Source organism: Phyllostomus discolor, chromosome 5 (assembly GCF_004126475.2).
Source record: "Phyllostomus discolor isolate MPI-MPIP mPhyDis1 chromosome 5, mPhyDis1.pri.v3, whole genome shotgun sequence".
Taxonomy (NCBI): domain Eukaryota; kingdom Metazoa; phylum Chordata; class Mammalia; order Chiroptera; family Phyllostomidae; genus Phyllostomus; species Phyllostomus discolor.
Genome location: NC_040907.2, coordinates 104787239 through 105075596, shown reverse-complemented (window position 1 = coordinate 105075596; position 288358 = coordinate 104787239).

Sequence of the window (288358 nt, the reverse complement as noted above, 5' to 3'; positions counted from 1 at the left end):
GATTCTTTGTATGTCCTCCTTGAAGAAGTGTCTGTTCAAGTCCTTTGCCATTTCTTATTTGGGTTGCTTGTCTTCTTAGAGTGGAGTCGTGTAAATTCTTTATGTATTTTGGAGATTAAACCCTTCTCTGAGGTACCATTGGCAAATATGTTTTCCCATACAGTTTGTTCTATTTTTATTTTAATACTGTTTTCTTTAGCCGTGCAGAAGCTTTTTATTTTAATGAGATCCCATTTGTTTATTCTTTCCTTTATGTCCCTTGCTCTAGGGGACATGTCAGTAAAAACGTTTTTGTGTGAAATATCTGTGATTTTCCTACCTACATTTTCCTCTATGACTTTAATGGTGTCTTGGGTAATATTTAAGTCTTTTATCCATCTTCATTTTATTTTTGTGTAAGGTGTAAGTTGGTGTTCAAGTTTCACTTTTTTGCATGTAGCTGTCCAGTTCTCCCAACATAATTTGTTGAAGAGGCTATTTTTACTCCATTTTATGTTGCTGCCCCCTTTGTCAACTATTAATTGACCATAGAGACAATTATTTCTGGGCTCTCCATTCTGATCCATAGGTCCATGTGCCTATTTTTATGCCAGTACCAGGTTGTTTTGATTATTGTGGCCTTGTAATACAGTTTAGTACCAGGTGTTGTGATCCCGCCTACTTTACTCTTCTTTCTCAAAATTGCAGCAGCTATTCAGGGTCATTAATGGTTCCATATAAATGTTTGAAGTGTTTGTTCTATGTCTATGAAATATGCCATTGCTACTTTAATAGGGATTGCATTGAATGTGTAAATTGCTTTGGTAGTATGAACATTTTGATGATGTTAATCCTTCCAATCCATGAACACAGTATATGTTTCCATTTGTTTGTGTCTTCCTTGGTTTCTTTCCTCAATGTTATGTAGTTTTCTGAATACAGGTTTTTTACCTCTTTGGTTAGGTTTATTCCTAGATATTTTATTTTTCTTTTTGCTATTTCAAATGGGATTTTTTTCTTCTGGTTCTGCTGTTTCATTGTTGGTGTACAGAAATGCCTTTGATTTCTGGATACTGACTTTGTATCCCACTGTTTTGGCAAATTCATTTATTAGGTCAAGCAGTTTTGGTCGAGTCTGTAGGATTTTCTATGTATACTATCATGTCACCTGAAAACAATGACAGTTATGTTTCCTTCTTTCTGATTTGGATGCCTTTTATTTCTTTTACTTGTCTGATCGCTATGGCTAATACTTCCAATACTATATTGAATAGAAGTGGTGAAAGTGTACAGCCTTGTCTTGTTCCTGATCTTAGTGGAAAAGATTTTAATATTTTCCCTTGGAGTATGATGTGGGTTGTAAGTCTCTCCTATATGGACTTTATTAGGTTGAGGAGTGCTCCCTCTATTCCCACTTTCCTGAGTGTTTTCATCATAAATGGGTGCTGTTGTTTATCAGATGCTTTTGGGGCATCTATTGATATGATCATGTTATTTTTGTCTTTGCCTTTGTTTATGTGGTGTATTACATTTACTGATTTGTGAATATTGTACCATCCTTGCATCCCTGGAATGAATCCCACTTGGTTCATGGTGTATGGTCTTTTTAATATATTTTTGGATGTGGTTTGCCAGTATTTTCTTGAGAATTTTAGTGTCAATGTTCATCAGTGATATTGACCTAAAGTTTTCTTTCTTTGTTGTGTCTTTATCTGTCTTTGGGATTAGGATGATATTGGCCTCATAAAAAGAGTTTGGGAGTCTTCTAGCTTTTTGGATTTTTTGGAATAATCTGTGAAGAATAGGGGTTAGCTCTTTCTTAAATGCTTTGTAGAATTCTCCTGTGAAACCATCTGGTCCAGGGCTTTTGTGTGTTGAGAATTTTTTGATTACTTCTTCAATTTCTTTTGCTGTTATTGGTCTGTTCAGGCTTTCTGCTTTTTTCTTTTTCATTGAGTTTTGGAAGATTATAATGTTTTAGAAATTGGTCCATTTCACCTATGTTTTCAAATTTCTTGGCATACAGTTCTTTGTAGTAATTTCTTGATCCTTTGTATTTCTATGGTATCTGTTGTAATCTCTCCTCTTTCATTTCTGATTGTGTTTATTTAGGTTTTCTCTCTTTTTTTTTCTTAATGAGTCTGCATAAAGGCTTGTCTATTTTGTTTATCTTTTCAGAGAACTGGCTCCTGGATTCATTGATTCTTAGATTTGTGCTTTTAGTCTTTATGTCATTTAATTCTTCTCTGCTTTTGGTTATTTCCTTCCTTCTACTTACTCTGGGCTGTCTTTGTTGTAGTTTCTTCAGCTCTTGTAGACATAGGTTAGGTTGTTTGTTTTAAATATTTCTATCTTTTGGGGGTATGCCTGTATGGCTATGAATTTCCCTCTCAGGAGTGCCTTCGCTGTGTCCCATAACTTTTGGGTTGTTGTGAGTTCGCTTTCATTTGTATCCAGAAACCTTTTGATTTCTTCCTTAATTTCCTTCTTGACCCATTCATTGTTTAGCAACATGCTGTTTAGTCTCCATGATTTTGAGTGTTTTCGGGTTGTTTCCCCCCCCCCCCTTGGGCTTGGTTTCTAATTTCAGTGCCTTGTCATCCAAGAAAATGCTTGGTGTAATTTTGATTTTTTTGAAATTGTTGAGGCTTGTTTTGTGTCCTATCATGTGGTCTATTTTTGAAAATGTTCCATGTACATTTGAAAAGAATGTGTATTTAGCTTCTTTGGGATGGAGGGCTCTGTATATATATCAGTGAAGTCCATTTCATCTAGGTTATTGTTCAATGCCAGTATGTCTTTGCTGATATTTTGTTTGGAAGATCTGTCTATTTTTTACAGTGGGGTGTTAAAATCTTCTACTATAATTGTGTTGCTGTCAATATGTTTCTTGAATTCCTCTAAGATTTTCTTTATGTATTTGGGTACTCCTATGTTGGGTGCAGATATATTTACAATATTTATGTGTTCTTGCAGGATTCTTCCCTTGAGTATTATGAAGTGACCTTCTGGGTCTCTCTTTATGGCCTTTTTTTGGAAGTCTATTTTGTCTAATATGAGTATTGCTACCCTGGCTTTTTTTCCTATCTGTTTGCCTGGACAATTTGTTTAAAGCCCTCCACTTTCAGCCTGTGTAGGTCTTTTATCCTGAGGTGGGTCTCTAGTAGGCAGCATATGTGTGGGTCATGTTTTCTCACTCATTCAGCTATTCTATGTCTTTTGATTGGAGCATTTAATCCAATTACATTTAAAGTTATTATTGATAGGTATTTATTCATTGCCATTTATGTACCTGTGTTCCCCCTCCTTTCTTTTCCCTCCTTTCCTTAAAGCAGTGCCTTTAGTATCTCTTGCAGAGCTGGTTTGGTGGAGGTGTATTCTTTTAGACTTCTTTTGTCTGGGAGGCTTCTCATTTGGCCTTCTATCTTGATTGAAGCCTTGCTGGGTAATGTAGCCTTAGTTGCAGACCTCTGGTTCTCATTATTTGGAATATTTCTTGCCATTCTCTTCTGGCTTGGAGCGTTTCCTCTGAGAAGTCAGCTGCTAGTGTTATTGGGGCTTCTTTGTGTGTTACATCCTTTTCCCCCCTTGCTGCCTTTAAGATTCTCTCTTTGTCTTGAAATTTTCCCATTTTAATTATGATGTGTCTTGAGGTTGGCCTCTTTGGATTCCTCTTGATTGGGACTCTATATTTCCTGGATTTCTGTGACTCTTTCCATCATCAAATTAGGAAAATTTTCCCTCATTACTTCTTCAAATAGGTTTTCTAACCCTTGCTCTTCTTCTTCTACTACTGGTATTCCTATTATAGGGATATTATTATGTTTCTTATTGTCGTGCATTCCTCTTAACCCCTCTTCATTCTTTCTGAGACTTTTTCCCTTTTCTTGCTCTTTCTGAGTGTTTTTTTTTCTACTTTGTCCTCCAACTCAGTGATCCAATCTTCTGCTTATTCGATCCTGCTTTTCATTCCTTGTACTGTGTTTTTCAATTCAGAAATTGTATTCTTCATTTCCTCTTGGCCCTTGTTGATAGTTTCTATTTCCTTTTTCATGCTGTTGTAGTTTGTAGTGAGTTTGTTGTAGCTTCCCTGTTGTTTCTGGTGGCTAATTGTGAGCTCATTGAGCCTCATGATAATTATTTCTTTGAACTCAATATCTTATAGTTGAGTTGCCTCTATTTCACTTAGCATTCTTTCCTGAGGCTCCCTCCTTTCCCTTCATTTGGAGATTGTTTCTTTGTCTTCTCATTGTTCATGAGACTATTCTTGTTCGCCTCTGTTTCTTAAATTGATCTGTTCTGGTTCCCTAGGTTTATGGTGTGACCTTCTGTGGTAGAATACCTGAGCAATTCAGTGGTGCAGTCTCCTTTGGGTATCCTGGTGTTCACACAGCTTCCCCCTACTCTTTTTTGTGGACAGTTGGAGGAGTAAGGGAAAATCTTTTAAGACAGCAAAAGAGTATTCTATGATATTTGTAGTAGCAGCTAGTAGAGAAGAGATAAGAGATCCTTTGGCTATATATAGTGTTAACTGTAATCTTCCACCCCAGTAGCCACATTTTAGAAAGGATGGAAAGAAGATAAGACTCTTATTGGGGGAGAAAGGATTGTGAGTTGGATCTGGAAAGCAGTGAGACTGTGTGAGGTCAGATTCTGAGGTGGGGTGGGAGTAAAGAACAGTAAATAGGTGTTGTGTGTAAGAGAATAGAGTTAACCACTACAATAATAGAGTTCAGGAAATCATGAAGTGGGCTGAGATCTGCGAGGGGTTTTGTGTAGTATTTACAATTGTATGAAATAGGTCTTTTTTACAGTAATATTAGGGCATCAGTCATATTGCAGTATCTATGAGTTCTAGATAACAAGAATAGGGAGTATTGAACCTTGAGTAGTGTACTAATGGAACACAAATGAAGGATAGTAAATTAGCAATACACTATGGATGAGGTAACAGGTGAAACCTATCAAACGCAAGCAAAGAAGACTATACAGAAAAACAAGAAATACCAAAACTATTAAAATAAAAAATATAAGAATAATGAGAATAAGATACTACAAATTTGCAGTAACTTGTAGGTTCAAAAAACGGGGGGAAAGCAGAAGATCGAATGCAAGGGAGATAAATTTGGAAAGGGAGGAATAACACTAGGATGGAAGGAAGAGAAACATAAGGAATTGAGTGATATAAAAATAATAAGAATTAAAAAATAAAAATTACTAAAAAAGATAAAATCAATCAAGCAACAACAACAGCAATAACAACAAAAACACAAACAAACAAACAAACAAACAAACAAAAACTGTTGTTTGTTTCTAAGTGGCCAAACCACTTTTTCTGGTCTTGCTGGTTTCAGCAGGCTGAGGGGCGATTTCAATGCTTTTCACTTCTCATAGTCAGAACTCAGTCAGTCTGTTGAGTACTGTCCCCAGGGCTAGCCTCATGCTCTCCTCAGAGATGGTCTAGTGTTTCTCCGCAGGGCCCTGGGTGTTGGTCTGGGTGCTCCCAAGCAGGCTCTCCACAGCTCACCACTGCATGCTCCCAGGCTTCGGGGTCCCACAGCATGCCCACGTTTTTTCCGGGTTCGCGTTGTATGCTCCCAGGATAGAGAAGGGGTGCATACTTCCCCCAATTTCACCTACATGGGCTCTAGGTTTCCACGAAGTGACCAAGTCTTTTCAGGGTTCACGGCATAAGTTCCAGGGATTGTGAAGGGGCACACACTTCCACCAATTTCCCTGCCCCTGGCTCCAGGAACTTGCAAAGTGCCCGCATCTTTTCCAGGTTCACGGTGTAAGATCTGGGAATCCCAAGGGTGCATGTACTTCCCAAAGTTCACCACTGCGAGCTCCAGAATCCTGCAAAATCCCATGCCCTTTCCTTGTTCAGGGCTGTGGGATCTGGGTCTTCCACAAAACCACACTCTCACTGGGTTGAGGGTGCGGGGGCACAGGCGTAGGGCAAGGCTGCCCTTGGTTGTGCAGGCTGGGGCATTCACTCTTTCCAGGGCTATGCGTGGGTGCTCCCAGCCCCTGTGTGACTGTTTCTCAGTCCCCACTCCTCTCTCTGTACCTTCACACAACAAGACCTCCCCAGTGCTGCTCAATCCTTGTTTGGCCGGGGAGGGAGCAGTTGACTCCACCCTGGCTGCCCTTAGGCAGACCCAGAGGCACCGGGCTTGGGGGCTCCAACCTTCCTGGTTCCTGAGCTGATCCCTGGGCCCTTATTATCCTGAAGCAGTCTCCTTACCATCTGGTTTTTCAATGTCTGCTCTATTTTTTGATGTCCTGTTTTCATAAATGTTGTGATATTGTTGGCCCCTTGCTCTGTTCCTTCGCAGATCAGCCTGTTTCTCTCCCTTGCATAGAGGGGAGGGAAATCTGCTCCCTCCTAACATGCTTCCATCTTCCTTCCCCTCTATTTCCTTTTTCATACTGTTATAGTTCTCACTCAGTTCCTTGTAGTTGTCTGTGAGTTCATTGATCATCTCTATAACCACTATTTTCAATTCTGTATCTGATAGTTTACTTACCTCCATTTCATTTTGCTCTTTTATTGGGGAGTCTTCCATTATTTTTGATTGCATGTTCTTTTTTTGTCTCCCCATTTTAGGTGACTCTTTGTGTTTGTTTCTGTGCCTCCTGATGTTTTATTTTGCTAGCTGTCTTTGTAGGGTTATCTTCTTTAGTAGGAATTCTGTGGGTTTGAATGGTGTGGTCTCTTTGATCTCCTTGTCTGGATGCTATAGGTTTGCCCCTTTTTCTGTTTGTGTGGGCTTCCTTTTACTTGAGTTTTTACCTTTTGGTGATTTTTTCTTGGTAGTTTCTCTACTCTAGCTGGTATACTGATGTTTGCAGCTTCCACATATTCTTGTATGTGATTAGTGGCGAGGGGTAGGGTAATGGATTAAGATAGTGGGAGATTATTTTATTGGATAAAGTATCAGCAAGTAGAGAAGAGATAGGGGATTATTTGGATAAGTATAGAGTTAATTGTGATATTTTACCCAACTAACCACTTTTTATAAAAGATGAAAGAGAGATAAGGCTCTTGTTGGAGGGGACAAGGATTGTGAGCTGAATCCATTAAACAGAGCACTTGTGCAAAGTTAGATGATGAGATATAGTGAGAATAAAGGGTAGACAGTAGGTGTAGTGTGAGAGACAATAGAGTTAACCACAACAATAATAATGCTCAGGAATAAAGTGAAGTGGGCTAAGACTAAAGAGGATTGCTGTGTAATATGTACAATTGTAGGGAACAACAATTATTTACAATAGTAGTGCAACAGCAATAATATGGTAGGAAATATATGATTTGGATAACTAAAATAGAAAGTACATTCTGAAGAGTAGTGTGTTATTTGAACGTAAGTGAAGTGAAAGAAGCAAAATTAAAATACAATAAAGAGAGAATAAGAAAAACCTGTCAAACAATAAAACCTGTCAAGCAATTAAATAGAAAGTTAAAATGAGGAAAACTAAGCATGAAGAAGCGAAATAAAAATATTAATAAAGTGAAAGTGGTAAAATAATGAAAAATAATAAAAATACACATAAACAGCAGAATGCCATCTCTATGGGACAGCATAGTTACATTTGTCTCAGTTTTTCAATTTTGGGGTTAGCCTTGTGCTCCCCCTTTGGATCTGTCTGTGGACTCTTTGTAACTCCATGTTTTATTGTCTCACTTAGGGGAAGGAATAAAGAGGAAAAACAAGAGAGGGGAAAGAAAAATAATAAGCCTCCTGCTGACTTTATTCCTTTTCAGTGAGTTCTGCCTGTCTTCCTGGATGCCATGGGAAAAGGGGATCTGGGCTTTGCTTTTCTCCTTTCCTATGGTTTTGAGAGGATGGGGATGAGGTCTGGGCCACAATATTTACAGTTGCTCAGACTTGATCCCAGGTCCTTCATGAGCTGTCAGACTCCAATCAGCCACTCAGTCTCTGGGCATGCCGCACGAGTCAAGCTTGGTCACACAGTTCCACATAGCCACTCAGCCTGTGTGCATGTGCAGCTCAAATCCATCAGTTGTAAATTCTTTTCTCCACTAAGTTGTTCCTGCAATTTTGTCAAACATTAGTTTCCCATATATGTGCCATTCTATTTCTAAATTCTGGTCTGTCACATTGATGTACTTTTGAAATCTTTATGTTGATACCATATGTTTTGATTACCATAGTTTTATAACAAGTCTTAAAAATTAGTTTGTGTTAGCCTTCTAACTTTGCTTTCCTTTTTCAATGGTGTTTTGGTGATTCTCAATCCTTTTTATTCCATGTGAATTTTTAGAACCAGCTTGTTAATACCTACAAAAAGTCTTGTTTTGATTTTGATTGAGACTGTACTAAGTCTACACATTAATTTGGGAAAAGTTGATGCCATAACAGTATTTTTTTTTAATTGGCTTTATTGGATAATATTGGTTAATAAAATTATACAGGTTTCAAGTGTACAGCTCTAAAATACACAATTTGCATAATGCATTCACCATCCAAAGCCAAGTCTTTCACCACTATTTGTCCCTTGTTTACCCTCTTGTACCTCCTCTCACCCTCCTGTCCCTCTGGTAATCACCATACTATTATCCATATCTATTTTTTTTCTATTTTTTTTTGCTTAATTTCTTCACCTATTTCACTCAGTTTCCCAAACCCTTCCCCTCTGACAGCTGTCAGTATCTTCTATGTATCTACACAGCCTGGTTCTATTTTTTTTATTTTGTTCATTATATTCCAAATAGAAATGATATCATATGTTATTTGTCTTTCTTTGACTGACTTATTTCACTTAACATAATGCCCTTTAAGTCCAACCATGAAGTCATGAAAAGTAAGATTTCCTTCTTTTTTTTACATCTGAGCAGTATTCTATCATTTAAATATACCACAGCTTTTTAAAATCCACTCATCTACTTATGGGCCCTCTCACTGCCCCCTAATCTTGACTATTATAAATAGTGCTGCAGTGAACATAAGAGTGCATATATTTTTTCAAATCAGTTTTATGGTTTTCCTCAGATATATTCCCAGTTGAATTATTGGGACAATGGAGGCAAAAACATAAATGGGGTAAAGGTAGTCTAGTCAATAAAAGGTGTTGGGAAAATTGAACAGATATATGCAAAGCAATAAGGTTAGATCACCTCCTTATACCACACATAAGAATAAACTCAAAGTAGATTGAACACTTAAATGTAAGACTCAAAACCATAAAAATCCTGGAAGAAAACATAGGCAGAAAAATCTCAGACATTTCTTGTAGCAATATCTTTTCTGATATATCTCCACAGGCAATGAAAGCAAAAGAGAAAAATAAACAAATGGAATTACATCAAACTCAAAGGTTTTGCACAGCAAAGGAAACCATTTACAAAATGAAGAGATAATCCACTGACTTGAAGGACATATTTGCCAATGATATGACTGATAAGGGGTTAATACCCAGAATTTATAAAGAACTCAAACAACTCAATACCCCTCAAAAAACCCACAAATCAAAAATAAACAATCCAATTTAAAAAAGAGCAGAGTATCTGAATATATACCATAACAATATTGAAACTTCTGTCAATGAATAAGGTATATAGCTCTCCACTTATTTAGGTCTTCTACATTTTTACTAAGCAATATTTTCTAATTTACAGGATTTTTACATTTTTGTCATATTTATCACTGAGTAGTTAATATTTTTGGTGTTAAAATAGGTCTTAAAACTTTTAATATTTAACTGTTCATTGCTAGCATGAAGAAATGCAATTGAACCCTGACCAGTGTGTCTCAGATGGTTGGAGCGTTGTTCCATAAACCAAAAGGTCATGGGTTCAATTCCCAGTCAGAGCACATGCCTAGGTTGCAAGTTAGATGCCCATTCGGTCTACTGATTGATGTTTCTCTCTCCTATTCATGTCTCTCCTCCCTTTCCCTCTCTGTAATATCAGTAAGCATATCCTTTGGTGAAGATAAAAATAAAACAAAACAAAAAGAAATAAAAAGAAACGAAACTAATATTTTTATATTACTTGTATCATGCAAATACTTAACTAATTTATTAGTACTGGTAGTTGTTTTTGTAGAACCTATAATAAATTTTCTACACAGGCAGAAAGGTCATCTGTTAAAAAAAACACATGTTGCTTCTTCCTTTGAATCTGGATGCACTGGCTAAAGCTTCAGTACAATGTTAAATAGAAGTTCTGATACTGGACATCCTTAACATTTTCAGATCTCAGAAGAAAAGAGATCAGTTTTTTACCAATCAGTATAAGTTATACATTAGAAGATATTTTTTTATGGTTGAGGATATTTCTAGTTTGCTGGAAGTTTTTTAGCAATGGATGCTGGATTTTGTCAAAAATATTTTTGCGTCTATTTATATGATTGTGTGGATTTTGCTTTCTAGGGGTTTTTTTTGTATGTTAAATTTTTAAACGTTAAACAAACCCTGAATTCTTAATGTAAACCTCACTTGGCATAATGTATCATCATTTTTATATATTATTAAATTTGATTTGATAAAAATTTGTTTAGAATTCTTTCATCTTGTTTCAGGAGAGTATTAGTCTGTAATTTTCTTTTCTTGTCATGTCTCTGTCTGGCTTGGTATCAGGGTAATGTTGGCCTCTAAAAATGAGTTAGGGAAGTATTTCTTCTTCTTTAATTTTTTTACACTATTTTAATAAAATGAGTATTATTTCTTCACTAAATTTCACCAGGGAAACTATCTGGGAGTGGAGATTTTTATGGGAAGGTTTTTCATTAAAAATCAATTTCTTTAATAAATATAAACATTTCCAGCTTGTCTATTTCTTCTTGAGGGAGGCTAGGAAGTTGGTGAACTATTATGTTTTATGAAAACTTGAATGAAAGGAATGGATGAATGAGAAAAACAGAGGAACAAGGCAATCACTGCTTGGAGATACTGACTATGTATATATTTGGACAAAGTAGCAACTTGTCCTCAGATGAGAAAAGAAATCTCCCGGATACAGGTGGCTTTTGAGCTAGAGAAGCAAGTGCGTACTGTGAGGATACCAATGGCTCTACTAGGGTCAGAGATTGAAATGTTTGACGGGACCCTCTCTGTAGGACCCCATTTATATTTCTTACAAGTGCTGCAACTCACCAGCACACTGGACCCCAGGATGTCACTTAATTATTGGGAATATTCATCTGTTGCCCAGATGACCAAAGGTCTTATGAGAACCATGACCTTATCAGGTTGTGGAATCTTTTTGAGAATGTCAAGCCTCTCTACCCTTTACGTAAACCTTCTCTCTCTAGACAGTCAATCAATGTCTCCAATCTTGCCATTTTCTTGCTAAGTTTTTCTTCCAAGACAAAGCATCAGTTGATGGGTAATGTAAATAAAGTCATGCCCCAAATAAGACAACCAATATTGAATTTGCCTCTGACTCTAAGGCATGCTGCTTCCCTGGCACCAAGATACAATGGAGTGGGCAGTATAAATAAGGGGTGTTTGTCTACGTGTGTGTGTGTGTGTGTGTGTGTGAGCATGTGATAGTGTGGGTGTGGAGGGAGCATGTGTCTGTGAGTATAGATATACTGAATTTGTGGGGGAGGTGGTTCTCTTGTAATCCAAGGAGCTGTAAAATTGCCCAAAGCTTCTGCCTGTCTCTGGATGTGGGTTTCTGTGATCCAATATTCTTGTAAAGGATGGACTCTTCCTGGCTAGGCCCCACCTGGATACTAGATCAAGTCTGGGACCCTGAGAGGCACAATGACCAAAACTGTCATTGTTGGAAAGAACAACTTCATAGTGAATTTCTGGAATGGTTACAACTAGCTTTTTGTTATTAAAGAAACAAAAGCCATTTATAATGTGTATGGGAAAAGGAAAATTTTAAAAACAGCTCTCCACTACAATATAATTTCAAAATAAGGTCCATTCTGCCCACTCACCACTCTGAAGAGAGCTAGAAGAGTCTCAACAAGGTGTTGTCCATTCCCCAATGCAGCTCTGCCTTGCATTGTCACATTGGTTTCTGCCATGTGGATTGCATGAGGCAAAAGGCCCCCTGGGCTCTGACATTCTCTTTAAAAAGACAAAAGCCACAGACCTGGAGCCATGGTGTGAAATAAGATAATAATGTAATCTTTGGAGGAGACTTTGGGAATGACAGCTGGGCTTGCAGATACTTTCCTGTCTTGCAATACACACCCCTAGTTTGGCCAGAATCATTGTTAGCCAAATTCACTGAAAGTCCACTGTGTGTTGAGGTTTCTTTCTATTTGTCAAGTGTAACCAACCATGGGAAGTGGATTCTGAATGTCCTGTCAGGGAGCTTGACATGCAATTTTTTTCTTCAAAATCATCTATTTAATATAATATACATAAAACAATGTTAAAATTGCAGTATGAATGAAGATGACAACATGGACCAAAGAATTTTCTCTTTACCAAACAAAGTATCTCCTAGCAATAAAACACAGACTTTTTTTTCTTTCCAGAATAAAAAAATGGCATAGTATGATAATGGACAAATTTTGAATAAAGACTAAAATATTTACTTATGCTACCTATTCTGAAAATTTTATCCATAATTTAGTGTTCTGATGCAGCTTCACTAACAAAATATATAACCCCAGAAGCAACAGTCACTTATAGCAAATCTGGTACCAACATCAAAGGAAAAAACTAATTTTAAAATGGTGCAAAAGCCACTTTAGATTTTAGTACAACATAACTAAGAAAAGAATAAGAACATAAGTTCACAATCATACACACACACACACACACACACACTCTCTAAAAAGGCTGTCAGCAACAAAGTATTTTTAATTGCTATATTAGCAATGGATTTTTTGGATGTTTTTAAGGGTCCCATAAAAATAAATTCAAGGAACAGATTAAATTGAAGTTCTAGATTAAAATGTTTGGTTTAAAGAATTTTATACAAAAAATTTCATGTTTATATATGAAATGTTATAAAACCTTGTATGAAAATGTCATGAAGTATTTTCTACACTATGCTAAATGTATTTCCCAAGAGGAAAAAATATCTAAAGTGTATTAGAATGATATTATAAGACCATCATAGACATTTTGAACATACACCTGTTTATAGAATTAACAGTATACAAGACATTTATTTTATTATGGACCATAATGAAGTGAGTTGGTGACATCTATCTTTTGTACAGCATTATCAACTCACTTTAGCCACAAATGTGTCCTTGGTATGTGTATACAAGAAATATGTTCATTTATCATTCATGAAATCATCCACAGGTTTATTTAGCAGTAGAGATAAAGGTGCAGAAATGTTAAGTGTATGTTTCTTTCTTTCAATCAACATCTCAAGCATGGCATAAGTAGTTTGAAATTATAAAATACTTAACTGGGCTTTTAGTTATTTACACAGACTGCTAAAATGTAAATTAGTTTGCCCAAATTAGCACATAAAATAACAAAACCAACTATAAAGCAGGCTGAAAGCATTAAATGTTTTATATACATGTTTTAAATTATTTATTTCTATAAAAATTGTACTCACAATATAATGTGACAGAAAATGCCCCAGGAATGATATATTGATTACAGTAAGGTTGCATGTAACAGAAGTTTTGTATTTTATATCTATTTTTGTTTATAAGAGTTAAACTTTTCCAGTCATGCTTATCAAATGGTTTTAGATTTCTAATTTAAATGAGTAAGGAGTATGATACAGTTCATAGAGAAAATGTCTCATCATTTTGAATGTGAATTATCTGTAAGAAACATGAAGTATACTACTGAACTCTGAAATATATCAGTCCAGGTTTGCTTTTTGTCCATTTTCAGTCTGTCTGCCATCCCTTCTTACACATATAATACCAAGAGGATCCGTTTATAACTATGGTTGTATTAGTTGAGTTTGCATTAGTTGTATATCAGTGGTGATGGTAACTGAAGAAGCACCATTGGCTACACCAAATGTCCTGAGTTTGACAAGGTGGTGGAGGAGCCACAATATTCACAATTTCTACAATTTCTCCATTGTAAAAGAAAAACTGACACTGTTGAATGAATGTTTCAACAACGGATTGGTGGATCTTAATGGTAGGCAGAAATTCTCGTTTTTCAAAATTAAGTCTCACCAAGGTTAGCTAGAACAGATGGATAAATTGTCTGCAATCATTAGTTTGATTGTATTTTGTTGATTAACCCTGTTTAGATGTGTTATTACATATCTGAATACGTCATAGTTTACAGGATGAAACTTCTTAACCATTTCTTCCAATGCATGAGTATGTTCTGTTTTATCTGGGATTTTTGCAGCTTTCAATTGCTCTGAATGAAGAGAGTAAGGAATTAAAGGATATGCCAGATCTGCAAAGAAAGCTTTAAGGGTTCCAGCATTTACTGTTACTTCCATTGATATCAGACTGGTACTATTGTTTTGGTCAAACTGCCTTTGAATATTGTCTTGATCAGTTTTGTTCCCACTATCATGGTAGAGTCCTTCAGTACCTAATCCTGTATCTTCAGTAAATTCCACACATTTTTCAACAAAGAGTGGCATAGACTTCTCAGCTGTAATCAGATCCTGGAGGTGCATCCCAAAGTAATTACTTGCTCAATTTCTACGCGTTGGTAGATTGAAGTTCTTAGTTTTCTTTTGTTAACACAGTAGGTCTCCCCACTCCCCGTCTCCTCAAGGGCAGTGGCGCTGCCAATGACATTCCTGAGGAGCACTCCCTCTGCCCCGCCACTACCTCCACCTCCACCCTCTGCTCATCTCTCTTCCCCAGCACACTCTCTCTGAGCTCTGTCCTTTCAACCACCTCCATCCCCCGCCCCAGTCCCGCCCTGTCCCGGCCCCCTGCGCTCACGCTCCCTAGCACATGCCCCAAAACCTTAAGCCCTGCAGTTCTTGCTGCTGGGTAACCCACCATCCCTCCCAGCCACCAAAGGCAGCCCAATCCCTCTGCCATTCCTGCGCCCTGGTGTCAGTGGAGTGTGCCTCAGTAATGGTGGCCACTCGGGCTCCCTCAAGCTGACATCTCTCTTTCTCCTGAACTTTACCTCTGTATCTCTCAACATGCAATTATTTTAGCACAAGAATCAGACCAACACTAGCAAATATACATTGGTGAAGATTTCAAAGCCACAGACTCTCCTATTTAAATGTTTCCAAACGTTCTCTGTCTTCTGCCCCTCACCACCCACAAATAAATAATGCCACAAATGAAGGGATAATTCAGTGGGGAATGAAAATAGGTGGACTTTGAGGGGACTCTGTCCCACAAGACAAATGCCCCCTTCTCCCATTTCCACATGAATCAAGTATCTTGGTCTTACTCAGCACTGCACTTCCTGCCACATCTACCATGGTGCCTGACACATAGTAGGAGGTCAAATGAATTAGTGATTTTTTTCTGTTTTACTTTGTGAGACTACCATGAGACAGAAAATAATATCAGATGAGTTGGATTCACTGCATTCATGATGGGTCACAAATAAGCTAAAGGATTTGCCACTTTCCATCTTATTTCCCTTATCTAATAATTTGTTTGGGTACCAAAATTTATCCATTTGGTAGCAGTTTAAACACTCTCTTTGATGTTATTTCCATGTGATAGTTTCTTGTCCTGTAGAAAATGGAAACCCCCCTTTCTCTTGCAAATGTTGAGAGGAACATGGAGAATGAACATATGACAATGCTGACAGTGACAGTTGTAGGTTTACTCAGGATGAGCTCTTTAGAGATAAGGATCTGAAGGAGAATCTTCTGGTGTCTTCCATTCCATCTGCACTGCCCCTATCTTTATGAAGTCACGCTTCACCTCTTCACTGGGTTCCTACCTCCTTAATCCTTCTTTCCTCCCCTTCCTTCCTTCCTTCCTACCTTCCTTCCTCCCTCCCTCCTTCCCTCCCTCCCTCCCTTTCCCAATTAATTTAATACCCAACAACTTTTCCATCCTAATATCTAGTTCTATCATGCCTGTTTCTTGAATAAAGCCTTTTTATACTGTCTCCTTCTCCCCTCATCCTATTACATGACATTGAAAGCTGTCAGTTTGGCATTTGGTTCCTTCCAACAACTCATCACCTTTTAGAAGGGGTAGAGGGAAGTTGAAGGTTTCTCCATGTCAGTGTAAGGAAGCCACATATAAAGTGGGAGTAGTAGGCCTGGAGAAGGCCTGGAAAGACAAGGTAGGTGACAAATCATAGCATTTCAAGGCCTCTTGGCTCTCTACTCCTTTCCTACCTTCACTGTGTTCCCAAGAGCCTACTTTCCCAGTTAATGACTGTGCTCAGCACTTCAAGTCTGAGCCTGTCTGCCTTATTGCCTGTGCAATTTTCTCCCCACTTCATAGAATGACCCTTTCTTCACTCACTCATATATGACAGAAATCCCCCCAGCATTTCAAGTGCAAGTTGCCTCCTCCTTGCAGCTTTATCTGACCCTCTCCAGGAGATTTGGATTTCTTCTGCTGAACCACAGCATATTTCCCAGTGTTTTCTATCCCAGTGCAAGCAAATGAAGTCAGGACCTTGGTTCTGGGATGTGAAAGTGGGCTCTGAAATGGGGGTGAAGGAGCATGGGATGCAGACATAAAACCTCAGACACAGGCAGTGCAGGATGGGAAGAAGGTGATATGTATAGATCTAACCACAACATCATTCTGCCTCCTACCTATCATAACATTGGAAGGGAACAACTGGGGCTGAACAATGAATCCACATGGACATTAAGTGAATGCATTATTCATAGCAGCCAAAACCATTTTGTTTAATTTTTTAAATTTGTATGAATTGCTTTTGCAGACCTCCTGACTAATTCCCACCCATAGCATTGGATCTGACCACACAGACCATGGAAAAGCAGAGTCTCAGCATAGTTCTAAGCCAGGCTGCTGGGCTCAAGTCCAAATTTTCCCACAGTTAGCTGGTGATTTGAATAGGGTACTTAACCCTTCCTGTGCCTCAGTCTGTTCATCTGTAAAATCACAATAATGTGAACCCCACATGTTTGTTGTGAGGAGTAAGTGATGATGTAAATGCTTATAGTAATAACTACCACATAAGAAACACTCTTGATATATCCACTCGGTATTAGACCAGACCCAAAACCACTGGTGTCTCACAGAGCCATGCTAACCACTTTGAGTCCTAGTCTGAATGCTTTCACCATGTTCTGTGAAACTTGACCAAACACAAGCAAAAACACATTGAGAAACAGAGTCCCTTTAAATAATTTTGCTTTGACTTTCTGCAAAACACAAACCACGGTGCCAACCAAGTTAACAAAAACAATTACTATAGCAGCCTGGTTTCTTAACTTCTAAATAATAACTCTGCATTGCCTGGAGGAATGCCATTCACTTTTACAAATTTAAGGTTTGTGGAAAAAAATTGCCTTAATAGAATTTGAAAACTCAGCAAGTATTTAGTTTTGTCCTTAGCTTTTCAACTTTTAAAATTTTCTTCAACTTCCAGCCTTGGCTGGCATAGCTCAGTGGACTGAGTGCGGGCTGGGAACCAAAGTGTCCCAGGTTCAATTCCCAGCCAGGGTACATTCCTGGGTTGCAGGCCATAACCCCCAGCAACAGAACATTGATGTTTCTCTCTCTCTCTCTCTCTCTCTCTCTCCCTCTCTGTCTCTCTCTCTCTCTCCCTCCCTCCCTTCCCTCTCTAAAAATAAATAAATAAAATCTTAAAAAAAGAAACAAGTTTAAAAAAATGTTTTCTTCAACTTCCTACAAAACTACCTCTCATATCAAATTCTGCAAAAGACACTGTACAGAAAGTAATATTCTAATTGTTAGATCTTTGTTTAAAATGTAGCTCTGCTCTTGTGAAAATCACATGTATTCTCTGTATCTTGCTTGGAGTCTCAACTCAAGCTGGGGAATCAGAACTCATCTCAAGTTTTTTATGAATCTTAAAAGAGACTGCAAATGTACAAGTTACATTTGTTTTTTGATAAAGGGCTGAAATATAAAATAGATATTTTGGGGATATGGGGAATGTTCACTCTGTGTTATACAGTTTATATACACATAGGTTTTTCCCCAAGAAAGTTTGGACATCTCAGCAGCAGTAACCTTGAAAAAACAATCAGAAATTTAGGAAGATCCCTGGCCATGGTGGCTCATTTGGTTGTAGTATTATCCCATACACTGAAAGGTTGGGGGTTTGATTCCTGGTAAGGGCATATACCTAGGTACTGGGTTCAATTCCCAGTCCAGGAGGCATATGGGAGGCAAGCAATCAATGTTTCTCTCTCATGTTGATATTTTTCTCTCTCCCTCCCCCATCTCCCTCTTTAAAAATAAAACATATTAAAAAATTTATAGGGGTGCAAGATGGTGGAGGAGTGAGTGGAAGCCACATTAACATCTTGCCAGGACCAATCTGGAATTACAACTAAATTGGAGAAAAGTCACCTGGAAGAAACAATTGAATAATAGCTAGAGATAAGCCTTGTAATCTACAGGCAGAAGAATCAGATTCACCACAACCTGACTATTAAGGAGTGTGGTGGAGACTTGAGTTGGCTGGCTAAGTGCCCACAGGCATCAGGGCTGGTGTGATAAGTAAGCAACTAGATGGATTCCCCTGACATGTGTGGGGTACAAAACCTAAGTTAGGATACCAAGCCTAGAACACCAGCACCCAAAAAGTACGCAGATAATAACAAGTGAGGAAAGGCAGCAGAGTTGCTATCTGCCAGAGATAGACAACTAGAGACAGAAATAGCCATTTAAAGGGCCAACATACAAATTTTTATTTGTAGCCACTTATCCTGGGCTCTGGCAAAGGCAGGGGTAGAGAGGGCTACAGACAACTGCGGGGAGACTTGTGACAGAAGCTATGGGGAGAGAACTGAGAGAGTAGATGCCAGAATCCCAATACTGAGTCATCCCATATACTGCAGCAGTCATCCTTCCCAGACAGACCACTCCCCTCCTAGCAGCAGCAGTCTGAGGGGAAACAATGACACCAAACCCAGGAGGGATTCTGTCCCACCCTATGGGGCTTAAATCTGAATGTTGAATGCACAGTGACTAGGTTAACAACTGAAGGAGAAAGCCACAGACAATAGATCCCTGGCAGTCTCTGAGCAGGCTGCCTAAGGTCAGAAGGGGTCAACATCTGACATCACCAGAGACAGATTCAGAAAGAAAAAAAGCAGTTATAAATTCTAGAGGCTACAGAGATGAAATCCACTGTGGTCTTCTCCATGGTTTGCAATATTTACTTTCCTGCATAACTTTTAAACATTCATTTTTTGTCCATCAAGTTTCTGCACATCCAGTCACTAGATTTTATACCATAGTTTATTTCTCTTCTTTCTTATAATGGTCTTAATCTCTTTACACCCTTATTAATACTGGTTCATTATCTGTTGATAGTGGGACTGCAGGTGGGGAGAGTGGTTTTTGCAGGTGTGGGTTTGTTTCCAGGGCTTTGTGGTTTTGCTTTGGCAGCATCTGCACAATGGCATGCAAGATAGGGTGGGCAGAGTGACAGTCAACCAGCTAAAAGGAAGGACCAACCAATGAAAGATAAAACAACAATGAAAACTCAATTGCATCTAAAAAGTCCACATAAATGGCTTAAAAAGCATCACAAGAGCATAATGTTTAAGAAACCAATGACACTGTACCACTGAATGTCATAGGTCTCCTCTTACCATAGGAGTTCACACCGAAAACTCAGGGAGTCAAAACAGATCAACTTAAAAAGGGGAAGCAAATAAGAACAGTCTCACAAAGAAACAACCCTCAATCAAAAGGAAAGGAGGATTCCTCAGAAAGAGTGCTAAATGAAATACAGGAAAGTCAATTATCAGATATTGAATTGAAAGCAATGGTTATAAGGTAGCTCAATGAGTTCAGTGAGAATTACGAAAAAACTACAGGGAAATTATGAGGAACTTACTGCAAACAGTATCAACATGAGAAAGGAAATTGAAACTATTGACAAGGGCCAAGAAGAAATGAAGAACAAAATTTCTGAATTGAAGACAGAGTAGAAGGAATCAAAAGCAGTCAAGATGAAGGAGAGGACCAAATCAGTGAACTGGAGAATAAGGTAGAAAAAGGTCCCAGAAAGATCAAGAAAGTAAAAAAAAAAGACTACAAAATGATGAAGAGTTTTTAAGGGGATTGCAGGACATGAAATGTAATAAAATCTGTATAATAGGGATACCAGAAGGAGAAGAAGAACAGCAAAGAATAGAAAACCTGTTTGGAAAAGTAATGATGGAATATTTTCCTAATTTTATAAGAGAAAAAAAAATCACACAAACCCAAGAAGCAGACAGAGTCCCAATCAAGAGGAACCCAAAAAGGCCCACTCCAAGACATTGCATAATTAAAATGGCAACATTCAAAGACAAAGAGATAATCTTAAAGGCAGCAAGGGAGACACAGGAAGCAACATACAAGGGAGCCCCCACAGGGCTAGCAACTGACTTCCCACAGAAACATTATAAGCTAAATGGGAATGGCAAGAAATATTCCAAGTAATGAAAAGCAAAAGCCTGCATCCAAGACTACTTCACCCAGCAAGGCTCTCAATTGAAATAGAAGGCAAAATAAGGAGTTTCCCAGACAAAAGCAGTGTAAAGAGATATACCTCCACCAAACCAGCAATGCAAAATATGCTAAAGGGACTTCTTTAAGAAGAGGAAGAAAAAGAGTGAGCAAGAGGAATACATGTACAAAGGGAAAAAATGGGAATGAATAAGTACCTATCAATAGTAACCATAAATATAAAAGGATAAGTGCTCCAATCAAAAGACATAGGGTAGCTGAATGGAAAAACAAAAACATAGATACTACAAATGCCTACAAGAGACACACCACAGAATAAAAGACATACACACACTAAAACTGAAGGGGTGAAGAAAAACTATTCCAAGCAAACGGACAAGAAAAAAAAATATCCAGAGAGGCAATACATATATCAGACAAAATAGACATCAACAAATGCCATAAGAAGAGAGCCAGAAGGATACTTCAGAACTCAAGGGAAGAATCCACCAAAAGGACATAAACATTATAAACAAAGCAAATATATAAGGAAAATCTTGGAGAACTTCAAGAAAGATATAGACAGCAATAAACTTATAGTAGGGTGTTTTAACAACCCACTGTCAACTATGGATAGATCTTCCAAACAAAATATCAACAAAGATATTGAGGCATTGAACGATGCCTTAGATCAAATAGACTTAACTGATATACATAGAAGGTTTCATTTCAAAGATGCTAAATACACATTCTTTTCAAAGATAAGGAATATGAAATATTTTCAAAGATAGACCACATGATATAACATAAAAAGTCTCAACAAATTCAAGAAAATTGAAAACATATCAAGCATTTTTTCAGACGACAGAGGCTAGAAACTAGAAAGCAACCTCAAGGAAAAAATCCAAAAACATTCAAACTCATGGAGACTGAATAGAATGCTATTAACAATGAATGGATTAATAATTAGATCAAGGAAGAAATGAAAACGTTTCTACATGAAATCAAAAAGTGAAAAAGAACACACAATAGTCCAAAACTTATGGGACACAGGGAAGGCAGTCTTGAGAGGGAAGTCCATGGCAATACAGGTGCACATAAAAATATAAAATCATTTCAAATAAACAACCTAATCCTACATCTATAAGAATGGAGGAACAAACAAAGGCCAGAGCAAGTAGAAGGAAGGAAATAACCAAGATGAGAGCAGAAATAAATAACATCTACACTAAAAGAACAATAAAAATAATCACTATATCTAGGAGATGGTTCTTTGAAAAGATGAACAAAGTGGACAAGCCTATAAGCAGATTCATCAAGAAAAAAAGGGAGGAGATTCACATAAATAAAATCAGAAATGAAGCAGGAAACATTACAACTGATACCAAAGAAATATGGAGGATTGAAAGAAATTGCTATGAACAATTATATGTCAAGAAATTTGAGAGCCTGGGCAAAATGGATAAATTTCCAGAAACATGTAATATCCCAAAACTAAACGAAAAAGAAGCAGAAATCTTGGACAGCCAGTAATAGCTGGTGAAATAGAAGCAGTAATCATAAAACTCCCTGTAGACAAAAGCCCTGGATCAAATGGTTTCACAGGAGAATTTTACAAAATACAAAATTTTACAAAATTTAAGGAAAAACTAACCCCTATTCTTCTCAGAATATTCCAACACCCACCCACCCACACACACACACACACACATGAAAGGGGAAGACTTCCAAGCCTTTTTTTTTATGAGGCCAGTGTCATCCTAATCTCAAAACCAGGCAAGGAGACACACACACAAAATAAAACTACAGGCCAATACCACTGATGAATATATATGCTAAAAATCCTCAACAAAATGTTGGCAAGCCACATACAACAACACATTAAAAGAAATATACACTATGATCAAGTGGGAGTCATCCCAGGATGCAAGGATGATACAAAATTCACAAATCAATAAACATAATACATCATATAAACAAAAGAAAATACAAAAATCTCATGATCATACCAATAAAATGGAAAAAGAATTTGAAAAGTTACAGTACCCATTTATGACAAAATCAGTCACCAAAGTGGGAGTAGAGAGAATATTCTTCAACCTAATAAAGAGCATATATAAGAAACCTACAGCCAACATCATGCCCAATGTACAAAACTACAAGCTTTCCCACTAAAATAAGAAATAAGACAAGGGAGTGTATTTTCATCACTCTATTCAACATAGTATTGGCAGTTCTAGCCACAGTAATTAGACAAAAAAAAAAGAAAGAAAGAAAAGGTATCTAGGTTGGAAAGGAGAAAGGAAAACTGTCATTGTTTGCTGATGACATGATAGTGTACATAGAAAACCCTATAGACTCCACTAAAAAACTACTGGACCTAATAAGTGATTTATACAAACTCAACATTCAGAAATGGAAGACATTTTTGTCCACTAACAACAAAATATCAGAAACAGAAATAAGGAAAAAAATCCCATTCGCTATAGCAACAAGAAAAATAAGGTACCTAGGAATAAACCTAATCAAGGAGGTAATAGACTAATACTCAGAAAACTACACTACACTGAAGAAGAAATTAAGGAAGACACCAACAAATGGAAGCGTGTACCATGCTCATGGATTGGAAGAGTTAACATTATCAAAATGTCCACACTAATGAAAGTAATTTATAGATTCAATGCAATCTCTATTGAAATACCAATGACATATTTCACAGATACAGAACAAACAATTCAAAAATTTACATGAAACTTTAAGTGACCATGAATAGCTGAAGCAATTTTGAGAGAGAAGAACAAAGTAGGATGGATCACAATACCTGATACAAACTATATTACTAGGCCAAAGTAATCGAAACAGTCTGGTACTGACACAGGTTCTTTTTCATAAGAACAGACACATAGATGAATGGAAGAGAATAGAGAGCTCAGAAATACACCCAAGACATTATGGTCAATTAATATTTGACAAAGGGAGGAAAGCATAAAATTGAGTAAAAATAGCCTCTTCAATAAATGGTGTTGGGAAATCTGGACAGCTACATGCAAAAAAAAAAAAAATGACACTTGACCATCAACTTTTACTATTCACAAAAGTAAACTCAAGATGGATAGAAGACTTAAATATAAGTTGCAACACCATAAAAGTCCTAGAGGACACATAGGCAGGAACATCTCAGATATTCCATGCACCAATATTTTCACTGATATGTCCTCTAGAGCAAGGGATATGAAGGAAAGAATGAACAAATGGGATTTTTTCAAAATAAAGAGGTCTGCATGGCTAAAGGAAACATCAGCAAAATGCAAAGGGGACCAACCATATGGGAAAATACATTGGCCAGTGATATTTCAAACAAGTGTTTGATCTCCAAATATATAAAGAACCCCCAGGACTCCACTCTAGGAAGACAAACAATCCAATTAAAAAATGGGCAAAGGACCTGAACAGTCACTTCTCCAAGGAGGACATACAGAAGGCTCCGGGACATATGAAAGGATGCTCAGCATCACTAGCTGTCAGAAAGATGCAAATTAAAACTACAATGAGATACCACTTCACAGTGGTCAGAATGGCCATCATAACCCAATCTACAAACAACAAGTGCTGGTGAAGTTGTGCAGAAAAGTAAACCCTAGTACACTCTTGGTGGGAATGCAGACTGTTGCAGCCACTATGGAAAATAGTATGGAATTTCCTCAGAAAACTAAAATTAGAACTTCCTTTTGACCTGGCAATTCCAGCACTGTGATTATACTCTAAGAATCCTGAAATACCAATTCAAAAGAACCTATGCACCCCAGTGTTCACAGCAGCACAATTTGCAACAGCCAAGTGTTGGAAACAACCTAAGTGCTCATGAACACCTTACTTTTTGGACTGTAGGACACATGTTTCTCCCCCAAATTTGGGAGGAATAATGGTTGTTAATGCTGCTGTTGAGTTCTGTTTACATTTACATTGATGAAATATTATGTTATTTATGTTATTAAATATTTTGCCACATTTTTGCTTCAAATATTTTTCTACTTTCCTCCTCTAAAACCTAGGTGCATCTTATGGTAAATGAATGAGTAAAAACCTTAATACATTTACACAATGGAATACTACACAATAGAAAGAAAGAAAGAGCTTGTACTCCTCACAACAGCATGGATGGATCTGGACAACTTTATGACTCGTGTGATAAGTCAGGTGGTAAAATAGAAATACCATATGATCTCAACTATAAGTGGAACCTAATCAACAAAACAAAGCAACAATCAAAGTATAACTAGAGACATTGAAATAAAGAACAAACTGACAGTAATCAGAGGGGAAGTTGAGAGGATAACAGGGAAAAAAAAGGGAAAGGTCCTCAAGGATAATGTATAAGGGATCCATGGGCAAAACCAAGGTGGGTATGATTGAGGGTGGGAGATGGGCATTGGTAGGGCCAGAGGGAGTGGGAGTGGGAAAAGGGAGGCAAATATACTTGAACAACAATATAAATATGAAAAATATATAAAGTACAGCATAGGGAAATATAGTCATTGATATTGTAATAACTATGAATGGTGCCAGGTGGGTACTGGAAATACTGAGGGAAATACTTTGTAAAAAATATGATTGTCTAACCAGTATATCGTTCACCTGAAACTAGCACAAAACAATATTTAATGCGAAGTATACTTTTAAAAAATTAGAAAGAACAAAAGGAAGATGGAAAACTACATGTAAAGGGGGCAGTGGTAAGTGAGTCCAATTTGGCTGGATAATTACAACAAAAAACACACAGTGCATTCTACATATACTGATTAAATCACTTTACATGTAAAAACAACCTTACAATAAAAACTGAATGAGGTATCATTATTATTTCCATCACCATTTCACAGACAAGGAAACTAAGAAGCATAAAATGCTCATGTGGATGTGGTTAATAAGTGGCAGAGCCAGTAATTTAAGCCTAAGCATTCTGACTGCTAAGTGCTGGTACCTACCATACCATCCATATTGCCTTTCCAATTTTTTAAAAGAAGCTCTATATTTATATGAAATCTAAATTTTGATATGTTGGCAACTAATTTAATTTTTTAAAGCACCATAATTCATGCAAAGCATGCAGGTGTGTGACTTCTTATAGTGTACAAACCATGACCAAGTCCCCAAAGCATACATTGCCACACTTAACGTTGTCTAATAGTCTTGGGGACACTGTTAGGAACTCACAGAGATCTGGACCCACTTATGGGTTCAACTTTGTCATTCCAATGATCATCCACCCTGATGAATATTTCAAACCTCATGTATGAACTTGGTTAAAGGAGAAGGAAGAGTATTTAGCAAATGTGAGAATGGCCACCACACTTGTCTGTAGACCATAGAAGTTTCAAACCTCTCTGAAAATTTGCGTGAGTTTGTCTGAGAGGCCACTGTGCTCTTTTCGTTGGCTGCAAAGAACACACAAATGGGTTTGATGTATTTTCTTGCCTCTACTATTGCCTTCTTTTAGACCATTTTAGTGGAACATGAATTTTTTAAAATATTTTATTTATTTATTTTTAGAAAGGGAAGGGAGAGAGAGAGAGAAACATCAATGTGCGGTTGCTGGGGGCTGTGGCCTGCAACCCAGGCATGTGCTCTGACTGGGAATCAAACCTGCAATGCTTTGGTTCACAGCCCACACTCAATCCACTGAGCTACACCAGCCAGGGCTTTTTTTTTTTAGATTTTATTTAAAGGACATGAATTTTTTAAAACAAAGGGAAATATTAAGTGTTCTTTGATGGTTACTTCTGCTTGGCAAAATATTTATTTTTGTAAATTAATTGGCAGATGCTAGAAAAGTAATATTTGCTGGTAATAACGAAGTTTTTATTTTTGTGCCCATGCCCAGAACAATTTGATGTTCTGAAATATGACATGAATAAAAATGCTAGATGTTTATATTTTCTAGAGGATTTATTTCAAATCATTGAATGGAGATATAAATTATAAATGTAGTGAATAGAGCATTTTACATTCTTTTCTAGAAGAATAATGATTGAATGAAACTCCATTACCATTTCTTATGGACTAATTTAGACAATGGATAGGTATTGGTATGTGTTTTTATTTCATTTCCATTTTGTGTTGAGATATTAAGCCATCTGTTCTTGTGTATAAACATTTTACTGGGCTTCAGATGGGATTATGGGCTATGATATGGTTCTATGATTATTGCAGGGTGATCAGAATGTTTATAAGAAAATCTTACTTTAGGGGCCTTTTAATGATCGCTACAGGTTGAGGTTGGTGAAACATCTCTTCTTGGAAGCAAATGGTTTTTTACAAATATTGTTATGGTTAATTTTCAGCAGCAGCTTAAATCACAGGTGGCAAATACAAGGACTGAGGGCTGAATATGGCCCTCCACCTTGTTTCTACCTGGAGGCAGTTCTGAGCTCTTGCTTAACTGTTAAGGAGTAGTTACATTTATACAGTCCTAAAATTACATTTGGCCCTTTGAAGGCAACCATAAGGCTGATGTGGTCCCCAGTGAAAATGAGTTTGACACCCCTGGCCTAAATTAAATGATATTTCCAAAATCTTTGTAAAAAAGGAAACTTAGAAAAGAGTCAAGTGGAAAGCCAGTGGGTATATGAAACACGGTGAAGGAGGAAACAGAAAGCAAGAATATGAATAAAAGTTATCAAGTTCAGTAGATGGGAATATTGAGAAAAAAGTGAAAAAGTCTCTTAGATTTGTTACACATGATTTTGGCTACATTATGCTGGCCTAAGATAAACAGACCTAAAGTAAGTTGGCCTATTCAAGTTGGAAAACATGACAATTTGGTCAAACAACATCTGAGTCAAAAACAAACATCTACCTAATGGGTCATTTGGGATGGATCCCGGTGGGTAGTTTTGTAAACCCTGATTTATCTCTGAGTGGTTTTGTCAGTTTTTCAGACACCTTTTTTTTTTTTTTTTGCAATATTTTAAATTTTAATCATTGTTCAAATACAGTTTTCTTCTTTTTAATCCCAATCCAGTCCCCCCTCACACCCTCCCCACTTCCCTCCCATTACCACCGTCCCCTTAGTTTATGACCATGTGTCCTTTAAGTTTGTTCCTGTGAACCCTTCCCACTGTCCCCTTAAATTCCCTCTTCTCTCCCCTCTGGTCACCGTCAGCCTGTCCTCTATTTCAGTGTCTTTGGTTATATTTTGCTTCTTTCTTTGTTTTGTTATTTAGGTTCCTGTTAAAGGTGAGATAGTATGGTATTTGTCTTTCACTGACTGGCTTGTTTCGCTAAGCATAATGTTTTCCAGCTCCATCCACGCTGTTGCAAAGGGTACGAGCTCCTTCTGTCTTTCTGCTGCATAGAATTCCATTGTGTAAATGTACCATAGTTTTTTGATCCATTCATTTACTGATGGGCATCTTGGTTGCTTCCAGCATCTAGCTATTGTAAATTGTGCTGCTATGAACATTGGGATGCATAGGTTCTTTTGAATTGGTGTTTTAGTGTTCTTAGGATAGAGTCCCAGCAGTGAAATTGCTGGGTCAAAAGGCAGATCCATTTTTAGTTTTCTGAGGAAGTTCCATACTGCTTTCCAGAGTGGTTGTACCAGTCTGCAGTCCCACCAGCAGTGCACTAGGGTCCCCTTTTCTCCACAACCTCTCCAACACTTGTTGCTTGTTGCTTTGTTTATGATGGCCATTCTGTCTGGTGTGAAGTGGTATCTCATTGTGGTTTTAATTTGCATCTCTCTGATAGCTAGCGATGTTGAACATTGTTTCATGTGTCTTTGGATTTTCTGTATGTCCTCCTTGGAGAAGTGTCTGTTCAAGTCCTTTGCCCACTTTTTAATTGGATTCCTTGTCTTTTTAGACTGCAGTCATGTAAGTTCTTTATATATTTTGGAGATTAAACCCTTCTGAGGTATCATTGGCAAACATGTTTTCCCATACAGTTGGTCTCTTTTAATTTTCATACTGTTTTCTTTAGCTGTGCAGAAGCTTTTAATTTTGATGAGGTCCCATTTGTTTATTCTTTCCTTTATGTCCCTTGCTGTAAGGGACACGTCAGTAAAAAAGTTTCTTCGTGAAATATCTGAGATTTTCCTACCTACGTTCTCCTCTAGGACTTTAATGGTGTCACATTTTATATTTAAGTCTTTTATCCACCTTGAATTTATTTTTGTATATGGTGTAAGTTGGTGCTCAAGTTTCATTTTTATGCGCATGGCTGTCCAATTCTCCCAGCACCATTTGTTGAAGAGGCTATTTTTATTCCATTTCATGTTGCTGCCTCCTTTGCCAAATATTAATTGACCATAGAGACTTGGGCTTATTTCTGGGCTCTCTGTTCTGTTCCATTGGTCTATGTGCCTGTTTTTATGCCAGTACCAGGCTGTTTTGATTATAGTGGCCTTGTAGTATAGTTTACTCTCAGGTATTGTGATCCCTCCTACTTTACTCTTCTTTCTGAATATTGCAGCAGCTATTTGGGGTCGTTTATAATTCCATATAAATTGTTGAAGTGTTTGTTCTATGTCTGTGAAATAAGCCATTGGTACTTTAATAGGTATTGCATTGAACGTGTAAATTGTTTTGGGTAGTATGGACATTTTGATGATATTAATTCTTCCAATCCATGAACATGGTATATGTTTCCATTTGTTTGTGTCTTCCTTGATTTCTTTCTTCAGTGTTGTGTAGTTTTCTGAATACAGGTCTTTTACCTCTTTGATTAGGTTTATTCCTAGATATTTTATTTTTCTTTTTGCTATTTCAAATGGCAGAAACCTTTTCTAAAGTCCACAAATACGATTAGATTTTAGCTTTCTATTCCTGCTCTGTAGAACTTAAAGTGGTGAAAAGAAACAACAAATAACATCCAACAGATTATCTGAGAATATTTTTCAGATAAATAATAGCAATTTATATGATTTAGTTTTCATAAAAATCATGTGTAAGGACATACTCACAGTTGTGCTGAGTGCTTATTCCAAGATGGGTGGGACTATGGGGGTTTGCTGTGGTTGTTCTTTTGCTTTTCTGTGAATTCTAATTGCTTAATGAACTTGATTTTCTTTTGTAATTGAAAATGACTAAATATACAAGAAAAAGGTCTGGGACATTCAGAGATGCTTAAAGAATATTTTCAGTTCATTTTATGATGTTATATGACTTCTGAGGAAATTCTATCATTCAGGGCCAGGGAATTGAGATAGAGGTACTAGTGAATACATGTTATAGAGAAATGGGTGGGGGCAAAGTGGGGGGCCGAAGGCAATATGCTATTACTGAAAGGAACCCCCCAGGTTCATTATGTCTGCTGCCTTATAGAAAAGACATCTCTCAATGCCAGAGATTCATGAAAAGGAAATGTTTATTTAATGCTATACAAAGTTAAAGTAGTGACCTAATGTCTTCACCCAAATCTCAAAGGCCCTTAAAACACCCACAAACACACACAGTCCTTTCTTTCCCCTTTTGCCCAGTCTGGGGTACCATATCTCAGGAAAAGAAATAGAAATCCATGGCTCAAGCAGGCCCTAGTTCTTCCCAGTAATCCATCTCAGCTGGTAGGCCTCCTTTGGTTCCCAGCACCATCAGCTGTGTTGCCAGGATCTCTGCTACATCCGGGTGGTGGTTCCCCCTTCTAAAGCTGCAGGGGTCCCCACTCTGCCAAAGCCACATGGTTCTTTCTCCAATGGCTTTCTTGTCTGGGTTTTAAATCCCCACATCAATCTTCCTCTGCAGCCCCATTCCCAACCCCTCCCACAATTGGCTACATTTGTCAGCACTCTTATATCCTTCCAACTTTACTGGGCTGCCATCGTGAGTTTGGGCAGGCATGGCCCCATGTCATGGAGCCAATCTTCTCCAAGCTCCCACTCAAGGCATTGTAACTCAGGGGACCTGCCCCCCAGTTACGTCCTGGTGGGGAAGTTACTTCCATCCCTCTGGCTCAGAGCATGGCCACAGCTATTTGTCATATCTATGCAACCAGTTAAGGTTATAGATCTGTTAAATGACCACACTAGAGGTTAGCTACAAAGTTTTTGGTATGCAAAACAGCTCTCAATGGCCCTGATCCATTTGTCCCTTCCCCCAACCCATACCTGTGCAGGGGAGGGGTGAGGACATCCTAATATTCCCCGGACACCCTGAGTTATGGGTCCCATTCCAAATCCCTATTTGGGGCCCACCTCTTGACTGCACCCTGTAACATACAGAGAGGTGAATAAGGAAAGGAGTCTAAAAAAAGACAAACCAAGGCCTATGATATGTCCATTTCTCCCTCCTTCCTTTCTTTGCCATTTTGTGAAAAAATGACAGAAGATTTTGATTTATGTTACAGGGATATCTGTTAATACCTTTCCACCATTCAAGCCTGAGTGTTCCAAGAGGCACTGCTTTCCTCCTCTCTACTGCCTGTACAGTGAAAGGATGTGGAAAAGGAACCTCAGCTTTTGTAGTTTTTGTTATCATCAGAATTTTTTCCTGTAGTACCATCTAGCTAATAGATTTTCCCAGAAGAACCAATCACAAGAAAATGTACTAACAAAGATTTGATGCTAAACAAACTGCATTAAATAAAGAGGGAGGGGAAATAATTGGTTCCTGTATGTATATTTAGTACATAATACATGGCTCAGAGCCTTCATGGCAAGCCACTATCCATGAGTATAAACTAACACATCACATCCTCTAGCTTGTTTCTTGCTACATCATATTTTTTCCACTCATCTGAAACAAATTAATCTGGTAATTAATCTAGCTTTAAAGAGACTGGCTTTGTTTTAGATTACTTCAATTTTTCTTAAAGGGTGAGACTTAAGCTCTAAACACAAATGAAAACATTCATTCCATTGAATATATTTGAAAGTTATAGCTTACTGACTAAATTCATCTCTTTTAAAATTAACATGACTCTGATCATTTCAATGTAGCAATGCTATAATTATTTAATTACCAAAGTTCAAACCACAATTGAATCAAACATGTTTTTGAACTGGCAGTTCAGATGGATTTGGCAATATTGGTATTTTCCTCTTTCTCAGCTTCTCTAGTCCTCTTTCTAAGGCTCTGTGCCTTCCATATGGTCTTTATTAGAAAATTGTTTGTCATCTAGGGAGAAATTCTCAGTGCCTCACATGGAACTAAAAAGTACTTTTATTTATTTATTTTTTGGCCCTTTATGGGGTCAGGGAGAAGACAGACCATCCAGAGTTTGACAAGACACTCATTTAAATGACTAAATTAGATGCACGTTTGGGTATAGAAACAACTGTGCTCCAAGCATCAGCTGCTTGCCATAGCATATGAGACAAACGGGTCTGAGAGAGAATTTTGAAGTACAGAGGTTAGTGTAAATTTAGAAAGGAAACTCCTACTTCTCCCATCTCATTAGAATCACTGTTGTAGTCTCAGCCAAGTTGAATCAATAATGCTAAATTGGTTCCTTACAGCAGTTCTGACACTTGAGTGCATCAGATTCATTAGGTGGACTTGCTGTTACTTAGATTCACAAAAGTCTCCCTACCTCTATCCCCTGAATAGGTAGGGTCACAAAGACTTGGCATTACCACTGGGAGCTAGGCAAATGGAGTCAGGGTCATAGTACCTAAGAAGAATACATGAACATACTGAGGAAAAGGATACAGTCAAGCATCTCCCATCTCAAACAACTCAGTTCTCAAATAGCCTTCTGGAACAAATTAAGTTCCAGAACTGAGGTTCCAGTTTATATTAATTTGCTAGGGCTACCATACAAAATACCACCATCTTGGTGACTTAACCAACAAACATTTATTTCTCACATATCTGGTTTCTCAAAGTCATATAAGTATTGGTAATCTTAGTTTTCCCCAATGCCTGTCTCCTTTGTTAGCAGTTTACCACCTTCTCATTGTGTGTTTATGTGGTTGTGTCTCTGTGTCCTAATCTCCTCTTCTTACAGGGACACCAGCCGCATTGGATTAAAGTTCACCCTAATAACTTTATTTACCTTAATCGCCTCTTAAATGGCCCTGTGGCCAAATGACTTCAACTTATGAATTAGGGAGGAGAACACAAATCACCCCATAACAAAGAGTAAAGAGTTTGACACCACTTGTCCATATTCCTCATAATAAAAAAGGGCTAAAATTGCCAGACTTGTGTTCCAATGCTAGGTATTATATTTGAGTCTAGTATCAGAAAGCCATTGAGATCAACATGGCAAGCAATTCCAACACCTTTAAGCTTTATTTGTATAGTGATTGTTATATTTATTATTTCTGTCTCCATATCTTAGTGTAGTGATTGTGACTTCCAGAAAAATGGTAAATAATACGTACAACTACATTGCATCTGATTTTAAAAGCAATGTCTCAGAAATTTCACCATCATTAATGATGGTCATTATTAAATTAATTGGATATTCCTTGTCATTCTCACTACTGATTTGCCTACAGTTTTCCTAAGAAATTTATTAAATGAACTTTGATTTTTTAAAATTAATTTGTATCATTTCCCCTTTGGCCAGTTTATTTTAGGTAGTTTCCTAATGGATTTATTTTTAGCATATCAGCAGTGCATTCCTGAGAAAAACCTAGACTTAGAAGATTAGTTCTTAAATATGCCACTGAATTCTATTTGCTAGTCTTTGATTTAGATTTTTTCACTTTGTTATTCCTAACTAAATTTTTTCTCTTTTTTTTTTAGTATTTTCAGATTTAGGTACCTACTGTTAGGCTAACATGAAAAGTTATTTGGGGAAGTTTCTACATTTCTATATTCTCTGGAGCTGTTTACATCATGTAAAGACGATCTAAGTGTTTACATTTTCTTTAAAAAGTTGTCAGTAATACCACCACAGTGACATTGTACTATGTCCTGTCACCTTTATCTCTACTACTATGAGTTTATTCAAGCTTCATGTTCCTTTGGTTAATTTTGGCACCTTCTCTTTTGCTGAAAAACAATTAATTTCATATGTATTTTAAAATATATTAATGTGGATTTAGTCCTGGCTGGTGTGTATCAGTTGGTTGAGTGCTGGCCTATGAACCAAAAGGTCACCACTTTGATTCACAGTCAGAGCCAATGCCTGGGTTTCTGGTCAGGTCCCCCATAGGGGGCACATGAGAGGCAAGCATACATTGCTTTTTCCCCTCACTTTCTCCCTCCCTTCCTCTCTCTTTAAAAATAAATAAATAAAATCTTTAAAAGGTCATATTTAAAAAAAAACTTATTAATGTAAATTTATTCTTAATGTTTTCTTGTAAAATTTGAAGTCCATAACTGTGGTGAGATACTCTTTCTCATTCTTATTTCTATATTTATTCATTCTCACTTATTTTATTTTTTCGTTTATACTTGCCAAGTATAAGCGTGGTTAATTTGTTTTCTTAAAGTGCTCTTGCATCTATCTAAGTTGCTCTTGCATCTATCTAAGATGCAAGATAGATGCAAGATAGCATCTATCTAAGATGCTATCTTGCATCTATCTAAGTTGTTGTTTAAGTTCTAATACAGAAGGGATGGTAAAAGAATTGTCAGATTGAATCAAGAGAGAAAGAAATAATGAGACCATTTCTCTGTGACTGAAGGCTATGAGTTCAACTTTGTGAGGACTTACTTATAGGGTGAGGACATTGACAATCTCCACAAATTGCTATGACACCATTGTTTATGTGTCACACAATCATAAAACACAAAGAGGTCTATCACTCTAAACATGGGACACATTAAGATAGAGTCGTAAACTGGTGCTTATACCATGACTGTTCTGGACAACAGAGGACTTCTTTTTTTAACTGTATTCATCTGATGAAAATAAAAAGAGGAAATGGAAAACAATCTCCTCCACACTGAATATCAAAGCCATTTTTGGAATTAATCACAGGAGAGAATGAGGAAAAATTAGTGAGTTTGGTTTTTAGGGACTTTGCTCTCAATTTGTATTGAAACAAAAAATGTTGGAGTATAATAACAATATCTTCAGACTTACAGCAAAGATGGAAGCATAGAATGCTTCATTTCTTTGCACAACCAAAAGGAGGACAACAACAAATTTAAAAACAGAAAATGACCAGAATTGACAGCAAATTTAATTGTATGGAAGTCTGATAACCAAGAAGTTAAAGAAGAAACATTCATCCAGACTGATAGGAGGGGTGGAGAAGGGAAGCTGTGGTGGGAGGACATGTGGAAAGATGGCAGACAGGGTGGGCCAGGCAGTCCCTCATTCACCTGCAGATAAGCTGGGAGAAACAACTGGGGAGGAAGACAGATGGCACAACTCAGGGTTCCAGCACAGGAAATAAAGCTTCAAGACCTCTGGTTGTAAAAACCTATGGGGTTTGTGGTGGTGGGAGAAATTTCCAGTGTCACAGGAGAGTTTATTGGAGAGGACCACAGAGTCAGAGCAGGTACACAAACCCACCCACCTGGGAATCAGTACCAGAAAGGCACAATTTGCCTATGGGTAGTGAGGGAAGTGATTGAAAGCCAGCCCAGAGCTGAACAAGCAGCATTGCTCCTTCTCTGACCCCTCACCCACATACAGCACCATAATGCAATGAGTTTGGTTGTTCCACCCAAATGAATACCTAAGGCTCCGCACCTTACAACATAACAGATGCACTGAGACAGAGAAATGTGGCCCAAATGAAAGGACAGAAAACAATAAAAACTTCAGAAAAAGAAGTAAGTGAGGAGGAGATAGCCAACCTATCAGATTCAGAGTTCAAAATACTGGTAATCAGGATGCTCACAGAAATGATTGAGTATGGACGTAAAATAGAGGAAATGAAGGCTATGCAAAGTGAAATAAAATAAAATATACAGGGAACCAACAGTGAAGGGAAGGAAACCAGGACTCAAATCAATGATTTGGAACAAAGAGAAGAAATAAACATTCAACCAGAACAGAATAAAGAAACAAAACAAGAATTCAAAAAAATGAAAGCTTAGGAACCTCTGGAACAACTTCAAATGCTCCAACATTTGACTCATAGGGGTGCCAGAAGGAGAAGAAGAAGCGCAAGACATTGAAAACTTATTTGAAAAAATAATAAAGGAAAACTTCCCCAATCTGGTGAAGGAAATAGACTTCCAGGAAATACAGGAAGCTCAGAGAGTCCCAAAGAAATTGAACCCAAGGAGGAATACACCAAGACATATTGTAATTAAATCACCCAAGATGAAAGATAATGAGAGAATCTTAAAAGTAGCAAGAAAAAAAGAGACAAAAAAGGATCTACAAAGGAATTTCTACAAGACTATCAGCTGATGTCTCAAAATAAACCTTACATGCAAGAAAGGCCTGGAAAGAAGTATTCCAAGTCATGAAAGACAAAGGCCTGCATGCAAAATTACTCTATCCAGCAGAGCTTTCATTTAGAAAGGAAGGGCAGATAAAGTACTTCCCAGATAAGGTCAAGTTAAAGAAGTTTATCATCACCACATCCTTATTATATGAAATGTTAAAGGGACTTATCTGTGAAAAAGAAGATAAAAAATACAAACAGTAAAATAAGAACCAACTCACAAGTGACAACAAACTCACAAGTATTAACAACTGAACCTAAAACAAAAACAAAAACAAAAACAAAAAAACAGAAATAAGCAAACAACTAGAACAGGAACCGAATCACAGAAATGGAGATCACATGGAGGATTAGCAGCAGGGGGAGTGGGGGGAAAGGTAAAGGGAATATGAAGCATAATTGGTAGGTGCAAAGTAGACAGGGGGAGGTTAAGAATAGTATAGGAAATTGAGAAGCCAAAGAACTTATGCATATAACCCATGTACATGAACTAATGTGGGGGGGATGCTGATGGCAGGTGTTTCCAGGTGGAGGGGTATAAAGGAGAAAAAAAATGGGACAACTGTAATAGCATAATCAATAAAATATTCTTAAACATAAAAAATAGCTTCATTATTGAGTGATGACTACCTAATGTGTCAGTCTTTCACAATGAGGAAACACTTGAAACATTAAAATGCACTTTTATTGATAAAACATTCTAATCTAGATTCACCTTCAGTTGTCCCGAAACTCATTTGTAATGTGTTATCTCCTGGAAAATATCATCAAGTACTTCTCTGAGCCAGGCAATTCATTGAAAACTGAGGGTGTCAAGATGCTGAAAGTACCAGCTTACAATGTTTACTTCTGTTTGTTATGCATCAATAGCTGTTGGGGACACATTGCTTCCTCAGTGTATGTCCACATTTCCAATATATGTTAGCTAGACACAGTGTCTTCAGTTCACATGTCTTTTGTCAGCACTGGCCTTGTTCCGGCTTCCACATCATATGCCTAGTGTTTCATCTCAGATGTTCTATACTATGCTGTTGACTTGATCAGTGAAATCTGCTGATGAACAAGCTAAAAGAAGACTCTTGGTCACATAATCTTGATTCTCCTTCTTTTCGTCATATATTAGCAAATGACAGTCTTTCTAAATGTTAGGTGTGTCATCTGTTTTTGGAAGTTTGAACTATACTTTATATGGTTTTATGGTACAGTAATTTTTTTTAGAATGCTGTACTACCAGGACAAAATCAGTGTCACCCTTCAGTTGATAAAATACTGCCAGTTAAGAATCAGGATGGAAATGAGATGCCCATTCAATAACAGAGCCTTGGTAAGATCTTGCTCCATTGTATTCAGGCAGTGTGGTTTAGGTACTCAGGTGCATAGAGAATGGGGACACGTGGATTCTAATAGTGGAAGTGTTTTTAACAATATCTAGTGACTTAAATTTGTAAATTATTGTTTTAAAATTGTATCCACGATTTAATTTGTAATAGTAAAAATGTGAATGTGTTCTCAGATGTATATTATCAGTGACACTGCTTGGATTGTGGCTCATATTCATAATTGTGGGCCTGGCACTGTGGGCTTGGCAGAGGGAAGGAACACTTTGAAGACATAAACATTTATAAATGAAAGGAATTGCTTATTTCAACCTGTGGATGCCTCTGAAGCATTTTATCCCTAATTTCACAAATCTGGAAAAACGAGGTCATTTGCTATCTGTTACAGTGACCACACCTAACTCAGAGAGTTGCTGAGAGATCAGGTGAGAAAAATGATTGTGATATTGGAATTGCAGGATCAAAAACAGTTCCATTTTTAGTTTTTTGAGGAATTTCCAGACTGTTTTCCACAGTCACTGAAACTGTTTGCATTCCAACCAACACTGTGATACTATGTTGTAAACTATTTGTACATTGTTGAGAAAATATGAGGGACATCTGTCACCTCATTTGCAGGAAAGCATTCTAAAGAGATCAGGACTTCCAAACCCATATTAATAAAATCACCAAAACAACACTTTCTGTTGTAAATCTTTAAAAACTTCAGGCCTAAGTAAAATTCTTTCTCTCACATTTTTAATGAAATCAAAATAAATACAATTACTGAGAAGCCAAAGATCACAAGAGGCCAGAAGTGAAGCAAGGATATGGTCAATATTGTTTGTTTGCATTCTGGCACTGTTTTCTTGGTGAATATTTCACTAATGAGAGGGCTCCAAGGGAGCAAGGATGGCCCTTTGTTCCTCCTGATAAATGTCTGCTGCTGTTTAAATCTGAGTTGGGGTAGCTGTGTGGTGCCCAGGACACTTGAGACCCTAACAAGGACATAGTCCAGTAGAATGTGAGAGATTAAAACCACAAAATTTTAAAATCCCCTTGAGGAAGAGCTTTTCCCAAAGATTAGACATTTGTTCCTGAAATTATTTTCAGAAATACACAAATATGCACCTATCTTCCCATATCCTGTTCCTGCATCCATTCTTGACCTTGAAACTCACATTTTTTTCTTTAACTCAAGTAAAAACAAACATAAGAATTATTAAGAATCTTTAAAATAAACATTTAAATAAAAATTGAGCTTACAATTAATATTCTGCTTTGTGATCAAATTTGTTGATTCCTCATAATGGAGCTAAAGATATTTGGTAAATTAAATATTAATACTATTGTATTTTCCACAGAATAATTATGGCTGCTGAACAAAAAGAATAAACATATCTGAACAACACAGAAAATAAGTAATTATCTTCAGTCCATTTGTGTAAATCTCACTTCCTTGGAGAAATTTTCATTTTAGACCATATAAGTAATTTCTACTGATGTAAGTACCTATTCATTCTCATTAGGCCATATTATTATGTATTAAAGATAAAGTCTTGATTTCACCTTCCAGAGGTATCTTGTCAATGTTTCCATTCAGTTGCAGCTATATATAGTGCATACCCAGATTATTATGAAATTCAAAATAAGGTGACAAATCAGGTTTGTGTTTCTCCAATGCAAATGCACTTGTGTTTCACTTACACCAAGATCATGAACTTGTACATTCATGATTTCTCTTCAGGGCAAAGGATGGTGTTGCTCAAAAAAGAAAAACAGAATGGTCAGCTACTGTTTGTCCTCAACAGGATTGCAAACATCAAGATGTTGCCATTCGTACATTGTCATTCTTCACTCAAAGGCAGCACCAATCAGCAAGCACATAATAGAACTCGACATGTGCTTCCCTTGAGATACAATAGATTTTTAATCCCAAATGAGGTACCACCTCTGCCTTCTATTTGTATATGCTTCATTCAGATTGGTCTTTGAGAGTATGTGTAATGGAGGAGCTCTTCACATCCATCTACTGTTTGTATTAGCTTGTGAGCTATAGAAAAGATTGCTATAATATCCTAGGTCATCCTATCCAGCATGTCCAAATAGATGAAATAGAGTAAGGCAGATATTTTTTCCCAATCACACCAGTAAATTTTTTTATTCTCTGCCTCACTGAGAAAATAGTTCAGGACAATTGTTGACTTAAATAGGTGCTGGGCAGATGTGTCCAATGTCCATAGGCATATTTGTTCACCTGAACCACAGTGTGACTGGCATAGTCAATGAAAGATGATGAAATAAGACCACCAGGAGTACAGGCTTATCACAGCAGTGATCTTTTTGACATTTACAGAACTTGTACCTAATTCTGGACTGATGATTTGCTGATGGGGTATCTTAGGACTCTCCAACCTTCTCTATGACCTTTGCTTACAAAGGTAAAAAAATAACACAGAATAACAGAATTATATAGGAATCCTGCTTATAAAAACCATCTAAACTTCTCTTTTGAAAATTAAGGAATATTATAAGCAATAGACAGAGAGATTATACAATGCATATTGGGCTTCTGTGCAAGAAATAGTGAATAAGTAAAAGAGTTTATGAAAGAGAATGCTTAATTGACTGCCTAATACTACATTCATTTTGAATTTTGTCCCCTTAAGCAGTACTCTGGTTATGCCTGTACTGGTTAGGCCTCCTCTTAATGACAAGTACTCTCTTTGAGAAATGAAGTAGCTTTGTCATCAAATAAGCACCACAATTGAGACCTCATGTTTTCAGATATCATATGTAATATCCCTGCCTAGAACCTAGAGGCCTGATGTTTGCCAATAATTATGGAAGCAGTTGGTGAAGAGAGAGTGTTTGGGGGCAGAAAGAACCTTTAAAGCAATGATAGTTAACTTGTTTCATTGGCCCAACACACTGCCCAGTGTTTAAAGAAACGTGGCTTTGCAATTAATAACATTTAAAAAAGCCAAAATCTTTACATAAAAATTCAAACTTCTATCATGTCTTGGAAGAATTCCTGGGTTTTATTCTAGTGTAGCACCTGTCAGAGATAAATAGTCCCCCTTAGCTAGCCTGCACCCTCTGTTTTTCTACCTGTAAGCATTGGAGTCATAAATCTCATTCCTATTGATTTTTATAATCTGCCCCTATAATACACCCTGACACAGAGACATACTTATATTGACAGTATTAAATGGATGAAAAAATCCTCTACCAGAGTGTCAGAAATTTGAAAAGATATATTTTCAGATTAAAACCTCCCATGAATATGAGAGTCCCCCTGAATTCTCGTCCCATGTACCATGCATTAAAATAAATTGTTTACATAAATACTTGGCTCTGGAGATTCCGGGCCACCTTAAGCAGTCATCATTTACTGCACCCCACACAGAACCATCACTAAGTATGCTATCTGTATTTGTCACAATATTTTCAAAGACTGAAAACCCTACTGTGTCCTCAACTCAGCTTTAATTTTGTAAAGAAACATGTAGAAATTTATTCAGTCTTAATGTTTGGAAAAGTCATAACAAGCTGAGAGTTGGTTTGGAGTTATTAAAACTATTCTCCAGACTTTCCCTAGAGAAAAACCTAAATCTTAATGCCCTAAAGGTGTTTGGAAATTGGTAATAGGTAATTTGAAATATCAGTTTGTGCAGTATCTATCCATTTTATTTAGGGAATAAATAAAAGCCTGGTCAAACTCTTAAAAATTATGCCAGCTTGAAACCTAAATCAGTTTTCTCAGATAGTAACCTTACATTGTTAATTAAACTAAAGGTTTTTAGATTGTTAATCTATAATTTTTATTAATTTATTTTTAGAGAGAGGGGAAGCCAAGGAGAAAGAGAGGGAGAGAAATATCAGTGTGCGGTTTCCTCTCACCCATCCTCTATTGGTAAGCAGACCTGCAACCCAGGCATGTACCCTGACTGGGAATTGAACCAACAACCCTTAGCTTTGCAGTCCAGTGCTCAATCCACTGAGGAACATCAGCCAGGGCAGTTTGTAATTTTTAAATGTTATGCAATGAAACTCTAGAAAAGCTTTCCCTTAGCTTATTTTAATTTTTTAAAGATCTATTTATTTATTTTTAGACAGGGAAGGGAGGGAGAGAGAGAGAAAGGGAGAGGGAGAGAGAGAGAGAGAGAGAGAGAGAGAGAGAGAGAGAGAGAGAGAGACATCAATGTGCAGTTGCTGGGGGCCATGGTCTGCAACCCAGGCGTGTGCCCTGGCTGGGAATCAAACCTGCAATGCTTTGGTTCACAGCCCGTGCTGAATCCACTGAGCTATGCCAGCCAGGGCTTATTTTAATTTTAAATATTTTTTTCACTTTATTAAAGAAAAAAGAAAAATAGACTCTGCTCCATAACAAATAAGTTTTCCCTGGGGTGCAACATGCCACGTCCATGATCTAATTAATCATCAAGGCTTCAATTGAATAGACATCATCCAGCAATGAAATTTGATCTCCATTTTACAGATGGTGAGGCCAAGGTAGAAAGAAGTTAAATGTTTTTGAAGACCACACAGCAAAAGGATGGCAGAGCAGGAGGGGGTTTGGCCACTGGCCTTAGCTTCCCTGACCATGTTCATGAAGAACAAAAGCTGGGAGAAGATGGCAGTGAGATAGGCCAGAGTGGAGCCCACGTCTCCCTGTGCATAGGTGGAACTCTTAGCCAATCTGATGAGGAACAGACTGAAAGGCCAATGGTATCCTACCATATTTTAAAGATTGGAGGCCAAAATTGTAGAGGACATTGAAAAGTCAGATGATAAGAAGAGTGTTTTGGGACAATAAGGTCACTGGGACCAGTTCAGGGACCAGGGTGGCTACAGCCCTAGGCCTGGCATCCACTGCGTCTGCTGCAAGATTTTTGGGAAAGAGCCAGGTCAATGGCTCCCTCCCCTGCCAAACAAAGTTTGAGCAGCATGAGGAGTGACCTGGATGCTTGAAGTCTCAAGGGGGGAATAAGGAGGAAGTGGCAAACACACAGGGGCAGTGTACACCTGTCTTGGCCACTGACTGGTAGTGACTGTGGAATGCTGCAGATGGCTTGTGAAAACACGAGAAAGACATACACAGAGACAACCAGGTCCTGTGGGGAAATAGGGATGAAACGGCCACTCTCTCTAGTGGGGAGCGCCATGCCCACCCTCCCTAGGGGAGAGCATCCCTAAGGGAGAACACCCCTAAGGGAGAGCACCTCATTCTCCTGCCTGAGCAGGCTTTTATTGGGTTTGTTTGCATAAGAATTCAGGTACAGTTCATTACTCATTGCCAGGAAGTAAGGATCAAACAATAGGTAACAAGGAAGTCTGAGGGCCTATTTTGAGTCAGGGTAGAGCTGTAAAAACTTTAAGAAAAACACTTACTTCTTCCTTGGACCCTTATCATTCAATTGAAAGCATTATAAACAAAGCACGTTTCACAGGATTTTATATATTCTTATCTTACTTAGGCCTGATCACCCCGGGAACCCACCCTTTCCAGCACAGGGCTGCACCACCCTGTCATTGTTTCAGGCTTAGATGGAGCAAGGGAACTAAGGCAGCCAAGAGATAAGGAGATTTTCTCACAGACAATGAGGACTCAGGTTATGTCAAAGCCGAGGGGCGAGGGTCCATCACCCCCTTTTGCTGTAGCCCCCAAAGTCCTTCCTTGGGGGCCTCTCACGTGATCATGCCTGTCTGAAATTGTTCCCCCCTTGGGGAATCTTACCTGTCATTGGCTAACCGACCAAGCATTGGGGGCCAGGTAGGGTGAAGTAAAAGGAGCAGAAGCAGTGCTCCTGCCAAGGAGATAAGCTTGTCTCCTTGGTGGTTTATGGTTCCAAGGTCATTCCCTCAGCCTTAGCCTCGGCGGGGGTTACAGCTTAAGATACCAGGCAGAGCAGTTCCCAACACACACCCACTGAGACTGTGGAAGCAAGCTGGGAAGAGTTGGGCTGTGACGGGCCCTGACCTTGATAGTCCCCAGTCTGGTTGGAGAGCTGGGCTGTGTGAAAGGCCAAGCCCTTGTATGGAGCAGCAGGCTTGAGCAGGAGGAATTTTTCAAAAAGAAAAAGAAAAAAAAAGAGACACTCAGCAGCTATTTGGGGAATTCTCGCTGGGCAGCCACCCCCACCTCCCCTGGTTCTGCCCAAGCAGGCTCTGGAGCCTCCCCACTTCTGCTGCCAGAATCTCGACTTTGCTCCTAATCCTGGCTGCAGCAGCGGAGGGCTCCCAGCTATACTCGCCACCCCAGAGGTGTGCCATGGACCCAGTGGCCCCCGCACACACACCAGCTGCTGCCCAGCAGCTGCTCACTTACACCTGAAACCCCAGGGGAAGTTGTGTGTTCAGGCCCACAGCCCAGTGCCAGTCCAGCTCCACCAGTGGAGGCTGAACACCCATGTCCCCAGTCCTGAGGGTGGAGCATGCCTGACCTCGCTGCCTCAGCTGCTGAGGTACCTGTGGCAGTGGCCACATGCTCACACCAGCAGCCCCAGGGACAGCTCACCCCCAAACCTGCGCCCCAGCAGCTGAGGCCAAGAGCTCACCTCAGAGGCCCCAGGAGGGAGCATGCCTGACCCCATCGCCCCGAGGCACCTTGCACCCGACCCCACCAATGCCCCTCAGCTTGCTGCAGCCAGGAAGACCAGCAGAACTAATTTGGCTTGTTTAAAGCCAGCAGGAGGCTTCTTTTTCTTTTTCCTTTTTTAAAATTCCTTCTTCCTTTCTTTCATTCTTTCCTTTTTTATTCCTTCTTCCTTCTTTCCCTTTTTTCTTCTTTTTTTTATTCCCAAAAGTGAAACGATAAAACCTGAAGCTGTGAAAGGACCTGCATTAGACCCAAAGAGTGGTCATCCCAACAACTGAGACAGTGAGACAAATTTCACTTTGCTACTCCAGAGAACTTGCAAGTAAATGTGTATTTCTATTGTTATTATTTATCATTATTTCTACATCTTTTATTTTATTAGCATTTTTTATTTCTCTTCTTTCTGTTTAATCTTTTTCACTTGGTTTGTTAAATTGCATTGTTTGACTGGTTTCCCTTGTTCTCTCTTTTATAGTGTATTTTTAATTGTCCGTCTTTCACTTCATTTGTGTTCCATTAGCACATTACTCTAGGTCCTGTACTTCCTATTCTTGTTATTCAGATCCTAGATTTTATCAAATGACTGTTGTTCCATTACTATTGTAAATAATTTCAGTTCCAAACAATTGTAAATACTACACAGAAACCCTCTTAGACCACATTACACTTCACTGTTTCCAGAACTTCAATACTGTGTGGTTAACTCTATTCTCTTGCACACTAAACCTATTTTTTATCCTTTACCCTCATTTTACCTCATAATCTGACCCCCCAGAACCTCACTGCTTTCTAGATCCAACTCACAATCCTTCTCCCCTAACAAGAGCCTTAAATCTTTCCCACTCTTTTAAAAAAGTGGCTACATGGGAGAAATATCATGATTAACACTATGCATATCCAAAAGAATTCCTATCTCTTCTCTATGGGTTGGTACTTTAAATACTAGACAATACATTCCTGCTGTATTAAACCATTTTACCTTCCCCATCCAACTGAACACAAACACTTGGAAGATTGAGAAACAACACACAAATGAAAGGAAAGGAGGAAGCCTCAGAAAGAATGCTAAACAAAATAGAGACAAGTCAACTATCAGATATTGAGTTCAAGGCAATGGTTATCAGGAAGCTCAATGAGCTCAAAGAGTATTACAAAAAAAATACAGGGAAATTACAATGAACTCACTGCAAGTTACATCAACATGAAAAGCAAAATAGAAACTATCAACAAGGGCCAAGAGGAAATGAAGACTGCAATTTGTGGATTGAAAAACACAATAGAAGGAATCAAAAACAGGTTAGATGAGGCAGGGGATTGGATCAGTGAGCTGGAGAGCAAGGTAGAAAGGAAACACTGAAAAAGAGGGAAAAAAAAAGGAAAAGAGACTCAGAATGAATGAAGAGGGATTAAGAGAAATGTAGGGCAATGTGAACTGTAATAATACCCATATAATAGAGATCCCAGAAGGAGAAAAAGAAGAGCAAGGGGTAGAAAACCTGTTTGAAAAATGTAATGATGGAAAACTTCCCTAATAGATGAGAGAAAAAGTCACAGAAATCCAGGAAACACAGACAGTCCCAATCAAGAGGAACCCAAAGAAGCCCACTTCAAGACACATCACAATTAAAATGGCAAAATTTCAACACAAAGAGAGAATCCTAAAGGCAGAAAGGTAAAAACAGGAAGTAACATACAAGGAAGCCCCAATAGCTAGCAGCTGACTTAATGGAACTATTCCAAGCCAGAAGAGAATGACAAGAAATATTCCAAGTAATGAAAACCAGAGGATTGCAACCAAGACTACCTTATCCAGCAAAGCTCTTAATTATAAAGGAAAGTCAAATAAGAAGGTTACCAAGTGAAAGAAGCCTCAAAGAATGTACCTTCTCTAAACCAGCTCTACAAGACATGCTAAAGGGTCTACTTTAACAATAGGAAGAAAAACAGTGAGAGAGAGAGAACGAGAGAGAGAGAGAAAGAGAGAGAAGACCACAGGTACAAAAAATGGCAATGAATTAGTAAGTATCAATAATAACCTTAAATGTAAGTGGATTAAATGCCCCAATCAAAAGGTTTGGAATAGCAGAATGGATAAGAAAGCATGACCCATACATATGCTGCCTACAAGAGACCCACCTCAGAACAAAAGACCTACACAGACTGAAAGTGAAGGACTGGAAACAAATATTCCCAGCAAATGGAAAGGAAAAAAAAAAAAAAGCCAGTGTAGCAATACTCATATAAAACAAAATAGACTTCAAAAAAGGGGCTATTAAATGAGACCCATAAGGTCACTTCATAATACTCAAGGGAAGAATCCATCAAGAAGAGATAAACATTGTAAATATATGTGCACCCAACATAAGAGCAACCAAATACATAAAGAAATTCTTGGAGGACTTCAAGAAAGACATTGACAGCAACACAATAATAGTAGGGGGGGGGGGGGCGGATATCCAAACCCCACAGTCAAAAGTGTCTATATCTTCCAAATGATCTATTAACAAAGGTATTGTAGAATTCAACAATGTGCTAAGATAAAATGAACTTAACTGACATATAGAGAGCCTTTCATCCCAAAGAGGCAACATACACATTCTTTTCAAATGCACATTCAATGTTTTAAAAGGGAGACCACATGATAGGACACAAAAAAAGTCTCAACAAATTAAAAAAATTAAAATAATATCAAGCATTTTCTCAGATAACACAGGACTGAACCTAGAAACCAATCTCAAGAAAAGCACCCAAAACATTCAAACTCATGGAGATTGAATAGTGTGCTATTAAACAATGAATGGGCAAAGAATGAGATCAAGGAAAAAATTAAAAAGTTTCTGGAAAAAATGAAAATGAACTCACAACAATCCAACACTTATGGGACCCAGCAAAGGCAGTTCTGAGAGAGAAGTTCATAGTGATACAGACCTATCTAAAAAAGCATAGAAACATTTCAAATAAACAGCCTAACCCTATGCCTACAAGAACTTGAGGAACAACAACAAAGACAGCCCAGAGTAAGTAGAAGGAAGGGAATAACCAAGATCAGAGCAGAATTAAATGACATAGAGGCCAAAAGCACAGTTCTAAGGATCAATGAATCCAGGAGCTGGTTCTCTGAACAGATAAACAAAATTGACAAGCCTTTAAGTAGGCTCATCAAGAATAAAAAGAGAAGACCCAAATAAACACAATCAGAAATGAAAGAGGAGATATTGCAACAGATACCATAGAAATACAAAAGATTGTAAGAAATTACTATGAAGAACCACATACCAAGAAATTTGAAAACCTAGATGAAATGGACAAATTTCTAGAAAATATAATCTTCCAGAACTGAATGAAGAAGGAGAAAACCTTAACAGACCAATAACGGCTGAAGAAATTGAAGCAGTAATCAAAAAACTCAAAACATACAAAAGCCAAGGACCAGCCAGTTTCACAGGAGAATTCTACAAATCATTTAAGGAAGAGCTAACCCCCATCCTTCACAGATTATTAAAAAAAAAAAGCAAGAAGATGGTAGACCTTCCCATTCTCCCCTGAAATTCAATGGGAAGGGTTTACAGGAACAAATTTAAAGGACACATGGACAAAAACTAGGGGGAGGGTGGTAATGGGAGGGAAGTGGGGAGGGTTGGGTGGGTGGGCTGGAATGAAAGTAAAAGGGAGAAAACTGTACTTGAACAATAATTAAAATAAAATAAAAAAAGAAGATGGAAGACTCTCAAACTCTTTTCATGAAGCCACCATTGTCACAATCCTAAAATCAAATAAACAACAAAGAAAGAAAACTTCAGGCCAGTATCGCTGATGAACATAGACACCATAATCACCACCAAAATATTGGCAAACCACATTGAACAATACATTAAAAAGATCATATACCATGATTAAATGGGATTCATCCCAGGGTTGCAAGGATGTTACAATATTCACGAATCAATAAATGTAATACATCACATAAATAAAACAAAAGACAAAATCACATGATCATATCAATAGATGCAGAAAAAGCATTTGATAAGGTACAGCACCCATTTATGATAAAAGCACTTAGCAAAGTGGGAATAGAGAGAGCATTCCTCAACATAGTAAAGGCCATATATGAGAGACCTACAGCCAACATCATACTCAATAGTCAAAAACTTAGAGCTTTCCACTAAGATCAAGAACAAGTCAAGATTGTCCACTTTCACCACTCCTACTCAACATAGTATTGGAATTCCTAGCCACAGTGGTAAGACAAGGAAAAAAACAAAAGGCATCCAAATTGTAAAGGAGGAAGCAAAGGTGACATTGTTTGCAGATGACATGATAGTGTACATAGAAAGTCATATAGACTGCACAAAAAACTCCTCAATATAATACATGGATTGGGCAAAACAGCGCGATATAAAGTTGATATTGAGAAATAAAAGGCATACTTGTACACCAACAATGAAATATCAGAAATGGAAATCAGGAAAAAATCCCATTTGATAAAGCAACAAGAAAAATAAAATAAACACAGGAATAAACCTAACCGAGGAGATAAAAGATCTGTACTTAGAAAACTACACAACGTTAAAGAAAGAAATTAAGGAAGACACAAATAAGTGGAAGCATGTATCATGCTCATGGATTGGAAGAATTAACATCATCAAAATGTTCATACTTCCCAAAGCAATATATAGATTCAATGCAATCCCTGTGAAAGTGACAATGACATATTTCACAGATGTAGAACAAACATTTCAGAAATTTATATGGAACTATAAATGACCCTGAATAGCTGCAGCAATTTTGAGAAAGAAGAGCAAAGTAGGAGGGATCACAATACCTGACATCAAACTGTATTACAAGGCCACTCTAAGTGAAACAGCCTGGTACTGGCATAAGTACAGACACATAGATGAATGGAACAGAACACAGAGCCAAGATATCAACCCAAGTTGGTAAGGTCAATTAATATTTGACAAAGAGGGAAGAAGCATAAAATGGTGTAAAAATAGCCTCTTCAACAAATGGTGTTGGGAGAACTGGACAGCTACATGCAAAAAAATGAAACTCGATCACCAACTTACACCATACACAAAAATAAATTCAAGGTGGGTAAAAGACTTAAATATAAGTTATGACAGCTTAAACATCCTAGAGAAAAACATCGGCAGGGAAATCTCAAACATTTTATGCAGCAACATCTTGACAGGTACATCCTTTAAAGCAAAGCACATATGTGAAAGAATAAACAAATGGAACCTCATCAAATTGAAAATGGTCTGCATGCCCACCCCCCAAAAAACAGCATTAAAATGAAAAAAAGAGCCAACTATATAAGAAAATATATTTTCCAATGATACCTCAGACAAGGATTTGATCTCCAAAATATATAAAGAACCCATCTGACTCCACTGTAGGAAGACACAAAACCCAATTTAAAAAATGAGCAAAAGACTTAAACAGACACTTCTCAAAGGAGGACATACAGAGGGCCCAGAGACATATGAAAAGGTGCTCAGCATCACTAGCCATCAGAGAGATACAAATTAAAACCACAATGAGATACCACTTCACACAAGTCAGAATGGACATCATAAACAAATCAACAAACAAGTGTTGGAGAGGATGTGGAGAAAAAAGAACCCTACTGTACTGTTGGTTGGGAATACAGACTGGTACAGCCACTGTGGACAACAGTATGGAATTTCCTCAGAAAACTAAAAATGGAACTGCTTTTTGACCCAGCAATTCCACTGCTGGGATTATATCCCAAGAACCCCAAAACACCAATCCTAAAAAACCTATGCACTCCAGTGTTCATAGCAGCACCATTTATAATAGCTAAGTGATGGAAGCAACCTAAGTGCCCATCAGGAAATGAATGCATCAAAAAAACTGGTACATTTACACAATGGAATACTATGCAACAGAGAGAAAGAAGGAGCTTGCACCCTTTGTAACAGCATTGATATAATTGGAGAACATTATGCCAAGTGAAATAAGCCAGTCAGTGAGGGACAGATACCATATGACCTCACCTTTAACTGGAACATAATCAACAAAAGAAAAGAAAAGAAGGGAAATATAACCAGAGACATAGAAATTAGGAACAATTTGACAGTAACTAGAGGGGAGGAGGGAGGGATAATGAGGGTAAGGGTTTTTGGGAACTACTATGAGGGACACTTGGGCAAAATTGGGGATAGGGTGGAAGGAAGGGCCAGAGGTAGGTTTGGCTGGGGTGGAGCAGGGTAAATGGTTGGGGAAAAATGCAGACAACTGTAATTGAACAATAAAATAATTATTGAGAAACAGAAGAACAAAAAGAACATGTTCTCAAGAAGAAGTGAGGGGACAGCAATAGGACCCAGTGGGAGGGCTCTAGACTCATGGTGGGGTTACTGTAGGACTCCCACAGGTATGTTTTTAAAACATCTCTTACTATTCATGGGCTGTGACTTTGCCAAGGTACTTGTCCGAGTTCCTTTTTCATCACTTTTAAAATTGTTATAACAATATTCATACTTAGCTTTTGCAGTCAGGCTCACTTAGAACTCATGTATGAAGAATCTCTAGCATATTAACAGACATTCAGTAATGTTATTTCCCTTTGACCCTGAAACTTGACCACAAATGGAAAACTATTATTTTCTTCCATTCCTGGACTAAGAAATCCTATGTCTACCTTGCCACCTACCAGGAGGACTGGGGAGGGTGTTTAGATCCAGCCCAGGGTCAGAGAGCCCTGTATACAATTACAGGATTTCAGCCATTTCTTACATCTATTTCATTAGTGCTCTTTTTATGATACTGAGAAATTGCTATAATTACAAACATTGTCTTCCCACAATCCTTCACCACAAATACTTGCTTACATTCTCTGAGCCTCCCCATATTTACAAGTGTTAAAATCCTTACTAAAGGGTCCTCCTTTTACATGGGATAAACAGTGTAAGCATTATACTGCTACTCGTTTATGCAACATTACCTCACAAAGAACTTCACCACTGGTGAAGAACTTCACCATCATACTTCACCACTGGTCCCAAACTAAACATATATTTCCTTTCAAGATTACTTGTAGTGACTGGTGAATGAATAATTGTGAATCAATGATGTTTGGAATTGGTATTAAAAAGAGAGATAATGAAGTAGTAAGTAATGAATACATTTGAAATAGTGTATATTACAAAACTCATATGGCTATTAAGAAAGCTGTGTGCTGTAGGAGACCATTCTGTATAGTGTGGGCCCAGCTCCCAGTTGGAGATGTGCAGGACCCACATCCATGGATAGGTTGTCCCATGGGGAATCAGGACTGCAATGTACCTAGGCTACTTGGAGTCTAGCTCTTGCTAAAACTCCCTCACCCTGAATTGATACAGCAAGTGCTTACTGTAACTTCCTAAAATCCATGCTAAATCTTCCAAGGACCAGTGTAACAGGTTCAACTACTTTTCCCTTTTCATTTGCAAATGTCCTTCTTCTGTGGTGTGACTAGCAGCATCATCTCCTTTGTTTTCTGTAAAAGGTAACCACCTAAAACAAACCTGCGCATAGTAAATGAGGACTATTATGTAATGTGCTGAGAAACCCAATAAAGGCTGGTCACAGCAGGGGCTGTGGCTTTTTCTCTCAAGGGGAGCCATGCTCGCCCTTTTCCTCCACAGGACTTGGGAGTCCATGTGAATGTCTCATGTCTCATCCACAATGTGGCAGACCCCACGAGCCAGGGTCCTCATCAGTGTGCCTTTGTCAGGGAATCAAGCCCCCATATCTACTAGCCAAGCTCATGGAAGTCATTCTTTATCCTCTTCAGTAGCCCACATTTTACACACCACATGCCTTTCAGTCCCTCACAGAACTGTCTGCTTTCCTTCACTCCCCTGGGTCTGGCTATATTCTGACCCTCAGCATTCATTTCATGCTTGAATTATGGGAACAGTCTTCTAGCTCATGCTCAATGTCCATCATCCATACAGAAGCAAAGTATCTTCTAAAATGTAGATTTTACCCTGTCCTTTTCTGTTCAAAATACTTGGTGAGTCTCCTGGGCCTATGAAGAAGGACACCAGTATTCTCTCAGAACGGGTCCTTTCCCCTTCAGTGCCCCCTTCCTCCATGTCAGTTCCAATCCTTCACACACACACACACACACTGACTGCCCCCTTTTCCCCTAAGCCTATCACATTGGGCCCTGCTTCAGTGCCCTGTCACCTTGCTCAACTTGCAACCAGCAAGTTGCTAGAGCAACAACTTCACTAATCTTGTTTCTGACATGTGCCCATGTCCGAGGAACCCTTCTCATCAACTGGTCTGCTAAATATGTCTCCCCCTCATGCCTGCTGTTCTGCAGTGTTATGTGGCTTGACTGCCATGATTGGGTGTGGATCAGTTGTTCTTTATCCTCCCTGGAACTCAGTATACAATATCAACTGAAGATGTATTATGGATAGAAAGTTCTCAGCATTATGACTTTTATATGGCGTCCCCACATACTCTCTCTTAATACGTTTACAACTCCTATTAGATGTATAATGGATATTCTTATTCTCTACATGTCTTAAACTTTGGTTCCTATTTTCTATCTCTAGATAGTTTTCTCAGTTCAGTCTCTCAAGCATTCATTCCTTCTTTGGTTAAGTCCTATCTGCTGGTACAATACCTTTTGCTTATCTCGATTACTAGAATTTTATTTCTGGAAGTTTATTCAGTTTTGTCTTGCTTATTTTGTTTTTCAACCTAGTAGCTATTATTTCATTTAAGTTTATAGTCATTTATCTTTTTCATATGTTAAAACAAGTTATTTTTCATTTCTTTCAGACAGTTTGATTATCTCAAATTCTGTGTTATTTTCACTTTTGTTGTGTCTCCTCCTTTTTCACAATTTATAGTTTCCTTGTGTAGTTCATAATTCTTGTTTCCAAGTTCATCTTCCAAAAGATTTATTTATCTGAAGGGACTCAGTTATGGGGCAAATTCCATATAGAGTGGTTTTGCTTTTGCTTCCACAGGACACCGGACCAGGTCTATTTGAAAATCCCCAAGAAATGGGGATTTTCATGCCCTATAGGAATATATCCTTGAACTCCATGACACTAATGCATAGCAAGGCTTTATGTTTTGATACCTCAAAGGGTTACTTTTTATTTCCTTTCTACTTGGAGCCCTAGGTGAACAGCAGGTTTCCCAATTGCTTCTGTGTTTAGAGTTTCCCTTTATGGAAGGACAGCCCTTTCAGATTCCCACTGTCTGTAGAGTATCTGAGACTTAACCCCCAGCTTTCCACAGGTCTTCTGCCTCATCTCCCATTCCAGTAGGCCTTGTAGTCCTCATCTTCACCCTTTAGGACTTATATCCAGATTTCACTCATCCACTAGCCAAAGCATCCGACCACAAGCAACTTTTCTAGCTTTCAGTTTCCTTTTAATTTCTGGCATGTAGGAATTTTTATTTCTCTCTATTAAGCTCAGCTATGTATCTAAAAATATTTTATTTTGGTTACACTTATCCAGAATTTTTCTGTTTTATAACTGGAAAGCAGCACACATTAGCTTTGTCCCCTGTTATATTAACTAGAATATTCTCTCTGCACTCTGTAGACCTTGAATTAGAAGGTGTGGTTTATTCAGCATTCAGCAAGTAGTACCTGTGACAGAGGAAATATTTGCACTTGACTACTGAATAAATAAAATCTGAGGTGAATCTCTCCTTCTCCACTTAGCAAATGGATGTAGAAAAGCATGAAATCCTTCTAGGCCTCAGTTTCTTCATTGTCAAACCAAAGAAAAATGATCTCTCTCTTGTTGCCTCACACAAAGAGTGAGTTTTGAAAGTAAGGAGTAATATCATGAGAGAACTTTTTAAAGTGCATAAGCACTAGTCAAGTGAAAGATGCTAAGTAAAAATACCACCCTACTAAGAGTGATGATTTATTTACTTCTCATCAGGACACAGAGAACAAAGAAGAACTGAGTTCCTCTGGCTTTTGCCAGTTGGTGTCAAATTCCTAAAATGACATCACTGAAGCAGGATAGAAAATTGTAGAATGGTCAGCACATTTTGCCTCAAATACTGACCTTTTTCTCTGCAGTCCATATATGAATACTTCATGTGTCATTTGAAGTTCTGCTTTTAAACTCAACTCTGCCATTTGTCCTGAGTTTTCCAGTGTTGGGGAAACATGAACACCAATGGAGATGGACTCCCTGATGTATATGACATTAAGAAGTAGTTTTCATTGGTCCTAAGATGGTGGCTTAGTTGGAAGAATCATGAACCCCTTCCTCTGTGCAGGGGAAAAAAACTGGCGGATCTGTGGAGGAACAGAGCAAGGAGCATAGGATATCAAAACATTTATGAAAATAGGACATCAAAAATTACAGTGGACATTGAAAAACCAGATGGTAAGGAGACTGCTTCAGGACAACAGAGACCCAGGGATCAGTGGGTCCAGGGGGACCCACTGGGGGGACCCACTGTGGGGACCAGGGGGGTTGCAGCTCCCAGGCCTGGTGCTCCCGGGTCTGCCTCAGGGCACGGGGGAGAGTGGAGTCACTGCTCCCTCACTGGACAATAGGGATTGAGCAGCACCAGGGGAGTCCTTGTTGCTTGAAGGCACAGAGAGGGTAGCTGTACTGGTAGAAAGTCTCGCAGGACTGCTGGCACCCACGCATAGCCCTGGGAGGGGCGAGTGCCTCCAGCCAGCGAGACCAGAGGTGGCCTGAATGGGGCGCCGGTGACCCCAGCCCAGTGGAAATGTTGATCTGTGGAAAACACAGACCTCGGAGCCCTGACTAAGGAAAGGGTGTGGGGGTCGCCTGGTTTCTGGAGCCTGCAATAGTGAACTCGGGAAAGCGCGCATCCCTTCAGGATTCCCAACTCTCGCGCTGTGAACCCGGAAAGGACGCTGCGATTTGGGGGTTCCTGGAACTGGCAGAGGGGAAATTGGTGAAAGTGCGTGCCCCTTCGCCATCCCTGGAGCTTGCACTGTGAATCCAGAAAAGATGTGGGTGCTTCCCGGGACATAGAGCCTGCTGCAGTGAAATTTGGGGAGGAGGGTGCATCTCCTTCCAATCCCCGGAGCTTGCATTGTGAACCCAGAGAACACACAGGAGCTCTGTGGGGCCCTGGAGCCCAGAACACCACGGTAGTGAGCTCTGGAGAGCGTGCTAGGGGGTGCCCAGGGTCCAGCAGGAGAAAGTCGGATTGCCTCTGGGGAGAGCGCCCTGCTGGCCCTGGGGACAGTACCTGAGAGACTGACTGAGTTTTGACTGGGAAGAGAGATAAGCCTTCAAAAGGCCCCTCAGCCTGCCAAAGCCAGGAACACCAGAAAAACTGGTCTGGCCAGTTAGAAACCAACAACACGTGAGGTATTTTTTTCTTTTTTGGCTCTTCTTTTTTTTTTTTTTTTTTTTGGCTGTTGTTGGTTGATTGTTTGATTTTTATCTTGTTTTTTTAAGTGACTTTTTATTTTTAAATTCTTATTATTTTTATATCTCTCAATTCCTTATGTTTCTCTTCCTTTCATCCTAGTATTATTCCTTCCACTCCAAATTTATCTCTCCTGCATTCCACCTTCTACTTCCAACCCCCCCCTTTTTTTTTCTGAGCTTGCAAGATACTGCAAATTTGTATTATCTTTTTCTCACTTTTCTGACATTCTTTATTTTCATGGTATTTTGGTATTATTTTTCTTTCTGTATAAGCTTCTTTGCTTGGATGCTTATACTGTCATTTGATAGGTTCCTCCTGATATCTCAGTCACAGTGTGTTGATAATTTATTATCCTTCATTTGTGTTCCATTAGTACACTACTCAAGGTTCTATACTCCTTATTCTTGTTATCTAGATCTCATAGATTATGCCAAATGATTGTTGCATTAATATTACTGTAAATAAGACCTAGTTCATACAATTGTAAATACTACTCAACACCCCTACAGTATCTCAGCCTACTTTGCAATTTCCTGAACTATACTATTGTGGGGTTGCCTTTATTCTTTTACACACTACTCCTATTTACTAATCTTTATTCCCACCCTACATCAGAATCTGACCTCCCACAGCCTCACAGCTTTCTAGATTAAACTAACAATCCTTTCATCCCCAATAAGAGTCTTATCTTCTTTCCATCCTTTCTAAAATGTGGCTAGTGGGGTGGAAGATCGCAGTTAACATTATAAGTAGTCAAAGGATATCCCATCTCTTCACTACTGGATGCTAATGTAAATATCATAGAATACTGTCTTGCTGTCTTAAACCATTTTGCCTTCCTCCTCCAACTGATCACAAAAACAGAGTAGGGGGAAGCTGTGAACATCAGGATACCCAAAGGAGACTGAACCACTGAATCTCACAGGTATTCTACCACAGAAGTTCACACCATAAACCTAGGGAACCAGAACGGATCACTTTAAGAAACAGGCTAACAGGAAGAGTCTCACGAACAATGAGAAAACAAAGAAACAATCCCCAAATGAAGGGAAAGGAGGAAGCCTCAGAAAAAATGCTAAATGAAATAGAGGCAACTCAACTATCAGATATTGAGTTCAAAACAATGGTTATCAGGAAGATCAATGAACTCACAATGAGCTACCAGAAACTAGAGGGAAGCTACAACTATCTCACTGCAAAATATATAAACATGTAAAAGGAAATAGAAACTCTCAACAAAGGCCAAGAGGAAATGAAGAATACAATTTCTAAACTGTAGAACACAGTGAAGAAATGAAAAGCTGGATTGAGTAAGCAGAAGACTGGATTAGCGAACTGGAGGACAAAGTAAAAAAGAACACCCAGAAAGAGCAAGGAAAGAAAAAGGGGCTCAGAAAGAATGAAGAGGGGTTAAGAGAAATGCAAGACAATACAAAATGTAATAATAACTGTATAAAAGAAATACCTGAAGGAGCAGAAGAAGAGCAAGGAATAGAAAATGTATTTTAAAAAGTAATGATGGAAAACTTCCCTACTTTGATGAGAGAAAAAGTCACATAAACCCAGGAAACGCAGAGGGTCACAAACAAGAGTAAGCCAAAGAGGGCCACCTCAAGACACATCATAATTAAAAAGGCAAAATTTCAAGACACAGAGAGAATATTGAAGGCAGCAAGGGAAAAACAGGAAGTAACATGCAAGGGAGCCCCAAGAAGGCTAACAGCTGACTTCTCAATGGAAACACTCCAAGCCAGAAGAGAATGGCAAGAAATACTTCAAGTAATGAGAACCAGAGGTGTGCAACCAAAGCTACTGTACCCAGCTAGGCTCTCAATCAAGATAGAAGGCTATATAAGAAGCTTGCCAGACAAAACAAGTCTAAAAGAATACACCTCCACTAAACCAGCTATGCAAGAGATGCTAAAGGGATTGCTTTAAGGAAAGGAAGGAAAAGAGAGAGAGAGAGAGAGAGAGAGAGAGAGAGAGGAACACACAGAAATGTGTGGCAATGAATAAATACCTATCAATAATATCCTTAAATGTAAATGAATTAAATACTCTAATCAAAAGACATAAAATAGCTGAATGGATAAGAAAAAAATGCACACACACATGCTGCCTACAAGACACCCACCTCAAGATAAAAGACCTGCATCAGCTGAAAGTGACGGGCTAGAAACAAATTTTCCAAGCAAATGGACAGGGAAAAAAAGGCGGGGTAGCAATACTCATATCGGACAAAATAGACTTCCAAAAAAGGTCCATAAAGAGAGACCCAGAAGGTCACTTCATAACACTCAAAGGAAGAATCCACCAAGAAGACATAAGTATTGTAAATATATATACACCCAACATAGGAGCACCCAAATACATAAAGAAAATTTTAGAGGACTTCAAGAAAGATATTGACAGCAACACAATTATACTGGGTAATTTTAACACCCCACTGTCAAAAAAGGACAGATCTTCCAAACAAAATATCAACAAAGATATAGTGGCATTGAACAATACCCTAGATGAAATGGACTTTACTGATATATACAGAGTCCTCCATCCCAAAGAAGCCAAATATACATTCTTTTCAAATGTACATGGAAAATTCTGAAAGATAGACCACATGATAGGACACAAAACAAGCCCCAACAATTTCAAGAAAATTAAAATCATAACAAGCATTTTCTCAAATCACAAGGGACTGAAGGTAGAAACCAACCCCAAGGGAAAAAAAATGCTCAAAATCATGGAGACTGAATAGCATGCTATTAAATAATGAATGGGTCAAGAATGAAATTAGGAAAGAAATCAAAAGGTTTCTGGAAACAAATGAAAATGAACTCACAACAATCCAAAACTTGTAGGACACAGCAAAAGCAGTCCTGAGAGGAAAGTTCATAGCGATACAGGCATACCTATAAAAGACAGAAATATTTCAAACAAACAACCTAACCCTATGTCTAAAAGAACTGGAGGAACAACAACAAAGACAGCCCAGAGCAAGTAGTGACAGGACCACAATACCTGACATTAAACTATACTACAAGGCCACTGTAATCAAAACAGCCTGGTACTGGCATAGACCAATGGAACAGAACAGGAAGCCCACAGATAAACCCAAGCCTCTATGGTCAACTGATATTTGACAAAGGAGGCAAAAAATAAAATGGTGTAAAAATAGCCTCTTCAACAAATGGTGTTGGGAGAACTGGACAGCTATGTGCAAAAAAATGAAACTCCAGCACCAACTTACACCTTATACAAAAATAAATTCAAGGTGGATAAAACACTTAAATATAAACCTTGACACCATTAAAGTCATAGAGGAGTACGTAGGTAGCAAAATCTCAGATATTTCATGCAGAAACTTTTTTACTGACATGTCTCCTAGAGCAAGGTACATCAAGGAAAGAATAAACAAATGGGATCTCATCAAAATAGAAAGCTTCTGCACAGCTAAAGAAAACAATATCAAAATAAAAAGAGAACCAACTGTATGGGAAAACATATTTGCCAATGATACCTCAGACAAGAGTTTAATCTCCAAATATTTAAAGAACTTACACAACTCTACTCTAAGAAGACAAGCAACCCAATGAAAAAAATGGGGAAAGGACTTGAGCAAACACTTCTCCAAAGAGGACATACAGAAGTTCCAAAGACACATGAAACAATGTTCAATATTGCTAGCTATGAGAGAGATGCAACTTAAAACCACAATGAGATACCGCTTCACACCAGACAGAATGGCTATCATAAACAAAGCAACAAACAACAAGTGTTGTAGAGGTTGTGGAGAAAAGGGAACACTAGTGCACTGTTGGTGGGACTGCAGACTGGTACAACCACTATGGAAAGCAGTATGGAACTTCCTCAGAAAATTTAAAATGGATTTGCCTTTTGACCCAGCAATTCTACTGTTGGGAGTATATCCTAAGAACACTAAAACACCAGTACAAAAGAACCTTTACACCCCAATGTTCATAGCAGCACAATTTACAATAGCTAGGTGCTGGAAGCAACCAAGATGCTCATCAGTAAATGAATGGATCGAAAAACTATGGTACATTTACACAATGGAATTCTATGCAGCAGAAAGAAAGAAGGAGCTCCTACCTTTTGGAACAGCTTGGGTGGAGCTGGAAAGCATTATGCTAAGTGAAACGAGCCAGGCAGTGAAAGACCAATACCATATGATCTCACCTTTAACAGGAACCTAAACAATAAAGCAAAGACACAAGCAAAATATAACCGATGACACTGAAAGAGAGGACAGGGTGACAGTGAACAGAGGGGAGAGAAGAGGGAATTTCAGGGGAGAATGGGAAAGGTTTACAGGAACAAATTTAAAATACACAGAGACAAAAACTAGGGGGCGTGGTAATGGGAGGGAAGTTGGGAGGGTTGGGTGGGTGGGCTGGAATGGGAGTAAAAGGGAGAAAACTGTATTTGAACAATGATTAAAATAAAAAAAAAGAAGTAGTTTTCTCTGACTCTTTATTCCCATTAATCTAATAATGCAGTTGGCAATTAATTATTGAACTCCTGCTATGTAGCAGTTATAATAAAAGGTGTATCTTCCCTTTCATTTGGGGCCCAAAGGTACTGATTGCATGGGAAGAAGTGCAAGTTTAATTATTCGAAGTATTTGCTGTGATTCTTTTCCCTAGCTTCACATGTTTTAGATCTCATCACTTTTCACTGTCAGCAGAACTTTCTTTCTAAAGACTTTTCCATCTTTCCAGCCTTCTCTCTCACTCCTATGTATGCCCTAGCTGTCTGTTAAATTGTTCTACACACTGGATCTTGATCATGCTTTAAAATTTTCTGATTTAGTACTTTTGTGATGCTGTTTTTGCTGCAAATTCAGCTCCTTTTTTGAAGCCTTATCTTACCTCAAATCTGAGCTCCCACTCAGTTGAGTTAGAGACCTTTTCTTAACTTCAACACACAAGGATACCTTTGCCTTCCTTACAGCTTTTATCATCTGTGGTAGACACTGCATTCATTTAGGCAATGGTCCTCTCTCCAGCTAGGAGCTCTTTGTAAACTATATCTATGTCTTTCTTATCTACCTTGGCATTACCATAGAACCAAGCAAGTATCTCACCTAAAATTCATGGCTAATAAATATGTACAGATATTGGTTTATTTGTATGAATATGTGGTGAATTTTCAAAGCAAAGAGATGATAGACTCATATTATAACAAAACCCAGGCAATATGAAAATCCAAATCAAATTATAATTCTGGATTACTCAGTACTAGAAAGAGGTAAATGGTGGTTTGTTTCTTTAAAGAGCATTTCTGACTCCTGAGAATGCCTTAGAAAGTCCTTATCCAGTTACTTTAAACTCAATGTCCTAAGAAAATGTCTTGGTAAGTTCTATACTTTTTCCCTTGGGCATCATTTTATCCATTGAGCAGTTGTACAAATCAAGGCATAGATGAGGAAATGTCACAGGGACACACATGTTCCTATGCCACAGTCAGATTCAGAAACAGAACCAAAGTATTTATACCTTCCCCTCTGGCCAATGGCACACACTGACTCTGCACTGAATTATTGTTAGCTTTGAAGTCCACTTTGAAGAAACGATCATGTCAGATCAGTGTGGGAGAGGTAACAACATGGAAATAATGGAAAATGTGCTTTCATTTATGTATTCATCAGTTCTCAAATATTTGTCAGGCATCACAACATATCCGGGTGAGCATGTATCAGGGAATAAGTGTTTTCTAGCAAGGATCTCAGAGGACCCTGATACAGGCCATCCTTGGCCACCCCTTAATGAGGGTGAATTATGCAGATGAGTACAATTCAGTGAAGAATAAGCCAGAATCTATTTTCTATTTTGCAACTGGATTTTTATCTTTACTATAAAAATATCTTACATATTGTTTCATAACAGTACATATTGAGGTTCTTATTATTCTTTTACAGTCATACAGTATCTCAAAATATTTTTTAAGCTGGCCCCATGTTGATGAATATTTAAGTCATTTCCAAATATTTCCTAGTTTAAAAAGAAAAGAAAAAAATAAGAAAGAAAAGATAACAAAAATATCCTTGTACATACATTATTTCACAAATGTGCTGAGTGCATCTTTGGGAAGAATTCTTAGAAGTGGAATTTCTAAGTCAAATAATATGCACATTTTCAATTTTGAGTGATATTGCCAACTTTCCTCTATTAAAGTTGTATCTGATATTCTAGTTCTTAATATCTACTTACTACCTACTATGAGGAACAATGGGTTGTTATTGTTATATTTTTTCCTTTGCCATTGTTCTTAGTAGCATTTTTAAAATTGCCTTATTGTGTGGAATAGGACCTCCTGAACAATGTAAAATAGAACTGATGACAGTAGGTGTGTCTCTCCATTAAATACTATATTGAGGAAATCCCCTTGTATTTCTAGTTGCATGAGAGCCCATATTTTTTAGATCATAAGTGGATCTTAAATTTTGTCAAATCTTTTGCTTACATCTATTGTGATAATTGTGTGTATTTTCTTTTATTCTGTTAATGTGGTGAATAATACTGATTGCTTTTAAATATGAAATAAAATTGCATTTCTGGATAACCCCTACTTGGTAATAATTATCTTTATTATGTGTTGATGGATTCATTTTGTTCAATTTTGTTAAAAATATTATGTCTCTTCTTAAAGGGCATTATAATTTCTTTTTCTTGTAATATCTAAGGTTTTGGTATCAGGGATATATTGGGTTCAAAATTTTGGAAAATAATTCCACATTCATTTTCTAAAAGAATTTGAGTAAGATTGGTATTTTTATCTTAAATGTTTGATAGAGGTTATCAGTAAATGTAGACATGAAATTACTTTATGGAAATTCTAAAAGTTTTGGAAATTAATTTTTAATTAATTTAGTTTAATATATATGAGCATTCAAATGTTCTATTTTATTTCTTGTCAGTTTTGGGTAGTTATATTGTTCACAGAATTTGTTCATTTCATCAAAGTTGTCAAATTTAATGTTATAATATTATTTATTAAGTGCTTTTATTATCTTTTTGATATTTTTAGAATTTATAGCAATAGTCTTTTATTATTCCTGATTTTCATAACTTTTTAAATATATTTTATTGATTATGCTATTACAGTTGTCCCATTTCCCCCCTTCACTCCCCTTCACCCTGTACACCCTCTCCCACCCACTTCCCCCACTTTAGTTCATGTCCATGTGTCATACTTATAAATTCTTAACTTCTACATTCCTCATACTGTTCTTACCCTCTCCCTGTCTATTTTCTACCTACAATCTATCCTACTTATTCTCTGTACCTTTTCCCCCTCTCTGCTCCTCCCACTCCCTTGTTGCTAACCCTCCTTGTGATCTCCATTTCTCTGGTTCTGTCCCTGTTCTAGTTGTTTGCTTAGTTTCTTTTGGTTTTGCTTTAGGTGTGATTGTTAATAATTGTGAGTTTTCTGTCCTTTTACTATACATGTATTTTTTTAATCTTCTTTTCTTAGATAAGTCTCTTTAACATTTCATAAAATAAGGGCTAGGTGAAGATGGACTCCTTTAACTTGACCTTATCTGGGAAACACTTTATCTGCCCTTCCATTCTAAATGAAAGCTTTGCTGGATAGAGTAATCTGGGATATAGGTCCTTGTCTTTCATGACTTGGAATACTTCTTTCCAGCCCCTTCTTGCCTGTAAGGTCTCTTTGGAGAAATCAGCTGACATTCTGATGGGAACTCCTTTGTAGGTTACTGTCCCCTTATCTCTTGCTGCTTCTAGGATTCTCTCCTTCATTTTTACCTTGGCTAATGTCATTACGATGTGCCTTGGTGTGTTTCTTCTTGGGTCCAACTTCTTTGGGACTCTCTGAGCTTCTTGGACTTCCTGGAAGTCTATCTCCTTTGCCAGATTGGGGAAGTCTCCTTTATTATTTGTTCAAATACGTTTTCAATCTGTTGCTCTATCTCTTCCCCTTCTGGTACGCCTATAAGTTGGATGTTGGAACATTTAAAGATGTCCTGGAGGTTCCTAAGCTTCTCCTCATTTTTTTGAATTCTCATTCCTCCATTCTTTCCTGTTTGGTTGTTTCTTTCTTCCTTCTGGTGCACTCTATTGTTTTGCATCCCAGTTTCCTTCCCATCACTGTCGGTTCCCTGTGCATTTTCCTTCATTTCTTTTATGGTAACCTGCATTTTTTCATCTAATTTGCAACTAAAGTCAACCAATTCTGTGAGCTTCCTGATCACCAGTGTTTTAAACTGTGCACCTGATAGGTTAGCTATTTCTTGGTCCCTCAAAAGGATGAGTTCTGGGGCACTGATTTGTTCTTCTATTTGAGCCATCTCTCTCTCTCTCTTTTTTTGGGGGGTCTGGTTGCTCCAGTTACTGTGAGGGGTGGTGCCTTAGCTGTTCACATGTGCTGGGCACCCCAGTGGCTAGATTGTGACATTGTATGTGAGGGCGGAATTGAGAGGGAACAATGGCAGTAGCTTCGTTCTCTGTGGGACCTCAGTCCCTTCCCTGGGATCCTGGGTTGCGTGCTCTGCCCTGCTCCACAATCTCTGCCTCACTGGGTCTGCCAGTTGCCGCTTGCATACTCAGGGTCCACCCACTGCGATCTTGCATGCCCCAGATACCTTACGCACTCCCAGTTGCCTTATGTGCCCATTCTACCCATTCTCCTCGCAGCGACCCACACCCAGCTGCTCATCTCCACCCCTCCTACTGGTCTGGATGAATGGGTCTATTTCAACTTCTTGGTTGTCTGACTTCCATTCAGATAAATTTTCTGTCAGTTCTGGGTGTTATTCTGCCTCTAAATAGTTGTTGTTCCAATCTTGGTTGTGCATGGAGGTATGGTGCGTCCAGCTATGCCTCCATCTTGGCCAGAAGTCCCAATTTTCATGACTTTTTTAGATTAGTCTTTCCCCGGGTTTACCAATTTAATTAAATTTATTAAAGGACAAACTTTTGACTGTTAATATTCTTTATTATGCAATGACTTTTATTTCATTAATTTCTGCATTTGTTATTTTCTTCCTATTACCACTTTGGGTATTTTGCTTTTCTTTTCTTAGGTTGTTAAGGTATCTTCTTCTTTGTAACACAAATATTTAAAGCTATAAATTTTTCTCTAGTGACTGCTGCTGCTGCTGCATCCCACATAGTTTATGTTGTATTTTTACTGTACTCTCTTATTTATTTATTTATTTATTTATTTATTTATTGTTATTCATATACAGTTGTCTCCATTTTCATCCCACTATGGTTCCCTGCCCCACCCATCCCTGCCTCCCACCCCCAAACCTACCCCCTTTGGCTGTGTCTACATATCCTTTATATATGTTCCTTGATGGGCCTTCCCCTATTTCCACTATTTCCCTTCCCCCCTCCCCACCTGGGTTGTGGGTCAGGCCCCCAGTTACATGTATATGAGAGTCAACTGATGGGTGTATCTTCGCTGTGATTTCTTTTTCAAGCCATGAGCTATTTAAGAAATATGCTGTTTTACAATTTACAATAGCCAAGTGTTGGAAGCAGCCTAAACGCTCATCAGTAAATGAGTGGATTCAAAAACTGTGGTACATTTACACAATGGAATACTATGCAACAGAAAGAGAGAAGGATCTCCTACCCTTCATGACAACATGGATAGAACTGAAGAGTATTATGCCAAGTGAAACAATCTAGAAGATGAAAGACAAATACCATATGATCTCACCTTTAAGTGGAACCTAATCAACAAAAGAAACAAGCAAGCAAAATATTACTAGAGACATTGAAATAAAGAACAAACTGACAGTAACCAGAGGGGATGTGGGAAGGGGTAATGGGCGGAAAAGGGGAAAGGTCATCAAGGAACATATGTAAAGGACAAATGGGAAAAAACAAAGAGGGGTAGGATGGAGAGTGGGAGGTGGAGATGGCTGGTGTAGGTGGAAGTTATGGGGGGAAAATGGAGACAATTGTACTTGAACAACAATAAAAAAGAGAAAGGGGGAAAAAGTGTGTTGATAGTCAACTATTAGAGATTTTTATTTTTTTAATTTTTAAAATTTATTTTGTGATCAGATATTTAGTACTTCAATTTTTATAAATTTACTGATATTCATTCTCAAATTCACCTTTGAATAATGTTGCTTGTACACTTTAACAATTATGTATTCTTAAATTTTTACATGTAGTATTCTATGAAAGTGTATTAAATCAATTGGATTGATTCAGTTTTCCAAGTTGTTCAAAATATCCTGTCAGTCACCTTATTGTTTTGTTGATTACTAAGGTACAGTGTTGAAAAGTGTCCCACTTTATTATGAATTTACCTGCTATTCTCTTAATTCTTTCAGTATTGCTTTGTGTGTTTTGGAACTTACATTAGGTATTCAGTCAGTCTCCAGGATAAAATGTAGGTGCTAATACCACTTGAAATTAAAATTTTATCTATATTCCTGAACATCATCACAGACATGTAATTGAAAAAAAACATAGTTCTCCAAAAACTGCCATACTACTTGAGTTGACACCAGTGATAATTCTGTACAACAGGGAAACCATGTCATTAGGTGAGAGGTGCCAGGGCATATCCCAATGGGTTCATGAAAGGAGAGAGGATGTTTAGCCTAGAGGTTACATACACTGATTCTGGGTCCAGTCCACTCAGGTTTGAATCCTCTGCCATTTACCAGCTATATGACCATAGGAGCAAGTTACTTGCCCCTGTGTTTCTCAGTACTGGATGGTGACTATAACAACTTACAAAGGCCATTGATTTGTATACATAGCACCCTCAGAACAGTACCTGGCAAAAAGTAAGTGCTACATATGTATTTGCTATTATAGTTGCTTGTTTTCTTATTCCCATCTGTCTATGCTTCAGGGAGAAGATGGTGGTTGGTTCTGTAGGTCTTTGTTGCTCTGTCAGAACCCATCTACTGTTTTCTCAGATGTGATCTTGCTTGTATCCCCTGCAGTGTCTGGACAAGAAAGGTCTTTTGGAAAGAAATTTCACCCTGCTTCTGCTGCTCTCTGTGCTTCCCCTTCTGAATTCTCAGTGGACAGTAGAGGCAGTGGCTCATAGTAGACCCCATAAGAGAGTTTTTATCCAATCATCTTGTAGCTTCTCCACAGGGTTGTTTGTGGGGTAGCAGATGTGTTTTCACAGAACCAAATCTGTAGTGCCTCTGATCATGCTTAATGGCTGACTTTGGACCAGATGTGGAAGTAATCAGATTCCAGAAATGAAACTAACCAGATCCCCCTACATATTTTAGGTGATCAGAAAAAGTCAACTATTTAAGCACCCAAAATGTATGATAAGCCTCTGCAATAGACTAGGATGAAATAAGGCTGAGACTCATCCAGATACATCTGGCTTAAAAAAATAGCTCAGAGTGGTTTTCAAAACATCTTGTTGACAGAAACCAGGATTTTGTCAACTAATTCTCCCCCTTTAAAACCCCTAGGTCAACTCTGTGTGGTTTTGATTCCTTTTTCCTGGGCTCCATCCAAGGTTATGCAAGGACCATGGGATTATTTTGTCCATGAACCTTTCACTCCAACTTGCCCCCATGCCATTCACAGTTCTTCCAAGTAGGCTGCAGAGCATGACCCGGCCCCTCTCACTCACCCCAAATGGATGTTTTCCCAAGGTTAGTTGTACTTCCAACCAGTGCAGTTTCACAATCCATAGTGCCATGATCCCTCACAGAGTACTCCCCAGCCTCTCTCTCTAAAAGTCCCCTGATACATTCTGGGTGCCCAGCAAATATGAAACCACAAACAGAATTGGAGTTCACAGATGTGGTCAGGGTATTTCCTCAATGTGCATTCTTCTGAGTTCATTGATTGTTCTCCTGAGGCTAACTGTGGAAAAAATCACTAAACTCACCCCATTTTCATAGACCCAAAACATTATTTAGGGGAAATTAAATTCATTGCAGTTGAGATGAGACAGGTCAGATGTCCTGCAATTGAAAGTTCTCAGGGAAAGCTCTGCAGTTGAAGAAAAATAACGTATTTGAGAGGAGAAATGACAACGGAGTCACCTGGATTCTCATGGCAGAGTCCATATGATTAATTACTGATAGCTCTGTGCTGGGTGATTCTGAGGCCTGCAACCAGGGTGCTTATATTTAATACAATGATAATTAAAATAATGCATACACATGATTAAAGTCAAATGCCACCGCCACCACACAAAAGTAGCTAAAAATATGCATATTTCTCTTTCATCTTACTCTCTCTGAAAAAATACAGGTTCTTGGGTTTGCCATAAAACAAGTCTCCCTTTCTATTTTTCTTTTATATTATTTTAATCATTGTTCAGGTACAGTTTTCTCCCTTTTACTCCCAATCCAGCCAAACCACCCAACCCTTCCCTCTTCCCTCTCATCACCAACCCCCCCCCCCAACTTTTGGTCCATGTGTCCCTTTAATTTGTTCCTGTAAACCCAACCCACTCTCCCCTGAAATTCCCTCTTCTCTCTCCTGTGGTCACTGTCAGCCTGTCCACTATTTCAGTGTCTTTAGTTATATTTTGCTTGTTTCTTTGTTTTCTTGTTTAGGTTCCTGTTAAAGGTGAGATCATATGGTATTGGTCTTTCACTGCCAGGTGTATTTCGCTTAGCATAATGCTTTCCAGTTCCATCCAAGCTGTTCCAAAAGGTAGGAGCTCCTTCTTTCTTTCTGCTGCATAGAATTCCATTGTGTAAATGTACCATACTTTTTTTGATTCATTCATTTACTGATGGGCATCTAGGTTGCTTGCAGCACCTAGCTATTGTATAATTGTGCTGCTATGAACATCGGGGTGTAAAGGTTCTTTTGTATTGGTGTTTTAGTGTTCTTAGGATATACTCCCAACAGTGGAATTGCTGGGTCAAAAGGCAAATCCATTTTAAATTTTCTGAGGAAGTTCCATACTGCTTTCCATAGTGGTTGTACCAGTCTGCAGTCCCACCAACAGTGCACTAGTGTTCCTTTTTCTCCACAACCTCTACAACACTTGTTGTTTGTTGCTTTGTTTATAATGGCCATTCTGACTGGTGTGAAGCGGTATCTCATTGTGGTTTTAAATTGCATCTCTCTGATAGCTAGCAATATTGAGCATCTTTTCATGTGTCTCTGGACCTCTCTATGTCCTCTTTGGAGAAGTGTTTGCTCAACTGCTTTCCCCATTTTTTCATTGGGTTACTTGTCTTCTTAGAGTGGAGTTGTGTAAGTTCTTTACATATTTTGCAGATTAAACCCTTGTCTGAGGTATCATTGGCAAATATGTTTTCCCATACAGTTGGTTCTCTTTTTATTTTGATACTGTTTTCTTTAGCTGTGCAGAAGCTTTCTATTTTGATGAGGTCCTGTTTGTTTATTCTTTTCTTCATGCCCCTTGCTCTAGAGGACATGTCAGTAAAAAAGTTTCTGTGTGAAATATCTGAGTTTTCCTACCTACGTTCTCCTCTAGGACTTTAATGATGTCATACTTTATATTTAAGTCTCTTATCTACCTTGAATTTATTTTTGTATAAGGTGTAAGTTGGTGCTGGAGTTTCATGTTTTTTGGACGTAGCTGTCCAGTTCTCCCAACACAATTTTTTGAAGAGGCTGTGTTTACACCATTTTATTTTGCTGCCTCCTTTGTCAAATATTAATTGACCATAGAGACTTGGGTTTATTTCTGGGCCCTCTGTTCTGTTCCATTGGTCCATGTGCCTGTTTTTATGCCAGTACCAGGCTGTTTTGATTACAGTGGCCTTGTAGTATAGTTTACTATCAGGTATTGTGATCCCTCCTACTTTACTCTTCTTTCTCAAAATTGCAGCAGCTATTCGGGGTTGTTTATGATTCCATATAAATTTTTGACGTGTTTGATCTATGTCTGTGAAGTAAGCCATTAGTACTTTAATAGGAATTGGATTGAATGTGTAAATTGCTTTGGGTAGTATGAACATTTTGATGATGTTAATTCTTCTAATCCATGAACACCGTATATGTTTCCATTTGTTTGTGTCTTCCTTGATTTCTTTCCTCAGTGTTATGTAGTTTTCTGAATACAGGCCTTTTACCTCTTTGGTTATGTTTATTCCTAGGTATTTTATTTTTCTTTTTGCTATTTCAAATGGGATTTTTTTTTCTTGATGTCTGCTTCTGCTGTTTCATTGGTGGTGTACAGAAATGCCTTTGATTTCTGGATATTGACTTTGAATCCCTCTGGTTTGCCAAATTCATTTATTAGGTCAAACAGTTTTTTGGTGGAGTCTATAGGATTTTCTATGTACACTATCATGCCATCTGCAATCAGTGACAGATCTGTTTCCTCCTTTCTGATTTGCATGCCTTTTATTTCTTTTTCTTGTCTGATCCTTGTGGCTAAAACGTCTAGTACTATATTGAATTGAAGTGGTGAAAGTGTACAGCCTTGTCTTGATCCTGATCTTAATGGAAAAGATTTTAATTTTTGCCCATTGAGTATGATGTTGGCTGTAGGTCTCTCATATATGGCCTTTATTATGTTGAGGAATGCTCCCTCTGTTCCTACTTTGCCGAGTGTTTTTATCATAAATGGGTGCTGTACCTTATCAAATGCTTTTTATGCATCTATTGATATGATCATGTGATTTTTGTCTTTGCTTTTGTTTATGTGATGTATTACATTTACTGATTTGCAAATATTGTACCATTCTTGCCTCCCTGGAATGAATCCCACTTGGTCATGGTGTATGATCTTTTTAATGCATTGTTGGATGTGGTTTTCCAATATTTTGTTGAGGATTTTAGCGTCAATGTTCATCAGCGATATTGGCCTGAAGTGTTCTTTCTTTGTTGTGTCTTTATCTACTTTTGGAATTAGGATGATGTTGGCCTCATAAAAAGAGTTTGGGAGTCTCCCATCTTTTTGGGTTTTTGGAATAGTCTGTGAAGGACAGGGGTAGCTCTTCCTTAAATGCTTTGTAGAATTCTCCTGTGAAACCATCTGGTCCAGGGCTTTTGTGTGTTGGGAGTTTTTTGACTACTGCTTCAATTTCTTTTGCTGTTATTTATCTGTTCAGGCTTTCTATTTCTTTTTCATTGAGTTTTTGGAAGATTATATTTGTCTATAAATTTGTCCATTTCACCTAGGATTTCAAATTTATTGGCATACAGTTCTTTGTAGTAATTTCTTACAATCCTTTGTATTTCTATAGTATCTGTTGTAATCTCTCCTCTTTCACTTCTGATTGTGTTTATTTGGGTCTTCTCTCTTTTTTTCTTGACGAGTCTGCTTAAAGGCTTGTCGATTTTGTTCATCTTTTCAAAGAACCAGCTCTTGGATTCATTGATCCTTAGAATTGTGCTTATAGTCTCTATGTCATTTAATTCTGCTCTGATCTTGGTTATTTTCTTCCTTCTGCTTGCTCTGGGCTGTCGTTTTTGTTGTTCCTCTAGTTCCTTTAGAGGGAAGGTTAGGTTGTTTGTTTGAAATGTTTCTAACTTTTTTTAGGTGGCCCTGTATCGCTATGAACTTCCTTCTCAGGACTGCCTTGGCTGTGCCCCATAAGTTTTGGGTTGTTGTGAGTTTGTTTTCATTTGTTTCCAGAAACCTTTTGATTTCTTTCCCAATTTCATTCTTGACCCATTCATTATTTAATAGTATGCTATTCAGTCTCCATGATTTTGAGCATTTTTTTTTCCCTTGGGGTTGGTTTCTACCTTCAGTCCCTTGTGATTTGGGAAAATGCTTGTTATGATTTTAATTTTCATGAAATTGTTGGGGCTTGTTTTGTGTCCTATCATGTGGTCTATCTTTCAGAATTTTCCATGTACATTTGAAAAGAATGTATATTTGGCTTCTTTGGATGGAGGACTCTGTATATATCAGTAAAGTCCATTTCATCTAGGGTATTGTTCAATGCCACTATATCTTTGTTGATATTTTGTTTGGAAGATCTGTCCTTTTTTGACAGTGGGGTGTTAAAATTACCCAGTATAATTGTGTTGCTGTCAATATCTTTCTTGAAGTCCTCTAAAAATTTTTTTATGTATTTGGGTGCTCCTATGTTGGGTGTATACATATTTACAATACTTATGTCTTCTTGGTGGATTCTTCCTTTGAGTGTTATGAAGTGACCTTCTGGATCTCTCTTTATGGACCTTTTTTGGATGTCTATTTTGTCTGATATGGATATTGCTACCCCGCCTTTTTTTTTCCTGTCCATTTGCTTGGAAAAATTTTTTCCAGCTCTTCACTTTCAGGTGGTGCAGTTCTTCTATCTTGAGGTGTGTGTCTTGTAGGGATCATATGTGTGGGTCATGTTTTCTTATCCATTCAGCTATTCTATGTCTTTTGATTGCAACATTTAATCCATTTACATTTAAGGTTATTATTGAAAGGGACTTATTCATTGCCACACATGTACTTGTGTACCTCTCCCTCTCTCTCTTTTCCTCCCTTTCCTTAAAGCCGTCCCTTTAGAATCTCTTGCAGAGCTGGTTTGGTGGAGGTGTATTCTTTTAGACTTGTTTTGTCTGGGAAACTTCTTATTTGGCCTTGTATCTTTATTCAGAGCCTTGCTGGGTAAAGTAGCCTTGGTTGCAGACCTCTGGTTCTAATTACTTGAACTATTTCTTGCCATTCTCTTCTGGCTTGTAGTGTTTCCATTGAGTAGTCAACTGTTAGCCTTAATGAGGCTCCGTTGCATGTTACTTCCTGTTTTTCCCCTGCTGCCTTTAATTTTCTCTCTCTGTTTTGAAATTTTGCCTTGTTAATTATGATGTGTCTTTAGGTGGGCCTCTTTGGGTTCCTCTTGATTTGGACTCTCTGTGCTTCCTAGATTTGTGTGACTTTTTCTCTCTTCAAATTAGGGAAGTTTTCCTTCATTACTTTTTCAAATGGGTTTTCTATCCCTTGCTTTTCTTCTTCTCCTTCTGGTGTCCCTATTATACGGGTATTATTACATTTCATATTGTCTTGCATTTCTCTTAATCCCTCTTCATTCTTTCTGATCCTCTTTTCTTTTTCTTCCTCTTTCTGAGTGTTCTTTTCTAGATCGCTAATCTGACCTTCTGCTTCATCAATCCTACTTTTCTTTCCTTCTACTGTTTTCTTCTGTTTAGAAATGGCATTCTTCATTTTCTCTTGGCCCTTGTTTATAGTCTCTATTTCCTTTTTCATGTTTATTTAGTTTGCAGTGAGATCATTGTAGCTGCTCTCTAGTTTTTGGTAGCTCATTGTGAATTCATTGAGCTTCCTGATAATCATGTTTTGAACTCAATACCTGATAGTTGAGTTGCCTCTATTTCATTTAGCATTTTTTCTGAGGCTTCCTCTTTTCCCTTCATATGGGGATTGTTTCTTTGTTTTCTCATTGTTTGTGGGATTCTTCTTGTTAGCCTCTGTTCTTAAATTGATCTATTCTGGTTCCCTGTTATTATCGTGTGAACTTCTGTGGTAGAATACCTGTGAGATTCAGTGGTGCAGTCTCCTTCTTGTATCCTGGTGTTCACAACTCCCCCCATTGTCTTGTTGTTTTCTAACTGGCCAGACCAGTTTTTCTGGTCTTGCTGGCTTCAGCAGGCTGAGGGGCATTTGAAATGCTTATTACTCTTCCCAGTCAAAACTCAGTAAGTCTCTCGGGTACTTTCCCCAGGGCCAGCAGGGCGCTCTCCCCAGAGCCAATCTGACTTTCTCCTGTAGTACCCTGGACGCTCCCAAGCATGCTCTCCGGAGCTCACTGCCATCGTCTCCCGGGCTCCTAGGCCCTGCAGAGCTCCTGAGTCTATTCTGGGTTATGATGCCAGCTCCGGGGATCACAAGGAGATGTGCCCTTCCCCCAAATTTTACTGTGGCAGGTGCTTTATTCTCAGGAAGCCCTTGCGTCTTTTCTGGTTTCGTGGTGCAAGCTCTGGGGATCATGAAGGGGAGCACACTTCCACCTATATCTCCATTTTGGGCTCCTGGAACACTCTAAGCATTGTGTCCCTTCTGGGTTCACAGCAGGAGAGTCAGGATTCTCGAGGGGGCGCATGCTTCCATGGTTCACCACCACAGGCTCCAGAAACCTGAGAACCCCACTCCCTTTTCTTGTTCAGGGCTGTGAGGTCTGGGTTTTCCACAGATCCACACTTTCACCAAGCTGGGAGTGCGGGCGTACGTCCAGGCCACCCCTGGTTGTGCCAGCTGGAGTCACTCACTTCTCCCAGGTTTATGGGTGGGTGTGCGCAGCCCTTGCACAATTTTCTCCCAGTCCAACCCCCCTCCCTGTGCCTTCAAGCCACAAGGTCTCCCCTGGTTCTGCTCATCCCCCATTGTCCAGGGAGCGAGCAGTGACTCTGCTCTCCCAGGTGCTCTGAGGCAGACCCGGGAGCACCAGGCCTGGGGGCTGCAACCCCCCCCCCTGGTCCCCATTCTGATCCCTGGGTCCCTGTTGTCCTGAAGCAGCCTCCTTACCGTCTGGTTTTTCAATGTCTGCTATAATGTTTGATGTCCTGTTTTAAAAAATGTTTCAGTAACCTAGGCCACTTGCTCTGCTCCTCCACTGATCCGTGAGTTTCTCTCCCCTGCACAGAAGCAGAGAATCACACTCCCTCAAGCAAAGCTGCCATCTTTCCTTGAGAACCTTCTCTGAAGAATCACTTTTTAATTGATTTTAAAAATCAATTAAACATTACCTAGATACCAAAAGAAAATGATATCAAAAGGAAAGAAACCTCAAACCAGTATCTCTTATGAGCATAAAAGCAAAAACTATCAATAACATGTTAGAAAATTGAATCCAGAAACATAAAAATATTCCAAAAATAATTTCTGTTATTTCCCTGGTTTCCCAGCCCCTGTGAATACTAATATCCTGTTCTACTTTTACAGGACTAACAAGATGGGATGACATATTAAGTAGGAGCTTTTTCCGTCCCTGAATGTTATCAAATATTATAAGGACTATAGTGGAGGCAGCTATTTATGGAGAATAAGTGTGTTCAAGGCCATATTTAAGGAGTTCCTGGTTCCTGACATGAGGCTACCACTGCCATTCACACATTTCACTTATTCATATGCCAAAACTCATTAAGTAAGCAAAAACATAAGGGTAGAACTGAAAGGTATAATAAGTGAAATAAAGAAAAATCTACAGGGAACCAACAGTGGAGAGGAGGGAGCCAAAAATCAAATCAGTGACTTGGAATACAAGGAAGGAAAAAACATTCAAACAGAACAGCAGGAAGAAAAATAGTTCAAAAATATGAGGATAGGCTGAGGAGCCTCTGAGCCAACTTTAAATGAACCAATGTCTGAATTATAGGGGTACCAGAAGGAGAAGAGAAAGAACAAGGAATTGAAAACTTACTTGAAAAAATAATGAAAGAAAACTTCTTCATTTTTGTGAATGAAATAGACATACAAGTCCAGGAAGCTCAGAGAACCCCAATCAAGTTGGACCCAAAGAAGACCACAACAAGAGATCATAATTAAAATACCAGTAGTAAAATATAAAGAGAGAAATTTAAAAGCAACAAGAGAAAATAAATTAGTTACCTACAATGGAGTTTCCATAAGACTATCAGCTGATTTCTCAAAATAAACTTTGTAGGCAAGAAGGGACTGGCAATAAATATTCAAAGTCATGAAAAGCAAAAGAACTACATCCAAGATTACTCTATCCAGCAAAGATATAATTTAGAATTGAAGGTCAGATAAAATACTTCCAGATAAAGTAAAGTTAAAGGAATTCATCATTACCAAGCCATTATCACATAGAATGCCCTTTAGTGACTTATTTCAGAAAAAGAAGAAGATCAAAACTATCAACATTAAAAAGACAACAAATTCACAACTATCAACAACCGAATCTAAAAACAAAAACAACAACAAGAATAGCAACAACAAACTAAGCAATCAACCAGAACAAGAACAGAATCATAGATATGGAGATCATTTGGCAAGTTATCAGCTGGGAGGGGGGAGGAGAAAATGGGGGAAGAGGTGCAGGGATTAAGAAGCATAATTTATAGGTACAAAATAGACAGGGATATCAAGAACTGTATAGGAAATGGAGAAGCCAAATAACTATATGCACGAGTTATGGACATGAAACTAAGGGTATTTCTGGAAAGAAGGGGGTACCAGGCAGAGGGTGGCAAAGGGGGAAAAATTGGGACCATTGTAATAGCATGATCAATAAAATATATTTTAAAAAATAAGAAAATAAAATATCCAATTTAACCTAATTATTCCTTCATCAACACCCTTTCTGTCTTTATGTACTTCTTTTCTCCTCTATTTCATCTTGCCTTTTACCTGAATAAATTTTAAAACTTTTTTTGCAGGACATATTTGCCAGTGATGAATCTCCTAAGTTTTTCTTTTTCTAAATTTTTATTTATTTATTTTTAGAGAGAGAGTGCATGAGAAGGAGAAAGAGAGGGAGAGGAACATCAATGTGTGCTTGCCTCTCATGCACCCCCTAACTGGGACCTGGCCTGCAACTCAGGTATGTGCCCTGACTGGAAATCAAACCAGTGACCTTTTGGTTCACAGGCCCATGCTCAATCCACTGAGCTACATGAGCCAGGGCTCATTTTTTCTAAAGAAGGTTTTGTTTCTCATTAACTTTTGGAGGATAGCTTTGCAGTACATAAATGGTATATAGAGCTATATTTTTTCACTGTTAAAGCATGAGCTGACAGATAAACAAGGGAATGATGCTAAAATGTTCCATACAATAATGGATTAGAATTTGGGAAATAGTATAAATTTATGTTTAGGTGAATATAAATACATATAAACACATACACATATATACATGCATATACAGATATGGACATACATAGATACATATATTTCCATTTGTATATTTTCTTCCTCTGTCCCCTGATAGGATATACAAGCAAGGACATCCTAGTACCAAGGAACACATCTAGCAGCCATATCTTGGTTTCAAATATCATTCCTCAATACAAAGATACAGGGCTACTTGAAGGAATGGCTGATTTTAGTACTGGACCTGAAAATATACAAGATGAGGCTAGAGCATACTGTAGTACCAGGAATAAGAAAACACTTAAACAGCAAAAATAAAACATGTTGATAAGGTTATGTCAAAGCAGTACAGAAGCCAAATGAAAGAGCTTCCAACAGCCAAAACTGGAACAATTTGAGCAAAAAAATAAATGTTGTAGTATCAGGTTATAACTCAAAGTATAAAATAAATATCCATGAGTCCATACTGATATCAATAGAAGATTGAATAAATAAATGAAGAGAAAAAAAAGTCTCCCACACAGAGATTCCAAATAAATTATGTAAATAATCCTCAAGGAGGTGGAGCATAACTCTCCTTGTCTTAAGTGTGTGTTTCACTTAATGACTTCCTTCTTTCCAAAGAGTTCTATATCTAAAGATGGAAAAAGAGCAACTTTACAATAGAGAAACCTGAGAAATACTTTCTCATCCAGGTGATCAAGGTCAACATCAAAAGTGATATTGTGTCGGTGTCATGTACCTTTTATTTAATGGGATGAGAATTGCTCACTATTTCTGTGATATTCCTCCCAAGAACCCCAAAACCCTTGCCTACTCTGGAGAAAAACATTACACAAATACCAGTAGAGAGACATTCTAAAATCCTGATAAAGACCCTTCCAGTTCTCTTTAAAACTGTCAAGATAATCAGGCCCTGGCTGGTGTAACTCAGTGGATTGAGTGCAGGCCTGTGAACCAAAGCATCACCGGTTTGATTCCCAGTCAGAGCACATGGCTGGGTTGCAGGCCATATTACCAGTATAGGGTGTGCTAGAGGCAACCACACATTGATGTTTCACTCCCTCTCTTTCTCCCTCCCTTCCTCATCTCTAAAATAAATAAATAAAATCTTAAAAAATAAAAAGTATTAAAAAACTGTCAAGATAATAAAAAAACAGGGAAAGTCTTACCTTGGCTGGGGGCCTTAGTCAGTTGGAGCATTATCTCATGCACCAAAAGGCTGAGGGTTCAATCTGGGCATGTTCAGGAGGCAACCAACTGATGTCTCTCTCTTTCTCTATCTCTCTCTCAATCAATAAACATATCCTCAGGTGAGAATTAAAAAAAAAAAAAAACAGAGAAAGTCAAAGAATCTATTAAAACCAAGAGGAGCCTATGTAGACATGATAACTAAACATAATATGATGTCTTGAATAGAGCCCTGGAACAGAAAAAAAGGACATTAGATAAAACAAAGGTAATGTGAATAAGGTATGAACTTTATGTAAACCTAATGTATCAATATTAATTTATTAATTTTGACAAATGTACCATATTAACTTAAAATATTAATAATAGAAGAAATTTGGTGTGGAGTATGTGGGAGCTCTCTGTACTATTGTCACAACATTTTGCATATATGAAGCTATTCTAAAATATAAATTTATTTTAAAACAAAGGCCACAAATTTCTGGATCAATGTGGCAGTTCAAGTGAGGAAATATTTTCAATCAACACTCCCCCCACCAGGTGTATGAATGTATACTTAATGTACAAAAAGTTGCACTTTTAATGTATGGGTCCATACTAAATGATTTTAGACATAAAAATATCCCCCAAAACATTCTTCTCAAAATAAAAATTCCCTTCAGTTTTGGTCAGGTAGTCACCCAGGAATACATTCAGACTCTCTTAGAGACAGCTAAGGAGGAGAGCTAATATTCACAGTTATCATTACAGTGTTCTACAGTGGCAAGTTCTATGCTCAAACCATTGGATGGATTATCACCTGATCATTGTGCAGATAAGGAATACACTTCTAAGTGCCTGTTCATCATTTGTTTCTCTGCTTATTCATCAACAGAATATCTTGTTCAGGGCAGTAATGAACCCAGTGGTCTCTCTAGCAACCTTGGACTTAAAGGTGACTACCCTGAGCTGGGGGTTTCAGTATGGGCTTTGACTCCCAGGTCTAGTGACACCTTGTTTGTTTCTTTCCTTCTGTTTGCCTGGAATGCAGACATGAGGTTGCAGGAGAGCAGCCTACTACAACAAAAGGCAGTAAGCAAGAGGACAAAATCTTCACCTAAGGGTGGTAGCCTGGAAAGAGAGGAACCTGGTACACAGATGACATTGAAAACCGCCGTGTCAGCCTGAACAGCTATTTCAGGACTTCCATTTGTGTGAGAAAACAAATATTTAATTGTTTAAGCCATTTAATTGTGCTTCTGCTACAGGAATTTGAGCAGAACTCTAACAGAAGAAGGAGGTAACTTGCAAAATTCTCATACATTGGACATGATACACTTGAGCTCCAATTCGGGTTGGATATTGCTCATCATTAATTGGTTATTCTAGGTTCTTCCTAGATCCTGATTTTCAATATTGACTTTATAATTGAGACATCAAGGACTGTTTTTGAACTCACATTCTGCCTCTTTCTGTTCTTGGCCACCTCACATAGCAAGTGAACTGCATGACCCTTGGTCCCCTGGAATTTGGGACTCTGACAAAGAGAGCTGGATGGGTATGTCCTTTAATTTTTTTTAATTATTTTTCAATTACAGAATACTTTCAATATTTTAAGATTCAGCTCTAATTCAGCACCTTATCCTTACTGAACCATTGATCTTGCTATGAGATTGCTGTTTCTGCTAAGCCATATCTCTCATGCCCCTACCAAACATCCTACAAAAATCATATTCATGCTAATCACCAAATCAAATAATAAGTATTTAGCTTGACTTCAGATTCCTGTATTATAACGGGGGGAAGATGATGACAGCAGAAACCATAAGGACAGGACAGTCTGGGAGCACATTGCAGGGAGAACATCCCCACTTCCCTTTCTCATTTTACTCCTTTGCACCTCACTTCCATCAAGCCCTCCTTCTTCTCTTCTGCCTTTGGTGTTAATAATAGTCTTACTACATCGCTGATAGCTGCTTTTGGAAAAAATAAATTAGTAATGGCCACTAGAGTTGGCTAGAGTCCTCTGTTCACCTTCATTTACCCAGAGCTGCCCAGGACTTGCGTAGTGTTCTGTGAATGCAGCCCATGTACCCTGCATAGTGGTGAGTTGGGCTGCCATAGGCATAGACCAAAACCCCATTCCAGAACTAAAACACTATAAACCAGAACACTGTGTTCCTCCTGATAGCCCCACCTCTTCCACTCTGAAGCCTAGATTATTACAGCTAAAATCCAAACTGCTCAAAAGCCAGAGATGGCTTTTCATCTTGGCATATACAATCCTAAATAGGCCCTGGTGGAGGGAGGAGGCAGCTGATGAATACACAAGGAAGGAATTAATGAGCAAATAAGCACCTTATGTGCAGTTAGTCCTGGCATCCCTGCACAGAATCAGCTCCTTGTGTTTGCTTCCTCCTCATTATCATGATCTGATGTTCAATGAACACCACATGTTGAGCTGTTCCTCAGTTAGAACTTGGTCAACCCACTCTTCTTCTGCCTGTTCTTCCATGGGGCTCATGAACAATATTATACCCATTTTTAACCTCCAGATTTCATCATTAGAAGTGCTCAATTTTCTCTGGCTCTTCTTTCCTTCTTCCTTCCTATCCCCCTTTTGACAAATCGACCTTAACCCAGACATTGCCTCCCTGGACTGTCTACCACTTCTCTGTATTGTTATGCACATTTGTATATGATATGTATTTGAAGCCCTCAAGATGTGGGCCTGCCTTCCTCCCTCTCCAAGTTCATTCCTTATTATTCCCCCAGTCCATGATTCAAGGCCCAAACTGGAAGCTCCATTACCCACTTAAGCTCCCCTAATTTCACATCTAAAGTGGATTACTTCCTTCTGAAGCCCCAAATACTTCTCCTGCTTATAGCACTTTCATTTTCTACCTGATTGTGCATTGTATTATGCAAACATATTTTCTAAACTGCCTTTTGGACAGGACTATCTGTGAATCTAGTATGATACCAAGGCCACTCATTTTACATTGCGTGTAATCAGAAAGGAATGCATGTGTGACTGAATGAAAAAATGAACACTATCCAGAGCTAGAAGCAACCTCAGAGTTCACCAAATCCAGCCCCAAGCATCACCATCCAATTGCAAAGGTAAGGAAGACCCCAAGAGAAAGGAAACAAATTTCTCACTTCTTCCTCATGGCAGTGTTAGCACCAGATGACAGCTGAGCTGTGACCAAAAGAATGTCAGGCTTGAACCTAAAAACCAAATCTGACATTTGGAATTCTGACTCTAATCTGTCATGTTTGATACTAAACAATAAAAAAAGTTCATATTGATTAAGTTATCATCCTGTGTAGGTGTTCTTCAGGTGAGCTATCTTGTTTGATACTCACCACAATCCTAAAACCTAGGAGTATTTTTGTCTAACTTTTTAGATGTCCCTGAGTCTTAGACTAAGCAAATTTTCCAAGTTATATACTTGTTAAATATTTGAGAAAGATTTGAACCTGCACAATCACATGAGAAACAGTACTCTGAACCAACATATTAAGTCACTCAAACTCTCTGGACCTCAATTTTACTATCTGTAAAATAGTCAATGTAGTAGTATATCATTATGGCAAACAACATATATGAGAAAGCTACAGAGTCTGTAGCATTCTCTATAATTCAATTAAAACTTCAGAGATCTGAATGTTCATCTTATATCTGCTTTAGTCTCCACACCTATAAAGTAAGGAGTTTGACAAGACAGTATTTAAGATTTTTCACTCTACTTATTCTGAGTCTTCTGGTTGGAGTCTACTAATATCCAACTGATCTTTTCTTTGTGCTGAGTTCTGTGCTCATTGATATGTGCTGCTATTGGCATGAGGTACTATGTTCATTGACATGGCAGGCTTGCCTCAAGCTTTACACACAAGACCAAAGCTTCCCACAGAATGCTCTTACAGTGTTCCTTGCCATTTAAGTTAGGGTCATTTTTGGAAATAATTTTTAATGAAAAATATAATTTTGCATAATACTGTCCACATGTTATTAATATTAGAACTTAAAAATATATTGATGTCACTCCATGAAGTAAAAATATTCTTTATATTATATTTTATTTTAAAAAATATTTTATTTATTTATTTTTAGAGGGGAAGGGAGAAAGAAATAGAGGGAGAGAAAAATCAATGTGTGGTGACCTCCAATGCACTCCCCACTGGGGACCTGCAACCCAGGCATGTGCCCCAACGGGGAACTGAAGAAGCGACCCTTTGCCTCACAGGTCAGCACTCAATCCACTGAGACACACCAGCCAGGGCTCTTTATATTTTAATAACTAAATAATATGTATTAAGAATTTTCATAAGATTTACCTTTTTCTGCTATTTTTAAATAATATATTTTGCAATAATTTTTGGATTTAACATAGCTGTTTAATGTTGGTGGGTTCATAAAATTTAACTGCCCAGAGTTACCATAATTAAAAACAAATTATTGATGTTCAAATACAGTTGTCTTCATGTTCCCACCACCACTTTCCACTACCCCACCCATCCCCACCTCGCACCCCAAATCCTACCCACCTTTGGCTTTGTCCATGGTTCTCTATACATGTTCATTGAAAACCCTTTCCCTTCTTCCCCTGGTTATTTGCCTCCCCAACTCTGGTTACTGTTCTTTTTTTTTAAGACTTTCTTTATTTATTTTTAGAGAGGGAAGGGAGGGATATATATAGAGAGAAACATCAATGTGTGGTTGCTGAGGGTCATGGCCTGCAACCCAGGCATGTACCCTGTGACACTTTGGTTCACATCCCGCGCTCAATCCACTGAGCTATGCCAGCCAGGGCTTAGGTTACTGTCAGTTTTTTCTTTATTTCAAAGTCTCTTGTTATATCTTTTCTAGCTTGTTTGTTTTGTTGGATAAAGTCCACTGATAGGTGAGATCATAGGGTATTTGTCTTTCACCTCCTGGCTTATTTCACATGGCATAATGCTCTCCAGTTAAATCATATGGTTGTGAATGGTAGGAGTTCCTTCTTCCTTTTTGCTGCATAGTATTCCATTGTGTAAATGTACCAAAGTTTTTTGATGCACTAATTTATTGAAGGGAACCTGGGCTGCTGTCAGCCCTTGGCTATTGTAAATATTGCTGCTGTGAACATTGGAGTGCATAGGTTGTTTTGAATTGGTGTTTCAGTGTTCTTAGTGTATAATCCCAGCAGTAGAATTGCCAGGTCAAAAAGCAGTTCTATTTTTAAATTTCTGAGGAAATTCCACACTGTTTACTACACAAAAGAAAGAAAGAAGGAGCTCCTATCTTTGCATTAGCATGGCTGGATCTGGAGAGCCTTATTCTAAGTGAAATAAGCCAGGCAGTGAAAGACAAATACCATATGATCCCACCTACAAGTGTAACTTAATCAACAAAACAAACAAGCAAGCAAAGTATAACCAGAGACATTGACAGTAACCAGAGGGGAGATGGGAGGGGATAAAGAGGGGCAAGGGGGAGGGGTTTTCAGGAACATGTATAAAGGACACATGGAGAACACCAAAGGGGGGTAGGATCAAAGATGGGACATGGAGATAGCTGGGGTGGGGAGTGGAAAATGGAGACAACTTTACTTGAACAACAAAAATTAATAAAATATGTTAAAATTTAAAAAATAAATTTAAAGTTAGATTGTTTATTTGAGCTTTCTCTTATTTCTTGAGATAGGCATATAATTACATAAATTTCCTTCTTAGGACTGCTTTCCAAAGATTTGGGGTTGTTGGTTTTCATTTTTATTTGTCTCAAGGAACCTTTTGATTTCTTCCTTGATTTTATTGTTGACCCATTCAATGTTTAATAACATACTATTTAGCTTCCTTGTATTTCATGGGAAGCTATTCTGCCCTGACATGTTTCTGTTGAGATATCAGGTGGCAGTGTAATGGGATATCTTTTATAGACAACTAATTGGTTTTCTCTTACAGCTTTTAAGATTCTTGCCTTGTATTTAAGCTTTGCCATTTTAATTATAATATGTATTTTTGTGAGCTTCTATTCATCCATCTCTTTAGGATGTTCTGTGCTTCTCTAGGTTAGGGATGTTTTTGGTAATTATTTCTTCAAATACATTCTTAATCCCTTGCTTATTCTCTTCTCCCAGTATTCTCATAGGTGGATGCTGTCACACTTCATGGTGCTCCTTATTTTTAAAAATTCTTTTTACATTCTGCTCCTCTGCTTGGGTGCTTTTTTTCTACCTTGCCTTTTAAATTGCTTATTCAGTCTTCTGTTTCATCTAGGCTAGTGTCTATTCCTTCCAGGGTATTATTGATTTCAGACACAACATTCTTTATTTCATAATGACCCCTTTTTATGGTTTCTATGCCATTTCTATGGTTTTCATGCTTTTGAGAGTTTTTAGAAGAATTGCTCTGAACTCTACATCTGATAAATTGCTTATTTCTGTTTCACTTATATTTCACTCCAGAATTCTTCTGGAGAATTCTCTTGTTCTTTCATTTTAGACTTGTTTCTTTGTCTTCCTATTTTGACAGCCTCTTTGTGTTTGTTTCTTTGTGTTAGATATATCTCCAAAGACTGTGTTGTAGGTCTACGTCAGACATTCGTTGTGGATGGCCATGGAGAACCTTTTTGGAGTGATCAGCAATCCACAGGTTGTGGCTCCCTAAGTGTGCAGAGACAGAACCCATCTGTGCACCAGTCTTGGCTTTTAACAGCAGTGGGTCCAGGGCATGGTCAGCTAAAGTTTCAGAGCTCCCAGAGATCAACCTTTGTCTACAGACTTTCTGTTAGGCTTTATCTCTGAAATAGTACAGATATACTTTTCAGGAACCAGGCTTAAGTTCCACAGGGTTAAAGGAGAGTGATTCCTGGAGATAGAACAAGGCTTTTCCCCAGGCTGATGCTTCATGGAGGGGAGTATTCAGTAAAAAGCAAGATAATTTCTGTGGTATAGGGAATGGATAGCAAAGGGATCCTGGCATGTGACCACTCAGCTGTTTCCCCAGAGCCATCAAACCAGACTCCCCTCACACACCTCTAGCCCACTATGCCATCCCTCTGCTAGTCCATGAGTTAGGTGGCTGTATGTAAGTTTTGTGCATTAGCCTTTTACAAAAATACCTTCAATTTCTGAATATTGATTTTATATCCCACTGGTTTGCCAAATTTACTTATTACATCAAATATTTTTATAGAGTTTATAGGATTTTCTGTGTATACTATCATGTCATCTGCAAACAATGACATTTTTTGCTTCTTCCTTTCCAATTTGGATGCCTTTTATTTCTTTTTCTTGTCTGATTGCTGTGGCTATGACTTTGAATACTTCTATGTTGAATAGAAGTGGTAAAAGTGAACATCCTTGTATTGTTTCTGATCTTAGTGGGAAAGCTTTTAGTTTTTTCCCATTGAGTATGATGTTAGCTGTAAATTTCTTGAATATGGCCTTTATGATATTGAGGTATGCTCCCTTTACTTCCATGTTGCTGAGTATTTTTATCATAAATGGGTGCTGTACCTTATGAAATGCTTTTTCTGTATCTATTAACATGATCATGTGATTTTTGTCTCTCCTTTTGTTTATGTAGTGTATTATGTTTATTGATTTGCAAATATTCCATCCCTGGGATGAATCCAACTTGATCGTGGTGTACAATCTTTTTAATGTGTTGCTGGATGCAGTTTGCCAAAATGCAGTTTGAGCATTTTAGTGTCTATGTTATTCAATGATATTAGTCTGTAATTGTGTTTTTATCTGTTTTGGGGGGATGAGGATGATGCTGGCTTCATAAAAAGAGTTTGGCAGTCTTCCCTCTTCTTAGATTTTATGGAATAGTTTGTGAAGTATATGAGTTAGCTCTTCCTTAAATATTTTACAAAGTTCTCCTGTGGCACTGGCTGGTCCAGGGATTTTATGTGCCAGAGTATTTTGATTACTTCTTTGATTTCAAGAGCTGTCATCTGTCTGTTCAGGCATCATTTGTATTTCTGTAGCATCAGTTGTAATCTCTCCTCTTTCATTTCTGATTTTATTTATTTGGGCCCTCTCCCTTTTTTTCTTGATGAATATGTTTAAAGACTTGTCGGGTTTGTTTATCTTTTCAAAGAATCAGCTCCTGATTTTTTGATCCTTAGAATTGTGCTTAGTCTCTATGTCATCTAATTCTGCTCTGATCTTGGTTATTTCCTTCCTTCTACTCACTCTGGGCTTTGTTTATGTTCCTCCAGTTCTCGTAGATGTAGGGTTAGGTTGTCTATTTGAAATGCTTCTGTCTTTTACAAAAGTCCTGCCTCACTATGAACTGCCCTCTCAGGGCTGCCTTCACTGTGTCCCATAAGTTTTGGACTGTTCTGTGTTCATTTTCATTTCAAGTTTTCAGAAACTTTTTGAGTTCTTCCTTGATCTCATTCTTAACCCATTGTTGTTTAATAGCATGCTATTCAATCTCCACAACTTTGAGTGTTTTGGAGTTTTTTTTTTTTTTTTCCTTGAGGTTGGTTTCTATTTTCAGGCCCTTGTGGCCCTAGAATGTGCTTGATAAATCTTCAATTTTCTTGAATTTTTTGAGGCTTGTTTTGTGCCCTATCATGTGGTCTCTCTTTGAAAATGTTGAATGCGCATTTGAAAAGAATGTGCATTTTGTTTCTTTGGGATGAAACTCTCTCTCTCTCTCTCTCTCTGTCTCTCTCTCTCTGTCTCTCTCTCTCTCTGTCTCTCTCTCTCTCTCTCTGTCTCTCTCTCTCTGTCTCTCTCTCTCTGTCTCTCTCTCTCTCTCTCTCTCTCTCTCTCTCTCTATATATATATATATATATATATATATATATATATATATATACCAGTTAAGTTCATTTGATCTAATACATTGTTCAGTGCCGCAATATCTTTGTAAATATTTCCATTTTTGACAGTGGGGTTTGGAAATCCACTACTATAATAATGTTGCTGTCAATATCTTTCTTGAAGCCCTCCAAGATTTTGTTTATGTATTTGGGTGCTCCCATGTTTTGTGCATACATATTCACAATGTTGATGTTTTCTTGATGGATTCTTCCCTTGACTATTATGAAGTGACCTTCAGGGTCTCTTTTTATGGCCCTTGTTTCAAAGTCTGTTTTGTCTGATATGAGTTTTTCTACACTGTTTTTTCCCCCCTGGGCATTTGCTTGGAATAATTGTTTCCAGCCCTTCACTTTAAGTCTGTGTAGGTCTTTTGTCCTGAGGTGAGTGTCTTGTAGGCAGCATAAGTCTGGGTCTTGCTTTCTTATCCATTCAGCTATCCTATATCTTTTGATTTGGACATTTAATCAATTTACTTTTAAGGTTATTATTAATAGATAATTATTCATTACCATATTTTTGTACCTGTGTTCCTCTCTCTTTCATTGCTTTACTTCCTTTTCTTAAAACAGTCCCTTTAGCATCTTTTGCAGAGCTGGTTTGGTGGATGTGTCTTCTTTTGTCTGGGATGCTCCTTATTTGGCCTTCCATCATAATTGAGAGCCTTGCTGGATAAAGTATTCTTGGTTTCAGGCCTTTGGTATTCATTACTTGGGATATTTCTTGACATTCCCTTGTGGCTTGGAGCATTTCCATTTAAATGTCATCTGCTAGTTTTATTGGGTCTCCCTTGTACGTTGCTTCCTATCTCTTCCTTGCTCCTTTAAGATTCTCTCTTTGTCTTAGAATTTTGCCACTTTAATTATTATGTGTCTTGAAGTGGACATCTTTGGGTTCCTCTTAATTGGGACTCTGTGTTTCCTGGATTTGTAAGACTTTTCCTATCATTCAATTAAGGAAGTTTTCCATCATTACTTTTTCAACAGGTTTTGTATCCCTAGCTCTTCTTCTTCTCCTTGTGATATTTCTGTTATATGCATATTCTTATGTTTCATGATGTTTTGCAGCTCCATACCACCTGTTCTTTCTCTCTGAGTCTCTTTTCCTTTTCTTGCTCTATCTGGGTGTTTTTTCTACCTTTTCTTCCAGCTCACTGATTTGATCCTCTACTTCATCTAGCATGCTTGTAATTCCTTCTAGTGTGTGTTTTTTTTTTTAATTTTTGAGATTTTATTGTTTATTTCTTCCTGGTTTTTGTTTGTAGTTTCTATTTCCTTCTTCACACTTTTGTAGTTCTCACTCAGTTCCTTGTAGTTGTCTGTGGGTTCTTTGAGTATCTTTAAAACATTCTTTTGAATTCTATATATGATAATTTGGTTACTGTCATTTCATTTAGCCCTTTTATTGGGGAGTCTTCCATTCCTTTTGATTGCATGTTCTTTTTTTTTGTCTCCCCATTTTAAGTGACTGTATTTGTTTTTTTTCTGTGCTTCTTGATGTGTCATTTTGCTAGCTGCCTTTGTAGGTTCAACTTCCATGGTAGGAACTCTACGAGGTTCAGTGGTGTGGTCTCTTTGATCTCCTTGTCTCAGTGCTCTAGGTTTGTTCTTTCTTCTGTTTGTGTGGGGTGTCTTGTTGTACTTGGGTTTTTACCTTCACTTTTCTATTTTCACATACATAGCTTAGTTCAGTTCTATAGATGAAAGCCCTGAAATACCTAGAATCACATGTAGACATGGTATCAGAGCTCAAGTTCACCACCAGGTCTTCACAATTTATGTCATTAACCTATCCTCCCTCTGCTCCACCATGTGGTGGTGGGTAGCAGGATGGCACAACTCAGATTAATGGGAAGCAAAGACCATGTGTGGCTACTTCCAGCAATGCTGGATTATGAGGCACAGGTATTAACTAAAATGCTCATGAGAAGGTAAGGCAGAAACACAGGACACATTGATTATGACAGAGTATTTGCAGACAGGATAAAATTTCTGCTGATTAAAACACAAGGAAGTATAGAGAACTATCTAATTACAAAAAGTAAAATGTCATGGCAATTTCCTAGAGTCTTCTCTCAAGACACAAAGAAAGTTCTTATGAAATTCTAATAGATAAAAATTTCAGCTCTAAAATCCAGCTGGTATTTCCTTTCTACATTTGGGATTAATTAAGTTAGTAAAGATACTAAAGGTATTTGCACTTTGCAAAATATTCTGCCAGTGACAGCAGAGAAGGTGAAGAACACCAAGGAATTAATCAGAAACAGACATAATTAAAGCTAGAAGGGATAAAGCGGTTGGTTCACAGGTCAAAGGGAATTAAAGTCTGAGCAAAATTTGCACATAAATGAAAAGAAAAAATAACAATGTATTCTGTTGAGCTATTTAACTGAAAATATATTGCATTTACCAGACAGATTTCAGCTAACTTCTCTGGGCTGCAAACCTTGGAGGAGAAATTTTTAAATGACCTTGACAATGCATAATGAACATCATTATCCAAATACCTTTATTGAAACTGAGAGTTTTTTCTTAGTCTGCATAAATGACAGGCTTCCTAGAAAATGGACATGCATTTCTGTAGTTATTTTTGTATTTTACAAGGTACTTAAAAATCTGACTTAATTTGGTGGGCTGGGATGGGAGTAAAAAATAGAAAATTGTACTTGAACAACAATTAAAATAAATTTTTAAAAAATCTTACTTAATATTTTGTGATCAATTCAATTCAGTACTGTTTGCCACATTCCAATAATATAAGCACTTATTGCACCCAACATGCAAATGATAAAGATGATAGTACACAAGTCATTTTTTCAAAATTTCTCAGAATGAAGTTTGTGGAGTCCAAACAGTTTAATCAAGGTTGGGATTTTTTACTTTGTGGTGGTTAGCAAGAGATTATATATATAGGATTGGCCAAAAAGTTTGTTTTTTAAAAGAAAATTATTCAAATATATTTTTATTTTGTATTGTTTCTTCAATTATAATTGTCCCAATTTTTTCCCCTTTGCCCTGCTCCAGCCAGCCCAACCCTCTAGCCCAGGGTCATTCTCCTCTTTGTTTTTCATGTCCATTCATCATGCATGTGTTCTTTGTCTAATTCTTTCTGTTTCCTTTCACCATTCCCCTCTTCCTCCTCTCCTCCTACAGCCATCAGTCTTTCCACATCCCTGGTTCTATTTTATTTCATTAGTTTATCTGTTATCATATTCCAGTTATCACTAAGATCATATATTATTTGTCTTTCATGAACAGCCTTATTTCACTTAGTGTTATAGTCTCCTGTTCCATCTGTGCTGTCATGAGAGATAGGAATCCCTTCTTTTTTTTTCTGCTGCACAATATTCCATTGTATAAATGTATCAGTTTTTTAATCCACTCATCCACTGAGGGGAACTTAGGCTGTTTCTAGTACTTAGCTATTATAAACAGCACTTCTATGAACATAGGAGTGCATAACTCTTTTCAATTGGTGCTTCATGATTCATAGGTTATATTCCCAGAAGTGGAACCACTGGATCAAAAAGGGGTTCTATCATTAGACTTTTGATGAAATTCCATACTGTCGGCACTGCAGTGTCAGTACCAGTCTGAATTCCCACCAACAGTGCACTAGGTTTTCCTTTTCTCTATATCCTAGCCGGCACTCATTGCTTGTTGATTTATTGATGATGGCCATTCTGCCAGGTGTGAGGTGACATCTCATTGTGGTTTTATCTTGCATCTGTCTGATAGCTAGTGATGTTGAGGATCTTTTCATATGTCTATGGGTCATTTGTATGTTCCTCTTTGAGAAGTGTCTATAAAGGTCATTTTCCCATTATTGGATTAGACACCGGGTATGGAATCATGTAAGTTCTTTAAATATTTTGGGGATTAAACCCTTGTCTGATATATTATTTGCAAATATATTCTCCCACATGGTCAGTTCCCTTTTCATTTTGATGATGATTCCTCTAACCTTGCAGATTTTTCCATTTGAAATAGTCCTTTTCATTTACTTTCCTTCAATTCTCTTGACCTAGGTGACATTTTGGTAAAAATATTGTTATGTGGGATGTCTAAAATATTACTTCCTATGTTTTCCACTAGCACTTTTATGTTTTCACAACTTATATTTAAGTCTTCTAACCATTTTGAGTTTATTCTGGTGTCTGCTGTAAGTTGGTGGTCAAGTTTCATATTTTTGCATGAACTTGTCCAGATCTCACAACACCTTTTGTTAAGAGGCTATTTTTACTCCATTGTATCTTCCTGCCCCACTTTGTCGAATATTAACTAATTATATTGACATGGGTTGATTTCTAGGCTCTCTATTCTGTTCCATTGATCTATTGGTCTGTTCTCATGCCAGTACCCGGCTGTTTTGATTACTGTGACCTTGTAATATAGTTTGATATAAGGTTGTGATCACTTCTACTTTGTTCTTCTTTCTCAAAATTCCTCCAGCTATTCAGGGTCAATTAAGGCTCCACATACATTTTTGAAATGTTTGTTCTATATGTGTGAAATGTGTCATTAGTATTTTGATAGGGATTGCATTGAATCTACAAATTGCTTTGGGTAGTATGGACAATTTAATGATGTTAATTCTTCCAATCTATGAACGTTGTATATCCTTCCATTTACTTGTGTCTTCCTTAAATTCTTTCTTTAGTGTTGTTTAGTTTTATGAGTAGAGGTCTTTTACCTCCTTGATGAAGTTTATTCCTAAGCATTTTAGTTTTCTTGTTGCTATAGTAAATGAGATTTTCCCATAATTTCCCTTTCTGATATTTCATTTTTTGTGTGTGTACTAAAATTCCTTCAATTTATGAATGTTGACTCTGTATCCCACCATTTTGCCTAATTCATTTATTAGGTCTAGTGGTTTTTTGGTGGAGTCTATAGGATTTCCTACGTATATTATCATGTCATCTGCAGTGACAGTTTTACTTCCTCTTTCCAATTTGGATGCCTTTTATTTCTTTTTTCTTGTCTGATTGCTGTGGCCAGGACTTCCAACATTATGTTGGATAAAGTGGTAAGAGCCAATACCCTTGTCCAATTCCTAATATTAGGGGGAAAGCTTTTATTTTTTGTCCATTGACTATGATTTTGGCTGTAGGCTTCTCATGTATGGCCTTTATTATGTTGAGGCATGTTCCTTCTATTCCCACATTGCTGAGTGTTTTTATCATAAATGTGTTCTGTACTTTATCAAATGCTTTTTCAGCCTCTATTTATATGATCATGTGGTTATCTTTCATTTTATTTACAAGGAGTATTGCATTTATTGATTTGTGTATGCATCCCTGGGATGAATTCCACTTGGTCATGGTGTATGATCTTTTTAATGTATTGCTAAATCCAGTGTGTCAATATTTTCTTCAGGATTAGAGCATGTATATCCATCAGTGATATTGGCCTGCAGTTTTCTTTTTTGTTGTGTCTTTATCTGGTTTTGGAATTAGAATAATAGTGGCCTAATAAAAAGAGTTTGATGGTTTTACCTCTTCAAATGATAGATTTTGGGGGATAGTTTAAGAAGAATCAGGGTTAGTGCTTCTCTAGATATTTGTTAAAATTCTCCTGTGAATCCATCTGGCCCAGGGCTTTGGAGTTCCAGTAATCTTTTGATTATTGCTTCAATTTCATTAGCTGATGTTGGTCTATTCAGGCTTTCTACTTCTTCTTGACTCAGTTTTGGAAGATTATATGTTTCTAGAAATTCATCTATTTCACTCAGGCTGTCAAATTTCTTAGAATACAGTTGTTTGTAGTGTTTTCTTATGATCTTTTGTATTTCTGTGGTATTGGTTGTAATTTTGCCTCTTTAATTTCTGATATTATTTATTTAGGTCATCTATGTTTTTTTTGTGATGAGCCTGCTTAAAGGCTTGCCAATTTTGTTTATGTTTTCATGGAAGCAGCTTCTGAATTTATTGACCTTTTGAATTGTTCTTTTAGTCTCTGTGTCATTTAATTTTTCTCTGATCTTGGTTATTTCCTTCCTTCTGCTCATATTGAGCTTCATTTTGTTGCTATCCCTCCAGTTCTTTGACTTGTAGCATCAGGTTGTTTATTTGAAATAATTCTTTTTTTTTTTTTTTTTTTTGAAGGCCTGTATCACTATGAACTTCACTCTCAGGACTGCCTTCACTGTGTCACATAGGTTTTGGACTGTTGTATGTTTATTTTTATTTCTTTCCAGAAACTTTTTGATTTCTTCATTGATCTCATTGTTTTTCCATTCATTGTTTAATAATATGTTATTCATTTCTATGAATTTGACTGTCGATGAGTTTTTTTTTCCTTGAAGTTGGTTTCTAATTTCAAGCCATTGTGATCTAAAAAATATTTGAAATGATGTCAATTTTCTTGAGTTTTTTGAGGCTTATCTTGTGTCCCACCTGTGGTCTATCTTTAAAACTGTTCCATGTGCATTTGTAAAGGATGGATATATTGCTTCCTTGGTTTTGAAACAAATGAAAGGTTTTGTATGTATCTGTTATGTCCATTTGATCTAGCATGTCATTCAGTGCCAATGTTCTTGTTGATTCTTCGAAAGATCTGACCAGTGTTGAAAATGGGTTGTTAAAATCCTCTTCTATGATTGTGTTGTTATTTACATCTTTTCTGAAGTCCTTCAAGATTCCCCTTATATATTTGGGTGCTTCTATACTGGGTGCATATATGTTTACAATGTTTATAGCTTCTTCATAGATTATTCCCTTAAGAATTATGAAATTACTTTCTTTATCTTTTTCTATCACCTATTTTTTTGAAACTTATTTTGTACAATATAAGTATGGCTACCCCAGTTTTTTTTTTTTTCTCAGCTATTTGCTTGGAATATGTTTTTATAACACTTCATTTTCATCTGTTGTTCTGAGGTGGATCTCTTATCAACAGTATATGTATGGGTCATGTTTTATTATCCATTAAGCTACCATATATCTTTTGATTGGAGTGTTTAATCCATTTACGTTTAATGTTAGTACTGAAAGGTATTTATTCACTGTCATTTTTCCTTTTGTACCTGCATTCCTCTCCCTCTCAGTCTATACCTTAATCTTCTTGAAGCAATCCTTTTAGCATGTCTTGAAACACTGGCTTCATGGAGGTGTATTTTTTCATGTTCTTTTGTGTGGAAAACTCCTTATTTTGACTTCCATTTTAATTGAAAGCCCACTAGATAGAGTAGTCTTGGTTGCATGCCTTTGCTTTTCATTGCTTTGGGATATTGCTTGCCATTCTCTTCTGTCTTCTAGTGTTTCTGTTGAGAAATCAGCTTCTATCTTTATTGGAGCTCCCTTATGTGTAACTATCTGTGTCTCCCTTGCTGCTTTTAAGATTATCTTTTTGTCTTTAAAATTTGGCATTTTAATTATTATGTCTTGGAGTGGGCCTCTTTTCATTCATCTTACTCATCAAGATCAGGGACCCTCTATGCTTCCTGATCTTGCATGGCTTTTCCCCTCTCCAGGTTAGGGAAGTTTTTTTGTCATTATGTTTTCAAACAGGATTTCTATCCCTTGCTCCTTTTCTTCTTTTGGTATTCCTATGTTTCAAACATTGTTGTGTTTTGCATTGTACTGAAGCTCTTAAGCTATCTTCATACTTTTTAAGTCTTTTTTCATGCTGCTGTTCTATCTGAGTATTTATTTCTACATTGTCTCCTAGCTTATTCTTTCAGTCCTTTGCTTCATCCAGGTTGACTGTAATTCTTTCTAGTGTATTTCTTATTTCGGATATTGTATTCTTAAATCTTCCTCATTCTTGTTTATAGTTTCTAATTTCTTTTTCATGCTGTTATACTTCCCACTTGGTTCCTTGTAGTTGTCACTGAGTTCATTGAATATCCTTATTACCATTTTTTTTTTTTAATTCTGTGTCTGATAGCATGGTTGCCTCCATTTTATTCAGCTCTTTTTCAGGAGAGTCTTCCATTCCTTTCAATTTGAGTTTCTTTCTTTGTCTACCCATTTTAGGTTACTCCTTTTGTTTCTTCCTGTATCTTAGAATGTTCTGGTTTTCTGGCTGTCTTCTTAGGAGGGACTTCTGAGTTAGGAGTTCTGTGGGATTCAATGGTGCAGTCACTTTGGTCTCCTCATCTGGATTATCTATGGTTTCCTTTTCTTTCTTTTGTGTTGGCTGTCATATTTTAGTTGGGCTTTACTTGGTGGCTTCCTTGTTGGTGGGTCTCCCCTCTAGCAGGCTTACTGGTAGTCACAACAGCCACATTATCTTGTTTACTGTTTTACAGGTGTTGATTAACAAAGCAGTATTACCAGACAACCAAATATGCACCAGCAAAATAACCCCTACCACATCAGCAATCTGAATCACACTTTAGCAAAGATTAATAAAGGTGAAGAGAGATTACAGATACTATCAGATATGACAAAGGGAATATGAGATGACTAAAAGAGGAGAAAATGTTTTTGTGTGGTAAGTGGGAGGAGAATTGATAAGAGTATGGAATAAAACTGAAGGGAAGAAAGAGAGAGAACAAATTTAAAATGTAAGTAAAATGTGAAAGACTAATGGGAACAATGGGGTAAGAAAAGGGTAGAGTATAGTATAAGGTTTGAAATAAAATTGAAAAAGTGTTAGGACAGCAGGAGCAAACTGCAGAAAAACTAAAGCATGGTCAATAGTAATGACAGCTGAATGAAGTTTAATAAAGTTGGAATAGCAATATGAATACTGTACAAAAGCAAAAAGTGAACATGAGATTTCTACCATAAAGAAAAATGATTTTGAATGGATGGGGGAAGCAAACCAATAAGAATAATGAGTAAAGCCTAGGTTGAAAGAAGGAGAAAAAAGAGAAAAATGAAATAAAAGCCCTTACTCAACTGATCAGGGTCAGAGGGAAGATGAAATGAAGTAAGCCTAGAGGAGAGTATTCTATGGGATTCAAAGTACAAACAAATAGGATTTCCTTTGGAGAAGTACAGCAATAACTATAGTATTTTGCTGAACCACCCAGTATTTATAAAAGGTGGAAAAGAAATAAAGACTCTATGAGAGTGGAACAAGAATGTGAGCTGACTTAAGATAGAAGACAGCTTATGTGAGGTTAGATGGAGGAGAAAGAGGAAAGTAAGGGATAGGAACATGGCATTGTGTGAGAGAAAATAAAGTTTACAACAACAGTAATAAAGCTCAGGAAGATAGCAAGATTCATTAAGACCATGGAAACAAGCTTCGTGGGATTTGCAATAACAATCATATGATAAAAAATATATATAATCTGAATTAAAAGAATACAGAGTAAAGGACCAAGAGTAATGATTTATTTGTAATATGAGTGAAGTGAAAGAAGAAAAGTTAAAATGCAATATGAAAGGGAATAGAAAAAAGCAAAACGAACTAAAAACTAACTTACAAAACTAAATAAACAAAGAGAAGAGGAATAAAAAAAATGCAAGTTCTGATGAAGAGCAAGGTGAACTTTTTCTTAGCTCTTGGTGTTCACCTTTGGATTTCTTTCTGGATCTGTCTCTGGTTTTCTCTCAACCCAAGTTCTTACTGTCTTACTCTTGAAAAAACAAAAAGAGCCTCCTGTTGGTTGTTAAGACTGCCCTGCTGGTTTTGCAGGTCTTCTTGGCTCCTGCAGGTGGTGGAAGGTTTGGCTCCATTTTCCCTTTCCTGTGGTTTTGCAAGAAAGGGGAAGTAGTCTGGGCTACAATGATTACAGATGCCCAGTTTCAGCCCACACCCTCAGAGCACTGTGTGGCTCCCAATTCTGTGAAGTTGTGCTGGGCTAGTTTTGATAAACCACCTAACTTTGCACTACTTGATCAATCTGTGAGTTGAACTGAATGGGAGCAAATTGCACCTACAATCCTCCTTCTTTGTTGGCCTGGCAGCTTCACTTGCAAAGTCCCTGCTCAGCACACCTCAGTTGCCCTTTTGAAAAAAAAATATCTGGGCGTTAGGATAGAGGGGGGAGGTGGAGATGGATGGGGCAGGAGTAGTAGTGGGTGGGGGGAGTGAAGACAACTGTACTTGAACAAAAGTTAAAAAATGTCAAAGATGAGGTTTCATCTCTGAGGTCTGAAGAATGTCAATAAATAAAAGTAAAACTGAAAAAAAGTTAATGACAACATTTCACATACCATATTAAAGAAGAAGAAGGAGAAGGAGAAGAAGCTGTCATCACCCTGGCTGGTGTGGCTCAGTGGATTGAATACTGGACCATGAAGCAGAAGGTCACTGGTTTGATTCCCAGTCAGGGCACATACATGGGTTGCAGGCCAGGTTCCCTTCTGGTGTGGGGAGCACAAGAGGCAACCACACACTCATGTTTCTCTCCCTCTCTTTCTCCCTCCTTTCCCCTCTGCCTATAAATAAATAAATAAATAAACAAACAAATAAATAAATAAATACAATTTAAAAAAAGAAAATAATAAAGTCTCTGGGTGACATTGCTGCTTCAAACTCTTGCTCTGCTTTCCACACACTCCAACTCTCTGGCAAGTCCAGAGTCTATCATTTATGGCCAGTCATGGCCCAAATTTTCTCTCAGCTTCAGGTGCTGCCAGAATCACCTCCCCACTCTCTGGCACTGTTCCGACCAACAACCACAACCCTGGCTTTGTTGCACATTCATCTATGTGGATGCCTGTGTGGCTTTTTTTGCTGGTGACTTTTTGCACTCAAGTCTTTCCTGGTATAGGTCTGTGATTTGCCTACCCTGGGAGAGGAGGGAGCTGCTAGGCTGCTATCACTGACCCAATTCTCTTCTGATGTTCCCATGATAGGCGAGGTTCCCAGTGCTAAACCCAGTGACTTTCTCCATCCACCTATAAAACCTCCTTACCACTCATTTTGAAACATCCTCTGCACACTTTGGCTCCCAAACTTCATATGAGTTACGATTCTGTTGACTGTTCACTTTACCCTTCAGAAGACCTGTTAAGTGTCCCAGTTGGGTACACGAGAAAGTGGGCTCACCTCCCACCTATTTCACCATCATCTTCACTCTTCCAATAACTTAATGTTGACTTTGTATCCTACTCATCTTCCAAATTGATTTATTAGGTTGAGTAATTTTGTTTTGTAGAGACAATAGGTTTTTCTAGTACACTATCATGTGGTCTGAGAATAATGACAGTTTTACTTCCCCCTTTCCAATTTGGTTGCCTTTTATATTTTTTCTTGTCTAATTGTTGTGGCTAGAACTTTTAGTACTATAGTATACTAGAACTTTTAGTATATTGCATAAGAGAGATAAAAGCTTGCACTCTTGTCATGTTCCTGATTGTAAGGGAAATACTTTTATTTTTTGACCATTGAGTATGATGTTGGCTGTAGGTTCCTTGTATATGGATTTTATTATGTTGATGTATGCTCCCTCTATTCCTACTTTGCTCAGTGTTTTTATCATAAATGTGTGCTGTACTTTGTCAAATGCTTTCTTAGCCTCTATTGATATTATCATGCGATTTTTATCTTTCATTTTAAAATGTATATATTACACTTATTGATTTACAAATATTATATCATCTTTGCATTTCTAGGATAAACCCCACTTGATTGTGGTGTATGATCTGTTTAATATATATCTGGATCTGGATTGCCAATATTTTGTTGAAGTTTTCCTCATCTATATTCATCAGATATATTGACCTGAGTTTTATTTCTTTGTTACGTGTTACTTGGTTTTGAAATTAGGATAATACTGGTTTCACAAAAAGAGTTCAGGAGTTTTCCCTCTTCTTGAAAATTTTGGAATAGTTTGGGAAGGATAGGAGTTAGCTCTTCCCTAAATATTTTGTTAAAGTCACCTGTGGAGCTGTCTGTTCCAGGGTTTTTAAGTGTTTAGGCTTTTTTTTTTTTCCTGTTTCATATTCACTCGTATTTATCAGTCTATTCAGCTTTTCTTATTATTCTTGATTAAATTTTCAGAGAATAAATGTTTCCAGAAACTTGTCCATTTTCCTAGGTTGTCAAATTTCTTGGTATATCGTTGTTCATAGTAATTTCTTATACTCCTTTGTATTTCTGTGATATCAGTTGTTATTTCTCCTCTTTTGTTTCTGACTTTATTTATTTGGGTACTGTCTTTTTTTCCCTTGATGATTCCAGTTAAGTTTGTTAATTTTGTCTATTTTTAAAGAACCAGCTCCTAGATTCTTAGATCCTTTGAACTGCGTTTCAGTCTCTATGTTATTTAATTATGTTCTGATCTTCTTTATACTCACTCTGGGCTTTGTTTCTTGCTCTTCTGGTTCTTTTAGCTACAGGGTTAGGTTGAGATTTTTCTACCTTCTTTAGGTAGTCCTGTATTGCTATGAACTACCCTCTCATGACTGCTTTCACTATGTCCCATAGGTTTTGGGTTGTCATATGTTCATTTTCATTTGTTTTCAGATACTTTTTTTCTTTCTCGATTTCACTATTAACCTACTCATTATTTAATAACATGTTATTCAGTCTTCATGTTATTGAAGTTTTTTGAGTTTTTTCCTTGAGGTTGGTCTAGTTTTAAGCTATTGTGATCTGAAAAGATGCTTGATATGATTTCAGTTTTATTGAATTTGTTAAAGCTGGTATTGTGTCCTGCTACATGGTCTATCTTTGAAAATTATCCATGTGCATTTGAGAAGAATGTATACTTTGCTTCTTTGGAGTGAAATGTAATGTAAATATCAATTAAGTCCATTTTGCATGTTGTTCAATACCAAAATATCCTTGTTGATTCTTTGCTTAGAATATCTATCCATTCTTGATACTGAGGTGTTAAAATCCTCTATAATGACTGTATTGCTGCTTATCTCCTTCTTAAAGTCTTCCAATATTTTTCTTATGTATTTAGATTCCCCTATGTTGCCTGCATATATATTTACAAGTGCTATATCCTTTTGTTGAACTACTCCCTTACATATTATGTAGGGACTTTCTTGTCTCTTGTTATGGTTTTTGTTTTGAAGTCTATTTTGTCTGATATAAGTATTGCTACTCAACCTTTTCTTTTATGTCCATTTGCTTAAAACATTTTTTCCACTTCTTCACTTTCAGCCTGTGTAGATCTTTTGTTCTGAGTTTGGTCTCTTGTAAACAGCATATACATGGATCATGTTTTCTTATCCACTTAGATAAGCCTTTTGATAGGAGCATTTAATCCATTTACATTTAAGGTTACTATTGATAGGTACTTATTTGTTGCCACTTTTTCATTTGAACCTGTGTTCCTCTCTTTCTCTACTTTTTCTTCTTAAAGCAGCCCTTTTAAGGGCTGGCTTCTCTTACAGGGCTAGCTTTATGGACATGTACTCTCTTAGCCTTCTTTTGTCTGGGAAGCTCTTTATTTCACCTTTCATTTTTTTAAAATTTTAATTGTAGTTCAAGTATAGTTTTCTGCCTTATATCCTTATCCCAGCCCACCCCCTCACCCCACCTCCCTCGTGTTTCCACCACTCCCTTGTTATTGTCCATGTGTCCTTTATACTTGTTCCTGTAAACCCTTCCCCTTTTCCCTTGAAATTCCCTCCGTTCTTCCCTCTGGTCACTGTCAGCCTGTTCTCAATTTCAGTGTCTTTGGTTATATTTTGCTTGTTTGTTTGTTTTGTTGATTAGGTTCCTGTTAAAGGTGAGATCATATGCTATTTGCCTCTCACTGTCTGGCGTATTTTGCTTAGCATAATGCTTTTTAGTTCCATCCACACTGTGGCAAAACATAGGAGCTCCTTCTTTCTTTCTGCTGCATAGAATTCCATTGTGTAAATGCACCATAGTTTTTTGATCCATTCATTTACTGATGGGCACCTAAGGTTACTTCCAGCACTTGGCTAATGTAAATTGTGCTTCTTTGAACATTAGGGTGCATAGGTTCTTTTGGATTGGTGTTTCAGGGTTCTTCAGATAAAAAGAGAATCAACTGTATGGGAAAACATATTTGCCAATGACACCTCAGACAAGGGTTTAATCTCCAAAATATATAAAAACTCACACAACTCCATTCTAAGAAGACAAGCAACCCAATGAAAAAATGGCAAAGGACTCGAACAGACACTTCTCCAAGGAGGACATACAGAGGATCCAGAGACACATGAAAAGATGTTCAGTGTTGCTAGCTATCACAGAAATGCAAATTAAAACCACAATGGGGTACGACTTCACACCAGTCAGAATGGCCATCACAAACAAAGCAACAAACAAGTGCTGGAGAGGTTGTTGAGAAAAGGGAACCCTAGTGCACTATTAGTGGGATTGCAGACTGGTACAACATTATGGGAAACAGTATGGAATTTTCTCAGAAAACTAAAAATGGATCTGCCTTTTGACCCAGCAACTTCACCTTTCATTTTTAATTAGAGTCTTGCTGTGTAAATAGTCTTGGTTGCAAGTCCTTGTTTCTTATTGTTGGTAATACTTTGTGTCATTCCCTTCTGATTTTAATGTTTCTGTTGAGACATCAGCTGATAACTGTATTGGAGCTCCCTTGTATATTACTAGCTTTTTCTCCCTTTTAATCTTTAAGATTCTCTGTTTTTAAATTTTGTCATTTTAATTATAGTGCTTCTTGGAGTGGGTCTTTTTGGGTTCATTGGATTGGGACCCACTGTGCTATCTCAATTTGTGGGTCTTTTCCTTCATTAAGTTAAGGAGGTTTTCTGTCACTATTTTTTCAAATAGGCTTTCAACCCCATGCTCCTTTTCTTCTCCTTCTGTTATTCTTATGATACAAATGTTATTACATTTCATTTGTCCTGAAGCCTCCCTAAACTATCCTTATCCTTTTTTGAGTCTTTTATTTTGTTGGTGTTGCTCTGATTGGATTTTTTTCTACCTTATTTTTCAGCTAATTGACTGAGTCCTTTGCTTCATCTATCCTTCTCTTAATTCCTTTTAGTGTATTCTTCATTTCGTATATTGTGTTCTTCATTTCCTCCTGGTTCTTATTCATAGTTTCTATGTCCTTTTTCATACTTATGTAATTCCCACTAAGTTTCTTTTAGGTCCCATAAACTTCCTTATAGTTCTCACCAAGTTCCTTGAGCATCCTTATAAGCATTACTTTGAACTCTGTCTGACAGAATGCTTGCTTCTGTTTCATTTAGCTATTTTTCTCAGAATCCTTCCTTTTCTTTTGATTGGGTGTTGTTTCTTTGTCTCCTCATTTTAGTGACTCTTTTTGTTCATTTCTGAATCTCAGATTGCTGTGCTTTGACTGTCTGCCCTCATGGGCTGGCCTTCTATGGTTGGAGTTCTGTAGAACTCAGTGGTACATACCCTTTTAATCCTGATATGAATGCTCTAGGTATGTCATTTATTCAGTTTAAGTGGGCTATCTTGTCGTCTGGCCTTTGATTATTGATGGCTTATTCATTGGTGGGATCTCTCTTATGGATGGCTAAGAGTCACAACCTCCACCACACTTTGTCTGCTGTTGTATAGGTTTTGGCAGAACAAAACTACCCAGAAAACCAAACTCACACCAGCAAAAGTATCCCCCTACCAAATCATCAACATCAATAACAAATGAGCAAAGATTAATAAAGGTGGAAGAGATTAAGAATGTTATAAGATAGGAAAGAAGACCATGAAATAACTAACGAAGAGAAAAAAGTGATTTTGAGAGAGAAGATGGAGGAGAAATAATAAGAGTAGAGAATGAAAGAAAAGGGAAAAATAACACTGAAAACATAAGTAAAAAGGGGAAAGGCAATGGCAAAATGGAGTAAGGAAAAGGAATAGTATAATATCAGGTTTGAGATAAAAAATTTAAAATAGTGAACCATTAGGGACAAAATTGAAGAAAAACACAATAGGGTCAATAATAATGACAGACTAGCAAAGATTAATAAAGGTAGAAAGAGAATAAAATATAAAATATTAAAAAAATGTATGAGATATCTACAGTAAAGAAAAGTGATTTGGGGAGGACAGAGGGAGGAGAAATAATGAAAGCGAGGAATAGAACCTGGGCTGAGAAATAGAAAAAATAAAATTGCAAAGTCAAATAAGCAAGGGAAGAAGGAAGGCAAAATGTAACAAAACAGTGGTAGAATAACCCATGATATTTGAATTAAAAAAATAGTGAACATATAGGAATGAAATAGAAGAAAAACAGTAATAACCACAATAGCCATTCCAAGCAAGCAATGCTTAATAATGGTGGAAAGAAAATAAGAATATTATAAGAGAAGGAAAAAGAATGTGAGCTGACTAAAGGATAGAAAAATCATTTTGAGAAGGCAGAGTGAGGAGAAATAGAAAGAGTAAGGAACAGGAATGAGGAGTAGAAAGAGGGAAAAGAAAATTTAAAGTGAAAACAAGAAAGGGAAGGATAATGGCAAACTAGGGTAAAAAAAAGAGAAGAGTACAACACATGATTAGAAATAAATTAAAAACTATATAAAAATTTTAATAAAACAAATAAAAAATAAAAGACAAATATACTGAATTAGTTGTAATAAATTGAAGAAAAAGAAGAAATGTTAAAAGGCTATGTGAGAGGAAAAATTACAAATTCTGAAGAAAAAGAGGTGGAATTCTCCACAGAGTTTGATGTATGCCTTCTGTTTTCTGGATCTTCCTCTGGCTTTTTTATTAGCTTAAGGGACAGTGGTTGGTCATCCAACTTGTAGCAGCACAACAATTACCACCTTCAACTACCTCTAGAGGGGACTTATATTGTGATGGTGGAGGTGGGACTCCTGGGTCTCCCCAGGGAGGCACTGTTCAGTCTTCTGGGGAAATTGTGGGTATGTTCCCCTGCCCCTATGCTACCCATTTTTGTTTGTCCCAGCTTATTTCCAATAATGTATAGTTTCTAATGGACTAGCTGTACATTTCAAGGGAGGGACCAATCTTAGTAAGAGGGTCAGTTCTTTTCTGCTTTGTGCTAATGGCAGCCCTCTGTGTGAGCAGAGGCTGGCTGGGGCCATGATTCTCCCTTGCTGAGGTGATTTTTGATATCCCTGATCTCCCTGCCCTGCTGGCCTCAGTGGAATAAGCCCTAGAAACCACTGTATTTTGTCTCCCAGAGAGAAATACAAAATGGACCCCTTTGGCCTTTTTTCCCTATCTTTTTGTGGTTATGCACCCTGCATAGTGTTCTTGAGCCTGTCCTGCCTGTTCTACAGAGCTTCCCCACTGAATGCTTGTGCTTATAGTCCCCCAAGAGTAGGAACAGGGTAAGTCCTTCCCATCCCAGAGGTTTGAACTTCTGCTCAGCTATAAATAGTCTCAGGCACTCAACTCTTGTCTATTTAATTCCCAGGCTACTACCCTCACAGTAGACACAATCCTGAACTCTCCATTTTGTGTAGACCCTGATTTGCTAGCCAGGCTTGGCTGAGGCCCAGAAGTCCTTTGCTGTGCAACTTTCTGATCTCCCTGCCCACCTACATTCAGTGGGAGCAAACTGCACTTTCAATATTGTTCTTTTGCTGGCAAGGCAGCTGTGCCCTGGGTCCCTGCCCAGCACACATCAGCTCCCTTTTGAAAAGGCTCTCTGTGGCACAACCACTGCAATATTGAGTCACTGTCCAGTTTTTCATGAGTACCCTCTCCAAACATCGACAAGTCTTTCACAGTAATGGCTGGCCACAGCTTGCTTCCACCTGACCCAAGTGCAGCTCCTGATCCTTTCAGGAAGTAGAGCTCCCCTCTCTCTTTGGCACTCTCCCAGTTGGTGTTTGGTGCTGCTTCTATGGATATAGTCCTCAGTGTGTGTGTGTGTGTGTGTGTGTGTGTGTGTAGCCTGGATCTCTTTGACTTTGTATATCCTCCCAAGTCCCTCCAGGCATGAGTCTGGGGGTTCCCTGCCCTGAAAAGGCATGGGAACCTCCATAGCTGCAGATACCTCACATGGGGTATTTCCCCTTCAGCATACAAAATCTCCTTACCACCTGTTGTGAAGTATCTTCTGGACTCCTTGGCTTCCAAACTTCATATTAGCTAAGATTCTGTTGATTGTTCAGGTTATTTTGATAGGGAACTCAAGAGGTGGAAAATTTTAGTTTAGGGTAGATAGTTATAAGCCTAGTAAGTAATGCATATGTTAAACTTTTTGTTTCTGAAACTACAGATAAGACCCATCCTGGCTCCTGGGAGAGACAGGCAACTTCCTGGGGCATCAGTAGAAATTACTGCTTGGGGAACAAGTGGAGGCATCTGGGCCATTGTGTTCCAGGGAAAGACAGAGGATCACCCACCCCTGGAAATAGCTAACTTCCCAAGACAAGAATGCTGCAGTTTTTCACCTAATTTTCCCTGAATTTCAAAACCCCTCATCATACCTTATTTATTTCCTGTTATAAAAATGCTAGCTTGGAAAGAAAATGTAAGACAGGTTTGTTAGGGTGTGAACCTGTTACAGGGTGCAGCCAAGAGGGGGGACCCCAAATAGGCATTTGAAATGGTGTCCAGAACTTAAGGTGTCCAGGAGATTTTGGGATGTCTCCATCCCTCCCCCTCACCCAAGGTGTGGGTTGGGGGAAGGGACAAATGGAGCAGGGCCATTGAGAGCTGTTTAGCATAGCAATAGCCTTGCAGCTAAGCTCTGGCGTGGTCGTTTGGCATATCTATAACCTTTGACTGGTTGCATAGATATGTTAAGTAGCTGCGATCAGCTCTAAGCCAGGGGAATGGAAGTAACTTCCCCACCCAGATGTAACTGGGGGGGCGGGTCCCCTGAGTTACAGTGCCTGCATGGGAGCTCAGAGAGGATTGGCTCCAGGACATGGGGCCATGCCTTCCCAGACTCAGGATGGCAGCCCAGTAAAGCTGGAAGGATACGAGTTCTGGCATGTGAAGCCGAGTGTAGGAGGAGTCGGAAATGGGGCTGCAGAAGAAGATTGGCACAGGGGATTTCAAACCCAGACACGGCAGCCATTGGGGGAGAACCACGCGGGCTTGACGGAGTGGAGACTCCTGCAGCCCTGAGAGAAGGAGAACCATGCACAGCCCTGAGAAGAAGAGCCATGCGCAGCCCTGAGAAGGAGAGCCCTGTGCAGCCCTGAGAAGAAGAGCCCTGTGCAGCCCTGAGAAGAAGAGCCATGCGCAGCCCTGAGGAGAAAACCACACATCTTTAGCAGAGTGGAGACTCCCGCACCCCAGAGAGAGGGAGAACCACGTGGCCTTGACAGAGTGGGGACCCCCACCCCCGGCAGCTTTAGAAGGGGGAACCACCACCTGGTTTTAGCAGAGATCCCAGTGACTCAGCTGAAGGTGCTGGGAACCCAGGGAGGTCTCCCAGTCAAGATGGAGTTCTAACTGGGAAGAACCAGAGGACTGCCTGAGCCATGGACTTCTATTTCCTTTCCTGAGATATGGTACTCTGAACTGGGCAAAGGGGGAAGGAAGGTAGGACTGTGTCTGTTTGTGGGTGTTTTAAGGGACTTTGGGATTTTGGTAAAGACATTAGGTCACTACTTTAAGTTTGTATAGCATTAAATAAACATTTCCTTTCCTTTTTCACAAATCTCTGGCATTGAGAGACGTCTTTCCTAGGGCGGCCGACATAACAGACCGGGGGCCTTCTTTCAATAATAGTATATCGTCCCAGGCCCCCCTTGTTGTGTTCTGTAACAAATCCACCATCTTCTCAGATTTCCAGTCATCTGAATAAAGCATTCATAAAGATTCAGTCCCTGTTTCTTCTTATTGGATTCGGCATGTGAAAGACAGCATTAATGCCAGTGTCTTTTCCAGTCTCATATTTTGGCAACTCTGCTGGGACAGACTTTGGGACTCTCCAGTAAGCCTGGGTATTTGATGAGGAGTCCCGTTGGCTGCCTCAGCTGAGAGGCCCTGGGGGCTTGGATTTGGAGAATCCCAAGCAGCTGCCAAGTGATTTCACTTGGGGAGTCTTCCCCTCACTCCTGGCATTTCTCATCATTTATCACATTTGATTGAATCATTGTGCTTTCTGGTTCAGGTTATAATCCTGGGTCACAACTTAGGTCGTCTGGTAAAGGTACCTTTTTGCGTTACAGAGCTTGGTCTGAAAAATAATGTCTAATCTGGTTTGGTACCCTCTGTCTGAAGGAGCTTTGTCTGGTGAAAAATGACACCTAAGTTGGTTTGGGTACCTTTTGTCTTATGAAGTTCCATCTGGTAACATGGGGGGCAGGGAAGCTTCCATTCCAGGAAACAGTCCATTGGGATAAGTTCTGGCTAATTAGTCAATTTATAAATGAATGAGTAGAGCAAGTGTGTTTTTTATTTGTAATACTATCTTGCTTATGCATTGTATATCTGGACTCAGGAGAGTGCTGCTCACTGAATGGGTCTTTAAATAATTACTATATTATACTATAACTAGAGTTCTTTTGTAAAAAAATCAGAGAATTTGGACAAAATTTCTTTCCTAGAAGTTTTTTTTTTTAGTTTACATGATAAAGATGTAGAATTAAAAGAAAATAAATTAATGGTCCTGAGAAAAGGGAATTTGCACATGAAAGATAGAAGCTCAGAGGGGACGGACAAGGAAAAATCTAGATACGATGACTACTTCAAGAATGATCAGTTTCCATACCCCCAGGGGACCTATTTGGCTGAGAGAACTAGGGGAAGTGTGCCTGAACTAGTATTATAGTCTTGAACCCATCAGGGGACCAAATTCAGTGGGGAAAAAGCCCCTACAAGGTCAGGGCAATACCCTTTGTGGAGACTTCCAGTGGGAGTAGGCTAGAGGGCCAGCCTGCTGGATATTATTGGGCACATACTCCATTTTTTACATCGTATCTGTTAAACTGGGAAAGTTCAAACCCTGCTAAAACGATTGATTTGGTTGCATCAGCTTCTGCCACCCATCATACTAATTGGGTAGACATACAAGCCTTATTAAATTATTTGCTTATGAGGGATAATCAGTGGCTGGTGTTGGACAAGGCAAATGAAGAGGCTCAGAGGGTGCACCAAGAAAATCCAGATGGGGCTCTCAGCCCTCCTAGGGCAATACCTTTAACCAAGCCCAACTGGGACCCTAATGGAAACGGCCTTCCTCTCTTAGAGCATTATAAAAGGTGTCCCCTTGAGAGAAGGAGAGAAGACATCCCTAAGCAGAAAAGTCTGAATATAGTGCAGGTGGCACAACAAAAATCCACCTGAGAGCTCCCAATACCAAGCTAGAGTCAAGAGGATTCCTAGGGATGGCAAGTGATTGCTGTATTTGGAGTCCAAACTTTGGGCTCATTGCTAAACCACTCTATGAAGCTTTGAGGGGACCAGAGTATAGCCCTTTAGAGTGGTCAAAGGAGTGCACTTGGGCTTTTGAGTCCCTGAAGGCACACCTGGCTTCTGCACCAGCCTTGGGGCTTCCAAACCTAATGGACCCCTTTCTATTATATGCACATCAGAGACAGGGCATTGCCCTAGGATTCTTCACTCAAATGCTTAGTAATATTTTGCAGCCCATTGCACAATTGTCAAAGAAACTAGATCATACTTACAGGGGTGGCAAACCTGCCTGAAAGCTGTGGCTGCCACCTGTGAGCTCTTGTAGGAAGCTGAAAAGTTTTCCTTGGAACAGCCTATACCAATTATGTGCCCCAGCAAGTGTTGAGCCTGCTGGAGAAAAAGAGAAACATGTGGCTCAGTGCTGGAAGTAAGGGCAGGTACCAAGCCATTCTTTTTCACAATCTCAATGGCTCCCTCAAAACTGTAAGTTAGTTAAATCCTGCCCTTCTTTTCCCTGAAGCCTGACTTGTCTATGCTAATACATGACTGTGCTGAAATAACTGATGAATTATATTCTAGCAAAAATGATTTACATGACTATCCTTTAGAAGAAGCACACTGGACTGTCTATACATATGGAAGCCATCATATGGACAAAGGAAACAGAAAGTCTGGGTATGCTGTTGTGACCCTTGAAAGAGCAATGGCAGCCAAGGCCTTGCCATCAGGAACTTCTGCTCAGAAAGCTGAACTGATTACATTGACCAGGGTACTGGAATTGTTGCATGAAAAGAGAGTGAATGTGTATATTGACTCAAGGTAAGCTTTGCATGCACATGGTTCCATCTGGTAAGAAAAAGAACTGTTAACCTCTGAGTAGAAAGGAGAATAAGCATGCAGAAGAAATTTTAAAATTATTAGAGGCTGTCTAGGTACCTTTACTGGTGGCAGTTATGCACTGCCTGGGACGTCAGAGAAAGGACACTGAAGTGGCTAGAGGAAACAATATGGCTAATCCGGCTGGAAAAGAGGCTGCTAAAGGAACACTTATAATGCCTTTGGTACCTGTTTTGGACTTGTTACAATTTGACCCTAAATATTTGACTGCAGACTTAGAGAAAGCTAAGGGTTGGGGTTTTGATGAAGAAGGTCCTGACAGTGTATGAAAAGAGAGTAAGAAAGGAGTTATACTGCTTTCCTGAAACTTTAGTAGAGCCAGTAATGAAGCATTTGCATGAGGCCATACACTATAGAAGAGACTCATTAACCACCTATGTCAAACTGTGGCTCACAGGTCCTGGAATTTCTAGATCTACAAGAAAAGTAATCACTAGATGTGTTGTGTGCTGGAAGAACAACCCCAAGACAGATCCCCATCAAGGGAGAGAAAGAAAGCAATCCCAATGACAGTGCCCACTTAAGGATTGGCAAGTAAAATTTACTCTGATGCCTAGGATCTGAGAGTGGAAATATTTGTTAGTGTTCGTTGACACCTTATTTAGTATGGGTAGAAGCTTATCCTACTAGAATGGAGAAATCCTTGAGGCAATGAAGGCCTTACTGAAGGAAATAATCCTTCACTTTTGCCTCCCTAGTAGCATCTAGAGTAATAATAGATCTGCTTTGTTCCAGAAATTACACAGGAGGTTAGTAAATTTAGAAATCAAGTGGAGACTCCATACGGCATGAAGACCTTAGGCTTCTAGGAAGATAGAGAAGATAAATCACAGCTCGAAGAAAAATATAGCCAAGCTGTGTCAAGAAATGCATCTTCATTGAGATCAAGCTTTGCCTATTGCCCCGCTCAGGATAAGGGTGACTGCTCAAAGTTGGATTCACTTGAGTCCTGAAATTGTGTACAGGTGACCATTTCAGGCTATGATTGGGGAGATATGTATATAGATCAAGAAGTGAAGGTAAAGAACATTTAAGTCAGACCTTAGCTATAACTAATTACCTTGCCTGTATTAAAGACTTCTCCCCCACAGGTTTGCTGCATTCCTTTGAGCCTGCAGATAAGGTGCTACTCAAGACTTGGATGACAGCATCTCCAGAGAGTCAACTAGAAGAGGAATGGACTAGACCTTGGGGCATGCTCCTCATCATCCCAACTATGGTGAAGCTGGCAGGAATAAAACCTGGATTTATCACAACAGAATAAAATCACTGGAGGAAGACCTGAAAGTCATCTTTTGAAAACAATGACTTGTTCTTTTCCTTACCTCTTGCTTAACCCCTTGTTATGGACAACTTATTGCTTTCAAATGAGATTAAAATATTTGGGTATATTTAGCAAAAAATGTTCTGAATATTTCTGACTTTTGTCTTGTAGAAGGAACTTATGTTGAATAAACTTCATGTCTTATAGGTGTTTGAACTCCCTTGCGAAGCCGTAGAAATTATACTGTGTTTGAACATATTAAAAAGAAAATTACCTACTCTGATATTTATAATTGAGGATTAGTGGTAACTGTAAAGGACAGGGAAATGTTTTCCTTGAAGGTCACTAATGTAGTCCCAACTACAGGGTATGCAACTTTTGTCAACTGTATTAAAAATGTGCTCTCACTAGGTGTGAAGATAAATTGCACCACAACCACTGATGTATCTCATGCTTATGCTCATGTAAATTGCCTAGAGGATGGTTTCTAATATATGGAATGTCTGTCTATTTCTATGTTCCAGCAAACAGTTCTGCAGAACCATGCTCTCTGGGAAGACTGATGGTGTTTAAGCCTCAAAAGCCCCACATGACCCAGGCTTGATGGGACCTCTCCCTTGTACCTGATTGTAATAGTGATTTGTACCTTTTTAGCCCTGCTGAATATGTGTCTTTAACTGTATTTGTAATGCCAGCCATGGTAATCTATTTGAATGTAAAAAGAAGCAGATTAGCATACACTATGGCAAAAGTTTTGAATGCTATCTCACAAGCTGTCAGTGCCATTAGTTAAGTACTAGGACAAGTCAGAAAAGCAGTATTGGAGAATTGTGCAGCTATAGACTACCTTCTTTTAAGGTATAACTATGGATGTAAAGAAGTTAAAGGACTCTGCTGTTTTAACCTAACTGATAGTTCACAGCTCATAGACCATAAAGTAAAGCAAGTAAATGATTTAGTGTCCAAGATAAAACAGAGAGAGGATTCTTTGGTATTGACTTGTCTAAACTAGCCTTCTGGCTGCCTAGTATCACTGGTCTTCAAGAGGTATTTATTATTTTTATCCTTGTCATTTTCTTCAGTATCAAAGCTTGCTATTGTATACAGTGTGCCCCCTTATGTGGGTCTGCAATTAGGTGTATTCCTAAATCCCCCACTGGACAGTCTAATGTTAAATTGCATGCCCAACAACAAAATGAATACTTCCATATGAAGCTTATCTCATAGAAATAAGATAGACAGACTGAGAGTGACCAGAAGGGAGAGAAGAGGGAATTTCAGGGGAGAATGGGAAGGGTTTACAGGAACAAATTTAAAGGACACATGGACAAAAGCTAGGGGGAGGGTGGTAATGGGAGGGAAGTGGGGAGGGTTGGGTGGGCTGGAATGGGAGTAAAAGGGAGAAAACTGTACTTGAACAATGATTAAAATAAAATAAAAAAAAGAGCAATTATGCAAAAAAAAAGAAATAAGATAGTTTGATACCAATGGTGGGGAATGATAGGGGATTCAAGAGTTGAAAAATGTTAGTTTAGGGTAAATAGTTATAAGCCTAGTAAGTAATGCATATGTTAAAGTTTTTGTTTCAGGAACTACAGATAAGGCCCATCTTGGCTCCTGTGAGATACAGGCAACTTCCTGGGGCACCAGTAGAGATTATCACCTGGGGAACAACAGGTAGAAGCATTGGGGTCATTGTGTTCCAGGGAGAAATAGAGGACCACCTGCCCCTGGGAATAGCAAACTGCCAAGGACAAGAATGCTGCAGTTTCTTTCACCTAATTTTCCCTGAATTTCAAAACCCCTCATCACACCTTATTTATTCCTTGTTATAACAATGCTTGCTTGGGAAGAAAACGTAAGATGGTTTTTGTAGGGTGTGAAACTGCCATCTTCTCAGATTACTGGTCATCTGAAAAAAGCACCCATAAAGATTCAATTCCTGTTTTTGCTTATCAGGTTTGGCATGTGACAGGCAGCAGGAATGCCAGTGTCTTTTCCGGTTTCAATTTGTCAGATCAGCCAAGAATCCGAGTTGGGGGAGAGAGCGAGTAGACTCAACTTCCACCTACTTGATCATCATCTTCTATCTTTTGTTTCGTGTTTTTCTCTAAGTTGGCAGTAGTAACATTTAGTTGTCTTTAACTTCATTCAAAATGATTTTTTAGATTGTATTGTGGTAGACATCATATCGGTGTGCATTAAAAAATTATAAAAATTGATTAATTTTGGGGCAGTGATTTTAATATTGAAGATGGAAGAAATTACATAACATTTTCCACATATTATACTTTATTATTTCAAGAAAGGCAAAAACACAACAGAAATGCTAAAAAAAAAAAAAAAGATTTGTGCAGTGTATGGAGAAGGTGCTGTGACTGATTGAATGTGTCAAAAGTGTTTTGCAAAGTTTCATGCTGCAGATTTCTTGCTGGATGATGCTCCATGGTTGGGTAGACCAGTTGAAGTTTATAGCAATCAAATCAAGACATTATTTGAGAATAATCGATGTTCTACCACATAGGAGATAGCTGACATACTCAAAATATCCAAATCAATGAAGTTATTGGTGAAAATAAAAAAATGTGTCTTTTATTTTATGGAAAAAAAATATACAGACATTTTGGCCATCTTAATACAATCTCCACCCTGCTTTTCTCTCCCTCCGGGTTCCTAAACCTTGCATTCTAAGGATGGTCACATTCTGCATATATCAGAAATCTTTTTGAGAAGCCAATAAAATATCTATTTTCTCCCTTTTCCACCAGGTCTCCATGTCACATAGCCCAAAATGAGCAGGTCTGCCGAGTAGAAAGAGCCGAGCTAAGGACCTGCATTTGACCTTGGCCCAGTAGTTCACTAGCATGTCAGTTAATTGCTCTGACCTTCAGTTTTTTTTTCCATTGTGGAATGATTCCCCTTCTAGGTGCTCTAAAGATTGTGGAAAAGACAAATGTCAAGTAGATGGGGACTGTAATTGTAAGGGATTTGTTTCCTCCCCTACTCCTTCCATATGTATTTCCTAACATGTGTTCACAGCTACCACAGGTTCCTGAAGGTGCATAGTAGTCTGAATCTCTAAGTTTGTTTTTTAAAGACATTTCATATAATTGAGTTTAGTGGTTAGTAAAGATGGCAAGCTACCTCCAGCTTTCCACCCTCCCATCTGCTTGCATCCTCACAGAATCTACAAGTAATCTGATAGGCACCTGCCTATCCTAGAGGAAGAACACATCCTAGAATCCATTTCCTCCCGTTCAGGTCATGATGCAAAACTGGAGGCTGCTTTTCAAAGGGAGACTTCCTGGGCTGGGCTGCATAAGGGAGGAGAAGTAAAGCAGATCCTCAGGACCCATCTTCCTCTAGTCCTTGATGGAGCATCGATCCTGTCCCACTTGTTGGGGGTATTTTCCTGAACTTTTGTAGATCAAAATGCTCATTGGGCCTTTCACAGAGAAGGGAAGGCTGAAGGCAGACTGGTAGGGGGAGGAAGTAGTGAGCCAGCTTAAAATGCTATCAGCCAGGGGTACCTGTTTGCATTAGTTCAGCTTGGCCTCCAGGATCATCAAGCCCAATAACCAAGCATCAGGGTGTCCATGTTAAAACTGAGCCTCTATCAGAAAGCATGTTCTTAGGCTTCTGTCTCTCTCCACCTGAGGCTGGGAGGTTTGAAGATTTGTCAAAAGTCCTTCAATGAGCTAGTGCTGGCCATGGGGTCAGCAAGGATGTGGGTATACATCTGATTTGGGCCTCAGTGTGGGGAACTTTAGCCACACAAAAATCCAGCTCATATTTTGCATAAAATCTCCAGGTTTGAAGCAGCTGTCAGGAAAGCTAATTCTGCTGATTTATATTGCTTCTGCTTGTGGCTGTGATAGCCGTGGAAACAAAATTTAGTGTGTTGCCTTCTTCTTCCTCTTTTTTTTTATGTGGGGCTCTCTGTGAGCTTGATACATGCTACAGCTTTTTAACATGACAGATTATTTCTTTTAACATGAAAATTCCCAAACAGGATCAGATGAAATGTTCCTGTTAAACAAGATTTTCAATACTCTTTTATTTTTATTTTTTGGACAGACCTAATATATATATATGTTGACAGGCGTGTGTGTGTGTGTGTGTATAAATTTTAAAGACTTTTAAGTATATTTTACTGATTATGCTATTAAAGTTGTCCCATGTTTTTTCCCCTTTATTTCCCTCTGCCCTGCACCCCACTCCCACCAGCATTCCCCCACCTTTAGTTCATGTTCATGGGTCATACATATAAATTCTTTGGTTTCTCAATTTCCTATACTATCCTTAACCTCCCCCTATTTTGTACCTACCAATTATTCTTCTTATTCCCTGTACCTTTTCCCCCATTCTCCTCCATCCTCTTCCCCACTGATAACCAGTTCTGTGATTTTGTACCTGTTCTAGTTGTTTGCTTAGTTTTTTGTTTATTTGTTTGTTATTTAGGTTTGGTTGTTGATAGTTGTGAGTTGGTTGTCATTTTACTGTTCATGTTTTTGATCTTCTTTTTCTTAGATAAATCTCTTTAACATTTTATATAATAAGAAATTGGTAATGATGAACTCCTTTAGTTTGACCTTATCTGGGAAGCATTTTATCTGCCCTTCCATTCTACATGATAGTTTTGCTGGATACAGTAATCTTCAGTGTAGTTCCTTGGCTTTCATTAATTTGAATATTTCTTTCCAGCTCTTTCTTGCTTGTAAGGTTTCCTTTGAGAAATGAGCTGATAGTCTTATGAGAACTCCATTGTAGGTAACTGCCTCCTTTTCACTTGCTGCTTTTAAGATTCTCTCCTTATCTTTAATCTTGGGTAATGCAATTATGATGCGCTTGGTGAGTACTTCCTTGGGTCCAACTTCTTTGGGACTCTCTGGGCTTCCTGGACTTCCTGGAAATCTATTTCCTTTGCCAGATTGGGAAAGCTCTCCTTCATTATTTTTTTCAAATAAGTTTTCAATGTCTTTCCCTTCCTCTTCTCCTTCTGGCATCCCTATGATTCTGATGTTGGGACATTCAAAGTTGTCCCAGAGGTTCCTAAACCTCTCCTCATTTTTTAAAAAATTCTTGTTTCTTCATTCTGTTCTCATTGAATGTTTATTTCTTCCTTCTGGTCCAAATTGTTCATTTGAGTCCAGGTTTTCCTCCCTTCCATGCTGGTTCCCTGTATACTTTTCTTTATTTCACTTTTCACAGCCTTCACTTTTTCCTCCATTTCATGATTATACTCAACCACTTCTGTCAGCATTAACAATGTTTTGAACTCTGCACCTGATAGGTTGTCTATCTCTTCATTGCTTAGTTATATTTTTGGACCTTTGGTCTGTTCTTTCATTTGGGCCATATTTCTTTGTTTCAGCATGGCTGTTATGATGTAAGGGGTGGAACCTTAAGATATTTGCTGGGGTGGGACAACCTATGTCCCTGCATTTTGGCACAGTATGGATGAATGCTTCTTCTTTAACTCCTTGGTTGTCAGACTTCCATAGGATTCTATTTTCTGGCAGTTCTGATTATTTTTGTTTTTAAATTTGTTGTACTTCTTTTGGTAGTACAAGGGGGTAAAGTGTATCTACCTATGGCTCTATCTTGTCCAGAAGTCTCAATACTCTTATTTGGAAGAGTGAGTAAGCAAACAGGCAAAGAAGAGTTTCCTCTGAGTGGATACTTAATCTCCAAAGAGTTTTTAAACCTCCTGTATCTTTGATCAGCATTCCTACAATGTGGCATAACAGTACTGGGAGCGGCACTGGTCCTACAGCAAGGCATGTTGACTGCAGCACCCATCAGCAGAGATCCAGTGGGGACCTGGGCAAGGAAAACACTGCTGGGATACAGGGACATATATGAGACAAAGGATTCTGTTTTTAGGAAATGCTCACCCCTGACTGAGGCCTTGTAGTTATCTTCCATGGTGGCAGCAAGTTTGAGAACCCTACACACATCAGGGAAGGCTCCAAAATCTTATGATATTGGGCTCTCTGGGGGTCACAGCCTGACAAATGTCCCCATGTTAAGCCACATCCCATCCATACTCATCCCTCCTGAGTTACCCCAGAGATAATGGATTTAAAGGCTACCAGTGATGATTCTGAAGACTACTACCACCAGCCTGGACTTATCTTCCTAACTCCAAATGCTGGTTGCACATCTCCCTGGAGAGGTTAATAGGCATCAGGACTTCAGGTGTTCTATCCCTGTCAGCTGTGATGTCACCATACATTAGCCAGATGCCAAACCTCCTGATGTCACCCCAAAGCCAGTCTCAGCAAATCCTGTTGTCTCCATCTTCAAAATATATCCAGAATTTGACCCCTTATAATTGCCCAAACATCCCCAGCAGGGCCAAACCACCCTCTCTAGCATGGGTTATTAAAGCAGCCTTAAAATTGGTCTCCTCACTCCCGCCCTTGTCTTTCTCCAATCTCTTCCTAATGCAGCACCCAGAGTTACCATTTAAAAAATTTTCCATGATAGCCATTTTTGCTGTTGTCACCACAGACTTTCTGGCTCATGCACAGCCTGATCTGGCTCTGCTCAGTCCCTCTTGTATCACCTCTTACCTGAACTCTCTGCTTCAAGCCTATTTTTCCTTCCTGAAATGCTGGTTACCTCACTTCTTTAAGGCCTTTATTCAGGAGCTCCCCTCTGAATGAGCATTCCTTGACCACTCTGTTAGAAAATCTTCCCCACCACCTAAGATTTTACAACCTCGTCCTGATTTATATCTTGTTATTTAAAAAATATTTTATTGTTTGGCTGGTGTAGCTCAGTGGATTGAGCTCAGGCTGTGAACCAAAGTGTCACAGATTTGATTCCCAGTCAGGGTACATGCCTGGGTTGCAGGCCGTGACCCCCAGCAACCGTACATTGATGTTTCTCTCTCTCTCTTTTTCTCCCTCCCTTCCCTCTCTAAAAATAAATATATAAATAAATTTAAAAATGTTTTATTGCTATCCTATTAGAGCTGTCCCAATTTTCCCCTTTTTCCCTCCTCTGCTCAGCCTACCATTGTTTCCACAGTCATTATCTTGTTATTAGCATTTAATAATGTCTATAACCATCTTTATAGTTTTAAAAGTCCACACTGGAATGATATTAGTATTGATAAAGATGATGGCTGTGTATTTGTCTTTGTAGGTATCACTACACACTGATTAAAATAGGTAAAATGAGAAATAATGATAATACAAAATACAGGCAAGGATGTAGATAAACTGGGTCACTAATAAGCATACATTGCTGATAAAATGTGAAATCTTACAGTCACTCGAGGAAATAATTTGTTATTTCTTTAAAAACTAAACATTCACTTGTCATATAACCCAGGACTGCATTCCTGGGCACTTTTCCCCCAAAATGAAAATATATGTACATGTGAAAACTTGTGCTAGGCATTCAAAGCAGCTCTTTTTATAATAGCTAAAACCTAGCCTCCAAAACTGTGGCATCATGGAATAGTTTTCAGCAGTAAAAAGTAATTACTGATACATGCAACTTGAATAGATCATAAGGGCATTATGAGTGAAAAATAAAAAAAAGCCCATCTCAAAAAGTCACATACTTTCTGATTCCATTTATATAATTTTACTAAACTGACAAAACTCCAGAAATTGAAATCAGGATAATCCTGATTGCCAGGATTAGGGTTGGTAGGTGAAGGGTGGGTGTGACTTTGGGGGGTCCAGAGGAGAGATTTTTGTGGTAGTGCAACAGTTCTGTATCTTGACTGCAGTGCTGATTATACAACTTATACATTATGAATTGACACAGAGATGCACAATATCAATTTCTGGTTTTGATATTATTCTGTATCACATAACATTGGGGAAAACTCAATGAAGGGTCACAGGACTTCTCTGTAATGTCTTTGCAACCACCTGTAAACCTAAACTTATCTGTTTTAACCTCTGTGGGAAAGCTTTGGATTTTGTCTGAGAGACACTGTGAAGAGTAGTAAAAGGATAAGGGTATTTAATTATGAGCTCTAGCTGTGCCCTATTTGAAGCAAGTTGAAACATATCAAAAAGTAAAACTAAATATGAGGAAGTTGTACAAGGAAAAAAGCAGTTCTTCACTTCCCAGGTGGTCAGGAGCACTCAACAATTAAACATAACATACTGCTGGTGATGGGTGCATGGACAGGATTGGTATTCACAAACAGGACAATGACATGTGAGTGGAGTTCCTGCTCTTAGAGTCCCGTTCTGACTAAACCTCTCTGTGCCTATGCAAATGTTTTAGGATAGCATACAGGTAACGAGGGACCAAAGCCCCACTATACCTTTAGCAAGGTCTGCCTTCCCAGACTCATCACAGCAGCACCCAGGGATCCTAAAGATACCAGCTGTGATGAGGAAGACCAATCTGCTCCAGGAAGTGAATGTATTCAGCTGGGCTGGAGCTCAGAGTATGAAGCTTCACAAAGCTTGGCTAGCACATTGCATTGCCTCTGCCTGACATCCCCATCCCATATAGGAATGAAAGCAACTCCCACACCCTCCAAGGAGGAACCTCACAGAGCACCTGAGGGGCAGAGAGCCAGCACTCTTTGTGGGCAGGCAGGCCCATCCCAGTATGTCCAGAGGCAGTCAGGAGCCCTTTATCAACACAAGCACTGAGAATGCAGATTAAGGCCAGCTGGCGAGCTCCAGGAAAGGGGAAAAGATGAGTAGAGGGAGAGAGTAGAGAGTGGAAATTTCATTAGGGAAACTCCCTAAGCAAAAAAAACAGTGCTTCTTGGAGTGAATATGCAGGACATTTTTTTAAGTGTAATAAAATATACATACCATGAGATTTCCCATTTTAAGTATTTTCCCAGTATCTTTGGGTAGTTCAATGGTATTAAGTACATTCACATTGTTTGCAACCATCATCATCTATCTCCAGAACTTTCTTTCATGATCCCAAACTAAAACTCTGTCCCCATTTTAAACAATAACTCACCATTTCTCCACACTTCAGTCCCTGGTAACCAGCTTCCTACTTTCTGTCTCTATGAATTTGCCTAGTCTAAGTGCCTCATAGGCCTAGAATGGAATCATGCAATATCTGTCTGCAATATCTGGCCTTTTATGAAAGGCTTATTTTACTTCGCATAATATTTTCAAGGTTCATCCATGTTGTGGCATGTGTCAGAATTTCATTCTTTCTTAAGGCCAAATGATGTTTCATTGTGTGTGTGTATAAAATATTCTATTTATCTATTTATTCTGTGATTAACATTTCAATTGTTTCTACCTTTTTGGCTATAGTAAATAAGCTGTAAGGAACATGGGTGCAGAAATATCTGTCCAAGTTTCCACATTCAGTGACCAGGACATTCTTTTTTTTCTTTTTTTCATCCTTACTCAAGGATTGATTTTAGAGGGAGGAGAAGGGAAGGGGAGAGAGAGGGAAAGAAACATGGATGCAAGAGAGGAACATTGATTTGTTGCCTCTAAGTGCTCCTCAATTGGGGACCAAATGGGCAACCCAGGTATGTACCCTGACTGGGAATTGAACTCATGACCCTTCAGTTTACAGGATGATGCTCCAACCAATTGAGCCACAGTGGCCAGAGCTGGAACATTCTTAACAGTCTTATTATAAACAAAGACCAAATTATGCACTAGCTAGACCTGGTTTCCCACCCAGAAGCTACTTCCAAGAAGCTACTGGTACTTGTTTTCTTAATCTCTCTGAGCTTCATGCTATAACCTTTAAAATAGAAATAGTAGAGAGAATAATAAGGCTGAATTTTCATTTTCTGAGAACCCTCAGTTTTCAAGCTAGTAGAGGCTCATTCAACTCACCCCTGTATCAACAACAGGAAGGAGAGGGTTTCCAAGAGTCAGGGAGTAAGTGTGTAGTTGCCAACTGGGTCTACAGAGAGGGAGTAGGAGAAAGGCTAGAAGTGAAATTCAGAAGATTTCAGGAGGCCACACAACATAACAAGGGCAAGGCACCCAGCAGGTCATACTTCCATCTATGAATGGTCTCAATTGGCCTTCAGGATTCCACAGTAGGGTTCAAGTATCAGACATTGAATTGTTAGAGATTCTAGGGCATTCAGCAGTACAGGCTTGTGGAAGAGGGGGATGGGGCACAGCTGCCAGGGAAGGATACAGGCAGAACTTGAGTGCCTATCACAGTGCAGAAGGAGGTCTGGTGTGAAATCCAGATCCTAGATCCCATAGTACCTGAAGTATTAAGTTGACCGTGTACCCCAGTTTACCCACAATTCCAGTTCAGGCCTGTTGTTCTGGCATAACCACTTTTGAAAGAGCCTCCTTCTTTATTTGGAAGATAAAGTATATAGTCACCCTAGTAATTAGGGAGGCAACTGATGGATCACTCCAGAAAGTTAGGTCAAAGGTATACAGGGAGGCCTGTGTCACTGGGAAGGCAGGAAGCGTGTCCAGGCTGAGGCAGAGGAGAACCTTTCTAGAATGGTGCCCCTGGCCAAGGACATCCCTGACGTTCACAGTGGTGGTCCTAGAAGGAATGAGAAAGTGCAGGGAAGTGTTGATAGCTGAGGGGATTATATTCCAGCAAAGTGTTTGGTTTCTGTTCAATGAAAATTGCTGGGAAATTTTATATTACTACTAAAATGAAAGAAAAGTAGATTCTTTTGGTTTTGTTTTTTGTGGCTCTTACCCACAATATCAGAATTATCTTCTGGACAGCAGGCCCCTTTTCATACAGGCTTCCCCTAACCCCCAGCAGAGTGTTCTAGGAACCCATCTGTATCAGTGTACAGCTGGCATTGTTGAGAGAGTCTATGCATAGCTTCAGTAATTTTTTTTGAAGACTTTCAACGTGCTGGCCCATTTCATGATGAGTGATTTATAAACTCACTTACCTACACAGTACTGAGTGTTCAGCAAGTTTTTAACCAAAAGTGGCACCACCCCCATGCCCTACCCTCCCTATTCACCTGATCTTGTCAGGAGCAACTGTTTTTGTTTCTCCAGATGAAAAAAGTCCTCAGAGGGAAATGTTTTGCTGATGTGGAAGAGGTGAAATAAAAAAAGGCAGAAACACTAAAAGTCATTAAAATCAATGAGTTCAAAACTGCTTTGAGCAGTGGAAAAACAGTTTGATAGGTGCATTGCACCAAATGGAGACTACTTTTAAGGTGAGGGAAGTTTAAACATGTAGGAATAAATACAAAAATTTTTATAAATAAAGTCTGTCTTTTAGGGTCCCCCTGTGGCATGGAACTCAGTCCCAGTGCCCTGTGCTTGACACATTCCCTGGGAACACACAACACCTTGGACTTCATTCATTTCTTTGTTTCTTTGAAATGGCTCTTCAGGGAACACCCTGGTCTGTCCCTTTGTTCTGTGTCTCTATCACTGTTTAATCCAGCTCTGGTGGCTTTGTGGCACAGCAGGTGCTTCAGCCAGACCTGATGGGATGAGGCTCAGGTACCAGAAACTTCAGGCAACTCAGCTTCACCCATTGCTCAGGTGAAGGACCCCATCTATGTTCTCTCCTCCTTTTTTCATCATTGGAAAATTATTTAACAAAATACTAACAAATATAATTCAGTAACATATAAACAGAACATAAACCGTGACCAAGGAGGGCTTATCTCAGGTATGCAAAGCTGGTTCCATGTTGTCTACTCTATTACTGAAAGAAAAAAAACCCACAGGATCATATTAATGGATGCAAAAAATCATTTGACATATCTTAATACCTGTTTATGATAAAAAGTTTCAGAGAACTAGGATTAGAGGGGAATATCCTCAACTTGATAAAGAGTATAAACAAAAAAACCTAAGCCAGCATCATACTTAATGACAATATTCCTAATGATTTCCTCCTAACACTGGGGGTAAAGAATGAATATATCCTCACCACTGCTACTCAACAACATTCTGGAAGATCTAGCCAGTGCAACAAGGCAAGAAAAGGAAATAAAAGGCATACATTCTTCCACCTTGTGAATCAGCCCCAGTATGTTTTCCCAGGGCCTCAGGACTTGTGGATGCCTTTATCTGGACACCAACCAACCAGTGACAAGGAAGAAAACTGTTTACAGGATGGAGACTGGAGCTCTGCCACGTAGCACCTATGTGACTGTTCAATTCATTCACCTGCATGTACCTCAGTAGCTTTATCTATGAAGTGGAATAATAGCAGTACTTGTATCACAGGATCCTTATGAGGTTTTAAGGAATTAACAAAGCACATAGGATATGCCCTGGCACATGGTAAGTAGCATGGAATTACAAACTCTTATTATAAATTTTAATGATCACTCTAGTTTCCTTTATGTTAAAAAAAAAAGTCAGCAGCCTCAGGTCAACCTATGGAAAGTAAGGGTTATTTCATATATCCCAGATTGTGACTTGTTGCATCTTTTATATTTTTCACCTTGACATTATATAATAACATGGGAGGTAGTCTTTTGGTCAATCAGGCAATTTCTAGAGTGGTAAACCTGGAATAGAATTTCTCTCCTACAGTTTTCATTCTAGCTTGGATGACAATCTGAGAAAATATTTCTAGTCTTGAACCCCATTTTCTTATTCTTAGGTTTTTTCCCACTGGTCTTCAAAACCTTTATTTTCCTCTCTCCATCTCTTCTCTCTCAAAACTATACCCTCTTTCCATGCCTGTCATATTGACTTTTCCACTTAAAACTGCCTTGTAACTGACATACACCCTCGTGAAACTTCCAGACAATTAATCTAACTTTGGAAGAGCTTTCGGAGAACTCTATAAAATGACCCCAAGCTCATGTTTCTCTCACATACTATTTAAGGGAAACTAAAAAGATACGTATTGAATCAAGAAATGAAAAAAAAAAAACACCTTTTATTATTTTATTTAAGGAAGAAATTAAAAATCCATCTCACATGGATTGGCAACAAATACTTTCCACTCTTAAACCTTTCTCCATGTTTATTGCCCACTATAAATTGCAGGGTCGGGGGAAGGCAACCAGAAGTAAAACTGGCACAACAAAGCTGAAACAAATATGCGAGCCTCAGCAGAGGCCAGGTTTACAATCAGAGATATGGAGTGTGTCTCAGCAGGGGCAGACCATGAAATAGTCTAAGCTAATATCAAGGGTGTGAAAACAGGCATTGATGTTTAGTTAACTGAAGTCACATAATTAACGATTCTCAAGAATCAATTAGCCATATGTTACAGCTAATATGACATTTTTTTGTAATTCCTCCCTGGATTTTTTATTGCCAGAGGATGCTCATGTGGGCACTAGAACAAGAAACTAAAACAGCAGCTCCAGACTATAAATGTAGAACATCAGCCATGATCAGTTAAAGAGCTCAATATGGAAGGGGGAGCTAACTGAGCTGGAAGCCTGGTGTTAAGTGTATTTCCCTGATGGGCCTCCCCTCTGCTGCAAAAGCCATGGGCTAGTTTTCCTTTCTTTTTGTCTTTTTTATTTTTAGTCTATTTTTTTTTAATTTAGCATCGATACAGCTGTGAAAACTGGACATAGCATTTGAACTTGCGTATTTGTACTTATAACTGATAGGTCCAAGGAAACATCATTTTGAAAGCTTTCCATGGAAAATGAAAAACATATTTCTTAGGGTGAAACTCTAGTGGCATGCTATTGTTAATGATAGAGGTTGTTTCCTGACTTCTATAAAGAAGCAAAAAGTGAGGGCAGAGCTGCCCTCCTTTCTCCATGTTGCTTCAGAGCCAGGGAAAAAATGGACACAAAGAGGATTTGTAGAGTGTTTGAAGTAGAACACTCAGCAGGACCCATTTTTTAGCTTCACACTCTTCCCCTTCCTGTATCCGCCATCCATGGGTGGGATGTATTTTTCACCTACTGGATTTTCACTAGTCTAATGCTTTAGTCAACACAGCATGAGCGGTGGGTGCTGGTCACAAATGTGTCATACAAATTTCCACTCCACTGGAATTTGGTGACCTACCGCTTACCTAGATGTGCATCAGCACATCTCAATGCCACCCAGCCTGAGAGGAGAACTGCTCCTGTGAAGTCTGGTGTCTCATTCTGCTCCCCAATTTGTATCAACCAGGATCAAGAGAGGGAGAACAGGTTGGTTTGGAGGGGCTGGGGTGAGGACTTAGAAAACAGGTCCTCTTGATTCACCCCAGGAATAATGAGCAGGAAAAATGTGGCCCTGACTCCCCATGCACTGGTACCCTAATCACTGTTTAAATATGGTATTTTCTCATGACGGTGCCATGTTGGCACCTAGAAATTCTGCAAGAATGAGTGATGTGTATTCATATGCCCACACACATATGCCATTACACTGGGGCATGGCATGGGTGCTTCCGACTATGCATTAGGATTCTTACATAACAGCTTATGACTAAGCAGAGAACAGAGTGAAAAACAGAGATTTTGTCACTGGAGAAAGCAGTACAATGTATCCTGAGCCACTGAGGCACATGAGCAGGCAGAGAGCTGCCTAGAAGAGAGGAGAATAGTGGAAAGGAGCTGTGAGGGGGACCCTAAGCAACCCTTGACTTGGGTCTCTGTATGATGATTTTTAGTTAATGGTGGGATCCTGGGGAGAAGCTGATTGTCCTGTTCCAGCTCACTCCTTTGCACTGGGTGGTCTTTCTCAGGAAGAGCACTGAACAAAGCTGAAGCACTATTACCAAGGGGTGAAACAAGGAAACTTTGTCTTCTCAAGAAATTGTTGAAAAAAAAAAAGAAATTGTTGCCTGTGCTTACAGGGGCTCAAGTCCAGGTGAAACTGGTACAGTTGGATATCTAGCTATGAATGAGCATGATAATAAGAGTCTAGCTGAGATATTAGAGGACAGTGAAAATACTACAAGGTGAGAAAGTAGCTGCTGGGGTGAGCTGGGGTCAGTTGCCCTTACTGGAATGAGCCCTAGGTCCTTGGAGTCCATCCCTGGATATGGACCATTTGCTGAGAGGTGACTGACCTAAGGTTCTTGTGGAGGGGGTTGGGGGCTGGTCAGGGAGTGATGGTGCTGTTAAGGGCAACTGCAAAGTGTTGTTGTGCTGTAGAAACAGCTGCACTTGCAGCTTCTCTTAGTTAAGGAACTGCAGGATCCCCCACCCTAACCCCCCTGAAATCTGGCCCTTATAGTCTTGAGACTATACATTCTATGCTAGGTCCTTCAACTGAAGAACAGACAAGAAGAGAATACACTCACCTTGCATCCTTTTAGGCCTACTTCTCACAAAACACTCTGGTAGACTCTAACATGCATCTCCTTGGTTACACCCTAGAAACACCAAAATTACATTTTATTATCCCATTTTACAATTAAAGATACCAGGCCTAGAAGCCATTTCCCAGATCTCAGTATAGAATGTTCACAGACCAGAGGGGCTCTCCTGTTCTCCTCCAGATCCCCCAGAGGGTAACTATTAGTCTATGTCCCTACATGAGTCTTACTTGCTTCTAGACTTCAGATAAATGGAATCAAGCAGCAATCACTCTTTTGTGTCATATGTGTTATACACGTTATGAGATTTATCCAGAATGATTCATGAAGTGATCATTTATTATATTTTATTATAATGGTGTAGTTTTTTGGATGAATACACCATCATTTGTTCCTCCATTTTCCTGCTGTTGGATGTTGTGTTCTCCCCAGTTCTTGACTGTTTGAGCAAGTTGCCTTGAACATGTCTGGCAGGGCTTTGCTGGGCACAACGCCACTTTCTGCTGGAGACACACCCAGGAGAGAAGCTTTGGGGCCATGTGTGCATGTGTGTTTAACTTCAGAAGATAATTTCAGCTTTTCAAAGACATTGTACATGTTCACTCTTCCACTAACCACAGATAATAATGAGGATCACTTTGTGTTTTCCTAGCACTTAATATAATCAATCTTGTTTATTTTACTTGTTCTAGTTTGGGAGATCTAGTAATATCTTCCTGTGTTTTGATCTGAGTTTTTCTGATAAATTATGAAGAACTAGCTTTTGAACTCAGTTCTTTTTCATTCTAAACCCAACTCTTTCCACTGTTCCATTCTATAACATTACAGCATGATATGGGAACACTTCCCTTCAGGGTGTTCAGTCTCCTCAGCACAGCTCAACACAGGCACCTTCCAGAAGGATCCCTCCAGAGAAGCAATGTTCTGCCTGGGGTCAGGCCTTGTGAGCCACCCCCACATCTTGGCATGAGGCATAGTGTGAGAGGGCTGGCTGTCAATCCAGACATCATAGCATGGAGCCCATTTGCAGGAGGGAATTTGTGTGGTTCAGAGTCTATCTATGGCTACTTCAGGGTTATTGCTAACTGTCCAAAGAAGCCCAGGATAGGCAAGATGCAAATGGATGCATTGTAAGAACATGCTTCTCAGAGGTGAGCTTGGAGCTGATACCTGAGGATGGGTGAGACATAACAGGAGAAAGTTATTCTCCAGAGAAAGGCTGGAAGTAGGAAAGAGTATCACATGCAAGGAAGCCAGGGAGGCAGACAGAGGTGTGACCAATAAGAGTTTGTGATAGCTTTGGTGAAACAAAATAAATGGTTCTGCATCAATTTCACCATCTCTGTCATTAAGACATGCTGATTTCTACAGGGAGAAGTCCTTGCTTTTTTCTCACTCACACAGAAACAATGATATTTGCCTCTAGGTCTCCATAAAAGTGAACTCTTAGATCTTTTAATCTAGGTGAAACAGGTGAGCAGGAAGCCAGGGTGTGATCTGAGCAGCAGGAGATATTTCAGAAATGGATGAGCCCTGCATCTGTGCCTCTTGCTGGTGAGGAGGCAATACAGATCCTGCAGCAGGCCTCTGGTGGGGTCAGCACAGGACCATTCCTCCATTTAGGGAGGTCTATATATGTTCCAGACAGAGTACAAGGCTGGGTGGACTTGTGCATGTATGTGCATGTGTTCTTTGAAAAATGTGAGTTAGATTTGTGGAGAACTTGACTGTTTTGTTGTTCATCCAGTTGTTAGAGTCTTTTTTTTCCCAAATATACCATTAGTGTCCATTAGTGTAAAGGTGGGACAAATTTGAAAAGTAAGATCTGTAGAAGAAAACTGCAAATATCTGTCAGGAACATACTAAGTATATGAAATAGTATTTTTTAAAGAAAAAAAGAGAAGATAGTTTGTGGGGGAGCTACACCTTCAGTGCCCCCTGCCCAGCCACCACGGATGAGAATAAGTCTACCAAGACATGATCTGCTTGGGGAGGAAAGTTGGCCTATCTCTCAAAGAAGGGCCTATTTTGAGTCAGGGTCAGATAGCTAAAGAGCTGTAAAACTTTGAGGAACAAACTTACTTCTTGTTTGGACCCTTATCACTTAATTGAGAACATTCTAAACAAAGCAGGTTTCACAGGATTTTACATATTCTTTCTTAGGCTTGATCACCCGGGGAACCCACCCTTTCCAGCACAGGGCTGCACCACCCTCTGTCATTGTTTCAGGCTTAGGTGGAACAAGGGAAGTAAGGCAGCCAAGAGATTAGGATCTTTTTCTCACAGACAATGAGGACTCAGGCTATGTCAAAGCCTAGGGGAGAGGGCCCATCACCCCCTTTTGCTGTACCCCCAAAGTCCTTCCTCGGGGGCCTCCCACGTGATCATGCCTGTCTTAGATTGTTCCCCCCTTGGGGAATCTTACCTGTCAATGGCTAACCGACCAAGCATTGGGGGCCAGTTATGGATGAAGTAAAAGAAGCAGAAGCAATGCTCCTTCCAGGGAGATAAGCTTCTGTCTCCTCAGTGGCTTATGGTCCAAAGGTCACTCATCCAGCCTCAGCCTTAGTGGGGTTACAGCTCCTGAAACCAGGCAGGCAGTTCCCAACAATAGTTAATAAGAATAAATGGCTGCAACAGAAATTGCTTATAGGGTGGATAAGAACTGCCATCCATGGACTTGGCTTCTATTCAGATACGAAACTGCCTTGGCTCTGACATCTGCGCGATGAGATGTACGTGGCTATAAAATACCAATTCCACTTCAGTCTCTCTGCCTTACAATAGCAATTGTTCCCTATTTTCTGCAGAAAAATAACCCAGACCCTACAGGGCATAGGAACCCTCCATATTCTGAGCCCATGCTACCTATCTCATTCTCGCCCCACAACTCACCCTCTCAGCCTGCCACACTTCATCTCCCCTGGGCACCAGGATGTGGCACAATCTTGTTAGTTCTACTTGGAATACCCTTCACTCCTTCCCAGCCTGGTGAATTCCTGCAGTCATCATGCCCTTTAACCACCATCCATCACAGCCCTCTGCTGAGCCCATTACCATCTTCAGGTGCCATTACTTGGTTATATCTCTTACACTAAACTGGGAACTCCCCAGGAGCAGCAATGCACCAGTACTCCATTTTATAGCCTTTCTTTGTCTACGATTAAAGCCCAACACATGATAAGTGCTTAGTAAATGTTCATTGAAGATATTATGCATTTTTCTTTTTAAAGAGTGAGCAGAAAAGGAAAAAATAAAAGATGTGAAATATATTCTCCACCACCCCTTTGCTTTTCTGGGCCAGAAGGGGAGACATTGGGTTGGCAGTCTGAGGACAGAGCTTTGAGCATATTCCAGCAATCTCTGCATGCAGACCTATTTGCACTTAGGGGTACCTTGCAGGAATGTACAAGCAGGCACACACTGTCTGGGTAGAGAACATGGTCCTGGGGTCCCCTTTCTGTAGTGGTGCTGCTGCCATAATCATTTTGAGGACCCAGAAACCTCCATCTGCACACAGGAACATGAGAGCATTAATCACGCCCACCACTGATTAAAGGAATTGTCCAGACCAGGAAAAAAGTTCTATAAAGACTTTAAATTGCAGAGTCACTCTGCATTGATACTTTCAAATCAGGCAATTTATTGCAAACAACTAAAACCTCATTCTCAGATCATTAACTAAAATAGGAATATGTCATCTAAACTCAAAAAAAATAAGGGACACATTGTAATGGGATTCCAGTTTTGGACAAGTGGATGGGTACTTAGCATGATGGAAACCTCAAGAACTTGGTATATCACTCTTTATGTCCCAAATCCCCTGTCTTGGGGGCCACTGTCTCAGGCATGGTCATTACTTCTGTCTTTATATCTTGGATTTCACAGCTGCAAGGCTGCCCAGTAGCCAAGTAAGGAGTAGAGCCTGGGAACAAAATCATTTCTTATTTAGAGTAAATAAATAAATGGGCTTGGTATTTATAAAGGATCTGTCTAAAGGGGTCCTCTTTTCTGTGTGTTACTTCATTTTGCTTTGCTTTGTTTCTGCAGAAAGCTGCATAGTGTCACAGGTGAGCAGAAGAGACTGGATCCCATTAGCCATGGGAAACAGTGTGGCTCTTACCCCTGAAACTCTCTCCTGAAGACCACTGAGAGTTTTTTAGAGTCCTTCTCTGTTCTCAATCTGGCCTGGCGAGGCCCTTGACCTCCCAGTGAGGAGAAGGCAGCAGGGAAGTTTGGGTATGGGCATCTTCATCCAGAAATCACCAGATCAGGAGAGCAGGGTATAACATGGCCTTAAATTGATAAGAACCAGAGGCTAAGGGAGACATGAAAGACTTGACATCTTCAGGTTCAGTGTCTCCCTGGGGGTCTGCAGACCTGCCCCCACCTCATTGTGAATAGCCAATGCAAGTCCCCTGACTGCTGTGTTCCCACCGCTGGGCACCATTCTGCCTTCTTTCTTTCCCATTTATTCTGGCACTCACCAGGGACACAACCTGTTTTCTGGGGACTTGAGCCCCTTCCTCATTCACCTCAAAGGGCACTCCCCTGCTTTGGGGGTGGATTGATCCCAGCAAGTATGCAACATTTGCCTCAATAAATCCCAATAAAAAAGTGTTCATTACTCTCTAAAAAGATGTCACTACATTATTGTATTTAGTTTATTGCAATTGTGCCCTGAGAAATAGGTGTCTGAAAGTTAACAAATGAGGAAACTGAGTACAGAAAGCAGGGCTTGCCTGATGTGCCCCAACAGAAGTGACCAAAAGGGCCTGCTTGAGCCAGCTTAGGTCTGACATTGCTCTACTTAGGGCATGTGTCAAAACCTGTGCCATGCTTTCCAGTCCACATGCTGCCTGGTTAGTCACCACAAAACCCCAGAATAGGAAAAAAAAAAAAAAAAGATGGGGCCTGGGATCCTCCAAGGAAGATGCCTTACCAAAGTTCCTGCAGCCAGTGGTGCTGTGGTTCATGGTAACTTGTAGAAGCATTTCAGGGTATCTAACCGCGGCTCTCCACATAGTCCACAGATGGGTATCCAATCATATACCACCATAAAAACCTGGTCACCAGTCCTATCATCACTGTTATCGTCGTCATCATCATCATCATCATCAATCATCATCATCATATCCTAATCTTACCACGCATGCACATGCATGCACACACTCATGTACACACAAATGCATGCATGAACACATGCATGTATACGCACATGTCTAGACCTTCCCAGACCATTTTGAACCCACAGTACTCATTCATGACTCCAGTTTGACCCACACTGGGCTTCTGAGACTAACCTTGGACCTGCCCTTTTGGACACTTATTTGAGCCAGTCTGAACTCAGGCATGATGTTAATAATCACCTCCTCAAGCAAGATGTTAATATCACTTTCTGGTCCCAAACACTGCAATGTAGGGACCAGAAAACAAAAATAAAGTGAATTCAATCTTCTCAGACAAATGAATTTATAGCTAATGTTTTCTAAACAAAGTAACAAACATGAGCAAGGGTTCAAACATTAATTTGGCACTTGTGACAGTAAGAATGATAAGTGGTTAAAAAAGAGCTAATAATAATGAAGTAGAAGATAGATTTTAGAGAGCTGTGTTCAATCACCCTAGCAATGTTTTCATCCAATGGTTATCAATTGATTGATCTGTCTGTCTGTCCAGGGGGACTGCTTGTGTCATAACAGCCTATCAGTTTCACTTTAAAGCAGGACCGAAACAAAAACATATTTGGGGACATTTAATAGGAAATGTTTTCTCTCTTTGGTATTTTCTACTTTTAAGAAAAGATGCCCAAGATAAAGTGGTGAGGGGCCAAATCAGTGACAGCCAGGGCAAAGAAAGGGCTTTGGTTTCACAAAGACCAAGATCAGTGGCAAGAATCGACAGAAGAGCTGCTGACACTTAATTTGGGTTTTAGGACCCTGAGTGCACCTGGCTGCACTGTTTTCCTTTCCATTAAACCCCACTTTGCTGAGCTCACAGACATGGTCTTTGGTGGTCCCAGTATGATGGACATAATTTAGACTAAGTTGGCCTCCCTTTCCCACGCTGTGGGGGAGGGCACCTAAGCTGGCTTAGATTGATGAAAGCCTCTGAGCAGCCTGTTCTGTGGCCCCCTTGTTTGGGAGGGTCAGAGAGGCAGCCTGGGCTTTGAAAATGCAGGGGCTGGCTGCCCCTATTAGGTGGGTTCAGCTACAAGGGAGACAAGTCAACTGAAAGGATCTCCCCGAATCCATACCAGTGACTTTTCTCCCTGGTCCTCTTAAAACTCAGACTACAAAAATATGGTGGTGGTCTAAGTCCCGTTGCACATTCAGGACAAACATTTATCACACTGAAGGGTCAATGAAGCCATTGTTTTGATATCTTGTTTACATAGTCTTGGTCTCTGTAGTGTTCCAAGGAATCTATGTCCCATGCAACCTCGCACATTTCATGTGGCCAGCATTGTTTCCTTGTGCCTGTTCTTGGCACATATGTTTTTGCAGTTTTCACTGCTCCTGGCCACGTGATAGGTGGCCCTGGCTATCTCTCACTGCATAGCAAGTGTACTTGCTGGAGAATTTGGCCCTTCACATCTGTGCCCAGCAGGAAGTCAGTGCTGCTGACTGAGGAAGACTTCCACTATTTTAAATAATACTCTGGGTGATGTTTTTGTTCATTCTTTCTTTCAAGTATCAAAGCATTTAGAGTCATCTTGTCTCCTCAGATGAACCAAGCCAAAGTTAAATTATAAAATAACAGTATCCAAACATGACTGAATGTGAATCCTTTACATGCTATATTTCAGCATCTCAGTAAATCTCCATTTTACAGATGAGAAATCAGCAAACCTCCTGAGGTCACACAAGGGCCAGTGGTGGTGTTACTGGAATTAGAGTGTGGATCTGATTCTGACTCTGAACCTTCTTTCTTAATTACTATTTATCCCACATTTCACAGTCATCTCCTGCTCCTGTCAGGTCCACTTTCCCAGCTTCCCAATCCCAAGTGCTCCATTCAATTTGTTCTGAGAAGCCTGAATGGGATGCAAAGTTTCCACGTGTGGGGCCTCAGAGACAAAGCTCCAGTGTCTTTTCTGTGGCCACAGGGCTTAGCTGATCTCCCATTGTGGGAATGTACAGACCTACAGACAGGCTTGTATTTCCTCCTTCAGATGGCATCCTGCCCTAACCCAGTGCTCAGAACCCATGCAATCAAAAGCAGATGTGCTATCATGGAATCCATCTGAAGCTCTGGGCTTAGAAATGACCTTTACAATCACATCAAGTTCATCCCTGAGGACCCTGCTCCAGGCTATTCTGTAAAACCTCCCCCACCTGTTTCCCCAGATGAGTTTTAAATATCTGGATCACAGACATTTCTGCTCCAGCCCAAAATAAGGAAATGCTCTTCTTCCCTTAAGAGTCTGATTACTTACCATCTCTAATCTGATATCTATGTCTCTTTGAACTTTAATATCCCCTCCACACCAGGGTACATTAGAACACCATTAAAAGCTGAACACTGGTGAAATTTTTGAAAGGATTCACTATTTCTTTGAAGTGCATGAGTTATTTTGTTAGGTACATACTTACTGCTAAAAAATTATTGAAAATTTTATACTAATTATCATCTTTGTCAACAGCAGACATTTATTCAGCACCTACTGAATAAATGTCACCTACTTTGAGACATGACATGACCCAAAACACAAGATGTTTTAAGAATGATGACGACCCTGGTGGGGTAGCTCAGTTGGTTAGAGCGTTGTTTTTATATGCCAAGATTGCTGGTTCAATCCCTGCAATCTTGGGCACATATGAGAATCAACCAATAAATGCATAAATAAGTTGAACAACAAATCATTGTTTCTCTCTCTTTCTTTCTGTGCTTCTGTCTAAAAAAAGATCAATAAATTTAAAAAATAAAAAAAGAGTGATGCTGGATGACTTTAAATACATCCAAATAAGAAAAGATAGGGAAAATGTCTGTAAATTTTGAGAAAGTATAAAAAATGTGGTTAATATGGGAAAGTCAAGACTTGGGAGAATATTCTAAGACTTTAGGATTTTTGAAGAGTTATCACTTAGAATAAAGAATGCACTTACTCTATTTCAATTCAGGTAATAGAATTAGAACCAGTGACTGGCAGTTAAAGATGGGCAGCTGAATGTAAAGAGAAGTTCCCACCAGGATCTTTACAGAACACAGGGCTTACTATGCCAGGGAGATAGGGCTGATGAGGAAGCAGAGCCTGTGATTCAGGAAAGGGGTCTTACCATTCCTTGGTGACTGGAAAGTTGTTCTCAGGCTTCTCTTCTCAATACAGGAGCAATCCAGACTCGACAACTCTCCCAAATCAGTGACCCTAGGCAAATGGGTTTACTTCCTTAGTCTCATTGTCCTCAAGCAAAATGACAGGTTGGTGATCCCGAATTAGGTTCGCTAATGGTAGGTATCGCTTGTTTGCAGATAAATGTATATTTTTTATACCATTTTCCAAAGGAAGGTTTACCAAAGAGTGAGAGTCAGTTTTACTGAGTGAAGGTTATTGTGAGATTCAGACCTTCCTGTCAAAGAGTGATTGACATGTATTTGATCAGCAAATTGTGCAGTTTACTGTTCAGCCCTCTCTGCTCCACTCCACCAGGATAAGAAGGGCAAACACATTCGTTCAGGCCACATTTCAGACAAAGGCAAGGTTCACTGGTAATTGCAGCAGTACTGAGCTGGTGCAGGATGGGCTGGGGAATTAAGGAAAACAAACTGTGGAGAGACTGGAGCAGCATGCTGATGAAGAAACCAAGACGAAATGAAGTCAGCAACGGTTCCTGCTGTGTATTTCAGAGTTGACAGAGCATGAGCCTAACCAGACAGAGTTTCTGATTTATAAAGTCTTTTTATTATATTACCTATTTTATATTATATTGGAGACTCTGCTTTTTAAGCCAGAAAAATAAACAGCAGCCCTTCCTCATTCCTCACCCCCACCCAACATTCTCCCCAAGAGCCTTTGGTCTAGATAAAAGAATATAAACATTTACAGCATTCTGGCGCTGAACCAATATATCTGTCAAAAGTTGAACTTTGGGTTTTGGACTTCTGGAGTTGGCCTTTGTGTATTGGGAGAGTGAGGTTCAAATACAAATGTTTCTATTCTGTAACTTTTCAAAATGAGAAAGATTTAAAGTTTGTTGACAAAAGCCAAAAAGAAACACTGTTGCCTATGGCTATTAAAAAATTCCTGTTTTGTCTATGTGATGGCTAAATAGCTCTCTTTGGCACAGGTAGTTCATGCATAGACAAAATTTTATCAGCCAACATGATCCCAGAACTCCCTGCCCTTCTCTGGGGATCAAGCCTACCAGAGGCAGCATAGAATGCAGGTCTGCTGTCCCACTTCACACGAGTTTTCCTTTTCAAAGAAGCAATTGTTCCACTTGAGCAGATGCCAGTTCTCACTGAGGGCTCACCTGGGACTTCTTTGGCTCTGAATAACTGAACCAAGTCATTGTGGGCAATGAATTAGTAAGGTTTCATGCTGAACATGTGTCACCAACTTGTAGCACTCCCCTCCCTTGGTGTGCAGCTGGGCACCTTCTGTGAGTCCTCACTATGTCAGCATGTAATGTGGAGAGGTGCCCAGGATCCTGGTTGCTGCTTAGCCATACTGCCCCCAGGAGGAAGGGGGGATGGAGATGAAGTAGCAACAATTTTAAGCTGCAGGTCTCCTCACAGGGACATATTTGCCTTCTACTCTTCAACTTCATCTAGTAAAGATCATTGATTTATCTCTCACGAGCAGAGTAAAAGCTTGGAGTCCAAATGTTCACAGCCGTTAATGGGGTAGGTGCATGTCAGAGCCAATATTCCTTGCAGCCTTGGACCCAGGTATTTTTGTACCACAGTGCTGGCACTAATCTTATCCCCAGTAAAAAGTTGCTAAAAGATTAATGAAAGAATGAGCAAATGGATTAACAGAAGCATAACTTATAAATCCACATAATGATCAGCAGCTTATGCTAAAGATGAAACATTGAAAAATATAACAAAGTTCTACTTTCTGTTATAACAATGTTTGCCCTTTTTTAATGCCATAATTATGAATGAATATTCCTGATGGATGAGGACATATAGTGTCAGTGTAGGATAAATGGAGGCTGTCTGGCTTCCTCACCCAGGTGTCTGGGTAGCTAAGAGAAATAGTGTCCCCACAGCCTTGGAGGGACCTGATAAGTAGTGTTCTCATAGTCTTGATACTGGGTCTGATAAACTGACACACTGAGACAAAAAAAATATGGCTCAAATGAAAGAACAATACAAAACTCCAGAAAAAATACAACTAAGTGATGAAGAGATAGCCAACCTATCAGATGCATAGTTCAAAACACCGGTAATCGGGATGCCTACAGAAATGGTTGAGTATGGTCCTAAAATAGAGGAAGAAGTGAAGACTATGAAAAATGAAATAAAGAAAAATGTACAGGGAACCAACAGTGAAGGGAAAGAAACTGGGACTCAAATCAATGATTTGGAGCAGAAGGAATAAATAGACATTCAACCAGAACAGAATAAAGAAACAAGAATACAAAAAAGTGAAGAGAGGCTTAGGAACCTCCAGGACAATTTTGAATGTCCCAACATCTGAATCATAGGGGTTCCAGAAGGAAAAGAGGAAGACCAAGAAATGGAACACATATTTGAAAACACAATGAAGAAAAGCTTTCCCAATCTGGCAAGGAAATAGACTTCCAGGAAGCTCAGAGAATTCAAAATAAGTTGGCCCCAAGGGAGCACACACCAAGACACGTCATCATTACATTACCCAAGATTAAACATAAGGAGAGAATTTTAAAAGCAGCAAGAGAAAAGGAGAGAGTTACCTACAAAGGAGTCCCCATAAGACTATCAGCTGATTTCTCAAAGGAAACCTTGCAGGCAAGAAGGGGATAGAAAGAAGTATTCAACTTCATTAAAGGCAAGGTTCTATATCCAAGATTACTTTATACAGCAAAGCTATCATGTGGAATGGAAGGGCAGATAAAGTGCTTCCCAGATAAGATGAAGTTAAAGGAGTTCATCATCTCTAAGCCCTTATTACAGGAAATATTAAAAGGACTGACCTAAGAAAAAGAAGATTAAAAACATGAACAGTAAAATGACAACAAACTCACAACTATCAACAACAAACTTTAAAAAACAGAAATGAACTAAGCACACAACTAGATCAGGAACAAATTCACAGAAATAGAGATCACGTGGAGGGTTATCAGTAGGGAGGTGGAATGGGGGAAATGGGAGAAAATGTACAGGGAATAAGAACCATAAATGGTAGGTATGAAATATACAGGGGAAGGTTAAGAATAGTATGGGAAACGGAGAAAACAAAGAATATATATATATACACACACACACACACATATATATGTACATGAACTAAGGTGAGGGAATGATGGTGGGAGAATGGGTACAAGGTGAAGGGGAACCCAGGGAAGAAAAAATGGGATAACTATAATGGCATAATCCATAAAATATATTAAAATTTGGTAAAATACACATAACATGAAATTTATTCTCTTAACCATTTTTATTTAACAATTTTTTAAATGCACAGTTTAGTAGTTGTAAGTGTATACACATTGTTGTGCAATGATCACCACTATTAATTTCCAGATCTTTTTCATCTTCTAAAACTTAAATAATAATTTCACATTCTCCCCTTCCCCTAACCTCCAGTAACAACTATTAGACTTGTTGTCTCCATAATTTTAACTACTCTGAATACCTCATATAAGCAAAATCATACAATATTTACCTTTTTGTGACTGGTTTGTTAAATTTAGAGTAGTATCCTCAAGGTTCATCCATGTTGTATGAACCTCCTTAGCTCTGTGCAGAAAACAGTGACTTCTCTCCAGGTCCTTCATCTCTTTCTAGGATCCTCATCTCCAACTGAAAGGAAACCTAGCCACATTTTTTGAATGGATAAATGATATCTCAAATTATGCTTATCTTGGTAAGCATAATTTACTGAGCTAAAATGGAATTTTTCTATATAACTATGGAAAATACAGCTTGAGTGAATAGGAATTTCCCTGCTCATATTAGAAGGTCAATTTGATTAAAGAAAAAGGGGCTGGGGAAGAACAGCTGGTGACCCAATTAGAAAGCTCAAGACAGTCCAAGCCCATGTGTTCATTCTTCAAAACAAGGAGAAGTGGCAGCTGAAGCTCGCATAACCTGAGGGTCTGGGGACAATGTACAGGACATCTGGACTTGCATCTAATGGAAGGTTGAACATTTCAGTCCTTGAAGTCACAGGATTGAGGACATTTGCAGAGAAAATGTGTATTTCCATGGTCTCTGGGCCCCACCATTCCCCACCCAGCCACTTGTGGCCAAGATGGGAATGACTGCAGATGGCAGTTAAGACCAGATGGCAGTTAAGTCTCCCAATTACATTCCTGACTATGCTCTCTATTTTTTGTACTTTGGGAGAACACTTTGATTTCTACCAACTTAAGGGGTGAAAACTCCCCAGCCCCTACACACACCTTACTTTGCTGTGGCCTCTGAGCTGTAGAACAAGGGCTGTATCACTAAGGGTTAAGCACAAATGGATGAGTTAGAAGAGAAAAGCCCATCCAACTCCAGCCTCATCTGAACTCCGCAGGCTACTCCAGCTATCACTGGATCTCTGAGTATCACAGTGTTCAACCCCTAATACAGATGACTGTAAGAAGGAATCAGCAAGCTTTGGTGCAATGACCTGACTCAGCTTATCCCCCAGATGCACCCTGTGCTTTTGTACAGGAGAGGTGCGCCTGTGAGCAAAGGTCTATTAGATCCACCCTATTTTCTACCTTGGGTTAAGCTTGGACTGAGATGCTGACAAGAAAAACACAAGGGAGAAAAGTGAAGGAACAAACAGGGCATCCCTCAGGGAATAACTATATGCCTGTGCTCTGCTGGAAGAGAGGCTGAAGAAGACCTGAAGGAAAGACTGGAGTCTAAGTTTCTTTCAGTACAAGTTTCTCTCTACTGAATCAAGCTGGGCCTCTCTGGTGCTCTCCTCACCCAAAGCCACAAATTAAATCATGCTGAACTAATATCCCTAATATACAAAAAACCATCAATAAAACTTAGGTCGGTGTTTGAAATCTTTCCCCAAAGGGAGTGGGTGTGTTTAAAAGTCCTTCATTAATTATCTAAAAGGAAATCTGAATTGTTTTAGTTCTCAGAAGATCCTACAAAGACAGTAGGATACATATGGTCTCATGTTGTGTGCATATGTGCATCAGTGGAAGCTTCACCCCAGTCCTGTCCAGTTGATCAGGGTTTCTGGGGGAACCCTGACCCTCCCCATTGCCATTTCCTTCCCCTCCTCCCCACACTGAAATATTCACTGGGCAAATTTTCAGGGTCTTTTTCTATGATTGTTTTCTTGATAAATAGTCCATGCATAGTGTTTGAATTGTTTAATACTTTCATTGCTTCATAGTTCCTGAGAGAACAATACCAAAGGGGGAGCCTGAAAATGGAGTTGGCAATAATTGGGGAGTGAATAAAGAGTTGATTTTATTCTAACTCCTTGAATTCCAGGAAAGTGGGACGTGGCAGAGTCCTGTGCAGAGCAAGCACCTGGAAGCAGGCCCAACACACAATGGGCCTGCTTTAGAGTCACCGACTTCTTGACGAGAAGGACAATGGGAGGCAGCAGCCACCCAGGCTCCACCAAGTGCTGAGCCACCAACAGCCAACAAGACAGGCGTAGGCTCTCATTCTTTTGCCCAGAATAAGGGCTCAAAATAGGGTCTGGCAGGAGGTCCAAATTGAAGACCATGTCTTTTTTTTTATCAGGGAATTTGCCAAATAAACTCCAGGAAGTATGTTACTCCTCTTTGCAGAGCAGATCCTGGACTTGTGAAGAGAAGCCACACCTATGAGCCCTTAGCCACACTGGGGAGGACCAGGGCTCAAGAGGCAGGAGACTGGGTTGGATTCTGCCTCTATTTTGTACCAGATTTTCACTGAGCCCTGCAGTCTTCCTGTCTGATCCAGTACCTCACCTAAAAACATGAGGAACAATTTTCATCTTTGGGAACATTCCAACAGTCATGGAAAAAGTGCAAGAACCATAAAAACATCTGGAAGAACAAGGCACTGAGTTAGGGTGAAGTAAAATGCCCCACATATGAGGGGTTCCCTGATGATCAAGCTACCCTATGAAGTCAGACACACTCTGAGTTGTGGGGAGCAGATGGGTCACATAATACAGGACCAGACATTCTTTCTTTGGCTACACCAAGGAAATTCCCCCAAATATGATACACCTCATTGTTGGTCTATGTCTTGTTTCACATACTTTTGTTGTTTCATATATATGAAGACCCCCTAGGTGCTTTAGGGAGAACCTAGGAAGCACAGATTGGGTCCAAGCCATACTAGACACAGAAAATATAAGTAGAGCTGGAGCAGAAGGTGTAGGGAAGCAGTTATTAGCTCTGTGAAGGGAAGAGATTTCCAGCAGGGACACTCCCACCAGGGGAAACAGGGGCAATACACCCTGTTCATGCCTACACAGAGCTTAGCACAACAGGGGCATGAAACTTGCCCATGGCCACACAGGGCTAAACCCTGCCAGAAACAAGGGGGATGAGGTAGATTACATAGATGACAAACCCTAGTCTTCCAATACCCAAAGCTCTGTCATGGAAACTTCTTTGTACCCCTAAACTGGTGTTCAGTATTTAAAATTTTGCCTTATTTTTATGACTCTAGCAAGAGGAAGGAAAGAACATTGAAAAACAGGTCATTTTGAATGTCCTTCACATGCCATAGGCTACTTTTTTTTCTCCCAGCCCCCCTCTAAAAATTTCTGTACATCCAGTTTTGCTTAATAAGTTTAGAATTCTTATCCCTCTATTCAGAACATTAGGGGGATCACCAAGCCATAGTGTGATGGGCCCATTAATGCAAGGACTGAGCCTATCTTACCCACTGGTGTTATGCTTGAGCCCAGAACAGCAGCTAGCATAGCACTGTTGCTCAATAAATGTTGTTGATTGAATGAGTGGGAACTTGTAGGCCACTTATCTCTTTAGATCTCATCAGCAGACACTGATATAGCAGGCCCTGCAATGGCCTTTCCAGGTAGATCTGGTATCTGACAGATAATGTCTTCCCACCTTCATATCACCTCTTTTTAGGGAATGGATGATTTTAGTTTTCTTCCTGGATTCCTGCTGACACCTAGCTTGGTATCTTTGTTTTAGCACATGTATGAGATGAGGAGGTTGCCCTGTAGGATCTGGGAATCTCAGCTCCAATGGGGTTGGGTCCAGGCAGACTGATAACCTTGGCAGATTGGCCTATGTTTCTGAGAGAAAGAGCACTGGGTTGGAAAGTGCTACAAAAGTGTCCTTTAACCCACATGTACTTCAGCTGCTTATTTAGTGATACTGGGCTTGTTTGGTTTGGTTTGGTTTTCAGAATAAATGCAGGAACCAGAACATCTACCCCTGTGTCTCAGGAGCTTACTGTGATGATGGGTAATGATTCAATACCCTTGATCTACAGTAGGGAAAGGCAGTTGTGATGGATGGTACTGCTCTTATATGCTTCAACTTTATATTCATTAAACTCTGTGAATCCAGTATTATAAACCCTATTTTACTCTGTGCAAGGGAGGCTCAGAAAACTTGGTGACTTGACCTACCTGGAACTGTTTGAAAGATCTGAGGCTCTTTGCTTTTCCCTGTAACTGTAATATCAAAATTTTCTAAATCCCATTTCTGAAGGAAGTACTAAAATGTCATTTCATGAACATGTCAGCTCAAACACAGCCAGTAATGTCATAGCAAACAGAGCAACACATCCATTACCGGCATGGGAAATTTCTAAAGGAAGAAGTCCCAGGTTGCTAATCAGAAGATAAGCATTTTATTTCTCTGTCTGAATTTTACTGCTTAATTTAGCATGTGCCTTTCTCTCCAACATACTATCTAAAATCAGGAAGTTGGGGTAATAGAAGTTAAATGAATTATCCAGGCTTACTTACAGTCATGTTTCAAGTCTTGACCTATTTCCAAGCCCATGCACTGTCTCTTCATTACATAAGTGTTTGTTTATTTTTCTAAAAGGATTCTCCAGTCTTTCTTTTATGCCATTCTATTGTGCTTTAGTTTGGATAGTTTCTAAGTTCTGTTTTCCAGTTCATTGATGTTTTCTTTTTCAATGTGTACAGACTTTTCTTAAGCTCACTTACTGAACTTTTCACCTTAGATCTAGTGATTTTTAGTTTTAGAACATTTATTTGGTTCATTTTCTAGTTTCTGTGTTTCTGATGAGATTGCCTTTCAGTACAATCATTATCCCTACCTTTTCATTGAAATATTTCAATATATTTATATTGGCTTCTTTAAAGCCCATGTCTGTGATTTGAAAGATCTATCTCATCTCTGAGTCTGTTTATATTGACTTTTTAAATTGTGCACTACATCTTCCTGGTTCTTCTTATGTCTAGTATTCATTTTAACATATATTACCCCATTGAGAGAATAAATTTAGTTATGTTCCTTCAAAGAATGTGGATTCTTGCTCTGTCAGGCAGTATATTTACTGGTGGATAGCATGAATCAGTCAGTGATTGAACTTAAGCTTTGTTTAGGCATATCTAGACTAGTTCTTACCCTAATTAAAAAAAAAAAACACTTTTGTGGCATTCCCTATTTAGGGCCTCAACTTAATACCTTAGGTGTTCAGTAGTATCTTTCCACCCTTGCTGCTAAAAGTCCAAAATTTCCCCAAAATATGTGACTTTTAGACTCTGTTTTTCATTCAGAGCCCTACAATAGCTGCCAGAACTCTCAGTCTTGCACATGAAGCTTAGTGCTTGGAAAGACTCCAAGAGGTCTTCCTTCATAAGGTTTTTGGTGCTGCTCCCCTAGGCAATTTCTTCCCCTCCAGCAAAATGTCCTGTAAACTCTAGTCCCTTCCTTGGCCCTGAACATCAATCTGTTTTATCAAGCTTATGATACCACAGCTCTCTATCTGACTTTATTTCTTTGTGCACAGTTTGGAAAGTCCCTCCATGAAGAGAGCCAGAGTGAACATGAAACCAAGTTCATGTTTTCCTTCTCTCAAAAGTTGTACCTTACTCTTAAAATAAATAGTTATGTTTCTTTTATCCCAAGATACTTTGAAACTTATCAGGTACTCTTAGAATCATTATAACCATATTTTTGTGAAGTCCAAAGAAATAATGTGGAAACAGAATTCCCAAGGAAATACCTTGAAGTGCAAACTAGTAGGTAGGTAGACAGGACCTCCACAAAGTTTTGGATCAGATAGAAACTGCCATCTCTTCTACCACCTGGCAGCCTATAATTCAATCACTTTCAGCCACCACCAAAGTTGGATACATTCCTAATAACAATTGTTTTCAGAATCAAATTGCACTTTTGGACCACAATACACATGTAATAAATAAATGTACCCACATCTCTTTTTAGGCCTCATATAAGGAGCAAAAATTAAGTAATGTCAAGGCAATGTACTTCAGTTTGAAATATATATGTTTCTGGCTTATTGGCTTTTTGAGGCTTTGCTTCTCATTAGAAAACAACAAGAAAATGTTATTCTAATATCTCTCAGGACAATGCAATCACATATAATTTCTAGGCCCTGTTTGTTACCTTGGAAGGCTTTTAATATTTCCTTTGTCATCTCCATGACTGACATTAGGAATGGATAATTTGAGACCTACATTTGGATCAATTCACATTTGATTCAATGAAGGCATAGGAGAATTAAAATGGAATCAATCCAGATAGTGCAAAAAGTGAAGAGACTTGAACTAAGAATACAATCTCTTCTAATAAAATTTTACCTTGGACTGCTTTAATTAGTGAGTAGGTTAAATAGATCTTTATTTTTTTCTAATATATGTTCATCATTTGTACTTTAAATACATTTTTTGTTATATTCTTTAACCTTTTTTAAAAGATTTATTTATCAGCCCTGGCTGGCATAGCTCAGTGGATTGAGCGCGGGCTGCGAACCAAAGTGTCACAGGTTCAATTCCCAGCTAGAGTACATGCCTGGGTTGCAGGTCATCACCCCCAGCAAGTGCACATTGATGTTTCTCTTCTCTCTATCTCCCTCCCTTCTCTCTCTAAAAATAAATAAATAAAATCTTAAAAAAATTATTTGTCTATTTATTTATTTTTAGAGAGAGGGGAAGGGAGGAAGAGAGGGAGAGAAACATCAATGTGTAGTTGCCTCTCACATGCCCCCAACTGGGGGCCCAGTCCACAACCCAGGCATGTGCCCTGACTGGGAATTGAACCAGCAACCCTTTGGTTTGCAGGCCAGCATTCAATCCACTGCCAAACAAGCCAAAGCTTTATTCTTTAACCTTTTATTCATTTATTACTTCTTTGAGTTTTTACAATTTTGGATAAAACAGATTGTCTATCATAGCTGTTTGTTAGTGTTTGTGAAACGGAAGTCTTCGAATTTCTTATCTTCTCAAATTTATTGCATGTTTTATATTTTTTCTATTGCCTTAATCATTAAGGCAATATCATTTTTACACTCAATAAAATGTATTTTCTAATTTTAGTTATTTTCCTTGTTTTATTTAGAGTGACTTTATTTTTTCTCCATATTGTTGAAAGTTTTCTTCAACTCGTTTTTTAAAAATGTATATTTTCATTGTCTATGAGAGTTATTTACATAGTAGATTTCTGTCTACAGAGAATCAGTGTTTTGGATTCCTTGTCTGTTCCTCTGGTTCATATTTTATTTCCTAAAGTATATTCTAATATAAGATTAACTTGGTCAAACAATCTTTTTTTAAGATTTTATTTATTCATTTATTTTTAGACAGAGGGGAAAGGAGGGAAAAAGAGAGGGAGAGAAACATCAAAGTGTGGTTGTTCTCACATGCCCCCTTCTGAGGACCTGACTCACAACCCAGGCATGTGCCCTGACTGTGAATCTAACTGGTAACCCTTTGGTTAGCAGGCTACCACTCAATCCACTGAGCCACACCCAGGGCTGGTCAAACATTCTTATATTATTTAAATTTCACAGTATCATTTGAAATCATCACAAATTTATTTCCCACACCACTGTTAGTGTAGTTTTATTGACCTTAAACAAACAATACATTGCTATATATGAATTACTTCTTTTGAATAAAGTTATATTCAAAGACATTTATTATAGTATTTTCAGTAACAGAAAACATAATGAAATGTTAAATAGCAATGGTACAAATTATACTTTAATACTAAGTATCATGGCATCATTAAAATATGATAGAATAACATAATGGCATGGACAAAATCCTTATTATGAGCTTAAGTAAAAATGACAGAATGAATTGTTCTTTTATACAATGACCCCACTTAGGAAATGCCCTTAAAGTCATTGATTTGTTTCACAGTTATTTACATTTATGAAATTTCTACTATGGGTCAATTACTATTTGGAATGTTGAGGTTACAGCAGTTAAAAAAGCATACACAACCTCCTTACCGCATGGGCACTGTCAGGGGATTTCCCAGTGTGGGAAGAGCCAGTGGTGGGCTGGAATTGGCTCAAACCAGTTCACAAGAACAAATTGTGAAATTTTGAATTTGCAAGCCAGTTGTTAAACACAGTTGACCTTGCACCTTGGTGTAAGGGAATACTTACACCAGCAGCAAGCACTTCTGACCAGAGCCTTCACTCCACACCATCGGAGCCCTACGGAGCCAACTGTTAAACATTTGCCAGGACAATGGTATGGAGTTAAACAATGAAGAATATAAATAAGCCTCAGCTAAGTTGGATAGTAGTGCATCCTAAAGAAAAAAAAATAGAACAGTGGAGTGGAATAAGGAATGTTCAAAGTTAGAAGAGGTATGGAGTTTTAGATAAGGTGACCAGAGCTCACTGAGAAGGTAGCAACTAAATAAAGACCTGAAGGTATAGAGGGAGGAAGGAATGGATGAGCAGGAACCCTGTGGGCAAATGACTACAAACAGAGTATAAAATAACAGCTAAAGTAAGTGTGTCTATTGAGTGAGGTGTAAAAAAAGAAGCAAGGGAGTTATCTAAATATTGCAAAAATGAAGCAGTAATTTTTCTGAGTGGAAACATGGGATTTAGGGAAATTTTGGTTTCCTTTGCTACAGTTGGGAGAGTCAATCCAGTGGAGGGAGCTTCCAGATGCAGAGGGTTCTGCTGGTGTGAACTGAACAGACAGGAGCTAGGGTAAGAATTCTGGGTTTTAATCAAATGGATTGTGGTTCAGAGATTGTAAGAACATGGAATCAAACTTCAAAACCACAGCAGGTGGGTCTGCATTTTGATGCAGGTTTTATTTCCTCCCAGGAGACCAAGCACCAGATTTGAGTGGCAGAATAATTACCACAGACCCCCTTTGCTAATCAGTGAGAATATGAGAAGGGTGGGGAAGAATTTTCAGTAATTCTGAGACTGGGAGGATTTCAGTTAATTACCAAGGAGTCTACAGATAGTTGAATGAACACTGGGACTAGAGAGGGGTTTCTTCAGCTTCCTTCAGTTTCTTGATTAATGATAATACTACAATCCAGCAGTTCATACTCACCTGTTATATCTATATCTATGTGAATGTGTGGAGGTGACACTGACCAAAAAAATGATTTGCAAAGAGCAGTGAGTCACTCTTCCTTTTTGATTTTAGACAAGGAAATCCATGACTAATTACATTTTTGTGTGTGTGACAGGTCCTAGAAAAGATATATTAAAAACATTAACAGAGAAATACCAACATATGTAGTCATCAGAGATATACAAAGGGCAATATTAAATAAATTTAACAACCAAAAGAGAAACTCCCAAAGGGCAGCATAGTCTGGCTGAGTTTGTAAGACATCAGCTCTTGCTTCTTTTCCTTCTACATTCTTAGCTAATCCATCCATTATTGTCTGCATACACAGATCCTATTTCTTATCAACTTTTCTTGACTTACTATCTTAATACTTTTGGTTTAGGGTCTGTTCTTCAGTTGGCTCTTGTGTTCCTGATGGTTGACAGGGGTTCATTTTCTCCTGGCTTCTATTCAAGGCCTTTCATACCCCAGTGGTAGAGCCAGAGTCCTCTTACCTGTCCCTTGTGCACTGCTGCTCCCATGCATATTCTTTCCAGGGGAGAAAGGTTATTCTCAGAGTTCCAGCTGTAGTTCAGCCTCTGAAACAAATGCAGAAATTTCTCAACAAGCTCCACTTTGCTCCTCCTTTAAGTTGCAAAATATTTTTATTGGTCCCTTGGGTTTTGTGGTATGCTTTGGAATTATTTTGTTTGTTTTTCAAATTATTGCTCTTAGGGTTTTTTTTTCTGTCTCTCTCTTTTTCTGTGTCTCTGTGTGTGTTTGTTTTCTTGGTGCCTCCTGGAAGTCTCTCCTTTGACATACGACCTCTTACTTTGAGTCTCTTGGCAATGTGGATTTCTCATGCATGATACCAGTAAAGATAAGAGCTTTCACGAAAGCCATGTCTTTGTGTATTAATTGTTGTGGAGTTCTACTTTATAATATTGGGAGAACCATTTGAAATTACAATGAAATAATTAATATAGAATGACTAGCTTATGGTAGGCACTCAATAAATATGTACAGAATGTGAGAGTGTTTTGTAAGCTTTAAGATCCTTAAAAAATGGCTAAAAATACCCACTCTAGTCAACAGCATGCCTCACCTCAGAGCTGTGCTTGCCTGTCTTGCCTAGTGACTGGGGAGTATTGAGTTGTCAGAGGTGGGGAAGTGGCCTTGCTCCTCGTGGACTCCCCTACACTCATCATCAAGCCAGGGGAATAATCAAAGTAGCAATGTCTGTAGCAATGCTATAATATAAGAGCAGGAAAATATATTCCATAATGTTTTCTAAGTAGCTCAACTTTTTTTCTTTTGCCTAGTGAGATATGTATGTTCTTAGACTTCATAGAGCATTGCCACTGAGATTTTCATTTAAGGGTCTTATTTCCAAGGAAAAGACATGTAAACATCCCAGAGTGGAAATATTTCATTGTACTCATGAGTTTTCATAATGGTCCATTTCCAGAACCTGTGAGGTTAATTACCAAGGGATATCATCATAGTAAAAGTGCCATTTGGATCATTCACACAATATTCAGTACAAATCCATCTTAGCCAGCAGCTATGAAATTATCATATCTTCTATAGAAGCCTAGTTTTCTAGCTACCACAATAACCACTCTTTATAAACAAAACCACTGCATTTATTCAGTCAAACTACTTTGGTTATTAAAATGACTTAAAGCATTCTGAACAACAGTGAAACCTGAGTATAAAGTGAATTACAGGAAACTAAGAGGAATAATTGGCTCCAAAGTTTACTTGTCTTACAAATACTTTTTCTTCATCCATCACTTAACATTTTCTCCCTGACATTACTTGATTGAACTCACACAGATTTTATTCCTCCAAGGAAATAACTCTATTGGGCAATGTGAACTCTAAAGGTCACATCTTTTGGAGTTATTTGCTGCCAAAAATAATGACTTCCCTTTATTTTTAAGTTGAAAAAGTTTATTTTTTTCTGTTCATGGGATTTAATAATGCCCTGAGTAATTTAACTCATACTGATCAAACAGAATAAGCATGTTTTAAGCTGTAACAATACCTAGAATGTCTGAGTTCATAAGGAGAATTATTTGGAAATTTCTTTTGGAAGCTAAGCTTCCAAATGATAGATTTTGTCTCAAAACCTGAGCTTTGCTTTTCTATTGAAATTTATAAGGTGAGAAATCTTAGGGTATGCATTCTTAGAATGTACAAATAAGGTAAGCTGCAAAAAGATGCAACCAGTGGTCTCTAGATCTTTCTGACTGGACACTTTTAACAGTCTTAAAAAATAAACAAAAAAATTAGAACTATTACCCCAATACCCAGGACATCGTCACTAAAGTTTTTAAGTTAACAATGTGTGTAAAATTGCAAACCCAAATATCATCACCAAAATTTACAAAGGAAATTTTAGAGGAATGCTTCATACTGAATCTCCAGCCTCACCAAGCTTTGGAAGACTCAGGGCATTGTGACACAGCAGAGCCTATCCTGGCTTGGCTATTGTTTTCAGGCCAAACCTCTAAAGGCCCCCTGCTGCAGCTCCCCATACCTGGAACCCACAATGTGGATCTGTCCTCAAGATCTGTGGATCTGTTCTTCCAAGATTGCCTCTGGAAGCATCTGTGACATTTTTAAGGCATCCTACCATCTAACCATGCCAAAACAGTCATTTATTCCTCAGATGCACACTGTATATTCCCTTCATCCCTGTGTTGTGCCTTCTCTACCCTATTCCTTGTGGATTTTCTTTCTCTCTAGGCTGCAGTTCTAAAGTAGCAGAGACCCCAGCTTACTTAATATCCTTGCCACTTGAAAGCCACTTGGCACAGGATTGCCCTGAATGAAACCTTATTTGCACTGACAACAGATGTTTCAACTCCTGCTTTCCCAGGGATATGGACCTGTCCTTCCATTTCAAGCTATCCACTCAGCATTCAGTCCTGGGAAAACCCTGCAGCTTCATTCAAATGAGAGTGGGACCCCTTTGAAAATCCATGCTGCCAGGATGTGCTTTGAAAGGAGATTTTCTAGACTTCTGGCAAGGTGGAGGCATAGGTAGACACATTGTGCCTCCTTTCACAAACAAAAGAAAGACAACAACAAATTTAAAAACAAAAACAATCAAAACTGACAGAAAATCGAACTGCTTGGAAGTCCAACACCAAGGAGTTAAAGAAGACACATTCATCCAGACTGGTAGGAAGGGTAGAGATGGGCAGTTGGGCAGAGAGGACTAGCAGCAAGGCAGCAGCTGGAGGACCAGGACGGACAAGGTGGTGGCTGGTGGACCCAGGGAGGCAGCGGAATTTGGACTGTATGGTCCCACATTCATGTACAGACAAATTGAGAGGAAAAACTGGGGAGCAAGACAGACTGGGGAACCCAGGGTTTCAGTGCAGGGAAATAAAGCCTCAAACCTCTAATTGAAAGCACCAGTGAAGACTGAGGTGGCAAAAGAAAAACTCCAAGCCTCACAGGAGAGTTTGTTGGAGAGACCCACAGGGTCCTAGAATGTACACAAACCCACCCACCCAGAAATTAGCACCAGAACAGCCCAATTTGATTGTGGGTAGTGGGGGAACTGACTGAAAACCAGCAGAGAATGGAGCAAGATACAGTGCCATGAAGCAGCTACGTGAGTTGCCTGCCCTGGTGAACACCTAAGACTCCACCCCTTACTACTTAGCAGGCATGCTGAGACAAAAAAAAAAAAAAAAAAAAAAAAAAGGCCCAAATGAAAGAACAGATGAAAGCTCCAGAAAAAAAATACAACTAAGGCTAATGAGTTAAGATGGCTGTGTTGTTGGAAGGAGCGAAGTCCCCTTCCTCTATGCATGGGAGAGAAACTCCGGAGCTGCGGAGCTGCGGAGCTGCGGAGGAACAGAGTGAGGGGCTTACGATATCGCAACACTTACAAAAACAGGACATCAAAATTGTAGCGGACATTGAAAGACTAGATGGTAGAGAGACTGCTCCAGGATAATAGGAGCCTGGGGATCAGCGCAGGAACCAGGGAGGTTGTAGCCCCCAGGCCAGATGCTCCAGGGTCTGCCTCAGGGCACCTGGAGAGCCCAGTCACCGCTCCCCCCCCCAGACAACAAGGATTGAGCAGCGCCGGGGGAAGCCTTATTGTTTGAAGGCACAGACAGGGGAGTGAGGCTGAGGGATAGTCACACAGGGGATGTGAGCACCCATGCATAGCCCTGGGAAGAGTGAGTTCCCCAGCCAGTGAGACCAAGGGTGGCCTGGCCCTGCACCCACACCCCCAACCGGGTGAGAGTGTGGTTCTGTGGAAGACCCAGATCCCACAACCCTGAGCAAGGAAAGGGCATGGGGTGTTTGTGGGTTTCTGGAGCCTGCAGTGGTGAACTCAGGGGAGCGTGCACCCCTTCGGGATTCCTGACTCTGACACTGTGAACCAGGAAAACACTTGGCACTTCTTGGGTTCCTGGAGCCCTAAGAGGGCTCATTGGGGGAAGGGTGAAACCCCTCTCGACCTCTGGAGCTTACACCGTGAGTCCGGAAAAGATGGGGATGCTTCGTGAGAACACAGAGCCCACAGCAGTGAAATTTGGGGGAAGGGCGAGACACCTTGCAATCCCCGGAGTTTGCACGTAGAATCCAGAAAAGACTCAGGCACTCTGCGGGGAGCCCCGTAGACTGGGAGACCACTGAAGTGAGCTCCAGAGAGCATGGTTGGAAGCGTCCATACCCAAACCCAGGGACCTTCGGGAAGACATCAGATTGGCTCTAGGGAGAGTATGCTGCTAGCCATGGGGACAGTATGCAACAGACGACTGAATTCTGACTGGAAAGAGTGAAAAGCATTCCAAAGGCCCCTCAGCCTACTGGAAGCGAGTAAGACCAGAAAAAATGGTCTGGCCAGTTATAAACCAACATGAGGGTTTTTTTTTTGTTTTGTTTTGTTTTGTTTTTTTGGCTGTTGTTTGATTGTTTGATTTTATCTTGTTTTTTTTAAGTGACTTTTTATTTTTTAATTCTTATTATTTTTATATCTTTCAATTCCTTATTTTTCTCTTCCTTTCATCCTAGTATTATGCCTTGCACTCAAAATTTATCTCTCCTGCATTCCATTTCTGCTTGTTTCCCCCGCTTTTTTTTTTGAGCCTGCAAGTTACTGCAAATTAGTATTATCTTTTTCTCACTTTTCTGACATTTTTTATTTTAATAGTATTTTTGTATTCTTTTTCTTTCTGTATAATCTTCTTTGCTTGGCTGGTTATACTGTTATTTCATAGGTCCCCCCGTTATCTCAGTCACAGTGTGTTGATAATTTACTGTCCTTCATTTGTGTTTCATTAGTACACAACTCAAGGTTCTATACTCCTTAATCTTGTTATCTAGATCTCATAGATTCTGTCACATGACTGTTGATTTAATAATACTGTAAATAAGACCTAGTTCATACAGTTGTAAATACTACACAACACCCCTCCCAGATCTCAGCACACTTTGCAATTTCCTGAACTCTATTATTGTGGGGGCAGTCTCTAGTCTTTTACACACTACTCCTATTTACTATTCTTTATTTCCATCCTACCCCAAAATCTGGCCTCCCACAGTCTCACAGCTTTCTAGATCCAACTAACAATCCTTTCCTCCCAAATAAGAGTCTTACCTTCTTTCCATCCTTTCTAAAACGTGGCTAGTGGGGTGGAAGATCACAATTAACACTATACATAGCCAAAGGATCTCCTATCTCTTCTCTACTGGCTGCTACTACAAATATCATAGAATACTCTCCTGCTGTCTTAAACCATTTTGACTTACTCCTCCAACTGATCACGAAAAAGACTAGGAGGAAGCTGTGAACACCAGGATACACAAAAAAGACAGCACCACTGAATCTCACAGGTATTCTACCACAGAAGTTCACACCATAAACACAGGAAACCAGAACGGATCAATTTAAGAAACAGAGGCTAACAGGAAGAGCCTCATGGACAATGAGAAAACAAAGAAACAATCCCCAAATGAAGGGAAAGGAGGAAGCCTCAGAAAGAATGCTAAATGAAATAGAAACAACTCAACTATCAGATATTGAGTTCAAAAGAATGATTATCAGGAAGCTCAATGAACTCACTATGAGCTACCAGAAACTAGAGGGAAGCTAAAACGATCTCACTGCAAACTATATAAACATGAAAGAGGAAATAGAAACTATCAACAAGGACTAAGAGTAAATGAAGGATACAGTTTAATGAACTGAAGAACACAGTAGAAGGAATGAAAAGCAGAATCAATTAAGCAGAATATTGGATCACTGAGTTTGAGGACAAAGTAGAAAAGAACACCCAGAAAGAGCAAGAAAAGAAAAAGGGGCTCAGAAAGAATGAAGAGGGGTTAAGAGAAATGCAAGGCATTATGAAATGTAATACTATCACTATAATAGGGATACCAGAAGGAGAAGAAGAAGAGCAAGGAATAGAAAACCTATTTGAAAAAGTAATGATGGAAAACTTCCCTAATTTAATGAGAGAAAAAGTCACACAAGTCCAGGAAACACAGAGTCCCAAACAAGAGGAACCCAAAAAAGCCCACCTCAAGACACATTATAATTAAATTGGGAAGATTTCAAGACAAAGAGAGAATCTTGAAGTCAGCAAGGGAGAAACAGAAAGTAACATACAAGGGAGGCTCAATAAGGCTAACAGCTGACTTCTCAATGGAAACACTCCAAGCCAGAGGAGAATGGCAAGAAATATTTCAAGTAATGAGAACCAGAGGTCTGCAACCAAGGTTACTTTACCCAGCTAGGTGCTCAATCAAGATAGAAGGCCAAATAAGAAGATTCCCAGACAAAAGAAGTCTAAAAGAATACACCTCCACCAAACCAGCTCTGCAAGAGATGCTAAAGGGACTGCTTTAAGGAAATGGAGAGAGAGAGAGAGAGAGAGAGAGGGAGGGAGGGAGGGAGAGAGAGAGAAACACATGTACATGTGTGGCAATGAATAAGTACCTATCAATAATAACCTTAAACATAAATGGATTAAAAATGCTTCAATCAGCCTGGCTGGCGTAGCTCAGTGGATTGAGCGTGAGCTGGCAACCAAAGTGTCCCAGGTTCGATTCCCAGCCATGGTACATTCCTGGGTTGCAGGGCATAACTGCCAGCAACTGCACATTGATGTTTCTCTTCCTCTGTCCCACTCACTCTCTCTCTCTCTCTCTCTCTCTTTCTCTCTCTCCCTCCCTCCTTTCCCTCTCTAGAAATAAATAAATAAAATCTTTAAAAAAATGCTTCAATCAAAGCACATAGAATAGCTGAATGGATAAGAAAACATGACCCACACATATGCTGCCTACAAGAGACCCACCTCAGAACAAAAGACCTGCACAGGCTGAAACTGAAGGGCTGGAAACAAATTTTCCAAGAAAATGGACAAGAAAACAAAGCCAAGGTAGCAATACTCATATCAGACAAAATAGACTTCAAAAAACAGGCCATGAGGAGAGATCCAGAAGGTCACTGCATAATACTCAAGGGAAGAATCCACCAAGAAGACATAAACATTGTAAATATATCTGCACCCAACATAGGAGCATCCAAATACATAAAGAAAATCTTAGAGGACTTCAAGAAAGATATTGATAGCAACACAATTATAGTGGGGGATTTTTAACAACCCACTGTCAAAAACGGACAGATCTTCCAAACAAAATATCAACAAAGATATCGTGGCATTGAACAACACCCTAGATGAAATCGACTTTACTGATATATACAGAGCCCTCCATCCCAAAGAAGCTAAATACACATTCTTTTCAAATGTATACAGAAAATTTTCAAAGATAGACCACATGATAGGACACAAAACAAGCCTCAACAATTTCAAGAAAATTGAAATCATACCAAGCATTTTCTCAAATCACAAGGGACTAAAGCTAGAAACCAACCCCAAGGAAAAAAAAAATGCTCGAAATCATGGAGACTGAATAGCATGCTATTAAATAATGAATGGGTCAAGAATGAAATTAGGGGAGAAATCAAAAGGTTTCTGGAAACAAATGAAAATGAACTCACAACAATCCAAAACTTGTAGGACACAGCAAAGGCAGTCCTGAGAGGAAAGTTCACAGCGATACAGGCATACCTATAAAAGATAGAAATATTTCAAACAAACAACCTAACCCTATGTCTAAAAGAACTGGAGGAACAACAACAAAGACAGCCCAGAGCAAGAAGAAGGAGTGAAATAACCAAGATCAGAGCAAAATTAAATGACATAGAGACTGAAAGCACAATTCTAAGGATCAATGAATCCAAGAGCTGGTTCTTTGAAAAGATAAACAAAATCGACAAGTCTTTAAGCAGACTCATTAAGAAAAACAAGAGAGAGGACCCAAATAAACACAATCAGAAATGAAAGAGGAGAGATTACAAGAGGTACCACAGAAATACAAAGGATTGTAAGAAATTACTACAAAGAACTGTATGCCAAGAAATTTGAAAACCTAGGTGAAATGGACAAATTTCTAGAAAAATAGAATCCTCCAAAACTCAATGAAAAAAAAAAGCAGAAAGCCTGAACAGACCAATAACAGCAAAAGAAATTGAAACAGTAATAAAAAAAAACTGCCAACACACAAAAGCCCTGGAACAGATGCTTTTACAAGAGAATTCTACAAAGCATTTAAGGAAGAGCTAACCCCTATCCTTCTCAGACTATTCCAAAAAATCCAAAAAGTTGGAAGACTCCCAAACACTTTTCATGAGGCCACCATCATCCTAATTCCAAAACCAGATAAAGACACAACAAGAAAGAACACGTCAGGCCAATATCACTGATGAACATTGATGCTAAAATCCTCAACAAAATATTGGCAAACTGCATCCAACAATGTATTAAAGATTGTACATCATGACCAAGTGGGATTCATTCCAGGGATGCAAGAATGGTACAATATTCGCAAATCAGTAAATGTAATACATCACATAAACAAAAGCAAAGACAAAAATCACATGATGATATCAATAGATGCACAAAAAGCATTTGATATGGTACAGTACCCGTTTATGATAAAAACACTCGGCAAAGTAGAAATACAGGGAGCATTACTCAACATAATAAAGGCCATATATGAGAGACCTACAGCCAACATCATACTCAATGGGCAAAAATTAAAATCTTTTCCATTAAGATCAGGAACAAGACAAGGCTGTCCACTTTCACCACTTCTATTCAATATAATACTGGAAGTTTTAGCCACAGTGATCACAAAGAAAAAGAAATAAAAGGCATACAAATCAGAAAGGAGGAAACAAAACTGTCACTGTTTGCAGATGACATGATAATGTACATAGAAAATCCTATAGACTCAGGCAAAAAGCTGGTTGACCTATACATGAATTTGGCAAAACAGCAGGATACAAAGTCAATATCCAGAAATCAAAGGCATTTCTGTACACCAACAATGAAACAGCAGAAGCAGAAATCAAGAAAAAAAAATCCAATTTAAAATAGCAAAAGAAAAAATAAAATACCTAGGAATAAACCTAACCAAAGAGGTAAAAGACCTGTATTCAGAAAACTACATAACACTGAGGAAAGAAATCAAGGAAGACACAAACAAATGGAAACATATACCGTGTTCATGGATTGGAAAAATTAATATCATCAAAATGTCCATACTACTCAAAGCAATTTACAGATTCAGTGCAATACCTATTAAAGTACCAATGGCTTATTTCACAGACATAGAACAAACATTTCAAGAATTTATATGGAACCATTATCAACGCTGAAGAACTGCTGTAATTTTGAGAAAGAAGAGTAAAGTAGGAAGGACCACAGTCCCTCTGAACTATATCTGACACTGAACTATACTACAAGGCCACTGTAATGAAAACAGCCTGGTACTAGCATAAACACAGGCACATGGACCAATGGAACAGAACAGAGAGCCCAGAAATAAACCCAAGTCTTTATGGTCAATTAATATTTGACAAAGGAGGCAGCACCATAAAATGCAGTAAAAAATAGCCTCTGCAACAAATGATGTTGGGAGAACTGGACAGCTACATGGAAAAAAATGAAACTCGAGCACCAACTTACACCTTATACAAAAATGAATTCAAGGTGGATAAAATACTTAAATATAAATTGTGACAACATTAAAGTCCTAGAGGAGAATGTAGGCAGGAAAATCTCAGATATTTCACGCAGAAACTTTTTTACTGACATGTCCCCTAGAGCAAGGGACATGAGGGAAAGAATCAACAAATGGGATCTCATCAAAATAAAAAGCTCTGCACAGCTAAAGTAAACAGTATCAAAATAAAAAGAGAACCAACTGTATGGGAAAACATATTTGCCAATGATACCTCAGAAGGGTTTAATCTCCAAAATACATAAAGAACTTACATGACTCTAAGACACAAGCAAACCAATTAAAAAATGGGCAAAGAACTTCAACAGACACTTCTCCAAGGAGGACATACAGAGGGTCCAAAGACACATGAAACAATGTTCAATATTGCTAGCTATCAGAGAGATGCAAATTAAAACCACAATGAGATACCACTTCACACCAGTCAGAATGGCCATCATAAACAAAGCAACAAACAACAAGTGTTGGAGAGGTTGTGGTGAAAAGGGGACCCTAGTGCACTGTTGGTGGGACTGCAGACTGGTACAACCACTATGGAAAGCAGTTTGGAACTTCCTCAGAAAACTTAAAGTGGATCTGCCTTTTGACCCTGCGATTCCACTGCTGGGACTATATCCTAAGAACACTAAAACATCAATCCAAAAGAACTATACACCCAATGTTCATAGCAGCACAATTATACAACAGCTAGGTGCTGGAAGCAACCTAGATGCCCATCAGTAAATGAGTGGATCCAAAAACTGTGATCCATTTACACAATGGAATTCTATGCAGCAGAAAGAAAGGAGTTCCTACCCTTTGCAACAGCTTGGATGGAGCTCGAATGCATTATGCTAAGTGGAATAAGCCAGGCAGTGAAAGACCAATACCGTATGATTTCACCTTTAACAGGAGCCTAAACAACAAAACAAAGAAACAACCAAAATATAACCAAAGAAACTTAAATAGAGGACAGGCTGACAGTGACCAGAGGGGAGAGAAGAGGGAATTTCAGGGGAGAATGGGAAGGGTTTACAGAAACAAATTTAAAGGACACAGGGACAAAACCTAGGGGTGGGTTGTAATGGGAGGGAAGTGGGACGGTTGGGTGGGTAGGCTGGAATGGGAGTAAATAGGAGAAGACTGTACTTGAACAATGATTAAAATAAAAAAATAAATTTAAAAAGGGAAAAAAGATAAAACACATGTATAGTAAAATGACAGCAAACTCAGTTATTAACAACCACACCTAAGATGAAAACAAACTAAGGAAACAGGTAGAATAGGAACAAAACACGCAAATGGAGATCACATGAAGGGGTAGGAACAGGGGTGTGGGTGGAGGAGAGAGGGGGAAATGGTACGGAGAATAAGTAGCATAGATGGTAGGTAGAAAATAGACAGGGAGGGCAAGAATAGTATGGGAAATATAGAAGCTAAAGAACTTATGACACATGGACATGAACTAAAGGGGGGGAATGTGTGTGGGAGATGGTGTGCAGGGTGGAGGGGAATGAAGGGGGGTAATGGGACAACTGTAATAGTATAATCAATAAAATATATTAAAAACATGTCTAGTTTTCATGTTACATGGCTAGATACTTTCTGGACAGGCCTCATACACTTATGTCTCATCTTTGACACTATCTGTCTGTAATTTGCATCCTTGCCCCAAGAAAATAGGAAGACTTTACTCTTAGGACAGGATGAGTCACTATATTTCCTGCTGTAGCTAATCACACTTATACATGACAACTTTTAAAACTAGATTTCCACAAAAGAAAAACACAATATGTTCATAGATTTTAAAAATGACTACATGTATTCTTTCATTGCTGGATGCAGAATATCCATTAAAGTAAGCTCATTAATATGTTTATCTAACCTTATTCACCCTTACAATTATTTCACTGGTTAACTCAGTTTTTCCAATGTGACTATAAATTTATTATTTCTGATTTTGATTCTATGAGTTTTGACTTATACATTTTAAGAATATGTTGTTAGCAGAATTTAATCTAAGGATAAACACATTTTACTGAAAATTTATATTTTATCATTAAGTAAAAACTGTTTAATTTCTAAAATGCTTTACCTTGTATTTAATATTAATATTGCCACAACCACTTTCTGTTAGTATTTCCATGGCATATTTTTTTGTCTCTTTACTTTACCATTTTATTTTAGGTGGAAGTTTAAGGCTGACTTTTATTTTGTTTTGTTTATTACAATAAAATATAAAAATGCTCAATTTATAATTCAAACATAGAATTATATTCCAATGATTTTTATTTAAAGTTATTTTAGCCAAATTACTTGGTGTTTTCTCTCTACCAAGTTCATTATGTTTGTTTCTTATCCTATTTTCCAGAAAAACTGATTAGGCTTTCTTAATTTGTTTCTCCTCCTCTTAAGTTTTTTTTTTGTTTGTTTGTTTAAGATTTTATTTAGCTTTAGACAGAGGGGAGGAGAAGGACAGAGGAAGAGAAATATGAATGTGTAGTTGCCTGTCACACGTCCCCTACTGGGAACCTGTCCAGGAACCTAGGCATGTGCCCTGACTGGGAATTGAACTGGTGACCCTTTGGTTTGCAGGCTGGCACTCAATCCACTGAGCCACAGCATCCAGGGATAAAGGTCTTGAAGTTTGCATTCTACTTCCATTCATGCAGTTACCCTAAAATTTACATTTTATAAAACTAACTTGATAAATACAAAATTTGTCATTATTTTGATCTACCTCCTAAACATACAAACATATTAGAACACATCATTTCTGATTTCTACCCTTTCATTTACCATATTATTGCTTTTAGTATTTTAATTACATCTTATTTTTAAGCCTTCCAAATTTGTCCTTTTTGTTTTTATCAATGTTCTTTTAGATTTCCCAATATATTTGCCACCATTTTTATACTCATTATTATTCCTTAAAACTTACTCTTAGTTCACTTTCCACCTTTCTTTTAGTAGTTATTTCTTGGTAATTTTCTAAAAGAGAAACTTCCCAAGTCCCCATTTTTCTGAAAATGTCATTATTTCTTTGTTTTGGCATTGTTGTGTTGAAGAATTTTTTACCAATATATTGTCTTTATGAGAAAGATTTTTATTTCTTTATTTCATTTTTTCCAGATTTAATGGACCTAATATAGTTTTATTTCTATATACTCTTCTCAGGACTCCTGTGTTTCCTAGATGTAAAGTGTATGCTTTCCTTGAAATATAAAACATTCTCTCTTATCATCTCTTTAAATACTGCTGGTAGTTTATTTCATTTATTTTGTCGTCTCCTAGAATTAACTTTTCAAGGAATCAACTTACTCCATCTTTCACATCTCTTGACTGGTTTTCATATATTTTTTCCTTTTCTTGCTTCCTTCTATTTGATTTCTTCAGAACTATCTTCTAGTTTACTAATTTTCAGTGGTGTGTTTAATCTGTGGTTTATTCTGCCCATTGAGTTATTTTAAATGACATTTTTCACCTAGAGAATTACTACATGGCTCTCTTAAGTCATTGTCCACATTGACTAATCTTTTTATTATGATTTTCATTTACTCTTTTATCTCTTTAATACTTTGACACATACTTATATCATTGTTCTTTTCAAAAAAATGCCCTCTTTCCAGTTTTAAAGGTATTGAGTGTATTTGATTTGTCAACTCTCCCTTATTGTATTTCATTGTTTTGATTGTTTGGCTGAGTTATAATTCTGATTGTGGTGTTGTTTTTTACTGTGGGAATTCCAAAATCCCTGGGTCATGAAAGTTTCACTACAATAACTTTACATTTGCTGTTAAAAAGTAGGATTTTAATGGTCCTAAAAGGTTATTTTAATTTCTCTACTTGCAATTCTCACACCAGGCCAGTAGTACAAATTTGGATTGCACATCCGTTTGTGCACAGGCCTGACATTTCAATTCTTCATGGGTGTCTTCCCTCTCTCCCCTAACCCAGGCAGATTTTTTTTTGTAAACAAAATGCTTGAGTGTTTTAGTTTCTATCAAATGTAAAGGGTAGTTCTCTGAGGCTCTAGACTCTATGCAGTGGATTAGTTCTAGCTGCTTTCCTCAGGTATAGTCCAGTACCCTGTCCCCTATTTTGCATGAGGGTGAGACCTCTAACCCACCCCAAAGATCTTTGACCATCAAGCTTCCTCAATGGATACCTGGAAACTTCACATTTTCCTTGTTTGTCTAAGGTTGCCCAAGTGTTCAAATTAGTTTTATTTTATCTTAGGAAATATGTCTTCCACCTGGACACACACACACACACACACACACACACACACATCCTGTTGCCCGACTAAATCCTTTTGCTCTCCAGGCCTCACTTTAAATGCATTTTCTCCAGGAAGCCTCCTCTGAGCTCCCCCACTTTAGAAAGAGCAGAAGTACCCTTTTCACATGCCCCAGGCTTCTTACTTGTCAGAGCATTTCTCACTAATTCCTGCAACAAACTCTAAGATCCTTGAGAGCATGACTGAGTCTCACTTCCCATTTATGCCCAGGATCTGGGCCAGAGCCATCTTGAGCTAGATACTCTTTACACATGCTGTGATCACCTCCTGTGGGCTGCATGCTACCCTGGATGATGGGGTGTGCCGTGCAGTTAGAGCCCAGGGTCTTCTTGGCAGAACAAACCCTTGGCAATCTGACCCAATGTGGCCCCATTTCAAATTCAGTTAGTGCATTTCTCATGGTAATTTGCTTCTGGGACTTTCCTCATGGATTGTGAGTTTCCTGTGTGCAGGTAAGAGAAGAAAATTTTAACATTTGTTGAGTATTTCTCATGTTCCTGGTCCTATTCTAGGGATTTTTATATATATCATCTCATCAGTCCTCACAAAAACTCCATGAGGTAGGTCTACTGACCCATTATGAAGGGAAAAAAAGCAAAAACAAAAACCTAAGTCTCTAAATGGCTAAGGCTCTCATTTAAGGTCCATTGCTAGTGAGTTGTTTCTTTATTCAGCTCCAAAGGGTCTGGCTCCAGACAAGCTCTTCTCACCAAGATGACCTGTGACTAATCTTGCCATTCTATTCAGCCCAGAGCCTAAAGCATAAAGAATTGTACGTGCTATGGAGCACAGGGTGACATGAGAGACACAGATGCTGCTTAAAATGAGTGTGGGGACACTACTCAGATGTGAATCTCCAGCCACATCAGCATCTCTTGGGAGATGGTTGGCAATGTCCTATCCAAACCTACTCAGATAGAGTCAGCATTTTAACAAAACCCTTTGTGATTCATGTGACACTTTCTTTTTTAATTATGTTATTGCTGTTCAACTACAGTTGTATGCGTTTTCTCCCCACCATTCTCCCCCACCCCAGCCAAACCCACCACCCTCCCTTGCTTCCACCCTCCCCCTTGGTTTTGTCCATGTGTCCTTTATAGTAATTCCTGAAAACCCTTCTCCCCACTATACCCTCCTCCCTCCCCTCTGGCTATTGTTAGATTGTTCTTAATTTCAATGTCTCTGGTTATATTTGTTTGCTTTTTTCTTTTGTTGATTATGTTCCAGTTAAAGGTGAGATCATATGGTATTTGTCCCTTACTGTCTGGATTATTTCACTTAGCATAATGATCCCCAGTTCCATCCATGCTGCAGCAAAGGGTAGGAGCTCCTTCTTTCTCTCTGCTATGTAGAATTCCACTGTGTAAATGTACCATATTTTTTGATCCACTCATTTGCTGATGGTCATTTAGGTTGCTTCCAGTACTTGGCTATTGTAAATTGTGCTGCTATGAACATTGGGCTGCATAGGTTCTTTTGGGCTGGTGTTTCAGGGCTCTTAGGGTATAATCCCAGCAGTGGAATTTCTGGATCAAAAGGCAGTTTAGTTTTTATTTTTCTGAGGAAATTCCATACTGTCTTCCATAATGGATGCACCAGTCTGCATTCCCACCAACAGTGCACCAGTGTTCTTTTCCCTCCATCCTCTCCAACACTTGTTTGTTGATTTATTTATAATGGCCATTCTGATTGGTGTGAGGTGGTATCTCATGATAGTTTTAATTTGCATCTCTCTAATGGCTAGTGATGCTGAGCATCTTTTCATATGCCTCTGGGCCCCCTATATGTCCTCCTTGGACACTTTCATCTGGGAAGTTCTTGCCTAGAAGTTATCCAGAATACATACACAAGGAACCTAGAGCCAGAGGGTGTGGAATAGAATGTGGCAGGATTAGGAGTAGGACTCAAGGTTATTCTTCTCTTTCACTACACACTATAGTGAAAGATATGGCACTATACACTGCCATTCAGGGGCATGGAAGTTTTCCCTCTTGAGGTACTTTTAGGCAAAATGTTAATTAACTTCAGTCTGTTTGCCAGTATAAGACTCTCCCAGACTGAGCATTCCTGAGTCCCCTGAGGCCTTTCCTTATTTTATGTTCCCAGAAAAGACAGTCTCTGTCCACATATCTACTATAGACAGAAGATTTTCTAAGAAGAGGGCTGGACTAGTGACACCTTCCCTGGCTGTCCTGGGCCCATGTTTTCCTTCTTGTGTTGTGCTGGATCCAAAGGCCCCTCCTGTGGCTCTGGGTTTGAACTGAGAGTCAGATTGTGGGGATAGAGGAACTCTATGTTAGTCTTCTCGGTTGCCATAATAAAGTACCATAGGCTGGGGGAACTTAACAGACATTCATTTTTCAGAGTTCTGGAGGCTGGAAATTCAAGATCAAGGTGTTGATTGGTTTGGTTTTATTTTAGGCCTTTCCCCTTGGCTTGAAGATGGAGTCTTCTGGCTGTGTCTTCTTCACCTGGCCTTTTCTCTGTGCCTGCATGTATCCCTGGTGTTTCTTCTTCAAGTACACAGCCCTATTGAAGTAGCCCTTACCCTAATAACCTCAGTTTAACTCTGATCACCTTTTTAGAGGCCCTGTATTCAAATACAGTCCCATTCTGAGGTACTGGGGACAGGGCTTTAACGTACAAATTCTGGTGGAATATAGCTCAGTTCATCACAACCCCAAGCTTTCCACTCAGGAGGGTACTCACAGCAGTGTTCCTTACTTGTTGTATTCTGCAGCATCAGTTATTCCTGGTGTGACTGAAACCTGTCATATCCTTCCAGATTCTGGACAGTTAGGAGATGAGGTGAGTGAGGGGTGTACAAAAGAGAGGAAAAGCACGAGGATGTAGATACAGTTTCTTTTTGGTCAAATCCAGAGTTTTTCTGTAAGAAAGTCCTTGACAACCTTAATTTCTGTTCTGGAGCATTTACAGCTGTTGTAGCCATGGCATAAGACCTCCCCTTCAGCTCAGGGCAAAACTCAGTTCCAGATCCTTCTTCTTGTTTTTGAGTTAGAATGCTTATTTTGACCTCGAGTACACTCTACCAGCAAGAATTCCAATGACCATGAAAAACTGTTTCCAAGGCACATTTTTAAAGCCCACAGTCTAGAACTCTCCTGAGAGGACCTGTGACTGCTCTGGAAATTCCTCAGTCCATTGTGTTCTCAGTCTTGCTTAAATGGGGGAGGGGATGTAACTTATTTTTGAAAAGACTAATTCTTCAAATATACCCCCCAGCTAGTTGAAAGTCTGAAAAAAATCACATTTGTATTTTACTAGTGCTTAAAATTCTGATGACAATAAATGTTTTTATTAATAATTTTGTTTAATTTATCCTTATTTCCTATGCTATTTATTAATAACTCATAGTTAAAATATACAATGACCCAGAGGAATTTTAACTCTGGAGCAAATTAAAATACATAAAAACAGGCCAATGAGAATAGTTTATAACTTTACTTTGAGAGAAAAGAAGCCTTGACATATCCTTCCAGCTTAAGAAAACACTTTCAGTACTTTGAGCTTGAAAGCACTAACATCACGACAATCACCTGAAGTCATTCCATGGTGGTGATTGAACAGAAACTCTCAAGCAGCAGAAGGCCATGAAGGTGAAGCCATCCTTGATCTGAGACTTCTGGGGATGCTCAAAGGGCCATGCAGCACTGCAGTTCTAAAAGTGTTGCCTTAGTTAGCACTTTCTTCTACAAACAGGTGCACATTCTCAGTTACCTCATATTGGTTCTGTCTTAAATATAATTGTAGGATTTAGTTAGATATACATATTAAAGGAGGGAATATAATCAGATCATGTCAAACTTTAAAAGGAAGCAGAGAACAATGTCAGGACCTGCTGACTGGGGATGTACAAGAGAACCTTCCACAGCTACCCACTGGTTTTCCTTGTTCTTTTGAAAGCTACAACACTTTTTTTTCAAGCATTTCCTTTACTGAGATGACCAAGTGTTATGCTCCCATATAGTTCTCTTAAAATGGGGTGCTTGAAGAATTATCTTCTTAGCTATTGCTCATTATTCAGAATCAAACCTAAACAGTGACAGAAGATCCTCTTTCTGTAGTCATTGGGGAAACTGAGGCTCTGGCCTGGTCAAAGCTCTGTAGTTCAGAACAGAATGTTCTGGCCATACTTGGAGGCCAAAACCTATATGGATTTTCCAGAGGCATTGGATTATAATTTGTTGGATATGGTTTTTCTCCCAGTGTCTTTGTACCTCCATGGATTTAGAAAGGGATGGAGGAAGGTCCTAGAAGAAAAAGGCCTGGGGAAATGAGCCTTTTTCCCCCTTCACTGAGACTCAGAGATGTGAAAACATGGCTGGTAGACAGAGATGTCTACTACCCAAGATCAGGCTGCTGAGGATCAGGGACTAAACAAAGGGCATGGTTATCTGGGGGCAGTGTCATAACATCCAGCCTAACACAACCCATTGTGAGTATGTGTGAGCCCAGAAGGAAAAATTATGACTTTTTGTTAAAAAATTAAGTAACAACATTTTTTCAGAATTCAGGCAAATTAGATTTCCTTTGAGACACACCTTAATGATGGACCTGAAGTGGCTTGTCACTCCAGGGGCAGACAGCACTGAGGGTGATGAGCCTGCACCATCAAGGGACACAGGGAAGCCAAGGTCTGTGGGGAGAAGGCTCAGTGTCCATGATGTATTTTTATTGGAAACAACAGACTAGTGCAGTCATTTGTATCACAGGAGCTGGCAGAGGAAAAGTGCAGGTTGTAAAGGTAGGCGGGGAGAATACTCTCTGAGCACAGGTCTAAGTCACCAACACTCACCCCATCCAGATAAGCTGTGAGACCAGCCTGGCTTGACACCAAAGTCAAGAATATGTTCCCTTTCAGAGTGCCTGTGAATATCTGTGGAGCAAAGTCTCAGGGCAACACTAGACTTCCCTGCTAAGAGGACTAGGAGAAAGAGTGTGCCATTGTACAGAAATACAGTCTTTATGAGACACAAATATAAATGTGACTGCCTTTGTCCTCTCTAGCTGATAAAGGGTAAGACTTTCTGGTTTGGTTATGTGGATATTGTTTTTTACCCGGGCACTCCTTGTTATCCTTCCATTCAGTGTGATATGGGCCTGGGCCTCTGAGATGCCAGTATTAAGGCAATAAATATCAAGCCTGTTGTATTAAATTCTAATCCAGTTATTATGAGAAGGCCTGAAAGGCAACAGTGGTTGCATGAGATTTTCCTTAAGTGGGTGAGAGGTGTGTATTCCCCAAAGTGAAAAATTGGAAGAAAGAGTTTATCAGAAAGGAAATAGGAACTTCTACTCTCTACTAAAGCAGATAAGGGGCATCTGTGTCTCAAGGACCTCATTCTGGTTTTTGGGCCTGGAAGGATCTATGACCAAATGTGTGTCTCTTTCTGTCTATGGAGCACAGAGACAGAGCCTACTGTGTAACGGGGGTGTCCAATCTGCAACCTGTGGGCCATATGCAGTCCAGGATAGCTATAAATGTGGCACACACAAAACACAAATTTACTTAAAACATTATGAGATAATTTTGTGACTATGTGTGGCAATGTATTTAATGTGTGGCCCAATACAACTTTTCTTCTTCCATTGTGGCCCAGAGATGCCAAAAGATTGGGCACACCTGATTCTAGAGGAAAAGAGAAGCTTAAATTCAAATGTCCTCTGAATACCCAGAATTGGGGAGCCAGGCTATTCAACCTCATGTGACCTTTCATATGTGTCTTCCTTAAATGATCCCTGAGTGCAGCACAGTCTTGTCTAAATGGTGTGGCTTTGCCTTGGCTGTGCTGCTAAGGAAGAAGCATCTGTCTACACCTGAGCCCGAGCTGGTCAAGGGCATGAAGAACTTTCAAGGAGGATATGAGTTTAAGGGCAGTCATGCAAAAACCCAAAGGAAAAGGTCAATGTCCTTCCATGACTAACTTTGGAGAAGCTTTGTTTGGCCTCAAGGAAGCCTCAATATACCTACAAACAAGACTAGAATTATTAAGATGAGAAGGAACAGGAAGAACTGAAGTTACCTATAGTGGGTGGGGGAAACTGGGTTACTTGGGTTTTCTGTTCAAGTTGACAGCAATCTATGATAATGTAGCCATCCTAGAAAGCTGAGTGTTGATGGTAGTTCCAGAATCTTCCAGTTCATTGCACCAGCAATATGGTAAATACACTTAGTATGTTTCCTTAGTATGTTTCATATTTGATTAATTTTAAAAAATATTTATTTTTTATTGTTGTTCAAGTAAAGTTGTCTCCATTTTCCCACCGTCAATTTCCCCTGCCTCATCAACCCCCACATCCCACCCTCAATTGTATCCCCTTTTGACTCTTTCCATGGGTCCTTTATACATGTTCCTTGATGACCTTTTCCCTTCTTTTCCCCAGTATCCCCCTCCTCCCTCCCTCCACTGCTCTGCTTATTGTCAGTTTGTTCTTTATTTCAATGTCTCTGGTTATATTTTGCTTGCTTATTTGTTTTGTTGATTAGGTTCCACTTATATGTGAGGTCATATGATATTTGACTTTCACCACCTGGCTTACTTCACTTAACATAATGCTCTCCAGTTCCATCGATGCTGTTGCAAAGGGTAGGAGCTCCTTTCTTTCTGCTGTGTAGCATTCCATTGTGTAAATGTACCATAGTTTTTTGATCCAGTCAAATATGATTCCATTGCTGGGATTATACCCTAAGAATCACATTGGATTTCTTGAGAAGAGTTCTTCAGGGATCTACTTTGGGCTTGGAAATATGGGAAATATTGAAGTTGAATATTTCAAAAATTTTGAATATTTCAAAATTTTATAGAGGCACCAAAAAGGTGCAATAGAATTAAGGAACTGAAAATTTACTTTGAATATATCACTGTTTCTAGAGGATTTGTCATGAGGGAGCATAGCACATAGAGTGAGAGAGTATGCAGAATGTGAACCATACTGTAATCAATGAACCATACAGTATGTACTCTTCTTGTCTGGCTTATTTCACTCACATACAAATTTTGAGATTCACCCATGTTGTAAGTGACAGCAGTTTATTTTTATTGATGAAAAGCAATCTATTGCATGTATATGCCACAGATTGTTTATCCATATATATGCTGATGGTCATTTAGATTGTTTGTAATTTGGGGCTACTACCAATACAATTTCTATAAACATTTAAGTACAAATTTTTGTATGAAAGCATGCTTTCATTTCTCTTAAGCAAATAGGTAGGAATGGAATAGATGGATCATGTCATTTTATTTACACACACACACACACACACACACACGCACATTTAGCTTTTTAAGAACCTGCCAAACTACTTTCCAAAGTGTAGAAGAGCTCCATTTCTTCCATATTTCTGCCAATGCCTGGTATGTTCAGTCTTTGTCATTTCATTTGCATTTCTCTAGAATGCTGAGAATCTTCTAATGTACTTATCTGCTATCCTCATACCTACTGTGGTAAAATTTGCATTCAAATCTTTTGTCCATTGATATTGTTCTTTTTTCTTATTAAGTTTTAAGAACTCTATATGTTGTGTATAGAAATATCTTTTCAGATATTTTATTTGCAAATATTTTCTCCAAGCTTGTGGTTTGTCTTTTCATTTCATTAACAATGCCTTTTTCATTGTTATACAATCACAATTGTCCTCATTTTCCCTGCACTACACTGCCCTGCCCTACTCACTCTCAGCTCCCATATTCAATCCTCCTCTCCTGTTTTCTTTGCCCATGGGTCCTTTATTCATGTTCCTTGACCTTTCCACTTTTCTGCCTGTCATCTCCATTCCACCTCCCCTCTGATTATTGTCAGTTTGTTTTTTATTTCCATGTCTCTGGTTATATTTTCCTTTCTTGTTTGTTTTGTTTATTAGGTTCTATGTATAGGTGAGTTCACATTAGTAATGCCTTTTTAAGAGAAGTTTAACTTTTAAAAAAATATTGAATGTATTTATTTATTTGTTGTATTATTAATATTTTGCTGACCCTCGGTATTTTATTTTATTATTATTTTTTATTATTGTTCAAGTACTGTTGTCTACATTTTCCCATCACCACTTCCCCCTCCTCACCCATTCCCATATAACACTCTCAATCCTGCCCTCCTTTGGCTTTGTCCGTGGGTCCTTTATATATATTCCTTGATGACTTTTCCCCTTTTACCCCCCATTATCCCCCTCTTCCCTTCACTTGGTTAAATTTTCATGAAGACCAATTCATCATTTTTTTCTTTTAAAATTTTTTTGCTGTATCTCAGTTCTTAAAAATTTTCTCTTAGGTTTTCGTATAAAATATTTATAGTTTTAGAATCCATGTATAAGCCTATGACACTATTTTATTTAATTTTTGTATGCGATACAAGACATACATAAAAGTTTATTTTAGTTTGCATATATTCATTGTTACAGCATCATGTGTTAAAAATTTATCCTTTCACAATGAAATGACCCTGTAATTTTTTTGAAAATAAATTCCCCGTATATGTGCTTCTCAACTATTTGACTCTTAATTCTGTTTCATTGATCTATTCATCTATCTTTAAGCCAATATCACACTGTTTTTATAAGTGTAGGTTTTCATATATATATTTTAATTGCCGTTCAGCTACAATTTTCTCAAGTTTTGTCCATCTTTTTCCTTTCAGTAGGTTGACTTCTCATTTTGTTAATACAATCCTTTGGTGTGTAAAACTTTTTAGTTTGATGTAGGCCCATTTAGTTATTTTTTTTTTCTTTTGTTTCCCTTGTGTGAGGAGATGTATCAGAAAAAAATATTACTAAGAGAAATGTCAGAGATTTTACTACCTGTGTTTTCTTCTAAGTTTTATGGTTTCAGGTTGTATATTTAAGTCTTTAATATGTTTTGCATATTTTTGTATGTGGTGTAAGAAGGTGATTTTGATTTACTTTTTTTTCATGTATTGTCCAAATTTCCTAATACTATTTTTTCAATAGATTTTCCTTACCCATTGTACGTTCTCACCCCTTTTTCTAATATTAATTGACCACATAGGCACTGACTTATTTCTAGTCTTTCTATACTGTTCCATATATCTATGTGTTTGTTTTTTATGTCACTACCATGTTGTTTTGATTATTGGGCCTTGTTGTAGAATTTGATTCAGGTAGCGTGATTCCTCCAACTTTGTACTTCTTTCTCAAGATTGCTGTGGCTAGTTGGGATCGTTTGTCATTCCACATAAATTTTTAGATTACTTGTTCTAGTCTGTGAAAAGTGCCATTTGTACTTTGATGGAGATTGCATTGAATCTATAGATTGTTTTGGGTAGTGTGGACACTTTAATGATGTTTATGCTTTTTTTTTTTTTTCATGAGCTCAGTGTCTCCTTCAATTGCTTTCTTCAATGTTGTATGATTCCCAAGTACAGGTCTTCCACCCCCTTGGTTATACTTTTCACAAGTATTTTTTTTTTCATATAACTGTAAACAGAATTGTTTTCTTAGTTTCATTTTCTGACAGTTCATTGTCGGTGTGTAAAAATGGAATGTATTTATGAATATCTATTTTGTGTCCTGCTGCTTTGGTGAATTAACTTCTAGCAGTTTTAGTAGTTTGTTGGTGGACTCTTTAAGGTTCTCTCTATCTACTATCATGCCATCTGCAAATGATGACACTTCTATCTCTTTCCAATTTGGATGTGTTTTATTTCTTTTTGCCTGATTTCTGTGGCTAGAACTTCTAGTACTATGTTAAAAAAAAAAAAAAAAAGAGTGGTAGAAGTAGACATCCTTATCTTGTTCCTGATCTTAAGGAAGCACTTTAGCTTTACATTCTTCAGTACGACACTAGCTGTGGGTGGGCTGTACATGGCCTTTATTATATTGAGGTATGTTCCTTGTATTCCCACTTTGCTGAATTTTGTCAAATGATTTTTATGCATCTATTAATATGATCATATGAGTTTTGTCTTTCCTTTTGTTTATGAGGTGTATCACGTTAATTGATTTGCATATATTATACCAACCTTGCATCCCAGGAATAAATCTCACTGGAGGACCTTTTTCATCCAATGATCTTGTATACGATCTTTCCATGTATTGATGAACTTGGGTTGCTAATATTGTGTGAGGAGTTTCTGCCTCGATGTTCATCAGAGTTAATGTCCTATAATTTTCCTTCTTTGTAGTGTCTTTATCGGGTTTTAAATCAGGATAATGCTGGCCTTGTAAAATGAGCTTGAAAGTCTTCCCTTCTCTTGAAGGGTGTTAGATTTTCTTTGAATGTTTGGTGAAATTCACCTGTGAAGCCATCCACTCTAGGCCTTGTGTGTGTGTGAGTATTTTGATGTCTGCTTTGATTTCATTGGTTGTAGTCAGTCTGTTCATAGTTTCTCTTTCTTGTCGATTCGATCTTAGAATATTGTATGTTTTCAGGAATTTATCAATTTCTTCCCCGCTGTCCACTTTGCTGGCATACAGTTGTTCATAATATCTTCTTATAATCCTTTTTATATCTGTAGTATATATTCTCTTTCATTCTCTTTTATTTCTGGCTGTATTTATTTTGGTCCTCCCTTTTTGTTTCCTTGATGGGTCTGGTTAAAAATTTATAAATCTTGTTTATCTTTTCAAAAATTAGCTCTTGGTTTTATTGATCTTTTGTATTGTTTCTTTAGCCTCTATTTCACTTATTTATGCTCTGATCTTTATTATTTCCTTTCCTCTACTCCCTTTGGGATTTTGTTGTTCTTTTTCTAATTCATTTATGTGTAAGTTTAGATTGCTTATATGGGACTTTTGTTGTTTCTGGGGGTAGGCCTGTATTGCTATGAGTTCCCTCCATAGAACTGACTTTGCTTATCCCATGTATTTGTGGTCATTGTGTTTTCATTATCATTTGTCTCAAGAAATCATCTGATTGTTTTTCTTGATCTCATTGTTAACTCATTCATTGTTCGGTAACATATCATTTAGCCCCCATCTATTTGTGTGTTAATTCAGTTTGTTTCTTGTAATGGGTTTCTAGTTACATACTATTGTGGGCCAGAAAAGATCCTTATATGATTTCAATCTTCTTAAATTTGCTCAGACTTGTCATGTGGCCCACTGTGATCTATTCTAGAAGATGTTCCATGTGCACTTTAAAAGAATGTACATTTTGCTGCTCTGGGGTAACATGCTTCCAAATATCGATTAAATCCATCCGAGCTAATATGTCATCTGTAGACTCTATTTCCTTGTTGATTTTCTGTTTGGGAGGTCTACCCATTTATGTCAGTGGAGTGTTAAAGTCCTTACCATAATTGTATTACTGTCTGTCTCTCCTCTTATGTCCATCAATATTTGCTTTACATATTTAGGTGCTCCTTTGTTGAATGCATGTGTTAACAAGGGTTATATCATTTTGCTGCATTTTTATTATATAATATTCTTCTCTGCCCCTTAATATAACCTTTGATTTAAAATCCACTTTGCTGATATAAGTATTACTATTCATGCTTTTTTTTTTTCCATTATCATGGAATACTTTTTTCATCCCTCTACTTTAGGTGTGTGTGCACCTTTCAATTTGAAGAGGATCTCTTTTAGAAAGTATATATATGGTCCTTGACTTATCACCTTTCCTATGATTTTGATTGCAGCATTTAATACATTTATATTTAATGTAACTATTGACAGGTATATATTGCCACTTTATTATTCACATGTATGTCCCTCTTAGTTCTTATTTATTATTTTCTTAATTAATTAACTAAAATTTATTGTTGTTCAATTACAGTTGTCCCCATTGTTCCCTTATTACTCTCCCCTGAACTACTCACCCCACCCTCCTGCATTCAATCCTTCCTCACCCTCATTGTCTTTCTCCATGGGTCCTTTATACATGCTCCTTGACTTGAACCTACCCCTTATTCCCCTGTTATTCCTCCCCCACTCAGTTTCCCCTCTGGTCACTGTCAGTTTGTTCTTTATCTCCCTTTCTCTGGTTATATTTTGCTTGCTTGTTTGCTTCATTGATCAGGCTCCACTTATACATGAGACAAATATATGGTATTTGTCTTTCTCCAACTGGCTTATCTCACTGGGTATTATACTCTCCAGTTATATCCACACTGTCACGAGGGGCAGGAGTTCCTTCTTCCTTTCTGCTGTGTAGCATTTTATTGTGTAAATGCACCATAGTTTCTTGATCTACTCATTTACTGATGGGCACTTAGGCTGTTCCCATCACTTGTTTATTGTAAAAAAATGCTGCTAGGAATATAGGGGTGCATAGGTTCTTTTGGATTGGTGTTTCAGGGTTCTTAGGGTATAATCCTAGCAGTGGAATTGCCAGGTCAAAAACCAGCTCCATTTTTAATTTTCTGAGAAAATGTCATATGGTTTTCCACAGTGGCTGCACCAGTCTCCACTACCACCAACAGTGTGCTAGGGTTCACTTTTCTCTACAACCTTGCCAGCACTTGTTGTTTGTAGATTTGTTTATGATGGCCAGTCTGGCTGGTGTGAAGTGGTATCTCATTGTGGTTTTAATTTGCATCTCTCTGATGGCCAGTGATGCTGAGCATCTTTTCATAGGTCTATGGGCCCTCTGTATGTCCTGCTTGGAGAAGTGTCTGTTCGAGTCCTTTGTCCATTTTTAAAAAAGATTTTATTTATTTACTTTTAGAGAGAGGGGAAGGGAGGGAGAAAGAGAGGGAGAGAAATGTCAGTGTGTGGTTGCCTCTCAGAAGGCCCCCACTGGGCACTTGGCCTGCAGCCCAGGCATATGCCCGGGTTGGGAATTGAACCAGCCACCCTTTGGTTTGCAGCCTGTGCTCAATGCACTGAGCTACACCAGCCAGGGCCTTTGCCCATTTCTTAATCAGACTGTCTGTCTTCCTGGAGTGGAGTTGCGTGAGTTCTCTACATATCGTGGAAATTGAACACTTGTCCGAGATATCATTGGCAAATACATTTTCTCATATGGTTGATTCCCTTTTCATTTTGCTGATGTTTCCCTTAGCCATGCAGACACTTCTTAATTTGAGGTAGCCCCATTTGTTCATTCTTTCCTTTATACCCCTTGCTCTAGGAGATATATCTGTGAAAATATTGCTGCGTGGAATATCTGAGATTTACCTGCCTATGTTCTCACAAGGACTTTTATGACATCATGAATTACATTTAAGCCTTTTATCCATCCTGAGTTTATTTTGCTGTCTGGTGTAAGTTGGTGGTTGAGTTTGTTTGTTTGTTTGTCTGTCTGTTTGTTATTTTTCACATGTAGCTCCCCACATCTCCCAGCACCATTTGTTGAAGAGGCTATTTTTACTCCATGTTATGTTTCTGCTCCCTTGGTCAAATATTCATTAGCCATAGAGACATGGATCTATTTCTGGCCCTCTGTTCTGTTCCATTGATCTATGTGTCTGTTCGTATGCCGGTAAAAGACTGTTTTGATTACAGTGGCCTTGTGATGTAGTTTGATATCAGTTATTGAGATCCCTCCTACTTTGTTTTTCTTTCTCAAAATTGCTGCGGCTATTTGGGGTCATTTATGGTTCCATATAAATTTTTGAGATGTTTATTCCACATCTGTGAAATATGTCATGGGTACTTTAATACACATTGTGCTGAATCTGTAAATTGCTTTGGGTAGTATGTACATCTTGATGATGTTAATTATTCCAATCCAGGAACATAGTATATGCTTCCATTTATTTGTGTCTTCCTTAATTTCTTTCCTCAGTGTTGTATAGTTTTCAACACAACACTGAGGAAGTACAAGTCTTTTACCTCCTTGGTAAGGTTTGTTCCTAGGTACTTTATTCTTCTTGTTGCTATAGCAAATGGAATTTTCTTCCCTAATTCTGTTTCTGATATTTCACTGTTGTTGTACAAAATTGCCTTTGATTGCTAAATACAGACTTTGCATCCCACAGCTTTGCCTAATTCACTTATTAGGTCAATTAGTTTTCTGGTGGCATCTATAGGGTTTTCTATGAACATTATCATATCATGTGAAAATGATGACAGTTTTGCTTCCTCTTGTCCAATTTGGATGCCTTTTATCTCTTTTTCTTGTCTGATCACTATGCTAAACTTCCAATGCTATGTTGAATAGACATGGGGAAAGCAGACACCCTTTTCTTGTTCATGATCTTAGGGTGAAAGCTTTTAGTTTTGCCCATTGAGCAAGATGTTGGCTGTAGGTTTCTCATATATGGCCTTTATTATGTTGAGGTATGCTTCCTAGACTTCCACTTTGCTGAGTGTTTTTATCATAAATGGGTGCTATACCTTATCAGATGGTTTTTCTGCACCTATTGATAGGATCATGTGATTTTTGTCTTTGCTTTTGTTTATGTGATGTATTACATTTACTGATTTGCAAATATTGTACCATCCTTGCATCCCTGGGATGAATCCCACTTGATCATGGTGAATGATCTTTTCCATGTACTGCTGGAAGTGGTGTGCAACATTTTGGTATTGACCTATAGTTTTCTTTCTTCGTTGTCCCTTTATCTGGTTTTGGGATCAGGATGATGCTGTCTCATAAACATTTGGAAGTCTTCCCACTTCTTGGATTTTTTTTTTTTTAACATTCTGAGAGGGACAAGGGTCAGCTCTTCCTTAAATGTTATGTAAAATTCTCCTGTGAAACTGTCTGGTCCAGGGCTTTTCTGTGCTAGGAGTTTTTTTTTGATTACTGCTTCAACTTCACTAGCTGATATGGATCTGTTCAGGCTTTCTACTTCTTGTTTCAGTTTTTGAAGACAATATTTTCCTAGCAATCTGTCCATTTCACCCAGGTTTTTGGATTTCTTGGCATATAGTTGTCTGTAGTAATTTCTTACCATCCTTTTTTTGTGTGTGTTATCAGTTTTAATTTCTCCTCTTTTGTTTCAGATTTTATTTGTTTGGGTCATCTCTCTTCTTTTCTTGATGAGTCTGCTTAAAGGCTTGTCCATTTTGTTTATCTTTTCAGAGAACCTGCTCCTGATTTATGGACCCTTGGGGTTTCCTTTTAGTCTCTGTGTCACTTAATTCTCCCTGATCTTGGTTATTTACTTCCTTGTACTCACTCTGGACTTTGTTTGGTGTTGTTCTTCCCATTCTTGTAGAGGTAGGGTTAGGTTGCTAATTTTTTTTTAAGGTAGGACTGTCTTGTTATGAATTTTCCTCTCAGGATTGCACAGGTTTTGGACTGCTGTGTGTTCATTTTGATTTGTTTCTAGAAACTTTTTTTATTTTTTCCCTTGTTCCCATTATTAACCCATTCATTGTCTAATAGCATGCTATTCAGTCTCCATTAATCTGAAGTTTTTTGTTTTATTTTTCATTTGGGTTTGTTTCTGACTTTAGGCCCTTGTGTCCAAGAAAATGCTTGGCATAATTTCAATTTTCTTGAATTTCTTCAGGCTTGTTGTATACCCTATCGTGTGGCCTATCTTTGAAAATGTACAATGTGCATTTGAAAAGAATGTGTATTTTGTTCCTTTGGAAATTTTATACACACACACATATGTATGTGTATATATATATATATATATATGCACACACACATATACACATATGCATACACACACACACACACACACACACACACACATATATATATATATATATATATATATATATATATATATCCATTCGATCTCATGTATTGTTCAGTACCACAATATCATTGTTGATATTTTCTCCTGAAGATGTATCCATTTTTGACAGTAAGGTGTTAAAAACCTCTACTATAAGTGTGTTGCTGTCTATATCTTTCTTGAAGTCCTCCAAGATTTTCCTTATATATTTGGGTGCTCCTATGTTGGGTGCATATATGTTTACAATGTGTGTGTCTTCTTAATGGATTCTTCCCTTCAGTACCATGAAGTGTCCTTTTGTGTCTCTTTTTATGACCTTTGCTTTCAAGTCTATTTGGTCTGACATGAGTATTGCTACACTAGCTTCTTTTCCCTGTCCATTTGCCTGGAATATTTTCTTCCAACCCTTCACTTTCAGTCTGTGTAGGTATTTTTTTTTTTCCTGAGGGTGTTCTCTTGTAGGCAGTATATGTGTGGGTCTTGCTTTCTTATCCATTCAGCTACTCTATGTCCTTTGATTGGAACATTTAATCTATTCACACTTGAGGTTATTATTGATAGGCACTTACTGCCATTTTCCTCCTTTGTACCCATGTTCTTCTCTCTCTCACTCTATACATTCATCTTTTTAAAGCAGTCCCTTTAGTGTATCTTGCAGTGCTGGTTTGGTGGAGGTATATTTCTTTTTTTTTTTTTTTTTTTTTTCTGGGAAACCCTTCATTTCACCTTCTATTTTAATTGAGAACCCTGCTGGGTAGAGTAGTCTTTGTTGCTGGCCTTTGCTTTTCCTTGCTCGGAATGTTTCTTGCCATTCTCCTGGCTTGTAGTGTTTCTGTTGAGAAGTCAGTTGCTAGCCTTATTGAAACTCCTTTGTACATTATTTCCTATTTCTCCCTTGGCACCTTTAGGATTTTCTCTTTGTCTTTCAATTTTGCCATTTTAATTATGGTGTATCTTGGAACGGGCCTCTTTGGGTTCCTCTTGATTGAGACTCTCTGTGCTTCCTGGTATTGTGTGACTTTTTCTCTCAGCATGTTAAGGAAGTTTTCCATCATTACTTGTTCAAACAGGCTTTCTATCCCTTGCTCCTCTTCTCCTCCTAGTATCCCTGTAATACAGATATTATTGTTTCATGTTGTTCTGCAGATCCCTTAACTCCTCTTGGTTCTTTCTGAGTCTTTTTTTTTTTTTCCTTTTCTTGCTCTTTCTGGGAATTTTTTTTTCTGTCTTGTAGCTCATTGATTTGATCCTCTGCTTTACCTAGCCTGCTGTTGATTCCTTCTGTTGTGTTCTTCAATTCAGAAATTGTATTCTTCATTTCTTCCTGGCTCTTGTTGATGGTTCCTATTTCCTTTTTCATGCTGATGTAGTTTTCAGTAAGTTCTTTGTGGCTTCCCTGTAGTTTTTTTGTAATTATCACTGAGGTCATTGAGCTTCCTTATAACCATTGTGTTGAACTCAATATCTGATAGTTTACTTGCCTCTATTTCATTTAGCACTCTTTCAGGGGATTCCTCCTTTTCTTTCCATTAGGGGTTATCTCTTTGTCTTCCTATTTCTTGGGGAGATTCTTCTTGTTTTCTTCTGCTTCTAAATTGATCCTCTTCCACTCCCTGTCTTTGTGGTGTGAACTCCAGTGGTAGGATGCCTTTGTGATTTGGGGGTGCAGTGTCCTTGATCTCCTGAACTTGATGCTCTTGGGGCACCCATTATGCCCCCTATGTTGGCTCACTGGATGTAATTGGGTTTTGATTGTTGTTGGGTCATTTTTGGTGGGTCCTTACCTCCATCTGGCTGAGAGTCACTCCACAAACCACCTCTTGTATGCTGTTGTGCAGGTGCTGCCAGAAAAAACCCCCACAAAGCCCAGGAAACAAGCCCACTCTCACAAAAATAACTCTCCACCGCAATCCCACTATCAACAGCAAATGAACCAGTATTAACAAGGATGTAAATAGATCAAGACCGTTATAAGGAAGGGTAGCAAATATGAGATCACCTGCTGAAAGAAAAATGATTTTGAGAGGGTAGGGGGAGGAGCACTAACAAAAGTAGGGAATCAGAGTAATGCAAAGACAGAAAGCAAAATTTACATCATGAATAAAAAGAGGAATGAAAAAGGCAGAATGGAGTAAGCAAAGGGACAAGAATAGTATTAGGTTTAAACAGAAATTAAAATAAAGTGAGAGAGACGAAGAAAATGGAAAGAGAGAGTGAATAAGTAATAAAAAAAATAGGAACCATATTGGGGAAAAAGATCCACCACAGCACTATCAACAACAAATGAGCTAAAATTAATATAGGTGGCATGGGAATAAAAGGGGAGAAAGAAAAGCTTAAGAGACGTGTAGAGGAAAAGGAAGTGATTTTGAGATGATAGATGGAGAGGGAATACCAAGAGCGAGGAATGAAAACCAAGCTAAGACAGGGAAAAAAAAATAAAAATTGAGACAAAAAGAAAAAGGAAAATGGAAAAGAAAAGGATGAAAGAGAAAAAGAAAAAAAAACAGGTGAAAACAGGACAAAATTAAAATTTGAGATGAATAAAAGAGTAGGTGAGGGGAACGGTAAAATTTGAGACTTGAAACACAAAATTAGGGCAGCTCTGGAGATAAAATTGAAAAAAAAATGCAAGAAGTACCCTATGCACAACCAATGAGCAAAGTCCGCTGAAGGTGGAGAGAGCACATGGGTATTTTAAGAGGAGGAAAAGGAATGTGAGATGACCATTGATAAGAAAATTGGTTTTGAGAGGCTGGACGGGGGAGAAATGGTAAGAGTGTGGAATGGAAACCAGTTGCAGCAAGAGAAAAAAGAAAATTTAAAACAAAAATAGTAAGAGGAAAGAGGAAGGTAAAATGAGGTAAGAGAAAGGAGGGACAAAATACGTGAATTGAAGTAAACTGTAGTTTAAAATCCAGTGACTTAATATGCACAAACTTGAAGCATAAGAAATGGATGTTAAAAAGCTATGCAGGAAAGAAAATATCGCAAATCATGGTGAAGACCACAGTGGATTTCGTCTCAGTAGCCTCTAGCATTTACAACTGTTTTTTCTTTCTGGATCCATCTCTGGTGATGTCAGATGGTGACCCCTGTCTGAACTTAGGAAGCCTGCTCAAGACTACCAGGGATCTACTGCCTGTGGCTGGCTCCTTCAGTTGTTATTCTAGTCACTCTGCATGCAGCAGTCAGGCTTAAGCACCACAGGGCAGAGAGAATCCCTTTTGGATTCAGGGCTATTGTTTTCCCTCAGGCTGCTGCCACTTGGAGAAGGAGTGGTCTGCCTGAGCAGGATGGCTACTGCAGTAAGGGGGATGACCCAGCACCAGGATCCCTGTGGCTGCTCTCTCCATTCTCTCCCCAAAGCCTCCATCCCCAGTCTCTCCTCAAGTGTCTCTAGTCCACTCTGCCCCACCCTTTGCCAGAGCCCAGCGTAAGTGGCTGTAAATGAAAATTTGTGCATTGGCCCTGTAAGTGGCTCTTTGCATCTCCAGCCACCCATCTCTGGCAGAGAGCAACCCTAACACTTTTGCAGCTGGATGCTATCTGTGTATTTTTGGGGCTCTGGTGCTCTAGGCAAGGGATCCCAGCCTAGGTTTTAGATCCCACACTTTTCAGGGGGATCCTACTTGCTGCTTAAATATCCCTCTGGCACTTCAGGTGCCACCTGTGGGTGCCCAGCCAGCCTTCTCACATCCCCACCGCACTCCCTACCAGTAATGTTGTGCTGAAGCTTTCTTCTGTCTGTCCATGGTTATCAGGCTTTGCTCTCGCTATTGTTCAGTTGTTAGGGGTGATTTCTCCACAATATAGTTGTAATTTCAGATTGGTCCTGGGAGGAGGTTAGTGTAATTTCCACTCATTCCTCTGCCATCTTGCCACTCCTTTTCTTCTTTTTAAAGTAGTCTCATTAATATTTCTTATAATTCTGGTTTGCTGGCGATGAACTCCTTTGGTTCTTTTCTTGTTAAGAAGCTCTTTTTCTCTCCAGTTTCAATGAATGCTTGCTGTGTAGACTAGTCTCAGTTCCAGGTCCTTGCTTTTCATTTCTTTGCATATGTCATGGCAATCTCTTCTGGCTTGAAATGTTTCTGTTATGAAATCTGCTGACGGTATTATGGTTGTTCCTTTGTACATAACTGATTGCCTTTCTCTTCCTGCTTTTATGATTCCCTCTTTGTCTGTAACCTTTGACATCGTGCTTATGATGTGTCTTGATGTGGGCTTGTTTGGGTGCATTTTGTTTGGTACTCTTTGTTCTTCTGAACGTGTATTTTTTCATTCACCATGTTAAGAAAGTTTTCAGTTATTATTTCTTCCAACAGTGTCTCGATTCCTTGTTCTCTTTCTTCTCATTCTGGTACTCCTCTGGTGTGAATGTTGTTATGCTTGATGTTTTCCTAGACATCTCTTGAACTATCCTCTTTTTTTTTTTTTTCTTTTTTGCTGCTCTGATTGACCATCTACATCTACCTTGTCTTCCAGGTAGCTGATTTGGTTCCATGCTTCATCTACTCTGCTGTTGATTCTTTCTATTGATTTCTTCATGTCACATATTGACTCTTTTTTGTTTGTTGGTTGGTTTCTATGTCCTTTATTAATGCTTTTTATCTCTGTTGAAGTTCTCACTGAGTTGCACTCATTCTTCTCCTAAGTTCCTTGAGCATCCTTTAAAACCAGTGTTTTAAACTTTACATCTGGTAGATTGTTTGTTCCCATTTCATTGAGTAATTTTTTTTTCTGGAGATTTCTTCTGTTCTTTCATTTGGGGTATGTTTCTTTGTCTCCCTATTCTGGCTGCCTCTATGTATTTGTTTCTGTGTATTAGGTGGATCTTCTATGTCTCTCAGTCTTGCCAAGGTGGCCTTATGTAGTAGGTGTTCTGTGTGGTTCAGTGCTGTAGTCTCACTGATTGACTGAGCTGGGTGATCCAGGAGTGTACCTTGTGTGGGACATCCGTTGTTGGGTTTGGCCATTAGGCTGGCTGGTTGTGAGGTTTTCACCCCAACCACGGTGTACAAGCTACTGTGTGGAGGCTGACACTGTGGTATGTGACCAGAATTCCCTTTGGGTGTGCTGTTACTTGGGTATGCTCTGATGTGGTCTGAAGCCAGTCACTGGTTGTGTTGGTTCTGGTACTTCTTGGGAGAGGCATTGGTAAATAGCAATGTCAGGCACTGTGTGTGACCAGTTCTGGGCTACCTGTGAGGAGCTACAAAGCAATTCAAGGTTCATAACTGCTTGTTCTGGTTCTGGGTGTGTGTGGGAGAGGCCAAACTGCATACCAAGGCTGGCTTCCACCAGTACCAGGCCTGGGGAAGTCAGCAAAAGGCTCAAGGTACCCTATGTCTGCTGCCATCTGCCAGCTGCTTGTTAGGCTATCTCACTGAAAGAGACTCAGGCACTACGCGACTTTTATGAGGCAGGTTCTTATTGAATTACCAGGTAAGGGCAAGTGGCATTCACCAGGTTTTATACAGATTCAAAGCTGGTGCCAGTGCTGTCACTGGGCAAACTTAGCAAGTGCTCAGGGTACATTAAGGCCAGCCACCACCTACCTGGGGCCTGGGGACCTTTGCAATGGGTTGGGGGCTCAGGAAGTAATAAGAATGGATCCAGTAGGGTTCATTAGGCTAATAAAGATTTAAGAGCTGACCAAGCAGGGCAAAGGGTCTACACAGGGACCATGGCACCTGTCAGATGCATGGGGGAAAATGGCCCTTACTCTAATGAGCCACACAACTCAGTCTCTTTGTGTGTGTCTCTGGCACCTCCTAGGCTTGCCTGGAATCCCTTGAGAGCTTTCCAAGAATGATTGCATCAGGGGCTTAAGCTGGCTGCTGCCAGCAGATCCCACATCTATGTGTGAGCTTTGAAGGGTGGGGTCTTAGGGAGCCAGCAGGGTGGGGCTAGTCAACTCCCCGGGCTGATGCTGATGCATGGTGGGTGCCCAACACAGGAATGGTGGTAAATGTTGTACATGTAGAGAGAAAACAGCCTTCTCTCTAAAGTCTCACAACTCAGTCTTTCCCTGCATGAGCCTGACACCCTCTAAGGTGGCCCAGTATTCCTCAAAGGTTTTTAAAGAAAAACTACACTGTTGCCATTGGCAAAGCCCACAGCTGAGGGCAGGTTTGGCAGGACTGAGCCTCAAGGAGTCTGCAGGGTGAGGCTCACGCATCTCCTCAGTCTCAGTCTGATGCTACAAGGAAGGGAGTGTTGGATCCAGGAAAGATGGCATCTGTGGGTGGTGAGGGGAAGGGTCTGTGCACAGGGAATATTTGAAGCTGTCCTTCCAGCTCTCTTCCCAAAGTTACACAACTCATTCTCTCCTTGTGTGACTCCAGTCCCTTCTGAGCTGCCGTTTCTGTGCCGGAGTCCAGGGTAAGTGTCTGTGAGTGAGATTTTGTGTGTTCACTCTTTTTTTTTTTTTTTTTTTTAGTGTGCAAATATGCATTTATTCATATATTTTTAACAGTTTCCCCAAATACATTTTTTATTGTTGTTCCTGTACAGTCGTCTCCATTTTCCCACCACCACTTTCCCCCACCTCACCCACCCCCACCTCCCAGCCTCAATCCCACCCCCCTTTGGCTTTGTCCATGGGTCCTTTATACATGTGTGTTGACTCTTTAAGAAGGCAACTGGGTTTCCTGCAGTCTCCCTGGGCAGATGAATCCCCACTGATTTTCACAGACTGATGGTACGTGCACTCCTCTTCCCAGCATCAGTGCTCTGGGCTAAGGAGCCCCGAGTGGGGTCGAGACCCCTTGCTCCACAGGGGGATCTTCCGCAGCTAAGATATCCCTCCGGATTCTCACATAGCACATGGTTGCAGGGCCTGCTCATTTTGCATCTCCACCCTTTCTACTAGCCTCAGTGTGGGTTCTGTAAATCCTTAGTTATAGGACTTCTGTTCAGCTAGTCTTCAGATGGTTATCAAGGTTGGAGTTTTGATGTGGTCCTTGGAAGAGGTGAGTGAAACTTTCACCTACTCTACCACCCTGGATTTGTCTCTATCCTGTATCTTGTCATTCACCCATTCTTCTTCTCCATGCCCATTTTCTACCCATCACCACATCCTAAGAGTCTCCACCTTGATGCCTTTTATATTTTCTCACTGCTCACCAACTGCAAATCTCATAATCAAAGTGGCCTCTCAATTTACTAAAATCATTCTATTTTTAAAAATGCTTTTAAGACTTCCAGTGAAATATAACTCTTCTCAAACTAAGTTGCATGGAACTCCAGGGGGTACTTCTTTGGGCTCCAACACATTTGAAGCCTCTTAAGAGCTGTGGCATATTATACTGGAGTATCCATTTTACTTGATGGTTAGAACTATTTTTTTTAAAGATTTTATTTATTTATTTTTAGAGAGGGAAGGGAGAGAGATAGAGAGAGAGAGAAACATCAATGTGCGGTTGCTGGGGGTTATGGCCTGCAACCCAGGCATGTGCCCTGGCTGGGAATCGAACCTGCGACACTTTGGTTCGCAGCCCGCGCTCAAGAACTATTTTTATATATTTTAAAAAGTACCAATCTAGAACTGAGTAGAGGATAAAATTAGAATATTTTCAGATATTTTAAATACTCTCATGATCAAGGTTTCCTCTCACCATGACCTAAGACCCTTAAGGGGTATAAGATCTTTCTCCTTATTGGTTTTTAAGGAGACCATTCTATCCAATAATATATAACCTTCCCAGCACATCCTTAAAGGCCCTGAGATATCTGGACTTCTCCAGTTTTCCAATCTCATTTTGTTAAAGTGCGTTTTTCTTCTTTTCTTACATATTTTTATTATTTATTTATTGTTGTTCAATTACAGTCGTCCTGCCTTTTCCTCATTGCTACACCCTCCTACCCCAGCGTCCCCCCCCAACTCCCACAGTCAATTCCCTCCATCATCCATGCCCATGAGTCCTCTATTCGTGTTCCTTTGCTTGTCCTGTCCCCTTATTTCTCCCATTATCCCCATTCCGCTCTGTTCTGATCACTGTCGGTTTGTTCTTTATTTCCACGTCTCTGGTTCTATTTTGCTATTTTGTTTGTTTTGTTGACTAGGTTCCAATTATAGTTGATATTATATGGTATTTGTCTTTCTCCACCTTGCTAATTTCACTTAGCCTAGTGCTCCCCAGTTCCATCCATACTGTCGTGAAGGGTAGGAGTTCTTTCCTTCTTTCGTCTGCATAATATTCTATTGTGTCTTTAAATCAGAAGCTATTATTTCTCCAACTTTCAAAGTTAGGTGCCTTTTTTCCCCCCCCAAAATTGTTTTGGCTGCCCTGGTTTGTGTGCCTCAGTGGATTGAGCACAGGCCTGCAAGCCAAAGAGTCGCTTGTTCAATTCCTAGTCAGGGCACATGATTGTGTTGCAGGCTAGGTCCCCAATAGGGGGTGTGTGAAAGCAAATCACACATTGATATCTCTCTACCTCTCTTTCTTCCTCCTTTCTCGTCTGTCTAGAAGTAAATAAAGAAGTCCAGAAAATTTGTTTTCTCTACTCTAGGTCTATCATTTTTACTTGAGAGTTAGAATAAAACTATAATTTCTTCAAAAAATCCTACTTCAGTTTTTTATTGGAATTCTATTGCTTATAGATTAATTTGGGGAGAATTAACACCTAAATAATATTGTCTTCTGATTTCTTGAAAAACTTGTATCTCTGAATTGTTTTATCTAATATTTCTCAACATGTTTTCTTGCATAGGTAGATATTTTTCACATCTTTTGACATGTTTATTTTTATTTTATAATTCGGTGGTATTGGTTTCTAATTTTAATTGCTTTTTTTGCTAGTATGTAGAAACAAAATTGATTTTTGTAACCTCACTAAACTCATCTACTAGTTCTAATAGTTTTCTTTTGCAGATCCCATCAGATTTTCTATGTAAGCAATTATATTGTCTGCAAATAAGACGTTTTTCTTCTTGCTTTCCAGTCTGAGCAACTTTAATTTCTATTTCTTGTTCTATTGCATTAGATAAAACTTTTGTTACAATACATGAAATGGTAGTAATGAGATATGACACTCTTGACTGTATTATTGATATCTTTAGAAGTGGCATGGCATATTGGGAGCCTTAAAACCAACTAAAATCATTGCCTGTGATGATTAATACTCAAGATTGGTTACTTGATTTTAGAGACAGGATTTAGGAAGTGTTTGCTTCTCTCTATCTTCTTTAAAGATTAGGCAAGTCCAGGTTACAAAACTTGAGATCCTTGTACACTTACTACTATAATCTAGCCAAAAATCTGGAGCCTCCCAGGTATAGGATAGGGGATCAGGTGAGCACCTATAATTGCCTGGATTCTCACTTTCAACACATTCCTATGCTTTTCATCCTCATGGTGAGAGTGATGATTCTTTCAGTCCTAAGCAAACAGGTGAGGAAGCTCTGTGTTATCAATTTAAGAGCCTCTTCCCCCTAAAAACATATCTTCTCCAATGACCATTTAGTTTTGGATTATTCAAAGCTCCTTGGTCAGACCTTGGCTCCTATGCTGTCTCTTTCCTTTCAGCCTCACTTTGTAGACAGAGATGAACTTCTGCTGTCTTTAGCCTTCCCCAAGGTCAGGCCTGCTGTACTGAATAAGAGAGGCCTGAACATGCCTTCTACTTCATGGGATTGTAAAGCCTCGTGAGATAACGAAGACCAGTCAAATAAGACTAGAGTGGGTGAGTAGCTGAGGGAATGATAATGATGACTATGGTGACAATAACAATAGCTAAGGTACATATTAAGTACTTGCTATGTGCGAATAACTCATTTAAATTCTTGACACAAATAATCTAAGTTAATACTCACACTATTGTTGTCTCCTTTTCATAGATAAAGAATCAGAGGCTAAGAGAGGTTAAAAACTTGTCCACAGTCAAGTTAGCAATAAGTAGTAGAGCCAGATTGGAACTTGCACAACGGGTTCCCAAGGCCTATTTCTCGGTCAGCATGATGCACTATACTGAAGAAATATTAAACTTCCTTGTTTCTGTATTTTCCTACTTTATTAGAAATACATTTTCAAGTCTTGGACTTTATTGGTATTCCTCATTCCTGCCACCTTCACTCTAACCACTTGGCAGTTGCAAGCCATGAGTATCTGAGAGGTTAATGAGACAGAGATTCAAACACACAAAAAAAATGAAGTAAAAGTACAAGGTCAGGAGAATGGTATTATGACTATGAACTGAAGTTGGACTCTCTGGGGACTGGATTCAAATACTTTTTGCTTTACGTCAGACTTTATCTCAGAGCTGGGATAGATCTAAACCTGCAGGTAAGGGAAGTGTCTGAAACTGTGGACGTGTAGTGCATGGGGGAAGGAAGGAAATGGTCCCCTTTTGTAACCAGTCTAATATTGCTTTAAAGAGTGAGCCAGAGATCAAAAACTGGAAAGATAGGCTTATGTCTTCATGAAAACTGGTTGTGAAAAGAAGTTGCAAGATATAGAAGTACCCCACAGCTAAAAGAGTTTAAGGAAGAGCCTTAAAAACCAAAGCCAAAAGGTTATCTGTAAAGGGAGACATGTCACAAATACAAAAATCTATGGGAGACAGATCAGAACTGGCAACGATGGAGAGGTGGACAAGGTTGCGAAAAGACATGGCCCAGGGCAAAACAGAATGCCACACTGAAGCTATACTCCATCTCTAAATTCCCCACTCTTTGATATCACACTCACAAACCTACCTAGTACTCTGATTAATTATGGAAAATGTCCTGGTTATACCTCATATGTGTGCATTGTCAGTGTATCATTCAGCCTCTTAATTTTTAGCTTGAATGTCGCGTGCATCCTCTTATCTATTGTTCAATGACCACATGTTAAAGTCATATGAGTGCAGCTCTGAGTTAGGAATGGGGAGGGAGGGTGCACAAATTAAAAGTAAACAATAAATATAAAGGTTACCTTTGTGGAGCTCAGAGTCTGGTGAGGAAGACAGAAAAACAGGTGTAAAATTATAAAACAATTGAACTAACTACGTAGGAAAGTGATGCAGAAAGTCCTATGAAATTAAGAACAGCACCACAAACTCTCCTCTGGTAAGTCAAATATTAGTATTTTAACTATATTCCCTACTAGATCATCAGTTCTTTAGGATGAGAGGAAGGGGAAGAGTGAGAGGGTCCTGGCTCCACTTAATTAGGAATTTTTCATTGCTAACTGGAACATAGCCATGGGTAAAGATGGTTTTGAAATTGAATGACCTTGACTTTTCAATCTTCTTCATCCTTATTCATTCTATATATTTCTGCCAGATTATGTCTCAAAGCATAGAGCAAATTCTATGAAATCCTTCAATGGTAACTTTCAACTGCACCAAAGCAAGCTCAGAATTAAAAGCATATTCCTTAGTTTCCAGTATCATTGGGGTTCTTTGGTGACTAGCAACAGAAAACAACTGTGACTTATAAAAGCAAACACATTTTGTATTCCAGAGAATAGAACTAGAAGTTAAAGGATGCGACTTCCACATGAACAGAACTAAGGACAGTTCTGAGGTGTGAAGAATAAGAACTTATGGTCTGTGCCTTCTGTGTATAGCCATCAGGGGTAACTCAAGTCTGATGTAATTACACTTTCAGTTTATTATGTCAGTCAAAACTTCCAGGGAGAGATTGATTGATTGATTGATTATGTATGTATGTATGTACGTATTTATCTATCTATCCATCTATTTATTTATTCATGTATATATTTATTTATTTATTTATTTATTTATTTATTTATTTATTTATTATTGGCTTGGGGTGTACAGCTTATTGGTTAGACAATCATATACTTTACATAGTGTCCCCCTTCAATATTTTCAGTACCCCAACTAGTACTTAACCATAGTTATCACAATATTGACTACACTTCCTATGCTTTACTCAATTCCCCAAGACTACTTTGTAAGTACTAACTTGTGTTTCTTAATCCCTCCGCCTCTTTCAACCAGCGCCCCAACCCTGTTCCCCTCTGGCAACCATCAGCCTCTTCTCTCTCTATATAGGTCTGTATCAGTTTTGTTTATTAGATTCCATATATAAGTGGAATCATATGGTATTTGCCTTTTTCTAACTGATATATTTTATGGAGCATAACACCCTCTAGGTCTGTCCATGCTGTAACAAATGGTAAAATTTCATTCATTTTTATGGCCAATGGTATCCTATTGTATATATGTACCACAGCTTTTTTACCTACCCCTTTATCCATGGCATTTGGGTGGTTTCCATAACTTGGCTATTATAAATAATGGCAATGCTGTAAGGTTGCATATATTCTTTCAAATTAGTCTTTTGTTTTGTTTTGTTTTTCAGATAAATCTCCAAAAGTTGAATCACTGAGTTGTAAGGTAGGTCCATTTTTAATCTTTTGAGAAAACTCCATACTGTTTTCCACAGTAGCTGCATCAATCTTTATTGTCACCAAAAGCGCACAAGGGTTCCTTTTTCTTCATATCTTTGCCAACACTTGTTGTTTGTTGATTTATTGATGATAGCCATTCTGGCAGATGTAAAAATGGGCAGAAGACCTGAGTAGATACATTGCCAAAGAGAACATACAAGAGTCGAGTAGACGTATGAAAATACACTTAATGTCATTAGTTGTCAGAGAAATGCTAATTAAATCCAGAGCAAGAACTTTGAATTGATTTGGCCTCAGTCACATCCTCCTGAATTGGTCAGCGGAGATGGGGATGAGTCAGGAGAACACAAACGACAGTCCCACCAGAAAGCTACCAAATGGAAAGATATAGCCACCAAATCTCTCAAAGAAAGAGGAGTTTTTTTTTGTTTTTTTGTTTGTTTGTTTGTTTTTTGTTTTTTGTTTTTTTACCAAAAGAAGAGACAGACATCAGGCAGACAAAAGCAAAAGCAAACACAAATCAAAATAAACAATAAAATCAAATACAAAAATAACTTTTGACCACTAAAGCAGTCAAAAATCTCCAAAAGTAGGTACAAGTGACTTTTGTCAGAAATTTTTCTCTTTCAGATACTCTATGTTTCTGTCAAGCTGACCCTTCTCCAAAACAGGACACCCAACCTCACATATTTGCACATATTGATTTTAGTCCCCAGATCTTTGCATGAGTGGTACCTTCTGGTCACTTACAATCAGTCTGCTCAAATGCCATCCTCACACTGTGGGTCAAGAACACCATCAGTTATTCTTCTGACTGTGTGTTAGAGAATTGTCAGAGTGTGTGTGCACTCTGAAGAGCAGTAAAGGCACTTTCCACATCTCCATGCCCTGGTTTCTAACATATACTTTGATACTTCACTTATGCTCAGGGAGAGCTGGGCTGACTCCACCTCCTGGCACAGCAAATTGGAGTCATGTCCAGTACCCAGAGAAATGCTACTGCTTCCCTCCTGCTTCCTTCTCCTGGGCACCCCTGAAAAGGTAAGATGGGCAGGGCCACTCCAAACCCACAGAACAAGCTCACTGGGCCTGCATTCAGACCTGTTAACCTCATTTGAAAATGACCAGTCCATAAAACTCTGATATAGCAGTCATTTCTGTAATCTTACATTTGTCAATAGCTTAATTTTTACATGTAAATCCAATAGTTAAGAATAATTCTAATCATTGATTTATTCTGGTGTGAAGAGCAACTACTATGGCCTATGTACACTGGAAAGCAGCTCAGGGTAGGGGACAAGCCATTGCATGAGAGGTAGGGATTTGTATTCCAAGTTCTGTTTTAATACTGACTCACTGTGTGACCTGGAACCTCAGGGAAGCTCAATTTTTCCAAAGACAGGATGAGGTTCTCTCATACCTCAGACTCTATGGCAGGAGGACAGAGGGCCTGGAGCCAGCTTTATTCAAATGAAAATCAAGACTCTCTCCCCTACTAGCTTTGTAACCTGAATAGCATATAATTCAGTCCTTCCCAAATTCTGCTCATCATCAGAAAGTCCTGGTAAAGTCTTGGAAATTACAGATACTTAGACCCCAGAAATGTTGGTCAGGAGGTCTGGAGATAAGTCCAGAAATCTGTATTTTCCAAAAGCTGCCAAGTGATCCTGATGCTCAGCCAGGTTTGGGAATCACTCCATCAGTTACTCTGAGCCTCAGTTTTCTCATATGTAAAACAGGGGTAAGAGCAATGCCTCCCTCATAGGGTTGGTAAAATAATTTATGAGATAATGTGTGCACATTTCTTGACACACAGTGGAATGGTCCTGTGGCCAGTCATTCAGCATGGGTGCCTGAGCACCTGTCCTGTGCCAACTTCCAGGTCAAGCACTGGATGCAGAGTGATGAGCATGACAGTTGTATTCCTAGCCCCATGGAGACTGTCTGCTGGAGCAGGGAGATGGCCAGCACACAAGGAAACCCACAGAAATAATTCCTTGTCTTTTTTTTATTGTTGTTCAAGTAGAGTTGTCTCCATTTTCCTGCCATCATTTTCCCTCGCCCAAAGAAATAATTCTTATCCTACATGCTCAGTCTCTGGGTAGCCAGAATATAGAGGTTTCAGTTTAGCTTGGATGTAGAGGAGGGGTGGAGTTGGAGAGACAGGGAAAAGACCTCTGTCAGAAGGGAAGCCAGCCTGATGCTAATCCATGTGGAAAAAACGAGGATCAGGTCCCTAAGGGGAGGCAGAGACTGGGGGCGGGGGGGTGCGCAGAATTCAACTGGGAATGCAATATTCCCATAATAGGGATACAGGTCCATCTTTGTTTTTTGAGGAAATTCCGCACTTTTATTTACAGTGGCTGCAAAATCTGCATCCCACCAACAATATACTAGGGTACCCTTTTGTCTACAACTTCACCAGCTCTTATTATTTGTTGATTTGTTTATGATTGGCATTCTGACGTTGTGAAGTGGTATCTCATTGTCATTAAATTTGCATCTCTCTAATGGTTAGTGATGTTGAGCATTTTTTATGTCTGTGGACCCTCTGTATGTCCTCCTTAAGAAATGTCTGTTCATGTCCTTTGCCCATTTTTTAATTGAACTGTTTGTCTTCCTGGTGTAGAGTCATGTGAGTTCTTTATATTTTTTGGAGATTAAACCTTTGTTTAAGTAGGTAAAAGACCTGTGCTCAGGAAACTATGCAATACTGAAGAAATAATTTAAGGAAGACACAAACAAATGGAAGCATATACTATGTTCCTTGATTGGAATAATTAACATCGTCAAAATGTCCGTACTATCCAATGTGAATTATAGATTCAATGCAATCCCTATTAAAATACCAATGATGTATTTCACAGATACAGATAAAACATTTCAAATGTCTATATGGAACCACAAATGACCTCAAATATCTGCAATAATCTTGAGAAAGAAGAACAAACTAGGAGGGGTCAAAATACCTGATATGAAACTATATTACAAGGCCACTATAATCTAAACAGTCAGGCACTGGCCTAAGAACAGATGCATAGACCAATGGAACAGAATACAGAGCCCAGAAATAAACCCATGTTCATATATTCAATTAATATTTGCAAGGAGGGCTATAACATAAAATGGGGTAAAAATCATCTTTTCAATAAACGGTCTTGGGAGAGCTGGAGTGGTACTTGCAAATAAATGAATCTAGACCACCAACTTACACTATAAACTAAAATAAATTCAAGATGGATAAAAGATTTAAATATAAGCCATGACACCACAAAAGTCCCCAAAGAAACCCTTCCTTCCCACAGGCTGGAAGATTTCAGATATCCTACACAACATATTTTCACTAATACATCCCCTGGGCAGGAGATATAAAGTAAGAATAAAGAAATGAAGCTACATCAAAATAAAAAGCTTCTGCATGGCTAAAGAAAACATCAACAAAATGGAAAATGAATCAACTCTATATCCCCATGTATTTTCTCAAAGTCCTTGCTCTTGTCACACTTCATTCTACTGTGTTTTTGTTTTTTTTTTTCAGAGTTTTCTCTACCAAGATTATCCTTATCCTACATTATTCTATGTAATAAAAATGCACATTTCTTCTTCTTGCTTTAGTTACATGTTTACCTTCTCATTGAAACTTCTATCTCTTCCTCCCCAAATGGAATAACACTGATGCCTCCTTTCCTAATATCCCTACTACCTTCTATTTCCCCAGCTTTCTAATAAATTAATGTTGGTAAAGATGACATTATAGCTCTAGTGTCACAAACACTAGAAAAAAATTCTTCTCTAACTAGATATGTGTTTCTGTGAAACTTAGAAAGCAATTTCTAGCTAAGGAAGCTCTCTGCCTAGACATCCCCTCAATGGTAACTCTTTATGTACGAATGACACATTTAAGTGCCTCAAATGTCCCATTTGAATCACAGCACAGAGGCTACAATCAGGTTAAAACCCAAGATGATAATTTTCCAGCCGTATTCCCTAGACTGACACCAGAGGGTCGTTGATAAGGGCTTAGTGGAAGGACCTGCTCTTCTTGCCATCACCTGCTAGGAACACTCAGCTTTTCCACTGAGGACCCCCTCCTAACCATCCCTTTTTATTTAGTTTCGCTATTCTTTCCTTTTTGGCTTTGAGAAAACTTCTCAACATGACGTCTTTTATCTTCCTTTGGAAGATTACAAGGTCTATGAGTTTGGGAATTGATACACCATTCCCAGAACCTAGCACTGCCCCTAACATATAGCACATGCTTAGTAAAGGCAAGTTTGTTGGATGGTTCAAGAGACCACTGCTGTGCAGATTTTTTAATTCAGTCTCAGAGAACTTCCCTGTCTTTTAAGGCTTTTTTCTCCCCCCAGGAAAAAAAGATCCTCCTTGGAGCATCTCAAAGCTACTGTCATTTCTTTATTTATTCATGGAAAGAAATGTATGAACATCCCTGAAGGGCACCAGGCAGAGATTATCTCCTGCTCATTCTTGTCTGGTGATTCAAGAAAGGGATGAATCACCATCCCTTTCTTGAGTCATATTCACTGACTCAAGAATGATTCAGTGAATACGATTCAAGAATATTCAGTGACTCCATGCACCAAAGGGTCATGGAGTCCATGCACCAAAGATTCATATAGGCATACCCAAATCCATTAGGACCTCTGCCCTTTCTTTCTAATCATTCAATGTGCATTCTTGAGAAAGACATTCACCCATTTCCTCGGTCAACCCACACCATGACTAATATACTCTCTCAGACTTGAGTTTCCTCTGTCATGTCATCTCCAGGCTCTATTTAATTTTCAGGACCAGTAGCTGCCTTTGATATCAACATTACAGATCTTCATGAAGTGCTTGAGTGACTTCAGGAGTATGATTTTCACAGGTAATTAATTAGAGGACAATCAATGCTGTAGTTGTGGTAAATGAAAGAAGTAAAAAGCTATCACTAGAGAATGACTAATTCTTCTTTGGAGGTAAAATAGTGTAAAAACATCTTTACCAAAGGGGTGATATTTGAACACAAGGATGGGTAGGAAGCAGAAGAAAACAGAGAGAGAATATGAAGAATTCATTAAGTATAAGGGAGAAGAGTACACAGAGGAACAAAAGTATCCCTGGCCTTTCCTTCAGCCCCCAAATTATATAGAATATGTTTATTTACATGCACAAATGCTTTTTTCTTTCCAGGGGTAATTTTATACCTATTTCAAAACAATTTAAAAGCTTTTTTGCTTATTAGAGTTTAAAAGTCTATAAGAAAAAGATAAAAATACTGTGACTAATGTTGTCAGACAATTCAGAACAAATTAAATTGTCATCTGGAAAGCCCATCAAAACAGATCATCCTACTGCTGTTTTTCTCTTCCTTCACCTCCAGCCAAGCTTCCTCTGTCACTCAGATCCATGCATGTACATGCTGAGAACAGTGTGGATACTTAGCCCCTTAGCAGGCTAGATATTGGCTTAAGATTGGTTATGTCTTCCAATGGTAACACTGAGTCTGACTTGGAATTCCTCTGCACAGTCTTCATGGGTGACATCATGCACATTCTGTGTTATAATGTGTTATAAACAGATCACATAATAAAGCATGTGAGTACGAACTTTCTTTATGTACAGGAAGCAAAGGAAGGAAAGTGAGTTTAAGAAAACAATGACAATCTTTAAAAATAGGTTAAATGTTAAACAAAAGTAAGTCAACCTGTTTCCTATTTCTACTTATTTGGAAAGAGTACTGTTGAGCAGTCTTGACTGGCTTTCTCAGGTGGAGCAGAAGTCCTTTTTATTCCTTTGATGCAGAGCTTTGTGGTGAAGTTGAGTGAAATAAACCCCTTGGAGATCATAGGATGATGTAGCTCTAGAAAGCCAGAGAAAACTCTCTACTTTTAAAGAGTCCCTATGATTAGGTTAGCCCTGCTCAGATTGTCTCATTAATCTCATGTACTATATTATTTAATCTCTACTGGAGAGTTTTATTTCAAATATGAGAAAACAAGCTCAGAAAATTATTCATTACCTAAATTCTCAAAACTAGCAGGCAGAATATTACATAGGTTCATTTGATGCCAACATGCTATACAGTGAAGACATAGAAGAAAGAGATTGAGAGTTGGAGAAAAAGACCAGTGAGTGCTGGTTTGGCGTCAAAGCCTGTTATTGTCTATGTTGTGGCTGGCATATTAACATGTCTGAATAACAGTTGATCCCAATAAGGGGACTTGGAAAGATAGAGTAATAGCAGTCATATGGTAAAAATATTAGGGTTTAGAGATGTAATGAATCAATTAAAAAAGAAAATAGTGAGGTTAGGAGGAGAAAAACAGCTTCCCCAAATCCAAATTCAACAAATTTGCTTTTTGATTCAGCCTTCCACTTTTTAGTCCAAGTACTATATTATGTCAAAATGTTCTTGTCTTGAAATAGTAATCTAATAATTTCCAAAACCTTCAGAGAGCTGAAGCATCATTTTTCCCTTCACCTTCTGCCCTTATAAAATACAGTCTTTTGGAAAATTTTCTTTGGCTCCTTGGATTTCAGCATCTAGGGGATAGCATGCTGGCGTGTTTCAGAAAGAATGCATGCTCTCCTCAGGTCTATGCTGCTCCAGCTCCAGGGAGACACCCCTTGGCCTTAAATTCTTAATCTTGGTGGGGTGACCTGGACCCTTAACCTCTTTTACAAATCATTAGGGTTTTGTGAACAGGGAGGCAGGCCCTGTAAACTTGAAATAACAGCCCTGGATGCTGCTTCCTTTTCTCACTATTTTAATCCTCGGGGGCATGGTGTTTTTTTTTCTTCTATAACATTTAGAAGTCTTGAGATTTTATTGCAAAAAGAATAATTCTGTGTGGTTTTAGATAGCAAGTCACTCTAAGTAATTCAAACCCTCACTTAACCAAACACAAAGAATTAGGACGTGTAGGGAAACAGGCCTTCATGTGATAAAGATTTTGTTCCAGAGTTATGTCTGTTCTGTGCACTGCTGGTCATTTTATTCTGCCAGTTTGGCCTTACTAGTTTATTTTTATGGGTGTGCACATCATGCATGCGTATGCAGATGCATGTGCACATGAGCATGTATACAGGTAAAGAGAGGAAAGTTTCTAGCTGTTTACTAAATATGTAACAAATGAGGCTCCTGGATAATTAAAAACAATCCCTCTTGGCAAAAATGTGCCTGTTTGGGTCTGCTTCTAATTTCAGACAATTGGAAAAAGCAATCATTTAAGTTTTATTGATGCCAATGAGCTTTTCACTGTCATCAATTTAGGTTACAAAAATGCTGTTGCTGACAGCAGTTTGGGGAGGGTTTATTTCTGGGAGGGTTTATTTCAGATAATTGTGAGCTCACAAGCATGCTATATTCTGAAATAAAGCAGTTATACTCCATAAGTGAGCATTTTCAATGCACAGCATGAAGTTTATCTGACAAACACATTGTGAAATCTAGGGTAGTATTGTCTGCATTCATCAAGCCCATTCAAGATTTCTGCCTTTATGGAAATAGAGAACAAACTGACAGTAACCAGAGGGGACAGGAAAGGGAGGGGGATAATGAGGCAAAGAAGGGGAAGGGTCATCAAGGAACACGTATAAAGGACCCATGGACAAAGACAGTGGGAGGGATTGAATGTGGGAGGTGGGGGTAGGTAGGGTGGGGAAGAGTAATCGGAGAAAAATTCGGGTAACTGCATTTGAACAACAATGAAAAAAGAAGAAAAAAATAAAGATAGGCTTGAGGCCTTAAAAAAAAGTTTCTCTGACTTGTGATAACTCTAAAAAAGATAAAAATATTTCTCCCTTGGCTCTAAGACTGCTGTCTTTGGTCTTGATTTTACTCAAAGATTCATGAGATAACATTTAAATCATACATGAATGCTTTGAGGTTTCTACTCACATTATGTATATATATGTGTGTGTGTGTGTGTGTGTGTGTGTGTGGGTGGGTGTGGGTGTGTGTGTGTAGATATATCTACCTTTTAAATTTTCTTTTGCTTTATCTACTATATTTTTTTATTTTATTTTAATTGTTGTTGCACTACAATTTCCTGTCTTTTACTCCCATCCCAGCCCACCCACCCCACCCTTCCCTCCTCCCTCCCATTTCCACCCTCCCCTAGCTTTTTTTATCAATGCGTCCTTTATACTTGTTCCTGTAAACCCTTTCCCTTTTCCCCAGAAATTCCCCTCCCTCTCCCTCTCCCTCGCCCTCCCCTCTCCCCTATTGTCACTGTCATCCTGTTCTCTATTTCAATGTCTTTGGTTATATTTTGCTTGTTTCTTTGTTTTGTTCTTTAGGTTCCTGTTAAAGGTGAGATCATATGGTATTTATCTTACACTGCCTGGCTTATTTCACTTAGCATAATGCTTTCCAGTTGCATTCCTGCTGTCACTGAGGGTAGGAGCACCTTCTTCCTTTCTGCTGTATAGAATTCCATCGTGCAAATGTACCATAGTTTTTTGATCCATTCATTTACTGATGGGCATCTAGGTTGTTTCCAACGCTTGGCTATTGTAAATTGTGCTGCTATGAACATTGGGGTGCATAGGTTCTTTTGGATTGGTGTTTCAGGGTTCTTAGGATATAATCCTAGCAGTGGAATTGCTGGGTCAAAAGGCAGATCCATTTTCAGTTTTCTGAGGAAATTCCATACTGTTTTCCATAGTGGTTGTACCAGTCTGTAATCCCACCAATAGTGTACTAGGGTCCCTTTTCACCACAACCTCTTCCACACTTGTTTGTTGTTTTGTTTATGATGGCTATTCTGACTCGTGTGAAGTGGTACCTCATTGTGGTTTTAATTTGCATCTCTCTAATAGCTAGCAATATTGAGCATCTTTTCACATGTCTCTGGATCCTCTGTATGTCTTCCTTGGAGAAGTGTCTGTTCAAGTCTCTTGCCCATTTTTTAATTGGTTTGCTTGTCTTCTTAGAATGGAGTCATGTAAGTTCTTTATATATTTTGGAGATTAAACCCTTATCTGAGGTACTATTGGCAAATATGTTTTTCCATACAGTCGGTTCCATTTTTATTTTAATACTGTTTCCTTTAGCTGTGCAGAAGCTTTTTATTTTGATAAGAACACATTTGTTGATTATTTCCTTTATGTCCTTTGCTTGGGGGACGTATCAGTGAAAATGTTGCTGCGTGAAATATCTGAGATTTCCTTGCCTATGTTCTCCTCTAGGACTTTAATAGTGCCATGACTTATATTTAAAACTTTTAAAAATATATTTAATTGATTATGCTATTACAGTTGTTCCATTCTCCCCCTTCACACCCCTCTCCCCTGCCCACCCCCTCCCACCCACATTCCCCCCTTTAGTTCATGTCCATGTGTCATAAGTTCTTTCGCTTTTACATTTCCCACACCATTCCTGCCCTCCCCCTATTTTCTACCTATTGTCTATGCTACTTATTCTCTATATGTTTCTCCCTCTCTCCTCTTCCCACTTCCCTGTTGCTAATGCTCCATGTGATCTCCATTTCTGTGGTTCCACTCCTGTTCTCTTTGTTTACTTAGTTTGCTTTTGTTTTAGGTATGTTTATTACTAACTGAGTTTGATGTCTTTTTTTACTGTTCATATGTTGTCTTCTTTTTCTTAGATAAGTCCCTTTAACATTTTATATAATAAGGGCTTGGTAATGATGAACTCCTTTAACTTGGCCTTATCTGAGAAACACTTTATTTCCCCTTCCATTCTAAATGAAAGCTTTGCTGGATAGAGTCTTCCTGGATGTAGGTCCTTGGCTTTCATGACTTGGAATACTTCTTTCCAGCCCTTTCTTGCCTGTAAGGTCTCTTTTGAGAAATCAGCTGACATTCTGATGGGAACTCCTTTGTAGGTAACTGTCCCCTTATCTCTTGCTACTTCTAGAATTCTCTCTTTCACTTTTACCTTGGGTAATGTAATTATGATGTGCCTTGGAGTGTTCCTCCTTGGGTCCAACTTCTTTGGGACTCTCTGAGCTTCTTGGACTTCCTGGAAGTCTCTTTCCCTTGCCATATTGGGGAAGTTCTCCTTTATTATTTGTTCAAATAACTTTTCCACTTGTTGTGTTTCCTCTTCCCCTTCTGATACCCCTATAATTCAGATATTGGAACGTTTAAAGGTGTCTTGGATGTCCCTAAGCCTCTCCTCATGTTTTTGAATTCTTATTTCTTTATTCTTTTCTGTTTGGTTGTTCCTTTCTTCCTTCTGGTCCCTTCCATTGATTTGAAACCCAGTTTTCTTTCCGTCACTATTGGTTCTATGTGCATTTTTCTTCATTTCACTTATTGTATCTGCATTTTTTCATCTAATTTATGCCCAAAGTCCACCAATTCTGTGAGCATCCTGATCACCAGTGCTTTGAACTGTGCATCTGATAGGTTGGCTATTTCTCTGTCACTTAAAAAAATTGGCTCTGGGGCTTTTAACTCTGTTTGACCATCTTTTTTATTTTATTTTATTTGTTTCCTTTGGTCTGGTCATGCCTGTTACATATGAGGGGCGGAGCCTTAGGTGTTTACCAGGGCGGGGCACCTCAGTCGCTAAGTTGTCACGTTGTATGTGAGGATGGGGTCCCAGAGGGAACAATGGTGCCCACTCCACTCTCACCAGGACTCCAGTCCCCCTTGCCGCTTCCCACAAGCAAATTGGTCCCCACTGGTGCTGGCTCCCAGGCGGGTGGGCTTGTGCACTCTCTCGGACTCTGTGAGTTTCTCCAAGGAGCCTCTTGTGAGGCTGACAGAATCGCCTAGCCTCAGCTTCCACAGGTGTTTTCAATCGGTGCCTTCAGGCTTTGTTTCCCAGTGCTGGGTCCCTGGGATGCTCAGTCTGTGTTGTGCTGCTCATTTTCGCTTAATTCTGCATGCAAAAGTGTGGCTGCAGGTAGCCAGCTGCCTTGTGCGCATCACTGGGTCTGCTCCTTGCCTCCCGAGCCCAGGGTCTGCCACCGGTCCATCAGCTGTGGTGTGCAGTCTGCTCCCTGTGTGTGTGCATCTCCCAGCCACTGATTTTTCCTGCCGGTACCCCTCAACCCCACTCCATAGGCCTCCAATTCCACCCCTCCTTACTGGACTGGATGTATGGTATTCAGACTTCCCTTCAGTTCATTTCTCTCTGTTCTGGTTGTTTTTTGTTTGTAAATTCTTTTTGTCCTTAGTTTTGGTTGTGCGAGGAGGTACAGTGTGACTACCTATGCCTCCATCTTGGATCCTCTCCATATTTAAATCTTTTACCCACCTTGAGTTTATTTCTGTGTATGGTATAAGTTGGTGCTCAAGTTTCATTTTTTTCCATGTAGCTGTCCAGTTCTCCCAACATCATTTGTTGAAGGGGCTGTTTTTACTCCATTTTATGTTGCTGCCCCCTTTGTCAAATATTAATTGACTGTAGAGACTTGGGTTTATTTCTGGTCTTTCTGTTCTATTCCATTGGTCCATCTGCCAGTTTTTATGCCAGTGCCAGGCTGTTTTTATTACAGCAGCTTTGTAATACAGTTTGGTATCAGGCATTGTCATCCCTCCTACTTTGGTTTTCTTTCTCAAGTTGCAGCAGCTATTCAGGGTCATTTATGGTTCCATATAAATTTTTGAAGTGTTTGTTCTATGTCTGTGAAATATGCCATTGGTACTTTAATATGTATTGCATTGAATGTGTAAATTGCTTTGAGAAGTATGAACATTTTGATGATGTTAATTTTTCTGATCCATGAACACAGTATACGTTTCCATTTGTTTGTGTCTTCCTTGATTTCTTTCCTCAGTGTTATGTAGTTTTCTGCATACAGGTCTTTTACCTCCTTGGTTAGATTTATTCCTAGGTTTTTTTTTTGTTTTTTTTTTTTTTTTTGCTATTTCAAATGGGATTTTTTCTTGAATTCTACTTCTGCTATTTCATTATTGGTATACAAAAATGCCTTTGATTTCTGGATAATGACTTTGTACCCCACTGTTTTCCCAAATTCGTTTATTAGGTAGAGCAGTTTTTTGGCTCAATCGATAGGATTTTCTACATACACTATCATGTCATCTGCAAACAATGACAGTTTGTTTTCTGCTTTCTGATTTGGATACCTTTTATTTTATTTTCTTGTCTGATTGCTGTGGCTAAAACTTCCAATACTATGCTGAATAGAAGTGGTGAAAGTAGACAACCTTGTCTTGTTACTGACCTTAGTGGAAAATATTTTAGTTTTTGCCCATTGAGTATGATGTTGGCTGTAGGTCTCTCATATATGAACTTTATTATATTGAGGAATGCTCGCTCTATTCCAACTTTGCTGTGTGTTTTTATCATAAACGGGTGCTATACCTTATGAAATGCTTTTTCCACATCTATTGATATGATCATGTGATTTTTGTCTTTGCTTTTGTTTATGTGATGTATTGCATTTGCTGATTTGCGAATATTGTACCATCCTTGCAACCCTGGGATGGATCCCACTTGGTCATGATGTATGATCTTTTTAATGTATTGTTGGATGTGGTTTGCCAATATTTTGTTGAGGATTTTAGTGTCAGTGTTCATCAGTGATATTGCCCTGAAGTTTTCTTTCTTTGTTGTGTCTTTATCTGGTTTTGGGATTAGGATGATGCTGGCTTCATAAAAAGAGTTCGGGAGTCTTCCATCATTCTGGATTTTTGGAATAATCTGTGTATAATAGGGGTTAGCTCTTTCTTAAATGTTTTGTAGAATTCTCCTGTGAAACCATCTGATCCAGGGCTTTTGTGTGTTAGGAATTTTTTGATTACTGCTTCAATTTCATCTGCTGTTATTGGTCTGTTCAGGCTTTCTGTTTCCTTTTTCTTGAGTTTTGGAAGATTATATTTGTCTAGAAATTTGTTCATTTCACCTAGGTTTTCAAATTTCTTGCCAGGCAGTTCTTCATAGTAATTTCTTACAATCTTTTGCATTTCTGTGGTGTCAGTTGTAATCTCTCCTCCTTCATTTCTGATTGTGTTTATTCGGATCCTTTCTCTTTTTTTCTTGATGAGTCTGCTTAAAGGCTTGTCGATTTTGTTTATCTTTTCAGAGAACCAGCTCCTGGATTCATTGATCCTTAGAATTGTGTTTTTAGTCCCTGTGTCCTATAATTTTGCTCTTATCTTGGTTATTTCTTTCCTTCTACTTGCTCTGGGCTGTTTTTGTTGTTGTTCCTCAAGTTCTTTTAGGGATAGTGTTAGGTTGTTAGTGTGAAATATTTCTATTTTTTTTTTTTTTTTATGTAGGCCTGTGTTGCTATGAACTTACCTAACAGGACTGACTTCTTTGTGTCCCGTAAGTTTTGGGTTGTTGTGAGTTTGTTTTCATTTTTTTCCAGAAACCTTTTGATTTCTTCCCTAATTTCATTCTTGACCCATTCATTGTTTAATGGCCTGCTATTCAATCTCCATGATTTTGAGTGTTTCTGTTTTCTTCCTTTGGGGTTGGTTTCTAGTTTCAGTCCCTTGTGGTCAGAGAAAATGCTTGGTATAATTTCAAGTTTCTTAAATTTGTTGAGGCTTGCCTTGTGTCCTATCATGTGGTCTATCTTTGAAAGTGTTCCATGTGCATTTGAAAACAATGTGTATTTTGCCTCTGTGGGTTAAAGGGGTATATATATATCAGTTAAGTCCATTTTCTCTAGGACATTATTCAATGCCACATCTTTGTTGATATTCTATTTGGAAGATCTGTCCATTTTTCAGTTGGGTGTTAAAATCCCCTACTAGAATTGTGTTGCTGTCAGGATGTTTAGTGAAGTCCTCTAAGGTTTTCTTTATGTATGTGAGTGCTCCTAAGTTGGGTGAATATATATTTACAATGTTTGTCTTCTTGGTGATTCTTCCCTTGAGTATTATGTTGTGACCTTCTGGGTCTCTTTTAATGGCCCTGTTTTGGAAGTCTATTTTGTCTGATATGAGTATTTCTACCTGAGCTTTTTTTCCCTTTCTGATTGCTTGGAATATTTGTTTCCAGCCCTTCCCTTTCAGCCTGTGTAGGTCTTTTGTTCTGAGGTTGTTCTCTTGAAGGCAGCATATGTGTGGTTCATGCTTTTTTATCTATTCAGCTATTCTATGTCTTTTGATTGGAGCATTTAATCCATTTACTTATTTTCACATATGTTAAGGTATGTTGGTTGTTTGCTCTTTTACTCCATAGATCAGCTAGGGTTTTCTCCTGTGTGTAGGTGGAAGTGGAATCTGCTCCCTTCTACCTCACCACCATCTTCCTTTGATCTAAATCTGCAGTTTACACTCAATATTATTTTGTATTAGTTTCTGGTGTATAGTATAGCTGTTCTAATCATTATGTATATAGCTAGTGGGGCTAAAGTAGATTTATAGTTATTGGTATGAAAATGATACAATAATAAATAAGTAATAATACAAGAATAAACACTGTTTCATGTACTCACAACTGTAAATGTGCTTTTGCCTCATCCTGTATTTTTGGTATGAATGCCTCAGCTGTGGTAGGTAGACTTGGCCTCTGCTCCCTCGAGCCCCACTTTCATTGGGTCTTCTGGACTATTTTGATTTCCCTCTTAGGGTGATTCAGTGGTAAGCTCCTGCATGTCCTCAGCACTAAAAAACCTACTGGTGTTCCTAGCAAATGTTCACCAGCCCTGATGGGGCTGGGAAGAAGACACACTTGTAAAGGGAAAGCAGCTGGTTGGGTGCTATAGGGAACAGCTTTCTGTTCCAGGTGAGAGGGCCGGGATGTATGTCAAAAACAGCCAAGATAAGAGTATAAAGCTGGCTTGGCCAGTCTAGAGCTGCACTCCGTGAGTGCAGGGCCAAACAGGGCCTTGGTGTCTACTTCTCAAGATGGGGGCCAGGCTGATCTCATGAAGGAGGTGCTATTTCCTTAAATCCTTGTAGGATCAAACCAGGTGCACAGGAAGCTGAGTCATGAGCTATTGCCAGGGCTGCTCTCTACCCAGAAGAACATTGGGAAGTTCATTACAAGTTGTGAAAGTACACACCATAAAAGTACAGGTATTTATCACCTCAGGAAGAAAATAAGGTGGCCTATACAATAAAATTATACTCTGACTAACTCTATGGAAGTAAAAAAATAGCTATATCTTGCTTAAAATTAAGTGTTAAATGGAATGGTGGGATAAATTGAAAGGATTTGTCACTTACAGCCAATTTCAGGAATTGAAATTTCCCTTTTCAAATCACCCTCCTCAGTCACTTTACTTTTAAATGATACTTTTGCCATTCTCTACTGAAAACCATGTTAAATAAGATTCTCAAAACCACAGAAGATTGTTAACAAGGTCCAAATATTTTTCTCCAACCACCTCCTCCATTACTCACTTAAATATTTATTTCTCTCTCTGAATGAATGTAATGATGCCATCAGCCACCACAGTGGTAAGTCAAAAATCTTGACACATGTTTATGGCTCAAGCTGCATACACCAAGCCAGCACAGAACCAGCCAGTATGAATACTGGATTGGGACCTTGGAGAGCCTGCGTGCTCTTGGCACATCACTACAGACATCACATAAATGGTTGCCTTGGCTTCTTGAGATGAAGAAATATCTTTTATCTTCAACAAATGGTGTTGAGAGATCTGGAAAGCTATATGCAAGCCAATGAAACTTGACCACAAATTTACACTGTACTAAAAAATAAACTCAAGGTGAATAAGACTTAAATATCAGTCACAACATCGTAAAAGTCCTAGAGGAGATTAGGCAGGAAAATCTCAGATATTCCATGCAGCAATATTTTCACTGATATATCCCCTAGGGCAAGGGACATAAAGGAAAGGATAAACAAATGAGATTTCATAAAAATAAAAAGCTTTTGGACTGCTAAAGAAGACATCAGCAAAATGAAAAGAGAACCAACAATATGGGAAAATATGATTGCCACAAATATATTTGCCTCAGACGCGGATTTAATCTCCAAAATATATAAAGAACTCACATGACTCCACTCCAGGAAGACAAACAATCCAATTAAAAAATGAGCAAAGGATCTGACCAGACACTTCTCCAAGGAGGACATAGAGAGTGTCCAGAGACATATGAAAGGATGCTCAGGATCACTAGCCATCAGAGAGATGCAAATTAAAACTACAGTGAGATACCAATTCACACTGATCAGAGTGGCCATCATAAATCAACAAATAATAAGTGCTGGTGAGGCTGTGAAGGAAAGAGTACCCTAGTACATTGCTGGTGGGAATGCAGACTGGTGAAGTCACTGTGGAAAACAGTATGGAATTTCCTCAAAAAACTGAAAACAGAAGTGCCTTTTGACCTGGCACTTCTACTGCTGAGATTATATCCTAGGAATCCTGAGACACCAATCCAAAAAATCTTACGCAATCCAATGTTCATATCAGCACAATTTACCATACCCAAGTGTTGGAGACAACCCAAGTGCCCATCAGTAAATGAGTGGGTTAAAAACTGTGGTACATTTACATGATGGAATACTACATTGCAGAAAGAAAGGAGGAGCTCCTACCCTTTGTGTCAGCACAGATGGGTCTGGAGAGCATTATGATAAGTGAAATAAGCCAGGCAGTAGAAGACAAACACCATATGATCTCTTCTGTAAGTGGAGCCTAATCAACAAAACAAACAAACAAGCAAAATATAACAAGAGACATTGAAATAAAGAACATTGACAGTAACCAGAGGGGAAGAGAGAGGGGATAATGAGATAATGGACAGAGAAAGGAAATTGATCTTCAAGGAACATGTATAAAGGACACATGGACAAAGCCATGGGGTATAGGATAGAGAGTGGGCTGTGGAGACAAGTGCAGCATGAAGAGATTGCTGAGAGGGAGAATGGAGAAAACTATACTTGAACAACAATAAAAAATAAAACTTTTGAAAATTAAAAAAATAAATGTATGCAAATGAAGACTTTTAAATTTGATGTCCTTTTCATGTGTTTTATTTTTTGTAATTTTACCTTTTTATGGCAAAATTATCTTTTTTTAATACATTTTATTTATTATGCTATTACAGTTGTCCCATTTCCCCCCTTCACTCCCCTCCACCCTGTACACCCCTCTCCTACCCACTTCCCCCCTTTTAGTTTATGTCTATGTGTCATTTTTATAAGTTCTTTAGCTTCTACATTTCTCATACTATTCTTACCCTCCCCCTGTCTTTTTTCTACCTACAATCTATGCTACTTATTCTCTGTACCTTTTCCCCCTCTCTCCTCCTCCCACTCCCCTGTTGCTAACCCTCCATGTGATCTCCATTTCTGTGGTTCTATTTCTGTTCTGATTGTTTGCTTAGTTTCTTTTGGTTTTGCTTTAGGTGGTGTGGTTGTTAATAATTGTGAGTTTGCTATCCTTTTACTATACATGTTTTTTTTTTAATCTTCTTTTCTTAGATAAGTCCCTTTAACATTTCATAAAATAAGGGCTTGGTGATGATGAACTCCTTTAAGTCAACCTTATCTGAGAAGCACTTTATCTGCCCCTCCATTCTAAATGAAAGCTTTGCTGGATAGAGTAATCTGGGATGTAGGTCCTTGTCTTTCATGACTTGGAATACTTCTTTCCAGCCCCTTCTTGCCTGTAAGGTCTCTTTTGAGAAATCAGCTGACATTCTGATGGGAACTCCTTTGTAGGTTACTGTCCCCTTATCTCTTGCTGCTTCTAGGATTCTCTCCTTCATTTTTACTTTGGCTAATGTCATTACGATGTGCCTTGGTGTGTTTCTTCTTGGGTCCAACTTCTTTGGGACTCTCTGAGCTTCTTGGACTTCCTGGAAGTCTATTTCCTTTGCCAGATTGGGGAAGTTCTCATTTATTATTTGTTCAAATACGTTTTCAATCTGTTGCTCTATCTCTTCCCCTTCTGGTACCCCTATAATTTGGATGTTGGAACATTTAAAGATGTCCTGGAGGTTCCTAAGCTTCTCCTCGGTTTTTGAATTCTTATTCCTCCATTCTTTTCCGTTTGGTTGTTTCTTTCTTCCTTCTGGTGCACTCTATTGTTTTGCATCCTAGTTTCCTTCCCATCAATGTTGGTTCCCTGTGTATTTTCCTTCATTTCTTTTATGGTAACCTGCATTTTTCATGTAATTTGTGACCAAAATCAACCAATTCTGTGAGCTTCCTGATCACCAGTGTTTTGAATTGTGCATCTGATAGGTTAGCTATTTCTTCATCCCTCAAAAGGATGAGTTCTGGGGCACTGATTTGTTCTTCTATTTGAGCCATCTCTCTCTCTCTCTTTCTCTGTCTCTCTCTCTCTCTCTCTCTTTTTTTTTTTTTTTTGGTCTGGTCACTCCTGTTATGGTGAGGGGCAGAGCCTTAGGTGTTCACCAGGGCTAGGCACCCCAATGGCTAGATTGTGACGTTGTATGTGAGGGCAGGGTCAAGAGGGAACAATGGTGGAAGCTCTGTAGCTAAATTTTCCGTGGGACCTCAGTCCCTTTCCTGGGATCCTGGGCCGTGTGCTCTGCCCTTCTCCACAATCTCTGCCCCACTGGGTCTGCCAGTTGCCACCTGCATACTCAGGGTCCAACTGCCGCATTCCAGCACACCCCAGATGCCCCATGCACTCCCGGTTGCCTCCTATGCCCAATTCTCCCTGCTCTCTGTGCTGCGACCTGATCCCAGCTGCTCATCCCCAGCCCTCCCACCAGTCTGGATGAATCAGTCCATTCCAACCTTTTGCTGTCCAACCTCCATTCAGATAAATTTTCTGTCAGTTCTGGGTGTTATTCTGCCTCTAAATTGTTGTTATTCCAATCTTGGTTGTGCATGGAGGTATGGGGCATCCACCTATGCCTCCATCTTGGCCGGAAGTCTCCACAAAAGTATCTTATGACCAATTAGTTGCGTTGTGAAAGTATTTGTGGCAAAAATGCTTCTGGAAACTGCCTACTGGGAAGTTGCCCAGCACTATGAAAGACCACAGTAGAATGCAGATCCTGGTCCATTTCTCTCACCCTCAAGATGTTAACGACACATGGAGAAAACCAAGGGGGAGGGTGAAACCAAGGTAGGGAAGTGGGTTTGGTAGGGTAGTGGAGACTGGTGGGGAGAAAATGCATGCCACTGTAACTTAACTACAATAAAGTAATTTATGACAAAAAAGGTTACATCTGACATCCAACTTCCTTACTATGGGGATACTGAATTCCCAGTTGAATTCTGCGCCCCCCCCACCCCCAGTGTCTGCCTCCCCTTAGGGACCTGATCATCGTTTTTTCCACATGGATTAGCATCAGGCTGGCTTCCCTTCTGACAGAGGTCTTTTCCCTGTCTCTCCAACTCCACCCCTCCTCTACATCCAAGCTAAACTGAAACCTCTATATTCTGGCTACCCAGAGACTGAGCATGTAGGATAAGAATTATTTCTTTGGGCGAGGGAAAATGATGGCAGGAAAATGGAGACAACTCTACTTGAACAACAATAAAAAAAAGACAAGGAATTATTTCTGTGGGTTTCCTTGTGTGCTGGCCATCTCCCTGCTCCAGCAGACAGTCTCCATGGGGCTAGGAATACAACTGTCATGCTCATCACTCTGCATCCAGTGCTTGACCTGGAAGTTGGCACAGGACAGGTGCTCAGGCACCCATGCTGAATGACTGGCCACAGGACCATTCCACTGTGTGTCAAGAAATGTGCACACATTATCTCATAAATTATTTTACCAACCCTATGAGGGAGGCATTGCTCTTACCCCTGTTTTACATATGAGAAAACTGAGGCTCAGAGTAACTGATGGAGTGATTCCCAAACCTGGCTGAGCATCAGGATCACTTGGCAGCTTTTGGAAAATACAGATTTCTGGACTTATCTCCAGACCTCCTGACCAACATTTCTGGGGTCTAAGTATCTGTAATTTCCAAGACTTTACCAGGACTTTCTGATGATGAGCAGAATTTGGGAAGGACTGAATTATATGCTATTCAGGTTACAAAGCTAGTAGGGGAGAGAGTCTTGATTTTCATTTGAATAAAGCTGGCTCCAGGCCCTCTGTCCTCCTGCCATAGAGTCTGAGGTATGAGAGAACCTCATCCTGTCTTTGGAAAAATTGAGCTTCCCTGAGGTTCCAGGTCACACAGTGAGTCAGTATTAAAACAGAACTTGGAATACAAATCCCTACCTCTCATGCAATGGCTTGTCCCCTACCCTGAGCTGCTTTCCAGTGTACATAGGCCATAGTAGTTGCTCTTCACACCAGAATAAATCAATGATTAGAATTATTCTTAACTATTGGATTTACATGTAAAAATTAAGCTATTGACAAATGTAAGATTACAGAAATGACTGCTATATCAGAGTTTTATGGACTGGTCATTTTCAAATGAGGTTAACAGGTCTGAATGCAGCCCAGTGAGCTTGTTCTGTGGGTTTGGAGTGGCCCTGCCCATCTTACCTTTTCAGGGGTGCCCAGGAGAAGGAAGCAGGAGGGAAGCAGTAGCATTTCTCTGGGTACTGGACATGACTCCAATTTGCTGTGCCAGGAGGTGGAGTCAGCCCAGCTCTCCCTGAGCATAAGTGAAGTATCAAAGTATATGTTAGAAACCAGGGCATGGAGATGTGGAAAGTGCCTTTACTGCTCTTCAGAGTGCACACACACTCTGACAATTCTCTAACACACAGTCAGAAGAATAACTGATGGTGTTCTTGACCCACAGTGTGAGGATGGCATTTGAGCAGACTGATTGTAAGTGACCAGAAGGTACCACTCATGCAAAGATCTGGGGACTAAAATCAATATGTGCAAATATGTGAGGTTGGGTGTCCTGTTTTGGAGAAGGGTCAGCTTGACAGAAACATAGAGTATCTGAAAGAGAAAAATTTCTGACAAAAGTCACTTGTACCTACTTTTGGAGATTTTTGACTGCTTTAGTGGTCAAAAGTTATTTTTGTATTTGATTTTATTGTTTATTTTGATTTGTGTTTGCTTTTGCTTTTGTCTGCCTGATGTCTGTCTCTTCTTTTGGTAAAAAAACAAAAAACAAAAAACAAACAAACAAACAAAAAAACAAAAAAAACTCCTCTTTCTTTGAGAGATTTGGTGGCTATATCTTTCCATTTGGTAGCTTTCTGGTGGGACTGTCGTTTGTGTTCTCCTGACTCATCCCCATCTCCGCTGACCAATTCAGGAGGATGTGACTGAGGCCAAATCAATTCAAAGTTCTTGCTCTGGATTTAATTAGCATTTCTCTGACAACTAATGACATTAAGTGTATTTTCATACGTCTACTCGACTCTTGTATGTTCTCTTTGGCAATGTATCTACTCAGGTCTTCTGCCCATTTTTACATCTGCCAGAATGGCTATCATCAATAAATCAACAAACAACAAGTGTTGGCAAAGATATGAAGAAAAAGGAACCCTTGTGCGCTTTTGGTGACAATAAAGATTGATGCAGCTACTGTGGAAAACAGTATGGAGTTTTCTCAAAAGATTAAAAATGGACCTACCTTACAACTCAGTGATTCAACTTTTGGAGATTTATCTGAAAAACAAAACAAAACAAAAGACTAATTTGAAAGAATATATGCAACCTTACAGCATTGCCATTATTTATAATAGCCAAGTTATGGAAACCACCCAAATGCCATGGATAAAGGGGTAGGTAAAAAAGCTGTGGTACATATATACAATAGGATACTATTGGCCATAAAAATGAATGAAATTTTACCATTTGTTACAGCATGGACAGACCTAGAGGGTGTTATGCTCCATAAAATATATCAGTTAGAAAAAGGCAAATACCATATGATTCCACTTATATATGGAATCTAATAAACAAAACTGATACAGACCTATATAGAGAGAGAAGAGGCTGATGGTTGCCAGAGGGGAACAGGGTTGGGGCGCTGGTTGAAAGAGGCGGAGGGATTAAGAAACACAAGTTAGTACTTACAAAGTAGTCTTGGGGAATTGAGTAAAGCATAGGAAGTGTAGTCAATATTGTGATAACTATGGTTAAGTACTAGTTGGGGTACTGAAAATATTGAAGGGGGACACTATGTAAAGTATATGATTGTCTAACCAATAAGCTGTACACCCCAAGCCAATAATAAATAAATAAATAAATAAATAAATAAATATATACATGAATAAATAAATAGATGGATAGATAGATAAATACATACATACATACATACATAATCAATCAATCAATCAATCTCTCCCTGGAAGTTTTGACTGACATAATAAACTGAAAGTGTAATTACATCAGACTTGAGTTACCCCTGATGGCTATACACAGAAGGCACAGACCATAAGTTCTTATTCTTCACACCTCAGAACTGTCCTTAGTTCTGTTCATGTGGAAGTCACATCCTTTAACTTCTAGTTCTATTCTCTGGAATACAAAATGTGTTTGCTTTTATAAGTCACAGTTGTTTTCTGTTGCTAGTCACCAAAGAACCCCAATGATACTGGAAACTAAGGAATATGCTTTTAATTCTGAGCTTGCTTTGGTGCAGTTGAAAGTTACCATTGAAGGATTTCATAGAATTTGCTCTATGCTTTGAGACATAATCTGGCAGAAATATATAGAATGAATAAGGATGAAGAAGATTGAAAAGTCAAGGTCATTCAATTTCAAAACCATCTTTACCCATGGCTATGTTCCAGTTAGCAATGAAAAATTCCTAATTAAGTGGAGCCAGGACCCTCTCACTCTTCCCCTTCCTCTCATCCTAAAGAACTGATGATCTAGTAGGGAATATAGTTAAAATACTAATATTTGACTTACCAGAGGAGAGTTTGTGGTGCTGTTCTTAATTTCATAGGACTTTCTGCATCACTTTCCTACGTAGTTAGTTCAATTGTTTTATAATTTTACACCTGTTTTTCTGTCTTCCTCACCAGACTCTGAGCTCCACAAAGGTAACCTTTATATTTATTGTTTACTTTTAATTTGTGCACCCTCCCTCCCCATTCCTAACTCAGAGCTGCACTCATATGACTTTAACATGTGGTCATTGAACAATAGATAAGAGGATGCACGCGACATTCAAGCTAAAAATTAAGAGGCTGAATGATACACTGACAATGCACACATATGAGGTATAACCAGGACATTTTCCATAATTAATCAGAGTACTAGGTAGGTTTGTGAGTGTGATATCAAAGAGTGGGGAATTTAGAGATGGAGTATAGCTTCAGTGTGGCATTCTGTTTTGCCCTGGGCCATGTCTTTTCGCAACCTTGTCCACCTCTCCATCGTTGCCAGTTCTGATCTGTCTCCCATAGATTTTTGTATTTGTGACATGTCTCCCTTTACAGATAACCTTTTGGCTTTGGTTTTTAAGGCTCTTCCTTAAACTCTTTTAGCTGTGGGGTACTTCTATATCTTGCAACTTCTTTTCACAACCAGTTTTCATGAAGACATAAGCCTATCTTTCCAGTTTTTGATCTCTGGCTCACTCTTTAAAGCAATATTAGACTGGTTACAAAAGGGGACCATTTCCTTCCTTCCCCCATGCACTACACGTCCACAGTTTCAGACACTTCCCTTACCTGCAGGTTTAGATCTATCCCAGCTCTGAGATAAAGTCTGACGTAAAGCAAAAAGTATTTGAATCCAGTCCCCAGAGAGTCCAACTTCAGTTCATAGTCATAATACCATTCTCCTGACCTTGTACTTTTACTTCATTTTTTTTGTGTGTTTGAATCTCTGTCTCATTAACCTCTCAGATACTCATGGCTTGCAACTGCCAAGTGGTTAGAGTGAAGGTGGCAGGAATGAGGAATACCAATAAAGTCCAAGACTTGAAAATGTATTTCTAATAAAGTAGGAAAATAGAGAAACAAGGAAGTTTAATATTTCTTCAGTATAGTGCATCATGCTGACCGAGAAATAGGCCTTGGGAACCCGTTGTGCAAGTTCCAATCTGGCTCTACTACTTATTGCTAACTTGACTGTGGACAAGTTTTTAACCTCTCTTAGCCTCTGATTCTTTATCTATGAAAAGGAGACAACAATAGTGTGAGTATTAACTTAGATTATTTGTGTCAAGAATTTAAATGAGTTATTCGCACATAGCAAGTACTTAATATGTACCTTAGCTATTGTTATTGTCACCATAGTCATCATTATCATTCCCTCAGCTACTCACCCACTCTAGTCTTATTTGACTGGTCTTCGTTATCTCACGAGGCTTTACAATCCCATGAGTAGAAGGCATGTTCAGGCCTCTCTTATTCAGTACAGCAGGCCTGACCTTGGGGAAGGCTAAAGACAGCAGAAGTTCATCTCTGTCTACAAAGTGAGGCTGAAAGGAAAGAGACAGCATAGGAGCCAAGGTCTGACCAAGGAGCTTTGAATAATCCAAAACTAAATGGTCATTGGAGAAGATATGTTTTTAGGGGGAAGAGGCTCTTAAATTGATAACACAGAGCTTCCTCACCTGTTTGCTTAGGACTGAAAGAATCATCACTCTCACCATGAGGATGAAAAGCATAGGAATGTGTTGAAAGTGAGAATCCAGGCAATTATAGGTGCTCACCTGATCCCCTATCCTATACCTGGGAGGCTCCAGATTTTTGGCTAGATTATAGTAGTAAGTGTACAAGGATCTCAAGTTTTGTAACCTGGACTTGCCTAACTCTTTAAAGAAGATAGAGAGAAGCAAACACTTCCTAAATCCTGTCTCTAAAATCAAGTAACCAATCTTGAGTATTAATCATCACAGGCAATGATTTAGTTGGTTTTAAGGCTCCCAATATGCCATGCCACTTCTAAAGATATCAATAATACAGTCAAGAGTGTCATATCTCATTACTACCATTTCATGTATTGTAACAAAAGTTTTATCTAATGCAATAGAACAAGAAATAGAAATTAAAGTTGCTCAGACTGGAAAGCAAGAAGAAAAACGTCTTATTTGCAGACAATATAATTGCTTACATAGAAAATCTGATGGGATCTGCAAAAGAAAACTATTAGAACTAGTAGATGAGTTTAGTGAGGTTACAAAAATCAATTTTGTTTCTACATACTAGCAAAAAAAGCAATTAAAATTAGAAACCAATACCACCGAATTATAAAATAAAAATAAACATGTCAAAAGATGTGAAAAATATCTACCTATGCAAGAAAACATGTTGAGAAATATTAGATAAAACAATTCAGAGATACAAGTTTTTCAAGAAATCAGAAGACAATATTATTTAGGTGTTAATTCTCCCCAAATTAATCTATAAGCAATAGAATTCCAATAAAAAACTGAAGTAGGATTTTTTGAAGAAATTATAGTTTTATTCTAACTCTCAAGTAAAAATGATAGACCTAGAGTAGAGAAAACAAATTTTCTGGACTTCTTTATTTACTTCTAGACAGACGAGAAAGGAGGAAGAAAGAGAGGTAGAGAGATATCAATGTGTGATTTGCTTTCACACACCCCCTATTGGGGACCTAGCCTGCAACACAATCATGTGCCCTGACTAGGAATTGAACAAGCGACTCTTTGGCTTGCAGGCCTGTGCTCAATCCACTGAGGCACACAAACCAGGGCAGCCAAAACAATTTTGGGGGGGGAAAAAAGGCACCTAACTTTGAAAGTTGGAGAAATAATAGCTTCTGATTTAAAGACACAATAGAATATTATGCAGACGAAAGAAGGAAAGAACTCCTACCCTTCACGACAGTATGGATGGAACTGGGGAGCACTAGGCTAAGTGAAATTAGCAAGGTGGAGAAAGACAAATACCATATAATATCAACTATAATTGGAACCTAGTCAACAAAACAAACAAATAGCAAAATAGAACCAGAGACGTGGAAATAAAGAACAAACCGACAGTGATCAGAACAGAGCGGAATGGGGATAATGGGAGAAATAAGGGGACAGGACAAGCAAAGGAACACGAATAGAGGACTCATGGGCATGGATGATGGAGGGAATTGACTGTGGGAGTTGGGGGGGGACGCTGGGGTAGGAGGGTGTAGCAATGAGGAAAAGGCAGGACGACTGTAATTGAACAACAATAAATAAATAATAAAAATATGTAAGAAAAGAAGAAAAAAGCACTTTAACAAAATGAGATTGGAAAACTGGAGAAGTCCAGATATCTCAGGGCCTTTAAGGATGTGCTGGGAAGGTTATATATTATTGGATAGAATGGTCTCCTTAAAAACCAATAAGGAGAAAGATCTTATACCCCTTAAGGGTCTTAGGTCATGGTGAGAGGAAACCTTGATCATGAGAGTATTTAAAATATCTGAAAATATTCTAATTTTATCCTCTACTCAGTTCTAGATTGGTACTTTTTAAAATATATAAAAATAGTTCTTGAGCGCGGGCTGCGAACCAAAGTGTCGCAGGTTCGATTCCCAGCCAGGGCACATGCCTGGGTTGCAGGCCATAACCCCCAGCAACCGCACATTGATGTTTCTCTCTCTCTCTATCTCTCTCCCTTCCCTCTCTAAAAATAAATAAATAAAATCTTTAAAAAAAATAGTTCTAACCATCAAGTAAAATGGATACTCCAGTATAATATGCCACAGCTCTTAAGAGGCTTCAAATGTGTTGGAGCCCAAAGAAGTACCCCCTGGAGTTCCATGCAACTTAGTTTGAGAAGAGTTATATTTCACTGGAAGTCTTAAAAGCATTTTTAAAAATAGAATGATTTTAGTAAATTGAGAGGCCACTTTGATTATGAGATTTGCAGTTGGTGAGCAGTGAGAAAATATAAAAGGCATCAAGGTGGAGACTCTTAGGATGTGGTGATGGGTAGAAAATGGGCATGGAGAAGAAGAATGGGTGAATGACAAGATACAGGATAGAGACAAATCCAGGGTGGTAGAGTAGGTGAAAGTTTCACTCACCTCTTCCAAGGACCACATCAAAACTCCAACCTTGATAACCATCTGAAGACTAGCTGAACAGAAGTCCTATAACTAAGGATTTACAGAACCCACACTGAGGCTAGTAGAAAGGGTGGAGATGCAAAATGAGCAGGCCCTGCAACCATGTGCTATGTGAGAATCCGGAGGGATATCTTAGCTGCGGAAGATCCCCCTGTGGAGCAAGGGGTCTCGACCCCACTCGGGGCTCCTTAGCCCAGAGCACTGATGCTGGGAAGAGGAGTGCACGTAACATCAGTCTGTGAAAATCAGTGGGGATTCATCTGCCCAGGGAGACTGCAGGAAACCCAGTTGCCTTCTTAAAGAGTCAACACACGTGTATAAAGGACCCATGGACAAAGCCAAAGGGGGGTGGGATTGAGGCTGGGAGGTGGGGGTGGGTGAGGTGGGGGAAAGTGGTGGTGGGAAAATGGAGACGACTGTACAGGAACAACAATAAAAAATGTATTTGGGGAAACTGTTAAAAATATATGAATAAATGCATATTTGCACACTAAAAAAAAAAAAAAAAAAAGAGTGAACACACAAAATCTCACTCACAGACACTTACCCTGGACTCCGGCACAGAAACGGCAGCTCAGAAGGGACTGGAGTCACACAAGGAGAGAATGAGTTGTGTAACTTTGGGAAGAGAGCTGGAAGGACAGCTTCAAATATTCCCTGTGCACAGACCCTTCCCCTCACCACCCACAGATGCCATCTTTCCTGGATCCAACACTCCCTTCCTTGTAGCATCAGACTGAGACTGAGGAGATGCGTGAGCCTCACCCTGCAGACTCCTTGAGGCTCAGTCCTGCCAAACCTGCCCTCAGCTGTGGGCTTTGCCAATGGCAACAGTGTAGTTTTTCTTTAAAAACCTTTGAGGAATACTGGGCCACCTTAGAGGGTGTCAGACTCATGCAGGGAAAGACTGAGTTGTGAGACTTTAGAGAGAAGGCTGTTTTCTCTCTACATGTACAACATTTACCACCATTCCTGTGTTGGGCACCCACCATGCATCAGCATCAGCCCGGGGAGTTGACTAGCCCCACCCTGCTGGCTCCCTAAGACCCCACCCTTCAAAGCTCACACATAGATGTGGGATCTGCTGGCAGCAGCCAGCTTAAGCCCCTGATGCAATCATTCTTGGAAAGCTCTCAAGGGATTCCAGGCAAGCCTAGGAGGTGCCAGAGACACACACAAAGAGACTGAGTTGTGTGGCTCATTAGAGTAAGGGCCATTTTCCCCCATGCATCTGACAGGTGCCATGGTCCCTGTGTAGACCCTTTGCCCTGCTTGGTCAGCTCTTAAATCTTTATTAGCCTAATGAACCCTACTGGATCCATTCTTATTACTTCCTGAGCCCCCAACCCATTGCAAAGGTCCCCAGGCCCCAGGTAGGTGGTGGCTGGCCTTAATGTACCCTGAGCACTTGCTAAGTTTGCCCAGTGACAGCACTGGCACCAGCTTTGAATCTGTATAAAACCTGGTGAATGCCACTTGCCCTTACCTGGTAATTCAATAAGAACCTGCCTCATAAAAGTCGCGTAGTGCCTGAGTCTCTTTCAGTGAGATAGCCTAACAAGCAGCTGGCAGATGGCAGCAGACATAGGGTACCTTGAGCCTTTTGCTGACTTCCCCAGGCCTGGTACTGGTGGAAGCCAGCCTTGGTATGCAGTTTGGCCTCTCCCACACACACCCAGAACCAGAACAAGCAGTTATGAACCTTGAATTGCTTTGTAGCTCCTCACAGGTAGCCCAGAACTGGTCACACACAGTGCCTGACATTGCTATTTACCAATGCCTCTCCCAAGAAGTACCAGAACCAACACAACCAGTGACTGGCTTCAGACCACATCAGAGCATACCCAAGTAACAGCACACCCAAAGGGAATTCTGGTCACATACCACAGTGTCAGCCTCCACACAGTAGCTTGTACACCGTGGTTGGGGTGAAAACCTCACAACCAGCCAGCCTAATGGCCAAACCCAACAACGGATGTCCCACACAAGGTACACTCCTGGATCACCCAGCTCAGTCAATCAGTGAGACTACAGCACTGAACCACACAGAACACCTACTACATAAGGCCACCTTGGCAAGACTGAGAGACATAGAAGATCCACCTAATACACAGAAACAAATACATAGAGGCAGCCAGAATAGGGAGACAAAGAAACATACCCCAAATGAAAGAACAGAAGAAATCTCCAGAAAAAAAAATTACTCAATGAAATGGGAACAAACAATCTACCAGATGTAAAGTTTAAAACACTGGTTTTAAAGGATGCTCAAGGAACTTAGGAGAAGAATGAGTGCAACTCAGTGAGAACTTCAACAGAGATAAAAAGCATTAATAAAGGACATAGAAACCAACCAACAAACAAAAAGAGTCAATATGTGACATGAAGAAATCAATAGAAAGAATCAACAGCAGAGTAGATGAAGCATGGAACCAAATCAGCTACCTGGAAGACAAGGTAGATGTAGATGGTCAATCAGAGCAGCAAAAAAGAAAAAAAAAAAAAAGAGGATAGTTCAAGAGATGTCTAGGAAAACATCAAGCATAACAACATTCACACCAGAGGAGTACCAGAATGAGAAGAAAGAGAACAAGGAATCGAGACACTGTTGGAAGAAATAATAACTGAAAACTTTCTTAACATGGTGAATGAAAAAATACACGTTCAGAAGAACAAAGAGTACCAAACAAAATGCACCCAAACAAGCCCACATCAAGACACATCATAAGCACGATGTCAAAGGTTACAGACAAAGAGGGAATCATAAAAGCAGGAAGAGAAAGGCAATCAGTTATGTACAAAGGAACAACCATAATACCGTCAGCAGATTTCATAACAGAAACATTTCAAGCCAGAAGAGATTGCCATGACATATGCAAAGAAATGAAAAGCAAGGACCTGGAACTGAGACTAGTCTACACAGCAAGCATTCACTGAAACTGGAGAGAAAAAGAGCTTCTTAACAAGAAAAGAACCAAAGGAGTTCATCGCCAGCAAACCAGAATTATAAGAAATATTAATGAGACTACTTTAAAAAGAAGAAAAGGAGTGGCAAGATGGCAGAGGAATGAGTGGAAATTACACTAACCTCCTCCCAGGACCAATCTGAAATTACAACTATATTGTGGAGAAATCACCCCTAACAACTGAACAATAGCGAGAGCAAAGCCTGATAACCATGGACAGACAGAAGAAAGCTTCAGCACAACATTACTGGTAGGGAGTGCGGTGGGGATGTGAGAAGGCTGGCTGGGCACCCACAGGTGGCACCTGAAGTGCCAGAGGGATATTTAAGCAGCAAGTAGGATCCCCCTGAAAAGTGTGGGATCTAAAACCTAGGCTGGGATCCCTTGCCTAGAGCACCAGAGCCCCAAAAATACACAGATAGCATCCAGCTGCAAAAGTGTTAGGGTTGCTCTCTGCCAGAGATGGGTGGCTGGAGATGCAAAGAGCCACTTACAGGGCCAATGCACAAATTTTCATTTACAGCCACTTACGCTGGGCTCTGGCAAAGGGTGGGGCAGAGTGGACTAGAGACACTTGAGGAGAGACTGGGGATGGAGGCTTTGGGGAGAGAATGGAGAGAGCAGCCACAGGGATCCTGGTGCTGGGTCATCCCCCTTACTGCAGTAGCCATCCTGCTCAGGCAGACCACTCCTTCTCCAAGTGGCAGCAGCCTGAGGGAAAACAATAGCCCTGAATCCAAAAGGGATTCTCTCTGCCCTGTGGTGCTTAAGCCTGACTGCTGCATGCAGAGTGACTAGAATAACAACTGAAGGAGCCAGCCACAGGCAGTAGATCCCTGGTAGTCTTGAACAGGCTTCCTAAGTTCAGACAGGGGTCACAATCTGACATCACCAGAGATGGATCCAGAAAGAAAAAACAGTTGTAAATGCTAGAGGCTACTGAGACGAAATCCACTGTGGTCTTCACCATGATTTGCGATATTTTCTTTCCTGCATAGCTTTTTAACATCCATTTCTTATGCTTCAAGTTTGTGCATATTAAGTCACTGGATTTTAAACTACAGTTTACTTCAATTCACGTATTTTGTCCCTCCTTTCTCTTACCTCATTTTACCTTCCTCTTTCCTCTTACTATTTTTGTTTTAAATTTTCTTTTTTCTCTTGCTGCAACTGGTTTCCATTCCACACTCTTACCATTTCTCCCCCGTCCAGCCTCTCAAAACCAATTTTCTTATCAATGGTCATCTCACATTCCTTTTCCTCCTCTTAAAATACCCATGTGCTCTCTCCACCTTCAGCGGACTTTGCTCATTGGTTGTGCATAGGGTACTTGCATTTTTTTTTTCAATTTTATCTCCAGAGCTGCCCTAATTTTGTGTTTCAAGTCTCAAATTTTACCGTTCCCCTCACCTACTCTTTTATTCATCTCAAATTTTAATTTTGTCCTGTTTTCACCTGTTTTTTTTTTCTTTTTCTCTTTCATCCTTTTCTTTTCCATTTTCCTTTTTCTTTTTGTCTCAATTTTTATTTTTTTTTCCCTGTCTTAGCTTGGTTTTCATTCCTCGCTCTTGGTATTCCCTCTCCATCTATCATCTCAAAATCACTTCCTTTTCCTCTACACGTCTCTTAAGCTTTTCTTTCTCCCCTTTTATTCCCATGCCACCTATATTAATTTTAGCTCATTTGTTGTTGATAGTGCTGTGGTGGATCTTTTTCCCCAATATGGTTCCTATTTTTTTTATTATTTATTCACTCTCTCTTTCCATTTTCTTCGTCTCTCTCACTTTATTTTAATTTCTGTTTAAACCTAATACTATTCTTGTCCCTTTGCTTACTCCATTCTGCCTTTTTCATTCCTCTTTTTATTCATGATGTAAATTTTGCTTTCTGTCTTTGCATTACTCTGATTCCCTACTTTTGTTAGTGCTCCTCCCCCTACCCTCTCAAATCATTTTTCTTTCAGCAGGTGATCTCATATTTGCTACCCTTCCTTATAACGGTCTTGATCTATTTACATCCTTGTTAATACTGGTTCATTTGCTGTTGATAGTGGGATTGCGGTGGAGAGTTATTTTTGTGAGAGTGGGCTTGTTTCCTGGGCTTTGTGGGGGTTTTTTCTGGCAGCACCTGCACAACAGCATACAAGAGGTGGTTTGTGGAGTGACTCTCAGCCAGATGGAGGTAAGGACCCACCAAAAATGACCCAACAACAATCAAAACCCAATTACATCCAGTGAGCCAACATAGGGGGCATAATGGGTGCCCCAAGAGCATCAAGTTCAGGAGATCAAGGACACTGCACCCCCAAATCACAAAGGCATCCTACCACTGGAGTTCACACCACAAAGACAGGGAGTGGAAGAGGATCAATTTAGAAGCAGAAGAAAACAAGAAGAATCTCCCCAAGAAATAGGAAGACAAAGAGATAACCCCTAATGGAAAGAAAAGGAGGAATCCCCTGAAAGAGTGCTAAATGAAATAGAGGCAAGTAAACTATCAGATATTGAGTTCAACACAATGGTTATAAGGAAGCTCAATGACCTCAGTGATAATTACAAAAAAACTACAGGGAAGCCACAAAGAACTTACTGAAAACTACATCAGCATGAAAAAGGAAATAGGAACCATCAACAAGAGCCAGGAAGAAATGAAGAATACAATTTCTGAATTGAAGAACACAACAGAAGGAATCAACAGCAGGCTAGGTAAAGCAGAGGATCAAATCAATGAGCTACAAGACAGAAAAAAAAATTCCCAGAAAGAGCAAGAAAAGGAAAAAAAAAAAAAGACTCAGAAAGAACCAAGAGGAGTTACGGGATCTGCAGAACAACATGAAACAATAATATCTGTATTACAGGGATACTAGGAGGAGAAGAGGAGCAAGGGATAGAAAGCCTGTTTGAACAAGTAATGATGGAAAACTTCCTTAACATGCTGAGAGAAAAAGTCACACAATACCAGGAAGCACAGAGAGTCTCAATCAAGAGGAACCCAAAGAGGCCCGTTCCAAGACACACCATAATTAAAATGGCAAAATTGAAAGACAAAGAGAAAATCCTAAAGGTGCCAAGGGAGAAATAGGAAATAATGTACAAAGGAGTTTCAATAAGGCTAGCAACTGACTTCTCAACAGAAACACTACAAGCCAGGAGAATGGCAAGAAACATTCCGAGCAAGGAAAAGCAAAGGCCAGCAACAAAGACTACTCTACCCAGCAGGGTTCTCAATTAAAATAGAAGGTGAAATGAAGGGTTTCCCAAAAAAAAAAAAAAAAAAAAAAGAAATATACCTCCACCAAACCAGCACTGCAAGATACACTAAAGGGACTGCTTTAAAAAGATGAATGTATAGAGTGAGAGAGAGAAGAACATGGGTACAAAGGAGGAAAATGGCAGTAAGTGCCTATCAATAATAACCTCAAGTGTGAATAGATTAAATGTTCCAATCAAAGGACATAGAGTAGCTGAATGGATAAGAAAGCAAGACCCACACATATACTGCCTACAAGAGAACACCCTCAGGAAAAAAAAAATACCTACACAGACTGAAAGTGAAGGGTTGGAAGAAAATATTCCAGGCAAATGGACAGGGAAAAGAAGCTAGTGTAGCAATACTCATGTCAGACCAAATAGACTTGAAAGCAAAGGTCATAAAAAGAGACACAAAAGGACACTTCATGGTACTGAAGGGAAGAATCCATTAAGAAGACACACACATTGTAAACATATATGCACCCAACATAGGAGCACCCAAATATATAAGGAAAATCTTGGAGGACTTCAAGAAAGATATAGACAGCAACACACTTATAGTAGAGGTTTTTAACACCTTACTGTCAAAAATGGATACATCTTCAGGAGAAAATATCAACAATGATATTGTGGTACTGAACAATACATGAGATCGAATGGATATATATATATATATATGTGTGTGTGTGTGTGTGTGTGTGTATGCATATGTGTATATGTGTGTGTGTATATATATATATATATATATATATATATATATATATACACATACATATGTGTGTGTGTGTATAAAACTTCCAAAGGAACAAAATACACATTCTTTTCAAATGCACATTGTACATTTTCAAAGATAGGCCACACGATAGGGTATACAACAAGCCTGAAGAAATTCAAGAAAATTGAAATTATGCCAAGCATTTTCTTGGACACAAGGGCCTAAAGTCAGAAACAAACCCAAATGAAAAATAAAACAAAAAACTTCAGATTAATGGAGACTGAATAGCATGCTATTAGACAATGAATGGGTTAATAATGGGAACAAGGGAAAAAATAAAAAAAGTTTCTAGAAACAAATCAAAATGAACACACAGCAGTCCAAAACCTGTGCAATCCTGAGAGGAAAATTCATAACAAGACAGTCCTACCTTAAAAAAAAAATTAGCAACCTAACCCTACCTCTACAAGAATGGGAAGAACAACACCAAACAAAGTCCAGAGTGAGTACAAGGAAGTAAATAACCAAGATCAGGGAGAATTAAGTGACACAGAGACTAAAAGGAAACCCCAAGGGTCCATAAATCAGGAGCAGGTTCTCTGAAAAGATAAACAAAATGGACAAGCCTTTAAGCAGACTCATCAAGAAAAGAAGAGAGATGACCCAAACAAATAAAATCTGAAACAAAAGAGGAGAAATTAAAACTGATAACACACACAAAAAAAGGATGGTAAGAAATTACTACAGACAACTATATGCCAAGAAATCCAAAAACCTGGGTGAAATGGACAGATTGCTAGGAAAATATTGTCTTCAAAAACTGAAACAAGAAGTAGAAAGCCTGAACAGATCCATATCAGCTAGTGAAGTTGAAGCAGTAATCAAAAAAAACCTCCTAGCACAGAAAAGCCCTGGACCAGACAGTTTCACAGGAGAATTTTACATAACATTTAAGGAAGAGCTGACCCTTGTCCCTCTCAGAATGTTAAAAAAAAAAAAAATCCAAGAAGTGGGAAGACTTCCAAATGTTTATGAGACAGCATCATCCTGATCCCAAAACCAGATAAAGGGACAACGAAGAAAGAAAACTATAGGTCAATACCAAAATGTTGCACACCACTTCCAGCAGTACATGGAAAAGATCATTCACCATGATCAAGTGGGATTCATCCCAGGGATGCAAGGATGGTACAATATTTGCAAATCAGTAAATGTAATACATCACATAAACAAAAGCAAAGACAAAAATCACATGATCCTATCAATAGGTGCAGAAAAAACCATCTGATAAGGTATAGCACCCATTTATGATAAAAACACTCAGCAAAGTGGAAGTCTAGGAAGCATACCTCAACATAATAAAGGCCATATATGAGAAACCTACAGCCAACATCTTGCTCAATGGGCAAAACTAAAAGCTTTCACCCTAAGATCATGAACAAGAAAAGGGTGTCTGCTTTCCCCATGTCTATTCAACATAGCATTGGAAGTTTAGCATAGTGATCAGACAAGAAAAAGAGATAAAAGGCATCCAAATTGGACAAGAGGAAGCAAAACTGTCATCATTTTCACATGATATGATAATGTTCATAGAAAACCCTATAGATGCCACCAGAAAACTAATTGACCTAATAAGTGAATTAGGCAAAGCTGTGGGATGCAAAGTCTGTATTTAGCAATCAAAGGCAATTTTGTACAACAACAGTGAAATATCAGAAACAGAATTAGGGAAGAAAATTCCATTTGCTATAGCAACAAGAAGAATAAAGTACCTAGGAACAAACCTTACCAAGGAGGTAAAAGACTTGTACTTCCTCAGTGTTGTGTTGAAAACTAGTGTCCCAGGTTCGATTCCCAGCCAGGGTACATTCCTGGGTTGCAGGCCAGAACCCCCAGCAACCGCACATTGAAAATCTCTCTCTCTCAATCTCTCGCCTAGCTCTCCCTGCACTCCCTAAGCTAGCGCTCCCTCCCCCCCCTCTCTCTCCCTCCCCCCTCTCTCTCTCCCTCCCTCTCTCTCTCTCCCTCCCTCTCTCTCCCCTCCCTCCCTTCCCTCTCTAAAAATAAATAAATAAAATCTTAAAAAAAAAAAAAACCTTTAAAAAAAAAAAAAAAAAAAAGAAAACTATACAACACTGAGGAAAGAAATTAAGGAAGACACAAATAAATGGAAGCATATACTATGTTCCTGGATTGGAATAATTAACATCATCAAGATGTACATACTACCCAAAGCAATTTACAGATTCAGCACAATGTGTATTAAAGTACCCATGACATATTTCACAGATGTGGAATAAACATCTCAAAAATTTATATGGAACCATAAATGACCCCAAATAGCCGCAGCAATTTTGAGAAAGAAAAACAAAGTAGGAGGGATCTCAATAACTGATATCAAACTACATTACAAGGCCACTGTAATCAAAACAGTCTTTTACCGGCATACGAACAGACACATAGATCAATGGAACAGAACAGAGGGCCAGAAATAGATCCATGTCTCTATGGCTAATGAATATTTGACCAAGGGAGCAGAAACATAACATGGAGTAAAAATAGCCTCTTCAACAAATGGTGCTGGGAGATGTGGGGAGCTACATGTGAAAAATAACAAACAGACAGACAAACAAACAAACAAACTCAACCACCAACTTACACCAGACAGCAAAATAAACTCAGGATGGATAAAAGGCTTAAATGTAATTCATGATGTCACAAAAGTCCTTGTGAGAACATAGGCAGGTAAATCTCAGATATTCCACGCAGCAATATTTTCACAGATATATCTCCTAGAGCAAGGGGTATAAAGGAAAGAATGAACAAATGGGGCTACCTCAAATTAAGAAGTGTCTGCATGGCTAAGGGAAACATCAGCAAAATGAAAAGGGAATCAACCATATGAGAAAATGTATTTGCCAGTGATATCTCGGACAAGTGTTCAATTTCCACGATATGTAGAGAACTCACGCAACTCCACTCCAGGAAGACAGACAGTCTGATTAAGAAATGGGCAAAGGCCCTGGCTGGTGTAGCTCAGTGCATTGAGCACAGGCTGCAAACCAAAGGGTGGCTGGTTCAATTCCCAACCCGGGCATATGCCTGGGCTGCAGGCCAAGTGCCCAGTGGGGGCCTTCTGAGAGGCAACCACACACTGACATTTCTCTCCCTCTCTTTCTCCCTCCCTTCCCCTCTCTCTAAAAATAAATAAATAAAATCTTTTTAAAAAATGGACAAAGGACTCGAACAGACACTTCTCCAAGCAGGACATACAGAGGGCCCATAGACCTATGAAAAGATGCTCAGCATCACTGGCCATCAGAGAGATGCAAATTAAAACCACAATGAGATACCACTTCACACCAGCCAGACTGGCCATCATAAACAAATCTACAAACAACAAGTGCTGGCAAGGTTGTAGAGAAAAGTGAACCCTAGCATACTGTTGGTGGTAGTGGAGACTGGTGCAGCCACTGTGGAAAACCATATGACATTTTCTCAGAAAATTAAAAATGGAGCTGGTTTTTGACCTGGCAATTCCACTGCTAGGATTATACCCTAAGAACCCTGAAACACCAATCCAAAAGAACCTATGCACCCCTATATTCCTAGCAGCATTTTTTTACAATAAACAAGTGATGGAAACAGCCTAAGTGCCCATCAGTAAATGAGTAGATCAAGAAACTATGGTGCATTTACACAATAAAATGCTACACAGCAGAAAGGAAGAAGGAACTCCTGCCCCTCGTGACAGTGTGGATATAACTGGAGAGTATAATACCCAGTGAGATAAGCCAGTTGGAGAAAGACAAATACCATATATTTGTCTCATGTATAAGTGGAGCCTGATCAATGAAGCAAACAAGCAAGCAAAATATAACCAGAGAAAGGGAGATAAAGAACAAACTGACAGTGACCAGAGGGGAAACTGAGTGGGGGAGGAATAACAGGGGAATAAGGGGTAGGTTCAAGTCAAGGAGCATGTATAAAGGACCCATGGAGAAAGACAATGAGGGTGAGGAAGGATTGAATGCAGGAGGGTGGGGTGAGTAGTTCAGGGGAGAGTAATAAGGGAACAATGGGGACAACTGTAATTGAACAACAATAAATTTTAGTTAATTAATTAAGAAAATAATAAATAAGAACTAAGAGGGACATACATGTGAATAATAAAGTGGCAATATATACCTGTCAATAGTTACATTAAATATAAATGTATTAAATGCTGCAATCAAAATCATAGGAAAGGTGATAAGTCAAGGACCATATATATACTTTCTAAAAGAGATCCTCTTCAAATTGAAAGGTGCACACACACCTAAAGTAGAGGGATGAAAAAAGTATTCCATGATAATGGAAAAAAAAAAAAGCATGAATAGTAATACTTATATCAGCAAAGTGGATTTTAAATCAAAGGTTATATTAAGGGGCAGAGAAGAATATTATATAATAAAAATGCAGCAAAATGATATAACCCTTGTTAACACTTATGCATTCAACAAAGGAGCACCTAAATATGTAAAGCAAATATTGATGGACATAAGAGGAGAGACAGACAGTAATACAATTATGGTAAGGACTTTAACACTCCACTGACATAAATGGGTAGACCTCCCAAACAGAAAATCAACAAGGAAATAGAGTCTACAGATGACATATTAGCTCGGATGGATTTAATCGATATTTGGAAGCATGTTACCCCAGAGCAGCAAAATGTACATTCTTTTAAAGTGCACATGGAACATCTTCTAGAATAGATCACAGTGGGCCACATGACAAGTCTGAGCAAATTTAAGAAGATTGAAATCATATAAGGATCTTTTCTGGCCCACAATAGTATGTAACTAGAAACCCATTACAAGAAACAAACTGAATTAACACACAAATAGATGGGGGCTAAATGATATGTTACCGAACAATGAATGAGTTAACAATGAGATCAAGAAAAACAATCAGATGATTTCTTGAGACAAATGATAATGAAAACACAATGACCACAAATACATGGGATAAGCAAAGTCAGTTCTATGGAGGGAACTCATAGCAATACAGGCCTACCCCCAGAAACAACAAAAGTCCCATATAAGCAATCTAAACTTACACATAAATGAATTAGAAAAAGAACAACAAAATCCCAAAGGGAGTAGAGGAAAGGAAATAATAAAGATCAGAGCATAAATAAGTGAAATAGAGGCTAAAGAAACAATACAAAAGATCAATAAAACCAAGAGCTAATTTTTGAAAAGATAAACAAGATTTATAAATTTTTAACCAGACCCATCAAGGAAACAAAAAGGGAGGACCAAAATAAATACAGCCAGAAATAAAAGAGAATGAAAGAGAATATATACTACAGATATAAAAAGGATTATAAGAAGATATTATGAACAACTGTATGCCAGCAAAGTGGACAGCGGGGAAGAAATTGATAAATTCCTGAAAACATACAATATTCTAAGATCGAATCGACAAGAAAGAGAAACTATGAACAGACTGACTACAACCAATGAAATCAAAGCAGACATCAAAATACTCACACACACACAAGGCCTAGAGTGGATGGCTTCACAGGTGAATTTCACCAAACATTCAAAGAAAATCTAACACCCTTCAAGAGAAGGGAAGACTTTCAAGCTCATTTTACAAGGCCAGCATTATCCTGATTTAAAACCCGATAAAGACACTACAAAGAAAGAAAATTATAGGACATTAACTCTGATGAACATCGAGGCAGAAACTCCTCACACAATATTAGCAACCCAAGTTCATCAATACATGGAAAGATCGTATACAAGATCATTGGATGAAAAAGGTCCTCCAGTGAGATTTATTCCTGGGATGCAAGGTTGGTATAATATATGCAAATCAATTAACGTGATACACCTCATAAACAAAAGGAAAGACAAAACTCATATGATCATATTAATAGATGCATAAAAATCATTTGACAAAATTCAGCAAAGTGGGAATACAAGGAACATACCTCAATATAATAAAGGCCATGTACAGCCCACCCACAGCTAGTGTCGTACTGAAGAATGTAAAGCTAAAGTGCTTCCTTAAGATCAGGAACAAGATAAGGATGTCTACTTCTACCACTCTTTTTTTTTTTTTTTTTAACATAGTACTAGAAGTTCTAGCCACAGAAATCAGGCAAAAAGAAATAAAACACATCCAAATTGGAAAGAGATAGAAGTGTCATCATTTGCAGATGGCATGATAGTAGATAGAGAGAACCTTAAAGAGTCCACCAACAAACTACTAAAACTGCTAGAAGTTAATTCACCAAAGCAGCAGGACACAAAATAGATATTCATAAATACATTCCATTTTTACACACCGACAATGAACTGTCAGAAAATGAAACTAAGAAAACAATTCTGTTTACAGTTATATGAAAAAAAAAATACTTGTGAAAAGTATAACCAAGGGGGTGGAAGACCTGTACTTGGGAATCATACAACATTGAAGAAAGCAATTGAAGGAGACACTGAGCTCATGAAAAAAAAAAAAAAAGCATAAACATCATTAAAGTGTCCACACTACCCAAAACAATCTATAGATTCAATGCAATCTCCATCAAAGTACAAATGGCACTTTTCACAGACTAGAACAAGTAATCTAAAAATTTATGTGGAATGAGGGGGGATCTAAGATGGCTTTGGAGTAGGAAGGAGCAGATTCAGCTTTCCTCTGCTCAGGGGAGAAAATCCTGACCAATCTATGGAGTAGAAAGGCAAGCAACCAACATATTTCAGCATTTTTGAAAACAGAGGACCAAGGATTGTGGCAGAACCGAAAGAACAAAGAACGGACCCTAAGGGGAGTGCTGCAACAAGGTGGGGACAGGACAAGCGTGTGGTCCCGGGGCTGCTGGCCCAGGCCTGGGGCTGCTGCTGGGTTTACCATAGGGCTCTTGGGAGAGAGCCAGGTCAACTGCTCCCTCCCCAGCTGAGCAAGGTCTGAGCGGCTCTGGGGGGAATCCAGGTGCTGGCAAACACACGGGGGATGGGAGCACCTTTGGAGGCGGTGGACCCCAGAGGGGCCGAGTGGCGCAGTGGACCCGGACTCCCAGGGTCACCGGTCTGGCTGGAGCTTTGGTGGTGGGAGAAGCCAGGCCACTGTGGGGAGCGGCGGGCTTGAATGGGAGGAATTTCTCAAGAGGAAGGAGTAACTAGACACAGACACTGTTTGGGGAATTCTCCTAAAGTGATCAGTGGCTCCAGCCTGTCTCCTACCCAGCTGTGGGCGCCGGCACGGGGGCACCGGCCCACCAGCGGACGGGCACACCGGCGCACGGGCGCGCCTGCAAGGAGAGCATCCCCGCACACCAGCCAACAGCAGTAACCCTGGGGAAAGACCTGATTCCCACACCCAGGGCCCAAAGCTGAGGAGCCAGTGAGAACTCCACTGACCAAGGAAGAAAAGCCAAACACATCATCCTTCAGCCTGTCTCAACCAGCAAGAGCAGAAAAACCGGTTTGGCCACTTTGAAATCAAGAGACTTTTTAATTTGATTCTATTTTTTAACAATTTTTAATTTTTTAAGTTTTATTCTTTTTATTCTTTTTTTATTTCTTTTTCCTCTCTTACTTGATTTCTTGTTTTATTCCTTCCTCCTTCCTGTCCTCCAATTTTATCTCTTCTTCCTTCCTTCGTCTGCCTTTTCTATTTTTTACTTTTTTAATTTTTTTCCTAAATACCTACAAGTGAGACAAAATCCTGGATCTGTGAAAAGACCAAAGTTGAACCCAAAGAAGGGGCATCAAAACAGCTGGGACAGTGAGATAAATGTCATTCTGCTATTACAGAGAACCTGCAAGTTATTGATTATTTGTATTATTATTATTTTTTCCAGTGTTCCTACATCTCTTTTTAACAGTATTTTTATATCCCTCTTCTTTTTGTATAGCCTGCTTTGCTAGGCTGGATGTATTGTATGACCTGACAGCTTTCCCCTGATATCTCTTTCTATACTGTATTACTTATCTACTGTCCTTTAACTCACCTGTGTCCCATCAGCACACTACTCGATGTTCTGTACTCCCTATTCTTGTTACCTAGATCTCATAGACTCTGTCATATGAATGTTGCCATAATATTATTGTAAATAACTGCTGTTCCATGCAATTGTAATTACTTCACAACATCCACCCCCCCAGATCTTAGCCCATTTCAAAGTTTCCTGAACTCTCTTACTGTAGTGGTTAACTCTATTCTCTCACACACTACACCTATTTACTATCCTTTACTCTCACCTTACCCCAGAATCTGACCGCCCACAACCTCCCTGCTTTATAGATCCAACTCACAATCCTTCCTCCCCCAACAAGAGTCTTATCTTCTTTCCATTCTTTCTAAAAATCAGCTAGCTGGGTGGAAGGCCACGGTGAACACTATACATACTGAAAGGATCTCCTATATCTTCCCTACTTGCTACTACTGTAAATAGCATAGAATTCTCTGTTGCTGCCTTAAACGAATTTGCCTTCCCCCTCCAACTGAGGACAAAAAAGAATAGGTGGAGGAGGTGAACACCAGGATACCCACTGGAAGAGGAAACCCAACAACAAAGGAAGCACTTACAGATAACAGCAGAAGAAGGTGAAGGAGGGAGTAGTAACCACACAAGCCTCAATCCAGGACTTATCTGGAAATACAACCAAACAGTAGAGACAGTACCCAATACAAGCAACTGAACAAGATTTCTTTAAACCTTGTACACAGACAAGAACCAGCTTCAACACAACCTGCCCTCACCAGCACAACAAAATACTGAAGGTGGTGGACAGAGTGACCCACATTTAACCAGCTGGTGGAAAGGAACCACCAAAGAAAGACTCAACAACAATCAAAACCCAAAGGCAAACACAAACCCAACTTAAACGACAGCCCAAGACCAGTGAGCTTGGGAGATCAAGGAAACAGCACCACTGAAACTCACTGCTATTCTACTAAAGAAGTTCACAACATAAACCCAGGGAGCCAAAACAGATCAATATAAGAAGCTGAGGCGAACAAGAAGAGTCTCACAAACAATGAGAAGACAAAGAAATAATCCCCAAATGAAAGAAAAGGAGGAAGCCTCAAAAAGAATGCTAAATGAAACAGAGGCAATTCAACTATCAGATATTGAATTCAAAGCAATGATTATCAGGAAGCTCAATGAGCTCACAATGAGCTATGAGAACCTACAGGGAAGCTACAATGAACTCAATGAAAACTATATCAGCATAAAAAAGGAAATAGAAACTCTCAAGAAGGGCCAAGAGGAAATGAAGAATACAATTTCTGAACTGAAGAACAGAGTAGAAGGAATGAAAAGCAGGATCAATGAAGCAGAGGATCGTTCAGCGAGCTAGAGGACAAAGTAGAAGAAAACACCCAGAAAGAGCAAGAAAAGGAAAGAGGCTCAGAAAAAATGAAGAGGGATTAAGAGAAATGCAAGACAATATGAAACATAATAATATCCGTATAATAGGGATACCAGAAGGAGAAGAAGAAGAACAAGGGATAGAAAACCTAGTTGAACAAGTGATGATGGAAAACTTCCCTAATTTGATGAGACAAAAAGTCACACAAATCCAGAAAACACAGGGAGTCCCAATCAAGAGGAAGCCAAAGAGGACTACCTCAAGACACATCATAATTAAAATCTGAAAATTTCAAGACAAAGAGAGAATCTTAAAGGCTGCAAGGGAGAAACAGGAAGTAACATACAAGGGGGCCCCAATAAGGCTAACAGCTGACTTCTCAATGGAAACACTCCAAGCCAGAAGAGAATGGCAAGAAATAATCCAAGTAATGAGAACCAGAGGACTGCAACCGCGACTACTTTACCCAGCAAGGCTCTCAATTAAGATAGAAGGCCAAATAAGTAGCTACTCAGACAAAAGAAGTCTAAAAGAATATACCTCCACTAAACCAGCTCTGCAAGAGATGCTATAGGGACTGCTTTAAGGAAAGAAAGGAAAAGAGAGAGTGAGAGAGGATCACACATACATAAAAGGCAATGAATAAGTACCTATCAATAATAACCTTAAACATAAATGGATTAAACGCTCCAATCAAAAGATATAGAAAAGCTGATTGGATAAGAAAACATGACTCACACATATGCTGTCTACAAGGGACCCACCTCAGGATAAAAGATTTGCACAGGTTGAAAGTGAAGGGCTGGAAACAAATTTTCCAAGCAAATGGACAGGAAAAAAAGCCAGGGTAGCAACACTCATATCTGACAAAATAGACTTCCAAAGAAGGACGATAAAGAGAGACCCACAACGTCATTTCATAATACTCAAGGGAAGAATTCACCAAGAAGACATAAATATTGTAAATATATATGCACCCAACATAGGAGCACCCAAGTACATAAAGAAAATCTTAGAGGACTTCAAGAAAGATATGGACAGCAACACAATTATTGTGGGGGATTTTAACACCCCTCTATCAAAAATGGACAGATCTTCCAAACAAAATATCAACAAAGATATTGTAGCATTGAACAATACCCTAGACGAAATGGGCTTTACTGATATTTACAGAACCCTCCATCCCAAAGAAGCTAAATACACATTTTTTTCAAATGTACATGGAATATTTTCAAAGATTGACCAGATGACAGGACACAAAACAAGCCTCAACAATTTCAAAAAAATTGAAATCATACCAAACAATTTCTTGGATCACAAGGGACTGAAACTAGAAACCAACCCCAAGGAAAAAAAACCAAAACACTCAAATTCATGGAGATTAAAAGGCATGCTATTAAACAATGAATGGGTCAAGAATGATATTAGGGAAGAAATCAAATGGTTTTTGAAAACAAATGAAAACGAACTCACAACAACCCAAAACTTATGGGACACAGCCAAGGCAGTCCTGAGAGGGAAGTTCATAGGGATACAGGCCCACCTAAAAAAGTTAGAAACATTTCAAACAAACAACTTAACCCTACTTCTACAAGAACTCGAGGAACAACAACAAAGACAGCCCAGAGCAAACAGAAGGAAGGAAATAACCAAGATCAGAGCAGAATTAAATGACATAGAGACTAAAAGCACAATTCTAAAGATCAATGAATCCAAGAGTTGGTTCTTTGAAAAGATAAACAAAATCAACAAGCCTTTAAGCAGACTCATCAAGAAAAAAAGAGAGAAGACCCAAATAAACACAATCAGAAGTGAAAGAGGAGAGATTGCAACAGATACCACAGAAATACAAAGGAGTGTAAGAAATTACTACAAAGAGCTGTATGCCAAGAAATTTGAAAACCTAGATGAAATGGACAAATTTCTAGAAAAATATAACCTTCCAAAACTCAATAAAATGGAAGCGGAAAGCCTGAACAAACCCATAACAGCAAAAGAAATTGAAGCAGTAATCAAAAAACTCCCAACACACAAAAGCCCTGGACCAGATGATTTCACAGGAGAATTCTACAAAGCATTTAAGGAAGAACTAACACCTATCCTTCACACACTATTTCAAAAAATCCAAAAAGATGGAAGACTCCCAAACTCTGTTTATGAGGCCAACATCATCTTAATTCCAAAACCAGATAAAGACACAACAAAGAAAGAAAACCACAGGCCAATATCGCTGATGAACATTGACGCTAAAATCCTCAACAAGATACTGGCAAACCACATCCAACAGTACATTAAGAAGATCATACACCATGACCAAGTGGGATTCATTCCAGGTATGTAAGGGTGGTACAATATTCGCAAATCAGTAAATGTAATACATCACATAAACAAAAGCAAAGACAAAAACCACATGATCATATCAATAGATGCAGAAAAAGCATTTGATAAGGTACAGCACCCATTTGTGATAAAAACACTCAGTAAAGTGGGAATAGAGGGAGCATTCCTCAACATAATAAAGGCCATATATGAGAAACCTACAGCCAACATTATACTCAATGGGCAAAAATTAAAATCTTTTCCACTAAGAGCAGGAACAAGACAAGGATGTCCATTTTCACCACTTCTATCCAATATAGTACTGGAAGTTCTATCCACAGCAATCAGACAAGAAAAAGAAATAACAGGAATCCAAATCGGGAAGGAGGAAACAAAACTGTCACTGTTTGCAGATGACATGATAGTGTACATAGACAATCCTTTAGACTCCACCAAAAAACTGCTTGTCCTAATAAATGAATTTGGCAAAACAGCGGGATACAAAGTCAATATCCAGAAATCAAAGGCATTTCTGTACACCAACAATGAAACAGCAGAAACAGAAATCAAGAAAAAAATCCCATTTGAAATAGCAAAAAGAAAAATAAAATACGTAGGAATAAACCTAACCAAAGAGGTAAAAGACCTGTATTCAGAAAACTACATAACACTGAGGAGAGAAACCAAGGAAGACACAAACAAATGGAAACATATACCATGTTCATGGATTGGAAGAATTAATATCATCAAAATGTCCATACTACCAAAAGCAATTTACACATTCAATGCAATACCTATTAAAGTACCAATGGCATATTTCACAGACATAGAACAAACACTTCAACAATTTATATGGAACCATAAACGACCCTGAATAGCTGCTGAAATTTTGAGAGATAAGAGTAAAGTAGGAGGGATCATAATACCTGACACTAAACTATACTACAAGGCCACTGTAATCAAAATTGCCTGGTACTGGCATAAAAACAGGCACATGGACCAATGGAATAGAACAGAGAGCCCAGAAATAAACCCAAGCCTCTACGGTCAATTGATATTTGACAAAGGAAGCAGCAACATAAAATGGAATAAAAATAGCCTCTTCAACAAATGGTTTCGGGAGAACTGGACAGCTACGTGCAAAAAAATGAAACTCGAGCACCAACTTACACCTTATATAAAAATAGTTTCAAGGTGGATAAAAGACTTAAATATAAAGTGTGACACCATTAAAGTCCTAGAAGAGAATGTAGGTAGGAAAATCTCAGATATTCCACGCAGAAACTTTTTTACTGACTTGTCTCCTAGAGCAAGGGACATAAAGGAAAGAATAAACAAATGGTACCTCATCAAAATTAAAAGCTTTTGCACAGCTAAAGAAAACAGTATCAAAATAAAAAGAGAACCAACTGTATGGGAAAACATATTTGCCAATGATACCTCGACAAGGGTTTAATCTCCAAAATATATAAAGAACTTACACGACTCCACTCTAAGAAGACAAGTAACCCAATTAAAAAATGGGCAAAGGACTTGAACAGACACTTCTCCCAGGAGGACATACAGAAAATCCAAAGACACATGAAATGATGTTCAATATCGCTAGCCATCAGAGAGATGCAAATTAAAACCACAATGAGATACCACTTTACACCAGTCAGAATGGCCATCATAAACAAAGCAACAAACAACAAGTGTTGGAGAGGCTGTGGAGAAAGGGGGTCCCTAGCGTACTGTTGGTGGGACTGCAGACTGGTACAACCACTATGGAAAGCCGTTTGGAACTTCCTCAGAAAACTAAAAATGGATCTGCCTTTTGACCTGGCAATTCCAGTGCTGGGACTCTATCCTAAGAATACTAAAACACCAATTCAAAAGAACCTATGCATCCCAATGTTCATAGGAGCACAATTCACAATAGCTAGGTGCTGGAAGCAACCTAGATGCCCATCAGTAAATGAATGGATCAAAAAACTATGGTACATTTACACAATGGAATTCTATGCAGCAGAAAGACAGAAGGAGCTCGTACCCTTTGCAACAGCTTGGATGGAGCTGGAAAGCATTATGCTAAGTGAAACAAGCCAGGCAGTGAAAGACAAATACCACATGATATCACCTTTAACAGGAATTTAAACAACAAAACAAAACAAACAAACAAACAAAAACTAGCAAAATATAACCAAAGACACTGAAATAGGGGATAGTCTGACAGTGACCAGAGGGGAGATAAGAGGGAATTTCAGGGGGCAATGAATAGGGTTTACAGGAACAAATTTGGAGGACATATGGACAAAAACTAGGGGTGGGGGGTAATGGGGGGGAGGGGGGAGAGTTGGGTGGGTGGGCTGGAATGGGAGTACGGGGGGAAACTGTACTTGAACAATGATTAAAATAAAATAAATAAATAAAAATTTATGTGGAATGACAAAAGATCCCAACTAGCCCCAGCAATCTTGAGAAAGAAGTACAAAGTTGGAGGACTCACGCTACCTCAATCAAATTCTACAACAAGACCCAATAATCAAAACAACATGGTAGTGACATAAAAAACAAACACATAGATATATGGAACAGTATAGAAAGACTGGAAATAAGTCAGTGCCTATGTGGTCAATTAATATTAGAAAAAGGGGTGAGAACGTACAATGGGTAAAGAGAATCTATTGAAAAAATAGTATTAGGAAATTTGGACAATACATGAAAAAAAAGTAAATCAAAATCACCTTCTTACACCACATACAAAAATATGCAAAACATATTAAAGACTTAAATATACAACCTGAAACCATAAAACTTAGAGGAAAACACAGGTAGTAAATTCTCTGACATTTCTCTTAGTAATATTTTTTCTGATACATCTCCTCACACAAGGGAAACAAAAGAAAAAAAAATAACTAAATGGGCCTACATCAAACTAAAAAGTTTTACACACCAAAGGATTGTATTAACAAAATGAAAAGTCAACCTACTGAAAGGAAGTTCTGCACCAATGATATATGTTATTTGGGTTTATAATAAAAATTTAGAAAGAATCCATACAACTCAATACCAAAATAAAAAAAAATTCAATTAAGAAATGGGTGAAGGACCTCAATAAATACTTATTCAAAGAGGTCATACAGATGGCCAGTAGATGAATGAAAAGATGCTTGATGTCGCTAATCATCAGAGAATTGCAAATTAAAACCACAATGAGGTATCATCTCATACCTGTCTGAATGGCTTTCATCAATGAAACAACAAACAACTGTTGGCAAACATGTGGTGAAAGGGAACCTTCATGCATTATTGGTGGGAATGAAGATTGGTGCCACCATTATAGTAATATGTATGAATTCCCTCAAAATTTAAAAATAAACCATCTTATGACCTAACAATTGTAGACCTGGGTATATATCTGAAAAAACCCAAAACATTAATTTCTCCAAATATATTCACCCCTATATTCATTTTTCTTTTATTGGCAATAACCAAGATGTGAAAGCAACCTCATTTCCTATCACAGACAATGGTAAAAATGCAGTGGCACAGATATACTATCAAATATTACTTGGTCATAAAAAATAAAAATCTTACTATTTGCAATAGCATTCATTGACCTAGAGGGTATTATATTAAGTGAAATAAGCCAGATGGGGAAAGACAAATGCCATTTAATTTCCATTATATATGGAAGCTGAAGAACAAAATAAACACACAAATAATATAGAAACTGACTCATAAATATAAAGAAGAGACTGATGGTTTTCAGAGGGAATAGGAATTAGTGGGCCTGGTGAAAAAGTGAAGTTCTTAAGACACTCAAATTGGTAGTTACAAAATAGTCCCTGGTATATAAAGTACAGCTCAGAGAATGTCTGTTCAGAGATATCCAGCCATATAATATGAAAAATAGAGACATCTAATTGAAGAGAATACAAGATACAAGAAACATTGTACTTAGGGCAATGACACCTCTGTCCCCTTCAAAGTAAGCACCTTGGAAGCTCACACACTTCTTCCAATTGCCATCAGATGCTCTGCCATATTTTCCTGAATCTTATTGATGGTCTGAAAGCTCTTCTCTTTCAAAGGTTATTTTGGTTTGGAAAAAGCAAGAAGCCACAGGGCACCAAATCTGGGCTATATGGGGGCTGAGTCTCCTGGGTGATTTGATGTTTCATCAAAAAACTCTGCATGAGATGTGATAAGTGAGTGGGAGCATTGTCATAATGAATCTGTAAATCACCAGTTTCCAATACCTGTGGCCTTCTGAATCATCTGAATGGTTTCCATGGAGGAATGTTCAAGCTGAATGCAATATTTGATGCAGATACATTGCTCTACACTCTCAGTCATTCCAAATATGAAACCACACAGTATACATGCTTACTCAGTGGCATCTACCACCCCACTCCCCACCACTGGGGGGTACAGTGAAGTCGTCATTGTTCATGCATGTACATTGCAGTCCACTCTCCTTGGCTGCCGGGTTACATTGATGGTGCACAAACACCATCATTATACTAACAATGGCTGGACTTTTTCTGGACTGACCTCATATACTCAATAATATTGTAATAATTATATATGATGCCATATAGGTACTACAAATATCTCATGGAGAAACTTGGTAAAGTATAGCTGTCTAACCACAATGCTATACACTTGAAATTAGAAAAAAAGTAACATTTAATGTCAACTGTAATTGAAAATATAAAATTTAGAAAAGAAAAAATGATGTAGGATGTTGGCTTTGATGCTCTCCTCCACTTAGGACTGAAGGAAAATCAAAAACAAATGTGATGTAGGGGCATAAAAACAAGGTGTGTGGTTATATGTGCAGATGTTAAATTTTATTCACTATGGACTGTCTGAGAGAAGATGCGTGGGGATACAATATGTCTACTTTTAGGAGAAGTCTATGTTAGAAGTAGTATTTGGAAACCACTGGTCTTGCCAGAAACAAGAGAAAATGTGTGGGGAGGAAGGGTCAAGAAGAGGAACCAATGTATTGGGGCTTCCAGAGTGAGTTGAAGGTTTAGGTGTGAATCAGATATTTTCTTTCTCCTGAAGAATTCAGTTTAGTGTGGAAGTCAGCATGCCATACTATGGCAGACTGGGAATACTCAGTTTTGCCTAAAGCAGAGAGTCAAGTAAAAAAAGTCATGGAAAGTAAGACTAGAAAAAAATAAATCAAGGACAGCTTGTGAATGACCAAGAAATCCGGAAGGCAAATAATAAATGTCTGAATTTTGTAAGCAGGGTAACTGCAGGGTCAGGGCTCTATGGAGCATTGTCAAATTCAACTAGAGGAAGCAGGGCAACATATGGAGAGCTGGTGACATGTGGAGAATATGTGCTAGGGTGACTGGCAACATGAGGGGGAAGCAGTCAGGCCTGTGCCAGGCAGGGGAGGCTTTTGAAAATACCTAATGATCCTCATGGCATAGGTACCAACTATTCAGAACACTTGTCAGCCAGGGCACCAGTTCAATGAAATGTCAACAAATGCAAGCTGTTTTCTGAGGATCAGCAAGGAAAAGAGGCATTAGGGGTAGCCATAGAGTAGATAAAACCTTTCATGAATGATAAAATATAAATAGGAGGTACAGATGGCCCCTTAATGGTTATGATGTAATGTCAAAAAACGAAGGAGGAATAATTTCTTGATTAAATGTAGCTCTGCCCTTCACATGTGCTTTTATGGAACAAAGGAAAATCATTAGATGATTCACACACAGAAGGACCTGTGGGCTGGGGGAATCAGGGTCATTTAGAAGCACCAATGGCTTCAATTTCCCATTCATAAACTTGACACATTTCAATATCTGCACAAGTCACTCTCCATAATTGTGGAACCATTTATCTTACATTTCCATAGCAGTAAGCTACCCCCAAAATGTAAAAAAGAAAAAAAAATAAGGAAGGAAGGAAGGAAGGAAGGAAGGAAGGAAGGAAGGAAGGAAGGAAGGAAGGAAGGAAGGAAGAAAAAGGAAGGCAAACAGTCACTTTCTGCTTAGCCCTAAATGCTGATGGAGAAAGTTGGTGGTGAAGGCATTTTGGAATCCTGCCATGGGATTTAAGATTTAGCACATGGTAATTTGCCTTGGACAGTAGACCACCAGAGCCAGGAGATACAGGACCACCCATGCTTTAAGAGCACTGAATGCTCACTTTTCCCTATGATGGCTTGGGAAAGACTGGACCATGTGTCCTCACACCACACAAAGGAGGGAGAATTATTGAGCTTTGAAACAACACGCGGGGGTGTGTCCAAGTTGCAACCAAAGGTGCTTAAGGTGCTTTTGTCACATTCACTGTTTATATTCCCTTATTCCTAATCTCTGCAAAAAGTAACCCTCAATAATGATAGAAATCCCAACAAATGGTAGCTTAACCTCTATTTATAAATGCCCAGCCATATGAATATCAGTTCCTCTCAGGGAGGGGAAAACATAATTTTTTAAAATCCTGATTATTGAAGGGTTTTCGTTGTTGTTTAGATGAAATCCACTTCCTTCTAGCTTTCTTCTATTTGCCCATTTGGAGAAACCAAGAAGCAGTACAGCTTTTAAGCAGTTCATTCTGGAATTTTTTGTAGCAGTCGCATGATGTTGCCAATGCAGTCACATTGGATAACCCCACAAAAATGACAGTAAAGACAAATGAAGATGCTTACTGTTGGAGACTCTCTAACTGAGCATAGATATTTTCTGTACATGACTTCTGAACATTATCCATTCGATGTGCTCTATGAGACCTATCAGTTGTTTCCTTCAGCAGGTTGATGTTGTATGTGTGTGTATTGGGGGAAATTCTCCCTTCTAATTTTGGAAATTTCTCTTCATGAACAAACAGGTCACCTTGGCAGAAGGTCAGCTAATACAAACTACAAACATCAAGTTTGGGAAGGAGGGAATCAGAGCTCATTTATTTATTGGACTTAGCTCAAAAAGTGCAAAGTTGACTCCAAGATCATTCCCTTCAATTTTCATTTACTCCACTCTACTCCCTCTCTAGTCATTCTCATCATCCAAGAAAATTCAAATGGCAGAGCTACATGGTTTTCTCTCCAGTTTGTCTTCCCAGCAAAGCTGTAAGCAGAAATGGACCTTATGTCATACATTACTCAGTAACCTCTTTCCAGGTTGAGGGATGATTGTAGGGGTCTCAATCATTCCTCACAATACCTAGGAAGTAAACCTCCCTCTAGATCAGGAGACACTCATATTTTTTTAATATCCTCCTCTAATGTAGTATAAAATGTGTTATTTTTCTTTTTTTTTTACAAACATTCTTCTGTCTGTTATAAGGGTGAGGCTGTTTGTTTCATCGATGATCAAGATTCTTTCTCTATATTAGAGCCCTTTTGTTTGTTTGGATGAATTCCAAGAGGGGAGTTATATAAATATATACTTTGTTTATAAACTTTCTAGGAATATTGGATCTATTTTTCATGGCTTTATTTGGCACATATAAGTCAATTCCTATTATTTCTGTATTGCTATTGTACCTTTAATGTAACTCCTTTCAAACTTCTTATATTTTTTATACTGAATGCTACATTTTAAAATTTTTATTTTATTTTAATTGTTGTTCAAGGACAGTTTTCTGCCTTTTATCCCCATCCCAAACCATGCCCCCAGCCGGTCTTACCACCTTCCCATTTCTACCCCCTGCCCTCCTGTCTCAACCCCCCTTTGTTATTGTCCATGTGTCCTTTATATTTGTTCCTGCAAACCGTTCACCCCTTTCTCCTGGAATTCCTTCCCCTTTCCCTCTGGACACAGTCAGTTTGTTCTAAATTTTAGTGTCCTTGGTTATATTTTGTTTGTTTCTTTGTTTTGTTGATAAAGTTCCTGTTAAAGGTGAGATCATATGGTATTTGTCTTTCACTGCCTGGTTTGTTTCACTTAGCATAATGCTTTCCAGTTCCATCCATACTGTCACTGAGGGCAGGGGCACCTTCTTTCTTTCTGCTGCATAGAACTCCATTGTATAAATGTACCATAGTTTTTTGATCCATTCATTGACTGATGGGCACCTAGGTTACTTCCAGCACTTGCCTATTGCAAATTGTGCTGCTATGAACATTGGGGTGCATAGGTTCTTTTGGATTGGTGTTTCAGGGTTCTTAGGATATAATCCTAGCAGTGGAATTGCTGGGTCAAAAGGCAGATCCATTTTTACTTTTCTGAGAAAATCCCATACTGTTTTCCATAGAGGCTGTACCAGTCTGCAATCCCACCAACAGTGCACTAGGGTCCCCTTTTCTCCACAGCCTCTCCAACACTTCTTGTTTGTTGTTTTGTTTATGATGGCCATTCTGACTGGTGTGAAGTGGTATCTCATTGTGGCTTTAATGTGCATCTCTCTGATAGCTAGCAATATTGAGAATCCATTCATGCATCTTGACCCCCTGTATGTCCTCCTTGGAAAAGTGTCTGTTCAATTCTTTTGCCCATTTTTTTCATTGGGTTGCTTGTCTTCTTAGAGTAGAGTTGTGTAAGTTCTTTATATATTTGGAGATTAAACCCCTGTCTGAGATATCATTGGCAAATATGTTTTCCCATACAGTTGGTTCTCTTTTTATTTTAATACTGTTTTCTTTAGCCATTCAGAAGTTTTTTATTGATGAGATCCCATTTGTTTCTTCTTTCCTTTATGTTTCTTGCTTTAGGGGACATATCAATAAAAATATAGCTGTGTGAAATATCTGAAATTTTTTTGCTATGTTCTCCTCAAGGACTTTAATGATGTCATGAATTCTATTTAAATATTTTATCCACCTTGAATTTATTTTTATTTTTTGTGTAAGTTGGTACTCGAGTTTCATATTTTTGCATGTAGCTGTCCAGTTCTCCCAACACCATTTGTGGAAGAGGCTATTTTCACTCTATTTTATGTTGCTGCCCCCTTAGTTGAATATTAATTGACCATAGAGACTTGGGATTATTTCTGGGCTCCTTGTTCTGTACCACTGGTCCGTGTGCCTGTTTTTATGCCAGTACCAGGCTGTCTTGATTACAGTGGCCTTGTAATACAGTTTGGTATCAGGTATTGTGATCCCTCATGCTTTCCTCTTGTTTCTCAAAATTGCAGCAGTTATTCAGGGTCACTTATAGTTCCATATGAATTTTTGAAGTGTTTTTTTTCTATGTCTATGAAATATGCCATTGGTACTTTAATAGGTATTGCACTGAATCTGTAAATTTCTTTGGGTAGTATAGACATTTTGAGGATGTTAATTCTTCTGATTCGTGAAAACAGTATATGTTTCCATTTATTTTTTTCTTCATTGTTGTGTAATTTTCTGAGTACTGGTCTTTTACCTCCTTGGTTAGATTTATTCCCAAGTATTTTATTTTTCTTGTTGCTATATCAAATAGGATTTTTTTTCTTGCTTTCTGCTTCAGATGTTTCATTATTGGTATATTGTTGGGAACCACTCTGCCTTGTTTCAGAAGCTGTTACTCCCATGGTTAAGGCTGAGTGAGCATCCTTTGGACCATAAGCCACTAAGGAGACAAAGCTTTTCTTCCTGACAGGGGCACCACTTTTGCTGTTTTTACTTCACCCTGCCTGGCCCCCAATGCTAGATTGGTTAGCCAATGACAGGTAAGATTCCCCAAGGGTGGAATGACCAAAGATAGGCATGATCACAGGAAAGCCCCAGGGAAGGACTTGGTGGGGTATAGCAAAAGGGGGTGATGGACCCTCACCCCTTGGCTTTGACATAGCCTGAGTCCTCATTCTGTCTTCAAGAAGTCTCCTAATCTCTTGGCTGCCTGACTTCCCCTGCCTGACTTAAGCCTGAAACAATGACAGAGGTCAGTTCAGCCCTGTGCTGGAAAGGGCAGGTTCCCTGGGTGATCAAGCCTAAGAATACACAAAATCTTGTGAAACCTGCTTTGCTAAGAATGTTCTTAATTAAATGATAAGGGTCCAAGCAGGAAATGAGTTTGTTTCCCAAAGTTTTGTAGCCCTTTAGCTAACAGACTCTGACTCAGAATAAACTCTCATAGTCCTTTGTATGCTGCCCATTGTTTGATCACTACTGCCTGGCAATGATTAATGAGCTTTCCCTGTATTCCTGTGCAAACCTAAAGCCAATATAAACCTGTCAAGGCAAGAGTCACCATACTCTCCTCTTGAGAGAGTGGCCAGGATGCTCCGAGGCTTGCTCCCTTTGACAGAGTAGCTGTGCTGTCCCTTTTCCTCCACAGGACTCAGTAGTCCATGTGAATTTAACTCTTATCCATAAGACCTCAGACACTGTGGGCCGGTATCTGGGTGACTATACAAAAATGCCTCCGATTTCTGGATATTGACTTTGTATCTGCTGTTTTGCCAAATTCATTTATTAGGTCAAGCAGTTTTTTGGTGGAGTCTCTAAGATTTTCTGTGTATAGTATCATGTCATCTGCAAATAATGACAATTTTGTTTCCTCCTTTCTTATTTGGATGCCTTTTATTTCTTTTTCTTGTCTGATTCCTGTGGCTAAAACTTCCAATGCTATGTTTAATAGAAGTGGAGAAATTGGACAACCTTGTCTCATTCCTGATCTTAGTGGAAAAAATTTTAGTTTTTGCCTACTGAGTATGATGTTGGCTGTAGCTATCTCATATATGGCCTTTATTTTGCTGAGGAATGCTCCCTCTATTCCCACGTTCCTGAGTGTTTGTATCATAAATGGGTGCTGTACCTTATCAAATAATTTTTCTGTGACTATTAATATGATCATGTGATTTTCTTTGCTTTTGTTTATGTGATGTATTACATTTATTGATTTGCAAATATTGTATTGTCCTTTCATCCCTGGGATGGATCCCACTTGGTCATGGTGTATGATCTTTTAAATGTGCTGTTGGATGCAGTTTGCCAATATTTTGTTGAGGATTTTAGTGTCAGTGTTCATTGGCGATATTGGCCTGAAGTTTTTTTTCTTTGTTGTTTCTTTATCTGGTTTTGGGATTAGGCTGGTGCTGGCTTCATAAAAAGAGATGGGGAGTCTTCCATCATTTTGAATTTTTTGGAACAGTCTATGAAGGATAGGGGTTAGTTCTTCCTTAATTGATTTTTAGAATTCTCCTGTGAATCCATATGGTCCAGGGCTTTTGTGTGTAGGGAGTTTTGTGACCACTGCTTAAATTTTGTCTGCTGTTAGTTGTCTATTTAGGCTTTCTGATTTTTCTTCATTAAGTTTTGGAAAATTATATTTCCCTAGAAATTTGTCCATTCCCCTAGTTTTTCAAGTTTCCTGTCATCCAGTTCTTTGTAGTAATTTCCTATAATCCTTTGCATTTCTGTGGTATCAGTTGTAATCTCCCCTCTTTCATTTCCAATTGTGTTTATTTGGGTCCTCTCTCTTTTTCTTGATGAGCCTGCTTAACAGCTTGTCCATTTTGTTTATCCTCTCAAATAACCAGCTCCTGCATTCATTGATCCTTAGAATTCTGCTTTTAGTCTCTATGTTGTTTAAAGAGTCTCTGACCTTGGTTATTTCCTTCCTTCGCCTTGGTCTTGGCTGTCTTTGTTGTTGTTCTTTTTATTCTTGTTGTCATAGGGTTGGGTTATTTGAAATGTTTCTATCTTTTTTAGGTATGCCTGTATCACTATGAACTTCCCTCAAAACTGCCTTCTCTGTGTCCCATAAGTTTTAGGTTGTTGTGAGTTCATTTTTGTTGTCTCCAGAAACTTTTTGATTTCTTCCCTAATTTCATTCTTGACCCATTCATTCTTTAATAGCATGCTATTCAATCTCCATGATTTTGAGTGCTTTAGGTTTTTTTTTTTTTCCCTTGGGGTTGGTTTGTAGTTTCAGTCCCTTATGGTCAGAGGAAATACTTGGTATCATTTCAGTTTGTTTTTTTAATTTGTTGAGGCTTGTTTTGTGTCCTATCATGTGGTCTATCTTTGAAAGTGTTCCATGTGCATTTGAAATGAATGTGTATTTAGCTTCCTTGGGATGAAAGTCTCTGTGTATATCACTTAAGTCCATTTCATCTAAGACCCTGTTCAATGCCACTATATCTTTGTTGATATTTTGTTTGGAAGATCTGTCCATTTTTAAGTGTGGGGTGTTAAAATTCCCTAATATAATTGTGTTGCTGTCAATATCTTTCTTTTTTTATAGGAACTATTTTTTAATCTTTTACATTTTAATTGTTGTTCAAGTACAGTTTTATGTCTTTTACTCTCATCCCAGCCCACCTCCCAGTCATTCCCACCTCCCTGCCACTTCCAACCCCCCCCCAGTTTTTGCCCATGTGTCCTTTATATTTGTTCCTGTAAAACTCTCCCCTTTTCCACTGAAATTTCCCCCCCTCTCCTCTGTTGTCACACTGTTAGCCCATTCTCTATTTCAGTGTCTTTGGTTATATTGTGCTTGTTTGTTTGTTTTGTTGTTTAGGTTCCTGTTAAAGGTTAGAGCATATGGTATTTGTCTTTCACTGCCTGGTTTATTTTGCTTTTAGCATAATGCTTCAATATCTTTCTTGAAGTCCTCCAAGGTTTTCTTTATGTATTTGGGTGCTCCTATTTTGGGTGCATATGGATTTACAATATTTATGTCTTCTTGGTGGATACTTCCCTTGAGTATTAGGAAGTAACCTTCTGGGTTTCTCTTCATGGCCTGTTTTTTGAAGTCTATTTTGTCTAATATGAGTATTGGTACCCCGCTTTTTTCCCCCTGTTCATTTCCTTGGAAAATTTGTTTCCAGCCCTTCACTTTAAGTCTGTGTAGGTCTTTCATCCCACGGTGAGTCTCTGGTAGGCAGCATAAGCGTGAGTCATGCTTTCTTATCCATTTAGCTATTCTATGTCTTTTGATTGGAGCATTTTATCCATGTACATTTAAGGTTATTATTGATAGGTACTTATTCATTACCATTTTTTGTACCTGTGTTCCTCTTTCTCTCTTTTCATTCCTTTCCTTAAAGCAGTCCCTTAGCATCTCTTGCAGAGCTGATTTGGTGAAGGTTTGTTCTTTCAGACTTCTTTTGCCTGGGAACCTCCTTATTTGGCCTTCGATCTTGATTGAGAGCCTTCCTGGGTAAAGTAGCCCTGGTTGCAGGCCTCCAGTTTTCATTACTTGGACTATCTCTTGCCATTATCTCCTGGCTGGGAGCATTTCCATTGAGAAGTCAGCTACCAATCTTATTGGGGCTCCGTTGTATGTTACTTCCTGTTTCTCCCTTGCTGCCTTTAAGATTCTCTCTTTGTCTTAAAATTTTCCCATTTTAATAATGATGTGTCTTGAAGTGAGTCTCTTTGGGCTCTTCTTGATTGGGTTCTCTGTGTTTCCTGGATTTGTGTGACTTTTTCTCTCATCAAATTAGGGAAGTTTTCCATCATTACTTTTTCAAACTGGTTTTCTATCCCTTGCTCTTCTTCTCCCTCTTGTATCTCTATTATATGGATATTATTACATTTTGTGTTGTCCTGCATTTCCCTTAATTTCTTTTCATTCTTTCTGAGACTTTTTCTCATTTTCTTGCTCTTTCTGGGTGTTTTTTTTTTTCTACCTTCTCCTCCAGCTCACTGATCTGATTCTGCTTCATCAGTCCTGGTTTTGATTGCTTCTACTGTGTTATTCAGTTCTGAAATTGTATTCTTCATTTCCTCTTGGCCCTTGTTGATAGTTGCTATTTCCTTTTTCATGTTGATATATTGAGTTCATTGTAGTTTCCTTTTTTTTTTCATAATTCTCCATGAGCTTATTGAGCTTCCTGATAACCATTCCTTTGAACTCAATATGTGATAGTTGAGTTGCCTCTATTTCATTTGGTGTTCTTTCTGAGGCTTCCTCCTTTCCTTTTATTTGAGGATTGTTTTTTTTTTTTTTTTGTCTTCCTATTGTTTGTGAGACTCTTTTTGATAGTCTCTGCTTCTTAAATTGATTTATTCTGACTCCCTGGCTTTATAGTGTGAATTTCTATGGTAGAATACCTGTGGGATTCAGCAGTACAGTCTCCTTAATCTCCTGAGCTCACTGGTCTTGGGCTGTCTTTTATGTTGGCTCTCTGTATGTCTTTGGATATTGGTTGTTGCTGGGTCTTTCTTTGTTGGTACTTCCTTCCAGCTGGTTAACTGAGGATCACTCCATCCACCACATCTTGTATTCTGTTGTACAGGTGTGGACAGTTTTTGTTGATTCTTCTATGTGTCCATGGTTTTGAGGCTTCTCTCTCACTTTTGTTCAGTTGTTTGTTGTGGGTAAATTCTCCACCTTTTAGTTGTATTTGCAGATGTGTCCTGGATTGAGTTTAGTGGGGCTTCTATTCCTTCCGTCACCTTCGTCTGTTGTTATCTGTTGGTGGTTCCTTTGTTGGTGGTTTTTCTCCCAGCAGGTGTACTGGTGTTCACTGTTCCCACTTTGCAAGTTCCCTGGAGTAGCAAAGTGAAATTCATCTCACTGTCTCTGTTGTTTAGCTGACCTCTCTTTGGGTCTAACTATGGTTTTTTATCCACTCCAGCTATTATTGTCTCACCTATCAGGAAAAAGGGGGATAGAAAGGAAGAAGGAGGGGAGAAGGAATAAAAAGGGGAAGGAAAGAAGGAGGGAAGGAAGGAAGGAAGGAAGGAGAAGGAGAAAAGAAAAAAGATTAAAAAAGAGAGAGAAAGGAAGAAGGAATAAAAAGGGAAAAGAAGGAAGGAAGGAAGAAGGAATGAAAAAAGATAGGACAGAAAGGAAGAAGGAATTTTTTAAAAAGCCTTTTGCTGACTTTAAACCAGTCAGGCCAATTCTGCTACTGGTCTTCCAGGCTGAGTCAGGCTGAGGAAGGATTGGTTTCAATTTCCTCCCTTCCTGAGCCACACTCTTTGCTGTTTTCCAGCTTCCAGCCCAGTGCCTCAGTGCCCTTATGCACCCAGCCTAGGCCTTTAGTCCACCAGTTGTTCTGTCCTTGAGGTGCACCAATTAGGGGAAACTCACACACCATCTTCTTGCTCTTTACTGTCCTAGATGCTAGGGACTCCCAGTGTCCCTTCAGGGTAGTTCAGCCCCACACTGAGTCAAGTCTTTCTGGGGACAGCGGCTCTCCTGTGCAGGGCTTTTCTGCCTCCCTCCTGGAGAGCCACTTGGCTCTACAGGGTTCTGGGTGCAGGGGTCAGCTGGGAGGTGCTGTGTCCCTGGTGTCTCAGGGCATGAGTATGGACAGGCAGCTGCAGACCTCAGACCTAGTGCACACCATCCCCAGTGCTTTTGGCATGGGTGCAGCTGAGCCATCACCAGGTTGTGGACTGCGTGCATGTCATCCCAGTGCTTCTGAAGTAAGCACGGGCAGGCCCCACTGGGCTGGACCAGGTGTGCACCATCCCTAGTTCTTTGGGCATGGGTGTGGGCGGGCCTCCCTCAGCTGCAGACCAGTCAAGCACTGACTCAGGACTGCAGAGGTAGGGGTGCAGAATGTGGGTGGCTGCTGTGGAGAATTCCCCAAACAGGCACAGAGTGCCTCTTTTTTCTCTGCTTTTTGAAAAAGTCCTCCTATTCAAGCCCCCCACCCCTCCAGTCCAAACAAGTACCTGGCCTCTTACACAGCCTAGCCTGGCTCTCTCCCAAGAATCTTGCAGCAGACCTGGTAGGTGCTGGCCTGGGCTGCAGCTGCCCTGGTCCCTGCGCTGGTCCCAGGGGACCTTATTGTCCTTAAGCACTCCTTTTACCACCTGATTTTTCAATGTTCTCTATAGTTTTTGGTTTCCAATCTTCATATATTTTGGAATACCGTTGGTTGTTCGCTCTGTTCCTCAGAAGATCAGCTGTTTCACCTGTGTGCTGAGGGAAGTGGACTTTACTTCCACCTACCTTGCCACCATCTCCAAACACCCCCTCCACCATTTTATGAAGAAGAGTTGCATTTGATAAACAGTAAAAAGGATAGGAGTATATGTGCCTAGCTTTTACTTGGGATGTTTCTGTATCTTTTTAAGTGTTTTCTTTTATTTTGACCATAATTGGATTATATTTCCTAACCTAACTTGAGTAATTATCTATTCATCTGTGTGTCTATCTATCAAATTTTTATTTTTGTTCTTAATTCTATCATTTTGTCATATGCTTTCTGTTTTGGTATTCTTTTACCATTTCCTTTGTCCTTTTTCTAGGAATTTTTACTTTTTATTTTATGTCAGTGATTTGGAAGCATATATCCTATTTCAAATTTACTTATGATATCCTTTAAGATTTCGTCACATATACATCTTTTGTTTCTTCTAATTTTCAAGTTCAAGAAAATTTAGTAAATTTTACTCCCATGTTAAATGAGGAATATTTGTATGCTTTCATTCATTTGTGTATGCCAGTATAATTATTTTTATTTTTTAAAGAATCCATTTTGTTTTTTAAAGATTTGATTTGTTGCTTTTAGAGAGAGGGGAAGGGAGGGAAAAAGAGAGGGAGTTCTGGGAGTTCCCTCACTGATGTGTAGGAGACATTGATCTGTTGCCTCCCAACTGGGGACTTGGCTCACAACCCAAGCATGTTCCTTGAGCTCTTGGTTCACATGCTGGTGCTCAATCTACTGAGCCACACCAGCCAGGGCTAATTATTTTTACTAATTTAGTATTCAAATGTCATGTACCTTCTGATGTCATATGTATTTTTAAATTTTTGAAAACAAGTTTAACTACATACAAAACTATTTAATATCTAAATCTAAGTATATAGCTGGCAATAATGCTAACTGCAAGCCTTTTATATTATGATTTTCCCATTCTCAAATGTTTGCCTTTGGTTTATTTTTCATTTGACCAGTAAGTTTTCCAAGAAAGGTACATGTGTCTAGGATGACCAAACATGTCTTTTTAATGATTTCTTATAGGCTGGATATAGAAATTTTGAATATTTATATGTTTCCCAAGAAAATCCAAAGAAACACCTTGTATTGACATTTATTGTTTAGTGTTGAAAGAGATGTTTTAAATCTCTAAAAGATTTTTCAAATATTTTCACTTGTAATTTTCCTTTTGTCCTGCAGAGGTGATTTTGGATGATTATTTTTGATTATTGAAATTAAAGCATTTGATCACAGTGTATCTGCTTGCAGTTTTCTAGTCATAAAATGATTTTTATTCACAAAGTCCTTATTTTTTTTCATAGACTCATAAAGGTTTTCCTCCATGCGATAATTTTTTTTCTGTTCCATTTTTTATAGTTTTTATTTCACAGAATGCTAATTAGTCAGACATTGTATTTTCTTTTATGGCTATTCAATATATTCCTTCTAATATTCTACTTTGAATATTCATTCTACTTTCTGATAGAATTAAAGATACAAGCTGATAGTTTGGCCTCCAGGTCATTTTATTTTATTTTATTTTTTTTTGCCATCTCTTCACTATGTATGGTACAGATTTAATTATATGACAGAATCTTTGACATTTATATATTTCTTTGACTTTTTGGCTATTATTTTATCTAGGTCTACCTCAATCTCATCCATATATCCATATGTTTGTCTGTATCATATAAACTTTATGATTTCTTACATTTTCTCCAGAGCATAAAAATATATATATTCATATTCACAGGATTGTTTGCTAACATCTGGGCAGTATTGAATCTGCTTTTCCACCTGTAAGATCTTAAACTGAGGGCCTGGTTGTTGTGTGCTCCTCTGGTTGAAATCCTCTTGCTCTCAGGAATCCAATCCATATGTCCTTGTTGAACTGGAATGGGTTGTCTTCTGCTGATGTTGCTCCATGTGCTGAATATGAAGAGGAGAATGTGCTCCTGGGTAAATAGGTGCATGCACTGCTCTTTTATTCATCTTTGCTGGAAATTTGTCATTTACATTGGCAGTCCTCAGAAGGAGGTGTTCTACAGCTCTTGCTTGTTCCCATTGTCTGTGCTGTTGAGTTCCATCCCCAAATGCAGCAAATTGCCATTTGAACATCTTCATCCAAGTAACAGTGTTTTTAGTAGATGTGGCAAGATGGAAGTTCCAATTAAGTGGTATAACAGGCAAGTTACTATGTAAAGAAAGACTTGCACACATCAGAAAATAAATCCTCTTACTAGGGACTGGTGGTCAAGATTTCTGTTTGGCCCCCAGGAACAATTATCTGAGGAATAACCACATGGATAGGGTAAATACAAACAGTCTCCTCTATCCTGCCTCCTATATCTCCAGTCTCATATTGTTTCAGAACTTTAGAGATGAGTTGTCTAGAAAGAATTCATGAAAGTTCTAAGACTGGGCTCAATAATCGCACTCTTTGTTACTCGTGTTAGAATTTGCACCTTCTTCTTTATTCCCCAGGAATTACAGTGGAAGGTGAAACAGATTCATTTAGGTATAACTAGCAGCTTTCATTCACACCTGGATGTCTCCTATTATATATATTTCATCTTCTTATATGACATGATTTTGTAAACTGCTCAGATTTTCTTGAATTAATTATATTACTAATCAACAAAATAATTAAAACTAAACAAATATATCTCAGAAAACTAAAACTCGAGTGCTTGATAAAGTCAGAGACAATTTCCAAACTACTTCACCTTACCTAATTCTTTATAACTTTAATGTAATACAAACTCTGTTACATTCCATTAAATCTTTTCATTAGGGTAGATTATCTAAGGTTTCCCTCTGTTTGGCTGGTTAACAGACTGCTTTTCCTGAGCTTGTCTCCAGGAGGTATGTTTTGAGGTGAAACATACTATCGAACTTGCAGTTCTTATTAACTTGCCCTCTCCAGTTCACTCAGCAAACTGCCAAAGGGAGATCACACATAATTCTTCTAATTGTGCTTGTTGGAGGTAGATAGTTTGTTTCTTTTAAAGACTGATCAAATAATAGTAAATGGACCTTTACTCAGGGACTATATTAGGCAAAATGCCCTCAGTAGAGCATTCTTGGGATAGCTCCTTAACATTGGAGGTTCTACACACTTGTTGGCTCCACACTCCTGTTATCTCTCTCAAAGCTCATTGTACATCAGACACTGAATGCATCTGCCCGGTGCATTGGATCCTTCTCCACAAAGACTGCAGACTCCTGACATCAAAGGGAGCCTGTGACTGCAATGCTGAACTTTAAAAAAGAAGGCACAGAAACCAAAATGTCCTTTCTCTCCCAGGATTTGCTTTGGAATTCACCAAAGCCAGACCTGAGGAACATGATGACATCCTAAAAGTCTTTGATGAATTCAGACTGGTTTCCAAGCCTTTGCTCCTCAGTGCTACATGGTGAATCACTTACTACCACCTGGTTTTGTTCCATAACCAGACAACACTTTCAAGAGTTTCAGTCATCACTTGAATAGATATAGGCTTGAGTGCACACATTCTTATAGTACTATTTTATGCAAACCTCCTTTATCTATTCCTTCACTGAGATCCCTTGCATAAACAATCCTGCTTACCAGGAGATTATTTAAACATGTGATTGATTGTTTTTTTTTTAATCAGTTGTTTAATGTGAAGTTTTTGGATCCCTATCCAATGTTTTTGTATAAGTATGAGGCTAAAGTGGACAGGAAATGGGAGTTGCCCAGAGGAGAAACAGCTATGATAAATGAGACCATGCCGAGATATTTCTACATAACAAACAATATAGTCAAAGGACTGAAGCAACTCCTTAAACTTTGCAAGTTTTATTAAATCAATAGTACTCTTTTTTTACCAAACCAAAGTTTTAAAAAATATATTGATTATTTATTTTCTTGGGCTTGAAAAAAACAATATATATATAAAAAACACTTATTTTAAGTGCTTAATGAATATATATATATTATATATGTGAGTATATTTTATATATATATATATATATATATATATATATATACTTATACTTATATATATAATGAGTGTGTTTTTCTGCTGAAAAACATAGGAACTGTACAACAGGACCCAAATTAAACTGTAGGATTTTCCTTAAATCTGAAAAATAAGAATGTCATTTTGGTTAATACGAGAGTGAGGAAAGGCTATGTAGATAGGTAGAAAAGCCTTATTTCAATTATTCTCTAGAAAAAAGAAGTAGCATTTGGGGGGTTATGTGTTTTTGGATGGCCTCATGTGCCCTTAGTTGTTGGTAAAGTAAGAAGGCAGACCTCAGAAGCTGGGGTGTCTACTCATAAATGCAGCCCCTCAACTAGTGAGGTTTGGCCAGGGTACTGAAGGCCTGCCATTCAAAGATCTTGATGTATTTGACTTGTGCTGGGCCTCACTATGTTATGATCATTCTACCCTACATCTTCTATGTAGAATACTTCAAGATTTCCTCACAGTGACTGTAGGCCTGTTTTGTGCAGACTTTGGTGTAAAACCATTCTCTGAACTCTAGCAGCAAGAAAAATTCAGTGTTCTAGGATTAGGCCTATCCAGCTGTGCTGATTCTGGGTCATTGCTAAGGAAAGAGGGATTGCTATGAACTCCAAGGAATAGATACATCATCTAAACAAAAGACATTGGCCCAGGGTTCAGCTCTTCTTGACCTGAAAGTATTGATAAACTTTCAATTAAATAGACTTCATCTGAGTAAATCTTCAGGTCATCCTGGGATTAGTTAGCTGTGTACCTTCATCAGTTTAGGATCCAGATGTCACATGGTCTGCCTGCTTTAAAAGAGTGCAATAGAACTATCTGATTAACACAGTCCAGAAACAAACTGAGATCTTACTAGAATCTTTGAGCTGTCTTTTAAACTGTGTCTGTCTACTGTCGAATCTCAGAATCCCAGTTTTCATCCTGGGTTCCTGAAAACAACAGAGATGGCTGATGTGAAGGCCCACCTGAAGGAAGCCCAAGTTTCATGTATCACCTAAATTGTGTCCTGAAAAAGATAGGGCTATTTTAAAAGCTTCCAGCTTGTCCCAATTTATGGGAAAAGGAAAAGATTCTGGATCTTGCCATAGAGTTGGGAAGCCTCTAGAGTGGACAGTTCTTGACACACTGACTCCACCTCCTCACTTCTCTTATGACCCGCCTCACTGTAATAAGATACTCTACTCATCAATCCACATTCACCACGCCTTGGAAAAACTTCCTGGACACTTGTCCAGTCCTCTTAGTCTTTGGCTTCTGGCTAAGGCATTGGATGCCAACCCTTCCATAAAAGTGCTTCATCCCTCCAGTTCTCCTCTTCCTCTCTGTTCATTCCTTCCTTATATTTTCTGTGGGTTTCTTTTTCTCACTTGCCTATTAAAGCTTAACTTTTCTACATTATGTCCTCAAAGTTCTTTCTCTCTGCTGCATACTATCTCTGGATAGTCCCATATACACCCACTGTCCTGTACACTCTGATAATTCCTGGACCTCTATATCCACTGGACTCATACCCCTTTCTCTGGATTCATATTCCCATTTGTACACTTCAAATACATAAAGTTTATGGTATGTGAATTTCATCTCAATAAAGACATTAAAAAAGAAAAAAGTCAAATGTCAATCCCTGATATACTATTGATGTATTACCACGCATGGCATGTTAGCCTTTTCACATTCTGAGCACAGTTTTAGTGCCAATTCTACTTCTTCCATCTCAGTACACTGAGTAGAATTGCTATTTCAGATATAGCAATTTAGGGAACATTTAAAATAGCTCCCTAAATTCAATGTTTTCTCAAGGCCCTTTTTGTTTGTACATGCAATATCTTTCTCTCCAGACTCTAGGTTTTCTCATCAATGCTCATGTATTTTTCAGTACCTCTCCTAATCACAGGAGGCATTTGATTTTTCTGCATATTGCTCCCTCAGAGTGCTGATCTCAGGAGACAATCTAAGAATTCAAGTTTAGAGACATTCCTGAAGGACAGGAAGCAGGAATAGAAGAGAAAGAACTGTAAAATTACACAGATCTGGATGTCAGTGTCAGATCTGCCCCTGTATTATCCTGGGCAAAGTAATTGACCTCTGTGTATATCAGCTTTATATTTATAAAAACAAGATTAACACTAAACACTCAGTACATTGCTTTGGGAGAATTACATTGAATGAGGTGCTTAAGGTGATTGGCACACTAAATAAAAGTTAACTTTGTTTTTTCCTGCACCTTGACTAGTTTTGTATGTTTGGCCACAGTTAAATGTCTAGCACTGAGTGGACAAGCTGTAAATATTTTCTTGAGTGAATGAATATATAAATAAAAGATTTTTTTTTTACTATCAGTTGTGGACCTACCTCTTCTGGGTGGTCACTCATTCTAAATTGTTTTGACTCTTTACATAACACAATATGGTTAATGTGGAGCCTGAGAAGTTGACATTGTTGCCAGTTATGACTGCTATTGATGATGATGATGATGATGATGATGATGATAGAATAAACCCTATGAAAGACTTAATCAAGGGCCTTCACCAAAGAAAAAATAAAATAAGCCCATTAGAACACCAAGCAGGCAGCAAAAGATGGAGATGAAGTAGGTGGGAGCTGAACCCACTTCCTCATGTAACCAACTGGGACACCAAGCCAACCTTCTGAAGAACAGAGTGAACAACCAATGTAATCCCAGCTTATTAGAAGTTTGGAAGCCAGAGATTGCAGAGGACGTTTAAAAACAGACAATAAGGAGATTGTGTAGGCTGATGGGAAGGTCTCTGGAACATGTACGGGGACTGCAGCTGTCACAGGAGCTTTGGAGGAGAGCTGTATCAATGATTGTAACTTTTTAGATCCCTTCTGTCCCAGAGCAGGGAAGCCAGTTCCACACCAAGAGAGACCTGGATGCTTGAAGTCACTGGGGAGATAAAGACATGATGGGAGACCCACAGAGGCAGTGTTCCCTTCCTTGGACTGTGGTCACAAGCTGGGACAATACCAGAGAAATTGGGGAGCTGGATGACACCTGGAGATGGGAGAAGAGTTGGGCCACAACTTACCCTGACCCAGATAGTCTTGGGACTGGCCAGAGAGTTGGTCTATGTGCAAACCTGGGTGATTGTTAAGAACTACCACCTACAACCCAGGGGCATTTGCAAAAAAAAAAAAAAAAAAAAAAAAAAAAAAAGCTTTCAGCTGCTAGGCAAGGAACTCTCTTGTGTCAGGGTCAGTGAAGAGGAAGGAATATGGGCATGATTTTCTCCAAATCAGGGGGCTTCACAGACTGATCAAAGTGGGCAAGCAGGGGCTCTAAGGGGTAGCAATCCCCAGAGAGGCTTAATTTAATAGGGAAACCAAACTGCCCTGAAAGGACTTTGTGCATGCAGCACCCAGGCCAGCAAAAAGGGAGGGGGTGCAAGTTCCTTCCACTCAATGCACATCATGGACTAATCAAAGGATGGACCTATGAGGTGGACTAAAGAAGCTGACCTGGAAGATATAGACAGTGGGGTCTGTGCAGCACTCTAAGGTCCTGGACCCAAGGCTGGGCATACATGAATATTGTAGCCAAGACCGAGCCCCCAACGCAGAATCACAGGAAATGAAAAAAATACACAGACCAGCCCCCCTCTGCCTGGAGCATCCAGGAAGACCAGCAGAACTCACTTGGCAGTTTTAAAGTCAGCAGAAGGCTTTTTTCTTTTTCTTCCAAGTGTAAGACAATAAGACCTGGAGCTGTGAATGGAACAAAGACAGATCCAGAGAGAGATCGGAAGGTTAATGCCAAAAATTGAGAGAAAATTACATCACTATTCTATAGAATTTACACTTTATTTTTTACTTTTTATTTTTATTTGCGTGTTATGAATATTATTATTATTATTTCATTCTTTGTTTGATTTTATTCTTTGACTGCTTTTCTTTGTTCTCACTTTCCTTTTCTTCTCCTTTTTTTATTTTAATCATTGTTCAAGTACAGTTTTCTGCCCTTTACTGTTCTCACTTTCATATTGCATTTTAATTTCTCTTTCTTCACTCATATTCCAATAACACACTACTCTTGGTCTTTTACTTTTTATTCTTTTTATTCAGAGTATATATTTCTTGTCATATTATTGTTCCAATTCCCACACAGCACCCTTCCTTGGTCTTGGTCCATTTCAGTATCTTCCTGAGCTTTATTAATGTTGTGGTTAACTATGTTCTCTCACACACTATGCCAAGTTTCTATCCCTTCCTCTCACTGTATCTCACCATCTAACCTTGCATAAGCTCTCTGATTTCTGAAGTCAACTCACATTCTTTTTCACCGCTAATAAAAGTCTTTTCTATTGTTCAGACTTTATAGAAAGTGGTTAGTTGGGTGAAATATCATGATTATTGCTGTACTTCTCCAAAGGATCTCCTATCTGTTTTCTACTTGTTGGTACTTTAGATCTTATAAAATACTCTTTTGTTATCTTAGTCCATTTCACCTTCACTCAGTCCCTGATCACATACAAGATAAGGCGGGAGTCATGCATGCCAGTAAATGTGCTGGAGAAGAGAACTTACCAACAAAGGAGCTACCAACAGATAAAATCCAAGTACAGCGACAGACCCCCACAAATGGAAGAAAACGAAACCCCAGAGCATACAGACAAAGAGATAAAAAAGAAGACACCATGGAGATCCATAGAACTCCTATCATGCAATTTCACCCTATGAAGACAGCTAGCAAAGCGGAGCATTGGAAATTGCAGAAGCAAATAAAAAGACATGTAAAATGTGGAGACAAAGAAACTGAAAATGAAAGTAATGAAAGACTCCCAATTAAAACAGCTAAATTAAATAGAGGCAAGCAAACTATCAGACATAGAATTCAAAAGAGTAGTTATAAGGATGCTCAAGGAACTCAAAGACAATGACAAGAAACTGAGTGAGAACAGCAGTATGAAAAATTGAATAGAAACTATAAACAAGTACCAGGAAAAAAAGAAGAATACAATGTCTGTAATAAAAAATATACTGGAAAGTATTTCAAACAAGCTGGATGAAGCAGAGGATCAAATTAGTGAGCTGGAAGACAAGGTAGAAAGAAACACCGAGATAGAGCAGCTGCATGAAAAGATTCAAAATATATCAAGATTGCTTAAGGGAATTGCAGGAAACATGAAACAACAACATTCATATCAAAGGAATATCAAAGGAGGAAAAAAGGAGCAAGGGATAGAAACCTTGTTTGAAAAACTAATGACAGAAAATTTTCTGAACTGGTAGAGGAAAAAAAACATGCAAGTTCATGAAGCTCAAAGGGTCCTCATCAAGATGAACCCAAACAGGCCTACTTTAAGATGTCATAATTGAAATGACAAGTTTTAAAGACAAAAAAAACCTTAAAAGCAGCAAGAAAGAAACAAGAAATAACATACAAAGGGGCTCCCATAAGGCTAGTAGCTGATTTCTCAACAGAACACTACAAGCCAGAAGAGAATGGCGAGAAATATTTCAATACCAAGACAAAACAAGGCTGAAAGAATGCACCTCCATGATACCAGTACTCCAAGATACGCTAAATGGACTGCTATAACAAAAGGAAGGAAAAGAGTGACAGAGAGAGGAACACAGGTACAAAGTGGGGAAAATGAATAAGCACCTATCAATAAAAACCTTAAATGTTAATGGCTAAAATGTTCTAATCAAAAGACATATGGTAGCTGAATGGATAAGAAAACATGGCCCTTACAAATACTGTCTACAAGAGACCTACCTCAGAAAAAAAAGACATACAAAGACTGAAAGTGAAGGGTTAGAAAAAAAATATGAGCAGACAAAATATTCTAAGTAAATGGACAGAAAAAAAAAAAAGCTGGGGTGGCAAAACTTATATCAGACCAAATACATTTCAAAGCAAAAGCCATAAAAAGAGACACTGAAGGATATTATGTAATATTGAAGGCAAGAATCCATCAAGAAGGCATAAACATTGTAAGCATATATGCACCCAACATAGGAGCACCCAAATATATAAGGAACATCTTGGAGGGCTTAAGAAAGATATAGAGAGTACCACACTTATACTACAGGATTTGAAAACCTCACTGTCAAAAATGGATAGACCTTCCAAACAAAATATCAACAAGGATATTGCAGCATTGAAAAATGCCTTAGATAAAATGGACTTAACAGATGTATATAGAACCTTTCATCCCAAAGAAGCAAAATACACATTCTATTCAAATGCACATGGATTATTTTCAAAAATAGACCACATGATAGGAAAAAAAAAACATGCCTCAGTAAATTCAAGAAAATTGAAATCATATCAAATATTTTCTTAAACCACAAAGGACTGAAACTGAAAAACAACCTCAAGGAAAAAACTCAAAAACACTCAAACTCATGGATATTGAATAGCATGCTACTAAACAATGATTAGATTAATAATGAGATCAAGGAAGAAATAAAATGTCTCTGGTTGCAAATTAAAATGAACACACAGCAGTCCAAAACTTATGGGACACAGAGAAGGCAGTCCTTAGAGAGAAGTTTATAGTGATACAGGCCTACCTAAAAAAATATAGAAACATTTTGAATAACTTAACCCTGCATCAAAAGAACAGGAAGAACTATAGCAAACAAAACCCAAAGTGAGTAGAAAAAAGGAAATAACCAAGAACAGAGCAGAATTAAATAACATAGAGACTAAAAAAAAAAAAAAGGCTCTAAGGATCAATAAATCCAGGAGCTGGTTCTTGGAAAAGATAAACAAAATCAACAAGCCTTTAAGCAAACTCATCAAGAAAAAAAAAGAGAGGATACAAATAAACAAAATCAGAAATGAAACAAGAGATTACAACTGATAACACAGAAATATAAAGGATTGTAATAAATTATTATGAAAAACTAGGTGACAAGAAATTTGAAAACCAGGGTGATATGCACAAATTTGTAGAAAATTTAATCTTCCAAAACTAAATAAAGAAGCAGAAAGCTTGAAAAGACTGATAACAGCTGATGAAATCGAAGCACTTATCAGAAAATTCCTGGTGCAGAAAAGCCCTGGACTGGATGGTTTCTCAGGAGAATTTTTTAAAACATTTAAGGAACAGCTAAACCATATACTTCTCAGAGTATTCCAAAGATTCCCAGAGGAGCAAAGACTTCCAAAATCTTTTTACAAAGCCAGTATTACCATAATAATCAAACCAGACAAAGACACAACACAGACAATAAAGACTAGAGGCCAATATCTGTGATGAACATAGATGCTAAAATCCTCAACAAAGTATTAACAAAGAGCATCCAGTAATAAATCCAAAAGATCATACACCATGATCAAGTGGTATTTATCCCAGGGATGCAAGGATAGTACAATATTTGCAAGTAAATAAACATAATACATCACATAAATTAAAGACAAAAATCACATGAGCATATCAATAGATCCAAAAAACATGATAAGGTACAGCAACCATTTATGATAAAAATGCTCAGTAAAGTGGGAATAGAGGGAGCATACCTCAACACAGTAAATTACATAAATGAAAAAACTACAGCCAACATCATACTCAGTGGGCAAAAACTAAAAGCTTTCACCCTAAGATCAGGAACAAAACAAGGATGTCCACATTCACCACTTCTATTCCACATACTGTTGAAAGCCCTAGACACAGAATTCAGATAAGAAGAAGAAATAAAGGGCATTCAAATAGGAAAGGAGGGAGTAAAAATTTAATTGTTTGCATTTGACATGATTGTGTACATAGAAAACTCTGTAGACTCCACCACAAAACTATTTGATCTTAAAAGTGAATTTAGCAAAACAGTGGTATGCAAAGTCAATATTCAGAAACTGAAGGCATTTCTGTACCCCAACAACCCAATATCAGAAACAGAAATCAGGAAAAAATCCCATTTGCTATAGCAACAAGAAAAATAAAGTACCTAAGAATAAAACCAACCAAGGAGGTAAAATACCTGTACTCTGAAAACAACACAACACTGAAGAAAGAAATTAAGGAAGACACAAACAAATGGAACCATGTACCATGTTCATGGACTAGAAGAATTAACATCATCAAAATGTCCATACTACCCAAAGCAATTTATAGATTTAATGCAATTGCCCTTAAAACATCAAAGATATATTTCACAGATATAGAACAAATGTTTCAAAATTTATACAGAACTATAAAAGACCCTGAATATCCATAGCAATTTTGAGAAATAATAACAAAGAATAATAACAAATAACAAATAACAATGATATAACTGACATCAAAGTAGCTTACAGGGCCACAAAAATCAAAACAATACAGCACTGGCATAAGACCAGACACATAGGTGAATGGAACAGAAGAAAAAAGAGCCCAGAAATAAACCCAGATCTCTATAGCCAATTAATATTTGACAAAGGGTCAGGAACATAAAATGGAGTACAAATAGCCTCTTTAACAAATGAGTTTGGGAGATCTGGACAGCTACATGCAAAAATATGAAACTGGACCACCAAGTTACACCATACATAAAAATAAATTGAAGATGGATCAAAGATTTAAAGATAAGTCCTAATGGCATAAAAAAAAACTAGAGGTGAATATGCGGACAAATATCTCAGATATTCCACAAAGCAATATTTTCACTACTTTCCCTAAAGCAAAGGCCAGACAGGAAAAATAAAGAAATGGGACTTCATCAAAATGAAAAACTTCTACATGGCTAAATAAAACATCAACAAAATGAAATGGGCACCAACTGTATGAGAAAATAAATTTGCCAATGATACCTCCAACATGGGTTTGATCTCCAAAATATATGAAGAACTCACATGACTCCACTCCAGGAAGAAAAACAACCCAATTAAAAAATGGGCAAAGAACCTGAACAGACACTTCTCTAAGGACATACAGAGGGTTCAGAGACATATGAAAAGATGATCAGCATCACTAGCTATCAGAATGATGCAAATTAAAACCACAATGAGATACCACTTCACACCAGTCAGAATGGCCATCATAAACCAAGTAATAAACAATAAATGCTGGAAACATTTGGGAAAAAGGGAACTCTAGTGCACTGTTGGTGGGACTGCAGACCCTTGCAGCCAATGTACAAAACAGTACACAATTTCCTCAAAAAAAAAAACTAAAAAGGAATTGCTTTTTCAGCCAGCAATTACACTGCTGGGATTATACCCTAAGAATCCTGAAACAGTAATTTGAAAGAATGTATGCACCCCAATTTACAATAGCAAAGTGCTGGGAGCAGCCTAGGTGCCCTTCAGTAAATGAGTGGATCAAAAACTGTGGTACATTTAGACAATGGAATACTAAACAGCAGAAAGAAAGTAGGAGTTCCTACTCTACGAGACAGCATGGATAAAACTGGAGAGCATTATGCTAAGTGAAATAAGCCAGGTGGTGGAAAACCAATACCATATAATCTCAACTATAAGTGGAGCCTAATTAACAAAACAAACAAAGGAGCAAAATATAACTGGACACTTTGAAATTAATAATAAACTGACAGTAACCAGAGGGATAGGAGGGAGAAATAACAGGGGAAAGAAGGAAAAAGGTCATCAATGAACATGTATAAATAACCCTTGGACAAAACTAAAGGGGGTAGGATTGAGGATGGGAGTTGTGGGTGGTGGGGCAGTGGAAAGTGTTGGTGGAAAAATGGAGACTATTGTATTCAAACATTAATAAAAATTATTAAAAATTAAAACACAGTGAGAAAAGAAATGTAGAAGAAAATGGAGGAGAATATATCAATTTTATACCAGAACAAGTAAAAATTTGTACACAAGGTATAATAGGTAGAAATAAACATAAAATGACTGATGACTTGATGTCAAAAAAGTAAACAAATCAACAAACAACACGTGCCAGCAAGGGTGTTGAGAAAAGGGCACCCTAATTAACACCTTGGTGCTAATGCAGACTGGTGCAGTCACTATGTGAAATGGTATGGGATTTCCTCGGGAAACTAAAAATGGAACTGCCTTTTGACCCAGCACTTCCACTGCTAGGATTGTATACTAAGAATCTTGAAACACCAATTCAAAAGAATCTATCAATCCCAATGTTCATAGCAGCACAATTTACAATAGCCAAGTGCTGAAAGCAACCTAAGTGCCCACAGTAAATGAGTGGATTAAAAACTATGGTGCATCTACACAGTGGAATACTATGCAGTAGAAAGAAAGAAGGAGCTCCTATCCTTTGTGACAGCATGGATAGGTCTGGACAGCATTCTGCTAAGTGAAATAAGCCAGGTGGTGAAAGACCAATACCATACAATCTCACCTATAAGTGGAACCTAATGAAAAAAAAACCAAACAAACAAGTAAGCAAAATATAACTAGAGATTTTGAAATAAAGAACAACATGACAGTAACCAGAGACTATGGGGGAGAGTGATAATGGGGTAAAATAGGGAAAGAGCATCAAGGAACATGTGTAAAGAACACATGGACAAAACAAAAAGGGGTAATTTTGACAGTGGGAGGCAGGGATGGGTGGCGCATGGGAGTGTCGTGTGGTGAAAATGGAGACAACTGTTCTTTTTTTTTTTCTTTTTTTTCTTTTTTTTGTTTTATTTTTTTTATTTTAATCATTGTTCATATACAGTTTTCTCCTTTTTACTCCCAATCCCGTCCCCCCTGCCACCCTCCCCACTTCCCTCCCATTACCACCCTCCCCTTAGCTTATGACCATGTGTCCTTTAAGTACTTTAACAAAAATTTTTTAAAAACTAGAAAAATTTAAAAAAAAAAAGAACACCAAGGGAATTTATTGAAATGTACCTCAGGAAAATGGCAGCTTACAAAATTTTGATGTATTTTGTAAACATAAGCAACAAGTTATTAGAAAATGAAATTCAAAAGTTGCATATATGTAAATTTATACATTAAAGCAATTTTTATAAGATTTTATTAATTTATTTTTACAGAGAGAGGACAGGAAAAAAAAGACAGGGAAACATCAATATGTTGTTACCTCTCACATGTTCCCCACCAGGGATCTGGCCTAAAACCCAGACATGTGACCTGGACTTGGAATCGAACCAGTGACCCCCTGTTTCATAGGCCCACACACAATCCACTGAGCCACACCAGCCAGGGTTACTTAAAACATTTTTAAAAACATGTATCAGAAAGTTCTAAGAATAGATGGTTTGGGGGAACTTTAGTGAATGAGTGTGCTGAGAGGACAGAGGATTTATCTTCTTTTTCTTCTCTCTTGTAGTATTTGAATTGTCAACCATATGTAGATATTTTTCAATAAAAACTTTAGCTAATTTAAAAAATAGAGAAAAATTCAGTATTTCTAAGGTTTCTTTTTCCCCAAATTAATACACAAATTTTTCACCTGATTTATGATGATTGCTTTTTAAATTATAAGATGATATTTGATCACCTTTTTTGTTTTTAAATATATTTTATTGATTAGGCTGTTAAAGTCCCAATTTTACCACTTTCCCCCATCTGTCTAGTAACCCCCTTCCCTCCAGCAACCCCCTGTTGGCTTCTGTCCATGTGTTAAGCATGTAAGTCCTTAGCCTTCTCCCTTTCCTATACTATTATTTACATTCTACTATTGATTTTTTTCCTACCAATTATGCTTAATTTCTGCACTATTTCCCCCATTCTCCCCTTTCCCCTGCCTGGGTGATAACCCTCCAAGTGATCACCATACCTATGATTCTGTTTCTATTTTGGTTGTTAACTTTGTTTTCAGATTTAGTTGTTGATGGTTGTGAGTTTGGTGTCATTTTAATGCTAATAGTTTTGATCTTCTGCTTCTTGAATAAGTCCTTTTAATATTTCATGAAATGAAGTCTTGGTGATTATAAATTTCTTTAGCTTTACCTTGTCTTGGAAGCACTTTATCTGCCTTTCTATTCTAAATGACAGCTTTGCTCGATAGAGTAATCTAGGCTGTAGTTCCTTTTTATCACTTATCACTTTGAAAACTTATTGCCATCCCCTACTTGCCCTCAAAGTTTCTTTTGAGAAATCACCTGAGACTCTTATGGGAACTACCCTGCCAGGTAAATAACTGCTTTTCTCTTGTGCTCTTAAGATTATCTCTTTATCTTTAACCTTTAGCATTTTAATTATGATGCATCTTGGTGTGGCCCTCTGTGGATTCAGCTCATTTAGGACTCACTGTGTGTCCTGGATTTGTGTGTCTGTTTCTTTCACCAAATTAGGGACATTGTATTTCACTATTTTCTTTCAAATAAGTTTTCTTGCTCTTTCTCTTCTCCTTCTGTCACCACTGTGATTTGGATGTTGGTATGTTTAAAGTTATTCCAGAAGTTCCTAAGCCTCTCCTCATTTTTTCTGAATTCTTATATTTTTCTTTCTCTTCTGGTTTAATGTTTATTTCTTCTTTTTGTTCCAAATCATTGACTTGAATTACAGCTTCCTTCCCTTCACTCTTGGTTCCCTCTATGTTTTTATTTATTTTACTTTGGGTAACCTTCGTTTTTTTTCTGTACTCAGTGAGTTCTCTGAGCCTTCTTATCACCAGTGTTTTGAACTCTGAATATAATAAGTTAGCTATCTCCATTTAGTTTAGTTCTTTTTCTGGAATTTTGTTCTATTCTTTCACTTTGGTCATATTTCTTTGCCTCCTCAATTTGGCAGCCTCTCTGTGTTTCTTTCCATGTATTAGGTAGAGCTGTTTTCACTCCCTGTCTTAGTAGTGTGACCTATGTAGCAAAGGCACCTGTACATTGTGTAGGGAAGATTCTTAGGTAATTGCCAGGGTGGGGAAATCTGCCTCACCCCTCCATGGCTCTGCTTGTGGCAGGGGACTGGAGAGGGGACAATGGTATTGCCAAGCCTCTGAAGGTCCTTCTGGTGGTACCCCTGTTTCCTGTCACTTCACTCACATCCTATATGTGATTGGTGCCCCTCCAGTTGATTCCCTGGGGTTTGCATATGTTCTAAGTCTATGTGGGCCCTTTTAAGTAGTGAAAATCCAGCAGTTTCTTCTGTATCCCCAATCCCCACTGTTTTTTACAGCCAGAAGTAGTGGGGACCCTGGGCTTTGTGGTCTGGCTTAGTGTTGGGATCACTTGCACCCAGGGCATCGCTCCCTATTTTTATCTACCACACAAGAATAAGGAGCCATATTTTCTGCCACCACCCTGCCACTTGTCCATGACACATTGCCTCTCATCCCTGTCTCTGTGACTTTGCCCCTTCTAGCAGTCTGGATGAATGTGGCTTCTTTAAATCCATGGTTGTTGGACTTTCATTCAGTTCAATTTTCTGACATTTCTGGGTGTTATTTGTTTTTGGTATCTGGTTATAATTCTTTCTATGGTTGCACAAAGAGGCAAAGCATGTCTACCCACAACTACATCTGGATGGGTACTCTAATCACCTTTGTAATATATTCTTTAAAATTCATTCATATATATTATCTCATTTGTTTCAGACACAGTCCACCTCTGACATGGATTTAACCATCTGTTTTTATTTAAGGTTTTATTTTATTTTTTAGAGAAAGGAAAAGGGAGAGAGAAAGAGAGGGGAAGAAATATTGGTGTGCTAGAGAAACATTGATTGGTTTCCTCTCACACATGCACAACTGGGGGCCTGTGTCCTGATTGGGAATTGAACTGGTAACCTTTCAGGTCACAGGCCAGAGCTCAACCACTGAGCAACACCAGCCAGGTTTAACCTTCATTTTCTTGAAGAAGTTCAGTTTGCCAACTCATTTATAATAGCCCATGTCCTTCTGAGCTGTTTTCCACACAAGGAATGACCACCTCCTCTAGGAGTTACATCACATGTCCAGAAGTCTTTCAGGTCTCCTGCAAGCTGCTGCTTTTAACATGGGCTAAGGGTCTCTGGAAGGATCTCATCTTCTCTCTCATTCACCTGGGACTGTGGCTTCTAACAGGAAGTTAATGCATTTGGAGCAGAAGGATCTACATCTCAGTTGCTCAGGGTAGCCTTCTTTGGCCACATAGCAAGACACAATCACCCAGGACTCAGACAACTTTGGTGTCTCAAGGATGATAATCTAATGACACCACATTTTCTTGGCACACTTGGTCCCAATCTGTAACATAGACCTCCTCCCTATTGTTCCCTATTAGTCAAATGTTCTCCAGCCACATCTGCCCCTCACCAGTGTTTCACTGCCCTTCCACACCACCACATCCTTTCTTTCCTATGTTTGCAATGGAGTCTGGAGCATCCTTTTTTCACTTTTTTTATTTCTCTCTCTTTTATTACTGTTCAAGTATAGTTGTTTCCATTTTTGCCCTATCCCCCCAATTCTAGCCATTCCTACCTCCCACCCTTGATCCTACCCCTCTTTGGCTTTGTCCATGTGCCCTTTATACATGTTCCTTGATGACCCTTTCCCCCTTTCCCCTCATTGTCCCCTCCTACCTCCCTCTAGTTACTGTCATTTTTTTCTTTATTTCAATGTCTCTGGTTATATTTGCTTACTTGTTTGTTCTTTGTTTTGTTGATTACATTCCACTTATAGGGGAGATCATATGTTGTCTTTCACAACCTGATTTATTTCACTTAGCATAATAGAGCATCCTTTTTTAAAAAAATATTTTTTTATTTATTTTTAGAGAGGGAAGAGAGGGAGAGAGAGAGAGAGAGAGAGAGAAACATCAATGTGTGGTTGCTGGGGGTTATGGCCTGCAACCCAGGAATGTACCCTGGCTGGGAATCGAACCTGGGACACTTTGGTTCCCAGCCCGAGCTCAATCCACTGAGCTACGCCAGCCAGGAGAGCATCCTTTTAATGATAGACACTTTCAGCTGTGTTCTTAGGCTCTTCACAGAAATGGGAACATTAACTGAAAGACAACACTGAACTGAGAACATCACCTGCCCCATGATCTTCTCAAGTGAACAGAAAGATACCACCCACTGACTTCAGGACAAGGCAAGAAACTGGCATTCTCTTTGCTATTCTCTATGTCCATTTTTCTTTTCCTTTTTCACCAAGTGTCACACATTAGCTGCCATAACACATCTTCCTTCCCTTCACATTTATTTGTTTATTGAAGACTATACCTGCATTATTGTCTTCCTCTGTGCCCTTGCCCCTGCCAGCTGTTCTTGCCATCATCTTCAGTTACCTCAGTGTTAATGTGGGTTATACATGGATCCCAATCTAATGCCATTCAACGCCATTCTCCTGTAGCTACCTGCTACTGTAATCTAGTGGGAATTCTCTCCACTGGTACCACTTCACCTCAAACATTTTAATTCCAACATTCAAAGAGAAAAAATACAAACTTGAAAATTTCAGAAGAGAAAGGGAAATTTTAAAAAGTGGTATAGCAGATTTGAAAAGTCAGAGACTTTGGCTTATATTTTTAGACCAATTCCCTTAGGACAAAAATCTAAACCTCATAGTGTCAACCCTAGTACCTTTAACACTCTGGCTTCTGTACATGTCATCACCCTCACCAATGCATGGTTCTCCTCCCTATCTGAAGATGTAGATGTGCTAATCCAACAATGATTCTCCAAGACTTTCTTTTGTCTCCATGCTTTGAGTATATGACTCTTTTTGGTGGACCTCCTACCTTCCTCAGATTCTACCTAATTCTACTCGTTGTGCAGCATGCAGCAATGGTGTAACATAATGAAAACACTTCACATTAAGTATGAGACACTGAAAAGAGAGACAGATATAAATAGAGTGTATATCATTACAAGGATTTCTTACATTTTATTTCCTTTGCTATGTTCTGAACCTGTATTAAGTAATACCATTGTCCACTGTAGAGAAATAGAAACTATAAACTGAAAAAATTAAATAACCTTTACAACTAAGGAGTAAGTTTCAAACTTGAATTTTAAATAGTACTATTAAAGTCTGGTACTAATTGAAGCCAATTTTTTACCACATAATTAGCTTTAATCTTGTTTCTGATTTGAAATTTAAAAAATACAATCAGTATGATCATTTTATGCATGAAAATCAGTTATGTATTATGGATAAATAAACTAGAAACCACTGTATTTTTAAGATATCTTCTGGATATGTTTTATTGATATTCAATACCCACCTGTTTGAGCCATTCTCCCCCTACCTTCCCTTGTTATAATCCAAAGCAGGCAAAGCCTGGAAACTATGTTTTCAGTACCTTGGAACTCCAGTTTTCCTCTACCATTAGAAACTCTCCTACATTTGGAAGATAGAAGGAAATGAGAAGTCATCTAATGCTCCTACAGCAGTTGAGAGTACACATGAACCTTTGACAAAAAGAGGTTGTGTGGTTTTTCTCTGTTATGTGGCATCATCAGGGAGCACCTCAACTGTTCTCAACTCCAGGGCTAGGGTCCCTGAGATCTACAAGGAAGCTCCCAGACCTCCAGGAACCATTCTTAAAGCATCCCTTTGGGTACTAGAGGTGGCAGAGATCATTGAGACTTCTGCTTTTCCAGAATTTAAAAAGACAACCCATTCCTTGACACCTCAGTTTGCCTAATTCTCTAATTATATGCTACTAACCTCTTATTCTCAGAAATACATATAGTGGTATTTGGATTCCTGATTAAACTCCAAGTAAAAAATCTACATAGTCCACTTATTTCCTAATCCATAATAAAAGATTTTCTTAAGCAATCATAATTGAAATTTGTGTATAGAATTAAATAATTTGTAAACAGCAGAAAAGGAATAAAAAGGGATTTTAACTTATAAATGTTTTAAATTTATTTCCCTCACTTTAGAACACACACTTTGTGTTAAAAAGAACTAATTTTACTATGATAAATAGAATGATAATAATAGTTTTATTTTATGTCTTACCCACTGCATAGATTACTTTAACTCACCCAGCTCACCTTATTTGCATATCCTGGGTATGGCTTACATTATGACCCATGGAGTATTCTTTCTAGACAAGAGCTGTCAGTATGCTGGTCCTCCTCCCCTGTTAAGACTACAGAGAAAGACTACATCTGAACACTACTCTGGCAGACTTGACTTACTGTATTTAAGTAATCCTAGATTATTTACAGCCTATGGGGCAAGAAATATAAAAACAGCCTGCCAGTAAATAAATCCTAAAATCCATTTTGCTTTTATTACATGGACTGAAATGTGAAAGAGAAGGTGCCTCCTAAACTAATATTATTTAAAAGACTATTTTTCTGTACTATGTTAGTAGAAAAGCATCTATCTTCTATACTTTTGGGATGTGTATAAATGAATATCTAACACTACTTAGCTCTTTTTATTTTGTGTTAGAAAGCAGGAAGCTTACTCTAGTTCCAGTGACATCTGAGTTGTCCCCACTGGCTTCCTTCTCTAGACCCAGACCATGGAGAACATTGCATCTTTTTGGTAGAAAAGGGTGCCCCTGCTTTCCACCCAGAGTCTACCAGGTGTGCTGAGCTCCATCATTTTTTCACTGCATCTACATTTTCTTATTTCCTCTCTCTCTCCCATCTTCACTCATTCTCCCTTCTTCTTTCTCATGCTCTCTTTTTCCTTCCTTCATTCTTTTTTTCTAAGCACATTCTATGTGGGTATTACCGTAAGTAAGTGCTGGGGATGTTCTTTTGATCAGAACCTAATTTACTTCTTCACAAAGTAGACCCTATTTGAGAAGTCAGTCAAGGGGTTGTCAGTTCTAGGACACTTTAATGCATGTTATACCAGGAGTAAGTACAGGGCCCTTTGGAACACACAGAATGGGCAAATAACTTGTCTAGGGCAGTCCTATCCAACTGAAGTATAATGTGAACCATATGGGCAGTCTTGAATTTTCTTGCAGTTACATTTTTTTTTTAGTTTTAAAATGTCCAGTTAACTATAATAATACATTTTATTTAACTAAATATATCTAAAATGCCATTTAAACATATAATTGATATAAAATTATGGTAAATCTTCTATGTAGTTTATACTTATAGCTTAGAAATCGTTTTCAGTCATGCTGGTCACATAGTAAAATGCGCATATTGGAAGGACTTTAACAAGGGGGTGCCTGAAAAAGAACTTGAATATGATACAGGCTAATCAACAGAAACAAAACAAAAATCCTTCTGAATTTTTAGAAAAGATCTGTCAGGTCTATCAATATCACACTGATGCTGACTTATAGGCATCAGAATATGTCTGGATGGTACAAATAACTTTTATTGATAAAAGGACACAAATATCAGAAAGAAGCTCCAATATTTAGAAGGGGCATTGGGAATGAGTACCTCCCAGGTGGTGAACATAGTATTTAAAGTTTACTATGTCCAGGAAACAAGGAAATTAAAGCAGGCCACAGTTTTCTTAGAAACATGTGGAAAACCAATAGAAGAGACAGAACCTGAAAAGAAAAAGAAAGACCTACTAGGTGCCAATCAATGTACTTATTACCATGAGGAAGGCCATTAGAGAAAAGACTGCTCAAAATTCAAAAGAAAAAAATAAAAGGGATAGAAATTCTCACTGAGAAATGATACAGAGGAGGGTATTGGCTTATATCAGGGTGTATGGGAAAATAGGTAATTTTATTGGGCAACCCAAATGTTGCCTTGGAAACCACTGCTACCTTAAATCTGGCCACCCTAATCCTGCACTCAGAGGGAGGCTCAGATCTCCAACATAATTGATTAGAAATCATTGACTAAGTTTATTTCAACAGACCAGATCCATTGGACCAGCCACTGACCCTGATTGGTAATTTTATACAGATGGGAGCAGCTTCATGGGGAATGTCAGCAACAAACCAACTATGTGGTAGTCATTGCAGAAAAAGTAACAGAAGACCAAGCCCTTGCCATAGGAAATTTGGCACAAAAGACAAACTAATAGCCCTCACTGGGACCTTAAAATTATTCCAGAGAAAATGTGACTCTAAATATGCTTTAGGGTGGTCCATGACCATGGGCCAATATGGAAAGAAAGAGTGTTCTTAATGTCGGGGAATAAGGACATCAAACATGCGAGAGATTTTAAAATTGCAAATGCAGTGAATCTACCAAACTAGATTGCTATAATTACTGCCCAGGACACTAGAACAGTTTGCAAATAAGCTGGGATACCAAGTTTGCTGGTAAAGCAGCAAGATAAGCCACCTGAGGGCTGCCACTTATTGGAGTTTTAATTCCTCACTTGAATCTATCAGAATTTAAATCTCATTACACAGGACAAAATGAGGAACAGTCCCTTGAATGGGGATTCTCTAATTCTGACCCTAATTCTACATGAAAAATAACATCTTGGAGACCTCAATCTATGGGGAAGACTGTGAAAACAAAACACACAATAGAGAAGACCCTGGCAAAAATGTGCCAGGAAACACATTTGAAATTGGGACCAGGCACTCCCTATTGCCTAGCTCTGAATTAGGGTAGCACCCCTAAGTGGGCTTAAGTTAAGCCCTTTTCAAATAGTTTATGGAAGACACTTCCAAATTTCTGGTTTTAGAACATCCACTCTAGACTAAGAGAATAAGTCTAAAATTAAACAATACATACAACATCCAGGGAAGATACTAACAAATCTGCATAAATGTTCTTCTTGCAGGTCCATCTACCTGTCTGATTAGCCACAAAGAGAGTAGAAGAAAGAAATCATAAAGAGCAGAGAAGAAATAAACAAATAGAGTCTAAAAAACAATACAAACATCAACGAAACCAAGGGCTGGCTCTTTGAAAAGGTAAAGAAGATTGACATACCTTTAAACACTCATCAAGAAAAAAAGAGAGAGGACTCAAATAAATAAAATCAGAAATGAAAGAGAAGTAACAAGTGATAGTACAGAAATACAAAGAATAGTAAGAAAATAATATAAACAACTATGCTAACAAACAGAACAATCTGTAAGAAAATGAAAAATTCCTAGAAATACACCATGATCAAGTGGAATTTAATTCTGGGATGCAAGCTTGGCAGAATATCTGTAAATCAATAAATGTGATATACCTATTAAACAAAATGAAGTATCAAAATCACATGATCATAGCAATAGATGCAGAAAATATTTTGATAAAATCCAAGACCCATTTATAATTTAAAAAATATTATCATCAAAGTTGGAAATACAGGGATCATACCTCAGCATAATAAAGGCTGTATGTGAAAAACCTAGAGCCAACATCATACTCAATGAACAGAAACTAAAAGCATTTCCATGAGATCATGAAGAGCATAGAGATGTCCACTTTTACCACTATTATTCAACATAGTACTGGAAATCCTAGCCACCACAATCAGACAAAAATAAGAAATAAAGGCCATCCAAAATGAGAAAACATAAGGAAAACTCTATTTACAAATGGCAAGATACTGCATATAGTGAAGTTAAACATTTCACAAAAAATTAATAGAACCGATAAATAAATTCAGCAAAGTAGCAGAATACAGAATAAATATCCAAAAATTGGTAGCATTTTTATACACCAGTAGTGAACTAACAGAAAGGGAAACTAAGAAAACAATCCCAAAAATAGTGATTAAAGACAGGAACTCGAAGATGGTGGTGAGGTAGGTGGGAGCGAAACCCAGTTCTACCTGTGCTCACCTAGAACACCTAGCCGATCTTCTGAGGAACTGGCTGAATAGCCAATGGAATCCCAGCTTATATGAAGTTTGGAGGCCAAATATTACAGACAACATTGAAAAACAGATGGTGAGGAGATTGTGCTGGGATGGTAAAGTCCCTGGGATCTGTGCAGGGACCTAGGTCACTGTGCCCCACCCCCCCCAGGATATGGGCAGAAGAGTTAGATCACCATCTCCTTCCCCTACTAGAGCAAAGTGGGCAGCCTGACACCCACTTTGGAGGGACCTGGATACTGAAAGTCACTAGGGAGAATAGAGATGAAGTTGGAGGCACACAGAAGTGGTGTACCTCCCCTGGGACTGTGGAAGCTGGCTAGGACATTACCAGAGAAATTGGGGTGCTGAGTGTCACCCAGAGAAGGGAGAAGACTTGGGCCATGTCAGACCCTGCCCCAGATACTCTCCATACTGACTAGAAAGTTGGGCTGTATGAAAAACCCTATACTTGTTAAGAATGGCAGGTGGATGCTTTGTGTAGATGGCTGGTTCTGAGGGTGATTTGAATTGTGAGCCTGGACTTGACTCATGCTGTATGTCCAGAGACTGAGTGGCTAGTCAGAGCCATGTGCCTGGGTTTGACTTGCACTGCTCACTCAGAGACTGAGTGGCTGATTTGAACCTGGCAGAACATGGAGGACCTGGACTCAAATCTGGGTAACTGTGAATATTGTGGCCCAGAAGTGGTCCTTATCCTTGCAAAAACCATAGGAAGAGAGAAAAGCAAAGCCCAGCCCCCCTCTTCCTGTGGCATCCAGGAAGAGAGCAGAACTCCCTCAACAGGTTTTAAGTCAGCAAGAGGCTTATTCTTCTTTTTCCTCTCTTATTTTTCTTTGTTTTCCCCAAGTGACACAAAAACACTGAGTGTTATGAAAGGTCCAGAGACAGACCCAAAGAGGGAACACAAGGTTAACCCTAAAAATTGAGAAACTGAGACAAATGTCACTTTACTATTCCATAGAACTGACATTTTATTGTTATTGTGTATTATTATTATTTTTCATTATTTTTACTACTTTCATTGTATTAGCATTTTTTACTTCTTTTCATTATGTTTAGTTTTCTTCATTTTATTTCTCTGTTTAATTGCATTGATTGACTGTTATTTCTTATTCCCTATTGTATTTTCATTTTCCTTCTTCATTTCACTCATGATCCAATAACACACTACTCTTGATTGTGTATTTTCTATCTGGTTATCCAAATCATGCATTTCTTGTCATATTGTTGTTCCAGCGCTATTGTAAATAATTGTTGTTCCATACAATTGTACATACTATGCAGCAACCCTCCCTAGTCTTAGCCCACTTCATCTTATTCCTAATCATTATTATTGTTGTGGTTAACTGTATTCTCTCTCACACTATGCCTACTTTCTATCCTTTAGTCTCTATATATCTCATCACCTAAACTTGCACAAACACACTGTTTTCTAGATTCAGCTTAATCCTTGTCCCCTCTAACAAGAGTCTTATCTCTCACCTTTTGTAAAAAGTGGTTAGTTGGGTGAAATATCACCATTAACACTATACTTATCCAAAGGATATCCTATCTCTTCTCTACTTGCTGGTACTTTAAATCCTATAGAATACTCTATTGCTGTCTTAATCCATTTTGTCTAACCCCTGTCACTGATCACATACAAGAATAGGTGGGCGCTGAAAACATCAGTATACCTGCTAGAGGAGATAACCCACCAACAAAAGAACCACCAGAAGGTATAAACCCAAGTACTACAAGAGAGCCCATACAAACAGAAGAAAGGGCAAACCTAGATAATCCAGGCAAGGAGATCAAAGAGACCACACCACTAAACCACATAGAATTCCTACCCTAGAAGCTCACCCTACAACGACAGCTAGCTAAATGAAACATCAGAAAGCATAGACACAAACAAAAAGAGTCACCTAAAATGGGGAGACAAAAAAAAGAACATGCAATAAAGAAAATAGAAGACCCCTCACTAAAAGAACTAAATTAAATGGAGGTAAGCAAACTATCAGATATAGAATTTAAAAGAATGGTTATAAAGATGCTCAAGGAACTCACAGACATCTGCAAGGATCTGAGTGAGAACTACAACAGTGTAAAAAAAGGAAATAAAAACTATAAACAAAAGCCAGGAAGAAATGGACAACAAAATATTGGAAATAAAAAAAAAAACATTAGAAGGAATTACAATCAGGCTGGATGAAGCAGAGGATGGAATCAGCGAACTGGAGGACAAGGTGGAAAAAAAATAACACCCAAAAAGAGCAAGAGAAGGAAGAAACTGAGAAAGAATGAAGAAGTGGTAAGGGAACTCCAAGACAACATGAAACATAATATCAGTATTATAGGGATACCAGATGGAGAAGAAGAAGAGCAAGGGATAGAAAACCAATTTGAAAAAGTAATGATGGAAAACTTCCCTCATATGATGAGAGAAAAAGTCACACAAATCCAGGAAACACAGAGAGTCCAAATCAAGAGTAACCTGAAGAAACAATGTTCCACTTCAAGAAACATCATAATTAAAATGACAAAATTCCAAGATAAAAAGACAATCTTAAAGGCAAGGGAGAAACTGGAAATAACATGCAATGGAACCCCCAAAAGACTAAAAGCTGACTTCTCAGTGGAAACACTCCAAACCAGAGGAGAATGGCAAGGAATATTCCAAGTAATAAAAACCAAAGGCCTGCAACCAAGACTACAGTATCTAGCAAGGCTCTCAATTAAAATAGAAGGTGAGATAAGGCATTTTCCAGACAAAAAAGCCTCAAAGTATACACTTCCTCTGAATCAACCCTATAAGAGATGCTAAAGGGACTGCTTTAGGAAAAGGAAAACAAAAAGTGAGAGAGAGAGAGGAACACAGGTAAGAAAAAATGACAATGAATATGTACATATCAATAATAAACTTAAACATAAATGGATTAAATGCTTCAATCAAAAGGCATAGAATAGTTGAATGGACAAAAAATCATGACCCCCACATATGTTGCCTACAAGAGATCAATCTTAGAGCAAAAGACATACACAAACTGAAACTGAAGGGCTAGAAACAAATATTCCAAGCAAATGAACAGGGAAAAAAAGCAGGGGTAGCAATATTCATATCAGACAAAATAGACTTCAAATAAATAAGGCCATAAAAAGAGACCCAGAAGGTCACTTCATAACACTCAAGGGAAGAATTCATCAAGAAGACAAAAACATTGTAAATACATAGGTACCCAAGAAAGGAGGACTCAATACATAAAGACAACGTTGGAAGACTTCAAGAAAGATATTGACAGAAACTCTATTATAGTAGAGAATTTCAACACCCTACTGTCAAAAATGGATAGATCTTACAAACAAAACATCAACAAGGATATTGTGACATTGAACAATATCCTAGATCAAATGCACTTAACTGACATACATATAGCCTTTCATCCCAAAGAATCAAAATATACATTCTTTTCATATGCACATGGAACATTTTCAAAGAGAGACCACATTGAGAAGACACAAAAAAGTCTCAACAAATTCAAGAAAATTGAAAACATATCAAGCACTTTCTCTGACCACAAGGACTGAAGTAGAAACCAACCTCAAGGAAGAAAACTGAAAAACATGCAAACTCATGGAGATTGAACAGCGTGCTATTAAACAGTGAATAGGTGAAGAATAAGATTAAGGACAAAATCAGAAAGTTTCTGGAAACAAATGAAAATGAACTCACAGCAATCCAAAACTCATGGGACACAGGGAAGACAGTCCTGAAAGGAAAGTTCATGGTGATACACACTTACCTTAAAAAGATAGAAACATTTCAAATAAATGACTTAACGTTGCATCTACAAGAACTGGAGGATCAACAACAAAGACAGCCCAGAGCAAGTAGAAGGATGGGAATAACCAAGATCAAAGCAAATTAAACGGCATAGAGAGTAAAAGCACAATTCTAAGAATCAATAAATCCAAGAGCTTGTTCTTTGAAAAGATAAACAAAATTGAAAAGCCTTTAACCAGACCCATCAAGAAAAAAAGAGACAAGATCCAAATAAACACAATCAGAAACGAAAGAGGAGAGATTACAACTGAAAAACCACATGGTGATACACCACAGAAAAACAAAAGATTGTAAGAAATTACTATGAAGAGCTGTATGCAAAGAAATTTGAAAACCTAGGTGAAATGGAAAAATTTCTAGAAAAAAATAATCTTCCATAACTGAATTAAAAAGAAACAGAAAGCCTGAACAGACCAATAACAGCATATGAAATTGAAGTATTAATAAAAAAAAAAAAACTCCCAACACACAAAAGCCCTTGATGGAACAGTTTCACAGGGGAATTCTACAAAGCATTTAAGGAAAAGTTAACACCTATCCTTCAAAGGCTATTCCAAAAATTCAAGAAGACAGAAGACTCCTAAACTCTTTTTATGAAGCCAGCATAGTCCTTATACAAAAACCAGATAAAAACACGAGTAAAAAAGCAAACTTCAGGCCAATGTAGCTGATGAATGTAGACACAAAAATTCTCAACAAAATATTGACAAACCGCATCCAACAATACATTAAAAAGATCACACACCATGATCAAGTGGGATTCATCCCAGGGATGAAAGGATGGTATGAAATTTGCAAATAAATAAACATAATACATTACATAAAAAAATATCAAAGAGAAATCACATGATTGTATCAATATACTTGGGGAAAAAAGCATTTGATAATGTACACCACCTATTTATGATTAAAACATTCAGCAAAGTGGAAATACAGGGAGCATTTCTCAGCCTAGTAGGGGCCACATACAAGAGACCTACAGCCAACATCATACTCAAAGGGCAAAAACTAAAACTTTCCCACTAAGATCAGGAACAAGACAAGGTTATCCTCTTTTACAACTTGTAGTCAACATAATATTGGAAGTCTTAGACACAGCAATGAGACAAGAGAAGGAAGTAAAAGGCATCCAAACTGGAAAACAGGAAACAAAACTGTCATTGTTTGCAGATAATATGATAGTATACACTGAAAATCCTATAGACTATGCCAAAAACAAAAACAAAAACAAAAACAAAAACTGCTGAACTTAATGAATGATTTTGGCAAAACAGCTGGATACAAACTCAATATTCAGAAATCAAAGGCATTTTTGATACCAACAATGAAACATCAGAAGTAGAAATCAGGAAAAATATCCCATTTGATAAAGCAAAAAGAAAAATAAAATATCTAGTAAAGAGCCTAACTAAGGAGGTAAAAGACCTGTACTCAGAAAACTACACGACACAGAAGAAAGAAATTAAGGAAGACACAAACAAATGGAAGCATATACCATATTCATGGATTGGAAGAATTAACATCATCAAAATGTCTATACTACCCAAAATAATTTATAGATTCAATGCAATACCTACTAAAGTACCAATTGCATATTACACAGATAAAGAACAAACACTTCAAAAAGTTATAAGGGGAAATACCCCTGAATAACTGAAGCAATTTTGACAAAGAAGAACAAAGTAAGAGGGATCACAATACCTGACATCAAACTGTATTACAAGCCCACTATCACTGAAACAACTTAGTACTGGCATAAGAACAGACACATGGGCCAAAGGAATACAATAGAGAGACCAGAAATAAACACAAGTATCTATGGTTTTTTATTATAATCTACAAAGAGGACAGCAGCATAAAATGGAGTAAAAATTGCCTCTTCAACAAATAGTGTTGGAAGAGCTGGACACCTACATGCAAAAAAAAAAAAATGAAACTTGATCACCAACTTACACAATACACAAGAAAATTCAAGGTGGATAAAAGGCTTAAAAATAAGTCATGACACTATAAAAGTCCTTCAGGAGAACACAGGCATAAAAACCTCAGATATTCCATTCAGCAATATTTTCACTCACAAGTACCCTAAAGCAAGGGACATAAAGAAAAAATAAACAAATAGGATCTCATCAAAATAAAAAGCATCTGAACAGCTAAATAAAATAACATTAAAAAGAAAAGAGGACCAAACATATGGGCAAATATATTTGCCAATGGTACCTCAGAGAAGAGTCTGATCTCCAAAATATATAAAAAACTCACATGACTCCATTCTAGGAAGTCAAAAAATCCAGCTAAAAAAATGGACAAATAGTCTGAACAGACACTTCTCCATGAAGGACATACAAAGAGTCCAGCAATACATCAAAGATGCTCAGCATCACTAACCATCAGAGAGATGGAAATTAAAACCACAATGAGATACCACTTCACATTGATCAGAATGGCCACCATAAACAAAGCAACAAACAGCAAATGTTGGAGAGGTTGTGGAGAAAAGAGAACTCTAGTGCACTGTTGGTAGGAAGGCAGACTGGGGCAACCACTATGGGAAACAGAGAGGCAAATTAAAAGCATAGTGAGATACCACTTCACACTGATCAGAATGGTCATCACAAACAAATCAACAAACAACAATTGCTGTCAGGGTTGTGGAGAAAAAGGAACCCTAGTCCACTGTTGGTGGTAATGCAGACTGGTGCAGCCACTGTGGAAAACAGTATGGACTTTCCTCAGAAAAATAAAAACGGAACTCCCTTTTAAACTGGCAATTCCACTGTTGGTTTTATATTCTTAGAACCCTGAAACAACAATCCAAAAGAACCTATGCACCCCAATGTTCATAGCAGCACAATTTATAATAGCCAAGTGCTGGAAGCAACCTAGATGCTCATCAGTAAATGAATGGATCAAAAAACTATGGCACATTTACACAATGGAATTCTATGCAGCAGAAAGAAAGAAGGATCCCTCTGGCTGGCATAGCTCAGTGGGTTGAACGTGGGCTGCGAACCAAAGTGTTGCAGGTTCGATTTCCAGTCAGGGTACATGCCTGGGTTGCAGGCCATGACCCCCAGAAACCTCACATTGATGTTTCTCTCTCTCTCACACTCTATCTCCCTCCCTTCCCTCTCTAAAAATAAATTTTAAAAGAGATTAAAAAAAGACGGCAATTCCATTAAAAAATAGCTATCATCAATAAAGAACAAACAAGTGATGACAAGGGTGTGGAGAAAAGGGAATCCTCACACACTGTTGATGGGAATGCACGCTGGTGCAGCCAATGTGGAAAGCACTGTGGGGTATTCTCAAAAAATTAAAAATGAACAAAATTGTCTTATTAATCATCAATTTTACTTCTTGAAATATATGTGAAGTAACCAAAAGTGCTATTAAAAATATTGTTATTCAATTACACTAATCTCCCTTTTTCCTTCATTATTGTCTCCTGCTCTGCCAATCCCTTTCTCTCACACAATCAGTCCTCCCTGCCCCTGTAGTTCTTGTCCATGGGTCTTTTATAAATGTTCCCTGACCCTTGCCCTTCTTTCTCCGATTACCCCACTCTCTCTCAGCTCTGGTCAGCTCTTTATTATAATAGGTGCTATACTTTATTAAATGTTTTTTCAGCATCTATTAATATTGTGTGATTGTTGTCTTTCATTTTATTTATGTAATGTAGTCCATTTATTATTTATTTTTTGATGGAATTCCTAATGGGATTTTTTTTAAATACTTTTACATTTTATTGCTGTTCAAGTACAGTTTCCTGCATTTTCCCCTACCCCCAGACCCCATCCATCCCCACCTCCCTCCACTGATTATACCTGCCTTTGGTTTCGTCCTTGTGTCTTTAAAGTTGTTCTTGCGAACCCTTCACCATCGACCCCCTATTATTCCCTCCCATCTCCTCTCTGGTTACTGCCCATTTGTTATATTTCCAGGTCTTCAGTTATATGTTTCTGCTTCTTTATTTTGTTGATTAGGTTTCAGTTAAAGGTGAGATCATATGGTATTTGTCTTTCACTATCTGGCTTATTTTACTTAGCATAAGGCTCTTCAGTTCCACCCATGCTGTCACAAAGGATAGGAGCCCTTTCTTTCACTCTGCTGTCTAGTATTCCATCATGTAAATGTACCATACTTTTTTGATCCACTCATTTGCTAATAGGCACTCAGGTTCCTTCTAGCACTTGGCTATTGTAAGTGTATGGTTAGTGCTGCTATGGATGTTGTGGTGCATAGGTTCTTTTGGACCGGTGTTTCAGGGTTCTTAAGATATAATTCTAGCAGTGGAATTGCTGTGTCAAAAGGCAGTTGTATATTTAGTTTTCTGAGGAAATTCTATACTGTTTTCCATAGTGGCTGCACCAGTCTGCAATCCCACCAACAGTGCACTGAGGCTCCCTTTTCTCCACAACCTTGCCAGCACTTGTTGATTTGTTTATGATAGCCATTCTGACCAGTGTGGAGTGGTATCACATTGTGGTTTTAATTTGGATCTCTCTGATGGCTACAGATGTTTTGCATTTTTTTATGTGTATATGGGCCCTGGGTATGTCTTCCTTGGACAAGTGTGTGTTCATATCGTTTGCCCATTTCTTAATTGGATTTTTTATCTTCCTGGCATGGAGTTGTGTGAGTTCTTTATGTATTTGGTGATCAAAATCTTGTCTGAGGCATCATTGGCAAATACATTTTCCCATAAAGTTGGTACTCTTCATTTTTCTCATGTTTTCTTTAGCAGTGTAGAAGTTTTTATTTGATGAAGTCCCAATAATTTATTCTTGCCTTTATCTCTGTTGTGCTAGGGGATATATCACTGAAAATGTTGCTCTGTGGAATATCTGAAAGTTTCCTGCTTATGTTCTCCACAAGGACTTTTATAGTATCATGACTTATACTTAACTATTATATCTATCTTGAGCTTATTTTTGTTTATGGTGTAAGTTGGTGGTCGAGTTTCATTTTAGTGCATGTAACTGCAGATCCATGAACACCATTTGTTGAAGAGGCTATTTTTACTCCACTGTATGTTTCTGACCCCTTTGTCAAATATTAATTGACTATAGACTTGGATTAATTTCTGGTCTTTCTATTCTGTCCAGTTGATCTATGTGTGTGTCTAATGCCAGTTCCAGACTGTTTCTATTACAGTGGCCTTGTAATATATTTTTAATATCAAGTATTGTGATCCTTCCTACTTTGTTCTTTTTTCTCAAAATTGCTGTGGCTATTCAGGGTCATTTATGGTTCCATATAAATTTTTGAAATGTTTATTTTATATCTGTGAAATATGTCATTGGTATTTTAATAGGAATTGCTTTGAATCTATAAATTGCTTTAGGTAGTAGGGGCATTTTGATAAAGTTATTCTTCCAATCCATGAACACATTATACAGTTACATTTATGTGTGTCTTCCTTAAGTTTTTTCTTCATTGTTCTTTAGTTTACTGAGTATAGGTCTTTAATCTCCTTGATTAGGTTTATTGCTAGCTACTTTATTTTTCTTGTTGCTCTAGCAAATGAAACTTTTTTCTTAATACTCTTTCTGACATTTCATTGTTGGTGCTCAAAAATACCTTTCATTTCTGGACATTGACTTGTATCTGCTGTTTTGTTGAATTCACTTATGAGGTCCACATTTTTTTGGGTAGAGTGTAGGGTTTTCTATGTACACTATCATGGCATCTGCAAACAATGACAGATTTACTTTCTCCTTTACAGTTTGGATGTCTTATATTTCTTTATCTTGTCTGAATTTCTGTTGCAAGAATACCCAATACTATATTGAATAGAATTAGTGAAAGCAGATACTCTTCTCTTTTACTTGATCTTAGTGGGAATGCTTTTAGTGATTTTCCACTGAGTATGATGTTGGTTGTAGGTTTCTCATATGTGGCCTTTATCATGTTGAAGTATGTTCCCTTTACTCCCACTTTTTTTAGTGTTTTTTATCATAAATGTGTGCTGCACTTTATCAAAAAAGTTTTTTCAGCATCTATTGATATGATCATGTGGATTTTGTCTTTTGTGTTGTTTGTGTAGTGTATTACATTTATTGATTTATGTATTTTGTACCATTATTGCATCCCTGGAATAAATCTGACTTGATCATGGTATATGAGCTTTTTAATGTATTGATGGATGTGGTTTTCCAATATTTTGTGTATATTTCCAGAAAGTTTAGGACTTCAGCATCCAGGTCCATCACTGATATTGTCCTGTAGTTTTATTTGTCTGTTGTGTCTTTATCTGGTTTTGGAATCAGGATGATGCTGGCCTCATAAGTGTTCAGGAGCCTTTCCTCTTCTTGGACGTTTTGGAATAATCTGAGAAAGAGAGGCATCAGATCTTCCTAAAATATTTTATAAAATTCTCCTGTTAAAATATCCTGTCCAGGATTTTTGTGTGTGAGGAGAGTTTTTGTTTTTTGTTTGTTTGTTTGTTCGTTTACTGCTTCAGTTTCACCAGCTGATATCATTCTCTTCAGGCTTTCTACTTCTTCCGATTCAATTTATGAGTATATTTTCTGTAAGTTTATCCATTTCAATCAGGTTTTAAAGTTTCTTGGCATATGTTTGTGTATAGTGATTTCTTACAATCTGTTGTATTTCTGTGTTATCCATTATAATTTCTTCTCTTTTGTCTCTGATTTTATTTTGGGTCATCTCCTTTTTTTTTCTTCAAGAGTCTGGTTAAAGGCTTGACAATTTTGTTTATCTTTTTAATGAATCAGCTCCTGGATATATTGATCCTTTGAATTGCTCTTTTAGTTTCTATGCCATTTAATTCTTATTTCCTTCCTTCTACTTGTTCTGGCCCTTGTTTTTTTGTCGTTCCTCCAATTATTGTAGATATAGTGTTGGGGTGTTTATTTGAAATATTTCTATCTTTTTTGGTATGCCTGTATTACTATGTCCTTCTCTCTTGGGATTGCCTTAGCTGTGTACCATATACTTTGGACTGTTGTGTGTTCAATGCCATTTGTTTCCAAAAACTTTTTGATTTCTTCCTTGAACTCATTGTTAAGCCCTTCATTGTTTAATAACATATCCTTCAGTCTCCATGAATTTAACTGTTTTTAGTTTTTGTCATATAGGTTGGTTTCTAGTTTCAAAATCTTGGGGTCCAAGAAAGTTCTTGATATGATTTCCATTCTCTTGAATTTGTTGAGGCTTCTTTTGTACCCTATCATGTGGTCTCTCTTTGAAAACATTCTACATGCATTTGAAAAGTATGTGTACTTTGCTTCCTTTCGATGAAGGTTCTGTACATATCAGTTATGTCCCTTTGATCTATTGCATTGTTCAGTGACAAAATGTCTTTGTTGATTCTTCAGAAGACTTATTCATTGGGACACTGAGGTGTTAAGTTTCCCTACTCTCAGTGTGTTGCTATCAATATCCTTCTTGATATCCTTCAAGATTTTCCTCATATATTTGAGTGCTCCTATCTTGAGTACTTATATATTTACAATGTGTATGTCTTCTTGATGGCTTCTTCCCTTGAGTATTATGAAATGTCCCTCTGAGTCTCTTTATGACCTTTGTTTGAAATGTAATTCATATGATATAAGTGCAGATACCTTGGCTTTTTTTTTCCCTTTCCATTTGCTTGCAATACTTTTCCCACTCCTTCACTTTCACTTTGTACAGGACTTTTGTTTTAGGTGGGTCTCTCATAGGTAGAATGTGTGTGGGTCATGTCTTCTTATCCATTCAGATACCTTATGTCTTTGACTGGAGCATTTAATCCATTAACATTTATTTATTTTTTAACCACACTATTTTTTTTATTTAATTGCTGTTCAAGTGCATTTGCCTCCATTTTACCCCCACCGTTTCCCTCACCGAGCCATTCCCTTACCCCATTCTAGATACTAACCCTCTTTGTTTTTGTCTATTGGTCCATTTGTCCATTGCCCATTTTGTAGTTAGGGTATAATACAAATAGTGGAATTGCTAGGTCACAAGGTAGTACCATTTTTAGTTTTCTGAGGAAATTCCATACTGTTTTCCACAGTGACTGCACCAGTCCTCATTTCCACCAACAATGTACTAGGGTTCCCTTTTCTCCACAACCTCTCCAACATTTGCTGTTTGTTGCTTTGTTTATGGTGGCCATTCTGATCAATGTGAAGTGGTATCTCATTGTGGTTTTAATTTCCATTTCTCTGATGGTTAGTGATGCTGAGCATCTTTGATGTATTGCTGGACTCTTTGTATGTCCTCCATGGAAAAGTGTCTGTTCAGACTATTTGTCCATTTTGTAGTTGGAGTTTTTTGACTTCCTAGAATGGAGTCATGTGAGTTTTTTATATATTTTGGAGATCAGACTCTTCTCTGAGGTACCATTGGAAAATATAATTTCCCATATGTTTGGTTTTCTTTTCATTTTAATGTTATTTTCTTTAGCTGTTCAGAAGCTTTTTATTTTGATGAGATCCTATTTGTTTATTTTTTCTTTATGTCCCTTGCTCTAGGGTACTTGTGAGTGAAAATATTCCTGAATGGAATATTTGAGATTTTCCTGCATATGTTCTCCCCTAGGACTTTCATGGTGTCATGACTTATATTTAAGTCTTGTATCCACTTTGAATTTATGTTGTATATGGTTTAAGTTGATGATCAAGTTTCATTTATTTGCATGTAGCTGCCCAGATATCCCAACACTATATTTAAGAGGCTCTTTTTGCCTAATTTTATGCTTGTGTCCTCTTTCCAGAATATTAATTGACCATAGAGGCTTGGGTTTATTTCTAAGCTCTTTATTCTTTTCCATTTGTATGTATTGTTCTTATGCCAGTACCAGGCTGTTTTGATGACAGTGGCCTTGTAATACATTTTGGTATCCAGTTATTGTGATCCCTCTTACTTTATTCTTCATCAAAATTGCTTCAGGTATTTGGGGTCATTTATGGTTCCATATAAATTTTTGAAGTGTTTGTTTTATATCTGTGAAACATGCTATTGGTACTTTAATAGGTATTGAATTGAATGTGTAAATTACTTTGGGTAGTATGGACATTTTCACAATGTTAATTTTTCCAAATTATACATATGGCATATGCTTTCATTTATTGATGTCTTCCTTAATTTCTTTCTTCAGTGTTTGTAATTTTTTGAGTAGAGGTCTTTCACCTCTTTGGTTAGTGTTATTTCTAGGTGTTGTATATGTATTTTTTAATTTAAATTATGTTATCATTGTTCAATTACACTTGTCCATAGATTCTCCTCACCTGTCCCCCACCTCCTCCATACTCACCACCATCCCTTGCTTCCACCCTCCCCCTTGGTTTTGTCCATGTGTCCTTTATAGAAGTTCCTGGAAAAGCTTCTTCCCACTGGTCCCTCCTCCTTCCCCTCTGGCTATTGTTAGATTGTTCTTAATTTCAATGATTCTGGATATATTTTGTTTGCTTTTTTCTTTTGTTGGTTATGTTCCAGTTAAATATGAGATAATATGGTATGTGTCCCTTACCACTTGGCTTATTTCACTTAACATAATGCTCTCCAGTTCCATCCATGCTGTTGCAAAGGGTAGGAGATCCTTCTTTCTCTCTGTTGCATAGAATTCCATTGTGTAAATGTACCACAGTTTTTTGATCCACTCATTTGCTGATGGTCACTTAGGTTGCTTCCAAGCACTTGGCTATTGTAAATTGTTCTGCCATGAACATTGAGGTGCATAGGTTATTTTGGATTGGTGTTTCAGGGACCTTAGGGTATAATCCCAACAGCAGAATTGCTGGGTCAAAAGGAAGTTACATTTTTAGTTTTCTGAGGAAATTCCATACTGTCTTCCACAGTGGCTGCACCAGTCTGCATTCCCAAAAAGAGTGTGCTAGGGTTCCCATTTCTCTGTATCCTCTCCAACACCTGTTTTTTGATTTGTTTGTTTTGGCCATTCTGACTGGTGTGAGGTAGTATCTCATTGTGGTTTTAATTTGCATCTCTCTGATGGCTAGTGATGTTTTGCATGTTTTCAAGTGTCTTTGGGCCTTTTGTATATCCTCCTTGGAGAAGTGTCTGTTCAAGTCTTTTGCCCATTTTATAACTGTTTTTTTTTTTTGTCTTACAATACTCATATTGTACTCATATTGGTATTTTATATTTCTTGAAGCTATATCAAATGTTTTTATTTTTATTTCCTGGTGGAGTCTATGGAATCTTCTATGTACACTGTGGTGTCATCTGTGAACAATGACAGTTTTACTTTCCCTTTTCCAATTTGGATGCCTTTATTTTTTCTTGTTTAATGGCTATGGCTAAGACTTCCAATAATACGCTGAACAGAAGTAGTGAAAGTGGACAGCCTTGTCTTTTCTTGACCTTAGTGAGAAAAATTTTATTTTTAGCCCATTGTATATGATGTTGGGTGTATATCTGTCTCATATGGCCTTTATTGTGATAAGAAATCTACCATCATTTCTACCTTGCTGAATGTTTTTGTCATAAATGGATGCTGCACTTTATGAAATATTTTTGCCACATTTATTCATATGATCAATTGATTTTTGTCTTTCTTTTCTTATGCAATGTATTGCATTTATTGATTTGTGAATATTGTAGCATCCTCGCATCCCTGGGATGAATCCCACTTGATCATGCTGTATTATATTTTTCATGTATTGATGGATATGGTTTGCCAATATTTTGTTGAGGATATTAGCGTCTATGTTCATCAGCAATATTGGTCTGAAATTTTCTTTCTTTGTTGTGTCTATCTGATTTGGGAACTAAGATGTTGCTGGCTTCATAAAAAATATTTTGGGAGTCTTCCTCATTCTTGGATTTCTTGGAATAATTTGAGAGTGATAGGAGTTTTCTCTTCCTTAAATGTTTTGTAAAATCTGTGAAACTGTGTGGTTTTGGGGTTTTGTGTTATGGGAGTTTTTGATTACTGCTTCAATTTTGTCAGCTGTTATTGGTCTGTTCAGGCTTTCTGCTTCTTCTTAACTCAGGTTTGGAAGATTATATTTGTCTAGAAATTTGTCCATTTCACCTGGGTTTTCAAAATTCTTGGCATACAGTTCTTCATAGTAATTTCTTACAATCCTTTGTATTTTTGTTGTATCAGTTTTAAACTCTCCTCTTTCATTTCTGATTGTTTATTTGCTCTGTCTCTTTTTTTCTTGATGAGTCCTCTTAAAGGCTTGTCAATTTTGTTTATTTTTTCAAAGAACCAACTCTTGGATTTATTGATTCTTAGAATTGTGCTTTTAGTGTGTATGTCATTTAGTTCTACTCTGATATTGGTTATTTCTTTCCTTCTACTTTCTCTGGGTCATTTTTGTTGTTATTCCTCCAGTTCTTGTAGATGTAAGGTTAGGCTGTTTATTTGAAATGTTTCTATCTTTTTAAGGTAGTCCTGTATTGCTGTGAACTTCCTTCTCAGGACTGCCTTTGCTGTGTCCCATAAGTTTTGGATTGTTGTGAGTTTATTTTTATTTATTTCCAGAAACTTTTTTATTTCTTCCTTGATTTCACTGTCAACAAATTCATTAACAGCATGCTGTTCAATCTCTATGAGTTTGAGTGTTTTATTTCAATAATTTCTTCTTTCTTT